We start from the raw sequence: 288,358 nt of genomic DNA, 5'->3' as shown, positions 1-288,358 counted from the left end.
TCACCCTCCACTGTGAAGGGAAATGTATTGGCCTCTCTAGAAGAAGAGGCTGGGAGCAGCAGGAGGCTAACTGTCATGGTGAAGGGTCTCCAGGCTCCCTGAGGTCTGGCCATGACTGGTCAGCGAGGCCCATCACCAATGGTAAATTCAAGTTTATGATGCCAACTGAGGCCATCCCAAATAAAAAAGGCCACCTCCCTGGCTAAATGAAGTATGTGTTGATACCCCTGCAAGAGTTGGAAGGAGAGAGTGGAAAACAAGGGGAAAACCCGAGTTTTTGCATTTCCCTTTTGTTTCTTGGCCAGCTTAGAAGTAATTTTTAAACTCAATAGAGGGTGGCACCACATTTATTTAGTCTGGGGAAGGCCGGCCTTTAGGTGCATGAGGTAATCCTGTTCAGACGACAGCACAAGTGCCTCCCTCATCCAAGGCAACAGGTTTGGAAGAAGCAGGAGAGCTTTTGGTTAAATATCAGAAAATATTATTCGTAAGACATCACGGCCACTGAAACAGGGTCGAGCTAACACTTTTCGGCAAAGCCACTGTGCACAGTACAGCTGGTGATTTCTGTTAAGAGCCCTGGTTGGGGAGGTGTAGCAGCTTCAGCCCTGAAGCCCAGATTCCAAACCACAACGCTCAGCAAATCAGTGAGATGCTTTCATCTGAAACCTGAACCAGCTAACACTTCTCTTGATGCAATTCAGGATCTCGGAATCTTCGATAAAGAACCCCACAAAATCATGGAACTCAATCTCGAAGCCCAGCTCCTACCCAGAGGAACTCAAGTTCCACTTAAAGGGTCAATAAAAAGACGAGAGGTGGAGAAATGCGGCTGGAACGGCACATTAGTGCTACCTTTCAGCCTCCACCACGGTATCTGAATGGGATTGAGGTTTCAGGGGGAAACCTACATGGTATGAAATGTAGCAATTACTGGTCTATTAATATAGGATGTTATTCGCTGTCAAGTACTTTCTCTAAAAGAGAGGTGCAGGGATTTCTCACTGCTAAGGTTGGTTGCAATTCTTTTCTTGTTTTCAGAACTAGGAAAAAAAATTAAAAATTTGCTAGGGCACAATCTCATCATGTCTTGGATACGAAATCTTTCTGATGCACTCCAAACAAAAGCTGGCAAAACAAAAGCCATGTCAGCATTGCTCTTCTGCCATTTCAAGGTTGGAAGTCAAAGGAGAATATTTTAAATCGTAGGATTAGTGAGGAACATTGACCCCTATTCTGGGATTAGTGAGAGACAGAGAAAGAAAACGTGGCAGAGGGGAAAAAAGAAAATATTCTTAAAGGATTTCTCGTTTAATGGCCTTTAGACCTCAGGGCTGGAGAAAGGAGAAATGGCTGTGACCCCAGAGCCCTGCATTCCTGGCTCGAGTGCAGCAGCAGGTGGAGCACATCCGCCCATTAGGGATGCAGGGAAGGCTGTGGGAGGTGCCTCCCACATCACGGTGCTCCTCCAGGGGAGACTCTGTGCCCCCATCCCCTACCCACTCTGCTGGCCCAGTTTTCACTGTGCACCTGAGCGCCTGTCGTTAGTGGATTAATTCATCCCCCAGAGCAGCAGTTAGTTAAGCTTTAGGACTCTTTTAATGGCCTCAGGTGTGAGCTACAGAGAGCCCCGTGGAGCATCATTGGCCCAGCAGAGAGGACAAGCAACCACGTGGGGCTCAGGGCTGGTCCCAGAGAGGAGCTCTAGTGCCCTCAGCGCTAATTGGCCCCAGTACCCCCACCAGAGCCAAGCTGGCAGGGAGGCTGGAAACAGGCCCCCCCCAGGAGCTTTCCCCATGAGGAGGTGACTCTGAGGTGTGCAGAGGGAGGAGTCAGCTTTAAAGGGGGTTGAGACATCCACCTGGCGTTAGGCAAAGACAAGTCCTTGCTAGAGAAACAGTTAATTCCTCAGATGCCCCAAATCACAGCAGAGCTCTGGGAGGAGGAACAGCTTGGCAGAGAGAGAAGAGGGGGCAGGGTATTGATCAGGATTTGTGCAGACCCTGGGGTTGGGGGATTGGGTTCTAACCAGGGAAGGTAATTCTGCAAAACTGGAACACACAGGCACCATGTCTGTAGGCAGCTCTGACAAAGGGCACAGTCGCGGAAATTGAATAGAGATCTGTCCCCTGTCTCTCAGCCTACTGACCCACTTTCCTTGGGCTACATCTCCCCCAGATCCATGCCCCCCCTTGAATCTTCTAGCTAGCCAAGAGGGAGGGAGGATTAAGCCTCGGGATCATACTGTAGTGGAATAAGCAACATGGGCCTGTTTGGCAGTTTCTAAAGAAATGAGCCTCTCTTTATCCCCCCCCCAAATCATTTCTGATCTACCCCCACTCTGGTTGTACATGCACAATACACCTCAAGATTACACCACGAGCTCCCCATTGAAGGACCTGAAATTCTGCACATAGTCACTTATTTTGTTTGAGCACTGAAAACATCTGCACCTAAAAAAAAAAAATGTTAGTGTGCCATTCTGGAAAGAGAAGCCTTTGATCCATTCTTAGATGTTAAAGCTGTGGCACAAAGAATTCTCTCAAAGAGATTCAAGTCAGTTCCTTGAATGAGGCAAAGCTCAGTAAGTTAAACGAATATTGAGAGAAAGTTCTAGAGCCTGAGCCAGCTGGAGTGCCACAGGATAAGGAAGCACGTGCGCACGCACACACGCACACATTCTCTCTCTCTCTCTCTCTCTCTCTCTCTCTCTCTCTCTCTCTGTCTCATGCACACAAATTCTCTATGATTTTGCAGAGGATTAGCCTAAGTCAATGCCAAATTTACGAAATGACTACTGGAAAATTCATTACATCCACTGAAGTATTTATAAAGAAATACGAGTGACAAGACCCTTGACTGGCCTGCTGGCATCTGGCCTGCAAGGACCCCTGGATTCAGGGAGCTGCAGTGATAGGATCCCGGCTTCCTGTCCAGGGCCTTTAGGCTCGAATCCTGCTTCTCACAGTTTCTGACACAATGGCCTAACTTCAAGTTCTCACTCCCCTCTTAGCTGCAGTGTGACTTCTGGCAGATCAGCCACCTTCTTCTGACCTCTGCCTCCCCATCTAAGACCACAAAGTCATGTCAGACAATTTAGGCAAAGCACTTCTCGCAGTGCCAGGCAGGTGGCCCAGCAAGCACTCTGTAACCATGAATCATGATTTACTGTCTTAACTGTTCCGTGTCAGATGGAAGTTTCCTGCTTTGAGCCCCAGGGTCCTCGTCTGTGACATGGAGACCACGTCTGGGTTTGCAGCAGGTGTTATGCAGTTGAAGGAGATGTGGCCAACAGCTCTCTGGGGATGACAGCAGCCATGGTGGGTGCAGGATGGGGGATGGGGAAGGGGAGGACCATGATGTCAGTGATGCTCAAGCCAAGCCAGCAGATTCACAGGCCGCAGCAGCCCCATCCCACCTGCTCCCAGACAAGATGAGTTCCCCCTGCCTACCTGGGAGAGCCGTGGTGTAAGTCTCACCAGATTGCTTCTCTTTAGGCCCAGTGACAATGACCAAGCAACCGGTTTTAAGCTACATAGGACATAACCCAAATTCTCAAATAACTCAAATATTTCCTCTTTTCCCTTTTTCTAAGCTCTGATGTGAGGTGGTATCTCAGGGAATCACCTCATCTGTCTGTAGTTGCTCATTTCGGCCTCGCTAGGACCTTATTCAGTAAATGGCCCTGCTCCTCAATCTGCACGATGCTTCCTTCTACTTACTGTAGGGTGGAATTAAGTGCTAGCCTGTACTGAGTTTTTATTAGAGTCTTTCTATATTCTCCCCTATTTTTTCTCTTCCCCTTTATTAGTAATGTTAGAAGTTAATCCTTTTATATTTTAAGAACTTTGGAGAAGATGTAGAAATTCATGAGCTACTTGGTGGGGGAGAGGAGCTGGATTTTTCAAAGGGGTTGGAGCCTCTCCCTCTGGGTTGTATCAGTATTTGTTACCCAGCTTCTTTAATTTTTAAAATTCAAATTAAAACATCATCTTGCTCCTATAAGCATCACTACCTCTAATAATCAAAGAACAAGTTTCAACTTGACACACAGATAAGGTAGAGCCAGCTGAGTCACAATCATTACCATCCCTTCTACTGGATTAGGTAATCAAGCCTAATAAAGATGAAAAGCTTCCAAGATAAAAGGAAAAAATAAACACTGGTACTAAAAGTAAACAACAGATTAAGTAAATACCACAAAATCAATTTGGAAATACAGAACTCACTTGTTGTTCTATTTTTTGCCACGCTCCAAAAGATACTTGTTCCATGTTCCAAAGGGCAGAGTCGATGTATTTTCTACCCCCTGAAGGCATCCCAAACATGTATGAAGATTTCAAACCCAGCCCAGCAGGCTCTCCAACAAATGGAAAGTGAACTCGCACATTTCATTTCAGATACCTGTTTCTAAATCATCGATTTTTGTAGAAATGTCACACTGCACTGAAAAGAAGCCTCTCTTTCTCAATAAGCATACAGCCAACTTCCCAGAAAATGCCAATGTTTTTAGTTAAGACGGAAAGCCTTAGAAAAGCCCATGAAATTCAACGCCCTCTCCCATCTCAGGCCCCCACGATCCAGCCACTTCAATTACACAACGGCCCTCATCCCTGCACCTCAGGGGAAATGTTAAGCCTAAAACAAGCAGTGAATTGGCCCGACCCTGCTGAAAATTTGTGGGAAGAACAGTGGGAATCAACTCCTTCCTCTTTAGTTTCAATACACTGAGGAAAAGGGGTGAGATTTACTGCTCCAAGTAATAAGGCCAAAGCTGTAAGGGGTAGAGAGACCACAGGTTTACACCTGTCGTCTTATTTTTCACGATGTTTTAACCTTCAGGCCAAATCTTCAAAGACTAGCACCAGCACTCTAAGAATAGAACACATGTTCATATCTAGTGCCCCCACCCAAACCTTTTAACTTAATATTCTGCCACTAAAAAGAAGAGCTGATGGCTGGGTTTGACTTTGACATAGTTAAGCCACAAGGAAAAGAATAAACAGAGGACATAATAAAGGGAAATTCTAGTTAATTGTTGAATCTGAGCAAAGGGTATATGAAGGTTCATTATTACTGTTTTCACTACCAATTCTTTTATGTGTATTGAGAATTCTCATAATGAAATATTGAATAGAGTTCTTCCTATTTAAAGGGTTGGAAGTCCCTGGATCAGAGGGTAGAATAGTGACTCGGGCATTTATCTGATGGAAAAAGAAAACAATAGTTTCAACAATAAGTGCTTATTTTTGCTCTCTTTGCCCAAGACTCTCAGGCATTGGAGCAAAAATGTTCAACATCCTTGGTCAAGAAGACCAGGTCTGGGGATTGAGGATATAGCTCAGTGGTAGAACAATTGCCCAGCATGTACCAGGCCCTGGGTTGAATCTCCAGTAGCAGGAAAAGAAAAAAGACCAGAATCTCCCAGGATGCGTGCTGGCAGATTATGACTTTTTCCCCTAAAAGTCTGAGCTCAATGTTCTTGTTGACTTAATGTCATTTATAGAAAATAATAGGGTAAGACCGTTAATTATGGCTAACTGTAGCACAAAGCTTGGGGTGGTGGTGAATAAAATAGGTAGGGGTGGAGAAAGGTGGTGGTAATAAACACCCTCAAGTGCCAGAGGCATCATATTAGAAGAAATAATTGGGTATAGAGGGAGGGGCCCCTTCTACCTGAGACATCAGGAAAAAGTTCAGCACCTTCTGTCCCTGTAATTCCTGCCACACTGCAAGGTTGATTCAAACTCATTAAATACTCTTGCCACTCCTTCCTCAAAAATCATTCATGACTCAACTCTGGATACAAAATGAAATGCAAATTCCTCAGCCAGTCACTACCAGCCCCCATCTTCCTCTGCAACTTTTTCAGCCTGATCTCCTGCAATCCCATCTGTGTCTCCAACCCCATCCCAGCAAGCCTATCTGTACAAGTGTCTTTCAATCCTATCACGCAACAAGACAAAGTCGCAGTCGCACCTGTGCTCAGTCCAGCACCTGCAAAGGAAGTAGAGATGGATGCAGGTGACTGAGGTGAGGGCAGGGGCACTGTTTGCAGATCTCGTGGGAGTCGGAGGGAGTCAATGGCATCTGCTATAGATCAAAAAGGAGGCAAACATGTGCATCACTAAGAAAAATGTTTTGTTATTGGGGCTCTGCACGCGGATAAGATCCTCCAACAGTTCCACTGCGGCACCGCGGTCCTGCCTGGGGGATGGCTTCCTGCAGCACCTCCTGGTCAGGGCTTCCTAAGTTTTCACAGGTGGAGTCTATTTTGTCCTCCTGACCCAAAATAGGGCCTTGGTTTGCATCCCTCCAGAAATCAATGCTAATGCAAGAATTTGGATATAAACAGATGACTTGGGAGTCACCAGGGTCTTAGAGGTGAAGGGGTGCACGAGGCAGAGAAAGCAAGAAACCAATAAGGAGCGCTGTGACGCAAGTTTCGAATGTAGGCATTTGGACTTCATCCCACTGGGAAACTCAGAGCCAGTGGAACTCATGCAGAGAGGGGTCCCTCCGGAGCTGTGATGTCACTGGGATATGCATCCACCAGCTCCTGTCAATCATTGGTTGAGAACCTGAAGGAAGGATGGGTTTTATTAATTCCCTAGTACAATGTCCTCCCTGCACATGGCCTAACAGCTCTGGTTGCCAGAGAAAGCCTTCAGGCAATGAGTTGGAAGTGTGGGAGTTAGAAGCTGGGCCAATATGCATGGAAATTGTAAATGCTAGAGGGATCTGGGTTTATTCCGATGTACATGCCCAAGTTTATACAAACAGATACTGTATATAAAACTGCAAAGTCATGTTAGTCAAAACTAAAAAGGAAAATAGTACTACCATGAGATCATCTTAATATCTGATACTTGATGACATTCGTCTTTGCATATTATCTTTCTACAGCAAGAATCAACAAACTAAAGACCACAGGCCCAATCTGGCCCTCTGCCTGTTTTGCTAAATAAAGTTTGATTGAAACACATCTTTGCCCATTTATCTACTGTGCTTCTTGCTTGCTACATTGTCAGAGTAGAGCAATTGCAATTGAAACCATATGGCTGAAAAAGCTAAAAAATTTACTATCTGGCGCTTTATACAGAGGCCTTTATATATTTGCCTTTTTCTTACCTGAACCCATCGTGCATGATTAGATTTAAAATCCATCTCCTTTAACTCCCTCTAGTGAATCCTTCTACCCATAAATGAAGTGGCTTCCTAATCTCTGTGTCTGTCATGCCACATCCTTTCTTTCTTTTCTTTTCCTTTTTTTTTTTTCTTGGATAGTGGGGATTGATCTCACTCAACCACTGAGCCACACCCCCAGCCCTATTTTGTATTTTATTTTAGAGACAGGGTCTCACTGAGTTGCTCAGCACCTCACTTTTGCTGAGGCTGGCTTTGAACTCACCATTCCCCTGCCTCAGCCTCCCGAGCCGCTGGGATTAGAGGCGTGTGCCACCATGCCCAGCTCAGCATCCACTTCTTGGTGAGTCTCCTACTGCACCACTTTGTAAATGCTCACATTCACATCACTTCCACCACAAGAACTGGGTTTTGCCAGATGAGAGCCCCAGCATCCAGACATCCCACAAATGTATGTGGAAATACAATGACTACATTTGGGGAATTTGATCTCCATGATACTGATCCAATCCTGGTAGGGTCCAGAAAGTGCTCAAAATCATATAAATGCAGCATCCAGACCCAGGTAGGTCCCTTGTTGATGATCTGGGTTCTCAGTTGCATGTGACATAATCAAGATTCTCACTGCCCCTGCAATGCAGGTGCCACATCTCACCCACTGGCACGTTTGGAAGAGCAACCCAGATGACGACATTAATCCACACATCCTCTCATTGGCCAGGATCCCAATTCCTGGTGACCACCTTTCTGTATGTGCCCCACAGCAGCCATAATCAATATCTCTGAAAATTCTCCTCCCCACTCTAACCCATGGCACCTGAGATCAAACCTCAAAAGTCTCTCCCAGTTATGGCCCCGTGACACATTATCTTTCAAAACCACCTTAGGTGTCAGCAATAAATCTTTCACCTTCTGAAGAGGTAAATCAAAGCTTTAGATATCACTAGCAAAAATGGCTTTTCATTATTTCTGCCTATTATAAGTACAAGTGTTCAGATGCACCTTTCAGAGCTGCTGAAATAGTAAACAATAACAGAACACCTTTACTGCCTGATAACCAGAAGCAACCTACCATCCACAAAATAAATCTCAGCAGATTTCAACACCCTTGGAAAGAAAAGAAGAGGATAAAAGAGAAAAACAAACCTAGTGGAGTGATATTTTATTTATTCCCTTTATTTATGTCCTGCTTTACAAAAATAGGCATCTCACACCCTGAATACAGGCAAAATCTGCATCCAAACAGTTAAGGGAATTTGTTAGCTGTTTAGCAATTTTAAAAATATAATCCAGAAAAAGCTAAGCCAAACTACAGACCAAAGCTTTTGCCACAGATTCACTGTCCTATCTCTTTTGGAGATCCATGTAAAGAACCAAAAGATAAGGAATTTTATTAAAAATCCAGATCCAGTGAAATTTAAGGAGCATTTTCCCCCTTTCAGGAAAAACTTTTGTAAGTTTTCAAAACTTACAAACATAGCTCCTTCTCCACCTTTCATGTCAGAATCCTACCTTGGAAAAATTGATGACAATCAGTATCAAATATATTCCAAGTATCGCCAGCTTCCTATACACATCCAAGACACTTTGCACTCTCTGTTCCACAAATTTAAAATACTTCTGTACAGCAGAACACAAGGCGGGTGGTGATCTAGCTCTAGCTATAGGTTCAAAACCAAAGTCCACATGGGTGAAGTCCAGTGGCAACATCTTCAGCTTTCAAATAAGGATGACAGAGACAATGTTAACCAGCTCTCCCAAGCTCAGGAGGGCAGAGAGATGACCAAAGCCCAGGCTTCCCACCTCTCTGGATAGGTGCCTTTCCTCAGCATTAGGCTGACATTTGCACCCAACAATGCAACAAATAAATGTTAATTTAAACAGTCAAGTAGCTTAAGGTTATTGCAAAAGCTACAAAATGAAGTGAGTGGGTAGCACTGATATGAGAAGTACTCTGCTTTTCAACAGTTTTTCTGCAACACTTGTTGCATTTATGGGACCAGAACTTGCAGGGGTGGCGTGGCAGAGAAAAACTAGAAAATCATGCAGAATCAGAGGTTCATGGTCTATAGTTCAGATTTCTCTACTACAAGATTCTTAATGACATTCTTGCCAATCCCCATTAAGGACAAGGTCTGCGACCATTTAAGGATTCACCAATGACACTGCTCAATCTAGTACATAACGTTTACAGAAAAAGTTATAACCCCAAAATGCACTTAAAATCATTCCATCAAGAATCACTGTGTGGATGATGCCTATGCTAATGATTTAAGACAAATGTATGGAGAAATTGATGCATCCCATCAGAAAATTATAATGTTACAGAGGGAATTTCTCTCCCCCCTCTCTCTCTGGAAAAAGATTCTTATCTATGTGATTGAAAACAAGAAAAGCCATCTATGCATTAATAAGGACAGGAGCAACCCACTGTTACTCACTTAGCTACAAATAGTAGCCCCTGAGAAAATGATCCATTCAAACAATAATCTCTTAAAATGATATTTGACTATTATATACCCAATATGGTTCATGTTGAACTTAATTTCCATCTAAATTTAAAATACCGGAGACATCGAAAGCCATTATTTGATTTGGAGTTGAATGAAATAAGTCATGGGAAAGTAGTGCTTAATTTTAAAAGTCACAGCGTAACTCAGGGAGGTTAGTCGGTCTGTTTCTACTTTGGAAATATACAAGAACAGCCTGGGATGTTAAAATCTAAAGTGCCATATTATAAAAAGGAGCAAAATTAAGTAGTCAGACGTATTTGCTACATTAAGGCAAAATGAACACTACCGCGATTAGAGCAGTTTGAGAAAAATGGATGTAAAATACTTTCCGTTTAAATTAGAGCAACAGCTACAATTAAAAGAGCACTTTGCTACTTGCACCAGATAGCAGGAAGATGGTTTTTCTTTGGCAGTTTTGTGGGGTTTGTTTTTCTTCTTTTTCAGGGTAAGCCAGTAGCTTCAGAGCCTGCAGCCCTTGCACCAGTCCCCCCGCTGGGCTCTCCTGAGAGGCCAAGGCTTTGCCGAGCTCCTCACAAAGGTCACAAGGAAGCAGCAGCTCCGGATATCTAATTGTGCCTGTGTGGCCCAGAAGAACCGGACTCCAGCATGAACAACACGCCTGCCTGAGAGGGGAGACCCAGCCGCTCTCTGTTATTGATTGCAAATAACTTCTTCAAGGCGGAGACATTTTAACCCACTAGTATTGAAAAAAGCAAAGTCTTGCTTGCCAAAAATTCTCATTCATTTTTTAAACAAAGATAAGACCTATCAAGACTGATGGAAAGAGACTGAAAAGCCAGGCTCTCCTGCACCCCAGAGTCAGCTGCCTCCCACTTCCACAGGTGCAAGAGCAAGCGCATCCCTGGCCTGCGCTTTGGGCCAGCACAAACCTTCATTTCCTTTTGCTGCTCAACGGCCTCCAACACCCCCATATGAAGCCTTCAGAAAGTTTGGGGGAGGCTGCAGGTCGTGGGTGGATGGGTGAGCCTTCCCGAGAGCCGGAAGTCAGCCTCCTCCCGGGCAGTGCTGTGCAAGAGTGCCCTGGTCCCACTAACCGCAGGGCCCACCCACAGTAGAGAGTGGAGGGGACTCTCCCCAGGTGTGTCCAATCATGTAGATTTCCTGAGAAATTATGTAAGACAGAAAATCAAGGGCTCTCCTCTGGAAACTCCGACGTTCCCCATCTTGACTGGGGCCATTTGATCCATATTTTCACCAAGAACTTCAAGAGGTCGCTTTATGCAACAGGGCAAATGCAGGATTCACTAGTCCTTAAGGAGCAGGAGGAGAGCGGGTATAGACAGAAGGGGTCGGCAGAGAAGAAGCACATCATGAAGAAGCCGGGGAGGGGGGCAGGGCAAGGAAAGACAGTGGGGTGACCTGACCCAACTCTCTACGCACACATGTGAACCTACCAAGTGAGTCTCACCAGCGTGTAGATCCAGAGACGCTACTTAAAAATAAATAAATAAATAAACAACAGAAAGACCAGTAGGAATAGAGGGAAGGGGAAAGGAGGAGGGAAGAGGAAAGGGAAGGGGAAGTATGATGCTTTTATAATTATGCTAAGTGAGCCCTAATATTATATATAAATAAAAAGAACCAATTAAACAAAAAATGATAATAAAAGAAGTAGATAAAGCTAAGAAAAGAAAAAAGCATCCGGCCTCTCTAGATCTCTATGTAGACTAGGGGACAGCGCAATTTACTGTAACTACTTTAGATTTTTTACAAATTCTGTTTGTCATCTTCTATTAAGTACATGTGTCTCTCCATAGTTATTAGCAAACAATGTTTAAATCCTCAAAAATAGGGAATTTACATGATTAAGAATATCTCCTCTTTTGAGGTGGTTGTCCGAGTCACAAGGCCACCAGAGAGAAAGGGAGTGCAGGCAAAGGGTCCAAAAGTGATTTTGGAAAATGGTGAACTGAGAGAAGTTCTAGAAATTTCCGGTGACAGTATAGTAGAGAGGAATGCACACTGGAGGCAGCTTCTCTGCTGATGTAAAAGTGATCTGAAGCCCCAAGAGACCCCCAGCCTTCCAACCGTCCTGGGCCTCCCTTCCTGAGACCACAGGAAGCCAAACCCATGTGTTTCCTGCAGTCACCCCAACAGTTTCGGATGTTCCTCCTGAACTTCTTATAAATGAAGGCTCCTCTTCCTCTTGCTGTTTATGGAGGTGACTCCACACACCCCCTTTCAAGCCTGAGGATGTAAGGTATAATTCATTTTACGATAAGAAGAAATATCTGTTCATTTTAGCAATTGCCGCTGCAAAGAAATATTTCAGATGCATTTATAGTGAATGATCACACTGTTCGGCACAAATTGATATGTGAAGTTCCCAGAATAGTGAGCAATTAATACTAAACGTACTACAAATCACCGGCCCAGCTGAAGATGGAGTGCTTCTTTCACACACTGAGAAACAAATTTGTACACCAGATGTGGAAGAGAAATGTCCCAGTGGTCCAAGTTATGGCTGTGTCACTTAGCAGTGTCCTACTGACACACTAATGCTGCTGCCCAAGACAGGACAGTCACAACTGTCAAGAGCACCAGACACAGAGCACAGGCACCTCCTCTGTCCAGGACGATGCCTGGGGAACACTTCCCCAGAATCCAAGCTGCCATGAGGTTCCACTTCGGAGAAAAGACTCTGCTTCTGATGGAATCCCCCACAGATGTCACTTAACACTCGTGCATTACGTGGTTCCTGAATTTTTAAATAGGTGAGTTCACCATCTAGAAATTCTGCCTCTTCCAGTGTCTAGTCTTTGTACCTCATTGTCCAGGACTAGCAGAGTTACACACAGCTACAGGGAAGTGGGATTCTTTTATTTTAAATAATGGTTGCTCAAAATGAAAATTTGCAACTTGGGAGTTAATCATTACTGGCTTCTGACCTCAAGTCACAAGTTGGTGATTTAGTAAATGTCCTGAAGGAAAAAAAGCACTTATTTCCCAAGAGCTTAGCCTACTCCCTTGAAGTGACTCCTACCTTTAAATAATCTGGTTAGATACTTGTGGTTAACTGTCAGGAATGATCAAAGCACTCTCTCTTCTCAATGGCAAGACATCATTATTTTGAATTCCAACACTGGAAAACAAAATGTATTAAACTAATAAGGCAGAGATAGCATTAAGTATTTACCATTACACTATTCATATAAATCGTCATTTTGAAAAAATAATGACTTTCGTGTATGTGAGATTGATATATTTATAGAATATCACACATATTTAAATTGAGAAAACAGCCATAATAAATACTGACCTGATGCTTAATCATGTTGCTTTTTTATGTGTTTTCCATCATTAAGAAAACTTACCATCATTTTAACATGTCTGTTTAATCATTTCACCTTAACTGGAATATAATGAAAACAATATCATGCAACACATTTTTTACAAAGATGTAATATTGACAAGAATATTATATTGTCTTTATATGCCACTTGAATATTAATATGTTTAAAGTTCTACTTAGTCTCTACAAAGTAATACATGCCCATTGAAGACATATTAGGAAAACAGAAAATAACAAAAAAATAAAATAAGAATCTCCCATATTCTCTACGCAGAGCTAACTATTACTATTAGTATTTTGGATCCAGGTGACCCATGAGTTTAAACAGAAAAGATATTATATTATTATATGTATTATTATATTATTACCAAATATAAAATATTCTTATGTTCTTACCTGATATTCTTACCAAAGTTTTACATTTCCTTTAACAACAAACCACAGTAGTATTAGCATAAAGGAAATATAAAAATGGAAACTTAAATAAAAGATCCAAAAGGAATTTCGAAAACTACAGAATATAATAATGAAATAAAAAGTTACTAGATAGGCTTAATAGCAGATTAGACACTAAAGAAGAAAATATCAGTAACTTTAAAGCTGGGACAAATAGAAATTGCACCACAGTACTGCTAGTGACTTTATCAATGCAGTCCATATATTTCATACCACACTGTGGTTGCTGCAGGTATCTTACTCAGCGTTTATAATTGTCAATATAATTCTGAAATTATACTACTAGACGGTCACTAATTCCATGTGATAATAGTGTCTGTCTACAGATATGACCTACCTTGTATGACATACGACACACCTGGACTGTTTGTTAATCTGTACCTCAGTGGTTTTGTGCATCAGTCAGGGTTCTCTGTAGAAACAGGACCAAAGGAGATGTATATATGGCTATATATAAATACAATATGTGTGGAAATTTATAATAAGGAACTTGCTCATGCACTTGTGGACGCTGCGGCGCTCCCCCAATCCAGGGCCTGCAAGCTGGAGTCCCCGGGAAGTCAGTGGTGTAGTTCTGAGAACCAGAGGGTTGGTAGGACAGGCCTGAAGCCTCAGCTCAGAGGGAATTCCCACTCTGTTTAGGACCTCTACAGATTGGATGGTGGCCAGCCACTCTGGGGAGGGTCACCCACTTTACTCAGTGCACCATTCATATGTTAATTTCATCTGGAAACACCCTCACAGATGCATCCAGAAATAACGGTTAATGGTACCCCATGCCCCACTCAAGCTGACACACAAAATTAGCTATCACTTTAGCCACCCAGCAGTGAAACAGCATGTCCTTAAAACTGGAATTTAACTCAAAAGGCCTTGATAAGAGACCCCACTTTGTTGTAATAGAGAATAATGCATGTCAGGTTTGCCCTACCACTGAAAACAACCATTAAAATTCACAAAATGTATGAAGCATCCATTCTCAGCCTTTAGCAGCACAGTTATATAACAAGGCTGTAATTCATGAGATGAGAGAAGTACCCGGGGCAATCCCTATGCCTACCTGGTTTTCTGCCTGAAAGCATAATGCGCAGCACTTGGAAACAGGGTCAAAAGAGCATTCAGCCGCCTCATTACCAGTGGTGAAGTAGACAATACCCGTGTGTGATGTCACTGAACAATACCCGTGTGTGATGTCACTGAGGCAATCGGGAGGTTTAGGTCAAGAGAAGTTAAACAATGAAAGATTTCCAGAAATACGCATGGGCCCATCATGAGTCTGGATAAAAACCAAGCTGTACACACTCAGGAAAAAGTGCCTGAGAAGTCTAGCACAAAGAACCAAGGGGGTACCACAAGATTTCACCATGAAAAAAGAATGGATTACCAACCAGGCAAAGTAGAACTGCCATACTAAACATTCCAGACTTCACTTAAGACCTAAGAATATTCACACTTTAATAGTACTACTGTGGATTAAAGTGAGTCCCTTAAATTAATTGTAAAAAATAACATTCCTTAAAGAACATGATCTATACTATCAAGAGCTTCATATCTATGACATATCGTGGGCAAAAAGTACTAAGCATGTGAAAAAAGCAACAAAATGTGACTCATAATCAATAGTGGAAAAAAGTCATTACAAGAAGTCCCAGAGATGACATTGCTATTAAAATTATCAGAAGAATGTTTAAAATAATCTCAATATGTTTGAGGATATAAAGGAAAAAATAGAGTAATGATAGAACAGATGAGGAATCTCAACTGAGAATTGGACACTATTTAAAATAATCAAATAAAATTTTTAGACTTGGAAATGAAATATCCAAAGTAAAGTATTGTGTGACCTTAATACATATTGGACATGGCGGTGAGAACAGTGAACTTAACACATAGAGAAAGAAACTAAGGGACCTGAAGCACAGCAGAAAATAGACTTAACAAATAGAAGTGTTTTAAATAAGTTTTTTAAATCTACAAATACCTCAAATATTTATGAGATGTAGTTTCTAAAATCCGCAAATTCCCCAAGTACCTATAAATAGCCCATTCTACTTCTAAACTACTCAGGGGTCAAGAAAGAAATTACCAGGGCAAGTATAAAATATCTCAAATGGAACAATAATGAAAATCTAGCATTTTGCAGTGTAGAGATACAACCAAAGAAGTCCTTAAGGGCAATTTAGACCTTTAAATATTTACATTCTAAAAGAAGAAAAAAAAATAAAATAAAACTATGTAGTTTTACCTCCAGAAATAGCAATCAGCACATTAAACCTAAGTTAAAAAAGAAGGAAAGAATCATTAAGATCAGGGCAGAAATAAATAAACTGAAAAATAAATGAATAGAGAAATTAAACAAAGCCAAAAGGATTTTTTCCTTAAAAAGACTGGCAAAGTTGATCATCCCTTATCAAGACTGATAATAAGAAGTAAAAGGAGAAAAAAAAACCCACAAACTTCCAGACAGGCAGTTTATAATAAAATGAAATATAATTTTACCCCCTGACCTGGCAATTCCATACCTAGGTATTTATTTACCCAAATAAAGTTAGACATATTTCCAAAAACAGATTCATATAAGATTGACTATCACAGCTTTATTCATAATAGCCAACCACTGGAAACAATCTAAAAGTCCACCAAGAGAAGAGATAAACAATTTGTTTACAATGGAATACTACTCAGCAATAAAAAGGAAAGAACAACTGACAAATGCAATTGCTTGGATGGAACTCAAAATCAATGAGCAAAAGAAAGTCGGAAACCAAGGGCCCATCCTGCAGCACTCCTTCCACTTGTACCAAGTTCAGGTATAACAGAAGTAACATGTGGTGGCAGAAGGTCCAGAGGAAGGAAACAGGATTACACTTTGCCCCAAACCCATTAAGCTATACCTTAAGATTGTCTTTTCCTCTGTATATAAATGATACCCACAATTTTTAAGATTCTAAATCACAGTAAAAACAAATCAAAGATCTGAAAAGAAATAAAAAGGCTTGAGGAATTCCAGTGTTTCTAAAGAGAAACGTCTTATACAATAAGCTATGAAAGCAATTTATTCCGTTTATAAAAGTAACATTTTTACTCCTGGTAATGAAAATGATAAAAACTGATTGGCTATTCAACGTGAATGACTGTGCCTTGCAAAGACCACCCCACAATTTAATATTCTCTTCAAGTTAAGCCACAGCAGCCTTCACACTGACGGGTCATTTAAGAGTGAAATTCGACTTTGGTGAACCTGTGCTGAAGTATATCATCTTCTTCCTTAGGTGATAGTTAAAAGGCACACATGTAACCAAGCCAAAAGTCTGCTCAACATTTTTGAGAAGTGCATTTATCTTAGTGCATTTGTACTGCTGAGTAATTTAAGAAAAATGAAATTTTATGTCCCACACTTGGAGGGTAGGAAGTCCAAGATCAAGGCTGGGCTGCGGGGAGGGCCGTCTGGAGAGCACGGTGTCTTTATGAGGCTAAGGACAAGGGCAAGAGAGCCCAGTGCCACCTGGAACACAGCTCCTGCCCTGTCACAAGCGGCAGGCTCTTAACACAGCTCCAGGCTATTCACAAGGGAGGGGCTCTTGTGGCCTGGGTAGTACCACCACTGGGGCCACCCTGGATTTGGAAGAGCACATTCAAACCACAGCGGCATTTTGATACGTTTGCTTCTTTCATTATCCTACTTTCTAATGCACCTACATGTGTCAATGTTAGAAGGAATACACAGACTCCATGAGATCTTGCAGCACAAACAGTTAAGAACTCGGGGAAATAATTTTAAACTTTATTTGAAATATGCATCCAAAACTGGATTATTTTATACGACTTTATAACTTGCTCTTTTGATTTTTGCTTCAGAATATAAAACAACATAATTCCACGTCATTAAACAGTGTTCTAGAAGACTATTATTTTTAACTGCCTCATTTTCTATTCATGAGATATTCCATAATTTTCCCATTTTCCTTGCACATTCATCCCCGGGTATCCATAGGGGATTGGTTCCAGGACCACTCATGGGTACCCAAATCTGCAGATGTTCAAGTACCTTTATAAAATGGCATAATATTTGCATATAACCTTATGTGCATTCTCCTGTAGACTTTAAATCATCTCTAGATTTCTTATATAATATCAATTCTCCATAAATAGTATTATACTGTGTTGTTGGGGAATAATCATGATGGGAAAAAGCCTGTACATGCTCAGAATAGTCACAATCGTGGCTCTATTTCCTGACTATCTTTGATCCGCTGTTGAGTGAACCTTGGATGCAGAACTACAGACACAGAAAGACAACTGTATCTGAAATCCAGGTGGTACTTATTCCTGTAACTATTTTAAATAATAGACTTGGGTGATGGAGAGCTAGCCAGGGTCCCTCAAGCACTGTAGCCTACGTCCTCACTGCACCAACTTCATTTCACCAAACAATAGATTTTGTTCACTCACGGTTTTTTTTTTAATGTTTCTATTATTTTTTTAAAACCTTTATTTATTTATTTACCTTTATCTATCTATTTATTTATTTATCTATTTATCTATCTATTTATTTATTTATTTAACGGGGTGCTGAGCATCAGACCCAGGCCCTCACATGTGCTAGGCAAGTGCTCCACCACTGGGCTACCGCCCCAGCCCCTGTTCACTGAGCTTTCCACAAACACCTGAGGGCCTTGTATGTACCAGGCTGTGAAGAGTGGGAGGAGCTGCAGTTTTAAGTAAGATGGATCAGAGTGACACAAGATTACATCAGAGCAGCGATGACAGCCACACTGTGAAGTGCGTCCCAGGCCACCTGGAGGGCTCTGGTTGTTGGACTGAGTGCCGTGGAAGCCCTACAGGACCCCACTGTGGGGAAGTTTGGGGCAGAGGACGGACGGGGTCGTCTTGGTATCAGCAGAATCACTTGGTGCAGTGTGCAGGAAAGGCTCTCAGGGGTGAGGGCAAAAGCCAGGAATGTCACAAGGAAGCAAGGGGACATCCAGGTTGCCCATCTGCTTCTCTGCCTGTAGACTTCTGCAGGCCGAGGACTGTGTTTGGCTCATCTCAATATCTTCCAGAAGATAGGAATCAAGATGAATTGAACATCTTGGAAGGATCCAGGGACACTCATCAGTCATTAGAGTCAGGCATGATCTAATCTAACAACTTGGTAGAAAAAAACACACCCTTTGCAGTAAGACAGAGTTGGGGGTCAAGCCTGCACTACTTCTCTACAAGTTATTTCGCCTTTGGGGGATTCATTTGCCTCATATTTTAAGAACTCATGGAGCTGTTGTGAGATTAATAAAATAGTGTCAGCCCTGGACCTGGCGGTAGCATACTGCTTGAATTTTTTGATTCCTTGAATCTATGAGCATTCAGTTAGTTTGTCTATCAACAAACACATTGACTTGTTTGCTAACAACTGAAGATGAAAAATGGATAAAACATGTTTTCCAACTCTGAAGGAAATTATGGCCCAGTGGAAACAGAAGCAAAATGTTGAAGTAGTGATGGATAAAAGGTAGGAAGTGTAGAAAATCAATGTGAGACATGCTGACCCATTCTTGTGTCAATGTCTCCATTTATAGAGGAGCAAGAAACTAGCCCATGACACAGCCAGACAGTGGAAGGGCAAGACTACCATCTAGTCCTTCCAAATTCTAGTTCTTACAGGCCCAGACACAATGACTCATGCCTGCCCTTGACATTCACTGCAATACGCCACACCTAGTCGCACCTGCAGAGGCAACCAGGTTTGCAGAATCCCATTAGTGAACAAAAAGATTTGCACCACTTCTTATGGATGGACGTTCCAAAACCAGCACTATCCGTCAAAATACATTTACACAAAAGGAGTAGAGGAAAGGTCATTATGGGAAAGATTAATGTTGATTTTCCCAGCTTTACTTGGGTTTAAAATCAGGAGCTTAACTCTTCATTAACACAGGTGATTAAGCTGATTACACCATTATAACTAGTAATCGGTCAGATTGCCTGATGAGACTAATTCATTGTCGTTATTCAGACGTGCATTTCCTGGAGATGTTCTTCCATCCACATAATATAAAAGAAGAGGAGAGTAGATTGATATAGCCATGTACCATCAGAAACTCCGTGTCAGAAGGGTTTGGAATTCAGAAATCCGAGGATTTTAGAAAAGTAATTTGGAGCATATGCCTTTCAGCAAGGTAAGCAGTAGGCCTGGCAGGATCTGGGGTGGCACTCTGTGATCAAACAGCAAGACAAATCAATTGTCCTGCGAAGCAAGATAAGCAAAGAGTCTAAGAGCCTTACGCCCACTCGAGCAGGTTTTGCCGCCAAGTGAGTCCAGGTCAGCTCAGAGGTTTTGCAACAAAATTAGAAACTTTGGATGTTCAGAGCTTTTAGATTTTAGAATTATGGATAAGGGATTATGGGCTGCATTAATTTTTGTGGACAGCAACTGGCTGATTCTTATCCCAGACCACTCCTGATACACCTAGGTTATACACACCAACCAATAATCAGAATTGTGGTCAGAACTCTCTTTCACTGAATGCTGTGAACCCACAGAGGAGGGCCGAGTGTTGGTACCTATGGCATCACTTCCTGTTTTCAGGCCCACAGCCGACAAAGTTAATCAGTCCTGACCTTTTCTGAGTCTGCAGGACAGGCTGGCAAGCCATCCTGGGGCCAATCCAGCAGCACCAGTCCTTGTCAATGAAGCTTACTTGGGATGCCGCCATGCCCTCTGGATTACCTCCTGTCTTCGCGCTGCAGCAGCAAGCGAGGCACTTACGAGAGAGACCCTATGGCCCACGGAGCCTCCCATATTTACTAAATGGCCCCCTACCCTAAAAAGCATAAAAATCCAGATCTCAACTCTGAAGGCCAAGACAGGAGGATCACGAGTTTGTCAACTTTGCAAGACGCTGTCCCCAAAACAAACAAACAAACAAAAAATGAAAAGAGCTGGAGGTATAGATCAGCAGGACAGCAGCTGGGGTTCAATCCTAAGTGCCATTAAAAAAAACAAAACCACCTCGCTCTCCATGCCATGGTCAGTCATTGCCAACGGATCAGGGTTGATAGCTGAGTTAGCTTCTGGTCACAGTGGGTCCATTTAAAGGGGGACCACTAGTTGGGATTACGGTTTCAGAGGTTTCCGTCCATGGTCATTGCCTCACTGCCTTTGGGCCCGGGGTGGCACAGTACACCTTGGTGGGGGCGTGTGGTAGAGCAAAGCTGCTCATCTCCTGGTGGCCAGGAAGCAGAGAGAGGGGATGGGGCTAGTGAACCAATACCCCCGCAAGGCCACACCCAACGACCTAACTTCCTCCCACCAGGCCCCACTTCCTCCAGGTCCATTACCTCTCAATAGCGCCATAGTCTGGGGACCAAGATTTAACACATGAACAGCTGGGGGTATTCCATATTCAAACTGTAGCAAGAGTCAAGGTGAAACATTTCCAATCCCTGAAACAGTGGGTCGGCCAACATTATCCATAGTGGCCTCCACTGGCATATCATGTGCAATTGCCCTGCTGAAAAGGGATGCAATGATTCTGATTATTTTAGGAATACTCACTGTAAACGGTGATCATAATAATTATATTTCCAGCATATTATTAAAAATAATAATGTACTTCATGGCATAATAGGCACAACTATCTCAAGTCCTATCTCCATAATCAGAATTCTTTCCCTTTTAAAAAGATGAACAATAGAGGACAAGAAAGATTGGAAGCTTTTATCAGAATCAGCTGGTACCTGCTCCATCTGTTCCATTTTATATTTAAAAAATAAGAAAAATGATGAGTCCGATTTTTCTCCCAGGGCTCATCTTAGTATGGCACCTTATTACCCCGAGGCGGGTTGCAAGCTGAGCAGTAGAGGAGATATTCCCAGCGATAGATCCACCTCAAAGTGAGGCATGAATTATCTTGACAAAATATAGCTCCACCTCGGTGGTTAATAGCTGGCCTATTCAGGTTTGTGTCAACATGAAAGAGCTTTTTATCCTGTCTCTGTTTTTATTCAATGTAACACCACAGTGGGAGCCTGTAGGGTTAATTACAACCTAATGAATGAATGGATGTTCTTCACATAACCTCGAGCTATTTCCAGTCATAATTCACTCTCCAAGGCCACTCTGCTGACTGGCTGTCCACCAAGCAACACAAACGCCAATGCGTGGAGAAATACGACACCCTCGCTCCAAGTCTCTGTACAGGACGTTCCCGCTCAGAGTGTCCAGGGCTCTGGGTTAGGCCCTGTGAGAACTTCTAGAAGCATGACCCTTTCTTATTGACCTCAATAATCCTAAAATTTAATTGGGGAAACAAGGCCCACACTCATAAAATTAAATAATTTTGAAGAGCTAAATCATTCTAGGCCATTTGTGAACATTTGCCAAACTTCAGCCCAAGTTTCCAAACACCTCAGCATCAACGCATTGCCGCAAGACTTCAGGAAAACCTTCTCATCTAATATCAGTAGTTCATATTCCAAACAGTGATATCTCTATTCCCAGTTAGCATGTGGTAAGCAAGTGTGAAAGGAGAAGCTGATGGTCACTTGACAACCGAGTTTTATAATTTGGAGTTTGAAGACTGCTGAGAGCCATAGCCCAGTCAGAATGAATGAGGTATGATGGTTGAGAGGTGACGCCAGCAAGCCATTGAGATGACAATGGTTATGTTAAGCTGTGTATTCAATTGTAATATTAGACCCCTGCTATCCGCCTCAGTCTGCTACTTTGGAGTTCTCGCGGGAATTCACAGAGAGTTCCCATTGGTTGGGGAAGTGCCGCAGGGGGGATTTCCGGTTGGTGGTTCCGCATGGCGATCGGGAGAGTTCCCAGGAGCATGTGTGGAGTGTGCTGGTGGAGTTCAGAAATAAAGTTTGTTCCTGCTTATGTGGCTCGTGATTTGTGCCCAGCCAGACTACAGCAGAAAATATTTATGGGAAGATGTTTTATCCTATTAACTATCCGTTCTTATAGGGAAACTTTCAATCTCCAAATACAGGGAATGCCACACCTTTGTTTGCAAAAGTGGAAAGTGAGAGAGAGAGAGTTTAAGTGACTTCCCCATGAGTTATATTGACAGTGGCAAGGTAGCCTGGATTATTGGTTCACTACCTCCAATCCGGAAGAGGGGACAAACAGCTTCTATGTAAAAATTGCAATAATTTCCGGGTAGGGAAAGGCGCGAGGTGGATTGTGGAGTTCTTTAGAACACAGAGGGATAAACTGGTGGAAGAGGATGCCAGTCCACAGTCAAGACAAAGCTGAAAGAATTGCTGGGGTTTTAGGTAGAAAGACATCTAACACTGTCTGGAGGCAGAATATCTGCTACAGCTTCCATACAGGGGAGAGAATAGTATTAAGCAGGTTAGGAAGCAGAGTCTGGGTCCATGGGTCTCCTATCCATGGACAGAAGTACAGAGAGGATTTTCTTTTGAGAATTACTCTCACTTATGTTGCCCAGGCTGGGCCTGATCTCCTGGGCTCAAGTGACTATCCTCTCATCTCAGCCTCCCAAAAAGCTGAGACTACAGGCATGTACTGCCGTGCTCAACTCAGGATGCTTGTTTTTTTTTTTTTCTTTTCATGGAGAGAAAAGAGTCATTTCCAAACAAGTACCAGTGTTCAGGGTGATCAAGCGTCCAAGACTCATAGAGCTCTCTATTTGGCACTGAAAATTTCATATCCTGGGAAACCTGGATCCAAGGGAAAGAGGATGGATGTCCTCCCAGCTGGGAGGATGCCACTAACTCACCACCATGGGGACATGCACTGGGTTTGCAACTGGAGAGACAGAGCTGCTACTTTGTAATTGTTAGCTACTGTAGCACAATACCTGAGAGAATCAACTTAAAAGGAGAAAAGGTTTATTTGGGCTTGCGGTTTCAAAGGGTTCAGTCCATGGGTACTTGGCTCTGTTGCTTTGGGCCTGTGGCTGCACAGTAGGAGTACATGGTGGGAGTACATGGTGCAGCCAAGCTGCTCACTTCACAGGGGCCAAGAAACAAAAAAAAAAAAAAAAAAAAGAGGAATGAGTTGGAGTCTCTATATGCTCTTTGGAGGCACATCCCCAGTGAACTGCCTTTGTCCTGCTGGGCCCCATCTCCTAAAGCTTCCACGACATCCTGCTAACACCACGGGCTTGTGACTAAAACCTTCAACGCATGAGCCTTTGGGGAACTTCCAAACCATAGAAATAACTGTCCACATGGTGCACCCAGGAAAATCACCCCACTCTACCTACTGAAACGGATCACACTGCCCATTAAGTTGTACAAACTAATACAAGAAACCCTGTACAACCAGTCCACATTTGGGTACTGTCCCAGCCCAGTCAGCCAATCTACACAAGAAAACCACTCTCTTTTGGAATAATTTTTTTTTTGACAGAGAGAGAATTTTTAATATTTATTTTTTAGTTTTCAGTGGACACAACATCTTTATTTTATGTGGTGCTGAGGATCGAACCCAGTGCCCCGCGCATGCCAGGCAAGCGTGCTACCGCTTGAGCCACATCCCCAGCCCCCCAATTTTTTAAAAAATATTTTTTAGTTATAAATGGACAAATACCTTTATTTTATTTATTTATTTTTCTGTGGTGCTGAGGATGGAGGGCAGGGCCTTCCACATGCTAGACAAGCGGTTTACCACTGAGCCACATCCCCAGCCCCTGGAATAATCTTTGCACGAGTCAACCTGGGACTTTTTTTTTTAACAAATTCAACATGGAAGAAGATATCTTTGTTTCTCTTTCTCCTATTTCTTGCTTAAATGATACCTTCTTCAAAATCTGTGATTACACAGTGACAAGAACAATGGGAGTCCTCATAGGTACTTTTCCTTCAAGTTTCTCACTATCTTAGAAACTTTATTTTTAGCAAAGTGCTTTTAATAGGAGGTTCTTGAAATGAAAGCATCAAGCGCACAGGTAGGAACAACCCTGTTCTGTGCCCTGCAGGGCGGGCCTCTCTCCACAGTAGCCCCTTCCCTGCTGGCCCTGTCCCTATCAGTCCATGCTGAGGAAACACAAGCCAATATGGACACTGGCCCAACCCAACGTCACCACAGGGAGGTCTTCTGCCCTACCCAGAAGACCCTGTGCCAAAACCAACTAGAAAGGGCCAGTGGTGTTGGCCCGTGTGCTGGGACCATTCACCACACGCTCCTTTGGGAGAGGTTTAAGATCCTAACCATGGCACCCTTCTGAGGGTCTCCCTCTTGCCAAGGAGGAGTGGGGTAGATACCGGCTGAGTGTGCACGGAGGAGAAGAGGCAAGAGAGAAGGTTCGAGACGTGGAAATAAGTATGGAACAGTCATCGCGCCGAGAAGGAAAGGGAGCTTGCGGAGAAGTGTGATGTGAGAGTCAGGCAGTGCTGGGAGCCTTCCGAAGGCTGAGAGCGAGAACGTGCAAGGTCCACACTCCACTCAGCTGGGTTTCCCCCAAGGGCTCAGCGGCTGAGACGCAGGCGGAACAAGGCAAATAGCTGGGTTTATGGGTCTTTATAAAAACCATTTATGACGGGTCTCCTACCCCAGAGACCGACCAGCTGATCTGTAGCAGGGCCCAGTCATGGGTCATGTGTTAGTCAGACTTAAATCACTGGGACCAAAATATCAGACAAGACAACTTGGAGGAGGCAAGTTTGTTTGGGGCTTGCAGTTTCAGAGATCTCAGCCGTGGTCTAGGCCCGAGATGAGGCAGGACACCAAGGCAGAGGCTTGGCAGAAGGAGCTGCCCTGCTCATGACAGCTGGCATGCAGAGAGAGCAAGGAGCAGGAACGAGATCTGATTCCCTTAGATACGCCCCGTGACCTGCTCCTCCAGCCATGCCCTGCCTGCCTGCAGCTGCCACCTGGGAGTCCATTCCAATGGCTAAGCCACCAAATGGGTTCATCCACTGATGAGGCTCCATCTCTCATCATTGCCTAAAGCCCCACCTGGGAACTCTCCTGCATCAGGGACTGTGCTTTCAAAACATGAGCTTTGCGGGGGACATTTCCAGATCTAAACCATACAGGTACTGATCCCCTGGTGTGATTAATGTGATTTGGGTGATAGGGTTTTAAAAAAGGATAAAGTAGCCAAAAGACAAACACACTTGTAAACATGATGTGGCACTGGTGCTTCAGTTGAGAGCGAGAGAGTTGGTCATGTGAATGTCATGATGAACTCGGTAAAATGTGGTCTCAAAACATGAGTCAGAGTCCCCTAGAAAGTCTGGAATTTCTAATAATTAAGTTTTCTCAGTGCAATAGAAAAACATGATCTCATCATCCCCCATAAGCAGCTACGTGTTCCAAGCTAACAAAGCTCAGAATTTCTCTTAAAAGGATTTTACTGGATTAGATAAAAGAAAACTGCTGCTCATCTCCATTTCCCTGCCTAATGTCACCGAGATTGCCTGGTTCCAAGTCTTGAACAGTTTCCTCCATTTATGATTTGTTGCCATTACCTAAGCTTCCAAAAACATTTTTAAAAGTCAGAGAGAGCCCAGAAACTAAGCCTGCTCCATGATTAAAATTTTTATTATAACTAAAATGATGTGGATGATACCAGTTCATCTCTTGAGATCTCATGTCCCAAATAGTGAATCCATACCTCCAATTGGCTCTTGACCTATAACCTATAGGAGCCAAAGTTCAAATACAGTAATTAGCTTCAATATATCCAAGGCCTAGATATAAAAATGAATCATGGGGCTAGTCCTTCTGCAGAGCACACTTTTAGGGAAACACAGATTAGGGGCTATTGGTTTAGGAGTGTGTGTGTGTGTGCGCACGCGTATGTGTGTGTGTGTGTATTTAATGTAAACTTTAATTGGGTTAGTTTCTAACAAAAATATAGTGACTTTCAATGAAAAGGGATCAATTCAAAAAGATCTAAAGGTTATAATAAACTATGAAATATAGATATAAATGTGTGTGTGTGTGTGTGTGTGACACATAAGATTAAAAAAGCTAAATCCCCTGGTTAGTAGACGTGAACTACAACTATGGCGAGACAGGGAACAGGATGGGCCGTGCTAAAGCCAGCCAGCATTAACTACTATGGGGGCTCGCATGGGTCCTGGCAGTTTAAAAAGTCTAAAATAAACAAAGAAAAAAAGGCTGGAAAGAAACCCCCGGAGCAGTGGGAGGAGACAGGTGCTCTCCTGCAGGCCACAAGTTCATCTGTAGAGACTTCAAATCAAGGGAAGGACCTCCAGGTCTCCACGGGAAGCTCCCAGGATCATAAGCCAAGTCAGAGAGCCCAGAGGCTGCTCAGACATTGGTACACATTGAAATTAATGTGAAGCTAAGCGCCCTTCAGGGACAGACACATTTTTCCAAAATTAGGTCTTTGTGTGAATGAACTAAGGGGGCGCATTCTTCACCTGTTCACATTCATAGAGCTGCAGCACTGAGCGTCTGCAGCACGCTGTTAATTTGGTGGTTCCCAATGGACCATTCCTCTCACCTTTGTAGCATTCTTCCAGATTGAGTCTGGTGTCAGCCACGTGACTGGTTTGGGCCAATAGGACCTGGGCGTTGATGACATAAGCATGTGCCCAATCAGGCTCATCATCTCAGCCTGCTCCCTCTTGGGAGTCCTGAGCTTTCAGGTGAGAAGTGTTGCTACCCCAGTGGAGGAACCCACATAGAGCAGGGGAGGCCCTGCAGGTACCTGCCGGGGAGGACCAAGGCCCCAGGCCACAGTCGAGCCTGACTGGCTGAGGTGTCAAGTGAGGGATGCAGACTCAGGAGAACAGACACAGATATGAGGACTCTTGGGAGGGGACAGTGACAGGAATTGCTGTAACCAGAGGACAGCTGATATTAAGTGGTCTCCAAAGATGCCCCCAAATCCCTTCCCTATCCATAAATGCCGTTCCTCACACCAGGAGATGGAGTTGATTTTTCTTATTTGACGGTGGCCTAGCTGTGTGATTGCTTTCACTAATAAGGCCTGCATGACATCAGGGACCGCCACTCCCAGGTCTTACAAAGACTTATAGCTTCTCCTTCCTTTAAGAAAGAATGTTCTTGGGACGCTCCCTCTGAGAACCCAGTTTCCTTGTTTTAACAAGTTCAAGCCACATGAAGAAGTCACATGGGAGAGAACTGTGCACAGAGAACAGTGAGAAGAGATCCAAAAGCTATAGCTGAGCTCCCAGTTGGAGTTGTCATCAACCAGAAAGGACGCAAGTAAGTCATCCCGGAAGTTCCGGCCCAAACCACTCCCGGATGACAGTAGCAGACGACAATATCCCAGCAGGTTGAGTGCTGTAGATTCCAGTCAACCCAGAGAATTGTAGTAGTTAATGAATTCGTGTTTCTTAAGCAACTAGCTTTGGGGGCTGTTTGTTACACAGCTCTGTCCCCCAAATCCCTGACCAATATTAATCTTTCAGATTCATAAATGAAATTTTGGAATTCTGAGGAACTCCTATAAATTCCTTAGATTTGTTATTTATAAAAGCACTTCCAGAGCTGGGGATGTGGCTCAAGCGGTAGCGCGCTCGCCTGGCATGTGCGTGGCCCGGGTTCGATCCTCAGCACCATATACAAACAAAGATGTTCTGTCTGCTGAAAACTAAAATATATATATATATATATATATATATATATATATATATATATATATATATATTTAAAAATTCTCTCTATCTATCTTTCTCTCTCTCTCTCAAAAAAAGCACTTCCAACATTCTTTATGATCTTTACTCCTTATTATGGATAATTTTACATTTTTCATAAATAAGAATTTTTTCATAGTATTTTCAAAACATCTGTAGACAATACTCAAACATCAAAGAATGCCAGCAAACATTCTTGAGTAGTAATAACGTAACATCTAGATCCCCCAGCAAGCCCCTACAGAATCGTGTCTGAGTGGCCAATTGAAGGGCTTATTCTGCTTCCAAAGCATGTAATTTCTTGGAGCACCACCCACAGGACTGTATACAATGTACTATGCATATTAGTTTATTCATATTTATTTTATTTTCAAGCAGAATGCACCAAGAGAAGCAGACACTCAGAGCCTGGCAACAGCTACAGCAAGAAAGGCCCATGAGACCGTGGCCACTGTTCTCCTCTCTGCCCCTTCCACTTTCAGGTTCAGAAACATTGGCCTTGATTGACTTGATTGACTTTCTGAACAGGTGTCTTCTTGGTGTCAGTGGATAGGTTACAACACCTAACTACCTCTATGTTGTGTTAAGTGTAACATCTTACGGAAGGACTGATTTTTCCAATTTTGCAAATTTTATGACTGATTTTTCTTTGGATTTCTGATTTGGAAAAACATTCAAATGTACCAAGAATCGCCAAGTGGAAACACTAGCAATAATAGTTAGCAATACCCGCTATCCCCTGAGTCTCCAAGTATCTTTCTGACAAAAGGCTATGAGTCACCAAACGGGAAGAGGAATGGTACCACACAGGAGAGCAGAGACAACGTTGTGGTGACCACCATGTGGTGGTGACCCGTGCCACCACGTCCAGGGAGATGGAAAGAGGCCCTCAGGGAGGAGAAAGAACACGGAGAGTCTAAGAGGATCATCCTGAAGGGAAGCCCACAGATCTTATACAACCAGACTAGTAACTACAGAGCCACCAGGAGAGGCAAGATCTGTGGACTCGTGGCAGAAGAGACTTTGGTTCGGAAGCTGTTTGGCCACAGGGAATTCCAACATGTCTGCCATCCTGGGTCACCTGGGCCAGGGCTTCCACACCATTTCTGCCTTCCTGCATGATAAAGGTCATCTGGGCAGAGCACTAGAGAGGGTCCTTTATGTTCAATACTGCTGCTTACATTTCCTCACCAGTTACATCTTTTTCAATTAGACCCGTTACCTTGTCTTTATGGGTACAAGGTGCCGTCATAAGCAATGCTTCATCTCCTGTAACTTCAGGTCGGTTCTCATGGACCCTCAACAAGAATCTCTGCTTTTGGTATTAATTAGTCTAAAAGGAAATGCAAAGTTTCTTCTTGAAGCTTCTAAGAGTGCATGGCATCTTCCTTATCTATGTCTGGTTCACCAGGTTAGTCTCAAAGAGGATTCCTGCTACCGCTTGCGTGACTTCTGAGTTAATGATCCACCTCACAATAAAGTTGGGCTCTGTAACCTGACCCCTAAGGACTCGAGAAGGTTTTATCCTGTGAACTCTCACTGACATTGCTGGAGGTTTAATTATGGCTGACTATAAAGTGTGATCAGAAAAGGACCTGGTCAAGTTATGAGTTCCACTGGTTTACACTTTCTTACTACTTAAAAAGAAATCCACTTACATCACAGGTAATTTCCTGTAGGCAGAGGACAGATTTAACAGTGACTACAGAAGGACCTAAGACCACGGAACAACCTAGTTCAACAGTGTTAACCACCCCCCATCACTAAGCCCAGCTCTCCTCCTGTAAAGTGTTCCATGATACCCATAAGCAGCCACCCCTTAGGACTCTGACACGCTCCAGGTGTCAGTTGGACTGATATGAGGAGAATGGACAAGGGGAAGAGAGAGACGTGGACAATCAGAATGAAGGTGCTGGACTTCCCTCAACAAGGGCCAGGAAATCGGACTCCATTAACATTTTCAAGTTTTGAGAAGTAGCATGTTTTTGTGAAATCCTGCCAAAGATTTGGCACAGTGAATGGAAATAGTTGGGGCCTCTATGATGAATCGATTTCCAGGCACGACATGCAATTCAGGTGGATCCTCCTGACATCTCAGTGTGATGTGGGAAGGGGAAAGAGGAGTCGGCCACAGAGGAGCTGGCCCAAGACCGTAGGGGCCATCAACGGGGCTTGGTCTCCTGCTCACATTTTGTCATCTCTAATGCCAACAGCAATCTTCTGAGCACACGGCTCCAAAATCATGGTTCGGGACAGTGAATTCACTCACCCCTTGCCTGAACTCCAAATAACCACAGGAGCAGGGGCCTTGGGAAGTCCCTCTTCCTGCCGTTGTTGACCTAACCTCAGAACATTAACCACGTTCATAGCCCAACCTGAGAGTGGACTTGGGGAGACTGGAGGGGAGTACGATTGCATGGAATTTAACAGATGAATTCTGATCTCGATGAAGACATCTTGAAACAACGTCAACTTTATGTGGGTTACTTGACCCTCACACCTCATAAAATTAAGGCTTTGAATTTTGATCTACCCAGCTCCTCCAGGTAAGACTGGTGACTGTGGGCAAAACAGCTCCCACTACATTTGTTGGGGGGTGGGGGGGTCCCTTAAGGAAAGCCCTGCAGAGTCTGGTTCCAAACGCCAAAGTGCAGGCAGGGGTGGAGTGGCAGGACAGATCAGCCCCCAACCGTCTGTGGTGGGGACACACAGGAAATGGCACGCTGCTGTCACTTCGTGGGTCCCTGGGGACATCAGAGGCTACATAAGCTGCGGGAAAATACGTGAAAAGGAAGCATCAGCCACACTTTGCAACTCCTTGAAACCATCTACCACCACAGGACGGCTGCCTTCCTTCATCCCACCCTCCGCCCCCCAACTTCTTACACTTGGACTCCTCAGCTCCGCCAGGCCATCTATTGTGTCCCTCCACTTTGGTGTCCTAAGGCCAGCCACCTTCCAAACACTGCCCCTCCCGCACCAAGCGGAGACGGTGAGGCCAGTTGCAAAACAAAACACGGAGCCCTTTATTCAAAAATTATTAAGAATTCGAGATGGTGACAGCAGAGCAGTAAGCCAAGATTGGGGTCCTACTAAGTGCAGGATCTGTGTGACGGCAGGGGCCCATGTCCACAAAGCCCACCCTGCTGCCCCCTACCCTGCCACTGGAGACAAGCATGTACCCCCACAGCAAGTGTAGTCAGATAAATCCAATCCCCATTCAGCCAGAGTGCATGGGACATGTTGGTCTTTGTATTCATATATTTTCTTGACAACAGGAATATAATATTCTCTTTAAAAAATAACTATGTCTTTCTGTTTTTAAATGCTCAATAACACCTAGCACCATGCTTTGTACATAGTAAATATCAATGAAATGATGATCCTCTGAATAAAGCATCAGAACAGTCAGGAAGCCCAGCCTGCCTCCGTGGGGTTTCTGTGCTTGGCCCCCTCACTCCTGGCTGGCCACTGGTCCATGTAACCCAGGTCTTTAAGGCCATGGGAAGAGAGCGTGTTGCACAGTTCCTCTGTACCTGGACTCCACTCAGGACGGACTTCAGAAAGGACCGCCCTGCCGGGAAGGCAGACATTCAACCTTGTTTGAACCTGACTCCCAAGCTGTAGCGGTGAGAAGCGGGGATGGGGTCAGTTACACTGACAGTGTGGCTCCTCAGAGGCTGGCTGTAATGCCCTGGGGAGTTATGTCCACAAAGCGATTTGCTTTCAAAGCCCAAGTTCATTCTTGCTGCCACAGGCTATAACTTTCCCACTGAACTCGTGGCCAGGTCTCAACAGGGTGTGTGTCTGTACGCTGATGTCAATCATCTCTCTTTCGCGTCCCGCTCCAGCTTACAGAGTGGAGGTGGATCTTGCTCCCTGCTCTGTTGATGTTAGTTATTTTTATGATGGTTTTCTCTGATGCTTTGATATCTATCAAGGTCTTAAATCTGCAGTGAGCAGGGGTTATCCAAGAATCAAAGCACACACTTGGTGCAGTTGAAAGAATGTGGATGGGAGCGAAGGCAATTTATTTCGAAGAGATTTGCCACCATCCATCATGCCAGAAAAACCACGATGTTCTCGCCTTCAACAGTACCCTTCGTGGAAGGATCGCCAAATGCTTTGCAAACACTGATTTATTCCTCCTCTATCATGAATGAGTATGAGCTGCTTTAACTGTCAAAGCCTTAGGAAAACTAATAACAGGCACACCCATTCATCTGGAGGCCTCCTCTGCCATCCTCCACCACCCAATATGCAAAGGAGAGGTACAAGGTCCAAACAGACTTCCAAAGTACAGCCTTTAACCTTGTTCCTAGAGGAAGTCCTCCCTGGGAACTTGAGGATTCTCATTTGAATACTCTTGGACAAGTTGTAGTTGCATAGCCAAACAAAAGATGGACAATAAAGGAAAGAGGAAGGGTTCAGGCCGGTAGAGTGACAGCAGAGATACATAGAAGAGTAGCATCTTGGGGCAGAGGACGGTTTCCAGCAGAATTCCCGGCCCGCTCCATGCCCTTCTGATTTGGGCAATGTCTTCCACATCCACCTACCTTGGCGAGGACTGGAATCAGAGCCTGGGTGTCACATCAACCACGTATGAGTCAGCTTCCCAACATGGGGACATGAGGGAAGGCTTACTTGGGGTCACAGACAGAGGTTTCACCCCCTGGTCGGCTGGCTCCCTTGTTGGGGCAGGTGGTGGGTAGAACATCATGGCAGTGGGACCTGCTCACCTCACGGCAGCCAGGAAGCAGAGAGAGAAAGGGAGAAAAGAGCTGGGGTCCCAGTTCTCCCTGCAAGGGCATGTCCCTTAGAGAACCACCTTCCTCCCACTAGATCCTACCTTCTGAAGGTCCCACCATCTCCCAGGAACACCCCAGGTGACTGACCAGGCCTCCAACTCGTGGGCCTCTGAGGGATACTTAAGACCCAAACCATAGCAAACTACCCATCCATGCCTGGTTGGTCGGCCTCACACTATAATGAAATAGCCGAGGAAGTCAGTTTACAAAGAGAAAAGGTTTGTTCAGCTCACAGTTCTGGAGCTTCCCATCCAAGATTGGAGAGCGCCACTGCTTTGTGCCTCAGGCAAGGGCACCGGATGGCAATGGCGGGGAGCATGCGTCAGGGCAAAGTGCTCACATGGCTCACACCACAAGCCAGGAAACAGAAAGAGAGACTGGGAGACTGGGGCCCCACAATCCACTTTGAGACCAACCCCAATGACACAAGTGCCCACATCTTAAAGATCCACAGCACCTCCAATCCTGCCACCTGGGAACAAAGTGTTCAACACATGAGCCTTTAGGGGTTAATGTCCATATTCAAACCATAGCCATCTTCTAAGACCCAGCCCAAGACCCCCCCCCATGTGAGACCCTCCACGCCATGTCTGTGCCACTGGCAACCCCAAACTAAGCTTACCACCTACTTAGTGTGTGTCTGCCTCCCTGGACACACTCATCAGCACCCGAGGACAGAGGTTGTTTAGCATCTACCTTTATATCAGCACTGCCTCAAACATAGTAAGTGCTCAATAAATAATCACACCAAAAAAGAAGGAATTAGCCACGGTAGGTAGATAAAGTGACTTTGACATTGTGGCAAGCAGAGTTCCTAAAGTCATCACCCTGAAATATAGCCATCGGGCTGAATGACAACCACAGGATTGCAATAAATTATTTAGAAAATGTTAATGTGCTCCATATCCTTTGCCTTGGAAGGCAACCACATGGGTAACATACTTTCAGAATGATTTTGATGGCATCTATAGAAAAGGCATTTATTTGTAATACCTCATCTGAGTTAATATCCGTCGGTGAGGAGCGCCTGTCAACATCACCTGTTTGTTGTTGGAACCAAGAGGAGCTGGTATTTCTGAGATGGGAACCCTGAACTCTACCTTCCAGTTTGCTTCCTCTCCGCCCAGGATGCCCCTTGTCCCCTCCTGGAGACGGCCCACAGACACATCCCTGAGACAGGTCTCCAGGAAACGCACCCGTAGACCAAGCAGCAGCGGCAAACCAAAGCAAGCTCCCAGGATGAAGGCTTCAATCCTCTTCTTTTTTTTTTTTTTTTGGCACAATTTTGTTTATAGTTCAGTCCTCTGAAAGTATACGGTGTTATTGAAATATTTATTAATAACCATAATACATGTCCAAACAAATAAGCTATTTATGTTCTGCCTTCCAAAAGGCAAGTGGGGTAAAGGAGGCGGGAGGAACATCATGCATCTGCTGCTTCAGCCCTCCACGCTAAACACGGGAGGGAACGAGAAATTCTACCCTGGAGACACCAGGAAGGGACAGCACAGTATACAATGACGAATTCAGGGCCTTTAGTGACAAAATCTCTTGTTTCCTGGATATCTTCCCTGTGTTAAGCAGCACCACCCCATAACTTTGAGATCATTTTAACTCAGCAATAAGCCTGATTTAAAAAAAAAAAAAATGAATGTCACACCTTACACCCCTTCGGGTTAAATATTGTGTGATTGGAGGAGTAGGATGGCCTCACCCTCCACTGACCACATTCCCTAAACTCAGTCACCTCTGGTTCTACACCTGTACCACTCGACTCTAATTTCCGGGGCAAATAGAGTGGCCAGGAGATGGCCAGATGAGGCCCTGCCAGGCCAAGGAAACGGAGCGCCTGGCAGCGCATCCTCGCACCCTGCTCCCATCCTCCATGACTTTCAAGGTTAAAACACTTCTTTTCAAAGTCACAGCTGTGGACAGATGCACGGCAGCTCTACAAAGCACACTGCTCTGAAAATCTGCCCACTGCCACCACTTTAAAGGGAAGCGCTGCTTTCATCTCCAGCTGATTGTCAGGCCCAAAGAAAGTCCTGCCGGGCCACTGCAGCAGAGCCAGCCCCGGCTGGCGGCCTCTGGGAAGAGCCTGTGGACACCCGGCTTCCAGAAAACAGGCGAGACTGGAGGGAGAAAGAACAGGGCCAGGGCCTCTTAATGGGTCAGAATGAGACCCCTGAGTCTACCCAACTGTCTCCCCAAAGTGCCTTGGGGAGGTGTCCTGCATGCAGGCATCAGGGACAGTTATCCTGACATTTAAAGTGTGCCGCTCCCAAGCCCTCTAAATGGAAGCAAAGTGATATTTTGGTGAAGAATAAAAAAGTGCCACAGTCAACACTTTTCCATTCTAGTTCTGTGACCAGGAAACCAGGCAGACAGGAATGGAGAAGAGCCTCCACAGTTCCCACCTGCACGTCCTCACCTGGGAAACCACACACAGTTTTCTACCAAGTACAGCGTACGCGGTCCCAGATGGCGCGCCAACCACAGTCGTCCCTTAAACAAAGGAGTGGGATTTGTAGACTTACTTTCTGGATGTTTGGTGATCTCTGTTTCAGGATGGAATAATCCTTGCTCGCAGAGGAGTCTTAAAAAATAGAGTCGCAGTGATGCTGATTTGTTTGTTGAACGTGGAAAGGTATATTTATATCTGCCCATTGAGCAGATCAGCAAGGAGGTGGCTCCCAGAAGCCTCCTCTGACCTCAGCCTGTTGCCCAGAGAGCTCAGCTACCTGGCAGCTGGATGTGGCCAACAGGGAGCGATTGTTGGACTCTGGGCAGCAGAGAAGGCAAGGCCAGGGGGCTGCTCCTCCTGTCTTGGAGTTAGTAGGAAGTCCCTGCAGAGGCGGTGTCCCCTGAGGTCCCAGGACCAGACAGACCCTCTCTGCTTTGCCTGGCTCCCTCTGGGCAGAGGGTCCCATTTTCCTGGACCTGGACCACCACCTTTCCCCTGGTCTCTGCAGCTCAGGGGGGTTGGATGCGTGTGCCTTCTGATTTCTCGATTACCTCCCTGACCAATGTCACAGTTCTCTATAGTGTATTAAATCTCTTTGTCTAGACTGCATAGAGTGGATTTGACTCCCTGGATCAACCCTGAGTGACATCCCTAATGTCTGAATCCTCTCCACAGTATTTCTTTTAGGAAGCTTTCTAAACTTTGCTCACATGCTTCCAAAGGCTTGGAATTTATTACCTCCCAAAGCATCCTTTTCCAAATAGAGCAGTTTAAACACTCATCCTTGCGTCATGCTAGTAAGTCTCCCACTTGCCGTTGGCTTCCTTTAACCGAGTTTCCTGGAATTAGTTCAAGCACTCTTTTGAACACCAGAGCCCACAACTGTCCCCCTCCTGTAAAGGCGAGGTTGGGGGTGCATTTGTGGTCTCATTTGAAGTCCTGCCTAAAATTTTACCATGTACGATCTATTGCTTACGATTAAAACACTGACACTTTGAAGCATCCATTTTACAAAAATACCACATTTGTGGGGGAAGGCACAAAGTGTGGCCATTCACCACAAGCTTGGTGAGAATGCATCCTGTGTCTTCCCTCTCAGCTGCTAGTTGGGAGCAGGGCCCTTGAAATAGGATCTTTGTGAAATGAGGGCTGTGGAGAGCAAGGACTGTGGAGAGTAAGGATTGTGACGAGCAAGGATTTTGGAGCAACCAGGAGTCCTGAAGTCAAAGCCTCCCAGGAAAGTAGACCAGACTGGGGCACTGAGCTGCCAAAGGGAGCAAAGTCAAAGGGCAGAGAGACACCTCCAAGAGAGCAAGGGCTCCTAAGGGGACCCTCCCACATGGCAGCGCAGCCCAGGGCTGGCCCTGCATTCTTGAATCTCTCGGCTTCCAGGGCTTCACTCCTGTGGCTCCTCGCTTCTGCATTGGGCAGGCTGAAGCTGCAGCCAGCCAACCTTTACTCCAACAAATAAAAGGAAGGAAAGTGCAGACAGAACTATTATTTGCATTTGTATGTGCAGTTCCTGCAAGTTTTAGCATATTTCATTGGTAAGCGCTGCAGGAAGTGAAAAATACAGCTCGAGAAGAGATTTCATCCAGCTGCCCTCTTCCCAGAAAGTAAACAGATAATAAAATAAATCTAATCAGCATTCCTTTTCACTTAGCTGAAATTAAATTTTACTCATCATGGGTAAGTGGCTAATTACATGTTTAGTGTAAAGAAAATTCCGAGGATGTTACCTTATTTACTTTCTCCTTGTGTCAACAGACGAGGGGACATTGGCATTCAGACGGAGGTGGCAACAGCTGGCTGCCGATGCAAGCTCACCTTTTATGGCCTGAACTCAAAGCTGGACAAAGCAGACAGCGGGAACCCTGGAGTGAAATCCCCTGCAGCCCCAAACCCAGGCAGTTTGTCCATTAGTTGATAGCAACTGCAAATTCTGAAGACATTGCTTCTAAAATGGATTAATCCCTGGGGCCCAGGAACTTAAAAATTCTATAAAAGCCAAAATTTCTCAAATGCTGACTACATCCTAGGAGTTCTTATGTACCCATTTCGCAGTGGTAGAAACCAAAGCTGAGACTAGACACCACCCCGTGATCCATCAGCTGGTAAGTGAGAGACCCAGATCTGTCTGCCTCCGAGTCAGTCCTTCTGACCGTGGCACTGCCAAAGGGGGCTCCTTTCATAACGCACCATGGTGACCACATTGTCACATTGAGCCCCACACTTCTGAGGTGCTAGGTCAATGGTAAAAGAGTCCCTTAGAAAGAACTCAAAATGAACGTCACCACAGCACTGGTCATCTGTCACCTGCTCAAACATCCTCATTGGGCCTTGTCCCAAGGAAACATCTGTCTCCTAAGCCACCTTCGGGGTGACTGACCTTCTATACAGTCGCTGGCTTCCCAAGCTGTGTCACTCCACCAGGTTTTGCAGTCTGGAAGTGGTTACACACAGCACACTGGCAGCCCTCTTCCTGCCAAGTGTTAAGGAACTCAAGCAGACTGTGCAGCTCAGGAGACTGTTAATGAGCGCTGTATGTTTAATTCCCAGTGCTCCTAGCAGAAGCCTGGGGTTTTCTTTTTTAACTCAGGAAAAAAACATAAATGCAAATAATTCCATACAAATAGAACTGTCCTGAATTAGTAATGCTCAAATGATTCTGTGCACAATTATTCCAGCTCCCGATCATTACTAATCGAAACTTGAGTTTTATGTCATTACATTTTATTTATAACACACTTCAAACAAATGTGCCCAGTCTCCGAAAAAGGGATTTGGGTGGTCTTCTTTTAATCCTCAGCTTTATGCATCCTAAGTCATTGTCAACATCCTATCAGGTTTTAAATTCATTTTACTTTTGCCTAGAAGTGTTTGGAATTTTATCTGGAGACACAGTTAAGCAAAAATCTGCTTTATCCTAAAGCCTCAAAGTTGGTCACAAGCAGCCTCTGGGTATAAATAAAGGGAAGCAAGTCAAATCACACCTCTAAGAGTGGCCACAAATACGGAAGAAAACTATTTTTCCTCTCCACTCTGAGAAATTAATCACCAAACTGTGGTTGGCTCAGCATAGATGCTCCCAGCATAGCACACCCGATGAGTCTCTCTGGGTCCAGCACTGAGGTCAGAGAATAGGATACTTGTATTTATTGTGACTTGGGAGACAGATGAGCTCATTTAGAACACACGAAAGACCACACACAAGTCACCAACTTTTCATGGGGCCAAACCCTCCCTGGGGAACAGACCTATCCTCTCCGTGTGTTTCTGGAGAGTGACCAGAGACACAGGAAGAAAAGGGGTCCTCAAGTCACTGGAACGTGGGCTGCAAGAAAGCAATAGCTGAATCAGATTGAAAATCCTATTCTTATGATCAAAGCCCCCTGAGGGAAGAGCTGGGGTTGGGTTCTGGGTGCTTCTCTGGCTGAGAATGCAAAGTCAGAAGAGTCCACCAAAATGGGCTCTTAGTATCACACACTCAAGGGCCCAGGCCTGTCCCCACCCACACCAGTTCTTGCCTGGTAATTGTTATGCAAAATTTATCACACCTTCCCAAAAGACCCAAGAGGGCCTCTGAGTTTCTTTCTTTTGGTGAACCAGTCCTTACTTAATATTTAGTGAAAACACTGGCCGCCCACCTTCCGCTTTCTCTTTCTGACCCAACGGCCATCTTCACACCCACCACACAAGACCGATTCCATTTTGTATGTGTGTCGCCACATTTACATCTTGAACATTATCTCTATTTTCTCTCCTTACCTCTCCCCCTCCAGAATTTTCCCTTCTGGAAAAAAAAAAAAGAAAGTAAGTTGTTTTACTGTTTACTATGTCTTAAGACGTTCCTGCTTCTTTAAAAATGTGCATTGTTTGGGATTTGGAAATTCCATAAGATCAATTTGGAAACCCAGGTTTGCACTTCTAATATTGCCCTGGATTTAAAATACATTCCGGAGGGGTCTAGTATCTACCAGGAAAGAACCTCCCAACACAAGAGTAACAGGTTCCAAACCCCTAGAAACTGCCTGTGAGCTGGCAAATTAAATTACAGGGATCTCGTGTCCCTAACCCTCTCTGCATGAGGAAATTTTATGTAATAAAAGGAACGGCAGATGCCATTGTGCCTCCACCCTCCACCATATCCCCGGATCCCATCAACTTGCTGCATGTGGGCCAAGCCTGCCACAGCCTTTTCCTGCCCTCCTGGCCATGGGTCTGTCTGGCCTCTGAAGGCCTTTTTGCCTGACCACATAATGGACAGAAATGCTGGGAGCTATCACCTCCCAGGAGCAGCTCTAACGGATGCTTAACAGGTGTTGGGGTACAAATACCCCAGCTCCCTAGCCCCAAAAACAGGGTGACTCAGGACGTGTGTTTGCACAGGCTCCTGGACCTTCCCAGTGCCTGAAGCAGCTGTCCTAACATATCTAAGGTTGGCTGCCTTCTCCTCCGTCTCATTTCCCTATTTTCTGTCTAATGTTTCCTTCATTTCACAATGAAACAATTTGCACTACAATTTCTGTCTCAAGGTCTTTTTCTGGAAAATCCAAACTAAACTGTTTTCTAAATGGTACATCAAAAAGAAAAAGAAGAAAGAAAGAGAGAAAGAAAGGAAAAAGGAGAAATAATAGCACAAATAAAATGCTACCACACTTTTAAATAAAGAATAATACTGTATTATCTGGCTCATTACCTCAACAATAGTGTGAGCTCTGCTTGGGGAAGGAGGTGTGCACAGTGTGATGGCTTTTGAATCCTGAAGGTGAGGTGGAAGGAAGAACATCCCAATTTTGAGGATGGGATGCTGTGACACCAGAGGTGGGTAGCTTTGACTCTCTGTCCTTTCTTTCTTTTACGGTGACTTAAAATAGAAATCCAGCTTTCATGAAACTTTTTTTTTTTTTGTCATTTCCTCCTCTCATGACACAAATGGCCAGTCTGCAGTATTTGGCATAAACCACCACCTTCAACCCCCCAGAGGTGCTTTGAACCCCAGTTAAAAAGTGGGTGAGAACTGCCTGCAAGTTATTTTAAGAGTGAGAATTTAATAGAGGGGATTAGCTAAAGAGGAAAACTGAAAAGGCAAAGAGGAAACAGGCAACTTCAGGGAGCACCGTCTCTCTCCAAGGTCTAAGGGAAAAAGGCGGGGGGCGGCGCACCTCAGAGCTGGGAGGCCAACCCTGGGAAGAAGCAGCTGGGCCAACTCTGGGTTTCTGGGACGCAGGCTTTTCTTATGCAAACAAGGGGGTGGTAAACTGGTCAACAGTTGTCCTACTGGGAGAGTGATGCCTTCGGACACTAAGAGGAGGGACCCCAGGGGCTGGAATTCAGGCCTTTCACCTGGGGGATCCAGCAGCCTCTGGTCCCTCTGAGCTGGTAAACCGGGTCAAGCTCCAGGTGGGCAGGAAAAGGCTGCCAGCACAGCACCCGCTCCTCCTCCAGGCCCCCAGGCTCCTTCTGGCACCTCTGTTGACTGAGACTAAGGAGCCAGGGACCAGGGCAAAGTAGAAATGGGGTTTGCTCCCAAAGGCAGAGATCAAGGGTGGACTTCAAGTGGAGGTCAACAGTGTCATAGTGGACGTGCTCAACAGGACGAGTTCAACTCTGTCCATTTCCCTCTCCTCCTCTCTTTCTCTCAAAGTTCCTGGCTTTATCTCAGATGAAGGCTCCTTCAGCCCTGTTACCTTCTCTCTCATCCTCATGGCTTCTAGAACCCACTGTTACTTCTAGCTTCTCCTCAATATTTAAAGCGTTCCCTTTCAGCTCACCACTTAGATCTTTACAATCAGGACTCTCGAGTTTTGATGACTATGCGCCATCATTTCACCGACAGAAATACACAAACTCAGGAGAATGGCATGACCCATACCCGTAGGAAAAAGTATGCTGTTGAACCAGGTTCAAGACAGGTGAGCTGTGTGCTGTGCACCATGGTCCTCTGGGTAGCTGCAGCCACCAGGGTGACACTTCTCCCTTTTGGCTGCTGTCTCCCTGAAGGGCAAAGCTTAGTTACTGGTGAAAAAAAAAAATCTCATTTAAGTGCATTTGATTTTGCATTTGGGGGACATATTCCTCTAACTAACTAACACAGGGCACATTTGTGCATAGAGACAGGCATTTTAAAGAAGAGTTGGTTAAGAACTGGGGCCATTTTCCAGACCTGAAGTTGAGAACGGCATCACTCCTGGCCTCATCCTGCTTGGAAGTTTCTCAGTGTGGCTCTGCTGCAAATAGCCTAATATTCTCTCACATCTCTCATTCATCACATCAAGTGGAGGTCAACAGTGTCCCAGAGAAGGCCGAGTGAGTGGCGTTCGGGGGAGTTGGAAATAAAGTTTGTTCCTGCCTGAGTGGCTTGTGTTTTGTGCCCAGCCAGACTGCGGCAACATACAATAGTACACAAAATCAAACAAGGTCTGTATGTCTTTTTGGACATCTGTTTCAAACATATCACTTGGAAAGATTTTTGGTTTGGGCAGGGGGGGCTTTGGGAATTTGTTTTGTTTTTATCTCAACTGCAAACTCCAAGCATCTGGGGACCTACTATTTTGTTGTTGTTGTTGTTGTTGTTAGTACCACTGGCCCTAACACAGTACCTAGGACATAATATTAGATAAATGTCTGAATCATATTGCATCGCCCGGGCAGTAGCTCCTGTTTTGAAGCCCTTCCCCACTGTGAAATACTAGATCTTCTATTATTTCAGTTAAATCCCATTTCCTCCAAGAAGCTGCCCACTCAAAAATAACTTTACCTTTTTCTCTCCAAAGAAAAAGTTTGCACCTATCAATTAGACTATGAGCTTCTAGACAACAAGGATGCTCCAGCTTTAAAATGTTTATGGACATTGCCGTACATGGCACAGTGCTGCGAATGCAGAAGGGACTTCCTACTGGTGATGGCAGCTAACTTGAAAGACTATTGCAAGTGGTGGCCTTGTATTATTTCAGGAGTTTTATTAGAAAAATTCTTTCAATCCTCACAACAACCCTAGGAGGCAGTTACTCTCAAGATCCTGTCTTATAGATGAGGAAACTAAAGCCCAGAAACACACAGACAATAAGTGGCCAAGATTCAAGGTCATGCATTCAGGCTCCAAGTCCACTGCTCTCAGCCAGGAGGAAACAGAGGGCTTCCTCTGCAAACAGCTGGACCAGTCAAAGCCACCCTCTTGCCCACAGGCCAGAGGAAGAGCAAAGGAATTGTTCAAGCAGCAGAGATCCAAAGCCTATAGCCTCTATGACTTGGTAACAAGGGAGGAAAGTATCAGATGCTCTCAAGGAAAAGAGTTTACAAGATTATCAAATATTCCCATTAAATACCTCCTGTCCCCCTATCCTTCCAACATGGGGTACATATCGCTGCAGAATTAGATTTTATACACATTCTTAATTGCACAGTATACTTTAGACTCTTTAATAGTCCATTATTTTGATTAGACCTAAAATATACCTAATAACTCAACAAACAAGGAAATGAGAAATACTGTTGGGTTCTTCTTTTTACAGACTTTGGAATTAATGTGCATTTTCTCATCTTTGTCAAATATACTTTGTTATTTTTCAACAGAGGAAAATTGAATAGAGCATACATTTGTGCTGATGCCGAACTATAACCTAAGTGGCTGCAAACAAAATCCTCTGGAGTCTCGTGTCCTCAAATCTCACTAAAAACACAAGTGTGCAGCTTCTAAATCCTCTCATTTCAAGTATTACAGAGACACATAAAGGTGGAATTTACTTACGCCTCACAAAGACCCTAGAATAATCTGTGCAAGCAACGTGCACTACTTCCGATTGCCTTGGCAGGCACAAGTGATCATTGTTCACATTTTCATTTCTTTTTGACAGATCTCAAATACCGACTTGATGTAGTGATGTATAATGGGATAACAATACCCGCTCCACGGGTTTGTTTTAGGGATTTAAGAAGATGATATGTGGGAAGCATTTTACATGAATCAAGAGCATGTGTGCCACAGGGTGACAGATGTGACACAGCCAGGGAACCAGTGGGTGAGCCCAGCCTGCCCACCTCACCTCAACTGGGGTTACCCTGAGATTTGGAGGTGCACGATTTCTGTGTGTGTCCCTCTCTGGTGACAAACCTACTTTTGTTACAAGTTTATGCCAGGCATTGCGGGGGAACAGGTGATTTCTCAATATCTATGAAAATTAAGACATAGATTGCCTCTGACCAAACAAATCCACTTCAGTAATTTATGCTTCCAATCAACTCACACTTGTGCCCAAAGAGCTGTGGACACACTTGTTTGTAATAGTGCCCTAATGTGCAACAATAAGGCACATTGACTTGGCGCCTTGCCAAAACAAATTAAGTGAAACAAGATGCCAGATAGTATAGATGAGCTGCCTGTGGCACTAGTGACATAGGAGAGGCATACAGGAGGACTCAGGTAAGCAGGCTCTGGAGAAAAGGTTCCCAGGAATTCGGGAAGAGCAGTTGCCGGTAGAAGCAGAACTAAAGTCTGGTGGAAAGGAAATCTGTTTTATTATAGACCATTTAGAACTATTTGAATTGTTTTTACCATATTAAAATATGACACTCTTGATTTAAAAATTGGGTAGTTTTTTCCTACATGATTAATATCAACCTTCAGGGGCTAGAATTTTAACTCAGTGGTGGAGCACTTGCCTAGCACATGTGAGATGCTGGGTTCCATCCTCAGCTCCACATACAAATAAATAAATAAAATAAAGGTATTGTGTCCATCTAAAACTAAAAAAGAAAGAGAGAGAGAGAGAGAGAGAGAGAGAGAGAGAGAGAGAGAGAAGAAAGAAAGAAAGAAAGAAAGAAAGAAAGAAAGAAAGAAAGAAAGAAAGAAAGAAAGAAAGAAAGAAAGAAAGAAAGAAAGAAATGTTAGAGTTATAAACAAGTCAGGATGGCGCCTGGCATTTTGCAGAGGGAGTGGTTTGTGAAGTAACGCCAGCCAGCCATTAAGTGTGGAGATTCCTTATTGGTTGACTGCTGTATCTAGTTTATGTTAATTAAGATAAGCTGTGTGGAATGTATATATACCCCTCCTGTCCTTCAATAAACGGCTCCCACTCCTGCTGTATCAATCTACACAAGTTCCTCGTCACCCCCCAGTTATTTTGCTGCAGCCGGGCTGCAGGAAAGAAGAAAGAGAGGGGGGGGGGAGAGAGAAAGAAAGAAAGAAAGAAAGAAAGAAAGAAAGAAAGAAAGAAAGAAAGAAAGAAAGGAAGGAAGGAAGGAAGGAAGGAAGGAAGGAAGGAAGGAAGGAAGGAAGGAAGGAAGGAAGGAAGGAAGGAAGGAAGGAAGAAAGAAAGTCGACCTTCAGTCTAACTGGCAGCCAGTCCTAGGCCTCCAGGCTTCTATCCAGATGAGCATGGTCTTGAGCCCTAAGAGAAGAGCAGAGAGCATGGAACTAGTAGGACAATAACAACACACACACACACACACACACACACACACACACACACACACACACGCCCTTTGACTGGTTTGTGTGAAATCTTTCCATCAAGTTGGTGCCGACCTGAGCAGCCTCAGGCTTGGATAAAGAATCCACTTGGAAGTTAAAAGCAGGTACGGTGAGAAACCTGGCCTGAAACAACCTGGTGGAGGGCATAGCTTTTGGAACTTCTGGAACTTCTAACATCATTCAAAGTGCATCTGCCCCACGCTGCAGGGTGGACCAGGCCAAATAACAGAACTTGTCTATCCAGAGCATTATAATTTTAATTAATATGCATTTGTTGTTATCATCTTATACAGTGTGGTGTACAACACTTAAGGAAAATGTTCCTATTTTAAAACATAAGCTTGTTGCATAACTTAAGTCTCTAATTATACAAAATGAATTATTGAGCAAAAAGTGTAATTAGATGTTTAAAATGGTACCAATAGCTCACACTAACAAAACAAACTATGGATTGTATTTTTGAGCCTATGATTCAGGCATCAGTTTTATAGATTTAATGTCCTTGAGGAATATCAGATGTCCTCAAGATTTAGAATTTGATTTAACTGAAAGATGGAAGGGAAATTTTGTAGCCGGGCAATTCCCCATTGACTCTGTATCTAACGAGGATCAAAAGTATGTGTTATTTCAGCTAAGGTTAGCAATAATTTATGCTGAATAAATTATCTGCAGTTTAGCTTCTTTCAGCCAGGGGCACAAGAAGGAGCTGCTCGGTGTAAAAGGCTGGGTACACGCTCGTCAGCTTGCACTAGCGCACTGGGACCAAAAAGGGCAGGGACTGTACGATTGCGATCCAAGCTCCGTGTGCTGGCAGCTTGGTATAAAGCCAAGCCGCAGGTTCCACGGCAAGCAGAGGCGCCTTCCGGACTCGGCCCATCCAACTTGCTCAACCTACCACTCCCCTGGCCTGGCCTAGAAATAAGAGGAAAGGAATACACACAAACCAGGGATGCAAAACCATGTCACTGAGGCAGGTGACAACAGTCAATTCTCTAAACCAGAATGGATTCTCAGTCTGAGGGAGCCTACAACTGCTGAACCAAGACTGACACAGAGGGGAAGGCCTATTCCAGAAGGATCTGCCCCAAGCATCTCTTTCCAGAAGCTGGAGGCACATGAGGACTGAGGGAGGTGGCTTGGCCCGCTCCTCTGTTGTTTCTGAGCACCCAGCCCATACAGTCCTGTCCCTGACTGAGTCAGACACGGGCAAGACCCTATTAGGAGCATGGGACAAATGCATCAGTGTGTTCAGTCACCTTGAGAGCTAATGACTAGACACTTTAGAGCTCCGGGGATCATTATACCAGCGTATCATCAGTGAACTTTCCAGAAAAGCTAATTAAAGGATCCATTAAATGCTTACCAGAAAGTTAGGGTTTATCACAGAATCTTATTCACATTTGAAGAATTTGTAAGATTTTCGCCTCCCCGGCTCCTACCACCTTTTATTACCTTTCCTATGATCTCTACAGATGAACCAAATTAATTAGGAAGATTCTTATTTCCCTTTTATCATAATTTAAGTATCTCATTAATTTCCCCCTTCTCTAATACTGTTTGATACCGACCTGACATGGTAACCTAGCAGTATTCTATACTTTGTCCAAAACTCCTTCGGGGTAAAAGCCCTTTTTACTCCTTTCACATCCAAAGTTTTTGTAGAACAGTTTTAGGTCTTCCAACACCCTATATTGGCCTCCTCCAAAGTGGGCTGCCCACAAGCAAAGGATTGCAGAGGTGATCCCTCCCAGCATGAGAAGAATGTTGTGGATTTTACATTTTTTTCTTAATTAGAAAACATGGAATGAAACCACCATTTGACCCAGCTATCCCACTCCTCAGTCTATACCCAAAGGACTTAAAATCAGCATACTCTAGTAATGTAGCCACATCAATGTTTATAGCAGCACAATTCACAATAGCTAAACTGTGGAAGCAACCTAGATGCCTTCAATAGATGAATGGATAAAGAAACTGTGGTGTATATACACAGTGGAATATTACTCAGCATTAAAAGAGAATACAATTATGGCATTTGCAGATCAATGGAGGAGTTGGAGAATATCATGCCAAGTGAAGTAAACCAATCCCCAAAAACCAAAGGCTGAATGTTCTCTCTGATAAGTGGATGCTGATCCATATGGGGGAGGGCATGGGAAAATGGGGGAACTATTATTATATTTCTTTTTATCTCTTTTTTTGCTTCTGCCTCATCCTATGGTAATTTACATTTCCTATATTTTACAAAAAGACTTTGAGACAATACTCGAAGCTTATCATTTGTAAAATAAAAACAAATTACCATGAATCAGACTTGTGGGTTGAAAAGGTGAACCACAGATCCAAAGGGCCACTCACCGTGCCAGTCTGGAAGACCACAACATGCTTGGCAGGCCCTGTCACGTGCTGGTGGACCATCCTGGACCACCGCCGAGGACCCCTGTGTGTGCCACAGGCCTCTCTACATCTCTCAAGGAATAGACTTCATGTCCAGAAGGACAAGAAAGCTGGACTCTGTGAGGATTGAGAGTCGTCCGTGCACCTGTCTTGCTTGACTCCCATTCAGTCATCAAGCATGTGAAGTGGTCCACTAGGCACAGCCACTTTTCCTCCTCACCAGAAAAACCACAGAGAACAAACAGAAAATGCCAAACTGGGCTGTAAGTTGGAACACACGCACAGATCAACCTCGGGTCTTCCTCTGTCCCCCAAGACTGAGGCTCCAATCAGAACCCACCTCTTCTTTTCAGTTGGTTCATTTGGATGTTTTGGTCATAAAGGGGTATGTGAATTTCTCAGAAAATAGAGATAAGAAAAAAAAAGTTGTGATGGCTTGTATTTGTTTGTTTTTCCAAACAGAATCTCAAGAGTCAAGAATCTACTAGAAAAAAAAAAAATGCACTGTGAAGTCATCTGTTGGAGAGTCCTGTTACTACTCCTTAGGATGGAGCCACATCTTCATTGCAAAAACACGACGGTGGGAAAATCAGACAAATCCAGAGAGCACGTCTGAGATTCCACGTCATGACTCAGGCCTTGAACAAACATTTATGGGGCCCAATTCTGGGTCAGGCATCGTGCCAGGCACCAGAAACACAGAAATGAATTCATTTCTGGCCTCCCAGAGAGATAAACAAAGAACTTGGAGACTAATATCCATATGAGATGGTCAACCCGACTGTTACATCATCCTCTGCAGACTAGCACAGCCCAGACCAGTGCCCCAGAGCCAGGAAGCCTTCCTGGAGGGGGTGACTTCTGGGCTGGTGGGAATGAACACATCAGTAGTTTTCTCTGGGGAGAGGAATGAGAAAGGGAAGTGATTGAAAAAGGCTTTAGCAATATCATCCACGTTCGTTCTTTAAAAAGTCAAGGCATGTGATTCTGCAATCTGCATTTGGGGTAAAAATGGGGGTTCATAACCCACTTGAATCTAATGTATGGAATATGATAGGTCAAGAGCTTTGTAATGTTTTGAACAACCAATAATAAAAAAAAAAAAAAGTCAAGACATTAACGGCTGTTCATCCAGGATGGTGGGACAATGGGTGTGGCCTACATTGTTTTCGGACTGTTCTTAATTTCCTTGAGGAGAGGGAATGGAGGACAAGTGGGAGTTGGCTGGGGATGGAGCAAGTAGTCCTCGGGAAGGGCAGGAAACACAGAAACATTTTTGCAAAGCCTGTAGCTCTACTGTGAGTTTTGTTTTTACTGTTAATTAAGAGTACCTTTTATTTCATTTATTTTGATTTCATCATACAATTAACATATAATGATTTTTTATGCAGGTCAAATTACTTTTCACCGTGAGTTTTGGAGATCTAGGAGATACCCGTGGCTGTGGAGTGTCTCCAAGAAACGGGAGACTGAAAGAGAAAGCTACCGTCTGTCACACAGTGGTAAACTTCTGGGGACCAACAAGGCATGCGACAGCAAGTTTCACATCAGTGAATGACCCCTGAAGAGCATATTTCTATGTCAGTCCTGACACAAAAGAGCCTGGTGACTTAGGACAGGACGGAATCTTCCTGAATACTAAAAGTCGTCCCCCTTCTCTTAATCTTTACCGTCACCACACTATCAACTATTAATGGGAAATTGATTTTGCTCTTCCAGATGCTTCGTCTATCTTATCTACAGAGAAGCCAAAGAAAAATCCCTATGGCTAGAGATGGAGGGAACCATTCTTTACACATTTTTTTTTTTGTATATGGTTTTGAAAGCCTAAGAATGAGAAGAAAAAAAAAATCACCAGAAAAAGAAATTTGTGTCCTGCAGAGTAAAAACTCAGTCCCTGGAAATTTCACCGCAGGAAGTTGAAATTGACAGATAGAAACCAGACCAACTTCATAATATCACTTCACAAACTCACAGCGAAAAACTGTTCTGAAAGTCTGACTTTTTCCCTCCCAAGCATTAGAAAAGTGACAGAACTCAAGGGGCATTGAGAGGTCATCTTCTCTAGCCCCCTGCCTCAGAGACAAGATACACGATGGCACAGACTTTTTGCTCTGCCTTTTTTTGAATATTTAGAAGTAATTCAGATTCCCTTATTGTGCAAACCATGCCCAGTGAGTCTTACAGTCTTAGATTTTAACTGGACTCATTTTCTTTGTTTGGTTCTCTATAAAGGATGAATTGACTCTGGGCATTGTGAGAATGTTGTCCTATGGACTTGAAATGAATCACCACCTTCTATTTCTATTTATATGGTAAACTAAAGACTCTAACCAAACTGTTGACTGTAAACCACTAAAATGCTCAATAAAATTAAAAAAAAAATCTGTCTTAATTTGCATCAATGAGCCATTTAGCTGGTTAAAAAACAAAAAGCAAGGTAAAATTCAGACTTGGAATGATCGGTAGTGCCCCCAAACCACGTCTTGCCTAAAGTCATTGACCAACCAGATACACGCCAACTTGGTGTTCAACTTGCCCAGGGGCCCAGGGACAGCAGACAAGCCTAAGATGGACTATGTCATAAGAGATAGACACACCACCCTGTAAGAACTAGACCCTCTGAGGGTGAAACAAACAATAAACCCTTCATCTTGCGGAAGACCAAGAAAATCAGGTTTTGAACCACAGAGCTGGCCGGGATGGGGGGTCCTCCCTGGGAATTTGTAGTCACAAAGAATCACCCTCACATCAACTTGTATTTCAAAATTATTAAAAGCAGCCTTCCGGAAAATCAAGACATTTATTTTACAGGGATCCCGGGATGGCCATGTCCCCAGGCATCTAATTAATATAACGTGAATTTTCCCTAAAAGAACAGCAAACTCCACCTGATATGATCCCCACAGTCACAGGCCCAAACACAAGGACCGACCGTTCAAGGGCACCCTAACTTTAGACTGAATTCCTAGAAGATGGTGGGTTTCTGGTAGAAAATGTAGGAAGGGGAAGAAATGTCATGAGTTCCTCAACACTGGTTGCCTGATAAAAACAGAATGACCACATCCAGGAGAAACACGCTCTACGACCAGTGAACTACAGAAACTGTTCCCAACATAGATGGAGATATGGAAGAGGTCTGCTCCCCTGTGGGTGGGCGAAGGCCCTCATCAAGGTCCCTCGTGATCCCTTCACACACATTCATTAAGCCCTGACCTCGGGTGGGCCTCAGGAGGACAGATCTGAGCCCAGGGTCATTTTTCCAGGACTCCTCATGGAGCAGAACAAAGCAAGCCACAGAAGTTAGTGATTTCCTTGTTTTCCACTTGCTTCGTGTTCCAAGTGTCTGTCTCAATTTTTTTTTAGCATTTCATCAGATCTAACCAATACACATCAATACCACGTACCAAAGGTTCAGAATTTCTTTTTTTATTTGCTCTTTTTAGTTACACATGACAGTAGAATGTGTTTTGCCATATTATACATACGTAGAACATAACTTTTTCTATTTAGGATCACACTCTTGTGGTTGTTACACCATGTAGTGGAGTTACCCGGATGTTACAAACACAAGGCTAAGAAAGTTGTGACCGATTAATTCTGTCTTTCCTATTGCCCTCCCCACCTCCCTTCCCTTCACTTCCTTTTGTCTAATCCAATGGATTTCAATTATTCTCCTCCCCACCCTCCCTTGTTTTAGGTTAGCAACCAAAATCACAGAGAACATTTGGACTTTGGTTCTTTGGGATTGGCATATTTCACTTTACATGAGAGCCTCCAGTTCCATCCATTGGCCAACATAATTTTATTCTTCTTTGTGCCCGTATAATATTCCATTGTGTCTGTATACAACATTTTCTTTATCCATTCATCCATTGAAGGACACCTAGGTTGTTTCCATAGATTGGCTCTTGTGAGTTGAGCTGCTATAAACATAAATGTGGCTGCATCACTGTAGTATGCTGATTATAAGTCCTTTGAGTATATACCAAGGAGTGAGACAGCTGGGTCAAATGGTGGTTCCATTCTGGTTTGGGGGGGAATCTCCATATTGCCTTCCATGGTGGTTGCACCAATTTCCAGTCCCACCAGCAATGTATGAGTGAAACCTTTTCCCCACATCCTCGCCAACATTTGTTTGCACTTGTATTCTTGATAATTGCTATTCTGACTAGAGTGAAATGAAACCTCAATAGTTTTATTTACATTTCTCTAATTGCTAGAGAGACTGAGCTTTTTCTTCCATGTATTTGATCACCATTCGAGAAGTGTCTGTATCCTCTGTCCATTTATTGGTTGAGTTTTTTGTGGTTTTGGTGTTAGGTTTTTGAGTTCTTTGTATATCCTGGAAATAAATGCTCTATCTGCGGTGCAGGTGGCAAAGATTTTATCTCCCGTTCTGTAGGCGCTCCCTTCACATTCTTGGTCATTTCCTTTGCTGTGAAGAAGCTTTTTAGTATGATGCCATCCCATTTATTGATTTTCTTATTTTACTTCTTGCACTTTAGGAGTCTTGTTAAGGAAATTGGTTCCTGAGGTGACGTGCTGGAGTGTTTGGCCTACATTTTCTCCTCCTACGTGCAGGGTTTCTCGTCTGATTCTTAGATCTTTGATCCATTTTGAGTTAAATTTCGTGCAGGGTGAGAGAAAGGGGTTAAACTTGGGTTGGTGTTTTCTGCACAGTCTCTTCAGTTCCCTGCCTTGTCTCCATTTCCTCTGAAGTTCCCTTTGGTTTTGTTTTGTTTCAGTCCTCCTCATTTCAGACACCATCCACAAGTGGGTTTGGTTCTTGACTGTCCACAGAAGAAGCCCTAAAAATAGAGATGGAAGCTCTCGTGGCCTGGACGGGGCTTGCTGAGTAGGCTTCACGGTGCCGTGGTAGGGTGGTAAGTCCTTCCATTAGAACAGCTCAATGTCAAGGTTTTCCTCCGTGGTAATACTATTTCTGGAGGGACTATTTCTTCTGCCCTGGCTGGAGGCATGTGGATGGGGTGGAGGTCATAAACTACCTGACCTCCATGCCTGACTTCCTGAACTGTGTGACATAGGCACACTCTCACCCAGGCCACTCAAAGCTCACCTGGGCCTGTGCTGCTTCCATACCGCAGCGCATCCACACACCAACTCCTCTGCCTCCCAGCTGCAGACCTCCACCTCACCCCTGTACTTCATCCTCCACTCTATCCCTGCCCTTTGCTGCATCAATTACCACTAAATCCTCTGGGTTTCATTAATCACCAAAATAAACCTATCTCCTGCCTATGAGGGGTATCACCTGGAGGCCTGGGATGGAGCGAGGAGACAGGTGTTCCAACTACCCATTTTCAGTGTGGGGCCTGCTCTTTCCCTGCCTTCCCAGTAGTGAGCTCGGGACGTCCTCCTGCTGTCTCTCCACTCTCCTCACACGTAGATGCAGCAAACTCGCGAGTGGCGTGATGGGACTGGAGTCTCAAAGTCTCCCCTTGGAGGGCTCTTGGGCTCCACTCTGCTCATTCACTGGCCACTCCAGGCTTCTAGAAATACTGTCTTGTCTGCTGGTTCCTCCACCCGTGTTCTCTTCGTGCCTGTGTGTTTATCCATTTTTATTTCTTTGCCACCATTTTAACTGGATTTGCAGAAGAAAAGGAGATAAAGATGAATGGTCATTCCGCCATATTTAACCAGAAAAAGTCACAGTGGTGAAGGTAATTTTGTTGTGAAAGGTAAAGTTTGGATGGCGTCAGTCAAAACCTGCACCCATCACATGGCTCAGGCCGTATCTAAGACCACCTTAGCCCTGACTTTCCTGTTTAACATCTGGCTCTGCCCTGGAAAGGTTGACACTATGACTTAGATTGTTGTATTCCCAGGACCTAGAACTATTGTTATTTGCTAAATAAATTAAATTCAAGTAGTTTTATTCTTAATCATCTACAACAAAATCATGTCTACCATTTATTTGTTAAGTGCCTTACGTATGCCAAGCCTGGTCACCAAGCTCATTCAGATGTTCTTTTGCTCCATTTTACTCTCGTGGCCGTGCTATGACAGAGATAGGATGAGTCACGTTCCCAGATAATGAACTGTGGCTGAGTGGGGCTCAATGACTCAATGACGGCCGTACTGCCCGCTACAGGATGGTTCTAATAGTCCCTCTAAGTCTCTCTCTACCCAAAGCCCTCCCCTCTTCCATCCTGCCACTCTGCTCCCCACCAAAAACGAACATCAAGACAATGGGAACATTAAGACTCAGAAATGGAAGCAAAGCGCTTAAATTCAGAAAGCATGCACCAGCCCCCCCCCCCAAAAAAAAATATATGGGTCACAAAAGATTATCTGAACAAAGATGAAATGTTGTTGAGGCCTATTTGCATTTGGCAGTTCAGAGTTGAAGATTGCTTTTCAAACTTCATAATTAGTATGTGTTGCATGTGGCAGTTCTAAAAGTGCTTTCAAACACATTATCTTGTTTAAATAACTAAACCCAATGATCAAAAGTCAACTAGATGTGAATAAGGTGCCTTTAAAATCCTGGATGAAGAGTTTTTGAGGCATATTTTTATTATAAAAGTATAATATATTTTGGAAGTATATTTGAGTATCAAACACCCCCCAAAGTAAAGTCAAATGCATACTAATGAACGCAGCGATCTAAGTATGCCCAACTGTAAGTGTGATTCAACATCATATTCCCAGGAATGTATTTTGGACTTGGAATTACCCATTGAACAACATATTTTCATTCAAAAACATATTGAAATATAAGCAGCTCTCACGACACTTGCTTTCAGAAATCACCGGATTTGGGCTTTGTGGAAATTACTTCTCCCATGGCTTCAATTTCTTCTGCATACACAATTGGATACCCGAATTGTGAAACAAAAGCAGAATTTTTCTCATGGCAGAGGATGCCATGCTATTAGATGGAACATATTTTGAAACCCTGACTATAGGTGAAAGTCTATGCTCAGCATTCTCAGGAAGTTAAAGCTGAATAAGATGGGTTTTCAAACACTGCGTCACCCACACTCTAAGAGAGAAAATAAATAGTATGTGTTGAGTTAAAGTTGAGCTTTAACACAGGGAAGACCTGAGCAGCACGATACTGGGTATTGATAGAAGATGCCGCTAGGGTTTGAATGTATGTGTCCCTTCAAAGTTCAAGTTGGACCTTAAATCCCGAGGCGATGGTATCCAGAGGAGGGAACATGAGAGTTCATTCTGTCTCTCTCTCCTGGTCTCTGGTGGCGACTAGCAATCCCTGCATCCCTTGGTCTAAGGCTTCCTTGCTCCAATCTCTGCCTGGCTTGGCACATGACCTGTCTTCTCCTGTCTCCTCTCAGGACTTGCCTTTGGATTTAGGACCAATCCAGAATGATCTCACCCCTTATCCCATAAATCACATTTTGAGGTTCAAGATGGACATCTCTTTCAGGGGACACAGTTCAAACCTCCACACGGCATTTTTCACATGAAAGTTTCGCTTAAAATATATTTTCTTTGAACATACATTTGGTTGAGTTGAATCCAAAAATATCCAAGCAGTAAATTCTTAAAGACGGGTTTCATTGCCCTATTTTTCTTCTGAATTTAATTTTTTACTGTTTCTGGGTTTTTGAGATGATGGCCAGGACCAGGAGATGGATCGCTAAGGGGGCTCCTCCAAACCTACCTCCCACCACCTGTGGGGGAGAAGCAGCCACTGGATCCACAGTTGCCCCAGAAATTGGCCATGAGTAATGCATCCCCGTCCAACCCTTCACCTCCTGTACCAAGAAGAGAATAGATCTTCATATTTGAAAAATGCCCTACAAAATCCTAAGCAAGAGACATTAATCATAAGCATTGCAAAAAACCAGGGAAGAAAATAAAGTCTAAACTAATTCAAAATTTGCTTTATGCCCAAGAAACATGTAGAAGCTGAACTTTAAGAATGGACTTTGTAGGGTATTTCATAATTGCCTTAATTATGGAAAACACTTTTATTGGATTAGGGGTGCAATTTGATGCTCTTTGAGTACTGGAAAAAAGAACTCGGTAATTGTATGAAATGATGGACAGGCTTTCAGGCTCCTGATCTTGTTTTTTGACTTTGTGATTTAAGTGTGAAATTGATCTGAAATCTGCACGGGTCTTCCATCGAGTACGTTCAAACGTAAGCAAGGCAGTTTCATTGGCACTAATTCAGTACAAAATATCCTTTCGGTGCGAGAAACTCAAATGCTTCTCTTAGAATAGAGACTCCAATTTATGTCATGCTATAATCATAGCAGTTCTAAACTAATTTAACACCCTGAAGAAGTTAATTAACATCATTAAAAAGTGCATCCAGTCAAGTATAACATGTGACCCAAATAAATAATTGAACGAACTTTCCTCCTCCAGTGGTGACACATTCCAAGGCTGTCCTCTTTCATCAGACCTGGTCAACAATTGTTTGAAACATCTGACACCAACCACATTAGATGATTTCCATGAAGGTGTAAGCCTACATGGCAGCCTAATAAACAACTTAAGTTTCATGGCTGACATTGATTTATACATCTCCTAAAGAGATGGTGCATGAAATGATCAGAACAGTCAATAATGCAAGCAAAATGTATGGGCTTAGGATAAGAGAGCAGAAAACAAAATCAATGCCTTCCAGCTATTAACAGCACGCATCGGAGTTCATAATAGATAGCATTAAACTTGAACAGGTTGCATCATTCAAACACCTCGGAGAAGCTGTCACTCCACAGTAATTGCAAGAGTAGCATTCACATAAATGAGTATATATGGCTGTAGCTTGGTCACTGAAGGCATTTTGCCAACTAAAAGATTCTTAGATGAGTTGTTTGGGGTGTATTCTTATTGCAAAAATTTTAAAGGTCACTAAGCATACTAATAAGTATCATTAGGTGCATAAAACTTAGATAATGAAGAAAGTCAATACATTGCCATAAACCTTCACACACAAAACAGATGCACAAAGGGCAAAGCAATCAGCTGCACACAGATGATTTTTTTCCTTTAAAGGAATGAAATTGAATGGAATTAAATATTGCTATCTTGTAATAAACATAGTCATTTTTTAAGCCCTACAGGTCAGACAACTTTGTGCCTCAGTAACATGAAAAGATTTCCAGCAAAGTATTCAGTGTTGCAGAGTGACTGGGCACATGGACTTGGGGATCACGTCAACCTGTGTTTGATTCTCCTTTACCACTTGTTAGCTTTTTCATTTAACCTCTCTGGGCCTCTGTTTATTCATCTATTTCTTGTGGGAATATAATATAGGTTGTAGGTGGAGGTGTATAGTAGGCCCTCAAAATATCTTTATATTCAGTGTGCGTGTGCGTGTGCATGTGCGTGTGCGTGTGTGTGTGTGTGTGTGTGTGTGTGGTAGCAAATTTCTTAAGTACTAGTGAGTTTCCATATCATGTAAAATCACCAGAATGGAATCCTAATTAGAATAAGTTTTACTCCATATATGTATAACATAAAAGTATACTCTACTATCATATAATTCTAAAAAGAACAATTTTTTTAAAGTGAATAAAAAGTACCAGTAAGTTACCACAGGCATTTGAAAACAATGTCAGTCCTTAATAATCTCTCTTTACTATGAAAATCATGATGCTTATATCTATAGCCATTAAGCAAATGGCCAGCTGCTCTCTAGCAATTTAAATCCATTCTGGAGAAGGATGCACCAGCAATGATACTCATATGCACAGGTCAGCCCTCCACTGTATCTTACTTTACACATTCCTCGGGTAAAAGAGTATCATATAATCCTAGCTCGGATTTTCCATTAAATATTGAAATAATTTCAAGGATCTAAGGATCCTCCCAAGGAGACAGTACATCCTTCCAAGTCAGCCACCCAGAGCTTCTCCTCTCAGTAGCCCACTCCCTGATTCATTAGCTTCAAGTGAGGCTCCATCATTTGGAATTTCTACTGACTTTTTTACTTTCAGGCAACATGCATTAAAAGAGAAATCACATGACCCCTCTCTAATAGCAATTGGTAATTTTATCATACTATTGTATAAATTACCACCTTATTTCATTCAGTGTCTTGAACAACTGCTGAACTGGGTAAATATTTTGTTGAAATACCATATATGAAAAATCAAAACGTTAGGAATGCAAATGGCTATGTTTCAGGGCATGGAAGCTGAAACACTGGTTCTGGGTAGAAAAGTGTCCATGGCCTTGGCTCTGTGCCATTATCCAATAATGGAAATAGAAACACAGCCTTTCCATTAGCAGGGAAGGTGATTCTGCAGCAATCAGAGGCTTAAAAGCACAGCTGCTGCTGGGCCCTGAGGCCCCAGTATAGGAACTTGCAGTTGAACCAGATACTTTCCATTGATCTGCAAAGAGCACCAGCAGCAGCGCTTCCTCTGACCTTCTGCTTTGGTGCAGCTCAGTGCAAGAAGCCATGGGAGGACCAGCCCTTGAGAATAAATTATAGTCTCCCACCCCGCCAGAAAAAGGCTGCATAATAATGCCAATGTTCCACTCCTATTTTCTAAGCACCCATGGGTTGTGAGGACAAACTTGCCCCAGAACATTCTGTGATTGGGAGATCCAATAGTCAAGCTGGGAAATTAATGGGCACTTCAAGGCCCAAAAATAATATCACCGAAAATAGAAAACAGAATCACTGGTTGGATCACTTGCATTAAATTCTTTAATTAGTCATTTTTAAAAATGAGGCAGGGTGATGTTTAACAATCCAGAACTCTCTCTGAAACAAAATCGTACACAAAAGACAAAAATGCACCATCAGAACTCTCCGTACTCCGGAGCAGAGAGGGGCAGCTCAGCCAGGGCCAAACTTACAAGCTTCTGCCAGTTACGCCTCTCTGCCCTGACCATGTAGGTCCTCTGGGAACTTGAGCCGCTCCTTGCCCTGTAGGAATGTGTCCCACGGGGACAGCCACACAGATGAACGTTCAATGGCAGATCATCTTGAGAGAAGAGAGTGCTTTACCTTGTTAGAGGGTAAATGCCTAAGAATGGGAGGGAGAGGCCACCAGGGCAGAAACAGGTGGCCCCAGCTGGCCGTGCAGCCACCTTGGCTGTACACAGGTCATCCGTGTGCCTCTGTGTCGTCCCCGGGCTGCAGGTGCTCTGTGCCCCCTGAAGCACCATCCTTTCCTACAGGACCCCTCTGCCCGCAGGGGCCCAGGACTCACCATGGCCCCCACACTTCCCCCAAGCATCTCTTCAGGCTGTAAATCCCTAAAAAGCCTCTGGATGTGCTCAATATTTAGGGAAAGAGCTAATCTTTCACATCCCAGAAGAAGTGGGTCTCCTCTCTTTTGTACAAAACCTTTAAACCATCAATTCATTTCAGTTAAAGATGTTATCATTGATGCTGAAAGGTCTTAGCTACTAAGATATTCATTGCAGAAGTGTTTCTAGAGTGAAATTTTGAAAATAGTCTGTCATGGAACATAACGTATCCACCAAATATGGTAAAAGAAGATTTATCAACATAAGAATATGTGTATCACACACTAAGTGAGGGAAAATATCAGGATACAGCACAAGATGACCCTATATTTTACATATATGTAATTTACATAAAATAAGGATGTATAAGTTATATATATAATTTTATTTTTTACATTATATATATGTATATATACACATAATTATGTATATATATATATATATGCCATATGCATAAAAACTACCTACCATTGGGCAAGGTACCTTGATGTTTTTACTTTATTACTTTTAGTATTTTTCTAATTTTTAGAAAATAACTCAAAGATATTTGAAATAACTATTCCAGAAAAACTACATTTTCATTTTAAACTATTTTAAATCTACAACTATTTATGGCATGTAATAAATGCATAAGTACCAACCACCAAGCTCAAACAACTCTTTTTGGATAACTTTGTTTTCAACACAGAGTGTGTGAGATGAACAGAAGTAGGTCAGAATACCGAAATGCTACATGTATTTACCCTCAGTAATGAAAGGTTTATTTCTGACCCTCTTAAACTCAGTTTTTAACTGCCCAGACTCTCTCTAAAAACACCCTCTTTCTCAGCCTCTGAACCAGTAATAGTAACATATAATGCAGGACAAAGAACCATGATTTTCCCTATTCAGGCGGCCGTTATCATCTGCTGTGGTATGCTGGCTGTGGCTCACCGCTCACCTCCTGATTTACTTAAATCTTTTTGCTTCCATCAACCACAGGGAATGGGGACACTTACAGGTAACAACTGACAATTTGAAAAGAAAATATAGAGAAAAGCTGTGTAAAGCAAGTGGTTCAGATTATAGCTGTTGACTTCTGATATTATTTGATAGATGAGGCTGCTACAATTATCTACTGCTCATGGGTTCCATTACTGGAACAAGAAGCACACAAAATAAGGGCAATTTCCCAAACAATGTATAGGACCACTTAACTTTGTCAAGAGCCATTTCTGCGAGTGAAGTCCTCCTTGTTAAAGACACAAAGATAATGTGCTGGCAACTTGACACAGCATTTAGTTCATACCACATTAACTACCTTTTGTTATTTCTGCCATGCTCTAGCTAAGGCCAAATTGGATATTATTTTTAACTAAACGTTTGTTTTAAAACGCACTCATGGAATCTACCATTTTCCCTTAAAATGATGGAGGGAAAGGGCTGTAAGAAACACTTAAAATCCCCTGAACAACTGAAAGAGTGAAGACGTTTCCACCTGAATCCTGTAGGAATCTTCCTTGCAACAGGCCGCCCCCAAATTATCAGAAGAGTTTTCATTCTTAAAAAATATGACTCTGTGGTTTAGCCTTTTGTTACTATTTAAAGATCAAAAAGAAACTCTGTCTCTTGAGAAAAAGAAAAGCAATCCATTTTTGAAAGACAAAAATAAAATAAAAAAGGGCCAAAGCAGTACATTGAATTATTGCATCCACTATTAATTTTTTTTGCGTTTTGACATTGGGTGCACCGAGTTTGGGAAACGTTGGGATTGCTTCAGGAATTACATTCATCCCCATCTCCATCTCCTTAGTGGCCTTGGAGAACAGAAAGAGAAAGGAAAGTTCTCAGGAAGATAAGAAAATAGTAAAGGCAAAAAAGCACAGAATCACTACTCCCAGGAACCTGCCTCGTGAATAAGTCTCTATCCAGCACACTCTAGAACAGGGGGCAGAGGGCCACTAGGAAGCTCACCCAGTTCCCTGACCTTGATCCCCGAGACAGAGTTCACAGGTGTGAACTTAAATATCACCTTGATTTCTAAATTGAAACCCTCCGATTTTATTCTATTCTTGTTGATTTGATGCATTTCCAAATAGCAACTGGGCAAGTCCAAAGGCACACAGGACACTGAACTCCTTCTCTTCCTTTCATTTTTTAGTCCTTCTTTGCTCTGGATAAGCACTTGACCAGCCTGAGTCCTGGAAGGCTGTGTCCCCCCAAGCCAGGTCTGGAATTCTCGTAGACATTCATCTGAGAAATGCCCCCAAATCTGGGTACAGGGAACTGGTCGAAAGCATGTTCCTCTTCAGTAATACTCAAGAGAGATGGTTAAGTCCGTACAGTTTAATTATAACATTCAGACATTTTTTATTATTCTCTCTCAGCTCCTGGAATCTTTTAAGTCCCTTTTAAAAGGGCCTCCACACAAAAGGTAACTTCATCCTGGAGAGAAAGAAACTCAGACTTGGCCACACCACTACCACTTGGGCATTGATTAGATGTCTTTTTTTTTTTTTAACAAATTCAAAAAGAAAGGGGACACGATTTAAAACTAAAATAGAACCAGGCACATTGTACAAAGGATTATTTCAAGTAATTCTCCTTGAAACTATAACAAAGGAATGTTTCCTGGGGATTAAATGGACTGTCAGGTAATCAGAAAAGTTCTTTTAGGTTTGTCCTCAGGAAGAAAAAGAGCACTTTGGATGGATTTTGTTCCTGGCATTTTGTGACACTTTACAGCTTATTCCCTGGTGTCACACCGATTTATTTTATTATTCATGAGCTCCGTGAAGGAAGGAATGATCTTAGAGGTCCGCAGCTGGACCACACTAATAGATCCTTTCCCTGTGCCCCATCTACTCTTACTTTAATATGGATAAGATTGTTTTATTAATGAGAGCAAATGGGTTTCCTGAATATCAGCCTCTCCTTTGGTCACTCTGGAACCTGATATACTTGATTAATTGATTCTCAACTTTTTGAGCAACCATACTATTTTTGACACTGTACTTTAAAAAAAAATTGGACATAAATGAACAGAAGCTGCACCTGCAGGAAGTTACATTCTAATGAAACGAGATGGACCTCCATTACTAATTGAGGATGCCACAGTCAACTATCAATTATTCATGTAAAGATTATCCACGACACACGTTGAGAGCACCCATGGTGAATTTTGAAATCCCAGGCTTTCTGACTCTTCAGCTACCCAGACTTAGAGGGTGCAATCTGAAACACTTCACCACACTGTGGCTTTAGTTAGAGCAAAGCAAGCCAACTGTCCCCAACCTCCTGTGGACCTCCATCTTCCTTCAGAAGCAAGGCATGGAGCACTTTCAATAAGGTCCCCTGATAGGGGCTACAGAAAAAGATGGATTGAGTGTGGTGACGTGTGCCAGGTGCCCAGAGATAGGAGCAGCTCATTGTACTGGTGGAAAGGGACAGGAAGTTTTCATGGGAAGCTGACACTTGACTTGAGCATGGCAGGATAGACAAAATAAGATATTCTAAGCAGATAATTAAAGGCACAGAATTGTGAGATCACACGATACAACCGTGGTCTCTGCACGGCATGGAGCACAACCATGCTTGGAGGGAGGAGCGTAATGCCGTTCCTAAGAAGAGACACCAATGAAAGGTGAGCAGGCAAGTACCATCGTTAAGATTGGGAACTTTAGAGAAAGGACGTTATCAGGAGTAACTAATGAGTTCAGTTTAGGGCATTTCTTTCATACTAATGTCAAGAGCCACAGGTAGGTTGTGACGCTCAACACCAACTCCTGAGTTCCATGTTCGACTGCTCTTGAACTAACAGCTGGCCCAGGCCAGCAGGCTCGTCTTCACCTCTCCATTGCGAGGACAGCTCTCCCATACCCTGTGTGGTTTCTTTAGCCTAAATGCAGAGGGGTGGACCTGTGCAGACTGGAAAAACAAACCCGAAAAACAAGATGGCCCATTTATATGGCCAATCTCATTTTTTTTTTAACTTACTGTAAATACTTATTCTTCTGTTTGGGGTAGGTTGTGGGACAAGAACTCAGATACGAAGAAAATGGTGTCTTAAAGTTGACGGTGGAGGGAAATGGTGGCAAAATGTCTAGCCCATGTCACTGGGAAAGTAATGTATTCATTCATTGATTCGTTTCTTCATTCATTCAACAAAATACTGAGGGCTCACTACAAGCCAGACCAGGAACACCACAAGGGAAAAGGGAGCCGGTTCCGGGGTCGGCGCTGTTGTGGGCGAGCAGACGCCAGACCCCTGGTATTTAGCGCTGTAAGAAAACGCAATGGGGTGAGATGGCTGCAGTGGCCACTCCAGGGGGTGATCAGGAAAAGCCCACTGAGTGATGACCTTGGACTGAGAGCTGCAAGATGAGAAAAGCCGTATGTGCCTTCAAGAAAGACAGGAGCCAGCAGAGCAGAGTTCACCAGAGGAGGGAGAGAGGAGCTGGCGGTGGGGGCCAGAGGCCACACAGATCACAGAGACACTAGAGGAGGGAGAAGGAGGGCCTCGGGGACATCGGCCTCACACTCCACGTCAGCCCTTGCTGAGGAACCTCGGCGTGTGGCTTGACCTCTCTGAAACTTCCGCCCTTATTTATTGAAATTGAAATCTCTATCACTTGAGAAGAGATATGAGTGAGATGAGCTATTTAAAATGCCTGATACACAGGAAACGCCTAACAAAATGTGAGGTCCTGTGTCTCACTCTTCTCTGTGAATAGCAGTCGGGAGAGCCGGGGTGGGCCGAGGGCTAGGAAGAGAGCAGGCCTTCCTGGCCTAAATGTGTGAGGTCCTCTTTCATGCAGCTCCTGGCTCCTGAGGCTGACCTGCAGTAGGCCCCATTTTCAGGAACCCCAGGGGGGCCAGAGGCCAACATGCAGAGATAAATCTGGTCATACGATGGTGAAAAATGTCCCCCTGTGAGCCCGGAGACCTTCAAATTAATTTCCTATGTGACCCTGGCATTGGTGAGCCAAGGTCCTGCAAGTTAAAAATAAAACAGTGGCTAAGTCTGCAAGATGAATGCTTTTTGAAATCAACAATTACTTTGAGGTCCTTAGAGAAAGAAATTTTGTAATGCAAGTTCTTCGGCTTGGTCACCACCTCTCCCTAGGCCCTGTGGCTTGGTGGCAGGGCCAGCAAGAAATCAGAAATGTCCCTGACTTCCCTCAACGTCAGACTAAGCCATTTCGGAGATCTTTAAGAACCTCTTCCCCCATCTTTTTGGCCTCTATAGAAGCCTGGGGAGGCCTGGTCCTGCCCTGGGCTCCCACACCTCCACGCTTGGCTTCTCTCAGAGACAGAGGCACTGCCCTTCTCCATGACCAACGCCCTGCAGTTCCGTCTCGTCTCCTCCACTGCACACAGGGAGATGCTGCCTGCGTCTTGGCTGGATCTACCAGGATGTTAGCAAGTACAGTAACTCGCGGTCACCAGGAGTGGACGGAAATGCTTGGTGACTTTCTTTAAACTTCGACCAAAAGGGAAAAAATGGAGGTTGGTCTATATGGAAACTTGGCCTCTTTTTCTGTGAATATTCAAGACTTGGCTTTTAATACTTAAGACTGTTGTAAAATATTGTCTTCCTCTCTTTTCTGATGCTAACATTGAATACCGAAGATGGGATAAATTATATTAAAAAAAAATTAGAGGTCTAGAGGCTGGGAAATTCCAGAGCTGGAATCTGGTGAGACCTTCTTGCCCCATCCTCTGACCTCACTTAATCTTACTTCCCAAAGATTCCACTCCAAATACCCTCTTAAATCCTCATAATGAAAATTAAATTTCAACATGAGTTTTAATGGAGACATGTGGACCATAGCAAATTATACAAAGTCAATTGTTCTGCATAAAATTCATGGGAAAAAAATTGTTTGTAATAGATTGAATGGGTGTCCCCAAAGAACAACAGTCTACATCCTCATCCCCAGACCCTTTACCTGTGACCTTATGTAGCAAAAGGACCTTTGTTGGTAACAATTAAGGAAGGGATCTAAAGATGAGGAGATCATCCTGCATTTGGGGGAGAGGGGGTGGTTCCTAAATCCAGCACGATGCCCTGTGGCAGAGGCAGAGGGGGACTACACAGAGACAGACTGCAGACATGGAGACACCTGACCCTGGAGCGAAGACTGGACCGAGGCTGCCGCCAGCCAAGGAATTCGGCAGCCACCAGAAGCCACGTGAGGCAGCCCCAGGGGCAGTGCGGACTTTGCAACACTTTTGGCTCAGACTTCTGGTCCCAGAACTGGGAAGCCAAATCTCTGTTACTTCAGGTCACCCAGGTGGTTAGAGAAATATTCCTGCAGACATTTAACACACCGTGTTAGGGGATCGCATCTGAGTTACCGTCATTTCTGATGGACAAGGGCTGTAGGTGAGGGTGCCCCCTGTCAGTAGCTAGCTCAGATTTGTGCCTCAAAACCAGAGACCCCAGTATCACTCGTGGGCTAGCAAAGGAAGAAGGTACCCAGATCACCATGAAACCCATTCATTTTCAATCTCCTCACCAGAAGACTGAGAAATCAGTCATTAAGATCTGGGGGTTAACTCATTAAGTGCTGAAGCATTTTATTTAACATCATTCAGAGAGATGGTTCTAAAAATAAGCCTTAAATTTTCCTGCCAATTAGAGATTGCATAAAATATAATTAAACTTTGCTTAATGAAATAAAAATTGAATAAATTTAAAATTAACATCAGTTACTGTGATGCGACTGTAGCTCTACGGACAGGTACAGGGTTTTCTCTGCCAAATGACTCCCTTCCCTCCTCCATCCTCTCACTGCCCCAGGTTTCTGAGCATTATTAATTGACACTGATACCTTTGAGAGTCATTGAACTACGGTGTTCTCTGGGTCTCTCCTCTCTCTCTCTCTCCCCCTCCTGTTCTGCTCTCCTCTCCTCCCCTGCCCTCCCTATCTCTCTCTCTCTCTCTCTCTCTCTCTCTCTCTCTCTCTCTCTCTCTCTCTTTCTCTCTCTCACACACACACTTTTCATTCTTCCTATGATCAATACTACAATTCCCAGAAACCCAGTAAGAAGGGAGTACAGCATGATACAATGCATGCCACTAGGTGAAGCCTCAACTATCAAATAGCGTAGGCAAGGGCAGGTGCAGAGAGAGCCTCGGTATGCATGCTGGTAATTGCTCGCTTGCTTGCTTATTTATTTATTTATTTATTTATTTTTACATGAGCTCTATTATTATTATTATTTGCATGGTAATTGCTCTTATCTGCTAGGTTGATTTGGCATACAAGAGCAGGCACAAGGTGGAGGAGAGCCATCCCTGGGTAGGGAAGAGGTGCTCTGGATGCTGCTGCCCACTGGTAATTAGCTGAAAGTGCACAGCCACACCTTCAGCTGCAATATTGAAAGATAATTCAAAGATCAGCAAGAAGAGAAGAGACTAAAGACTATGTAGGCCTCTCTCTGTGCATAGTAAGAGGTTCACTGTTGGAGAATAAGAGGGGAAATATCTGCATGCAGTGCAAAGAGCAAGGAACTGTACCTGAGACAGTCAGTGGAAGAGCAAGACTTTGAAATAATACATTGTAGCATCCTGAAAATTTTTAGACTATTCTTTTTGCACTAATAGAGTACAAATTAAATAGGCCTCTATGTACAATAAATATACAATACCAAGGCCCCTCCCAGTGCCACACACCTTAAAAGGGAGGAGGTAAGAGTGTGCTTTACCACTGACTGGGACACTGACAGAGAGAATGGGTAGTGCTTGTGGAAAACCTAAATGTAACCGCAAACTAAGAGAACCATAGACAACTTGTTTCTTGTTCCACAGTGTCCACTGTGCCATGTGAAACACCCGTCATTGTCTGAACACAAACTAGAGTGACTCAAACTCTTCAAAACTGTGAAAGAGGCTAAAAGAAAGAAAATGCAGTTTATATTCAAAATATGAAAATCAAAGTAAACAGCAAGGGCACAGAAAACAACAGAAAACCAAACACATTGCTTCCACCAATAAATGTAAATGGATTAAACTCTCTAAAGAGCTAAGAACTGACAGGTTAAGGAAGATGAGGAGGGAGGAGGAAAAGAAGACAGAGGGAGGGAGGAAGAGAGGAAGGGAAAGTGATGGAAAGCAAAGTGTCCCCCAAAGAAGTTACAAGAATAGGCTCAGAAAAAAGATTAAAGCAGGACCCATGATGTGATGACGTGAAAGAATTCAAGGCAAAAAATATATAAGTACTAAGAACTTTTGAAACAACAATTCCATTTCCAAGAATCCATTTTAAGTTATTTTGCATGTACTCAAATAAAAATCTCCAATGATAGAGAAAAACTGAAAATAACCTAAACAACTAACAATTAATTGCATACAATATTGCACATCCACAAAATAGGATGCTATGCAGCTAAAACATGTTTATAAGTATAATTACTGACTTGAGAAAATGCCCAATATATTTTACAGTAAATTAAAAACAGGTTACATGACCTAATTTTTTAAAAAAAAAAAGTAGTCTATTCATAAACAGCAAAAAGTGTCATCAGAGCAAATAACATGTATTCTTTGATGACTTTCTCTTGGCTTCACTTCCTGCTGTTTACTTATCTGTACGGTTGTCAATGAACAGATTTAAGGTGGCCTATGTCAAAACACTTTTTAACTCAACACTGTCTTTACTTGTTGATTAGATAAAATGTGTATAACACACAGAAGTGAAAAGGAAGGAAACTTTGCCCCTTGACCTCCAGTCCCCTTCCTGACTCCATCAATGAGGCCGCTGGAAACCCCACTGCTCAGGAGCTAAATCTGCAAGTCAAGTTGGATCTTTTCTTCTCCCTGATGCCACACCTCCAAGTCTTTCATTTCTCTTCTCATGTCACCATTGCCACCATCCTGGACCTCCCCCAAGACCTCTGCCTGCCGACACCATATTCCCTCACCCTCACCTTTAGCCCTACATACCCACCATAACCAGAGTGATCTTCAAAAGGAAATCAGGCATGGCCCCCGCCTGGGTCAGACCCTCCAGGGACTTCCTGTAGGACTAGGGATAAATGCCACCATCAGTGCTCCAGATGGCTCCCTCCCCTGAGCCACTTCTCATCACTTGGTGTACGACAGCATCCAGGCACTTCTGGTGGCAAACTCCATGACTTTCATCTTCTCTTGGTTTTGTTCCACAAATCCTGCTGCGTTAAGGAAACACCATCATTCCAGATCCTTTCCATGCACATAAATAGCTACCACACAGTGTTGTGTTTCTTCAAAACTGGAATCAAATTCTATGTACGATTTTGACTCTGTTTTAAATGAATACTATATAAGCATCAGGTTTTTCATTGTGGCATAGTATTCCACTTTATAAGTCTATTTGAATTTATTTAACCAGGCTCTGATTTTTTGAACATTTAGATGGTTTTATTTTCAATTTCTTACAATTTTTTATGGCCCTGTAATGACATTCTTAAACATAAGTTCTGTAAAATGCCTTCTGAAAAATTTTATGAAGAGTTCAAAATACATGAATTTAAAGGATTTTAAAGTGCACCGACAAATCAACTTCCCAAAAACTCATTTCCTTACCGCCATGCCAAATGAGGCTATTCACCTAGAACACCACTAGGGGCATGAGTATTCCCAAAATTGTCTCCGGGCAGGTTTTTATGTCACACTTGGGATATCTCAAATTTAGGTCCTGACTTGGTTAATATTAAAATTAATTCATATTCCATGGCTAACTAGTGGAAGGAAATAACAACATAAGCATCTACATATATTTTACAGACTGACTCTACCCCAGTACGTGACTAGTATTTACACTATTAAAAATTAAAAACACCACTGTTAGCAAGTGTTATTAACTTGGATTTAAACTAAAATTATAATCCAAAACCTAATCTGATGTTATTTTCTTTTCTAAGTAAAAATCAAAGTAAATTATAGATTTTTATTACCCACTTCTAGTTCAATACTATTTCTAAAATTAACAATGTGGAAAAAAAAAAAAACTTTCTTCAGTAGAAACCTAAACAGAAAAACAAAGTATCTAGGGGCTAGCCCATAGCAGCAACATTCAGAGGAAGGTGTGGTTACACTAGGTGGGTCTGCTTTTTTGCTTTTTGCCCTCTGTTTCCATAATTCTTCAGACAATGTGGATTATTCCTTGAGTATAGTTAAGAAACTGAACTTTCTTATTGCATTATATTCCCAATGGAGTGCAGTGAAATCCTGGGACTGACATGACAGATGGCTCATCTCAGCATTGGATTATGATACTCCCAGTAAGTTTGAAGAAAGACACTCAAATTCAATATATCCCAGTGTATGGAACACTATGTAGCCATAAGCACAGCACATTGAATATATTCAATTATCAAAGAAGAGAAGAAGAATTAACCCAGAAAAGTTGAGAATTTGACTGCTTAAAGTAAACATAACAATAAAAATGGAAACTCATGAAAAATGGCATTCCTTTGTAAAACATATGGCCTATTTAAATAAACGTTAGTTACACACATGAAACTTTAATGTTCAGAATTCTTAAGGACTAGACTGTAACTACCAACCCATTTGCATGGTAAAGAAATATTCTTTTAACAAATGTGGATCTTATCTACACATACTATGTAGGGTTTTATAACCTACTAAGTCTTGGTATTGAGACAGTTTCTGAGTTTTTAGAAATATAAAAACTTTATTTGAAGTATATGCACAAAGAAGGGAAACCCCTCAGTACATCTTGAGTGTCACCATGGCTTCTCATTCTGCTGTCCTCCCCAAATGCCTGCAATTGTGACCAGCTCTGCAAAGAGGTAGATCAAGATCACCCAGACGAGAATAAGGACCTTCTAAGTATAAAGAAGCATTGAATTTAAAATTTGTTGTGTTGACCATGGTGACAAAGTTGGATCCTTTTCTTTTTCACAATAATCTGTATGTGAACTTGTTGTGAGCAGAAATTTGGAAAAGCTTAGGAACCAAAGCCAAAAGATACTTCATCAGATGCTATCAGTCAAACTGGAAATAAATTAATTCCCTGTGTCCTTGTTATGGTTTGGCTGTGAGGTGTCCCCCAAAAGCTCACACGAGACCATGCAAGAAGGTTCAAAGGAGAAATGATTATAAGAGTCTTAACCCAATCAGTGATTTAATCCTCTGATAGGGATTAACTGAGTGGTAACTGAAGTGGTAGGGCATGGCTGGAGGAGGTAGGAAGTTAGCAAGTGTTATTAACTTGGATTGAAAGTAAAATTATAATCCAAAACCTAATCTGTTGTTATTTTCTGTTCTAAGTAAAAAATCAAAGTAAATTATACATTTTTATTACCCACTTCTAGTTCAATACTATTTCTAAAATTAACAATGTGTGGGGCTTTGGATATATATTTGTATCTAGAGAGTGGAGTCTCTCTCTGCCTCCTGGTCATCATGATGTGAGCTGCTTTCCTCTGCCACCCTCTCCTGCCAGGATTTCAGCCTCACCTTGAGCACTGAGGAATGGAGTCAGCCTTCCATAGACTAAGACTTCTGAAACCCTCAAATAAAATTTTTCTCCTCTACAGTTGTTCTGGTCAGATCTTTTATTTTTTTTTATTTTTTTATTTTTTTTAGTCACTGCAACAATAACAAAAAGCTGACTAAAACATTCTTTAACTTAGTTTTCAAGTAAAACAGTCCAAGAGGAAGGTGAAGAGGGGGTAGGTGTTATGGTTTAGATATGAGTGACCCCCAAAAGCTCCTGTATAAGATAATGCAAGAAAGTTTAGAGGTGAAATTATTGGGTTATGAGAGTTTTAACTTAATTAGTGCATTAATCAATTTTTAATACAGATTCACTGGGTGGTGACCGTAGGCAGGTAGGATGTTACTGGAGGAGGTAGGTCTCTGGTGGGTATGACTTTGGGGTTTATATTTTGTCCCTGGTGAGCAAAGTGCTGTGATTGCTGGTAGCCGTGTCCTGAGCTGCTTCAGTCCCATGCCTTTCTGTCATGATGTTCTACCTCACCTCAGACCTAGAGCAATGGAGTTGGCAGCCTATGGACTGAGACCTCTGAAACCAGGAGCCAAATATACTTTTCCTCCTCTAATTGTTCTTGTCAGGTCTTTTGGTCACAGTGACAAAACAGCTGACTAAAACAAATATTGGAACCAAGAGGTGGAGCTATTGCTGGAACTAACCATGTGGTTCAGAAGCCTTTGAAGTTGGTTTGTTACAAACTGTTAAATTTTTGAAAAAGAGATGCAAGATGGAAAAGCCTAGAATGTTTTAAGTGGAGCCTAATGGGCAGTTCTGATGGGAATTCTGAAAACCAGAATTCCAATAGGACTATAGACAGTAAAGACAGGGCTCATGAAAATGGCATGAGAGGTTTCAGAGAAGGAAGATTCTATTGGAATTGGACTAGAGGCCATTTGTGTTACATTCTGGCTAGGAAGTTGTCTACATTTTGCCCATGTCCTGAGACTTTCTGTGAGGTTGAACTGAAAGGTATGGACTAATTAATCTGGCAGAGGAAATTTCAAGTCAGCACGGCATTCAGGTAGTGGCATGGATATTGCTGGTGACTTTTAGCAAAGTTTACTATGTTAATCAGGAGCAGAAAATAGAAAAGAAAGAGTCAAAAAGCTTGGACTACAGCCAGAAAAGTCTTAGTCAAGTGGGGCTAAGGGAGTTGTGGTTGTTAAAGTATTACAGCCACTAAAGAGATGCTAAATACTTTGAACTGCCACAATAGGAAATTTGGCTTGAAAGGATTTTAGAGATTGGGAAGAACACACCATCTCAGCTCCGGCCCAGGCAAAAAATGGATATCCCAAAGCACCCTTGGCTCCAAATAGTTCAAGAGGGTGCCGCAGAGCACAGTTTGAAAACATCTCATCCGGATCAGTACTTTCATTTTACACACGAAGACAGTGAAATAGACAGGGAGAGACAGAGATGTTCAGTGACTTGGCCAGGGTCACATGGGAAGAATTAGAACTGGAAGTCAGAGCTCTAAGCCTAGCTCAGCGTTTTCCCCAAGAACACAATTCTGCTTACAAAGATATTTCTTCACATCTTGTATCAGTTCCTACTTTGTCTTATTCGTATATAAATGTAACCAATTGATATGTGTGCAAGATTTTAAAATAGAAATTTATTTTGCAAAAAAAATATTGTGGAAATACATGACAAATTCTTTGAGTCATGCACATTCCTGAGTCAAGTTATCTCGGTACTTTCTGGGAAGATCCATTGACCGGGGTCACAAACAGGGCGGTGAAGAGAAGCTATAAGCTCCTGGGGAGGTTTACATTTTTGTAAGTCCAAAGTATTTCAGTCTCCAAAATTGTCAAACTTAGTTACTGGGAAGATTCACCACTTAAATAAATCAGTCAAAATGCTTTTTTTCTAAAAGTAGACAGCAGAGACTACAGAATGATATCTCTGACATGCTGAGGGAAAAGTAACTGACAAGCAAGAAAATGATGCTCGTGGGCTATGGTTTGAAGGTGCCCCCTTCAAAACTCAGTTGTCCCAAGTGTGATAGTATGAAGTGGGTCCTTGAAGGGTGATGGGGTGACAAGGGCTCTGCCTTTATCAAACCTTAAGGCCCGTGAATTAGAGGCATCCTGCAGTGCCACGCTCTTGCCCTTCTGCCTCAGTCATGTGAGCACAGGGCACTCCCTTCTTGATGATCCAGCCCTCACTGGGAAACAGAACCTGCTGGCACCTTGGCCTTAGACTTCACAGCCTCCAGAACAGTGGTAAATAAATATCTGTTCTTTAAAAATCATCCCTTCTATAGTGCATCTCTTAGAGCTGCACTAATGTACCAAATACCCCCCAAGATGTCATTGAAGAGTGATGGCAACATAAAGACATTTGAAGACATATGACAACTAGGGGACTAGGAGGATTGTACCACCCAAGAATCAACAATGGTGACTCAGCAAGACAAAAAAGGAAACACTGAAAATTTAGAATTTCACACAAACATAGAACTTTGTTAAAAAGTTAATAATTCACTTCAATGGTGGCTATAAAAATAGCAACCAATAACTCCACATGAGTTAAGGCTAGCATTGTGATTAGAAGAAGAAAATAATAACCACAGGCTTTGTTTTCCTCAAGTGTGGTTAAGAAAGAAGCTTTGAGGCTAAGAGTAAACACTAGCACTAGAAGTATACTCTGCAGTTTCCAAACCATTTGAACAGAAAAAAAAAATGAAATGTTGCACCAACGCAACAAAAGACAGGAATGAAGAAGGATGGAAAAGACAAAAGATAGTGAGCAGGAAATGCAAAATAAGATGGTAGAAGTAAGTTCATATATACAAGTAATCATAATGATTGAAAATGAACTGAGGTCTTCAATGAAAGAGGATATTCTACTGATTTTTTTCATCCAGTCACATGCAGCTTACAAAAGATATACCTAGAATAAAAACACATACAAGGATAATAATTAAGAAACATAAAAATAACTACCCCTCAAATATTAGGTAAAATAAAACTGGAATAGCAATATTAATATCAGACAAAAAAATTAAAGTCCAAAAAGCATTAATACAAAACATAATGACAGTACATAATAAAAGAGCAATTCACATGACGATAACAAACATGAAGTCAGGGTACTTAGCATTGCTTTAAAATATACAATGTAGAAATTAGCAAAATCACATAGGCAAGGTGACAAGTTTATAATCATAGAAGATAATTAGTACTAGTTAGAATATAGAAGCTTGGCACAGCAATATTAACCAGCTTGGTCTGATGGAAATAAAGAGAATCACATACCATGAAAAGACTAAATGGTCTTTTCATGAACATGTGGACCATCTACAAATATTGGCACAATACCAGGATTCAAAGAACTTGAACCATTCATATCATCTCTGATAAGGACAAAATTAAATTAGAAATCAATGCTAAAAAGTACCTGTTTGAATACCTTAAAATGAATTTTTCAATTTATTTCAGGAAATAGAAAAAGAGGGAGCACTTCCAAACTCATTCTATGAGGCCAATATCACCTTGATTCCAAAACCAGGCAAAGACACATCAAAAAAAGAAAACTTCAGACCAATATCTCTAATGAATAGATGCAAAAACTCTCAATAAAATTCTGGCAAATCAAATATAAAAACATATCAAAAAGTGCACCACAATCAAGTGGGGTTCATCCCAGGGATACAAGGTTGGGTCAACATACAGAAATCAATAAATGTAATTCGCCACATCAATAGACTCAAAGATAAAAATTATATGATCATCTCAATAGATGCTGAGAAAGCATTTGATAACATACAGCATCCCTTCATTGTTCAAAATGCGTGGAAAACTAGGTATAACAGGAACATTCCTCAATATTATAAAGGCTATGCTAAGCCCCAGGCCAACATCATTCTAAATGGAGAAAAATTGAAAGCATTCCCTCTAAAAACTGGAACAAGACAGGGATGCCCTCTTTCACTGCTTCTATTCAACATAGTTCTTGAAACACTGGCCAGAGCAATCAGACAGAAGAAACTAAGAAATACGGATAGGAAAAGAAGAACTCAAATTAGCACTATTTGCCAACAATATGATTCTGAACTTAGAAGACCCAAAAAGTTCCCCCAGAAAACTTCTAGAACTAGTAAATGAATTCAGCAAAGTAGCAGGATATAAAACCAACACCCATAAATCAAAAGCATTCCTGTATATCAGTGACTAGTCCTCTGAAAGGGAAACAAGAAAAACTACCCCCATTTACAATAGCCTCAAAAATAAAATAAAATAAAATATTTGGGAATTAACCTAACAAAAGAGGTGAAAGACCTTTTTTATGAAAACTATAGAACACTAAAGAGAGAAATTAAAGAAGACCTTAGAAGGTGGAAAGATCTACCTAGTTCTTGGATACGCAGAATTAATATTGTCAAAATGACCATACTACCAAAAGCACTGTACAGATTTAATGCAATTCCAATCAAAATCTCAGTGGCATTCCTCATAGAGATATAAAAAGCAGTCATGAAATTCATCTGAAAAATAAAAGACCCAGAATAGCTAAAGCAATTCTTAGCAAGAAGAGTGAAGCAGGTGGCATCACTATACCAGAACTTAAACTATACTACAGAGTAATAGTAACACAGACAGCATGGTATTGGCACCAAAATAGACTGGCAGACCAATGGAAGACACAGAGACTAACACACATAATTACAGAATACAGGACACAGAGACCAACAAACATAATTATAGTTATCTTATCTTAGACAAAAATGTCAAAAACATACATTGGAGAAAAGATAGCCTCTTCAATAAATAGTGCTAGGAAAACTGGAAATCCATATGCAACAAACTGAAATTAAGCCCCTATCTCTCACCATGCACAAAACTCAACTCAAAGTGAATCAAGGACCTAGGAATTAAACCAGAGACACTGTGCCTAATAGAAGAAAAAGTAGGCCCAAATCTCTATCATATCGAATTAGATCCCAACTTCCTTAATAAGACTCCAATAGCATAATAATTAAAATCAAAAATTAATAAATGGGATGGATTCAAACTAAAAAGTTTCTTCTCCGCAAAAGAAACAATAAGTGAGGTGAATAGAGAACCTACAGTTTGGGAGCAAATTTTTACCACTTGCTTCTCAGATAGAGGACTAATCTCTAGGGTATATAAAGAACCCAAGAAGCTAGACACCATAAAAACAAATAGCTCAGTCAACAAATGGGCCAAGGAACTGAAGAGACACTTCTCAGAAGGTGATGTACAATTAATCAACAAACATATGAATAAATGCTCAATATCTCTAGCAATTACAGAAATGCAAATCAAAGCTACTCCAAGATTCCATCTCACTGCAGTCAGAATGGCAGCTATTAAGAATACAAACAACAATAAGCGTCGGTGAGGATGTGGGGGAAAGGCACACTCATACATTGCTAGTGGGACTGCAAAATGGTGCAGCCAATATGGAAAGGAGTATGGAGATTCCTTGGAAAACTGGGGATGGAACCCCCTTTTGACCCAGCTATCCCACTCCTCGGTTTATACCCAAAGGACTTAAGAACAGCATACTTCAGGGACATAGCCACATCAATATTTATTGCAGCACAATTCACAGTAGCTAAACTGTGGAACCAACCTAAATGCCCTTCAGTAGATGAATGGATAAAGAAAATGTGGTGTATATACACAATAGAATACTACCCAGCAATAAAAGAGAATAAAATCATGGTATTTGCAGGTAAATGGATGGAGTTGAAGAATATAATGCTAAGTGAAGTTAGCCAATCCCCCAAAAAAACAAATGCTGAATGTTTTCTCTGATATAAGGAGGCTGATTCACAGTGGGGTTGGAGGGGGAGCATGGGAGGAATAGACAACTCTAGATACAGGGAAAGGGTGGGAGGTGAAGGGATGGGGCTTGGGGGTAGAAATGAGGGTGGAATGAGATGGACATTATTACCCTAAGTACATGTATGAAGACATGAATGATGTGACTCTACTTTGTGTACAACCAGAGATATGAAAACTTGAGCTTCATTTGTGAAATATGAATTGTCATGCATTCTGCTGTCATATATAACAAATTAGAAAAAAAGAAAGTTAAGCAACAATCACTTTAGTAAGCAAGGATGGGGAAAATCCCAACTCAAAGACCAGAAAATTAATTTCAGCAGTATATAAAATAATTCTTAAGAATTTTCCAAACACTCATTTAATTCCAAAAATTCAAATACAGCTCCACGTGAGACCATTCATTAACAGGCCTATCATCTGAAAAACTAATAATACATGGCACCATGAGAAATTGTAAAAGAAAACATTGTCTCAATAGATGTGAACAAAAATGACACAGTGCAACTCTAATCATTAAAAAACATGCTTATTCAACAAAGAATAAGTGAACTGTCTCTCTGGCAGCTGTCCTTTACTAAGAAGAAGTTGCACAAGCATCACACCTAATGGCAAGGCTTTGTAAGCATTTTCATTAAAATCAGAAGTGATACAAAGTGATTCTCACCAGGTCCATCCAACATGACACTGGAGGAACCAGGAATTCAGCAGGCAGTAAACTATATGAAGTTTACTCATAGATGATATGAATGTCTACTGTATACTCCAAAGAATTCACAGATAAACTATTATCAATGAATGTTCAGAGGGTTTCCAGACACAAAAATCAACTGAAGTGGGAAAAAACACCCAACTCAAAATATCACTGAATAGTCTTCGTGGTCCTAGGAATAAACTTATCAAAATATGTGTCAGACCCCTGCGAAGAAAATTATTAATATTCATGGAAAGATTAAAAGAAAACCTGAAGCCAGGTGCAATGGCACATGATTGTAATCCCAGCACCTCGGGAGGCTGAGGCATGAGGATCACAAGTTCAAAGCCAGCCTCAGCAACAGCGAGGCACTAAGCAACTCAGTGAGACCCCGTCTCTAAATAAAATACAAAATAGGGCTGGGGATGTGGCTCAGTGGTGAAGTTCAATCCCTGATACCAAAAAGAAAAAGAAAACCTGAAGGACTATAAAATTAAATAAAATTAGTTATTTTTATTGCCCCCAAATAAATTTACAAATTAAAAATTAAAGTCCCAAGTAAGATTTATTATGGAACTCCATAGAAGATGTTTACAGTTGTTTCTGTAGAGAAAGAAAACATTTAGAATAGAGAAGAGAGTTGTGAAAAACAACAAAATTGATAAACTTCATTATCCTATTTCAAGTATTATTATAAAAACCCATAATAATTAGGAGACTGAGGTATGTGTGTAATAGATGAATGATCCCCACAAAAAGAACAAGGAGCCTAAATAAGAAACATGCTTATCTGGAAACTGGATATTTGATATGCATAGCAGCACAAATCAAGTCCTTCAAAGGTGCTGGGATAATGGTCCATAACTGGAAGGGTAGCAAGTTGATGCCTACCTCACACCACACACCAACTTCAATTCAAGGGGATTACAGATCTCAGTGTGAAAAGCCAAAAGCCTAAATGTTTTAGAAGAAAATAAATAGAGATGTCTAGACTTTGGGGTAGAAAATAATTTCTTAGACAGCATAAAAACACAAAATCAAAAAGAAAAAACAATAAATCTTATTGTATTAATATAAAAACATACGTTCAACAAAACAAAAAGATAAAATTAAAAGATAAGTCAAAGAGAAAATAATTGTAATGTATAATTGACAAATTAGTGGAAGCCAAGCAATATATAAAGAACTCCTAGAAATCAAGTAAGACAGACAAAGAAATAAAATCAGTCTAATGAGGATGTGAGGAATGATGAGTGAGCAAAGGATAGTAAGAGGTCATTCATAGAAGAAACCAAAAAGGTCCACAAATGTCAAACTCACTGGTGATCAGGGAAATATTAATTGAAACAACAAGGTATCATCCATACACATCAGATGGGCAAACATTTTACAGTCTGACAAACAGAATTCTGATGAGAATACAGGAAAATAGGGCCCTCGAAGCCTTCTAATGGGACTGTAAATCTGATCGATCTTCACAGAGCAATATGAACATATATACACCCATGACCCAGCAACCCCACTCCTACAGTTATACCCTAAACCAGTAGTTCCCAAACTTATCTGTTCTCAAATCCCTTTACATTCTTGAAGATGATTGGGAAGTCCAAAAGGCTTTTATTTATGAGGGCTATGAGTATTTATCATATTAGTAGAAATGAGAAATTTTAATTCTTAATTAGCTTTAAAAATACCAATGATACACTTCCCACCTGTGGAGATAAATAACATTTTTATGAAAAATAAAAGTATTTTCCAAAATCAAAAAATTCAGTAAAATTTTCACAAATGTCTTCAATGTCTGGCTTAATTAAATATAGCTGGATTCTTAGATCCACTTCTGCGTTTAATGTGTTAATTATGTTTTGGTTATAGTATATGAAGAAAATTAAGCCTTGCACATGGAATAGATCTTGTATCCATGCACAACTTTATAATACCATGATTGGACATTCAGAAAATATTGGGTTATTAAGTTATACAGCCTGTTACGGTTTGGATACGATGTGTTCCCCAAAGATTCATTTGTTGAAGGTTTGGTCCCCAGTGAAGCAATGTTCAGAGGCAGGGATTTGTGGAATGATTGGATCAACTGTCCTCTGGCCTCATCAGTGAATTACTCTATGAATGATTCATAGTGGATGGCATTATTGGGAGGTGGTAAAACTATAGGAGGTAGGACTTAGACCTTGCGTCCGGCCCTTTTCTTTCTCCCTCCCTCCTTCCCTCTCTCCTTCTCTCTCTCTCCTTCCTAGAAACAGCTTTCCTGTGTCACCCCCTTCCACCATGATGTTTTACCTCACACAGGCCCAAAGAAAGGGAGCTTTGGACAGAAACATCCAGAACCATGAATCTTTCCACTCTAAGTAGTTTTCCTTGGGTATGTTGTTCGAAAGACAAAAAGCTGACTAACACACAGCTCTTTCAAATGTGGACACATTCCATTATACGATAGTAAATAAAATATTAATATTTTTGTTTAATAAAATGTTAATATTTTTGTTAATATCACCGCTTACCAGGAGAAGTCTTTATTAGGTAACTCTCAAGCCCGTAAGTGTCAGATTTTACTAAAATTCCAATTTTTTTTCTTTAAAGCTCAATTTTGTCATTAAGAACATTGAGGGTTTTTTTGTTTTTTTGAGGTAAGTCTCATTTCATCATTTTTGAAAAACCATGTTATAGTGTAAATGTGTTCCCCGAAATTCATGTGGGTTGAATTTAATGGCCACTGAGATAGTATTAGGAGGTGGGACCTTTAGGAGGTGACTAAGTCAGGAGTGGAGCCCTGGAAGATGGGATCGGGACCCTTATAAAAGGGCTGGCTAGAATAGGTTCACTCTCTTCTGCTCTTTCTTCACGTGAAGATAGTGTGTCCAAGACGCCATCTTGAAAGCAGAGATGGGCCCTTACCAGACACCAAACCTGCCAGCACCTCCCAGCCTCCAGAGCTGTGAGTAAATAAAAGTCTGATAGTTTCGAATTACCCAGTCTAAGATAGTTTATTATAGCTGTGTAGACTAAGACAACTTGCTGGCTGCCCAATTATTAATTTATCCATCAGTATAGTTAAACCGTAGTCTACCTGTCAGTCCTTCTTTCAAATAAAATAAATAATGCTCCATGAAAAACCAGTTAGTTTATTCAGCTCGTAACTCGAACTGTCCATAAGCAGAAGTTCTTTACAAAAGAGTTGAGAATTAATAAAATTTTTAATGCTTCACTAAGGTTGCCCTGCCAGTACATGCTAGCAAAGGATACAATGACTACTAACCCAGTTTATGCCACTGTTTTGACTCACATGGTTTAACCAATCATTGCTTTTCACCATCAGTGCAAATATCAGAACAGTGCAAAAAGGCAAATAACATTACAATCTAATTATGAAAATGGTCTCAACATCTCTGTTGAAAGGACAACAAGGAGCCAAGGCAAATGGTGGACCACACTTTGAGAATTGCCTCTCTAGGGAAACTTGTGCATATGCCCAAGCAGACATAATAGGCTCAGCATTATTTTTTCTATAACAAAAAATTGCAAACAACTGAAATGTCCCTCAACAGTAGAATGCATAAACCAGACAGCACACATTTGTTCAATGGAACACTAGAGTTGCTGAATGCACTAAAGCTATATCCATCAGCATGAATAATTCCCAACAACATAATGTTGAACCAAACACAGTTGGCAGAAAAGTAAGCACAGAATAATGCCACCAACAAAAAGTTTTAAACCTTGAGAAATAATACAATGTATTATACCATACACGGTTGTACATTTTAAATGACACCATAGTCGAAGTGCAAAAACACGCCTGGGAATAATGCATCTTGAATTCATGTAATAGTTTGGGGAGGGGAAAACAGGAGACAAGGATGGTTTTTAAAGGCATTCAATTGCATCATGATGTTTTATATCTCAAAAAATATCTGAAACACACGTGGCATCACGTTGACACTTCATAAAGATGTGTGGCATGTGTGTGAGTTTTCTATATCTTAATCCTGTTCTCATGTAGGTTTTTAAATCTTTCATAAACTAAAAAAATGTTAAAAAAAATAAAATATCAGGCTGGGGTTGTGGCTCAGAGGTAGAGTGCTCACCTAGCATGCATGAGGCACTAGGTTCGATCCTCAGCACCACATAAAAATAAAGATATTGTGGTCACCTGTAACTAAAAAAATAAATGTTTTTTTAAAAATTATCTCCAACTTTGTTATTTTTAAAAAATGGAGAGCCTTCTCTGCTTTCTAAAATCACCACTAATAAATAGAAAACACAACAAATTGATATTCCTAGAAATTACATATGGAGTAAAATGCAATGCTTGAAACCACGGAGTACATTGGCAAAGGATTCTTCTCATAGGTTACAGTGGGGGAACAGCCATCCCCCCACACTCCCAGAAACCACCCCACAGCCCAGGAGATCTACCCCAGGGTAATTACCAGCCTAGTCTACTTGCTCACTTGTGAACTTCACTACGGTGAACTCACATTGATGATTTGGGAGAAAGAGAGGCACCTTGGGGAGGGGTTAGGGCAGAAAGAAGAGGAGGGTCCCCTTGTTGAGGAAGACATCACAGCCAGCTGGAAACCACCATGCTATGTTTAAACCCTCAGACTCCTGCAAAATATTAATAGGAATTAACCTCCTTTTGTACTGAGATTTAAATTCGGCAAACTTTAATCTTAAGTGTAGAGTCTAAACTCTCTAATTGAGTTTTTGCATATATTGATTTCTACTCTTATTTCTAAATTTTGCTATTAAAGAGATAGTATATTCCTCAAATATTACTAATGACTCCTTGATTAATCAGGGAAAGAATAAGCCACACTTTTGATTCTCTTCCTTATCTTTTTATCTATCTCCCATTTCATTTTTAATAGGACAGTTCCCAGAATGAGTGCCGAATAAGGAAAAGGAAATTAAACATAATTACAGGAATTTTACCAAAGAGTTTGACATGAGCAGAAATTAAAAGTGTTAAATATTTTAATTTTATGGTAACATATTGATTTTATGTATTCATCCTCTATTTTTGCCCTATCTCAGCAATTACCTTAGAGTTAATTTCAGCATTAATATCCCATCATATTTACAAATGTCCTGAATAATATTTATTCCCAACAAGCTCCTTATACCAAAGATAGAATATTTAAGATGCAGATTAGTTGTTGGTGGCTTAATAATTCGACTCAAACCACATCATCCCTGGTACTAAGTCAGTGTTTTCCTCCTGTTGGTTAACCTTGGTGCCATCAAGCTGCTCGATACCCGCTGCACTTCCAGCAGAACCAGGAGGGCAGAAGAGATGAAGAGAAGGACTGCACTTGGCCTAATGGAGAGATGCATCTTAAATAACTGTCCAAGTAGCAGGACATTGAAAGGGACTTTTACTGAGACTCCAAACTAAGGCCAAAGATCACTCACAAGTATGAACACAAACACTGAAATGGGGCCAGAGAAGTCACCAGGGCTTATTAAGACTCAAATACCCTAATTTTAAAAAAGAAAAACAAGATGTGTGAGAGTCGAGAAGGCTGAGAAAGACCCTGGCCATGCACCTGGGGAGGGGTGAGTACCAGGACTCTTCCCTCGGAAGCAGAGGCGACTCCAGGAGAATGTCTCTGAGACTCGGAGTGTGTGTGTCCTCCAGAAGGGGAACTGTTTCCACCACCCCACCTGGCTGGGCATCTGCTATGCAGTGGGCTGCCCTGCTGCCCCGAATGGGGTGGGGCAGGAGAGGAAAGGAGCCGAGAGAACTAGAAAGACAGCAGCAGGGCAGGAAGCGGAATCCACACCAAGGAGCCTCTGTCCGCCTCTGGTGGAGCAAAGGTGCGTGACTCTTCCTGGTCACACTGGAGCCATGTTGCAGACCCGCTATGCCAGGGGCTGGCCTGGCCACCAGGAGCACCATGCTCCACAAGAGGCCATGGGGCGCTGCACAGAGGCAGGAGCTAAGGAGGGTCCTGAAGGTCAAGGAGACTGATATCCATAAGAAAAAAAAATGTACTGTGAGGACAGAGCCCTCTGAAGAATTCACTCTTCTACCAAAGACCCCAGGAAGACCCCAGGACTAAGCTGAGGGGTAGGAGGGGAGGTTTTGGGGGTACAGGATATGCTCCAAAATGAACTGATGTGGATTTTAATAACCAAAGGGATCCAAGCTCTAAGACATCTCAGATGAAATTAAGGAATAGCTGAGAACATTTTTAAGGTATTAAATAAACAAAATAAAATAAAATCAAGTCTTATTCACACAATACTAAGTCCAGGCCGTGCAATAAACAAATTGCACAGACAGACTGAGTATGGAAGAGGAATCAGGGGGTGCGGAGGGTAGGGGGTGAGCGGCAGTTCAAGGGTGAGAACTGTGGGGTGAGCAGGAATTCGCCAGGCAAAGGCAGAGGGCAGGCTGAAGGCAGGAGGGGGCAGAAAGAGTGACACTGAGGAATCAGGGCCAGTCGGGCTGTTTGGCTCCATCAATCCAAACAGAAAAACCACATGAAACAGGAAAGCCAACTGTTCCCTGGGTTTCTTTCTTGTCATTGTTATTTATTTCTTCCTCCCTCTCTCTCCACCTTCCACATGAAGAGAGTCCTACGTTCAATGCCAAATTTTAGGACTGAGTGGAGGGAATGAAGTGTGACAGTTAAGAGCTCAGCTCCAGGGTCAGAATCCTGGTCCTTCCACGTAGTGACCAGGTGCGGCAGTCTCCCCACGTGTACCATGGAACGGCAAGAGTGGCTTCCTCTTGGGGAGGCTGAAAGAGTAAAGGAGGGGGCCGGAGAGATGCCCGCCATCTGACTACGCTGCGGTAAATGCCATTAGACAATTAACCGATTAATGTGCAGCAAAGCCCTTTAAAACCCGAGACCCAGATGTCTCAGGTATTCCCAAGCGGGAGCTTCGACTCTGCCTGCCATGAAGAGATTCTCCAGGGAAGGGAAGTTTCTGAAGGGAAACATGCAGCATCTGTGTACAGGTGTGGCACAGAACTCCTGTGGCAGAGAGAAACTCCCAGCTTCCTTGACAAGGAATTTGTCCTCACAAGACTCTCTGAAACATGTCCATACCTAAGATACTCAAACACATACATGTATAGGTAACAGCCAATAACCTAGGAGCGGCCACAATCAATACACTCTGAATCAGGGGACACAGGGAACACATCCCACGAACGGCCTTCATTCCAGCATTACGATGACATGGACCTATTCTAAATCGTGATCACTTACTTGAATTATAATTAAACACACAGCCAGGCGTGGTGATCCACAGCTGTAATCCCAGTGGCTCGGGAGACTGAGGCAGGAAGATCAGGAGTTCAAAGCCAGCCTCAGCAACTTAGCAAGGCCCTAAGCATTTCTTGAGATCCCTATCTCTAAATAAAATATTAAAAAGGGCTGGAGGGGCTGGGGTTGTGGCTCAGTGGTAGAACGTATGCCTAGCACGTGTGAGGCCCTGGGTTCGATCCTCAGCACCACATATAAATAAATAAAATAAAGGTATTGTGTCCAACTACAACAGAAAAATGAATATTAAAAGGGGGAGGGGGTCCTGGGAATGTGATTCAGTGATTAAACGCCCCTGCGTTCAATTCCTGGTACCAAAAAATAACAATTTTAAAATGATAACCATTAAACACACAGTAGGTGCTCAGTAAGCCTTTGTTGAGGAGGAGGAGTATGTCATAAAATCCTGTGAATTCAAAATTTGGGGATTTTACCTCAATGAATGACATCTTTCTCACTGGTTTCTAGGTGTGTTTACATGAATCCCATTTGCTACAGAGCCTCGTGAATCATTGTCACGAGCAACGTAAGGACAAATTCAGAATCACAGGTTATTTTTTTTCTGCATCTTGTTAAAAATAAAACCACACCATGAATTCTGAACAAATCTAATGCATAAATACATATTTTGGATGATTCAATGCAATATATCCAATTCAAATGCCTCCGTATTATAAAACCAACTGATGGCCATCATTCACTTACTTTTTCAATATCTGCAAGTTATTTTACATATCTTTCCATTTTTCCTTAAATGGTAGAATCTGAGACCTAATAACCAACACTTCCTTCCTCCTATCCTGGAGAAAAGTACCCTGGCCTGTGATCCAATATCACAAAGCTGCCTGAACCAGATACTCCCTGCTGCCTCCTGTGGACACGCAGTCTCAGGGGCTTAGAATCAGTGCCTGGGAGCCCTCCCCAAATAATTGGAAGCAAGTTATGCTTGACAGCAGAGGTGACATTTGTACTCTAGCCACTGCACAAATACAGTCTGTTGCCAATTTTGACACCCTGAAATATGACACTTTGTAGAAAGGACATGGCCCGCATCAGGAAATATTGGAGGAAAGAGCCTAAAATAAGAGACCAAGAGATGCCCCTGCAAGTGACATGCAGGTGGGTCTGTAAGACTGCAATGGTTTAAATAAGTGCACATTAATAGATACAAGTAGACAAACAGATGGTGGATAGATAAAACCATTTTTAACTGGCATGGCAAATAGGTCACAAGGCCAAAAAAATCAAAAAGTTCAATTATGGGCTGGGGTTGTGGCTCAGTGGTAGAGTGCTTGCCTAGTATGTGTGAGGCACTGGGTTCCATCCTCAGCACCACCTAAAAACAAATAAATAAAATAAAGAATATTTGAAGCATGATATTCCCTTTTTTAAAAAAGTTCAATTACATCAAAAAACAATTCAAAATTATTGACTGAATTCTTAAATCTTCAGGATGTTCCCGATGATATTAATGGCATGACCATTGACTAACATTTACTTTGCTGCAGATACTGGGCTCAGCGCCTCACCTGGGCTCTCCATGAGGATGAGCTCACTGAATCCTCAGACACATTCTTGGGATGCTTTTGTTGTGATGACAACAGACTCAAAGAGGCTCAGAGGGAAAGGAGAGGTTCCAATGGATGAGCTGACACACCTTGGTGTCCAGGGCACAAGTTCCATCCAGACTCCTTTCCCCAAGGGAGGTATGGAGGCCTATGATTCATACTGTTGGAATTTACCCAGACTTAGCCTGTGCACCCATGGACATAAGGACCACTTTTTTTCTGCTCAGATTGCCAAGATACCTAATTTCAGAAAACACCAACTTTAAAAAATATTTTAAGGAAACTGTATCTTCTTAATCAATCTGAATAACACACATAGGGTGCCATACGTGTAATCACTCGGACAGCAGACAACGCCTGATACCCACAGAATATTTATCCAACACAGGCCTGGATCGTCTTGATCCCTCAGCTTTCTTCATCTGGAAACGAGGGTGCTTAAGATACCTCATGAAGTTACCTCAAAGATTTATAATATTTATTAAAATTACGTATATGTAACAATTTTGGACCTATACAAATGGCACTTTCCTGTGGTTCACCTGTTATATTTAAAGTGCATCACACAGTCTGGCTCATAGTAAGGACTCATTAAATCATAGCAGTGGGGAGAGGACCAGGAGGACAAGGGGGAGGTGCAGAGTCATGGGCCTTAGCGGTGACACCATGACACCCCTTTCCCTTGCCATCAGTAAGAACAGGCAGCTGGAGGATCTATGAGAAAGGGCCTTATACAAATGGGTTTGCTACACAGTTGAAGCTGCCAGTTGGATTAAAAAGTAGAACTGGTTAAAAGGGACTCTGGGGTAATCAAGTATGTTACCAGGTCATCTCTGCCTACAGTCGTGTCGCCAAGGATTGGCATCATCGACTAAGCATGATTTTAGAATTCATGAAACAGGTGGGGGGGGGGTAGGGGAGGACTTGAGTGGGCCAGCAAAGGTGGCAGCCCCTCCCTAGGGAGTCATGAGAAGAAAGTCGGGGAAAAGATGGGCATAGAAGTCAGACTTCACAGCCTGCAGGAGCTTCTGCCAGACACATTCTTGGGATGCTTTTGTTGTGATGAAATCTGTCCCCTCTTCACAGCACAGACTGCCAACTGGTGGATCCTAGTGATTCTATCCCGGATAGTACATTCAAGGCGAGGGAGAGAGGGAGTCCTGCGCACGCAGGACAGCAGGCAGCTTGTCCCGGGCTGTTGATTGACACAGGTTCCACTATTTTATTCCATTTGACAACATTATTTTGCTCCACTTTTTAAATATTATCACAAGTACGAATTCAGAATTTTTGATCAGTTGTGTGCCACCAGTCAGGACTCAGAATGTCTTATTCAGTGACAAATAGACAAATCCCTGGATTTCTTCCTTTTTCTGTTTAAAGAAAATGCATTTGTCAAACCCCCCAAAAAAAAAGAATGCTTAAAAGAAATCTTCCTGAGTAAGATACTTCCACACTAGACAAAGAATTTGTGATCAGCAGTCATTAAGATGTTTGGGGATATTTTTATTTTTAAAGCTACACGATTTTCTAATTTTTTCCACAACCCATGGCAATATTTACATAGTAATCCTAAAACCTGAACAAAATCATAGTTGCTACTCTAAAATTATTAAATATCATAACCTATCATTTACCTCATTGTTAGATCGGTGCACGAATAATTAAGAGGCTCATTCCACACGTACCTTATTGAGAGTCTCATGTAGAAGATGCTGTGTCTATAAAAATTAATAACATCTGATTCAAGTTCAAATAAGTCATAGCTTAGTTTGATGGTTTTCTAACACAGGTGCATGAGAAAACAGTCCAGGCCCCTCCTCAAAGGGCTTGGATTCATCATGCCACAGGCATTGAAGAGGACGCAGGGTTCATGACAAAGTTGGAGAAGCACCAATTTATAAGCTACAGAGAGAGTTGACTGAAAAACCTTCACAAACGCACCCCTGTTGGTGCTTTGAGATTTTCCCTGAGATTCTTCGCAGTCGGCAAGGTCACACTCAGTCACACACACCCACAGTGAAAATCCTTCCTCTGAGAAGGACCTACCTAATCAGGAAACTAGCACCATCTTAGAACCTATTCATAGCAAAGCTCCAGCCAAGCAATTTTATAAAACTGAAGCTAGAGAGGCTTCAGGTCCCCTTGATTCCAGCCTGTTCCATTTCAGACTCTCCTGCTCAGCAATGCCTCCCCCAGGGAGTGGCTTTGTATTCTGGAAGACCGACATTCGTTGTCCTTGTCATTAAGCAGTCTCTTTTTCTGGCTCTGTCACTCTTCTTTAACCTCTCCTCCCAAAATCTTTCCCAAACTAATCGTTTCCACTGCTTCTCTCGGGATCTGGACCACAAGATCTAAATCTTAGGATAACGGGCAGCAGAGTTGCCATTTGCCCATACAACCGTAGGGCAAATGGCAACTCTGCCCTTCTACCTCACGGGAAATTGTCACAAAGACAGATTTTGTTAGGATACGTTGCAGCTCTCCTCCACCGAGGCGTCCTATTCAATAGGCCACGACACAAGGACTCCCTTTTGCCTTGTTCCACCTGCCCACCACAGATGGAGGCCCTGGCAGATAAGACCTGGAGACAGTGGTGTTGTCTGTTGAAAAATTTCTACTCTGGGGCCAGACACTGATATTTTCTACCACCAAGAAAATGGAGGTGGAATCCGTTGATGGTAATTATGACTTACTTCTTCAAGCAGAATTCTATTTCCCCTCACTGGCTGCCTTGTGGGTGGAATGTTTGGAATAAGTTGGATTACTGGGGAATTAGTCTTTTTATAGGTATCCTATTTATGGGGGTAAAAAGAATAGTGTCAGTTCAAGTTCTCACCATTTAACTAGAGGAAATCGTCGGGTGGGCGAAATCTGCATATACACAATGGCAGAGAAATATTTTGTCAAGAAGTAAACCACCGTATACAGGGATGAGTAATGGCGTCTATAGAGGTGCCTTAATCTACAAAATGAAGTGGAGAATTAACGCAATCAAGCTTGCTTTCTTTTATTCCTCCCCTTTTCTCCGGCTCTCCTCACTTTCAAAGAAAAGTACTATGAGAATAATTGAGGGAAGGGGAATTTTTTCCTTGAATAATTCAGGAAATTGCCTCAATTTTCCTCTTCACTTTTCACTACATTTACTTGTGCAGGCATAGACCACATCTACATAATGAGACTCTCTTGCTATTGCACAATCAACAAGGCTTTTTTCTGGCTTGTATCTTAATTTTTCAATTGATTATGTGACACTTTACTGTATCAACCATACATTGATCTGATTTCTTAATTAAAAAAAAAACAAGACTGGGCTAACCATCTGGCTGGTCTTGCCCACCTTCGCCTCTGCCCCTTACTCTAGCTGCCTGAGACAGGCAATTGACAGTGGAAACCCCTGGGCAACATGCTCTACAACTCCTTTATTGTGTGATTAAAGAGGTTGACCCATTCATTCACAAACCAGTAGAATCTTGATTTCATTCTTGGGAAACTAAACAGAAGATGACACAAGAGTGTTTGCCAGCTTCTTTTAAAAGGCAATAGAAGGTTGACTGGCATAGGACCTCTTATAGATTTTTGCACCAGAAATTTGGTTTTCAATTCAGAAATGGCTTTGAGTCACTACCAGATGCTCGTCTCAATTTAGAGAGCTTAGCTTATGTGGGTAAATCGGTAATTTTTTTGAAGCCAAGCCTCACAAACAGATTCCTATTTATATCTATTTAGATACTTTCCAATCATTTCGAAGGGCTGTGGAATGTTTGATATGGTTACAAGTATTTCAACATATCTTTTCACTCTGCCTTCATACTTCACAGAAACTTTCCCCTTCGTTGTTTATGAGCGATTCTTCCTAAGAAAACACTCGGAAGACGTCAGCACAGGCCCTGCTTGGTCCAGGGCTTCCGGGAGACAACAGGCCTGCAGCTCTGAACTGGAATGAAGATGCCACCCCACGCCAGGCACTTTCCACCCAGGTACAGTGATGTCCCTGCCTGGCCCTGCTCATCATGGCGCCATCCCTGGATGAAGACCGAGCCCAGCGGGGGCTCGTTATTGAACATGGTATCTGCGAGTTGACTCTGGGACCACTGACGCGCTATCCACAGTTTGAAACCTTATTGTTTCCCTGTCAGCTGCTTATTGCTCCCTCTTGCCCTGTTATTTTTAAATTTAATTTCTTTTCTTAATCTTTCCTGTCATTTCCCCTTTTCATTTTCCCCTTTCAGTCCTTACTTCTTTGTGCACTATTTTTCCTTTAATTTTCTTCCTGTAAAACCATTTCTTGCCCTTGACCCAACCCCTGGCACAGGCAGCGAAACTCTGAGCCTCTTGCTCTGCGAGCTGTGTGAAAACCCTCAGCAGCTGCTGCACCTCGCCAGCCCAGTTCCTCCTGACACCCAAACACACCTGTCCCCACGGACTTTCCCACCCCCTGGCCCCAGATGCCAACAGACCCTCCACCTCCCTGGTTCTCAAGCTTTATTGTCAAGGGCACAGACTTCAGGGCCACACCTGTGCTGGAACCCTGATTTTGAGAATACCCAGAAGTGACATAATAAAATCCCAGGGTCTCCGTTTCTTCCTCTATAAAATGGGGATAATCGCAATCACTGCTGTTGTGGAGACTAAATGAATGAGAAGCACTTCCCAAGTTCCTGACAAATACTGATCCCAACACCTCAGCTAAGGTGGTGGACACCCTGAGGTGCCCAGTAGTGAGGCCCAGCGAGCACGCTAGTGGCATCCTCTCAGTGACCCTGGGTTGTGCATTCCATGTGGTCTAAATGGGATCCAGGAAGCCATGGTAAGTGCTCCAGGAAAGAGCTGGACCGTCACAACCCTAGCCCTGGCCCCTGGTGAGCACCGTGCCTTGGGAAAGATCAGCAGCTCTCACTTCTGCCTTCCAGAAGCAGTGGCTGTCCCAACTCCTCGGCAGGCCTCTCCACCTGCTGCAGCCCCGGGGAAACAAATCCAAGGTGCAATGGGCAGGGAAATCGCAGCCTGCACTTGGCAACAGAAAGGGGACACCATGTTGGGAGCATCAGGAAAGGACACAGAAAGTCCCCAGGTCCACAGAGCAAAGAGAATCTGTGTGTAATGGAGGCCCAACCAGGCAGTGCCGCTGGCCTGGACTGGTCTTTGTGCCCAGATTTTGACGGTGGGGCACCTCCGTTCCACCCCCGGGAACCCGGCAGGACACGGTCTGCAGAATTCCACTACAGGCAAATGCAGTCATTTTCAACATCACTCACAGTCGAATGTCTTTAAAAGTTTAACCTCTGGTCTGCTACGGCCTATCCTAAATGGGTAATCAGACCTGCAGGTATTAATTAAACTTATGGTTCTATTTATTGTAGTACTCTGGGGATTGAGCAGACAGCAAATAGCAATAAGTACTTCTGAATGTTCTCTTTGGCTTAATTACTGTTCTGTAGTTAGTCCATCAAATTGATGAACAATCAACAAGGCTGAATGTACTCCACACTGCTCACGTAGGGTGAGGATGCACGGCACCTACCAACATTGTTCTCTGATGTCGTCTTGAGTCCACTGGAGAATCAAGACTGGACAGGCCTGCAGAGGCTTTTATCTAACTTATCACACGTCAGGCATTTGGCAGGGGTCCCTTTCTCCTCCCACTCCCCACCCCCAGCCAGCATCTTTCTTTTCAGACATACACTTGTTTGGCACTGCTGGTCCTCTGCACCCGCCACGTCATCAGCCCCAGCCTAAGAAGGACTAAGAGCCCAGCAGCACTCTCGAGCATCTGTGCTTTCCGAAGTTTCATATATGGCCAACGCAGATAATTAAAAGTATAGATTCTAGAAGTCTAAAGGGACTTTAGAGGTTACCTAATTCCATGGCCTCATTTTATACAAGATGAAACTGAGACCAGGGAAGCAAAGTGGCTTGACTAAGGTCACACAATGTCTGAGTAAGGAGATTTGGGGTTGCAATAAAAAGAGACCCACTCAAACCAGCTTAATTAAGTAAAGGGCGTTTTATTATAAGAGCACAGGGAACTCTCACAGAATCCAGCTGGGCCCTGCAGGAAGTGGAAAGTCACTAGCCTCTCCTCTCTGCTCCTCCTGGTATCTGGAAACTTAGTTCTTGTCCCTCATGACTTCAGCTTGCACATGGCTCTGAGTTGCCACGGTACCAAAACCCCATCCCCCTGTAGGTGACCTTCAGCCTCAGTGCCAACACCTCTGACCACAGGTTCCTTGTCTTTTCAAATCTGCAAAATATGAACCTGAGAGCATTCAGGCATGAGAACACAATCAGTCTTGCCAGAGGTATGGACCACCCAGGCCCACCTTTCAAATGGATTTGGTGGAGTAATAACAAACTCCCAAAATAGTCGCAGAGCCAACACCAGCATCCAGAGATTTTCCAACTCTCCATCTGGACCCTTCCTGCCTCCCGTCTTACACCACTGATCAATTTTAGTTCAAGGATTACCTTTCAGTCGAAGGGAAACCGAAGGCATGGCTAGAACCACTCAGGAAACGATGACTATGTAAGAGGAGTAGCCACGAGTGAAACAGGAAGGGCCCATTGCAGCAGTTCCCTCACTACCGAATCCCCATCCAGAGAGAGAGAGAGAGAGAGAGAGAGAGAGAGAGAGAGAGAGAGAGAGGAAGAGGAGGGAGAGAGAGAGAGAGAGAGAGAGAGAGAGGAAGAGGAGAGAGAGAGAGAGAGGAAGAGGAGAGAGAGAGAGAGAGGAAGAGGAGAGAGAGAGAGAGAGAGAGAGAGAGAGAGAGGGAGAGAGAGAGAGAGGAAGAGGAGAGAGAGAGAGAGAGAGGAAGAGGAGAGAGAGAGAGAGAGGAAGAGGAGAGAGAGAGAGAGAGAGAGAGAGAGAGAGAGAGAGAGAGAGAGAGAGGAAGAGGAGAGAGAGAGAGAGACTATCAAGGACCAAAAAGAATTAAAGCCCAGAGGCTGGGCTTCCTTCCGCACACGCCCAGAGAACAGCTCTGTGAGCGCCAGGGGCAGGAGGGCTCCTAGGTAGGAAGAGTGACATGGGTGAGGAGCAGATGGCTACAAAGTCACCTTCCTCTCCTGGGAGAATCCGAGAGTGATCTTCACACTCCATCCTGCCGCAGTGAACCACTTACCGGGAAGGAGTGACTGCTGTTTTACATTCAGAGGTTGCTCTCTCCCTCCACTTCCTCGCGGTCGAGGGAATTGCCTTCTACGTGGTGAATGAGTCCAGATGCGACAGTCATTCGGTTTCTCTCTTTCCTGGACGGCCTCTTTCCCTCCACTCTCTCTTTCCCAGGTGAGAGAAGAGAACTTAAATGAACCTAGCTCCCGCCCCCAGACCAACTGGCTTCTGTGATCCACTCACCTCCTGCGCCTCATTCCTCACTGCAAAACAGGGACATTGACCAGAAGAGTAGATCTTGACCTTTCCCAATTTTAGGCTCCTTTGAAGGACTCTATGGACATGCTATGGACACTCTCCCTGAGAGACTCACAGACACCAGCAGTGTCATGTCTAAGGGGTTCGTTTGACTGCTTAAAGCCTATCCTGACCCTACTGATTCATAAACCCCAAGCTACCTCTCTCAAACTAGACGGCCTCTACGGCATATTCCAGCCTGTGAATACCAATTATCCCCCAATCAACCTACGACATAGAAGAATTTCAGCACTTTGTGGGACAGAGAGATCAACCCTACTTTCTTCATGTACAGATAAAGAAATTGAGGGCTAGAGGCCTTGAACCAGCCATCTGCAATCGCAAGTCTGCAGGGCTCGTCTAGAAACTGTGTCACCTGCTTAGGTCGCACTGTGCGTCGAGGGGCAGGTGCTACAAAGCAGGGACAGTGCCTGGCTCACCCCTTGGGAGCTTTCTATGACCAAGGGGTTGTGGCTGTGATCTCCTGACTTAGGAGAGCTGACAGGACATTGTCCTGCAGATCTCCGCAACCCTTTGTGAGCAACCAGACGCTGGCTGCGACACCAGCCAGCACAAGGAGCCCGTGAGCAGTGCTTGGCAAAGATGATCGCACTGCACCAAACGCGGTCTCTTTCCAAAGGGCACACAGAAGCCATCCTTACAGGTGAGTCTTAGAGGCTCCACCCAAATTCCACAGATGCAGTCAACCCAGGAGAAGAACACGCCCATCCTCTCTGTTAGCGGGACAGCGTGAGAAAATAACAGAAAGTCCATTAACGCCCTTCCTCACCTGAAACCCAGGCTTTTTGGTAACAACGCTGAAGAGTCACCTCACATTCCACGGGTCTTTCACATGGAAGAAGCCTTGAAGCTTTTTCTCAAGTTGGTATAAAATCCAGTTTTTTTTTTTTCTTTTTCTCTTTTGCCAGTCTCGGTGAGCAGTGGGTGTCTGGGTGGGTGGATGGAGTGACACGTTAGTGAGAAAATCCCCTCCCCTTGTAGAGCGCCTCAGAAAAGGGGAGTCAGAGAAGTATCATTTGGGAAAGTGACAGGCGGATCAGGTAGCAGTGCTGCTGATGAGAAAGGGTTTAAACCTGTCAGGATCCTGAATTCAGAACAGCGCTGGCACCCGGAGGAGTGACCCAAACGCCACTAACCTCTGACAGCGCTGTGTTTTCATTTCAGGCAAATCCCCAGAGGAGCTCTCCCCATGGCTCCCTCTTCTCTTTCAATATCCTGCAACCAAAAAGAGAGGCGCGGCAGTGCCGGCCCAAGGGAGCCTCCCTCACCTCCCATTTGTTCCCGAAAGTCCCTTCCTCAGCCTCCCCACATGACCGTCTCCCGATTTATCCTCTTCCTGCCACCTTGGAGAGTAAAGTGTGCGCATTGCCAGAAATCCAGAGTCTGAGGACATGCCACAGTGGCACAGCCATGACATGAGAACGGGCGGAAAACTTCTCAGGAACAAAACGTGCACACGCACACACACACACACACACACACACACACACACACAAATGGATTCTGGCTTTGAAGTGGATATTCACAGTTCAGCTTTCAAGTCTTCTGAAACGCCCAAACTCAAATCTGACCTACTTAGGCAGTGCTCTTATTTATGTCTCAGACGAAGGAGCTGTATATTTAGCAAATGAGAACTGTGTATCCCCCATGCCCACTTCATGTTTAGAGAGCCCAGCAATTTTTGCTTTTAAATTTTCCCCTGGATTGTCTCCATAAAAGTGGATATGTAAGTTAAACACTGTTAAAAAATCCATGAGCTCCAGGAATTCTGCATAAATGCATCCAGATTCTCGCTGAGTGCACGGGTTAATGTGGTTTAAAGGAAAAGGATGAGACGGCAGTTGATCCATGTGTGTTCGTCTCCTCTTAGTCGGCAAACCAGCTGCCTGGCTTGTCTGCTGTTAATGCCGCGGCGCAGATTTACGGATGCCCCAACATGCAAACAGTGTAAATTTCTGCTAGGAGAGTCTACGTGTGCAATGTGAAGCACAGAATTGAAGCTATTATCTAGCTGACTCAAGCCAAAATAGACATTAGTTTCAATTATCTGGGTTTTCAGGAGAAAGCCTTTTTAACCTTCATTATCAGGATAATTACCTCAACCCTCACCTTTTGTCCATGTGATGGAATCCATAAAGTTTTAATCTCTTGTAATAAACAGTCACCTCAAACCTTTTTTAGAAGCAGGGGGCATGGAAATAGTAAGTGCGCTACATACAGGTAAAGGGGACCCCCTTCAAAGAGTGCGAATCCCACTTATGCTCAACTCTACCTCTGGCAGAAGGAGCTTCAGCCCTCCCGGGGCACAGGCACCAACCCTACTTTCTTCTTTTACAGATGAAGAAACTGAGGGCTGGAGCTTCCTTCAAAAGAGTCCTCCAAATAGAAAGTGTTCTTTAGCAAGCAGCAGACTCAGGATGTCACCCCACTTGGCAGGGAGATTCAGATCCCCTTGGACTTCGTTGGGAAGGTCAACGTCAGGGAATCCAAGGCCCTTGCTTCCCTGCCTGCTATGCAAATTGTATCCAAGGCCCACTGTTTCTGTGTTGTCTGTGCAAATCTTCTTCTTGATCAGCTTTCTAGTCCCACCCCTTCTTATGGAATAGGAAGAGAGGGATGGCTGGTGTCCAAGAGTGAAAAAGGAATGGCCTGGGGGTCTACACAAATGTACCTCTTCTTCCAGTTCTCAAAACAGGACAATGTCCAGTGTTCAACAGCAACAGCGGGGCTCCGGCAGCCAGCTCTCATCTTCTCAATTAAGCACCTGTGTGCAGAGGTCTCAGGTGGGGCCCAGGAATCGGGGCTCCATCATCATCACCATGGCCACCACACCCCAGGGACCCCCAGGACTACCTCACGTGAAGGTGTGACTTTGATGTGCACACCTTTCCTCAGCCCCTCTCTCCTTGTCCCAGACCCCAGACCTCCCTAGGAAGCTGCTTTGGCTGAACAGAGCTCCCTTCCAGGTAAGACCTTCGGGTTTTTTACGCCTGCTAAGCAGGCGTTGCCCACTGTGCCTACTTGGCACAGATGGAGGAAAACGCACACGTGTACCCAGGTGTTTCCCTTACCCCCAGCTGGCACCAGGCCATGCTGCGTCAGAGCCCAACCCTGACCTTGGATCTCCCAGCTTCCACAGGCCAAGACACACAGCCTGCTATTGCAGCCTCCAGCCTGGGGCACTTCATGGTGGCTGTCCCAGCAGACTACGACAAATATCCACTCATCTCTGCCACCCACTCACCCTCCTCAGCCCACATTTCTTTTTTCCAGTCATGAGCAACATTCCCACGAACTAATTCCCATGTCCCAAGCTCTGGTCCTTCCTGTATCTGACCGAATATTCTGACTTGCACTGAACTCAAAGATCGACCAGGAACCTACTATGTGCTTGATGTGTGCGGTCAATTCCTAGAAGACCCCATGCCCTCCAGTTAAACAACTGTGGTTGACGACCCTGGCAGCGGCCTGGGGTCCCGCTAACGGCAGCTGTGATGCTGGGTTCAGAGAGCAAAGTAAATGAAATCCAGCTACGTTGGCTTCTGCTCCATTAGGAAAGGGAAAAATCAATGTTTGCCAAATGTAGAAGGACAAAATCAATAGCGAAAGAAATTTTATTTTCAACCTTCTAAGGGAGTATTACAAAGAAGAGAGAGTGAAAATTATTATTATTTATTGATGTATATAGCACCTTCTGAAAGCCTCAAAGCGTTTTATAGAATTACAAACTGCCTTCGTCCTTCTGGGTACAGATCGCTTTGTTCGGCTCCTCACCAGAAGGGGCAGGTGCGCCAAGTATTAGGACAACACGATGCCACACCTGTAAGGTGATTATTTAAAGTTGACAACTTATTTACGTAAACAAAAAACACACACACACAGGAAGAAATAATTAGCAGGGTGCTGGGGTCAGCGCACTCTAATCTTGCGGAGAGTTCCTGAGCAAGACTCTCCTCCCTCGCTTTTAGATGGCACCGTAATATATACCGTTTGGCAGAGGAAGCAGAAAACCTCACTCCACCCTTCTCCAATGTTCCTTTGCTGGAACACGCAGAGCATTTGGGGAGAATCGGCCACCTGCTGCCAACATCTTAATGCAGTTCCTGGCAGAAGAGTTTTGATAGATGGCTTCAAAGCCACCAGTATAAACTACTGAACAAAACTTTCCAGAAGATGAAATGTCAAAGGAGCCGGGCTGCAGCAAGCAGGGCCTCTGGAGGTTGGCAGCTGTCTACAATCCACAAAGGGAACGGCAAACGGGGCCCTGCCAGGGCAGATGACCTCGACGTTCCAGGCTCTCTCCTGTTTCCTCCCTTTTCTTTTTTCTTTCCCCTCATTTGAACTTCGTCGTGATCCTTTGAGAAAGATACGGACCCCATCTCACAGAGGCTCATAAAGTGTGAGTGACTAACCCAGAATCCTTCAGCTGTTCCCTGGCGGAGCTAAGAATAGATCCTGGTCTCCAGGACCTAGAGTCAGAAGGAGACAGAGGTTAAATGACTCCACTTTGTACCTGCAGCAGGAATCTGCTCTCGGCATCCCGGAGAAGCAGGCGGATCTGAGCGTGACCGGGTCATCACGTCATAGGAATTGTGTCTGCTTTTTATTAATAATTGTCCACCTCAATTATTCAAACACAAGCACCTACCTCCAGATGGTGCCCCCTGATTTCTCCAGAGTCTGCCATCTACAGCTATCCAGGACCCTCCGAGTTGGGAAGACCATGAGGCATGCACATTGTCTACTCTGATACATATCTCCAGTTCCCTCAAGAACCGTTCATATATCATAGTTTCCAGATAGTTCCTTCTCCTACCCTGGACAGTTCCAGCTGGTTTCTGATGAATATTAAAATATGCTCTAAAACATCAACAATTCTAAACATCATCTGACATGGTGAGGGGTGAGACCGTTTCCTCCAGCCTCCTGGAGACTACCAGGAAACAGGAAACATTCACACTGTTAACCTCAGTGGCCTACTCCGACTCCAAGGGCTTAGAGTAGACCACCAACCCCCAGCTCACACCCCTCCCTGTGCTGGGGACTGAACTCAGGAGCACTCAACCCCTGAGCCACATCCCCAGCCCTATTTGTATTTTATCTAGAGACAGGGTCTCACTGAGTTGCTTTGCACCTCACAGTTGCTGGCTTTGAACTCATGATCCTCCTGCCCCAGCCTCCTGAGCCACTGGGATGACCGGCATGTGCCACCCTGCCCAGCCCTGCAGTTGATTTCTAACACGCAGTGGAGCCTTTACACATGCAAGGATGAAGGTCTGTCTTCTTAGTCCTCCCACTGGTTTAGTCCATGGGGTTTCTGTGATTCCCCAGTCGTCTTTAGCACTAAGCCTTTACCCTGGTGCCATGCATATCCCGCCATTTATCCTGCACTGATTGGTGGACCAGAGCTTCTACATCTTCATTCAAATTATTAATAAGTCAATTCAATGCAGTGATGCCCAGAACAGAGCCCTTTGTCAGGCACTGGGGGCAGGGCGGTTGGCATTTGCTCTTGAATCCGCAGTCTGGAAATGAACTTCCATTCATTCGCTCATTGACAGGCGTTGCTCTAGGGTCAGCCACAGGCAAGAGCTATTTTAAGAATAAAAAGGATGAAGTTTTCAGAATCTTCCTGGATCCACCCCCTGGCTCCCTCTTCTGCTTTCAGTCCCTGTTTCCACAAACTGAACTGCACTCTTGGGCCTGATGGCGTTTGAACCTACGTACCCCCTAAAGGCCCATGGGTTGAAGGCCTAGTCCCCAGGGTATTGCTATTGGAATGTGGTGGAAGCTTTAAGAGGTGGGGCCTAGTGAGAGATCTTTAGGTCATTGGGAATGTGTCCTTAATGGGGATTGTGGGGTACTCCCATGCCCTCCTCATGTTTTTTCCCCTTCCCACACATAAGGTGTAGTCTTGCCCCACCAAGAGCTCCTGTAAAGATGTGCTGCCTCACCACAGGCCCAAGAGGAACAGAGCCAGTGGATCATAGACTAGCACCTGAAAAACAGTGAGCTAAAATAAACCTTTTCTCATTATAAGTTGATTATCTCCGGTATCTTGTTATAGTGATGGAAAGCTAACACACTCCATTTGCCACTTCAGCCTCCACTAAAGCTTGGTGTCCACCCTAGCATTCTTATAATCAACTTTCCTTTCCTTAGAAGTTTGATGCTGCTGTTTCCAAATCCCAGTGAACCATCTTGCCTGATATACATCAGCTTCTACTTGAAAACTCCCCTTGAAACCAGCCGACTTTGCTCCATTATTCCCTTTGCCTCTTCCTTCAGACTAGTCATCACCTCACACAGCCTCACTTTTGTCTACACAAACATTATGAGAAAATTTGTCAAAATTCTTATTAAAATCCAGACACTTTATACAAGAGCACTCTGCTATCTTATTAAGCTTAGTTTATCAGAAAGAAATAAGTTCATCTCTATACGAATTGCTATACTATAGTGTTTGTGTGTGGAGTAATCTCACGATAGGGTAACTCCCCTTTCTTTTGGAAATTATCCCTGCCTTTTGACACACATCTGCATGGTTTATACCATGGGTAATGATGTGATTCCCAGCCCAGCCCCAGCTGATGTGTCCAGCTGGTCAGTTGATCCAAGAAGAGCCGATCACATTTGTGCAGGCAGTAACACTGGAAAGGAAGCCCAGAGGCCCATGGCTCCTGCATGACTGGGCAAGGGAGGCGGTACTGGGAAACCGCCGGCTGCCTTGTTGCCATCACCTGGGCCAGGAAGAACCCCCTCCTGCCCAGGGAAAGAAGACAGAAGTGGAAGGGTGGAGCCCCACTCAGGCACAAACCAAGCAAATCCTGGTCCCTGTTTTTCCCAAGAATTACCCCAAATCTTTAAAAAAAAAATCCCCTTTTTAACTTGAGCTTCTATCATGTGCCACCAAAGAGTCGAAAGAGACCAACCGAAAGCCAAGCACAAGTCCCACCCCCAACCTCTCAGGACTGCACCAGGCCAATTGTTCAGCCGCCTGTGATCCAGCCACGCCCTGGCCTGAAAACAGGGAAAGATCAGAAGTGAATGCCCCCCCCCACCTCCCGCCACCCCGTTGGAGGTGACTCAGGCCCATTGGTCACGTCAGATAGGCAACACCTTCTATTCTGGTTTGCCCCGGCGGAGCGTGTGGTCAACAGACAATTCCGTTTTTGTCAGGCTCCGTATTTCAGGGCCCACTGTCCCTTCCTTTTTCTTTCTTGATGACCTCCTATTAATGGCAAAGGAAAGTCCCTCTTCCAGGCCACAGTCCAAAGCATGGATTGTTCCCACCACAGGGAAAGGAGGACAGCTGGGAGGGTTTGCTTACTTGGGCTGCTTTGAGTTGAGCATTGAAGGGGATTTCCAACTGAACAGCCTCTTTGAACACAGCACAAAACGTTCACGATCCGCTCTTCACGGCCCGGCAGATTCCCTGGTAAACACCTGAGAGCGTCATGTTCTTCCCAGTTCAATCAAAACAGCTTCTAGAATGGGGGTGGGGAAAATGGAATGGACTCTCCATCGCCCTACATTCAGCCCAATTCACACACACACAGACATGGCAACCTAATTTAGAAAGGCTCTTTCTTCCTGAGGTCGACAAGGAGGGTCCAAAATCTGTTCTTGGAACCTCCGTTCCTCAGGGGGAGGAGACCAGCCCTCCAGATGGACTTCGCATTGCTAGGCAACAGAGCACGATGACCGTCAGACTCGGGGACAGTGGCAGTGTTCCCTGCAATTGTCTTGGGGACATGCCAGGAGAGCAAGCCACGGGGCTTAGATCTTAAGTCACCCATGAGGCCAGCCCTGCCCTTGACACCTCAGCCAAGATTTGTGTGGAATAAATGCTTCCTGGAGAACCAACAAACTGACTAACCGGGACCAGGCTCAGGGGGAACCGGAGGAGAGGGATCGCTCCTGCTTCCAGCAAGCCACTCACACATTTTTCTCTTTGGGCATTGGGCTTGGGACCCTTGAGAGAAAGGTGTCCACTATTAAAGTTTGGAAAACAGCGCTCCGCGGGCGCTTTGTAGAACTCAGAGGGCAGTGCCATTCGTGAGGAGGCTCTTACTAAATCACTTCAGGTATGGAGAGAACAGGCGCGGCCATCAGGACACAGCGCCACAGGAAACCCTAATCCAGCCTGTGAAACTTAAATCTCTTGCTGTTCACTAAAAACATCCTGGAGGTCCCGGGTTGCTCTGCCCCCGCCCCTGTGCTCAGCCACCACTTACCCGTGCAGTGTCATGACAGTTCCCCAATTTGTTCCTTGAAATTTTCATTTGAACACAGCACAAAACTGTGGACTCAGCCCTTACTCCTGGACTCAGCCCCTTTGGTGAGCCCCTCACCTCAAAGCCCCCGTCTGCAGGAGCACTGGAAGGAAGTGCCCCGTCCTTACAGAAGCACAAGACCCTTGTTGGATGTTTCCCTAACCTCCGTCTGCTCTTTGGGAGCCAGGGACAGATGCTGACCATGCACTTTCTGAGAAGGAGTGTAAATTGCAGGAAACAGAGTATAAATTAAAGGGACTGCCTCATCTAATTAGCCACACAGGAAATGTAATGAGCCTGGAAAACAAAAGTGTAATTCATGAGGAAATATCCATTGAAATAATGTAAATAATGGGGTCTTCACTGTGGTTTCTGGTTACTTAAAGAACTAAGGCTGTCATTAGGCACGGAAGTGCTTCTCAAGATCTAGAAAGACTCTCTAACGATGTGGCTTTAGAATGTCACACCACCTTCGGGAAAGACCCCGAATTAATTGTATGATTTTTGTAAGACACGGAATGGCTCCCACTACACCAGCTCTGCCTTGGGAGCCGGCCCTGGCCAGGGTCCCCGGGAGCAGCTCTCATTGGATGGGGCCGCTCACCCTCCTGGGCTCACGCCCCTCACCGTTTGCTTCTGGAGCGGCCCAGTGCTGGCAGTGCTGACCTTAAGACCATTTGTCGGAACGGAATAGTAACTGGGTTCTTGTCTGCCTCTCCCGAATTGACGAAGCCACCTTCCTTTTCGCCTTTTCTATCTTTTGAAGTAGTTGGCCTCTTGGACAGTCAAATGCATATAGACACATATATACCTTTAATGAGCTCAGTGGCTCATTACATAAATGGAAACAGAGCAGACCTCTGAGCCATGATTAACAGCACAAGCTTTCACAGAAGATCACGCTCAAATATGGAACTTTTCATTAATTATTATTCTTTCACCTGCACATATCGATGGGGTGCAGTGGGCTGAGTGATACACGTCTGCAGTGTTAGTGGTCAGATCAGGGCAGGCAGCCTTTCCAGCCCACGCCTTTAAGGGATGGGGAGGAGAGACGGACACAGTTAGGTAACAGGACCAGACCTTTAGCAACTTAAGAAAAGCAAACTTAACTTGAATTTTTCCATGTGCTATTCACCAGGAATGCCTGAAGGTGACTTCCCTTAACAAAGGGGTTGACTACGGTAACCCAGAAAACAAGAGCCGTGAAAAGCAAGCTCCCTCAATGTCCCGCTCCCTAAGTTCCCAGGTCCAGGTACCACAGCAGTGGCCAACTGAGCAAACGAGCAAGTGGAGCAGAAAACGACATGGAGAGCAGGGACCCTCGGCACCCGGCTTCTGCTCCACTGTCATCCACTGGAACAGCAGTCCTGCAACCATCCAGGGACAGTGGCCCTCCTGCCTTCCCACTCTGCCTGTCTTCCCAGGGGCCCTCCGAGTCTGCAGGTCCACACACAGGCAGGACCTGCGCCAGGGGTGTCTCCACCTGCTCCCCGCCAGCCGGCTCCCTCCTGCACTGGGGGAAGGGGCTGTCCCACTGTCCCCCAGTGCCCCTCGTCCTGCTGCCGTGGGGCAGCTTCTTCCCTCCCAGCTCTGGCCTTCAGAGGACAGGGACAGGGAAATACCCCTGCCTCCCCACACGCCCTAACCCTGCACACCCCAAACAAGCACTTCTGCATAGTCAACAACTCCAATGAGAACTGGAGCACATGCATTTTAGAATGTCTTTTTATTCTTCTGACCACAGATGGCCAAAGGTTGAAAGTTCAGTTCACCAGAATTTTCTGGCTCATCCACGGGGCTTTTGTGCCTCTGATAACCAGGGGCAAGTGGCTTCTTGGAATTAGTGTTTTAAAGGTACAAGTAGTGACATTTATTTCTGTACAAAGAAAGAAAAAAAAATAGCCTCTTATTCTTATTTCTGGCCATCACAGATATCCTTCTTTATAATTACTTGGGCTATTGCTATTATGGCCATCATTTTCACTATTTACTATTATGGGTATTTAGAGGCTCATAAAAATGTGAGCTTCCTCAATGCTTAAACAGCACGAGAGATAAATCAGAGCTTTGGCTGACTGGCTGAAACCTGACTGGGAACAGCTGGATTGCTCTCTTGACTAAATATTTACAAAAGGCATGATTATATCACTGAGTGACACTGTGAGAATGTAACAATTTATCAATCATCTTGTTTAACACCAGTCCCCACAGGAAGGGCTGCTTTCCACTTAACAATAAGAATCTACTGTATGCTAATTAATTTACTTATTTTCACTTAAGGTTATTTCAGACACATTTGCCCTGGTGTTCTTATCTCAGCACATTTTACACAGAGACCAAACAAATGGTTTACAGGGGGAAAAGGAGGGTGGGGGAGCAGAGCTAACCACCCATCTTAGCGCTCACTCAGTCTTCTGGGGTGGAGGAGGGAAGGAGGGACATGTCTAGGCTCCTCCCAGGGCCTGGTTGCAGATGTTGCCGCCAATTCTGGAGAAGACGAGCAAAGTGAAAAGACAGAGCCAGTAGCCTCTGGAATTTGAATATGGAGATGATGCACAGTTGGCTGACCATACAAGCAGTCACTGTCAAAGTTCCTGTTCCTGTTCCAGTGCCCTCAGCCCCCCAGGAAAAGCCAGAGGAAGCCAGTCGAGTGCAGCCTACAGCCACCCCTCTGAGCCTCTTTCACACCAGCCGGGAGAGGAACCCTGGGAAGATGCCCGTGGGGTCAACGGCACAGTTTTGCATCTCCCAGTGACTTCCCAGAAAACAGCACATGGGCAGCAAAACCACTCCACAAGGACAGGCCCTGTGACACAACCAGGTGACAAGGTTTGGATTCTAAAGGACAAGTGGGAGAGCCCAAGACCCTAGACCCTGACGCCTGCGTGTTGTTGCTATCTGCAGAGGGAAGGAATGGGCCAAGATGTGAGCAGGACCCCAGAGAGCCCACAGGTGTTCCTGGACAGGGTGTGGGGCAAATCTGAGTGGAGATGCTGAGACAGGCTCTTCACCTCCCCAGTGGCAAGGAGGAGGGGACAAGCTAAAGGGCTCACCATCCAGCTCCTCTAAGATCCAAACTGGCTACCCAGCTTCCTCCAGGAAGGGATCCTCTGAGGACACACCAGGCGTGAGAGCACCTGAGCAGAGCAGGGCCGGCAGAGGCAGAGGGGGAGAGGGCGTGGGGAGAAGGGTCAGGAGAAGAAGCGCCACTCGTTCATTAACTCTGCAGAAACAACACGAGGGACAGGTGCCGCAGACTCTGCAAGTCACTGCAAGCTCAGCCTCCTTCCAAGACTTTGGGAAAACTGAACTCAAATGAAAACGAGCAATAGGAAAATATGCAGGTCAATTCCCTACAAAGTGACTCTAAGAAAAAAGAATATCAGAGTGCATCCCTAAAGACGATGAAATACGCCAGAAAGACATCATAAAGCCCCCAAGACTTCAAATACTCTTTCAAAACAACAAACTAGAAGATTTTCAAAAATATAAGACAAGCAAAAGCAACATAAATTAGAAAGAGAAAAACCTCAGAAATTAAGGAATAAAACTTACGATAAAAGATCACACATCGAAGAAAAATCATTTCAGAAATAACTAAATTGTAAGGAACAGGGAAAAAAAAGCAAATACAACTAATAGTACCTTCTGAAGGAACCAAGGGGATCTTTTAATTTTAAAAAGTTTATGAACAGATGTTGAAGGTGCAAGATGACAAACAGTGGAGACAAGTGAAGACACCTCACACCTGAGTCTCCGTGAAGAGCAGAACAAATAATAAAACTGAAACTCAAAAAGACTTTCCTCAAATTAAAAGGAAAAAAGCTACACCGTCACATGTATTGAAAGTTTTCTGATACTCGAGAATATAAATCCAGAATGATCAACACCCAGATATCAATAAATTTACTGCGCTTTCAGGGAAAAAAAAATGTCATTGCAACATTAGACAAAAAGAGCACGTCATTTAATTTATCAACTAAATATCAGCTCCTTTACAAAAGAATATAGAGAAACATATTTGAAATAGTCAAGAAACAAAAATATGAAATTGGATTTTATACCCAGCAAATCTGACCTTCAGTTTTACAGGGCTCAGACTTTTGCTAATATACGAAACTATGCGAGCACTGTTGGAAACCTTCCTAAAGCATCTGTTGGAACACAAACACAGAGACACGACTGAAGGATGTCAATGAGGAGATGCAATAAGAATTAAATATGTAATTATAGAACTAAAACTAGGTGAGGATTACGAAGAAGAGATTATACTGTAACATATGTGACAGCTAAACAAAATCTGGCATATACATTTGTAAATGTATTAGAGTATGTATTTTATTTATATATAAATGTGTGTCTGTATATATGTATTTGTAAAACAGCCATTTTTTATGTAGAAGAGTAAGAATTGCCTGTCTCCTATAAATTAGGAGGGATATACAAGTCTCTGTATTCAAAGACTTAACCAGACTCAGATTTGATGCCTTTGGGGAGAAGGTAGGTACCATTATGCTCTTTCATCAATAGGACAATAATGTCAAGTTTTTGTTTTTTAATAAAAATAGTAACTATTTTTTAGTACTTTTATTAAATTGTCTACAGTAATCAAAACTAGTTGTGGTACTGAGTATTGCTAATCCTAGGGTTTTTTGGGGTTTTTTTTAATGTCTTAAGATAGGATAAAGCAGGGGCTGGGTTATAGCTCAGTGGTAGAGCGCTTGCCTCACACATGTGAGGCACTGGGTTCGATCCTCAGCACCACATAAAAATAAATAAATAAAGATGTTGTGTCTATCTTAAAAAAATATATATGGGATAAAGCAAATGAGTAACAGTGCATTCCGATGCTAGCAATGCCTCTGTCCTTCTTGATGTGGAAGGAAAAAGATACAGGTGAAATATGAAAGAGTTTAAGTAAAAACCCTACAGTCTTGAATTTGAATTGGATCATGGCAGTATGAACTTATGAGGTATTCTATTTTTAAACACAAGCCACACACCAGTCTGTTGCCTAGTTCTGTCCACTGGAAAGAACCAGAAAGCATGAGCAATCCAAATCATGGTCTTATTTTTAAAAAGGAAAAACTCCTTGTAGAAATAGGTGAGCAGGAAATATAAAGATGAACCCAGCACCCCTGGACACACAGGTCAGCAGGAGACTATCAGGTCCACGGAGCCTCAGTGAGGATGCACATTACCATGGATTGAAAAGGTCACTTTCCAAAGAAGACAGAGAACCAATGCTGTGTACCTCAAAAAATGAGTTAAATAGCCAGGTGTGGTGGCACATGCCTGTCATCCCAGCAACTTTGGGAGGCTGAGGCAGGAGGATCACAAGTTCAAGGCCAACCTCAGAAAATTAGAGGGGCCCTAAGCAACTCAATGAGACCCTGTCTCAAAATAAAATATATTAAAAAGGCCTGGGGATGTGGTTCAGTAGTTAAGCGCCCCTGTACCAAAAAATAATAATAGGTAAGTAAAAAAAAAAAAAAAACACATACACTTATCCTGCCTTTTGCTTGCAAACTGCATTTCGGGATAACCAAGAGTAGATGAGGGGAAACATTATCTTATAAAACTATTCCAGTAATAATGTATTAATAAAAACAAAATGGTAGAATTAGTACACCACTATTTTACATCCCTGCCAATCAGTGGATTTGGGCACTAAGGACTAATAGTTGCTAACATTAGAAAAGAGTGAAAACAGACTTTATGCTCCTCCTGATGAAAAACACAAGGTCACCTATACTCTTGCCAAAGGGATCAAACCTGAGTCTGATCTGGCCTTTAAATTCAGCTGCTAGTTCAGAGAAGATAGAGGACAGAGGACGTGTCAAAAACGCCCCATGCTTACACAAGCTGCAGAATCCTGACTCTGGAAAACTCAGTAGTCCCTCTCTTCCATATACAGATTGAGTATTCTGTCTCTGAAATGCTTAGGACCAGAGAGTTTGGGTTTTCAGATTTTTTTCCAGATTTTGGAATATTTGCCTACACATAATGAGAAATCTTGGGTATGGGACACAAGTGTAAACACAAAATTCATTTGTGTTACATATGCACTTTGTGCACATAGCCCAAAGATAATTTATACAATAATCTTAATTTTGTGTATGAAACGAAGTTGCATGATGTGGAGTGTTTCATTTGTGGTGTCATGTTCACATTCAAAAAAGTTTTGGATTTGGGAGCATTTTTTTTTTTTATTTCAGATTTCCAGATTAGGAATGTTAACCTGTATAAATCTTAAGGAAAAGAAAGGGCTGGGAGACATGCACAGCTCATGAAGGGCATACTGGATAAATGTGGCCTGGGATGCACAATGGAGAGACAAGACCGTTCTCTTTTGAATACAACCAAGGGCTTATGTGGGAAGTCATGGCAAGAGTGGAAGGAGACTGAGGCACGTGGAGGGCACCTGGGATGGCTGGCAAGGTTCTATTTCTGGACTTGCGTGGATTTACAAGAGTTTTTGTTTATCCTATAAACTCTAGTAGGCTATTTGTGTTTATGTGGCTTGCTTCATCTCTTTTATTTTATAATGAGCAAGTTAAAAAACATAATGCCAACAAAAAGATACAAATGCTATCATTGTGTAAAGAGTTTGGGCATTAGAGTCAGACAGATCTAAATTTAAGCCTGATTTTTTTTCCCCAGTAGGGAAGGGAATACTGAGGCCCTGGCCATCTCTGAGCCTCAGTTTCTACTTTTAAAAATGGAAATAGAACCTGAAAATGCCAGCTATCTCCTAGGCAATCAATAAACGTTGGTTTTACTCAGTTCTCCCTTTTTTGGAAGGCTTAGCATGACTGAAACCATGTACGGTTAGTCAGTGAAGAATTTGGGAGGATTCATGGAGAAGTCTCAAGTAGGATTTTTAAGTGAAAGAGATGAATATTAACCAGAGACCTGGAGGGCCAATGCAGATGGGTGTGGAAGAGGAGGCTGGGTGGAGCAAATGGAAGGCCGTAGGTGGGTTTGCTGGAGGAGGGAGCCGGCCCATGGTAGTTACCAGCCCAAATATCCAAGGGGGAGCTGGGGATACAGCCCAGTTGGTGGAGTGCTTTCCTCACAGGCACAAGGCCCTGGGTTCAAAACCCAGCACCACCACCAAATATCCAAGGAGATGGGAGGTAACACAAACGAGCAAGGCAGCACAGTGCGTGTAAAGGCCCCAGGCCAAGGACAATGACAAATGGTGACCTCTGACCCGGTGACCAAGAAGGGGTGGGAGGGGGTGAGAAGACCTAATTCCATGTTTAAGCATGGCTTTGAAATGTCTGTTAACCACCAGAACATGCATTCTGTAAGTTCCACATACACGTTCTATCAGCCCTTCAGATCCTTGACGGAGAACAGCCAACTAATTCACCTCAGAAACGGGCTGGGCATTCCGGGATGCCCCCAGCCTCACCCTGGAGCTTCATTTCGCTGCACTGACAAACAGAGACGCCTTTGCCACACACATGAGCCACCGCAGCAGAGATGGAGCCTAAGTATACCGAGTTCCTAGTCCCCACTGCACAGTAGGGAGGCTCCTGGAGAAGAAATGCAGGTCCTCACAGGGTCTTGACTCTTGTTTGCATTTGCTTCAGTTCACCTGACCGCTCATCTGCACTGGGTTTTCCCTTCAGCAGTTTAGTTTTAATATCACACCCTTCCAGGCAATTCCTGAATCAATAATCGGCCAATGAGCCTGGTGCATGTGGCCAGAAGGAAGGAACCAGGACAGAAAGAAAGTCGGCTTCTTAGACACAGTGACAGGAGAAAAACCACCCTCGCAGGGCCCAGAGCCGGGGATGAAGTCAGTTCTAGGTGATGGCTACCCTCAGGCCGCTCTGCTCTTCCCTGGTGGGGGGCACCTCTTAACCCTTCAGGGTACAAACCCTGCTAGGCGCCATGTCGCGGAAAGGGAGCTGAGTTCAGCGAGACTAGTGGCTGAACCTTCTGATTCCGTTTTCTCAGAATTCTGTATGAAAGTCCAAGATATCCCTCCACGGGGAGCTGCTCTTCAGCGGGCATAAGGTTAGACAAGATGTGTGAGTTAGAGCTCTGTTGTGCAACAGGGTGCCGAGAGCCGACAGGGAGTGTGCTCTTAAAATCTGGCTAAGAGGGTAGATTTTGTGTTGTGTTAATACCACATCCCCCAAAAAAAGAAGAAAAGGGGGCTCAAGGAGACTTTGGGAAGCGAGATTATGTGTATAACCTAGACTGCGGAGATAGGAACATGAGTTGTGCACACCTATCCAAACTCACCAAACTACATATTAATTATATGCAGGATTATTATTTTTTTTTATACCATCCTTACCCCAATAAAACTGAGGGGAAATAAATAGCTGGGTGTGGTGGCACATGCCTATAAGCCCAGCTGCTCAGAAGGCTGAGGCAGGGAGATGGCAAGTTCAAGGCCAGCCTCAGCAACTTAGCTAGGCCCTAAGCAACTTAGTGAGACCCTGTCTCTACATAAAATATAAAAAGGGCTGGGGGTGTAGCTCAGTGGTTAAGTGCCTCTGGTTCAACCCCTAGTACAAAATTAATTAATTACTTAATTAAATAGCGCCCTCCACCGCGGCTGTTGGGAAGATGAAGTGAGATAGTGAGTACACAACAGCCTGCAAAGGCCCAAGTTCACGTCCACCTCCAACGTCAGCACCTACACACACACACACACACACACACACACACACACACACACACACACACGCAGGTCCACCCCAGCAGGCACGGTCTGTGTGTGAGGCCGCTCTTGTTTGGCTCGGCTTTGCTCCTTTTAAAGCAGCCACACGTCACCCAAGCTCAGGACATCTGGGAATGTTTATCCCTACAGTATTTTCAAAACGGGTCCAAATCTCCATCAGAGCCCGTCCTGGAAACAGTCTCGCTCCCTGGTAAGTCACAGACACGAGAAGACACAATGCTGCGGCCAGACTTCTCCAATACGTCTGAAGATCATCCCTTTGAACAAGAAAACGGAGCCAATTCAAAGAGTGCCTGCCTGCTCGGTGCAGTGTGAAAGAGACAGCAGCCACGCAGACACTTCCTTTGGCTTCCTTTCTGTCTAGGCTGCGAGAAAGAGGGATTGGAGGGCAAAGCATTCCTTTGTTCTGCACCCAGCAGCACCAGCTGAAGAGGAGGAGCAGGTGGGCCTCAGAAGGCACATCCCACCCGCCCTGCCCAGGGGCCCGGCTGGCTCCCGTCCCCAGGTCCCCAGCGATGGGCTGACACCTGCTCTCCAAGACCGCCACCTCAGGTCTCAGCAAACTAGGGGAAGGGAAGAGGGAACGTTAATGCTGCTTAAGGTGCCTGGGCTTTCCCACAGGCCTCTGTAGGCTGTAATTAACTTCAAAGGAAAACTAAACTTATCCTTCCTCCTCTGCCTCTGAACCCAGAGGAAGCTGCACTGGCACCATCTGCGTCATCCAGGGCCACCGGGAGGGTGGCCAAGGCTGGGTCCCCGCCTGGGTGCAGGCTGACTCAAACCCACCACAGCAGAAGAAAGGGGTCTTTATCCCCCAGGGGCCAAAGGGTTTCTGCAGACTTTCTATAGGTAACAACTGAAGTGACAGTCAACTGTACTGAAATGTCATTATAGCTGCTCAAGTCTTCCAACCACCAAAGTTTATCCTAATGAGAAAATCTTGAACCAGATTACCACTTGTTCCCATAAAGCATATTTTAAAACAATGAGGTAATAATACCTGATGATTCCTGTACAGATTTAGATGAAGAAGAGATGCCTTCCCCTCCCCCATTGGTGTGTGTAAATCTAATTGATTCTATTTTTATTATATGTTTTCTATCAAGATATTGGATGGAAGACTATTTTACTTTAAAGGGGGTATTTGGTCCTTGTTCATCTACATTCCACTTCAACAGTCCTCGTATCAGTTTCCATCTCTCTGTCTCTCTCTCTCTCTCCTTCAACACCATCTTCATCAGATTCTTAAATTTCCCTCCCTGGTTCTTGGACTTTGCTTTTTCTCATACATGGCACCCTGGCTGCATTCCTAGGACTCTGCTCCCTCCCCGACCCTGCTTTAGAGCCCCTCCCAATCCAAGGTGGATTATTAGTTATTATTATCAGTCTCACTGCTCCACTGGCCTGTCAGGAGCAGAGGGCCCTGTTGCTCAGGCCTGTCCTGAAAAAATTCCAACATTGGAGGGAGGCGGCTTGGGACAGGTTACACCCCGTAAAAAGTTCCCTGAAAGAACTGGCAGAAAGAGGAGCCGCGGAAGTCACCTCAGTGAGTTCCCATACAGTCCACCTGCAGGTGGCCCTGAAGGGGTGTGAGTCCTCTGACCCTGGCTGTGATTCTGGAGAACCTAGACTGTTCTAGGACCTACGGTTGTGTGCACACGAAATGCACTGGGGCCTTCATGGATGGGTCCCCTGCCCTCCTGTCTCCCAGTGAGCTGGCAGGATGCAACCGTCATTGGTCATCTGCTGCACCTCCATCTCTCCTGCCACTTGTCCTCTGCTGCCATTAGCAGTATTTTCCAGTCAGTCACAGGGAAACCGGCCTTGACTGGATTAGTCAGCTTCTGCCCACAGGTCAAGCAAACCATCCTGAGGAGCCATGACTTGTCCCAGGTCAGCTGTTGGGCATCCTGCAGCTCCCATCTCCGCTCTCCAGTCACTGCCTGTATTAACACCAAAGACCCTGCCTGGAGATAGTCTTCAAACAAGATGAGCCTGGGGGTGCAGCCTGTAGCTGGGAAGGCTGAGGCAGGAGGATCACAAGTTCAAAGCCAGCCTCAACAACTTACTGAGGCACTAAGAAATTCAGTGAGACCCTGCCTCAAAATAAAAAATAAAAAAGGACTAGGGATGTGACTCCTAGTCACATTAAGTACCCTTTGGTTCAATCCCCAATACAAAAATAAAAATAAAAATAAGCCAAGGAGATGCTGAATCACAGAGAAACCCAGACCGTCTCTGCTCCTTGACATTTTATGCTATATATTAATGAGATGTATCCAACTGAAAATTCAAAACCAAATATATTTGTTGGCCATCTAAAAATAGATGCTTCCCTATGTGATTTTAAAGCCTGTAGGCTCTTCTTCCAATGTTGATTGTCTTGGTTTTGCTATAATAAAAGCAAGGAAAATAATGTTTAAGGTTAATAGATTCAACAATTAGTATAAATAATTGCACACTTTGAAATTTCCTGCAGTATTAATTTCAGAACTGAGCATACTATTTTGCTGAGCCAGAGTATAAGGATGACTGGGAATATTTTTATTCTCCTTCCATCCACAGAAATGAACCTGTGACATTAATCATGTCATTTACCAACTTAGACCCAATAGTTGTACAGCCGTCTTGTCTCCATTGGCACTAACTTGCAAAGGTCATGTCCAGAGATGCTAAAGAGACCAGCCTTGCATTACCATCTCCCCAAGAAACAGATCTCCCATCCTTAAGTCTGTGCAGAAATGGGATCATTATATACAAGGACACCTGCTGCCCCATGTTTATTGCAGCTCTCTTCACGACAGCCAGGTCATGGAATCAAGGAAGGTGTCCCAGTGACAGACGAATGGTTAAAAAAAAAAAGTGGGACATATGCACAACAGAATATTATTAGCCACAGAGAGAATGAAATCCTCTCGTTTGTGCCAACATGGATGGAACCAGAGGACACCGTGCTAAGTGAAGTAAGCCAGGCACACAACGCCAACTCATGTTCTCACTCACATGTGAAGACAAAAAAAATTGACCTCATGGAAGTGGAGAGTAGAACATGGCCACTCACCTGGGAAGGACAGGGAAAGGGAATAGAGAGGAAAGACAACAGAATGAATTGGACATAAGTTTTCTATGTTCATATATGAATACACAACCAGTGTAACTCCACACGATGCAGAACCACGATAGGTAGTTATACTCCATGTAGGTGTGATGTCAAAATACACTCTACTGTCAAGTAAAACCAAAAAGAACACATAAAATAATAAAGAAGAATTTTTTAAAAATAGATACCGAATTACAATCAGGAGAAATGTTTTCCTGTATTATATGATTACAGTCTACAACAAGGTATTATGTTTCAAAATTAAGGAGAAAAGTTTGAAGGTTTCCAACACATAGAGATGATACATGTTTAAGGATGTGGAAATGTTGATTGCCCTGATTTGGCCATTTTCCACTGTACAAGGGTATCAAGTTATCACAGTGCACTCCTTAAACATATACACATCTTAATTTAAAAATTTAAAAGACCATGCAGAAGACACGCAGCACACGTTCACTGGGTGAGGGAGTGCAGCAGAACAAGGTTTGAGGTGCTTTGAGAAAGTGTGGCGCTGATCTTTTTAGCCCCAGGGCCCAGCACAGTACTGGCCCACAGGAGACATTCAAGGCTTCATTGTGAGTATTGAATTAAACATAGGCAATACCCACAGGGACCAGCAGTCCCTGCACACGTCACTCTCCCTTAGCCAGCCGGGTGACCAATGACAGAAACAGGATGTGTCCCTGGTTTCTTCTGGAGTCAAGATGAAACGATTGGATCAAGGTAAGGTCCTGTTTATGGAAGTGGAGCTAAAATCCAGACTGAGGACTGAAGCCAAGTGTTTTGAAGCCGCTTTGAGGACGCACCCCAACACCTTGGCTGGGCTGCCAGGAGGGCTGCTGAGGAGGGTTCCCTCAAGAGAGGAAACACAGCAGTTGGTCACTCGCCCGACTGGGAGCCACGTCCAAGGCCAACCAGCAATAGCGGACCACAGCAGCGAAGTCCAGCCCCCAGCGAGATGAGAGCTCTGCCGTGTCCTTCCCCACCTCTTAGGAGCCCGTGAGGGCTGCAGCGTCACTGCCCTGAGAAGTAATCCGCTACACACGTGTCTCCCCTCCGTCTTCCCTCCAGTCTGGAGCTTCCCTGGGGGCCCAGCAGTTAAGCTGGAGCCACAGTTATCTGGTGGGACCCTGCCGGCCACGACAGTGAGCAGTTTCTTAGACAGGATCAGCAAAGTCTTGGCACATAAGATTGGGCGATCCTTTCTATTTGGGGAGATGTACATGTCATGAAGAGTATGGCTAAAAACAATGTTTCTGAATTCAAATACACAGAATATATTCATGTTGAATAACTAAAGCATAATAATGTCATCATTATTAAGTAACCACTTTATTCCATGTCTGGTTGACAGCCACCCATATTTTATCCCTATTATCCTATTTTCTATAGGACAACAAGAATAATAAAAGAATGAATTCCTTAAAAAAATTCATTTCTAATACAGTATAACCCCACTTTCCCTAATCAGATTAGGGGATTATAATCCTCAGTATTTTGCTGTCACATGAGTCCAAGTCATATTAAAAAGGGAAAAAGAGAGTCCGCTTTTCTTAATGAGAAATATGGTTTACAAAGTATTTTTGTTCAAAAGACCATATCATTGTATTGTATGTTCAAACTTGAAAATTAATTTCTAAAATAAATTTTGCATTGAATCCAAAAAGTTTACAAACAACTGGATCTTAAAAGCAGTTGGTCATTTTACTACCAATATTCATAAAGGTAGCCAAATTTCCTTATCTTTTTTTCATTGAAAGATAAAATAATCCTATAAATCTCAGAAGAAATAGAAGCCTGTCCAGATGGGTTTACCCTGGGATAGGAAGGGAGTTTAACATTAGAGAATCTGTGGTTATAACACTTCACATCAAGAATTCATCAAAAAAAACTTTACTAAGTGCCATCAATACCAAAGTCATTCAGTAATGTGCTGCTCATGTCTATAAAGAACAAAGAAGAAGAAAAGGAAGGAAGAGTGGAGGGAGATGGGGAGAGAGGATTAGTAGGACAAACCTATCATCAATATAATAAAGACTATTCATCTAACAGACGAGTTAACACTCAACTGCAGACACTACAGGAACACAGATACAAAGGTCTGTCCTCACCACAACTTCTTAACATTGTGCTCTAATGCTAATTAATCACTAAGATGCTTAACAGAAATGTATATTATAAAGGATGACATTTTTATGACACATAACATGTTATAGATTATGTACTTTATATCACGTGTGCAAATAGATTAAATAAATTACAGTGTTTACAAATACTATTATACACCTAAAAATACTGAGAGGCATTTTTATTCAACTCAGAAACTTAATAACAACATTCGAGAGTTATTCTCATGAGATAAATATAAAATAATAGCTTTTGTCTATATCAACAATAAACAGAGCTTATAAAGGAAGTAGGAAAAATCTATCTGATCTTAACAATGTTTGTGTGAAGAAAATTCGCACCTTCACTAATAGACATAAAAGAAGACCTGGTAGGTAAAGCAATACAGTGTGCTCCTGGTGGAGACACCGGGCCTCCTGGAGCTGATTTTTACCTCTATCGGCATCAAAATCACAATGCTAATGGGACTGGATAGTTGAAGAAAATGATGTGAAGACTTCTGCTCTGAGGGTATGAAAACATAGCGTAAACGCAATCAAACAGGACAATCCAGGTATACAAATCATTCTGTAGCTGAGTAATATCCCATTGTGCATATATGCCCCCCTTTTGTTTCCCCCCTTCATCTGTTGAAGGGCATCTAGGTTGGTTCCACGGTTGAGCTATTGTGAATTGCGCTACTATAAACATTGATGGCCTATGTTCCTGTAATATGCTGCTTTTAAGTCCTTTGGGTACAGACTGAGGAGAGGGATAGCTGGGTCAAACAGTGGCTCCATTCCCAATTTTCTAAGAAATCTCTATACTGCTTTCCATATTGGCTGCACCATTTTGCAGTCCCACCAGCAATATATGAGTGTGCCTTTTCCCCCACATCCTCGCCAACACTTATTGTTGTTGGTATGCATAATAGCTGCCATTCTGACTGGAATGAGATGAAATCTTAGAGTGGTTTTAATTTGCATTTCTCTAATTGCTAGAGATGATAAACATTTTTTCATGTATTTGTTGATTGATTGTACATCAAAAGAGAATAAAATCATGGCATTTGTAGGTAAATGGATGGAGTTAGAGAAGATAATGCTAAGTGAAGTTAGCCATTCCCAAAAAACCAAATGCTGAATATTTTCTCTGATATAAGGAGGCTGATTCATAGTGGGATAGGAAGCGGGAGCATGGGAGGATTAGATGAACTCTAGGTAAGGCCGAGGGGTTGGAGGGGAAGGGAGGGGGCATGGGGTTAGAAATGATGGTGGAATGTGATGATCATTATTATCCAAAGTACAGGTATGAAGACACGAATTGGTGTGAATATACTTTGTATATAACAGAGATATGAAAAATTGTGCTCTATATGTGTAATAAGAATTGTAATGTCATATATAAATTTTTAAAAATCATTCTGTAGATCAATAGAAAAAAATGGAGAGCTCTGGAAAAAAAACCCAAGTACATATTTAAGTTAACTTATGATAAAGCAACCATCACAAATAAATGAGGAGGGGGCAGATTAGACAAAAACTTGTATTGAAAGTCTGGTTATTTTGAAAAGTCAACCTTGAGCTATAGTTCAATTATTAAACAGAAAGTTTCACAAATAAACAATTTATGGGTTTTAAAATACACACCCATCTGAGTAGCATAACAAGATCCTGCACTATCCTACCTAAGGTTGGGGATTATCCTTTTGCCCAGTGTATCCACACAGTATGTGCTACCTACCCATTAGTCACTTAACAGCCATCTGGGTTATCAGATCAACTGTTGCTGTCTCACAATGTTTGTGTTCAAGTTAATGTTATTTTACTGATAAATGGCCCCAAAGCATAGGAGTGGTGATACTGGTGATTCAGGTATGCCAGAGAAAATCCATAAATTGCCTTCTTTGAGTGAAAATTCTCAAATTAGAGAAAGAAAAACTTCATATGCTAAGGTTGTTAAGATCTGAAGTAAAAGTGAATCTTCCATCCATGACATCCTGAAGAATAAAAAAGAAATTCATGCTAGTTTTGCTGTCACACCTCAAACTGCAAATGTCACAGCTATAGTGCATGATAAGGGCTTAGTAAAAAGGGAAAAAGCATTAAATCGCAGCCTTCAGCTCCATGTGAGGTTTGCAACATTCACTGGGGATATTAAAATGTACCCCTACCCCAAGCATAAGAGGAAACTACTGTTACATTTCAAACTGTCATAAACTAGTAGGTACTCAGTGCTTACTCTGTGCCAGGCCCATTCAAAGTATGCAGTAGGTATTACCTTATTTCTTTCAATAAATCCATGAGTTAGATAATGAGTACTACTATCAGTTCCATTTTACCAGTTAAGAAACTGACACTCACAGAGACTAAGTAATTTATCCAAAGTCATACACGAGCAGATGGTAAAGCCAGGCTCTGTGATTGCCAAGTGTCCATTATTAACTGTTAGTCTACACCAGTGATTCTCTTTTTTTTTTCTCATTGGTTGTTCAAAACATTACAAAGCTCTTGACATATCATATTTCATACATTAGATTCAAGTGAGTTATGAACTCCCATTTTTACCCCAAATACAGATTGCAGAATCACTTCGGTTACACATCCACATTTTTACATAATGCCCTATTAGTAACTGTTGTATTCTGCTACCTTTCCTATCCCCTACTATCCCCCCTCCCCTCCCCTCCCATCTTCTCTCTCTACCCCATCTACTGTAATTCATTTCTATCCTTGTTTATTATCCCACTCCCCTCACAACCTCTTATATGTAATTTTGTATAACAATGAGGGTCTCCCTTCATTTCCATGCAATTTCCCTTTTCTCTCCCTTTCCCTCCCACCTCGTGTCTCTGTTTAATGTTAATCTTTTCTTCCTGCTCTTCCTCCCTGCTCTGTTCTTAGTTACTCTCATTATATCAAAGAAGACATTTGGTATTTGTTTTTTAGGGATTGGCTAGCTTCACTAAGCATAATCTGCTCTAGTGCCATCCATTTCCCTGCAAATTCCATGATTTTGTCATTTCTTAGTGCTGCATAATACTCCATGGTGTATGAATGCCACATTTCTTTTTATCCATTCATCTATTGAAGGGCATCTGGGCTGGTTCCACAGTCTAGCAATTGTGAATTGTGCTGCTATGAACATCGATGTGGCAGTATCCCTGTAGTACGCTCTTTTAAGATCTTCAGGGAATAGTCCGAGAAGGGCAATAGCTGGGTCAAATGGTGGTTCCATTCCCAGCTTTCCCAGGAATCTCCATACTGCTTTCCAAATTGGCCATACCAGTTTGCAGTCCCACCAGCAATGTACAAGTGTAACCCTTTTCCCCACATCCTCGCCAGCACTTGTTGTTGTTTGACTTCATAATGGCTGTCAATCTTACTGGAGTGAGATAGTATCTTAGGGTGGTTTTGATTTGCATTTCTCTGACTGCTAGAGAAGAGATGGTGAGCATTTTTTCATGTACTTGTTGATTGATTGCATGTCCTCCTCTGAGAAGTGTCTGTTCAGGTCCTTGGCCCATTTGTTGATTGGGTTATTTGTTTTCTTATTGTTTAATTTTTTGAGTTCTTTGTATACTCTGGATATTAGGGCTCTATCTGAAGGGTGAGGACTAAAAATTTGTTCCCATAATGTAGGCTCCCTATTTACCTCTCTTATTGTTTCTCTTGCTGAGAAAAAACTTTTCAGTTTAAGTAAGTCCCATTTGTTGATTCTTGTTATTAACTCTTGTGCTATGGGTGTCCTATTAAGGAATTTGGAGCCCAACCCCACAATATGTAGATCGGAGCCAACTTTTTCTTCTATCAGACGCAGAGTCTCTGATTTGAATTCTAGCTCCTTGATCCACTTTGAGTTAACTTTTGTGCATGGCGAGAGGAGAGGATTCAGTTTCATTTTGTTGCATATGGATTTCCAGTTTTCCCAGCACCATTTGTTGAAGATGCTATCCTTCCTCCATTGCATGCCTTTAGCTCCTTTATCAAATATAAGATAGTTGTAGCTTTGTGGATTAGTCTCTGTGTCCTCTATCCTGTACCATTGGTCCACCCGCCTGTTTTGGTACCAGTACCATGCTGTTTTTGTTATTATTGCTCTGTAATATAGTTTAAAATCTGGTATCGCTATACACCTGATTCACACTTCCTGCTTAGAATTGCTTTTGCTATTCTGGGTCTTTTATTTTTCCATATGAATTTCATGATTGCTTTATCTATTTCTACAAGAAATGCCATTGGGATTTTGATTGGCATTGCATTAAACCTATAGAGAGCTTTTGGTAATATCGCCATTTTGATGATGTTAGTTCTGCCTATCCATGAACAGGGTATATTTTTGCATCTTCTGAGATCTTCTTCTATTTCTCTCTTTAGGGTTCTGTAGTTTTCATTGTATAAGTCTTTCACCTCTTTTGTTAGGTTGATTCCCAAGTATTTTATTTTTTTTTTTGAGGATATTGTGAATGGAGTATTTTTCCTCATTTCCGTTTCAGAAGTTTTGTCGCTGATATACAGAAATGCCTTTGATTTATGTGTGTTGATTTTATATCCTGCCACTTTGCTGAATTCATTTATTAGTTCTAGTAGTTTTTTGTAGACCCTTTTGGGTCTTCTAGGTATAGAATCATGTCATTCGCAAATAGTGATAATTTAAGTTCTTCTTTTCCTATTTTTATGCCTTTAATTTCTTTCATCTGTCTAATTGCTCTGGCCAGTGTTTCGAGAACTAAATTGAATAGAAGTGGTGATAGAGGGCATCTCTGTCTTGTTCCAGATTTTAGAGGGAATGCCTTCAATTTTTCTCCATTCAGAATGATGCTAGCCTGAGGCTTAGCATAGATAGCTTTTACAATGTTGAGGTAAGTTCCTGTTATCCTAGTTTTTCTAATATTTTGATCATAAAGGGATGCTGTACTCTGTCGAATGCTTTCTCTGCGTCTATTGAGATGATCATATGGTTCTTATCTTTAAGTCTATTGATGTGGTGAATAACATTTATTGATTTCCATATATTGAACCATCCTTGCATCCCAGGGATGAATCCTACTTGATCATGGTGCACAATTTTTTTGATGTGCCTTTGTACCCGATTCGCCAGAATTTTATTGAGGATTTTTGCATCTAGGTTCATCAGAGATATTGGTCTGTAGTTTTCTTTCTCTGAGGTGTCTTTGTCTGGTTTTGGAATCAGGGTGATGTTGGCCTCATAGAATGAATTTGGCAGAGCTCCCTCTTTTTCTATTTCCTGAAATAACTTGAAAAGTATTGGTGTTAATTCTTCTTTAAAGGTTTTGTAAAACTCTGCTGTATACCCATCCAGTCCTGGGCTTTTCTTGGTTGATAGTCTTTTGATTGCTTCTTCTATTTCATCCATTTTTATTGGTCTGTTTAAACTGTGTGTATCCTCCTGACTCAGTCTGGGAAAATCATATGACCTATGAAATTTATCGATGTCTTCACTATCTTCTATTTTATTGGAATATAGGTTTTCAAAATAATCTAATTGTCTTCTGTATTTCTGCAGCATCTGTTGTGATATTGCCTTTTTCAACCTGTATATTAGTAATTTGAGTTCTCTCTCTTCTTCTCTTTGTTAGCATGGCTAAGGGTCTATTGATCTTATTTATTTTTTCGAAGAACCAATTTTTAGTTTTGTTAATTTTTTCAATAGTTTTTTTTTTGTTTGTTTCAATTTCATTGATTTCCGCTCTGATTTTAATTATTTCTTGCCTTCTGCTACATTTGATGTTGTTTTGCTCTTCCTTTTTAGGGCTTTGAGATGAAGTGTGAGCTCATTATTTGTTTTTTCCTTTTTTTGAGGAATGACCTCCAGGCGATGAATTTCCCTCTTAAAACTGCTTTCATTGTGTCCCATAGATTCTGATATGTTGTGTCTGTATTTTCATTTATCTCTAAGAATTTTTTTATTTTCTCCTTTATGTCTTCTGTAACCCATTGATCATTAAGTAACATATTGTTCATTTTCCATGTGATGGAGGATTTTTCCTTCCTTCTTTTATCATTGATTTCCAGTTTCATTCCATTATGATCAGATAAAATGCATGGTATTATCTCCACCCCTTTATATTTACTGAGGGTTGCCCTATGGCATAATATATGGTCCATTTTTGAGAAGGATCCATGTGCTGCTGAGAAAAAAGTATATCCACTTGATGATGGTTGATATATTCTATATATGTCAGTTAAGTCTAGGTTATTGATTGTGATATTGAGTTCTATAGTTTCTTTATTCAACTTTTGTTTGGAGGATCTGCCCAATGTTGAGAGAGGTGTGTTGAAGTCACCCATAATTATTGTGTTGTGGTCTATTTGATTCTTGAACTTGAGGAGAGTTTGTTTTATGAACGTCGCAGCACCATTATTTGGTGCATAAATATTGATAATTGTTATGTCTTGTTGGTGAATGGTTCCTTTTAACAGTATATAATGTCCTTCCTTATCCCTTTTGATTAATTTAGTCTTGAAGTCGATTTTATTCAATATGAGGATGGCCACCCCTGCTTGCTTACAAGGACCGTGTGCATGGTATACTTTTTCCCAACCTTTCACCTTCAGCCTGTGTATGTCTTTTCCAATCAGATGTGTTTCCTGGAGGCAACATATTGTTGGATTTATTTTTTTAATCCATGTTACCAGCCTATGTCGCTTTATTGGAGAGTTTAAGATATTAACGTTTAGAGTTACTATTGATATATGGTTTGTACTGCCAGCCATGTTTTATTATTTATCTTTTTTTTTTAATTTAGTTTGTCTCTCCATGATTAGCTTTCCCCCTGCCCTCTGTCATTACCGAGGCACTTCCCACTGATGGTTTTGGTTGTTGTTTTTCATTTCTTCCTCATGTAGTGTTTTGCTCAAGATGCTTTACAATGCTGGTTTTCTGGCTGCAAATTCTTTTAGCTTTTGTTTATCATGAAAGATTTTTATTTCGTTGTCGTACCTGAAGCTTAATTTTGCTGAATACGGAATTCTTGGTTGGCATCCATTGTCTTTCAGTGTTTGAAATACATTGTTCCAGGATCTTCTCGCTTTCATCGTCTGTGATGAAAAATCCGTTGGTTTACCTGAATGTAATCTGCCTCCTTTCTCTTGGAGCTTTTAATATTTTCTCTTTGTTCTGTATATTGGATATCTTCATAACAATGTGTCTTGGCGTTGGTCTACTGTGATTTTGTGTGCTTGGTGTCCTGTATGCATCTACAATTTGCATATCTGTTCCCTTTTTTATTTCTGGAAAGTTTTCTATAATTATTTCATTCAGCAGGTTACTCATTCCCTTGGTTTGAATCTCTGTACCTTCCTCTATCTGGATGACTCATAAGTTTGGTTTTTTTATGTTATCCCATATCTCTTGGATGTTTTTCTCATGATTTTTTACCAGCCTTTCTGAGTTGGCTAGGCTCTTTTCAAGATGATATATTTTGTCTTCATTATCTGACGTTCTGGCTTCTACTTGCTCCACTCTGTTAGTGATACTCTCAATTGAGTTTTTAATTTGGTTTATCGTTTCCTTCATTTCTAGAATTATTGTTTGATTTTTTTTTATAATCTCTATCTCCTGATAAAGATACTTAACTTCTTCTTTTATCTGTTTATGTAATTCATTTTCAATGTGTTCTTTCACTGTTTGGATTTGCTGTCTCATATCCTCTTTAAGGTTCCTTTCCATCTGTCTAAGATATTCCTTGAGTTCTTTATATGACCATTTTTCTGGTGACTCTAGGTCCTCCTGAATATTTAGGCTGTCCTTCATTGTTTGTACTCCTTTTCTTCCTTGCTTTTTTATGCTGCTCATGTTACTTCTTGTTCTGTTTGACTGCTGAGTTACTGTTTACTCTTATAAATTTATTTGATGCTTGAGAGGAAAGATATTAGAAGGGAAGGGAAGAAGTCACTAAAGAGAATGAGAGTAGGCAGATAGAATTCAAGGAAGGGGGAATAAGAAAATTAAAAAGAAATGAAAAGACAAAAGAAAAAAATAGAAAAGAAAGAAAGAAAGAAAAAAAGAAAAAACAAAACTTTAAAACAACAACAACAACAAAATAATGATAATAATAAAAAATGGAAATTAAAGTTTTAAAAAATAATAATAATAATAAAATAAAAAGCATTTTTAAAAAATTGAAAACTTTAAAAAAAGTTAAAGAACAACAACAACAAAAAATGAAAATGAAAGAAAATAATAATAATAAATGCAGTCATAGAGCTCGATTAACTTCTCTTCCAGTAGGTGGAGCTGTGCCCACTGCGCCAAGCTTCTCCTTTCAATAGGTGGGAACCAATCGCTGTGCAGCAGCTCTCCCTCCCAGACTGGGCGGGTCTCCAATCCTGAGTGTCTAGGGCCTTCTCTTGTGTTTCCTCAAGCCAGGCCCCTCTCACAGGTGCCGCTCACCACAATACTGGCTACACGCCAGGTCTGCTGCTCCTGGGAGCCCTGTTTCATGAACGTCTGGGCACACTCTCCCTGTTTGCTTCCCTCAGACCCTGAGTTTGTAGAGCTTGGGGCTGAGAACCCCCAGTGAATTTGCTTGCCTTCCGGTAGCCACTCCCCTGGTAGCTGGTGCAAGGGACCTCAGTTGTCGGCCCTGGTGGGAGCGGTAGCCGGGAGTTCTGCACCGCTAGTCCCGAGTCACTCCTGATTCCCTCGGTCTGGCTATCGGGCTCACAGGAGAGCTGGGAGGGGCCCTTAAGGTTTCCCCATTCAGAAGGGCCGACTAGTTATTTCAGCGGGATGGTTAGTGCTGAGTCACGAGAAGCAGGCGAACCGGAGCTTGAATGCAGCCGATCTGGGCTCAGTGTGTTCTGAGAGGCCCAGACTGTTTGCCCCAGATCCACGTCAGCTCAGCATTGCCTAGTGATCCTGAGCAAACAGCATTTAAACAGTTTACATCTCCCTATGCCCGAGCAGCTGAAGGGGTCAGAGACTTGATCTCTCCGCGCCCACCGCCATGTTGGATCCCTTAGCTTTTAAATTGTCACTCGTCTTATCAGCTGTTCCATTTTGCTCGGGCGGGTCGGCGGCTTACTCGCGGGGTGAAGAGTCTGCTCTAATGAGCTCCACAGGAAGTGGCGCCATGGGGCCCACGCCCACCGGGTGACTGGGCATGTGAGAGAGCCGGCAGGGCGGGGGAAAGAAATTGAGATCGAGGTTCAGAGAGCGAGCGCGGGAGGAGAGTTGGCGGGAGAGAAGCGAGGCGGAAAGGCGGAGAGGAGGGGACTACACCAGTGATTCTCAAACATTCTCTAGTGGAACCCCTTTACTGCCTTAAGAATGATCCATAGTGAGCTGGGGTTGTAGCTCAGTGGTAGAGCGTTTGCCTAAACTGTGTGAGGCACTGGGTTCAATCATCAAATAAAGGTATTGTGTTCCTCTACAACTTAAAAAAAAAAAAAAAAAAACCTAAAGAACAAAAAAAGAGTCATTGATCTCCCACAGGGAGCTTTTGTTTACATAGGCAATTCCTCTTGATTTGTCTATTGACATTTAACATATTCAAAATGTCTTAAACTGAGCAGGATTTAATTCATTCAAAAATAACAAGCATGAACTCATCATATGTTAACATAAATAATACATTTTTAATTTCTAAACTCCATTTTGACACAAAAAAAATGCAGAGAGAAGAGTACTATTACTTTATCCTTTTGCAAATCTCTTAATGTCTGGCCTCACGGAAGGGAGCTGAGTACCCACATCTGTTTCTGCACTTAATTTATTGCAATATTACATGTCATGTAGCCTCTGGGAAACTACCCGTACATTCATGACAGAAAGAGAGTGAAAGGGCAAATAACATCTCCATATTGTTATGATAATGGTTTGGACCTTATGGCCCCCTTGCAAGAGTCTTAGGGATCTCCAGAGATCCTGGAACCGCACGTTAAGATCACTGTTCTATACTGAGTTTCTGAAAAAGAATAAATTGACCATCTCGTGTTTACTGCATGTTAAACTCATCACCGCTTCAGATTCTCAATAGCAGCAGCATAACTGTGCATGGCAGGAGGGGGACTGTCTTCTGAGCTTATTCCTTATCCCACAGAAAAGCTGTCTTCTACTGTGCCAGTCCCTCCATCCACTGACGGAGCTGCAGCCAGGTTGGATCAGCATAGAGTTCTGGAACTCTGTTAGACTGGACGTGCATAGCAGAGAGAGAATCAGCTCCCAGGAGCAGAGCTGGCTGTAGACAATCAGAAGAAATCCATGTAAGGACCCAGATCATGAGTAGGTTGTACCAAATGCATTGAATCAAATGCTAGTTGGACGCATGGTACTTGATACTGATGCTTCAAAGGGAAAAAGGAAAATAATCTCTTACTTATTGCTCAGTTCCTAGTACCAAACACAGTACTACATAAAGGGTGCCCAATAAATACTGGATGATAGATGAGGGTATAGGTATTTGGAGGACAGAGAAAAGATCCAGAAACTGCCCCCAAGTAGGTAGCACACAGCCTACTGAAAAAAAAAAACATATATACAAATAATCATGAAACCTCGTAGCCAAGATGAGGCATGCAAACAGGTGTTCAACAGAATGTGATTTGGGGCAATTACTCATACACACGTCACCTTGAAGACTCTGAGACAAGGTAAGTGGTGGGAGCCAAGTTGAGGACTTCTTCCAGGGGGAAGAGAGCTGGCAGATGCCAGGCCCACATGTGGATGCGTGAGCACTGGCACATCAGGCAGGCACGTGGATAATGGTGAAGGACCAGTCCTTGACACTGGGTCGGCATCATGGCTTGGTTACCTGAACACCTCTACCATGTGTATCTTAGCTCAGGCTACTGTCACATAATGCCATAGACTGGGTGGCTTAAACAACTAACAAATATTTCTCACAGTTTTGGAAGCTGGAAGTCAATCAGGGTATGAGCATGGCTGGTTCAAGTGAAGGCCTGGCTTCTTGATGACCACCTTCTCATTGCATCTTCACATGGCAGACAGCAGAGGGAGGAGCCACTATTCCTATTTTAAGGCTCCACCCTCTGACCTGTGCACCATCATGGACACAGCCCAGCTGCAGGTGAAGGCCAAGAGAGGCAGAGGGAGGTGAAGGACCAGGCTGGGATTTTCTTCTGCTGCCCCAGTCTCTGCCACCTGCCTCCCTCTAGGCAGCTCTCAATAGTTAACTGCCATTCACACTGATAGCACGTAACCATTGTTAACTTTAAGTAATGTTAAAATAAATGAAGCAGCAGTCACATGCACAGCCCTGAGCCCAGCACCTCACTGGGACTCTCATCCGTACAGAAGCACTTTCCTGACACCATAGATGTTAAGGTTTGATGAGAGGTGCCCCTCAAAAGCTCCTGTGTTAATGCCAAAAAGTTTGGAAGTAAGCTGATTGGTTCTGAGGGCTATAACCTCATCCGTCCACCCCAGTTGCAATGGACTGACTGGGCGGTAGCTGCAGGCAGAGGGGTGTGCGTAGAGGAGGGGGTGCTGGGGAGGGGCCCTGTAGGGTGCCTCTTCCCCTTCTTCCTTCTCTTTTTGCTTCTGACCCCACCGAGAGCTGAGCCCTTTTCCCTGCTGGGTCCTTCCCCCATGGTATGCTGCCTCAGGACTGAGACCTCTGATATTGTGAACCAGGATAAACTTTTCCTCCTCTGAGTTGCTCTTGACAGGTAAGAGAAAGGCAAGAGCGGACCAAAATGGTAGACATACACTGGAGATCTGTGCAAATTCCAAAAGCCACCAAGGTTGGAAATGTTCTTTGAGTTGGAGCATAAATAGGATGAGAAAATTTGGGGTGCTGTTTGGAAAGAAACAATATGTTATTCTCAACCTAAAAATAGTTGGACTTATCATGGCATTATTGTTGTTGTTTTTTTTTTTATACACAGTTAAATCAGTTCTTTTGCATTTCCGGGTGTGGGGAAGGATATGCAAGCTGTAAATACAATCTAATAAGCTCAAATGTTCACCTGTAAAAGCAATTTTCACATCTACCTTCCCTAGGTCCCTTACCCAGAAACCAGAGCCACGCACACGTTTGACAATGAAGCAGGTTGAATGAACCTCACCGTGCTATAACCCAAGTAGGAACTCCCCAGCCCACGGAGGCAAGAGAAGAAAGAGTCCAAGTATTTGAACTCCATAAACACCCGCTGGGGTTTTGCTCCCATGTACTTTATCCAACAGTGCTGGCTTGCTGCCACATTGTGGAACCTTCTCGGGGGCTGCCCCACCAAGAGAAGCACCCAAGGCCTGGGGAACAGGTTCACTATGTTGATAACAGGAGCTGTGTTTTCAGAGCTTTGTAAGATGGAAGATCAAACCATGACACATACACACATTAAAAGGAGCTTATTGTCCACTAGGCGAGGAAACCCAACTGCCTCTGCCAATCTGGCTTCTCAGATTTGAAGATTGCTTTAAGAAATTCTGTCAAAATGCCCATCAAACACAGAATATAGACTTTTAAAAACTTTTTTTAGACAAACAGAGACCACATGGAGTGACATCAAGTCCATGGAGACAAAAGCATCCCTCAGTGGCTCAGCCCATCGACAAGCACGCTGACCTTCACCCATGTGCTCTGTTCCTCTAGAAAGAAGGAGGAGGCCAAGGCTCCATCTCAGTAAGAACTGCCACTAACCCGGAGGGCCCTCCACTTCCACTACACTCCACAGGCAAGACCCCGGTCCCCAAAGCTCAGCACCTTAAGAATTTAGGAGAATATTTAGGGTCACCCACAAGACGGGAAGAAAGAAGACAGAGAAGGAAGGAAAGGAATTCTTGTGAGAAACCTGAAAGTGAAGATTTTTGCCCTCTTGGGTGACCTGTGTCAGGTGTCTTTCCCAAGGCAAATTTCATCTCTGCTAATCCATAGACTAATATTAAAATAAATACAGCACACAGCTTCATATAACATTTCTGTCTGTGCGGTGATCCTTAAGACTGCATGTTTACCTAGGACTCCCACCAGACTTCCAAACTGGACCAGACCTCTCAACCCAAGAAAAGGTAGAACTGCTGTTTCCTTCATCGCACCTGCAGGCTGGGGGTCCTGCAGGCTGGGGGTCCTGTGCTGAGAGCCATAGCTGAGTCTGAGTCCGAATGACGCATGGCACGTAAGGGCCACCAACCGGAAATCCCTCCTCTGGCACTTCCTCAACCAATGGGAACTCTGGGAATCCCCGGGAGAACTCCAAAGTAGCAGGCCGAGGCGGACAGCAGGGGTCTAATATACACAGTTTAACATAACTATTATCATATCAATGGCTTGCTGGCGTCACCTCTCAACCACTCTGGCAAAAATGCCATGCGTCATTGGGACTCGGCTATGGCTCTCAGCAGTCCTGCAAGCAGGACTCCCTTTTGGCAGGTGGGCACGAAAAAGCCTCCCGTTCCCAGGATAGACTCAAGATGCTTTCAGCTCACTAAAGCTGCAGCACAGGAGGTAAGCCCTTAGGAGCCTCAAGAAGTACACGCATCTTCCACCTGAAGAAGGAGGGCGTGTCTAGACACCAGAGACACTTGGCTCAATTTTAAAGGTGGGGAAACAACAGACTTGCATGTCTAACTTCTTCAGCTCTGCTTCCCAACTCTGACCTGGTTTATAAGATCTAACTGAAACTGTGGGTAGAAACTTGAGGACACGCTTCCTGAAAGACATAGGAAACCACATTAGATTGGAAAGGATTGAAGTATCTTCCTTCTTGCAGAACTCTTAGACTTCTATATGAAATTTGGAAGAGTGAAACCAATTCTTGAAGCACTAGATTTGGGGTGGGGAGGAAGTAAACTTAATTGGCCTATCCAATTAGCAAAAAGAGTCTAGAAAAAAAATTAAAATCTAACCACAAAAAGGAGGAAGGAGGAAAACCTATCCAGACAGTGGAAAGACCCGTGGTCGCCAAACTCTGGGAAAAAGGCAGGGAACACGTGGAGCACAGGTAAGATTAGCCTGTGTAGGCCCCTGACATTACACAGTTCTCAAAATCCATAGAAGAGTAAGACACACAGAGCAGACCCCAATCGAACAAGGAACTTTAGTTAGTGAAATATATTCATGTTGGATAATCAGTTGTAACAAATGTAGCACCCTAATGCCAGATGTAACGATAAGGAAAGTTTGGGGTGTAGGAACTCTTCTTTCTGCTAAATTTTTAATAAATTAAAAACAACTGAAAAATTCTTTTAAATAAAGTCTATTCATGTTTTAAAGGGGTGGGGGCTAAAAGGAAAGGAAGATAGAAGTCGAGTTAAAAGACCAGTATATAATCCAGGTAGGAAAGAAACAGGTTACAATTCACTGTGGGTTGGACTAGAAGATGTCAAGGCAAGGAGTATGGATCAGCTGGCCGGTGCCCTATGCAGCATATTATATAACTCTTCCTGGGTTTATGGGCTGCCTCCAGGATATGTGAGTTCAGAACCAGAGAGCAGTGAGTGATACTTTGTGTATCTTTATCAGAGCAATAATATTATCAATCAATACACGAAAGAATAAAGAAACATATGCCTCTCGACAATAGTGGGAGTGATGCAGACTTCATGACTACCTTGCTGTGGCCTGAACATTGGGGTGTGTGTGTGTGTGTACATAATAAGGAAACTTAAAGACCAGTCATTTAGATAGCTGGCAATTTCATTGCTGGATTTCTTGAACTCCAGGTAGGCAAGTGTCATCATCATTATTGACACACACAATAATGGGCCTAAATTTCTGAATTTGATAGACATTTTTAGAAATCTAAATTAACTATATAGCATTACAGCATGAGACAATATTTCCTTTATTTCGACCTAATTTTTTTTAATTCCAGTGTGAAATTTCTGTAAAACCTAGATAGCCAGTTTCCTCCGTTTATTAGCAATGATAGATAACATTTATTGGGAGCTTAGTCCAAAAACAAAGCACTGCTCTAAGCAGCAGAAACGGGTAGGCAGGTAATTCTACGGATGAGCAATTCCTGTCTTATTCTCACTTCAGAGGAATCTCCAAAGAATAAGAGAGATGTTTTTCCTTTCCTCTTTCCTCTCTGCCTGGTGTGGGGCAGGGGTGTGTGTTGGTCGGCTTTTCAATGCTGTGACCAAAATACCTGACAAGAATAACTGAGAGGAAGAGAGACTGGTTCTGGCTCCTGGTCCCAGAGATTTGAGTCCACGGCCATCTGATTCCACTGCTGGGGCCTAAGGTGAAGAAGGACATCAAGGCAGAATGGCAGGGAAGAGGGAAGCTGCTTGGCCAGAGAGCAGAGAGAGAGAAAGAGGGAGGGGGAGGGGGAGAGGGAGGGGGAAGGGGAGGGGAGGGGGAGGGGGACAGAGAGAGACGGGGAGAGGCAGGGGAAGGTAAGCCCATCCAGGGCACACACCAGTGATCTACTTCCCCCTCCTGATAGTCCATCCAGCAATCAAGGGTCTAGTCCACTGATGAGGTCAGGGTCCTCGTGATCTGACCACTTCCCTTAGGACATTGCTCTGTTGGGGACATCTGAGACTTTGGAGATCCAAACTACAACAGGGTGTGTGGCAGAGGGGACTTTGACACTCCCCCGTGTGAGAAACACCGGGCAGCCAGCCACCTGGGAGATGAGCTCCCTGGCTTTGCTGGACAAGTACAGCCTAAAGCGAGACATGAGGCCACTGGAGACAGAGGGGCCCCACCAGGGAGAAGAGGAAGCTCCAGAGAAGGGGAAATGGAGGAGGGTGAGAAGGGAGAACCCATAAGGGGCCAGAGCCATGCACAACCCTGAGGAGGCTGGACAGAGGTCCTGTGGAGACTGTCCATGAAGAACTGGTGGCTGAGAAGCTGGGTGAGGGCTCTGCACCCCTCAAAAAGAACAGGGAAAGGGGATAATTAACTCTGTGAAATGCAGGCTATGTCAGACTAATGGAGCCACGGTCATCTTTTCATCACAATATGGAATACTTGACTGTTGAGGGCCACAGCCCAGTCGGAATGGCCCCTGGCCTTTTGCCAGAAGTAATGGCTGTGAGGCGAGCCATTAAGATGATGATTAAGTTAAGCTGTGTATAACTGCTGTGACTGGATGATGCTGGATTGAAACAGGCTGTGTACTCAATTGTATATAGACCCCTGCTGCCTCAGGCACCCGCTACTTTGGTTCTCTTGGGGATTCCTGGAGAATTCGGGTTGGTTGATGAGGTTCTGGTGGAGGGAGTTTGTTGGTGTGGTGTTCCTGGAAGGGCCGCGTGGGTGGCATTTGCGTGAGTTTGGAAATAAAGTTTGTTCCTGTTCGAGTGGTTCATGATTTGTGCCCAGCCAGACTGCGGCACTTGACATAGGCTAAAGAAAAATATGTTTACTTAGCTCACAGTTTTAGAGGTTCAAGGGCATGCACTGGTACTGGCTCTGTTTTGGTGCCGGCGCTATGGGGAACAGTAGAGGGTACATGGCAATGGCTGGAGGATATGTCACGAAACGCAAGTGATTATGTCTCAGGAGCAGAAAGGACTGGAAGGGCCAGAAGTGGTCCTATTATAACAACCACCTCATGAAAACTTAAGGGGTATTATGTGAACCCCTTTCCAAGAGCACCTCCCAACAACTTAAGGACCCCGACTAGGTCCCACGTGCCAAAGATCCACCATCTCCCAGTAACCCCACTGAGGACGAAGCCTTCCATCACAATGGACCCTCGGGGACACTCAATTCACACCTGAAAGAGCAAAAACCATTCCTTCTCTGCATATCAAAATATGCAATAAAATTTAAGGACAGAGGAGAAGAGCCACCAACTTGGGTTGAGATATCTCACGGGCACTGTTGGGTCAAAGGCTTTGGAGCTCCTTCTCTCTTTCCCAGCACCCTGTATGCCTGGAACTTTGATCTCTGGATGGAGGAAAGCAACCAGGGCAGTGCTGGGGCCAGTCCTGCTGCCTCGTAAGAGCCAATCGCTAAACTGCCAGGAATTTTGTGGGATAGCCGTGAAACACAGTCATTACTGAAACTTAACTCATATAAACTTAAATAAAGCACATTAAATAAAGCACATGAAATAATCAAAACGCATCACTTCCGAAGTATTTGACTGCATGTTACTGTTATCTGTTCTTGGTGTTATTTCTCTTTTCTATATCTGAAAGGTGGAAACACTAGAATGGGGCATGTGATATTTTGGTTTATAATAGGAAAGACATATATTTGGTCTTCCACATGCTCCTGGCACAGAGCTCCTAAAACCCTTGGTATTTCCTAAGTGACAGGAGCATCTCTTATTATTCACTTGAGTTTATGTTAATGAGGTGGCTTCAGCCAAGCCCCTAGATAACCGCAGGATGGGGGCCAGTTGCCTGAGGAATCCTCCCTATGATTAGAAGTGGGAGTTTTTAGCCCCCACCCCAGCCCTCAAGAGAGAGGAGAGGGACAGACAGCAACTTAGTCACCAGTGGACATGATGTAATCAATCACACCTCATATAAAACCCCCATAAAAACCTCAAAGACAGGCTGGTGAGCACAAGGACATGCTGGAAGAGGGGCCCTGAGACCCCACACCCCAAGCCCATGCCTTGCCCTGAGCATCTCTTCCACCTGGCTCTTCATGAATTGCATCTTTTTGTAAATAAACCAGAAATCTAGTAAGTAGACCATTTTTCTTTAATTTATGGGTGTTGAGTTCTGTGGACTATTCTAGCTGAGGAGGGGATTGGGGGGAACGTCCAATGTAAAGTCAGTAAAGCACAGGTGACAGCTAGAACTTGCTGATATGTCCAGATAAGGAGTGTCCGAATAGATGTCAGAATAGACCCAGTAGGTGTCCACCAAGAAATATATAAAATCCCACATTATGATTTGGATGTGAGGTGTCCTCCAGTTCCTGTGAGAGATAATGCAAAAATTTTCAGAGATGAAATGATTGGGTTATAAGAGCCTTCACCTAATCCATGCATTAACCCACTGATAGGGATTAATAGGTGGTAACTGAAGGCAGGCAGGGTGTGGTTGGAAAAGCTGGGTCACCTTGAAAGGGTAAAGTTTCTAAGCTGGAAGGCTTGAATTAAAATGTAAAAGATTAGGTATTATTGAGTTCCTCTGTTACACCCAGATTCCTGAGATAGTTAAAACAACGCCTTACTAGCCATTTAGCCTAGGGCCCTGTGCAGTTCGTCACAGGGCCCGAACCAATCAGTTTGAATGTGTAACCCGCTTAGGAATGACCAATCACCCCTGCCCCACCTGTTCCCGCCAATGAATGTGCCAATCATGTGTCAGAGTTGTTGTTCAATTTCCCCGCGCCTCATGATGATTTGTTCTGATGTATGCAAAGCCCACCGCCCTCTCCAAAAAGTGTACTTAAGCTCTGCTTGACCTTTGCTCTGGGCTCTGGGCTGCTCTCCCTCCTTGAGTGAGCACAGAGTCCCAGCGTGCTGGAATGGATCCCCAATAAATATCCCCTCTTGCCAATTGCATGGAGTCAGTCCCTTGGGTGGTCTCTCCCTCAGACGTTTCGCCAGACCCTTACAACCTGGGGGCACACCTTTGGGGTTTATATTTTGTCCCTGGTGAGCAGAGCCCTCTCTCTGCCTCCTGTTGCCATGTCCTGAGCTGTTTTCCTCCCCCACACTCTTCCGCCATGATGTCCTGCCTCACCTGGGATCCAGAGCAATGGTGTTGGCCAACTATGGACTGAGATCTCTGAAACTGTGAGCCCCAGATAAATTTTTCCTCCTCTAATTTTTCTTGTCTAGTCTTTTGGTCATAGTGACAAACTCATGACACATCTGGAGTCAGAAGTGAAGAAAGGGAAACAGTGAGGCACACCCTTGCCAATTCCCATGCAGTGACGTCACACTGGTAGTTCACGATCAGCCTGGATGTGTGTTTATACCACAGAATCAGCAAACCCTCAAATCAGGGTTTGGATCATTGTTCTAGACCAGGAGTAAGCAAACTACGGCCCAGGAGATAAATCTAGCCATCACCTCTTTTTATAAATAAAGCTTTGTGGGAACACAATGATACCCACTTATTTACACACCTCCTCTGCTGCTTTTGCCACTTTTCCTACAGCAGGTGAGTAGTTATGCAAAGACCACATGGCCTGCAAAACCTAAGGATATACTACCCAGCACCTTACAGAAGAAATTCCTCATCTTTGACGTAGACTTAAGAAAGTAATGAACATTGTGCATAAATATGTACAATTATTCCATGTTAATTTCAAAATGTTTGAGGAGAGAGAAATGTTAACTACCCTATTTTGGTTGTTCCACATTGCATGCATGTATCAAATTATGACACTGTTCTCCACAAACTTGTAAAGTTAAAATAAAAATCAATTTTTTAAAAAGTGGAGAAAATGCTAATAATGCAGATCAAACCATGAAAGAGTATTGTAACTGTGGCCTGTAGCTGTGTTTGAACAGCACAAAAAATTAAAAGAAATGTTCTTCCTATAATCAAAACTATTATCCAACTCAATAACGAAGATGTTCACATCTAGTGATGTTGCAGACTAATGAAGTTCTCAAATATGTCTTTATTATTTCACTTCCATATAACTCATTAACGTAAATGAAAATATCAACCATCTGTATGAAAATTACACTCAAAGAGCCAGTTGTTCCACATTTAACGAGCTCATCACCAAATTCAACTGATCGCGCACCATTGAATTGCATACCATTTTGGTGCCTTTTCAGCCGAATCTGTTTGGTTTTCAAAAAAAAAAAAAAAAGGAATCTCACACATCTTTTGTAATTGATTTGGGCATGTTCATAACCTGCCACAGTTACTGTGCCATGAAACTACACAACAATGTGATGATTCCTAGTTTACCAACCCCAGCCTGTGGGTGAAGGAATAGACAGGTTAGGATGTAAATCTAGACCTACATTCACTTGACAAACATGCATTTAGTAGCCAATGTTTGAGAAAATACATTATAATTTTTAATAGATAACTGTGAACTCAGTTACACTTTCAAATAAGTTTATATTATATTAACTGGAATCAATATACAATGGGAAAAGTAGTGTATAAAACATCTCCCATTCTGTAGTCAGCGTTGGGAATGGATTCACACGCCCCTTGTGGAACTGAGTAGCCAGTTCTCAGGGCTCATCTTCAAGCTGCCTTTGCTGAGATACCAGGTTCCCCACTACACACTCGACCCCAGATGTCGCTCCCTCCCCCGTGAGCCCCATGCTCTGTCTTTCTGGGGTACAAGTTGGCTCCATCAAATCCCACCATGCTGGATGCACAGTCTGGTACTCACATGATGTCCTTCCACACCTTGGGGATTTCCCAGGGCAGCAGTGGACGCAGGCAGGGTCCCTTGCAAAGGCTCAGCAGTGAGAGACAGCGGGCCCACAGTCTGTTACAAGCAGGTTGGAGTGAAGGACTTCACAGGGAGAGCTTAAAACCTGGACTGGTTTTAAGCTGCTAAATCACACACCCTGACTCATGGGGTTTTGTTGTTTTTGTTTTGAGGTGATGTCATAAATACCTGTAAAGGACTAAATCCCTCCCCATCCTAACCTCCACCCTCACCCCAGAGAAAAGGAGGTTGAGCCCAGGCCAATGGTGGGCCAAGACCATGCCTGGAGATCCCTGAGGGGAACCATACCCGAGGACAGCAGAGCAGAGTGACTGGGAGCTCCCACCAAGAGGTCAGCAGGGAGTCCAGTGGTTACAGACCAGGGGAGGCTGGCCTTATGCACAGCCACAAATCCAAGGCCAGGGCTGGCAGAGGAAGGACCACAGCCAGCAGGGCACTGCTGCTGACAGTCCACAGTGGCGTGCCATGGGGCCTACAGGGGCTCAGTGTATACAGAGCAAAGATACAGACAGGAATGATAATCATGCTACCTGAGAGAACAAAATATTCAGTCTTTCTCTTCTGCTTCGTGGTCTTGATGACAGTGGACTTTAAAACCCACAATAAACTCCGTACAATGCTTTAAAGTGCACAGATTGTTAATTCAAGAAGCAAATAATCTGGACAAAATCCCGAGGAGGGGAAATCACAGGTTCCTTCACATCTGGACCTTCAGCTAGCCATGCCCCACCAGGTGTGTGACCTAACTGACCAGGGCTTCTCCTGGTGGCAGTGAAGTCCAGGTGTGATTGGCTTACTGCAGACAGACGGGGAGTATTCCCATCCACCACCCTCACCATCGACCAGGGGACGCAGAAGGATGCCTGGAATGACCATCTTGTGCAAAATTCAGCTCAGGTTTTGGCCCTTGCAATGAGCAAACATCCCATCAGAAACAATTCTGTGCAAGGAGCTATACCTATCTCAGACACAGCCCACTCAGCAAATCCCTATGCGGCCACTTATGGTCCCACAGGCTCCTGACGTTATACTAAAACCACTTTCAGAGAATTGCCAGTGACCACCTTATTGCCAAACCCATGGGCTCCTTTCAAGTTCCCGTTCCCCTTGGTTACACTAGACTGCCTCTCTTGCAAACAGGCCTTCGTCAAAAGGAAAAACAAAATGATTTGATACCTACAATATGGAGATGGGGGAGAGGCATGGGGCCAAGACAACATTAGTATTTTGTGTGTCTAGAATGTGTTGCCAAAACAAAAGCTGGGAAGCTGGAAGAAGCTGGTTGGTGGTGGTGGGGGGGGGGGTTAAGTATGTTCAGCACATGGAGGGCCGAATCCAAACCCAGGTAGGAGGCTATCTGTAGTAGAAAGAGTTGGTCCCATTCTGCAAAAGAAGGTGGCTGCAGAGACAAAAAATACAGGCCACCCTGAACTGAGCTTCCCTCCCCAATCCCAGCCCCTGACACTAACAAATGTTTTTTGAATGGTATTTTCCAATTCAAAATCGGCTCCTTGGTGATTCAGTTCTAAAGCACTTTGCCTGGCACTCGAGCCCTGTTTCTCTAATTTTCCCACAGGATGGCTCTGCTCTGCTCAGCTCACTCCCTCCAGTAGCTCAGCCTTGCCTTGGGCCCAGCCAATGCCGCCATCTTCAGTGGTCACCCCTTTTCCCCAACCTTCCCCTCACAGCTGTCCTCATCCTCCAGCTTTCTCTCATTTCCTTGCCTCTTTATCAGGTATCATGAGGAGCACATGATCATTCTGTAGACACCTCATGCTTCCCCTTACGCATGTCTGTGCACCCTTCTCTGGACCCCACTGGCAGGAGGGCATGCCTTTCGCTGCTTTCATGAACTTCTGAATGACCCAATATAGAGCAAGTCTGGAATATGTTTGTGATTGATGGAGGGATTGCCTGAAACAGAAAACACACCTCCATAAAACCAGGCCAACTATTTGCAGTATCAGTTTCTCTCTGCAAATTGCTCGTGATGGGGGTAAAATACGCATACCATAAAATTTACCATTTTTAAGTGTGCACACTTTAGCAACATGAAGTATGGCCATCACCACCACCCACCTCCACCTCATCCCAAACTGGAATCTGTGCCCATTTAACACTAACCTTCCGTGCTCTTCCCCAGCCCCTGGGAAACTCCATTCTACTTCCTTTGTGGCTCTGACTCAGATCAGTGGAGTCGCAGTGTTGGTCCTCTTGTGACAGGTTTATTTCACTTAACGTGGTGTGCTCCAGGTGATCGTATGGTCTTTTAACTGGTTCCCAGCAAGACTTACACTTAATTCATTTCTAAATATTTGGCAATGGGTATGGCATGAGCATTGTCCACAAGGCAAGAAATGGAGGTCTATCCAAGCAGGAGGCAACCCCAGATGACCCATTCCAAGCCTCACCTTCACCAAACTGCAATCCCTACACCATTCCTCAGAAGCGGGTCCGTTTGAGAACACGAGCAACACTGTGTCTTAAAGCAACACAGGAGGAAAACAGCTGTGTGCAAAATTCCTGCTCGTCTCATTGAATCCTCCCCATGACTCCACGGCTTAGACCTCTGTTCATTCCCAGTTAGAGAGAGGAAACTGAGGTTAACGAGGCCAGGTCATTTGCCCCAGTCATAGCCAGGTGGAACTGGAAAAAACACCCAGATTGATGCCTGTGTGACCCCAAATGCAAGCTCCTCGACACCCACCGTGCAGGGCAGAGGAGAGCAGGGAAATCAACCGGGTGCTCCTGAGAGCAGTATTTAAGAAAAGAAGGCTGAGAAGGTGACTTTAAAACAGTCTCAGTGTGTAGATTGTGATCAGACTGTTAAAGCCTTTCTAAAGGCAGAAGAACAAACGGGCTTCCACGGTAACAGGAGGAATTTCATTATTCAATGGGTCGTGGTTGGGGTGGTGAGTCCCCCCCACCCAGGGGACCGAAGTAGGAGGAGGAGCACAGAGGGGCTGCGCTGTGTCTCCACGCAGCCTGCCCGAGGCAAGGAGCAACGGGGTGATCTCAGGGCTCCCCAGCACGCAGTCCCCGAGGGAACACTGGAAAGCCTTTGAGTTCCTGGAAGAAGGTCCTGGAAACAGGAGGAGGTGTCATAAATATGCATGTGCGCCTCCTCTGCTGTTCCCATTAGAGTCCTACCGGGTGAGGCACATGTCTGACACTCTCAAAATTTAAGGGGCAATCTCCCCTTTGATAGCGGTCCATTCTGCAGCGAGCCAACTCTCAGGCTACCTCCAACCGCCGACAAGCACACCTTCCCACGCACGCAGGCCATGGGTGGGTCTGCCTTCAAGTGAGCGTTTCACTGAGCGGCAGAGGCCAGCTTTTCACCTCCATGTCTTTCTAGCTGGCTCTCTGTGGGATGCCTCAGAGGCTGAGTCTGCTGAGGTACAGAAACAGTAAAACCCAGTGTGCTTTCTGGGGCAGATTCACTATGAAGCCATCTCCTTTCAGGGTTTGTCTGGAAGGAAAACAGAAATCACGACCATTGGGCGGCAGGAGGCGTCTAAACATGGCAGGACTCTTGGCGACACGTCCATGCTCAGATCTGAGATTTCCTATAGCAGATGTATGTGTGGCCTCTGTCTCATACGCACTCTGCCAGGGCTACATGCCTTGATGGTCCCGTTCAGTCTCCACTCCTCTTGTGGTTTTAAAGAGACCCCATCGAGGTCCACCTCCCTCCGTTAGGTTCTTGCTCTCTTAAGGTCGTGTCATGCTCTTTCGGATCTGCCTTCACCACTGGGTTTTCCACGGCAGGATCCTCAGCAGAATGCGAAAGGCTCTGTAAGCTGAGTGCATTCTGTGGATTCAGGGATGACTTCATCGTAGGGAATATCCAGGGATTTTTTGGTCTAAAAATGTTATTTCATAGACAGTAATCATATTAACATCTGGATGGATTCAGACTGGTGTTTGCTAATCTTGGTACAAAATGGAACTGGCCCCAAAGCATTGATAGCTATTGGGAGGGGGGCGGGGTTGGCGCATTTCTATGAATATCAAAATGTGGAAGTTCTATCTTCTAAACATACAGCTAACCTACTTCCCAAGATCAATGCCTTCCTGGTACTCATGGGCCTTTTACCAACGACTGTAGCCCTTTTTAGTTCACATTCAATGTATTGATGAATGCTATAGGAGGCTTTTGATCTATTGGGATTTTTGTATTAAAAGGAATGAGAATATATTCACACATGGCCACCAAAATCTTCCTTGGTCCCATCAATTCAGTTATTTCAGTTTTTCTCTGGTCCATGAGGTCCAGGACAGAACCATGGGGAACTCCTAATGATACCGTGATACACACTCACCACAAAAACAGACAGAAGGTCAGGACATCCAATCTACTAGACGGTCATTCCTCCGCGGGTAAGTCCTGTGCCTTCCTCCCCCAAGAAGAAAACTCACACTCACACCGTGCTACACCATCAGGAGGCTGTTTTCCAAGTCCCTGAGTTAAACAGGTGAAAAGAGTCTCCCAGAAATTCACCCTAAACCACTACACAAGCCAAACCTAAAACCCACAGTTCTTCTTCCTGGAGTCCCTGGTGTCCTGCTGCTGGTGGACATCAAGACTCCCAAAGAGGACATCATCTGCTCTAGGGTAGCACAGCAGGTATGCGGTGACCAGCTCTAAGCAGCAGAGGAGAACAGGGACAGAAATAAGACATGAGTTTGCAAGTCTTATTTTATAAGTTTTACAGTCCTCTTGCAGTTGACGATAAAATGGACCAAAAAGACACACAAACCTCTTAAAGCCAGAGGAAAGCCGGTGGAGATAGAGAGCATGACTTCCCTGGACAATTAGGTTACCTAAAGAGACGACATCAGTCAGGAGGAGTCTTTCTGGTGGAAACAGGGAGAAAGGGCAGCCTCTAGTCCTGCCCGAGTGAGGGGCAGCCTGGCCCAGGGACACAGGCAGCCCCAGGGCACATCACCTTCTCAGTGGAAGATGCAGGAGTTGATTCTCAGAGCCTGATGCCAGATGCACTCAAAATCTTTCACCAGGGTCCCAGTTGGAAGTTCATGGTCATCCCTAACCGTGTTATAAAGTGGCTTCCCAGCTCACACACACATTTAAAAGCAATAAATCGGCACTTGGGTGTACACAACAGTCTTTTTGGATTTGGATAATGTTGGTCATCCCCATAAGTCAGATCCAGTGAAAAGCGTCTTCTCTCATCATTCATCCTACCATTTTTTTTAACCTGATGGCAAGCATTATGTACAAAAGTAGGTAAACAGTTAGAAGGCCCTTCAGTTACGATGTGTGAAACAGCGTGAGAGCAATACAAGCCCAACAAGGAGACTACAAATAAGGGGCCAGGGTCAGGCTCAGAGTTAGAGCACCAGACTAGCGTGTGCAAGGCCCGGTTCACTCTCAGCATCACACACGCCTACAAGCACACGGAATGCAAACAGACTCACTCCACTTGGAGAAGAAACGTTAATTAAATATTTTGTTGACTGGTGTGTAGACAGCTTGAGGGCAGAAGTGGGGGTTTTGTATTTTATATGTTTGTTTTCTACAATGCCTGACCCAGTTCTAGGCATATGAGTATGCAAATATTTGTTAGTTTATCAAGCGAAGGAGCAACTGCAGTTGAACAACACAGTGAAGCCCCTTTGTGACACACACCAAGCTGAATGCCAATGTGCCCAAGAGGGGACTCCCCAACATGCCCTGGGCCACCAGCTCACTTCTTCCCTCCACACTGTCTGTGGATCCCCAGGGAAGGGTCTGAAAGCTGAGGGAATCCTTGGGACTTCCAGGCTCTGCCCATGAGCTCAAGGCTCACTCGACTCCTGAGGTCACCTCTAGGGAGGCGCCGACTCCGTGGTGACGAAGCATCGTCAGCGCTCTCCCCCTGCTCGCTGGGCAGGCAAAGATTTTTCATTTCATACATCATTTACAGCTTGCTGCTGTGATTCTACCAAACCAGTGGGCTTTATCAAGTTAATGAGCAAGAAAAACATATTTGGTGAGTGTGTTAATTTTTTGAAAGTTCTGCAGAACCCAGGACATTAGAAATCATACACAGGGCAGCTGCACCCACCGGGGAGTCCCCCTCCCCAGATTCATTCCACCGAGCGACAGGGTCACCTGGCTATTTACAAGTAAGTCAGCACATGCATCTTAACAGAAATTGAACAGGAAATGTGTCACTTATTTTGTCTTCTGTGTTGTCTATATGGGTGATATCTGGGACCTCGGGCAAAAGGCACCAGGGACCCAGTTGAGTTTTACAGACCAGTCTTTGCAGGTGGGAACAGTTCCCAGACAATGAAGGTCAAGGGGAAGAAAGCATACTGAACTCGAGTGTCAGGATTTCCAAAATGGATATGAGATCATCTGTCTAAAGAAAGATACAGTAACAAAGGTAAAGCCCAGGCATTTGGATGAAATTGCTGTCAGAGGAGCAAATAAGAGACCCCAGTAAGTCTTCAATTATTAAAGGGTCCTTTTAGAGTTCTTATTCTTATCTATCAAACTCTCCTAAACTTCAAGTTGGTTAAATACATCTCAGAATTAATCTGCCCGTGAAACCACTGAACCAGAAGAGTCACGTTACATTTTATAGTTTCTGTCTTTGAGTTTCAGCTTAAGTTAGACACATGAGATTGATCCCCAGCAAGGCCCTGGGGCTAGCAGAACTCACACCCAGAACTGAATGGGGCTGGTCTTATTTTTCTCAGCCCTTTTCCATGTATAGGAGAAGTGTTGTGTCTTATTAGACACGGGAAATGTTTGCAGCACTATTAAATTGCAACTAGGTGAACTGAATTGAATTTTAAATTGAAACACCAAATGATAGCTACTGCTTCGGAATATCATCCTCTCTACACAAATTGATAATGGATAGGGGCAACATTTTAATGCGTTATAAAATTCATTTAGGGTCAATTTTTGAACTCCTACCTATCACAAAGACTGCCACCTATAATCACTCTCCTTTCTCTCTCTCTCTCTCTTATGCACATGCGCACACACACACACACACACACACACACACACATTCAAAACTCCCAGAGAGCTGAAATAGAGGAAATCAGATTAAATAAATGGCATAGGAGATAGAATGCTTTTGCTGAGAACTGTTGTGCTACACGGGTTGTTTTCTGGATAAGACAAAATGCAAAACAGTCTATTTCAGAGAAGATACAAAATAAGTATCACTATTTTGGGGAGGAACATAATTATGTTTTGTTGGCGAATATAAACCCAGGAAACATGTTTGCGTTCTGATATTTAATGTCATTTTTCTGTTCCTCTCACTATGGTGGTGATAAACCCCCACTTAACAAAGAGCCCCGTTTTCAGTAACTGAGGCCGGCTCACTCCATATGCAAGAGGGGTCCGGTGCCTGGGGATGTTTAGGAATATCAGTCTTTAAGAAATGTCTGAATTTGCAAATAGTTTTTGGAGATGGAAAGAAGCAAGTTGAGAAGAGCAGCCCACAGATCGAGGCTGGGAGGCGAGTTGGCACAGCTGGTGGTGTGGTCTTCAAGGACCCCCTCAGCACCCCTCACGCTGTACTCTGTAGCCTCTCAGCAACCAGGCCACCTCCCTGGGCCGTACCAGCGTGCAGTTAGGCCAAGAATGCTCGGTATTCAGAACCCAGAAGGAAGCACCAGATGTCCCCAAGGACCACCCTCGGGCACTGAGTCGCCCCCACCTAAGCCGCGGACTCGCCTTTCTCAGCTGCAATAATAGATCCTGTCGTCCTCACTATAAAAGACCTGGCCAGACCACGCCCTGAAAAAATCTCAGGAGTCCCAGCAGACCTCAGGCTCAGCTGGGGAGAAACAGTAGTAGACAAGGGGCGGAAAGAGTCAGGCAAGAGAAAGCTGCTTGGGGCCAGCCTGCAGTAGGAAAAGAACATTCTGGAAAGGGTGGATGAAATCCTCCCTCCCTCACAGCAGCCCAGGTTTTAAAGGCCACCTCTCTGATGATTGTGAGGCAGCTGTTGACCCTTCCCAGGCGGCTACCAGCTAACACTGTGGGGAACACACCCTAGGTGACCCCCATGACCCACAGCCTCACGTAATCCACCTTCAGGTGAAGTGGCCTGGGACTCACATCTAGCCTGTAGAAGATGGCAGAGGTGTTGGACAGCCCTTCCTGAGACTGTGTCACCTTCTGTGGGACTCCACTTTAGCAGACTGGAGCGAGAGCCTTTTACTGGCTGTGGTAGATACAGTAACGGTCCCTAGACCACAGAAACTCCACACCCTAAATCCAGGAACCTGTGATGTTATGTTACATGGAAAAACAAAGAAAATTCACCAAAGATACATTCACCCCCACATAGAAAGCTTACCCAGATTATCCAAGAGGACCCAACCGAATCACATAAATGCCTTAAAAGCAGACCACTTCTGCTGGCTGGAGTCAGAGAAACTGCAGAAGAGAAGCCGCCAAGATGCAGACAGGGAGGGTCATGGAGATTCCCGTTTGAGCAGGATTCAACATGCTGGTTCTGAGACATGGGCCCGTGGGCAAGGACCAAAGAAATGCCCAAAGGAAGCTCCCTAGGAGCCAAGGGAAGCCTCTGACTGACAGTCAACAAGGAAACGCAGACCCCACCCCTACACAGCTGTAAGGGCCCGAGTCCTGCCAAGAACCTGGGTGAGGAAGTACCTACACCCCAGAAGTCCAGAAAGGATCCCATTCTGGCCGACTCCTTGTGGGACTCAGAGCAGCAAAACCAGCTGAGCCACGCTGTGCCCAAACTTCTGACACACAACTCTGAAATAGGTCAGTGGTGTTTTCAACCCCTAAAGCGTGGCAATCTGTGACAACAGTAATAAGAAACTAGCACACTGGCCTGGGATAAGTAGGCTGCCATGTTGTGAAGGGACGAGAATCAAAGTCACCAAGGAGAAGGGATCTCAGTCCCACCATCACAAGTGACTTAATTCTGCCAACCACCAAGGAGCTGGAAAGAGGACCTCTACCTCAGATGGAATTTAGTCTGTCCCAGAGCTTAATCCCATCCTTGAAATCCCAGCTCCTGAGCCATGGAAACCATGAGATAGTACATGTAGGGGATTTTAAGCCACCCAGGTTGTGTCTACCTGTAGTGCACAATCTGCTGCTAACATGTCCTCCAGGACTGGGGTTTCTGCTTCCTCCTGACAGCCATCATCCCCACACCTAAACCAACATGTACTCCCCCACAGGACGGGGAGCCAAGAGGCTGCTGTATAACACATGAGAGCTTCAAATAAAGATGGAAGGTGACTTAGCACCTGTTACATGCAAATATGAAGTCTCTTTCTTCCACCAGAATTTAAAGTCCTGTCCTTCCACATCTAGAGCACGCCTCTGCCCTCTCAGTGCTGCTCTCCCTGTCAGGGGCCAAGGGTTCTCCAATGAGAACGCCACACGACAGACAGCTCCCCTTCTGGGCATTTGCCATCAGAGCCTACTTCTGTGTCACACAGGAATAGCATTCTGTCACTTTACTTCAATTGTTTTTTCCTTAGGTATTTTATCCAGTTTGAAAACAATATCAGACAGAATCCTTTCTTGTATAAATGAAAAGAATACAAATGAAATCCAAATGTACAAATGAAAGAGTAAAGACAAGGGGCTGGGGCTGGGCTCAGCCATAGAGCGCTTGCTTAGCATGTGTGAGGCCCTGGGTTTGATTCTCAGCACCACATATAAACAAACAAAATAAAGGTCCACTGACAACTAAAAATATATTTTAAAAACAAGATGGAACGATGGAGTGCAGGCAAGGCTAGCAGCCCTGCCTCGGTTCTGCCTTCCTCTGTTTGTTTTATTTTCCAACTGGTTCTTCACTCATGTGGCAAGAGGCAACCAAGAGCCAGGTTTCTATTCACCCTGGAAATGAAGACACAAGTCCCAGCTCGACTCTCACTGATCTATTTGGATCATGTCATTCCTCCTGAACAATCTGAACTGGAGAGTGGCCTGGAAGGTGGCTTCCATCTGTGACTCTAACTCTCACTGGAGCCTAACTGGAAGGCATGATGTCTCCCAAAGAGTTTTGAAATTATTTTTGAAAAGAACACTTACTATCTCTTCCTAATGGCCCCTCAAGGATCAGCGCTTTGCTTGAGCAATGTCTCAATGTCCCCAGACCCACTGCTGCGAACATTCAGCCATGCACTCACCCCACATTCCCTAAAGGTGAGAGGAAGAGCTGCAAGAGGTGCTTGGCTCAGTGCTGAGCGTGCACTTTCTGGGCTCCCAAACTTTGCTTTTTCAAAAGAAAATTTCTTCAAACAAAGCAGTTACAAGTCTTTACTCAGTTGAAGTTTAAAAACAAAGATACCTTTGAGTTTTCTAAACACATACTAACAGAAAAGGGGTTTTTTAACTTACAAAAAAAAAAAAAAGATGAATCCTTTTGGTGTTCACATACAGCCAAGCAAAATTTAGCTAAAACTTTCCCCTGAGTACTATTTTGCAACAGAGAACAGGCACCAAAATTTTTTCACCTAAAAGACTTTAGCCTTTCAAAAAGGAAAGAGACAGAATTGGAAGAAATGAATAAAGAAGCTAAATAGGAAAGCCCTGCAAACCATTCAGAGCCTAGTATTAAGATATCTTCAGATGAATTGTTCATAGCTTCTCATTAGATGTCATTTTTTGGATCTAGATGATAATTTTAGTGGAAATCACTCAAGCTTCCTTGAGGTAGAACAGTCACTCAATCTTTAACCCATATCAGAGATATATTGAACTGTTCTCCTATTTTTAGTGCCTTGAATTTTTTTAGCATAATGGGGAAAGGGGAGTTTTATCTCCCTGTGAGCATACCATATGTGTTATTTTCTAGTACCTATGTATAATTATCACTGTTATTTTAATAATCAATTTCAGTGTAATGGCAGGATTTGCTTCTGTTGTATTTGAATCATAATAAAGCTCAATAAAAAGAAAATGAGAAAGAAAGAGAAAATATCATTCGGAGGATTAACAAAACACTCCAACAAAAGGAACCTTTTTAATTTTCATGAGGTGATAAAGTGATAGCCTTTTGAATAGACAATTAGGTTCATAAACCTGATACACCAAGGGTTTAATTCACAAACACACATTGCCACTAATACATTTGCAAAGGAACTGTATGCTTAACAGGATTAGAATACTGCAAATCATTCATTATTAATGGGAATCTACATTGCCTAGGTCCTCATTCCTAGATAGACCGGTATTTAAATCAAATAATTTAGCACAATTTCAGGAGCTTAATTCTGTACACAGATTGCTCATGGGCAGCTCTGTGTTTCCTGGCATGGAACTGAGAGTCTCTAGTAGGAGCTCTGTTAACCTGCCTCAGCCCCTGTTACAGGGGGGATTTGGATTCTAGAAGCTCAGTGCCTTACTCTATCCACCCACGAAAGGAGGAGGGAACCAACCAGCTATGAGTCCACCCGCCAACGGGGTCTGCTTCTGCAAGAGGCTATAAGCCCCTCTGCATTCCATGCTCACGACTCCCACTTTAGCTCTGGTCATTGATTTTGCAGATACAGCCCATATCTCACCAGGGCTCCAGACAAAACCTGGTCCAGATCAGAGGTGGAATTTACATGGCTATGGTCTCAACAGTGACTCAACAGCATCATCACTCCGCAAGACAGACACACAAGGCTCCCTCACTCTGCCTTCCAGGGATGGTGCCTTTGGGGGTAGGTACAACCTTGTGATGGGATTTTTTTTAAAGAGAGAGAGAGGGAGGAGAGAGAGAGAGAGAGAGAGAGAGAAAGAGTGTGTGTGTGTTTTTAATAGTTTTCAGTGGACACAACATCTTTATTTTATTTTTATGTGGTGCTGGGGATCAAACCCAGCGCACATGCATGCCAGGCAAGCACACTACCACTTGAGCCACATCCCCAGCCCCATGTGATGGGATTTTGGGGACAGCAACCATGGGAGGTTATTCATCCTCATCCCTGAGCCTGTAATTGTGCCAAGCACAGAGTGATCAGCGGTTCTAATCTGGCTGGGACTAAAGAATTTCCAAGGGCACAGGACTTTAAAAGCAGAAAAGTCCTGGGCAAAACAGACAAGATGGTCACCTTAGCTAGGCAGAATGCTATCCATAAAGTTGTCCAATACGCTCAACCTCATGAAAGAGATACCCCATTTTAGAAGTCAAAACTGAATCCTAAAGTTAAAGAATTTTCCCTGGTTCATGCTGGCAGAGCTGAGATTTGATCCCAGGTCTCTGCAACTTCTTTGTCCATTACCTCCATTCTGCTCAGACAACTGAGTGCCCCGCCCCCCTGAAGCCCCCTCACCCGCTCTGGCTGCTGCTGCTGCTGCCATCACCAGCTCATCTGCTTCCGCCACCTGGGAAATCAAAGCTCCCTTGATCTTAGATTAGAGCTTCCGGTTCGCTGGGAATAACCTGACCTTTGAGCAAGGCCACACTAAAGGCCAGTTTGATGAGCATCTCTCCTCCAACACCGGGCCCTGCAGAGGCTGCACAGTGCCTCATCCTCCTCAGGGAACACGTTCTGAGACTCCCCGTGGAGGCCAGAGACCTCCAGCAGTCCTGAGCCCTGCAATGCAATGCTTTCTCCATCTTAATTAATTGCTTACCACTTGCTGTGGCCAGAACTTTTGCAGTTTGAGGTGCAATAACAAAATTATAAATTTTTTTTTCCTTTTTCACAATTTCAGGATGGAAGTTTCCTTCTTAGCAACCTCAGCATAGGAGGTTTTCTTCCTTTTCTGATTAAGTCAAGGATTTTTCACTTTTTCCAGTTTTTAAAGAAAGCACCTTTGGGTTTCTCTTTTGGCATATCCAAATTGCCAACATCACTATTCTTCAGCTTTGGGGCCATTGTTCATAAAATAAGGATTACTTGATTGCAAGCACTTGGCTACTGTGACAGTGGATCTGACAACGACGTCCAGGTAGGAACGGCAGGGATGGTGCCAAGATTTCATCACAGGAGTCATCGTGCAACCTAAAACGTTCTTCCTTTTTGCAATGCTGAGGTTGGAGCAGGGCCTCACACATGGTAGGCAATTATATGCTACCACTGAACTATCCCCTCAGCCAAATTTCTGGAATTTCCCACGTAATTTTTTCTCTGCAATTGACCCTGGGAAAACCTGGGAAGCAAAATCATGGGCTCTGTATTGTCAGTTGGAAGAGGGGTGCATATCAAAGTGACCCAGGGGTGTTTTCCAAACTAAAAGCCCCCACCTGGCAGGAGATTTTGATGCACCAGGCTCTGTGGTGTGCCTGGCCGCAGGTGGCATTTTCACATACAGATCTCACATTCCCCCAATGGTTCTTGAAGCCTGGATACCCGGCCCAGAGTGCTGCCCCAGGCTAAGTAAAAACTCTGGCTTTATTCCGCAGCTTGGTCAGCCACTGTGCCTCGTAAATGTGACTGGGTGGGCCTGGGCAAGGTCCTGCAGCAGTCGCATAAATGATATTAAAGGCAAAGTCTGGGGAAGAACAAAACTCCCAGCTCAGCCAGGCTTTGAGGTTCACAGCCTGTAATCCCAATTCACTGTGGCACATGCCTGTAATCCCAGCGGCTCGGGAGGCTGAGGCAGGAGGATCACAAGTTCAAAGCCAGCCTCAGCAAAAGGTAAGCAACTCAGTGAGAGCCTATCTCTAAGTAAAATACAAAATAGGGCTCAGTGGTCAAGTGCCTGAGTTCAATCCCCAGTACCACCTGCCCACCCCCCAAAAAAACCTCCCAGCTCTACTGTACAACTTAGGCAAACCCCTCAATTTCTCACGATCCCAAATCCTCACTCACAGACCAGGGTTCATCCTAACATCTATCCCAGAACAGCACAAGCGAGGTACTGACACTTAGACCAAGTGCTGGTTCCCATACTCTGCACCTCAGCACTCCACTCAGCCTCAACCTAAATCCTCAGCTGTCACATGGTTCTGTTTTAAGAGGTTCCGCCCGGGTGGAGGGCATCCAGGAAGCCTGCCTGTTGTGCCCCAGACTGGGCATGACTGCTCACTTTCTTTTCCCTGTGGTCACCAACTGCTTTGGAATTTAACAGTGTCCTTCCTGATCTATCATCCAGACGTCAGGCCAGTGAGAGAAGTGTCACTCGGGTCACTGGTGCCACCAATAGATATAATTAAAAACTCAAAAAATAACGTGTTACACAGTTGATTCTTCTCATGAGAAAAGGAGCATTTGTTTTTCAAAACGATTAATGAAAGTTTTTAAAATAGTAAGAGCCTGAATACATTCATCATTCACTGGGAGTGATAATAGGCACTTGCACCCAACCTGTGACACCCAGCGGCCCTCAACCGGGCAAGCTGGAACAGGACGTTTTCTAACCTGTAGAGGGAAACAGGTGGCAGTGTTTGTCCTTCTCTTCCCGGTCCCACCTCCTGCGAGGGCTCCACCCACAGCCACCTCCCACCTGGTGGCGGCCAGAGCCTCCTGACTGGTTCCACGCGGGCCTTGGCCAGTCTGGTCTGTCCTGGCTCAACATCCAGGCTGGCCCTTCCCCACAGGGGCCCTTCCCCGCAGGGGACCGTCACCACCCGCCTTCTAGCCCTCCAGGCTCCCCCCTCGCCCTCAGGCAGATGAAACCCAAACCCGAGGCCTGCGAGGCCTGGGCAGCACGGCCCAGTCCTTCCTGGATGACCCTCTGCCCTGAAACCCCGCCCTCCTTTTTGCCAGAAGCTTCTGACTCCCCTTCAAGGTCAGGCCTCAGCCCAAGGCCGCTGCCTCCGAGAGGCCAGAGGCGGCCGCTTGGCTGGCAGCCGTGCTGCGAGGAAGGCTCCACACTCCGTGTCCCCTCCTAGCGTTTGTCACAGCTCTGAGTCACATATTTATTAGTGTGGGGTTATTTGCTGTTGCTGTTGCTTTTTTATGTCTCTCTCTCCCTCACTATGGGCCCCATCTGAGCAGGAACAATATCTATTTGTTCTCCTGGTGTTGGCAGAACGCAGAACAATGCTGGACTCCTAGGAGGTGCTCCATAAATATTTGTGGAACGGTCCAACCTAAATGCCTCTCTTTGTGGCATGATGAAGTAGGGGGGTGTGTGGACTCTAAAATAAACACCATTAGCAGCAGCTCCAGCTCCTCACACCAGGAGGGCCGCGGGCCCAGGGCGCTGGCGCTGCTGGGAAACACCACACCACACCACCGCCGCCTCCAGGGACAGCCGGTCATCTGAGTCCTGGTTTTCTGATTTTCCACAGCCCGCCACGGATTCCTGATTTAGGATGTTGCCTAATGGCTCTTGATGTTTGCAAAGCTCTTCCTCCAACATGATCTGACTGAGACCAATGAGGGAGGTGTGCGACTCCACCACACCCATCTCCCAGACAGGGACGGACCAGTTCTCACAGCTCAGGCTGCAGGGCCTGCCTCCCCGCTGCTGGTGGAGGCCCCTTCCCACAAGAGAAAATAGTGTGGCATGTTAAGTATGGCTCTGGGACAAAGAAACATGGAGTCCCACAGGGAACTGATCCTGTCGTACTGGATTCTTCCTGGATTCTACAGTCATGTGATTGACTGATTGGTTGATTAGTGGTGGGGACTTAACCTAGGGACACTTTACCACTGAGTCATATCCTCAGTCCTCCCTTTATTTTTTTGCGGGGGGGGGGGGGGCAGGTTCTCACTAAGTTGCTTAGGGCCTCCTTACTTTGCCGAAGCTGGCCTTGAACTTGCCATCCTCCTGCCCCAGCCTCCCAAGTTGCTGGGGTTCTAGGCATGCACCACCATGGCCAGCTCACGTGATGGTTTTCAGGTGTGTCATCAGAAGTACCTGCAGGTCTACACAACTCTTGGAACAAAAGAGGAACCTCAGCCGGAGTGCCTCCTGCCCCACATCATCCAGGCAAGTTGTCACCACTGAAAATCAGGACGGCTCTCTTCACCGCGTCTGTAATGACTAAAGGAATGTCCCTTCTCCCTGTGCAGTGACTGAGAGCATCCTCAGCAGAAGGCTCTCTGCTCCTGAGAGAAGTTCCTTCTGTGCACCCACAAACTCAACCGTCTCCCCCACTTCTCCAGGCAGAAGATTCAAAGAAAAACAAAGACGGGTTAGTTTGCCAGATGCGTGAATCTGTCAAGCACCTTGTAAGCACACAAAGGGTCTGAGCTGCATTCAAGAACTAATCAGAGTTGGCCACAGAGGCGGCCCCACTGAGTGGCCTCAACCTGGGGCAGGGAGGTGGACGGATCCCGTGCCACGGGGCACCGAGGTCGGCCACCACACCCAGGCTCCCTGTCCACCAGGCTCAGCACGAGAAGGGCCTCCTGGGCTCACTGCAGTCCCCCGACCCCTCTCGGGTCTAGTCCCTCACCCTCAGCTCCATCTGTCACTGAGTTCCTCCTGGATGGCCAGCCAGGCCCCGGGTGGGTGCCCAGCTCTGCACTCCTCATCAAGTCTTTCCAAACGCAGTGATTCCCAATGAAGCTGCGGCTGAGACAACGGGACACCATGGTGAACTCACACGGCCGCACAGAACACTGTAAATTGAAGGGAAAAGCTCCTGTTGCACACTCTCCAATCTGCTGGCTCCTACAGTCCCCACCTGAGCAGGTAAGCCGCCTTTCAATGACCTCATATGTCTGCAAGGCTGGGCTTTCCACATTTGGGACTCATAGATACTTTTTTACATACCTAAAACCAAGGAACACAGGAACTCAAACAGATGCCCATATACCCATGTGCACAGAAGCGTGGTCCACCACAGCCCCACGCTGGGAACAGCCAGGTGGATACGCACATGCATGGAATATTATGCAGCCCTGGAAAGGATGCGGCACCGATACACGCCAGGCAAGGCTGACACTGGAAGCATCATCCTCAGAGGAAGCATCATCCTCAGAGAAAGCATCATCCTTCAAGCACAGGACAAATACATCATCGCACTTCCACGCAGTATCTAGAGCAGACACAGCCTTAGAGACAGAAAGCAGAACAGGGGTTGCCAGGGGCCGGGTACCAGGGACTGTCAAGTGTCATTTGCAGAGGTCAGAGTTCTCCTGGGGATGATGGCAACTGCTGGAGATGGACATGGTGATGTCTGCGCGACCTGAGAACTGACCACAGAACCGACCACACCCCACTGATGGTCCCCTTCCTCCTGTCCACCTGAGACACTCTCCTGTACCTCCCAGCACCCTCCCGCCTACCCTCGGTGCTTTGACCGACGCCCTCCCCATCGCTGGGTGGGAGCTCTCCTCCGTCTCCCACAGCAACGGGTTGACCCTGCGGAGTGTGCTTGAATGTCCCGTGAACTCACTGAACTGCGCGCCCAGTACTCACGCAGCAGATGCTCAACGAACATCCGTCAAATCAAAAACGAGAGGCTGAGCAAACGAACATCCTCACTGCCACGTGATGAAGAGTCCTCTCCGTGAGGCTTACCATGTAGGAGGATCCCGCCATAAAGCTTTGGTTTCTATGGAAGCCCCTGAGAAGACCTCTGTGAGAAGGAACAGGCCCCGCGGGTGGGCCTCCTGAGCCCACAGTCAGAGACACAGAGTTAAGGCACCTTCCTCCTCCCAGAAAAGCCAGGCTCTGGTCAGGGAATAACAGAGTTAGCGGGGGACCCGCTGGTTATCGGAATCCACCCCCAGGCACTTGCCTGACCCTGGAGTCACTCTCCTGCGGCCTCAGTCTCCTCACCTGTCTCTGGAAGCTCTTCTGACAGACCCATCACGGATCATCTGTTCATGACACAGGAACTAATTTCTGAGGGCTGACCCTGCCCCAGCCTCCCCCCAGACCTGGTGACAGGCCACGCGGCAAATTCAAACATGAACTTGACAGAAAAGATGAGATTCGTGCTGAAATGCCCACACTGCGAAACAGGCGGCGGTGAGTAGCGAGAGAGAAACAGGCAGGATGGTGGAGGCTGCTCACCAAGCCAGCGTCCCCCAAACAGGGAGCCCACACAGGAGCACAGAAGGGGACCCGTGATCCTGAAAGCAGGTGCTATGGGGAAGGCTGTTTGGGTCTCTGCCTGGAGAGGGAGAGTTTTCCACTGGCAGAGGGACCTCCGTGCCCTGGGCAGCTCCATCAGGAACCAGCTCTTGCCACCTGACCTTCTGCCAGGCTCACGTGGGCGCCTCGTGGCTCTCACAGGCACAGAGTGCAGGCCTCGCTCCCAGACACAGCCCAGCCCAGAGGAGGACCAGAGGGTCATCACTTCAGTCCATGAGGGCTCCCCGTGGCTCTCTCTCAGAGGAAAACAAACCTCCCCGAAGCCGGGCAGCCAACTCCCGGGAAGCCACAGCACTGGACGGCAGGCCCACTCTGGAGCCAGCTGGCTTTCGGGAGGGCACAATGCCAGGTCCCTGTGGGCCTGGCCTCTGGGCCACTGGCCACTTCTGCTCTGCGGGTGGTCAGGTGCATGGCTTCACCCTCTCCCTGCGGAGAAGCAGGCTGCACACTGCAGAATCTGCCAGGCCGAGGCCCACGGATGAGCCAGACGGAGGCAAGTTCAAGGCCCACCTGACCTCTCTACTCAGTGGCTCTGAGGCTGGCTGCACTGTGAGTTAGATCCACTTCCCAGGGGCCTGGGGTCCCAGCACCTGTGCTTTCACTGTTTCAGTTTCCGGAGGATTCCAAGGCCCTCGGAGGTCCTCAAACCCGAGCAGCCTCAGAGCCACCCAAGGGCTGCCCCCACAACCAAGTGTCTCAATTCACGAGGTTCAGGCCCAGAATTTGCCCCCAGTGCTGCTGGGGCCCTAGTTGAGAACCACGAATGTGCTGGGCCTGGTCTCAATCAAATCACCGGCCCAGAGCCCCCGCCTCCTTGCTCTCCGTGCCATGAAGACAACATGGCCGCCCTTCAGTGGCTGCTACTGCCAGGGTAAAGACAAGGTCCACCAGGCGCCTGGCGCAGAGCCCACAAAACTCATGGGCGCCTGGAACCCTCACAACATGGAAGGATGCGCTGGGTCATGGCACAATGAGAGCGTCCACACCGTCCAGGTGTGGCCCTGTGCAGGCCCCATCTCCCCCAACCTAGGATTTCTGCCTCCACATTTTCTGCACCAAGTCCAAGTCTCCGGAGGTTTGCTTTTTTGTTGTTGTTTCTTTGCTTTTTTGATAGAATGATGCTTATCAGAGGAAAAACATCTGTTCCACTTTCTTTAATCTCTAATTTATCTAATCTCCCTTTGTAAAATAGGTATATTGCTAATGACTGAATTTCTGCCAAGGGAACAAAATTGCTGGTTTAAATTACTTATTCTTCTCATTGACTTCACCCTCTGAGGTGCCATCTCACACAACATAAATATAATGAACGGGCTACTTTTTCTGGTATCTTCATCACTGGCCACTAAGAGAGAGACTTCCAGAAAAGAGCGATGGCATTTTCCGTTCTCTACCCGAAGCACCAGATGGAATATTTGTCGGAGTGAATTAAATCTTTGGCCTGGGCAGCCCTAGGCACAACCCTGCGGTCGGTGACCATGGCGGAAAGCGGCCACCAGAGGGCGCGGCAGAGCAGCATTGCCCGCCCCCTCCAGGGCCGGAGACTCCGGAGCCCAGGCTGCTGGCCAGGCCTGGGGCGCTCAGGGGGAGCCCGGGGGTTTGTCGCAACCTGTAGGCTCAGAGGTGATGGATTCTCTTTTACGTTTTTCTTGTTATTCATTGTTTAAATTTAAGTTAGTAAACAAATATGATTTTCTCTCGTGTTTATAAAAGTAAGCAAAGGTGACAGCATTTCAAAGGATGGAACCGGATCAAAAGGTAAATGGAATTTGGGAATGGAAGAGCGAAGGGGGCGTTGAGGCCGACTGCAAAGACCCCGCATCCGCAGACAAAGAAAGGAGGATGGCAGGGCTCACGCTGACCACTGAAGAGCCGGAGCCAGGCCAGTGCCTGACTCCCATCCAGGGTCCCCTCAGGGCACACTGTCCAGGCCGGAAGGCTCCCACGGCCCGGACATAGCAGCCCAGGTCCCTGTCCCTGTCCTCCAGTCCACTGCATTGAGGGGCTCTGCAGGCGCGTTGAGTAATCTCTGCAGCCAGGTGCTCCTTCCTGAGCTGCGAAAAGAAAGAAAAGACAATTATTCTATAACCTGTTTGTTCCGTGATGACATCTAAATATTTTTATTTCTTATTGTAGTGAAGTACACATAAAATCTAGCACTCTAGCCGCTTTGGGGGATGATTCCATGGCGTCAAATCCATGCCCGTTACTGCTACCACCTCCTCCATCTCTCTCCCAAACTGTTATCATCCTAAACCAAACTCCACCAGCAAACTCCGGCTGCCCGTTGCCACCTCGCCAGCTCCTGGCAGCCTCTGCTCCTCTTGGTCTGGTGTGCCTGCCGCAGGAACCTCGGCTAGGAGGAGTCCCACAGCACTGCCCTTCTGTGCTGGCATCTGCGTCTACCCTGCCTCCTCGAGGTGCAGCCGTGGATGCCTACCGTGAGGTGTGGGCACTCCATTCCTTGGTGGCTGAGTAACATGTGGCACTCTCCTTCTTATAGTGGATACCCTCCTGGGGTAGACCCTTCTGGAAAGCCGCAAGCAAGGTGGAGAGTGGCTCCGGTCACCTTTCCGTGGGGGAATAAGAGCCCCAGGTTCACCTACCCACAGCTGCACCGAGGTGCGGCGGACCTCAGGCTCACATCCAGGTCCTCTGCTCAGTCCTGCGCCCCTGCCAGGCCTCCTCCTGGGATTTTTCCATCACTCTTCTGCACAGGGACATGGGGAGATGCTCCCTTCTCAGGAAGAGCCTCCCACCCACATCACAAACCCAAGGGCGACCCCATGCTTCAAACTCAACTAGGAAGAAGCAACTGGCTGCGGAGATGACTCCGTGGCGCCCACAGAGCCCCTCAATGCAGGGGGTTAACAAAAGTTCAACAGTAAATAAGATTCCAGCCACCCAGCTGGAGCCTCCAGGACAAGCCACTCAAGACTCTGAGGCCCTTTGAAAACCCCACTGTGGCCAGGCCTGACTGAGCCACAGGGAAGGACCGAGCCCTCAAGGGCACAGTGGCTGGAGGTCCTTGTCCAGGTGAAGTTTCCTGGCACAATAATTGGCAGAATAAAGTCCCCCGTCCATAATGAGCCACATCCTGAGGCAATTGGGGATTAATTCTGCACGTGAACCACTTCTCTACCCCGTTTACAAACAAAACCCGGGGTAGGTTTTACCGTGTTCCATGAGGTGACATCATTAGTTATCGGGGTGCTTTGTGCACATTACACCCCTCCATTCCTATTCACGCTCCATGAGGAAAGGAAGGTCTGAATATTGCACAACTAGCTCAGCGATCCACCGCTGATCAACCAGCCGGGACGCCAGCCCATGACCTCAGTCAGCTCAGGTTCAACTCTTGCCCGCACCAGCCCCAGCAGGCGGAAGCTGCCCTTGGAGGGGACCACTCCCCCTCCCAGCCAAGGTAGAGGTCACTGGTTCTAATGAGCAGCCCTGCGCCCCCTCTCTGTGCCATCAAGGTAGGGGCTTGGAGGAGCAGCAAGATGCAGAGGACCCAGTACACACTCGTGTGATATTGGTGACTTGTCCTTACACAGAACTTGTGGGGAGTTTTGAAGAGGGCAAGAAATGGAGGCGTAATCGCAGGATGGCGCTCAGGAGGGAAAGCGTAAAGTGTGTCCACACCAGACCCGAGGTCCACACGTCCGACCTGGTGGATGTGTGCTCCTGTCCCTGCAACTTCAGTCACAAACGGAAGGAGGTTGTCACCAAGAGTCCAGCCCAAAGGTGTGTTGGGATCTCGCGGCATGCTTTCTGGAACCTCCTGAGTCTGGGGACACCCAGGGGAACAGCAGAGCCGGCTCCACCCGCTCTGCATTCCAAATAGGACAGCTCCTGAACTCAGAGGAGGGCTGGTGTAGGGTGAAATCCGCCCCGAGGTCCAAGAGCCCTTGGTGGTTTCAGCCGCTCACCGTCCGGGAACGTATTTGTCAGTTTTCTGAGAGGAAGATGCTGGCACCTGGTGCTGGGCCTCAGTCTGTGGACGCAGAGCGGGGAAGGGACTCCCTCAACTCCCACCCGCCACGAGGGGAAGGAGGCACAGGCCCTGGTGAAGGGGGACACTCTACAATAGGTGGGAAGGACAGGAGGAACGCTCTTCCTTCTTCTGAATAACCTGAGACAAAAATGGGGAAGAGCTGCCACCTGAGAACAACACTTTAATATCTACAGACTCTGAAATCAAGGGAATAAAGACACGAAGGTCATTTCCATTAGGAAAGCTACTCTCCATACAACTTTCAGGTCACATTCCAAAAGAAACGGGGAGGGGGGACTCTGAGGAATCTGTATCCTACTCTAGTCGACATGACACACCACTGGGAAGGTTTCAGGGCCTCAAAACGAACATACTCCAACCAAGCCCACATTAATATCAAGGTTATTTAATTTTACTTCAAAATTTTTCTCCGATCTCATGTTTCCATCTCCAGCCCTGTCTCTTTGGCCCTGGTGATCATCATCTCACCCTGGAATAGGACATGAAGCCCGGCCTCACTCACCTTCTCCTCGGGGGCTCACTTCATCCAGTTGCTTTATTTTTCAAAACAGATCTCTTGTGTTCCACCAGCCCCAGGCACACTCTTCAAGGGCCCGCCCGTGGAGAGAACCCTAACCCTGACTATGTCTGCCCCTAACTGCCCACCTCCAGCCCCCTCCTTCCCGCCCTTCCCTGAGACTCAGCCTGGTGACACTTTGCCCAGTAGAATGTGATCAGAGGGGTCTATGCCTGGGGCATCTCGGGGTTCCGTGGTGGCTCATTTGCCTCTGCTGTGAGAATAACATGACCCAGATTCCAGATGCTGCTTCAGCCAGGTCTTAGGGTGAAGAGGACCCATGGTGAACACCTGTGACTGGCCCAGAGTCAAGATGTAACATGAGTCCAAAAAAAATTGTAACTGGGAACCACTGAGATTTTTTTTTTTTTTTGCATGCTTGTTACACAGCATTACCCAGTGAATGCAAACTAATACATGGGGCTTCCCATTACTCTTAAAACCTAAAAGCCACAGTATGGTTCCAAATCCCTACTTTCATTTCCTTACAGTATCTTTGCATCCTCACAACAGGCCTATGTTCCTTTCCTTATCTCCCCACCTCCACCTCTGTTGTGTTGTTAACAACCACTTTGGACCTCACCTTGAAAGTTATTTCTTTAAGGAAAGGTCAACCAACCTCATGCCTCCCCTTCAGCATGATATAAAATTTGTAATTTTATAATTATTTTCTTGGTTGTTCAATTGCTATTTCTACCTCACATAAAGGCATAAACACAAATACAATTTCTTTTGCTTAGTTAACATTCATCCCTCCTCTGGCCACTACATAAACACACTCAAAAGAACGTACTTCCCTGGTTTTCCTAACTGTTGAATTCAAGAGCTAGCAAATTGCTGGTTCATAGTAGGTCTGCAATACATTTTTGTGAACAAATAAATGACTCAGAAAGGACCAAACACCATAGCCTAAAAGTATGATATAAAAGTAAATACAGCAATTATTAAACACATTTTCTGAGTGGAATCACCTGATGAAGTGTTGCGTTTCAGACAGTGGCTGGATCACAGTAATCTCGGCGTCACCCTTCTCCCATCCACCCAGCCTGCCTCAGGACAGCAGAGCAATGGTGCCTTCTGTAACTCCAGGCCTCGCAGCACACCTGGAGGGCTCGTCAGGCACGTGGATTGCTGGTCCACACAGAGTTCCTGACTCTGCAGACAAGGTGGGCTTCTAACCGATTCCACGGGGTCTCCTGCTCCTAGTCTGCGGACCACCTGTGAGCGCCACGGGCCTTAGATTGGCAAATCACTTTCACCTGGCGGTGGTCAGAAGAGCAGAGAAGCAACTTCTGTGCCCCAAGAGCTCCACATTGGTTACCACACCAAGGTCCAGGTTTGGGGTCCTCGGTCCACGTCCACCAGGCTCCACAGCCACCTCACGAGCCACTGCCTCTTCAGAAGCCAGGACTCTTCTTCACACACGAGGCACAGATGCCCCAGAAAGCACAACCTGTGTTTCCCGTTTTTCTTTTTAATCTATTTATTTATTTTTATGTGGTGCTGAGGATCCAATCCAGGCCTCCCGTGTGCCAGGCAAGCACCCTGAGCCGCAATCCTGGCCCTCCCTTTTTTCTTAAGGGTGCTGTTTGCTCAGCAGAATTGGGAGCAGAGAGGAAATGGAAACCTTACTTCAAAAATGAGGTCTGAGGTTGGGGTGTGGCTCAGTGGTAGCGCACTTGCCCACCATGCACGAGGCCCTGGGTTCCATTCACAGCACCACATACAAATAAATAAAATAAAGGTCCATCAACAACTAAAATATATTTTAGATTAAAAAAAATGAGGTTTGAACATGATGCACCTCAAGGGTGGGGAGGGGCGGCCCCCAGCTCCCTTCCAGCACACTGCGGCACGTCCCCGCACCAGATCCAGCTCTGTGCAGCCTCAATAAGGGCACAAAGGAGGCAGGGGCTTCTAACAGGGTCTTGAAGAATGACCATCTCAGCTGGAATGGCGGGTCACCAAGATCCCCTTTCTGGGAGTCCTAGGAAGGGAGAGGGATGGTGCCTAAGAGGTTGGGGTTGGCACTGGCAGTGAAGGTGAAAGGAGCAGGTGGTCAGGGGGGCGATGAGAAGATGTGGCTTGGAGGCTGGTCCAGCAAGGAAAGGCTGTTCACGTGCCCGTCCAGGTATGTTAAGTCCTAACCCCAGTGCCTTGGAATGTGACTGTCCTGGGAGACAGGGTCTTCAAAGAGAAAATCAGTCAAGCTAAGTCACCTGGGGATTCCATTCCAACAACTGTTGAACTTCTAGGACGCACACAGGCCGACTGCACAAGGCCCCCCAGGAGAAACAAGGAGAAGGCCAGACTCCCTGGGCTGGGGAGGCTTCAGGGAAACCAACCTGCCGACTCCTCCGTCTCCAACTCTGAGACCTCAGAAGGGCAAGAAGTCTCTGCGGAGCCCCCGAATCTATGGGACTTTGTTCTGGCAGCCTGAGCAGACAGTGCAGCCAGTACTGAAGCCCTGCAGATGGAAAGCAAGTGGTCGATAGGAGGTGGGGCAGGGACCCAGGGCGAGACGAGGGGGACAGCTCTGTCCTGTCCTATAGGCTAAAGGACATGGCCTGAGTACAGGCAGAAGGGCACCTCTCAGAGCCACATGTTCTACCAAATCCTCCTGGAGAGAGGTTGGGTAATGGACGCTGGCATCCAAGCCCCAGAGAGCCCCCTCTCCTGGGAGGCCCCCACCCTGCCATTCAGAGGACAGTGAGCGCAAGGAAGGGGAACCCTGGTGTCCTTGGGGTGATGGATAATACATCAGGCGTCAATCATGGGGTTATCGTAATTATTTGTGGAAACCTCAAACAGAAAACTTGATTTTATTTTTTTAAAAAATTCTTTTCACAAAGTCAGCGTGACAGTGTCGGCTCCAGAACTTAAAAGAATCGAGAGGATTTTAAACGCACAGTTTCTTAGTGAAACAAGCCAACACTGAAGCAATAGGAGGAGGGAGGAACTAAAAATAAGTCAGTCTCCTTTTAGCACCGAAGGAGCCTGAGGATCTTCTTGCAAGGTCGGCCTCAGCTGGCACCTGCCACCCTAGGGCAGCGCGGGGCTCACTGGGTGTCATATGTCCTCCCTCCCAGGCCCTGACTTTGGGCCTCTCCCTGGTCTCCTGGGCGTCCAGAGCCCCTGCCTGCCTCCAGTCCCACGGCTCCAGACACTCCAATCACAGCCAGACACTCGCGGAACAAGGAGATGGGGAGTTCTGCCAGGACATGCCAGGGTCCTACCTCTGCTCAAGGGTGACATGCAGCACGGACGTCCCCATGCACACACGCACTCACAAAACCCAGGCCACAAGCCCCAGATTAGCAGGCAGCGTGCTGCTCCCGCGCTCCTCCCTCGGCTGCGGCTGCTGGGTAAAGGCGGCATCTAGGAAAAGCCCAGGGCTGCCCGGCAGCCTGACCCCGGCAAGGTTGCCCACCTGGCCGTGGAGATGCTGCGGCTGTCCAGCGGCGGCCATTCCTCCCCGAGTGTCCTTTTAATTTAATTTTAAATACCTTTTCTTGAACGCCAAGCCCCACTTTAATCTCCTGGGTCTAAAAGCTGGTGTGACACCTGTCACACATCTGTCCACCCAGCCTGCCCGGCCTCACCTCAGCCTCTCTTGCTATTCAGTGCACCTCGTGACATCCGGCCCCTGGAACGGCATCCAGACTCACCAGGAAGAGAGGGGACAGGGCAGGGTTTCCCCCTGACCAAAACCCATTTCAGCTCCTGAAATGTACGTTTCTCACTTAATCCCAATTCTTCACACTTGTTTTAGGATCTGATTTAACATGAAATGTGAAATATTTGCTTTGTGACACTCAGGTTTGCTCCCACACTGATTCCACGGTGCTAATCCCCTCCGGAGTGCTGCAATTTAAGACTGGAGTTGGCAAGAAGCGCCTGCCCCCGGGGGGAGAAGCCGGGAGAAGCTTTTGCAGGAAAGCAGCCAATCCAGCTGCCCCAAGGAGCTCTGTGCTCCCACCCTCCCTCACAGCCCCCTGCGAACCTCGGAGGACTGAAAGCAGGAGGCCAAGGTGACACCTGTTCCCTGTAAGAAGTAAAAGGAGCAGCATCGAGTACCCTTTTCCATCTTTCTCTTCTTTTTCTAAGAGGCAGGGTGGTTACGATTGGTCCAGAGTGTGGCTCAATGGTACAACACTCCCTTAGTATGCGTGAGGCCCTGGGTTCAATCCCAGCCCCGCAAAAAATAAAAATAAAAAATTAGATTTCAGAGTCTTATATTAGGCTCAAATCCTGAATCTACCATTTTCTGTAATACCTCAACAAGAACAGATATTTTAACATTTCAGTAGATTTAGTCTTCTCCTCTGGAAACTGGTTGACAGGAGTACCTATCCTATATGGATTTGTATGAACTAATGGAGACACTTATGTAAAGTACCCAGGATAGTGATGGCATATAGGAAGTGATCAATCAAATAATTGCTAAAGATATTTTATTGTTATTTCCATAGAGGTTTCTTAAAAAGATGAAATAAGGTGATGAGTATCATTGTGGTAAAGAAGGTAGAAATTCAATGGGTGTAGTGGCACAAATCCTAGCAGCTCAGGGAGGCAGAGGCAAGAGGATTGCAAGTTTGAGGCCAGCCTCAGCAACTTAGTAAAACCCTGTTTCAAAATAAAAAATAAAAAGGGCTGGAGATGTAGCTCAGGAGTAAAGAAACCCTGGGTTCCATTCTCAGAACAAAAAGAAAAAGAAAAGTCAACTGACATGGTACTCATTTTATAGTTAAAACAACAAAGGTAATAGAAGTTTCTGTCACTTGAGCATAACAAGTCAACATGAAAAATGAAACCCAGCTTCATCAACACACCGAATCTTCATGCAGCTGTGCCCTGATACTGATGCTTTGGGGAAGCTCCCAGAGAGAGACCAGAACAGCAGTGAGTCCTCGTTAGCTCTGCTGATGGTTTGCCTGGGGAGGCTGAGGCTCAGACTCTCTGTTCCCAGGGAATACTGACTTTGTAACCCTCCGTTTATCTGTATCCAGTTTGGTAGTGTTGCAAACCAAGGCAAGCCTTGCCGGAAATACAGGCTCCCCGGTGCCTATACCACGCCCGAGTTTCCATGCATGCTGTAGAACACAAGGCATTGTCAACGATGCTCTCTGCAGCTTTGCAAACTGTGGGATGAAGACAAAACCAGAAGAGGGATGACTTCATTCCAGCTCTTTCTCAACCACCAATGTGAGAGGCTAAAACCAGAATAGAAGAAGAATTGAGTTAGCGATCCACAGAGGCAGGAATAGTCGGTCACAAGAGTTTTATGAACAAGAGCTAAAATTCCAGACTTAAGTTGTTGGTGATGCTCAGTGGTGATCCAGCCCATTCTGTGGCACCAGGTCTGCGTCCATCTTTGAGTTGATGGCACTTTGCTACATGGAGGGACGAGCATGGGTATGCTGGTAAAGGTTTAATAACTTCCTCTAGGAACAAAAGCCTTGATGTGTAGTGATTCCCAATTTTCATGATGTAAGTAGTTCTATTGGGGCCTTTTCCAAACTACCATGTGATGGCTATGAATGCAGAGTTGGGAAGGGCTGCGCATAACTAGGTTGGTGATTGACAAGGACACAGAGACAATCGGGGGAAAGACTAGAACAGGAGTTAAATAAATTAGAATTCAACAAAATTAAAAACTGAAGACAAAGTGGATAGGAAAAGTGGAGGTCACTGATTTAAAGATGTGGACATGCCCAAGAGTCACCTAAACACTGCAGAGGTGGAACCCAGAAGAGCCAAACTCTCAGCAGATCACCAGCCAAGCAATACCCAAAAGACTAGCTGAAAAGGTGAATCTAAAACCTTTTTTTTTTGTATTCATGAATAAAGCAAAATGAAGTCAAAAGATATAAGATTTTCTGAGCTTAAAATTAGAGAGTACAAAATCAAATTCTACTCATATCTTTAATTATGAACATTAGTGATTTGTTCCTAGATTTTTCAATTGCTCCCACCTCAATTTCTTCCTCTGTGAAATAAAATTGTCAATTATGAATTTTCCACCCCACAGTGCAGTACAACTAACTTTTAAAATGAGTAACAAACCACAGAAACTTCACCAAGGGCATTTTTCACTTAACCTAAGATGGCTATAGCTCAGAATTTAGAATATAACTCACTTTTCACAGATCAACTTCATAATCTCTAGCAACAAACAAAGGCTGAAAAATATATATTTTTTTAAATGCCACTTTAGGGTAACTTGGAAAAAATATAAAAAATCTATTTGGAGGTTTAAAAGAACCAAAAAGCTTGCAAGGACTTGAAAGAGCAAACTTCAAGAGGAAGGACCACGTCAATTTTTCCCTAAGTAGTTTATTCAAAAGTAACAGCAAGAAGGATGAGAATCTGAGAAAAGAATCCAGGAGGAAACTCAAAGAGCTGGGAAGATAGGCATTCAGGACCCACCAAGGACTCAATACACACATGAGGCTTCCAGCTAGCACCCCTAAAGAGTTCCTCTTAATATACACTTTCCTAAGTAGGAGTGAATGGAAATACCCAGGCCTTTATAAAAACCAAGGCTGAGTTTGAATCAACTCAACTTCTGATTAAAGTCTATATTAACTGCTGACAGAGCAAAAGCAAATTCTGTTGGGAGGAAGGAAAAAAAATCATTCAAATCTTAAAAGATTTCTATGTTTATAGACAATGCCTATAACTCAATCAAAAATAAGTAGGCAGAGTCAATCAATAAAATGACAAGAATGTGGCAAAAAACAAACAAAAAAAGAAGCCCACAAGAGTTTGAGATATCAGAATGTCACAATATGGATGTAAAATAACTGTGGTTAACATGTTCAGGAAATAAATGAGAATATGGACAATTTCGGTTTAGAATTAGAAATTATTTTTTTTAAAGGAACAAATGGAATTTAACAGGAAAATTATCAAAATTAAGTACTCGGTAGATAGGCTTAACAAGAGACTCAAAAACAGAAAAGAGATTTAGTTAAGTGGAACATAGTTAATACGAAAAATATCCAGACTGAAGGACACAGATCCAAAAGTACGGAAAGTAGGGAATAGAGGGTAAAAGACACTTAAAGCAAGAAAATGGGGTCTCAGAAAGAGAAGGGTGAGGTCATCAGGTGAGAGGTGAACTGTACAATGTACCATGTGAACTTGGCCAAGCCAGTACTACTGTTGCCAGTTTCCGTCCCTGGCTCGCAGGGATGGCTGTCACAGGAGACACTCCCAGATTCAGAAGGCGGCCGAAAATAGCTGTTGCGTTCCTTTCACGCTCAGGTCAAGATAGGGAACACGGAGCTGCTGCAGTCACAGCTGCCTTCCTCTTTGACCTGTAGCATCCGCCAGCTCCTGTCAGTTTTCCTTTCTCAGTCTCCTCAACTCCTGGGTCAGGTGCATATGCAGCTCCAGGAAGGGTGGCGGGGGGGCTGCTTGTGCAGGACACCTGTCATCCAAGTTGCACCCTGGGAAGCAACGGGAAACAGAGGGGGGTTCCAGCCCATCTAGCACATCCCATCTTCTCTTCCTACTTGTCTGTCCTGTTGACTGTGGCTGAGGCCATAAACAGGGGACAACCTGAGTCTATCAGACCAGTTTGGATGATTTTCTAAGGTCAAAACCCTATTTTAAATAAAAATAAATAATTTTTTTTAAAAATTTCTATTTTAAAAACTGAGTGTGTCTGTGTGTGTGTGTGCACACGCACGTACACAGCTCTTAGTGATTCTGTTTCTATCATTAGACCTTCTTCTAATTGAAAGAAGCAATATTTGAAGAGATGGTAGCTGATAATCTTCCCAAAATGTATAAAAGACGCCAAAATACAGATAATTATAAGTATAAAGAAGCATACATCCCAGAAAAGCTGCTGAAAACCAAACACAAATAGTACTTTCTAAAAATCAGAGAATGACATTAAATGCTGATGAGGATATGGAGTGACAGGAACTCTCTTCATAGCTGGTGGAAATGGAAATGGTAGTTTGGCAGTTTCTTTCAAAACTAAACACGCTCTTATCATATGATCGAGCTACTGCATTGCTTAATGTTTACCCAAAATAGCTGAAAATGTATACCAACACAAAACATGCATATGGATTTTTAAAATTTTTTTAAATTTTTTAATTCTAATTCGTTATGTGTGACAGCAGAATACACTACAATTCATATTATACACACAATTTTTCATATCTCTGGTTGTACACAAAGTATAGTCACACCATTCGTGTCTTCATACGTGTACTTAGGGTAATGATGTCCATCTCACTCCACCATCTTTCCTACCCCCATGGTCCCTCCCTTCCCCTCCCTCCCCTTTGCTCAATCTAGAGTTCCTCTAATCCACCCATGCTCCCACCACAACTCCATTATGAATCAGCCTCCTTATATCATAGAAAACATTCGGTATTTGGTTTTGGGGGATTGGCTAACTTCACTTAGCATTATATTCTCCAACTCCATCCATTTACCTACAAATGCCATGGTTTTATTCTCTTTTATTGATGAGTAATATTCCATTGTGTATATATGCCACATTTTTTTAATCCATTCATCTACTGAAGGGCATCTAAGTTAGTTCCACAGTTTAGCTATTGTGAATTGTGCTGCAATAAACATTGATGTGGCTGTGTCCTTGTAGTATGCTGTTTTTAGATCCTTTGGGTATAGACCAGGGAGTGGGATAGCTGGTTCAAATGGTGGTTCCATTCCCAGTTTTCCAAGGAATCTCCATACTACTTTCCAGATTGGCTGCACCAATTTGCAGTCCCACCAGTAATATATGAGTGTGCCTTTTCCCCGACATCCTCGCCAACACTTATGTTGTTTGTATTATTAATAGATGTCATTCTGCCTGAAATGAGATGAAATCTTAGTTTTGATTTGCATTTCTCTAACTGCTAGAGATGTTGAACATTTTTTCATTTATTGATTGATTTATTATATATCATCTTCTGAGAAGTGTCTGTTCAATTCCTTGGCCCATTTATTGATTGGGCTATTTGTTTTTTTGGTGTTATAGACTTTTGAGTTCTTTATATATCCTAGAGATTAGTGCTGTATCTGATGTGTGAGTGGTAAAAATTTGCTCCCAAGCTGTAGGCTCTCTATTCACCTCACTGGTTGTTTCTTTTGATGAGAAGAAGCTTTTAAGTTTGAATCCATCCCATTTATTGATTCTTGATTTTAATTCTTGTGTATAGGAGTCTTATTAAGGAAGTCAGGGCCTAATCCAACATGACGAAGATTTGGGCCTACTTTTTCTTCTATTAGGCACGGTGTCTCTGGTTTAATTCCTAGGTCCTTGATACACTTTGAGTTGAGTTTTGTGCATGGTGAGAGATAGGGGTTTAATTTCATTTTGTTGCATATGGATTTCCAGTTTTCCCAGCACCATTTGTTGAAGAGGCAATCTTTTCTCCAGTGTATGTTTTGGCGCCTTTGTCTAATATAAGATAACTGAAGTTATGTGGGTTAGACTCTGTGTCCTCCATTCTGTACCATTGGTCTACCTGTCTATTTTGGTGCCAATAGCCTGCTGTTTTCGTTCCTATTGCTCTATAGTATAGTTTGAAGTCTGGTATACTGATGCCACCTACTTCACTCTTCTTGCTAAAGATTGCTTTAGCTATTCTGGGTCTCTTATTTTTCCAGATGAATTTCATGATTGCTTTTCTATTTCTATGAGGAATGCCACTGGGATTTTGATTGAAATTGCATTAAAGCTGTATAGTGCTTTTGGTAGTATCATCATTTTGACAATATTAATTCTGCGTATCCAAGAACAAGGTAGATCTTTCCATCTTCTGAGGTCTTCTTTAATTTCTTTCTTTAGTGTTCTGTAGTTTTCATTGCAGACGTTTTTCACCTCTTTCATTAAGTTGATTCCCAAGTTTCTTTTTCTTTCTTTCTTTCTTTCTTTCTTTCTTTTTTTTTTTTTTTTTTTTGGAGGCTATTGTAAATGGGGTAGTTTTCCTAATTTCTCTTTCAGAGGATTTGTCACTGATATACAGAAATGCCTTTGATTTATGGGTGTTGATTTTATATCCTGCTACCATGAACTATGTTGAATAGAAGCGGTGAAAGAGGGCATCCCTGTCTTGTTCCAGTTTTTAGAGGGAATGCTTTCAATTTTTCTCCATTTAGAAAGATGTTGGCCTGGGGCTTAACATAGCCTTTATAATATTGAGGAATGTTCCTGTTATACCTAGTTTTCCACGCATTTTGAACAATAAAGGGATGCTGTATGTTATCAAATGCTTTCTCAGCATCTATTGAGATGATCATATAATTTTTATCTTTGAGTCTATTGATGTGACGAATTACATTTATTGATTTCCATGTTGAGCCAACCTTGTATTTCTTTAGTGTTCTAAAGATATTTTTGATGTATTTTTGCATTCAGTTTGCCAGAATTTTATTGAGAATTTTTGCATCTATATTCATTAGAGATATTGGTCTGAAGTTTTCTTTCTTTGATGTGTCTTTGTCTGGTTTTGGAATAAGGGTGATATTGGCCTCATAAAATGAATGTGTTTGGAAGTGTTCCCTCTTTTTCTATTTCATGAAATAGTTTGAGAAGTCCTAGTATTAGTTCTTCTTTAAAGGTCTTATAGAACTCAATTGTGTGTGGCATCCTCTATTTCCTTGCTTGAAATTGATCTGTTTAAATTGTGTATATCAGTTTAGGTATATCATATGCCTCTAGAAATGTGTTGATGTCTTTGATATTTTCTATTTTATTGGAGTACAAATTTTCAAAATAGTTTCTAATTATCTTCTGCATTTCTGTAGTGTCCATTGTAATATTTCCTTTTGCATCATGCATGTTAGTATTTTGAGTTTTCTCTCTCCTTCTCTTCATTAGCATGGCTAATGGCTTATCAATTTTATTTATTTTTCCAAAGAACCAACTTTTTGTTTTGTCAATTTTTTCAATTGTTTCTTTAGTTTCAATTTCATTGATTTCATCTCTAATTTTAATTATTTCCTGTCTCCTACTGCTTTTGAGGTTGATTTGTTCATATCTTTGAGATTTAATATTAGGTCATTTATTTGTTGACTTTTTCTTATTTGAAGGAATGAATTCCAAGCAATGAACTTTCCTCTTAGCACTGCCATCATATTGTCCCAGAAATCTCAATATGTTGTATCAGTGTTCTCATTTACTTCTAAGAATTTTTTAATCTCCTCTTTGATATCTTTTGCAACCCATTGTTCATTCAATAGTGTATTATCTAATCTCCAAGTGTTGGAGTAACTTTTATTTTTTATTTTATCATTGGTTTATAATTTCATTCCATTGTGGTCTGATAGAATGCAGGGTAGTATCTCTACTTTTCTGTATTTACTAAGGTTTGCTTTGTGGCATAGCATATGATCTATTTTAGAGAAGCTCTGCTGAGAAGAAAGTATATTCACTCTTCAATGGATAATACACTCTATGTATATCAGTTAAGTCTAAGTTATTAATTATTGAGTTTCATAGTTTATTTGTTTAGCTTTTGTTTGGTAGATCTATCTATTGGTGAAAGAGGAGTGTTAAAGTCACCCAGAATTATTGTGTTGTGATCTATTTGACTCTAGAACTTGAGAAGAGTTTGATTGATGAATGTAGATGCTCCATTGTTTGGTATGTATATATTTATAACTGTTATTTCTTGTTGACGTATGGTTCTGTTAAGTAGTATGAACTTTATCCTTTTTGATTAACTTTGGCTTGAAGTCTACTTTATTTGATATGAGGATGAAACCCTTCTTGCTTATGTAGGCCATGTAAATGGTATATTTTATCCCAACCTTTCACCTTCAGTCTATGGGTGTCTTTTCCTATGAGATGAATCTCTTGAAGGCAGCCTATTGTTGGGTCTTTTTTAAACCCAATCTACCAGCCTATGTCTTTTGATTGATGAGTTTAAGCCATTAACACTTAGGGGTAATATTGAAATATGATTTGTATTACCAGACATTTTTGTTTATTTTTTGGTATTTAGCTTGACTTGATTTCTCCTTTGGTTGGCTTTTCTTTTATTGGAGTTCTTCCCTTCACAGATTTTTATTGTTGGTTTTCTTTTCCTCCTCATGGAATATTTTGCTAAGAATGTTCTGTAGTATAGCCTTTCTTGCTGTAAATTCTTTTAGCTTTTGTTTATCATGGAAGATTTTTATTTCACCATCAAGTTTGAAGCTTAACTTTGCTGGATATAAGATTCTTGGTTGGCATCCATTATCTTTTAGAACTTGGTGTATGTTGTTCCAGGATTGGCCGTGGCTTTGAGAGTCTGGGTTTAAAAATCTGCTGAGATCCGAACTGGTCTTCTCTTACAGGTAATCTGATTTTTCTCTCTTGCGACCTTTAAAGTTCTATCCTTATTCTGTATGCTAGGCATTTTCATTATAATGTGTATTGGTGTAGATCTGTTGTAATTTTGTACATTTAGTGTCCTATAGGCCTCTTGTCTTTGATTTTTCCAATTCATTCTTCATGTCTGGGAAATTTTCTGATATTATTTCATTGAAGAGATTATGCATTACTTTGGTTTGAAACTCTGAACCTTCCTCTACCCCAATAAATATTAAATTTGATCTTTTGATGGTACCCCATTATTCTTGGATGTTCTGTTCATAGTTTCCTACCATCTTCCCTGTGAGGTCAACTTTATTTTCAAGATTGTATATTTTGTCTTCATTGTCTGAGGATCTGTCTTCCAAATGGTCTAGTCTATTGGTGATGCTATCTATTGAGTTTTTTAATTGGCTTATGAATTCTTTCATTTTAAGGATTTCTGTTTGAGTTTTTTTAAAAATATCTCTCTTTCTTGAAGTAGTCTCTTGCAACTTTTATTTTCTCTCTTATCTCTTTGTTGGTGTGATTGACTTGGCCTGTAACTGCTCACTTAGGTTGTTCTTTAATTCCCAAATCATTTTAGTTATGCATATTCTGAACTCCTTCTCTGACATTTCACCTACTTCACTATCTATGGGTTCTATTGTTGTAGTTTCTTAGTTTGTTTGGGTCACTTTCCTTCTTTTTTTTCCCGTGATGTCTATGTGTCTTCCTCTCTTGCAGTGTGGATCTGAGGTATTACAGCTTCTGCCCTATTGTCTTAAATGTGCCTACAGGTTACCAATACCTCACTTTTAAGGGAAAAATTAATATTATAGCACTCAATGTACCCAATGTGCAGCCATATATCAGCTTCTATTTTTACATTTACACTTTTGTCATTATAAACAGAAATGATGAGCTCAGTTATCTTCACCATATTAATCAACAGGTTTGTGTAATGGTTTATAGTTTCAAATGGTGAAAGGGGGACTGGGAGGTTGGCTGAATGTTTATGAGGTAGGATGTGAGAATATGGATGTATTATATTATGAGTGAGAGGATAACCATAGGAAATTAGCTGTTAGTAAGAGAAACAAGAGATAGGCAAGACTCCCTGTTACCTCAGCAACAGGATAACTGTTAGCACCCCTAGTAGAAAAACCTCTGGTGCAGCCAGGCCACAGGGACCTTGTGACATCTTACCATTTCTTATTGTTGTCTCTTGATAGAAGCAGCGATATCCCAGTTTCTTGGCAGTGGTAGTCTCAAGTCTGTATGTTTCCTGATGTTGGGCTGTGGAGCCACGCTTTGGTGAATAAGGAACCCAATGCAGGGTGGCTCACAGTGTGGGTACATGGTGGCTCTGCCCTGGAACTCTGGGCTGTGGGTGCGGGGTGGCAGCCTTTAAGATTCTCTAAGATTCTGTATGCTAGGCATTTTTATTATAATGTGTCTTGGTATAGATCTGTTGTAATTTTGTACATTTGGTGTCCTGCAAGCCTCTTGCATTTGATTTTCCAATTCATTCTTCATGTTTGAGAAATTATCTGATATTATCTCATTAAAGAGATTATGCATTCCTTTGGTTTGAAACTCTGTGCCTTCCTCTATCCCAATAACTCTTAGACTTGGTCTTTTGATGCTATCCCATAATGCTTGGATGTTCTGTTCATAGTTTCTTACTATCTTCTTCGCTGTGTGGTCAACTTTATTTTCCAGATTGTATACTTTGTCTTCATTATCTGACATTCTGTCTTCCAAGTGAACTCGTCTGTTGATGATGCTTTCTATTGAGTTTTTTTTATTTGGTTTATTGCTTCCTTTATTTCAAGGATTTCTGATTTTTTTTTAGAGTCTCTCTTTCTTGAAGTAATCTTTTGCTACCTGTATTTGCTCTCTTATCTCTTTATTGAAGTGATCAATTTTTGCCTGTGCTTGCTCTTTCAGGTCATTCTTTAATTCACAGATCATTTTAATTATGAACATTCTGAACTCCTTCTCTGGCCTTTCATCAACTTCACTGTCCATGGGATCTATTATTGTAGTATCCTGGTTTTTTGGGACACTTTCCTCCCTCATTTTTTCATGTTGTCTATGTGTCTTCCTCTCTTGCGGATCTTGTGGATCTGAGGTATTACGGTTTCTACCCTATAATCTTGTAGTATCTGTGAAGATTATCTGTACCTCACTATGATGCTGGGTTTCCAGACCCTGAAGGTGTCCCACAATGGATGCTACTGCAAATAAAGATGGTGGCAGCAATAATGGAGGTATCTCGAGATAGCAGTGGAGGTGCCCCAAGATGGACGCAAGGTCTTTCAGAGATGGGGCTGAAATGGCTTTGGGATGCCTGCTCCGAAAGGTAGCTGTTTCTAGGCCCTGTCTGTTGTCGAAAGGAAGAGGCTACTTCGTGGGGAAGACTATGGCGATATCTATAGTGTCCCAAGATGGAAATGGGTTAGGCCTGGGCTCCTGGGGGCGGGGTGGGGGTGACAAACTCCCACGTACCCTGTACCTGGGTCCAGCGCAGGTGGGCAGAGGCAGATCGGGGACCAGACTAAGCACCAATGGGTGTCTGTAGGTGGCAGGATGGATCGGGGCCTACCCTGGGCTTCACATGTTTATAGTCTCTTTATTCATAACTGCCAATACTTCAAAGCAGCCAAGACATCTTGCAGTAGGTAAACAGACGAGTAAACTGTGTTACATCTAGATAAAGGAATATTATTCAAGCACTAAAAAAAATGAGCTACTATTCACGGAATGGGGGATGGGGGTAGGGGGGATCCTAAAATTCATTTGGAAGAATAAAAGACTCAAAATAGGCAAAGCAATCCTGAGTAAGAAATGCCACACTGAAGACATCACAATACATGATCTCAACTTATACTACAGAGCTATAATAACAAAAACATCATGGTATCAGCATCAAAACAGGTACAAAGCCCAGTGGAACAGAACAGAAGACCCAAGACAAACCCACATAGATACAGTCTTCTGACACCCAACAAAGGTGCCAAACACATATGTTGGAGAGAAGACAGCCTTTTTAACAAACAGTGCTGGGAAAACTGGATGTCCATATGTGGAAGAATGAAACTAGATATCTGTCTCTCACAAAAGTCAATTCAAAGTGCATCAAAGACCTAGGAATTAGACCAGAAATTTTGCAACTGCTAGAAGAAAACACAGATCAGCACTGCAACATGTTGGCAACAACTTTCAAACCCAGCTTCATTTCTAATTACTTGACTCAAATCCTTGCACAAATGATATGACAGAATATAAAGTGTGCTCATTCCAAGCTTAAAAAAAATTTACTGACCCCAGACTACTATACTGCCGCAGTCTGGCTAGGCACAAATAACCGAGCTGCCAGGAAGCACTTGTAGGTTCAAAACAGCAACTCTTTATTGCTGAATTCCACCAGCACACTCCACACAGGCTCCCCCAGAACTCTTCTGAATGCCACCCATGCGGCTCCTCCAGGAACACACCACCCACCAACTGGAACTCCCCCTACGGGGACAGTAAAGGTCTAATATACAATTGAATCAATCCAGCATCATCTTAATGGCTCACCTCTCAACCATTAATTCTGGCAAAATGCCAGGGACCATTCCAACTGGGCTGTGGCTCTCAACACTATACACACAAGGTATCTAACTTCAATTTTAAAAAATTGAAGAAGGATAATATGAAAATGGCAAAAAGATAAATAAATGGCATACTCAAAAAGAGGCAAAGCAGGGGTTGGGGTTGTGGCTCAGTGGTAGAGTGCTTGCCTAGCATGTGTGAGGCACTGGGTTCGATTCTCAGCATGACATGTAAGTAAATAAAAAAGTAAAGTCCATTGGCAACTAAAAAATATTTTTTAAAAAAGAGGCAAAGCCGTCATCAGAACCAGACTTTCATGGGAAGGGCTATGATAGACAAGGCAAAGACAGGCAAGATCAGAGATTGCAGCTGTTGAGAGTCAAATGAAAATGCTACAAAAATAAAAAAACAAAGAATGTCTTCTGAGCTGGGGTTGTGGCTCAGAGGTTGAGCACTTGCCTAGCATGCATGAGGCACTGGGTTCGATCCCTGGCACCACATTAAAAATAAGCAAATAAAATAAAGGTATTGTGTCCATCTAAAACTAAAAAAAAAAAAAATTATTTTTTTAATAAAAGAATGTCTTCCATGATCTCATCAGTAGATCTGACCCAGAGATGTGAAGTCAATAGTTTACCCAAGCTGAAACACACACACAAAAAAACACGCACACACCCTTTATATACCATATTAAACCAGCTGAAAACAAAAGACAATGAGAAAATCTTGAAGGTAGCCAGAGAAATGAAACACTACATAAAACATATGAAAGGAAAATTAAGCAGTTTTCTCTGAACTCATGCAGGCTAAAGGTAATAAGGTAGCATCTTTCAAGAGGTGAAAGTAATAAAAAGGAAAAAACTCAAGCAGAATTCTCTACACAAGATCAAAAGTAAAGGAGACCTGACTCTATGCTGTTTTATAAGGAACTTCCTTTAAGTATAAAGACAAAGATAGGTAGAAGGTAAAAAGATGGGGAAAAAAATAAACCATGCAAACACTAACCAAGAGAAAGCTGGTGTAGCTATATCAATATCAGACAGATTTCAAAACAAAAGATAAATAGGAATATAATGGTAAAGGGGATAATTCTCCAAGAAGACAGAACAACTCTCAACACGTACATACCTGGGGCCAGGGTTGTGGCTCAGTATTAGAGTGCTTACCTAGCATGCATGCAGCACTGGGCTCGATACCCAGCACCACATTAAAAAATAAATAAACAAATAAAATAAAGGTATTGTGTCCATCTACAACTAAAGCAATAAACATAAAAACATGTACATACCTAACAACAGAACTTCAAATTTTTGCAAGAAGCAAAAATTAACATAAATTAAAGAAGAAATAGATAAATCCACAATTATGTTGGAGATCCCAATACTCTTCCCTCATAAATCAACAAAACAAGAAAACAGAAAATCAGTAAGAATATAGACCTGACTAACATGATCAATCAAATTGACCTAATTGGTATTTATAGAAAACTCTGCCCCAAAGCAGAATACACATTGTTTACAAGTATACATCAAACATTCATTGAGATAGACTGTATTTGGACCATTAAAAAAAAAAGGCTTAACAAATTTAAAAGAATAGAAATCATACAAAGTATTCTCTCAGACCAAAAGAAGTAATAGAAAGATTTCTGGAAACCCCACAATATTTGGAAATAAACTTCTAAATCAAAGAAAAAGTCTTAAGGTAAATTAGAAAATATTTTAAACTATGTAAAAATGAAAATATAGCATCAAAATTTATAGGATGTCCATCTTAGGCAGATTTATCTGCCCTTGAGTACATACCCACTATAGGAAAGAAGTAATCCAGACTTTGAGGATGGTACTAGAAGATCTCAGGAAATGACTATCTCCCAAGTTAACAAGTGAATTACAACTCCAACAGAGAACATAGGAATGTAGCCTTTGAATCACCACTTTAAAAGCCATTCTGATGGACAGAATGACAATCTCTGAGACAGGAATTCCCTGTATTTCTCCTTTGCTAAAAAAAAAAAAAAAATTGTAGGATGTAACCAATGCAGCATTCAGTGAGAAATATGTAACACTAAACATGTCAAAAGGAAGGAAAGAAGAGCAGAGGCCAATGAAATTACAAAGTGAAAAATGAATGCATAATAAAACATTTTCAGCCAAACAGGATCTGACAAAATTCATCATCACTGGGCCTACCCTAAAGAAAATTATTAAAACAAGTCTTTGAATAGAAGCAAAGTGATCCCAAAGGAGAACACAAAGATAGAGCGTATTAGTTTCCTATTGCTGCTACAACAAATAAAGAGAAGTGACTTAAAAGAACATGAATTTATTCCGATAGTCTTAGAGATTAGAAATCCAAATGGGTCTCACAGAACTACACTAAAGGTGTCAGCAGTTTGTATTCCTTTCTGGAGACTCAGTGGAGGATCCATTCCTGACTTTTCCAGGTCCAGCCATCTCACCTGGAATCATGGTAGCACACCAGTGATGTGGGGCTGGGTCTCACACGGCCATTCTCCTCTTCTGCCTCCCTCTTACACATTTAAGGACACTTGTGACTGAGCCCTTCCAGGATAATCCAGAATAACTGACCAGCAGTCTCAATCCCTTCTGGACTCTTAACTCTCCTTGGTCGTAGAACCTATCACAATCACAGCGTCCAGAGATTAGGTGCAGACATCTTGGGGGTAGGGGGGTAAGGGTCCTTGCTCTGTCTACCACATACAGAAATAAATGAAGGGTAAGAAAGGGTCACTGAACAAGTAAATTAAACATTTTGTGATGTTTTAAATATAAAAAATATTAAATTACATGAAAAGAACCACATAAGAGGGAAGACTGAAAGTAAATGAAATGAAATCTTTAGGTCCGGGCCTTGTCCAGGAAGATACCTGTGTACGGTGTTGAGTTGGAACTCAGTAAGGCAGTGCTCCGGTCATCTCCAGGCTCCTGTGTAACCTGCAAAGGAACGTAGAACGGAGGGAAGACATGGAACAAATTTTAAATACCTAACTAACCCAAAAACGGGCAAGAAAGGAGATAAAAAGAACACAAAGCAAGTGGAATGAAAAGAAAACAATTTGTAAGATGATTGATCTAAGTGTAAAGAATGCCGTTTGAGAAATCTTTAGCTCAGAATCTTAAGAAAATTACCTACAATCACAGAGTAGAGAGCAGTCCTGAATCCTGGCCTCTGGGACCCAAACCCCATCATGTCCCAGCTCTGGCCACCTCTAGGATATTCCCTTCACTCCCCCACAACCACCTGGGCTCTGCTGGTGATGAGACCCCCTTCCTCCAAGGCACCCACATCCTTCTGGGACTGTTTCCACGTGATGGAAAGTTCTTAGTTTCTATAGTTGCTTGTGTGGCAATGAGGAGCACATCCAGTAAGATCAAATTAACCTGTAAATGGCCATAAGCACATGTCTATGCCCAAGTCCTTTTGTGTTGGCAGCTGAACGTGCTGCTTCTGGGACAGCAGTGGCACCCAGTAGCACATTTCACAGAACAATAAATCACACACCTGCAGAGAAGAAACCATTCCCTGGCACAGACAGAACCCATTTTGCACTCGGCAACATCCCACGCACCGCAGCGAACACTTGCATTAGTGCCAATTAATCTAAGGTGGTTCAAACTCAAGAGGCCTGAATTTGCTCTCAGGAATCAAAGTGGAGGTGGGGAAGTGAGGAAGGAGGAAGAATATGGCTTTGCTTGCTAAATGGAAACATCTATAGGAGAGTCCAGTGTCTTGGTACTTTAAGAATGAGTGACACCCTCGCTTTCTGCACTTGGATGTTTTACCAGCTTCCTCACAACAACAAACGAAAGAGAAGAGGCAGGGAATGATCTAAAGGCAAGGTCGCTAACAATGCAGGAAGGTGCACCTTGGAGCAGGACCTATCAGCAGACAGGCATCGCAGGTCTTACTACACCCAAGCCAAAGCGGAAATCAGGCAGCATCTAAAGATCCCAAATACATCCAGGTCCTCATACGGGTGCACATGGTCAGAGCAATTAAGGCGTGGTATGGTGAACGAAAGTCTTGCACCTCTTGCTGTTTTGAATCAAAAACAGACTTGCTCTTGATGTTTTCTGGTAGTTTCATACTCTCCCTTCAATGGGACCTTCCCAACAGACATTATATATTTGGTTGTTCTTCAGTTCTTTCCCATATCTATTGTTTTTAGGTGAAATTCATGACCATTAGTGCCTTCTCCCCAACAGAAAAGGAAAATAGGCAGTTCCCACTGTGGATTTCCCTTCCCTGGCACTCTCTGGCCACCCGTGACACTCGCCACTCAAATCAGCCAATGCTGTTGAGACCCACTGTGCACCAGACAGGAGGAGAGACGACAAGGATGCCCAAGGCCAGGCCCTGTGTCCTCGAGAGCCCTCAGTGGCAATGCTCTCAGCCACCACAGGGTGATGACAGGATTCTGAGCTCAGCTGTGGCCACTACCCACCGCAATGGTAGATCAGCCCCAGTTGAGCATATTTTTCCTATAAAAATCAGCTTATTCCTTCCTTCTTATGCTTCCACCCAAAACCGTTTCAATCAGCAAATAGAACTCCACACTGCTGGTGGGAAGGCTAAATGGTATGACAATTTGTAAAACAGCTTTGTACTTTCTTTAAAAGTTAGATAGACACTTACCATGTGACCCAGTAATTCTACTCCTGGGCTTTTACCCAACGGTAATGAAAACTTAGGGTTACACAAACACCTACACTTAAGTGTTACAGCAGCTAGTTCATTGTCACTGAAACTATCAACAACTCAGACGTCCAGCAACCACCAATCAGATAAATTGTGGTAATTCATGGCACAGACACCACTCAGGAATAAACAGGAACCAGCTATCCATATATACAACATAGCTGAAAAACGCCACACTGCAATATTTTAAGAAAAAAATTATTAAAGCATAATAAATCATTGGATTTGAAATCCTTAGGGATTCAAAAATTATAAAAGGGCAGGGGATGTATGCAGCTCAGGGTTAGAATGCCCACATAGCATGCACAAGGCCCTAGGTTCAATCCCCGGAAAAACAAATAAAGTACATAAATATTTTAAAGTTTGTTGAAACCAAGAAACCTTTTTTGAGAAGCAGAAGAAGGCAGGATAGTGACTAATCACACAGGTAAGCTCACATCCTGGACCACATCCAGCCCATGGTTACTTTGATTGATGCCATTGGTTCTGTTTTTTTTTAAACACAACAACAGGTCCAGGTGATGAGGTAGGTTTTCTTGTCATTGTTGTTTGCAGTGCTAGGGATGGACCCAGTCTCATGCTTGCTAGGCAAGCACTCTACCATTGAGCTACATTCCTACTCCCCACCACCACCACTTTTTTAAGAGTCTTGCTAAATTGCCTAGGCTGGCCTCAAAATTTTAATCTTCCTCCCTCAGCCTCCTGAGTAGCTGGGATTACAGGTATGCACCACCACACCCAGCATGGTATAACAATTTGAAGAAGGCCAGACCAATGCCTACCAAGTTACACTAATAAAATTAATGCATATACAGTATAAATATAAGACTGATCCCGAATGTCTTAGAAATAGCCCATTAAGGTTGCCTTCCAGGTCTGTGCCTCTCCAGATGAACTCAATGACAGCCAAGGATCAAGGCATCAGGAGACCTGGACCTGATGGCTTACTCTGTAGCCAGTACAATTCCATTTCTTCAACTGAATCATGAAACAAGCTGCTGCATTTTCTAAACAAAGAGGAACTTTGAAGAAGCAGGTGTTGAGATGTCATTGTTCTTCTGTGTGGCAAGACTGCAAGACTTTGGGGAAAGGAGTCGTAGCTCCTGGCATAATCTGAATGAGGATGCTGAGCATTTTCTTCCCTTGTGTCCAGAATTGTGACACGGTCATAGCAGGGACCTTAAGAACTCTTCAAGGATGTACAATAATATCAAGCAATTGCATTAAAAATAACAGGGTCACGAGAAAGAGTGAAACTCTAATTAAAGGAGTTTTGGGCACATCTGCAGCCTATGAGCTTGGGGTTGAGAATAACCCATTTTTTATCCCATCAAACAAACTGAGAACAGACATGTGGACTTTTGGCCACAACCTCACCTCAGGGGATTACCCAGATAAGAACCTGATAGATCTCAACTTGCATAAGTCAAGAACTTCTCATTTCAGTTTCCTCCACTGTGGAGTGAGATTTAGAACAGATCCATGTGCCTTAGCGTCAGTCCCACAACTTATGGTCAGGAATGGAACCCCAGGAATGTGCAATCCATGCAGTATCCTCAGAGGTTCCATGCACATGGCCCATGGCTCTGAAACACACTCAGAGGATATTGCTATTTATCCTGGCTCTAACAGCTTATGGTAATGCCATTCACAAGTGAAGCTAAAGTTGGAAGTGATATCACTAAATCCAGTGTTGCTACCAACACTTGAATCAGAACAAAACATAAAGAAAGAAAAATTTCAAGGAAAGGAGCGAAGCTATAAAATATTCTGATTAACACTTCTTCACCCTACATTCAAACAACTAAAATCCTATTATTGTCTCATTTTCCATATTAATAACTGAAAGATTTAAACAGAAAATCTGCATTTATCCATAAGAATGAAAATAACATCCTCTACTAAATTACCTTCCTGAACAATGTGCATGATTTTATATTAGATTTTTATTTTTTGTTTTGAGACAGGGTCTCCCAGAGTTGCCCAGGCTGGTCTCAAACTTGTGATCCTCCTCAACTTAACAAGTAGATGGGATTAGGCATATGCCACTCTGCCCAGTTTAGGTATTTAACATATAATAAGGACCAGATGAACTTTTGAAAATGTGAGTAGACAGATACCAGGAATCTTTTGAGCATTTCCAGTGCCCAATGCCACCTCCAAAATATCGGCATCCCCCGTCTGGCTGGAACCTGCAATTCCACAATGGAAGTTTTATCCCTTTTTCGCCCTTGCCCATGAGTCCAGCTGGTTCTTAAAAGTGCATGAGACAAGGAGCACGTGAAGCCCAGGCGGTGGTCAGTGGCTTCTGAGTCCCGTCTCATCAACCCCATCCACTCAGGCTTGGTCTCTGGTCATCGACTGCGGGACTCCTCCCATAGAGCCAAGATGAGGCTGCACAGTCTTCTTCACCTGGGCACCTGGGCAGCCTCATTTGACTGGAGTTGCCCTAAATTTCATCTGTCACTTTCAATATTGGTTCAATAAACATTTTCTGTAGTCTGTGGTTTGCGAGCACAATGCTCAGATGATTGCCTGAGAACAAGAGGGGAAAACATGCCAAAGGTCCTACGGACAAACTCTGTCCTACTTTTCTGTCCTAAAGTTGTGCCAAGAGTTGCATGGTAAAGATGCAGATGGTGCCCATTTTTTATAGGAAAACAAATACAAAAGGCATCCTATAACCACAGAGCAGAATACCCAGCAGTAAAAAGCATAGCTACTTTCTACAAAATGGATGTATCTTCGGACGGGATGAATAATTAAAAGAAAAAACTGAAAGGGAAGAAGAAAGCTAGACCCAAAGACCCCATGAGGAATGGAGAGTGAGGACAGGAGAAAAGCACCTGGGTAGAAGTTCTTATCAATGTCCTCGTTAGTCAGCTGTTTGTCACGAGAACAAAATATCGGAGATATAAACTTACAAAAGAAAAGGTTTATTTTGGCTCATGGTTTTGGAATGTCCAGCCCAGGATTGGGCATATACATTGCTCTGGGCCTCTGATGGGGGCATGTGACATGTTCACCTCGTGGCCAGGAAGCAAAAGAGAAAGAGGCAAAGGCCAGGCTCCTCAATCCCCTTCAAGGGCCTGCCCCGGCTGATCCAAAGACTGCCTGCAAGTCTCCACCATTTCACTGCCTCCCCATGGCACCACCCTGAGGACCCAGCCTTTAACACGTGGGCTTTGGGGGATGTTCAAGATCCAGACTGTGGCAGTTCTGCTTATTGGGGTGAGTGATGGGGATTCAGGCATCCATTATACTGCATGGGTGGAGAGTGACTCGTGATAAAGGACCGTGGTTAACCTAGTTCCACGCTAAGGTCTATGGCAGGGGGTGGGTAGCAATTTTGTCATGAGAGCCAGACCAAGGATGATAAAAGCTATTACCTATAGGCTCCTTGAAATAACACCAGGAACCCACCTCATTGCAAGAATTCCTTAAGCACAGAATCTGATAGACAAGAGGCATTGCACAGAGCACAAGGCTCAGAGTTCAACTCCCTGAATTTTTTAGAAAAAAAAATTCTAGAAGCCAGATGTCGTCCACCCATTTGATGATTTAATTCATGTTACTCATATTTTCTTTACTTTTGAAAGAAAGCTGGGAATACCCTAAGGAACAATCTAGTTCTAAAACTAGTAGAGTAAATAAAAGAAATGTTCTATAACTTGATTCTAAAAGAACAAGAGAACTATATTAGCAGATTGACAGTATTCATGGGTTAATTAAGAAATCTGTTGGTGCTGTTAAGAACGTGGCGTGCTTTAATTTAGATTGACATTCCTTAAGATATAGGTATAAACCATGTTCATTCAATAATGGTGAGATGTCAGGGAGTCTATGAGAGACTGATGTCTAGAAAGAGTGCAGCCGAGTCATACGTAAAATACGCTCTGGATCACAACTGGTGCTCAAATCAAAGCTACATCTTTGAAACAGTATTCAGGATGTGAAACTGATGCACACTTGAGATAAAAGAAAGGACTTAAAAGAGAGAGTGATTAAGCTGATTTGAAACTAGTTTAAAAGGAATCATCTAATCAGGTTTGTACTGTGGCTAACATTTTAAATATGGTCACCACAGCTGTAAGGGGAGGGTTAGAAAAGTCCTGTTAATTATTTATTATGTTATCTATTGGACAGAATTCTAAAGAGTCAGATAAAAAGAATACATTCTTGGCAGGAGCACTGAAAACATTTCTAGACAGTCATTCAAAAACTATTTCAGAAATAGCTGGATCTTTTCTTGGAGTTTTTATGCCCATCGCTCCCTTAGTGCTCCCAGCATCCCTGTAGATGAAAGCTCCTCTTATCCACAATCGCGATGAGGGTTATAGAGATTAACTTCTTCAAAGCTATTCAGCTACGGAGCAGCACATCTGAGAGAGCAGCTGGATCTGCCTGGGTCCACCATTATCAGGCCACCATGGCACAGGGGTGATGCGCAGTCTCTCGAAAGAGATTCCTGATCTGAACAGGAAGAAGAGCCCCAAAGCAGACGCTTAATGTGTAGACTTCTCCTGGACTCCTTGTTTCCACTGTGGCTCCTGCCTTCCGCAGAGCCTGGTGTCCCCACGGTCTCTCGGCTTCAGTCTCTTCAGACCATACAGTACTCATCTTCTGCTCTGGCTGGGGTGGAGAACTAACTGCTGCATAGGAAGGCGTTCAACCAGTCCTTCTGAGGAGGCCCACCTCCAGGAGGTTCCTGCTACCTCTCTGGTTCCAGAGGTGTCCTAGGGTTTAGGGCTCCATAAGCCTACATCTGGGTTCCTTCCTTGGGCAGCTTAAGTTTAGCTTCCTCTCTTCTGCAAAATCTCTGGCCATGTCCATCTACTGTAGAACCTCCACAGCCTGGTGGCCTACAGAGGCATGCTCTCCGATTCTGTTTCTACTTGTATGTCTATGCCTTTTTTATTCCATTGTCAACATTTTAATGCTGTTGTGGAGGAAGCAGCTATAAATGTTTGTTCAATCCACCATCATCCTTAACTGGTTTTTGGAAACAAAAATTTGTTCTTGGGGGATGAGAAAAAATGTGCCCCTAAGTGCTCACGTGAGCTAAGTTTTACACAAAGGCCACCTTCAATGTGCAAAGTAGGAGGACCCACAAGCTCAAATTCTAAACAGGTGAGCTGTATCCTTACTGCAAACATTTTTGCAAAAATGACCACCTACAAGCATATGCTCCCTTTTCAAGCTTGGAGAAAAAGAAATAAGAAAAATCATCCCCAGTCATTCCCAAATCTTCCACGTTTCCAGTTCCAAGGCCATCATTGGAAGCATGAGGTAGGCCATTTTCCACAAAGCTTAGCCACTTATTTTAGGACAAGACTATGAAATGGTGCCACCTACTAAACTGTACATCACTAGGGCTCTGGTACTTGGAAACTTCTAAATTTTGAAACTATACAAAAGGGACAAAATACTTCATTTTTAAAGATAATGAATGCAATTTCTTCCCATGGTCCATTAACATCAAAACCAAGATAACCAATCCAGTTGTCTGGGTTGTGTTTCTATATCCTAAAAGGGAGAACTTAACTGGTTCCTGACATTAATTGCTTCACCTGACCTTTTCCCCTGGCATAGGCAGTTAGACAATGGACAAAAAGAGTCTTGAGCAGACATTAGTCACAAAACCTAATTTCCTGACTTTCCTGGCCATGCCCACGATAAAGAAAAACTATAAAGAAAATGAGTTTACAAGATGCCACCTCCATTACAAACCTCCCTAACAGAAGACCCTTGGAAAACCTTGTCCTGAGAGTATCCTGGGAGCCTTTGTCTCCAGTTACCATAGGATTTTCCTTCCTTCATTTGGAATGATGAGGTCGATACCATTCAAATTCCCAAAGAAACTTTACATAAATTATAATAAAAGTATTTTAAAAGGTGAAGATACTCCATGAATGTTTAGCATCATGCTTTATTGTCCTAAGATCTTGTACATAATGGCAGCTTTGCAATATTTTCACTGCAGAATAGGGAAATTCCACCTCTCCGAGCCCCGCACGTGAGAGGAAGGAAAAGTCACAAATGGATTTCACTACTGCCAATCATCTCAGGTATTAAAAAGAAGTGAGGAAAGATGCTCCATATCACATGGGATTAGGGAACTGCAAATTTTGCCCTTATTGTACAGTTTCAATATAGACAAAATCAGAATACTGACGATGCCAAATATTGGCAACTATGTGAAGCAACAGGAACACCCATTTATTGCTGGAGAGAATGCAAAATGGTATGGCTACTTCAAAAGACAGTTTGGCAATGTCTTACCAGATTAAACATGCTCTTCACCTGAGTCAACAATCATGCGCTTGACATTCATCTGAATAGATTGAAAACTTATCTCCACACAAAATCCTGCAACACGTAATTATAGCATCTTTATTCATAATTGCCAAAACTTGGAAGCAGCCAAGATGTGCTTCAATAGATGAATGGATAAACTGTGGTACAACCAGATAATGGATTATGATTCAACGCTGAAAAGGAACAATCTATCAACCCATGTAAATCGGGGAGGAAATGTAAATGCAAATGACTAAGAAAAGAAGCCAAGGTGAAAGGTTACTTCCTTTATGATTCCAGTGATGGAGTCAGCTGCCAGGACTTGGAGGAGAGGGAAGAATATGTAGGTAGAGCACAGAGGATTTCCAGAGCAGTAGCTTCATGGAGGATATGGGTCTCATTCACTTATAAAAACCCATAGAAAGTACATCACCAAGACTGAACCCTGAATTGCACATGTGAGAAATTTGTTTTAAAAGTGTTCATTCTCTGGCCCTGCCCTGGATCTTGGGAATTCCACCCTGCTGCATGAGGGACCAGGATTCTGCACTGGTAATAAGTAGCTCAGGGAACTTTGACACAGAGAGACCAACACCCATCTGCAGACCTGCCAAACTGCCAAACAAGTGTTTATTTGAGTCATATCTGAACAATCCCCAGATCTGCCAAAGCAGGAAAACAGCAAAAATCCAACTCCAATAATGAAAACGTTCTACTAATGTGAACACATGAGGACTCTGCCAGGGCTTCTGTCTTGCTGTTGAATGAATGAATAAATGACGAATGGATGAGCCTACAGACCTACCTGCTCGCGTCCCTCACAACAAATCAAACGTCCAGACGAAACGGGATACCTGTCACAACGTGAACACGCTAAGGAGTGTATTTCCTTCTCTTTCTTTGCTGCTGCAATACTACATCTCAATGGGAGAAGTCAGGTTGCTCCTGCCTCTGCAGTAGCTGGGCCTCAGAGCAGCCTCTCTCCTCCAGTGCTAACCTGGCACACTGCCACGCACTACCAAGGAACATAAATCCGACTCTGGAAATCCTTGCAAAGCCACATTTTTACTGATGACTCTAAAAGAGCCCCAAAGGGAGCCCTCGCAGTGATACACAAGGAGCAGAACGTGCCCCAAACCCCACTTCCCGATTTCTCCTGCAGCAGTCTTGACACTATGAGGCAGCGCATCAGCCCCCGTCTTCCCCATGCCCATGCCCTGGCCTCCCGGCGGCCCCTCCTACCTTTTACCCTGGCTCCTCCTCTTCTGGCCTTCCTGATCTTTCCATTCTTCGGACAGTAGAACTTCATATTCTTTAAATCATAATACTAAATCCACTCTCTCCACACAACCGACACAGCAGCCTCCTCGAGTTCTCCCTTCGCTTTGCAGATCAGCTGAGAAGGCCCAGGGCACGATAAGAAAAAGGACCTTCCTCAAGGCAAGAAAGGTGCGTGGGCTGTGGGCTCTTTGAATAAGCAGCTTGTCCCTGCGGTTGGTAAAGACTGAGAATATGTCCCATCAAGAGCTGGTCCCTCCTGGAAACAGGATTCTCTTTCAATGTCACTTCTTGGTCCTGCACTTCTCATGTGTCCTCTGCAATCGCTCTGGTCTGTTTCCTTTTATGTTTTCCTCCTGGGGAGGGGGGATGGTAAGACCCTCGAGGGCAGGTGCTCCGCCTTTTCATGGTTGTGTGTGTGTGTGTGTGTGTGTGTGTGTGTTGTGTGTGTGTGTATTGTTGTTGTTCCCTCCACAGCTCATCACCACGAATTTGAAATGAGGTGTGGACAAATCATGGGTAATTTCCCAAAGAGTTTGGGTACTATTTTGGCCTTTCCTTTCCAGAAAGAATATGCCTGGGGAGTAAAAAGGCAACCGAGTCATCTATGAATACAAAGGACAACTGTGTATGTAAATATATGATAGGAATAGTCATTCAAACATGAAATTGATCCTAGAGGACTCATAAAACAAACTGCAGGTGATCCAAACGGCTCCTGTGGATTACCAGCCAATTAATTCTACTGACACCGTACAGGGAACGGCTTAGATTACAGCAGGTTGCGAACGTGGGTGATGCCAAGTCACTGCCCATCACCTGCTTTCTGCCGATGTGAGGAGTGTGTCTGACTGGGGGCCAGATGCACAGCCACCACTGTGCCCTGCTGTCGGCGGTCAAGCCAGCCGGAAGGACTTGTGCCTGAAGACCCCAGATTCAGGGAACTGGTCTCTCCCTCCAGCCCCCAAAACACCTGAGTGGGAGCCACGGGAGGAGGAGATCGGTGCGGCACAAGGGAGGAAACTAGCAGGGGTTTCAGGCTCATTAGTGCCAAATGACACAAAATAGTCAAATGCAAGAAGTAGGTCAGTGCAAAAGGAAGGAGAGGCTCCCGCAAAAATCACCGGCTCTCCACCTGACGCAGAGCCTCGCCTGAGAGTCTGAGGGAAGCCTGGTGCTTCTCCCGCACACTGGGGACGCAAAGTGGCAGCCACCACCTCCCGGCCAGCGACAGCGACCAGAACTCCCCGCCCTCGGAGCCGTGTCAAATGCAGTTCACGCAGAGCAAAATTAATGCTGTAAACGAGAGACAAAGTTCACTTCTTAGCAACTCTCTAATGGGCAATTACCTCTTCTCCTGGCTTTCATTTCTTTTTCCTTTTTCCCTCTAGCGTTAAGGAATAGCAGGCAATAGAGGATATGAAGGAGACTGCAGTTTTATTTAGTCTGGCTAAGAAGACAGCTTTTATGCATTTTCTGAGGTGTGTATAATTACAGGTGCAGTTAATGTGCTTAAGAGCTTAGGGGAAGCAATTGTATATGAAAGATAACTTCCTAACAGACAGCTTTATTACAGCCCGCCCGCCAGCGCTCAGCTCCGGAATTATGCACACACTCGGCTCCGGGCCCTCTGTCCTGGCGGGGCTGGGCCCTGGAAAGATGCTGCTGCCTGTGCAAATGTTTGACTGCGAGCACAGCTGGGCCCCGGGGTCACAGCAGGCTGCAAGCCAGCCTCGGAACCTCAAGGAGCTGACGGAGAAAGGAAGCCAGCAAAGGGCTGGCGTGAGGGACCCAAGATCTGGGCACCCACCAGGGAAACCGACAGGAGCCACTGCAGCCAGGAATTTGAAGAACACAGATGAGGAGCACGGTCCAAGCCCTCCTCAGAGGAAGAAGGGATGGTGGTGGGCGTTCCAGCAGCAGCCACCAGGTGGGATCGGCCCCTGGGCCTGGTAGCAGTCAGCACCCGGAAAGTCCTCCCGTCATCGGGGCGAGCATGGACACACTGCTGCATTCTCCACGGGCCCCTCCTCTGTGGGCTGGGCTACCAGGTGGGGAACACTTCCCTCCCAGGCTACTGCCACCCATGTCCCCCACAGGGAGAAAGAATCACAGACTTCATTAAGGAAAGTGCAGCATGGCTCAGTTCTTTCACGGGGCTGGACACAGGCACCAAATGAATGGAAGAAAGGACCAGAAGAAGAGGAAGAGCCAGGAAGAGCAAAGGAGAAAATCGAGAGAGTAAAAGACCAACCGGCTGACCCTGTGTCTCCTCTCTCTGTCTCTGTGTCTCACACACTCAGAGACATGTGCCTAACTACACAACTGAGGGCAGGGGGACGCAAAAACAGAGGATGCTACGCTGAGAGACATGAAGACACACCAGAAAATCTTCAACCCGAGCCCAGTGTGGTCCTTGAAGGGCTGAGACAGACTGCTTTGTTTTTCCAATGTCAGAGCCCTTGCTTTTTTGCGACTGTAAGCACAATTAATGATATCATTTCTGGGTACTTACTACATGTTCTGGCTAAAATGAGGCTGAGAACACCCTGTCCCTGTCCACACAGGTGGTTAATGGTCTGGGAGAAGCAGCAGTCCAGGGCCAGACTGGATGTGACAGTTCACAGCCTGCCTATTCCAGGATTTTCTTGCAACAACTCTCTAGTTTTGTAGAAAAGCAGAGGGTCTAGTCCATGACTTGATTCCTTAGTCTTTTAGTTAGTTCTGTGCCTGTCTGGATCCCTACCCTCAAGAACTCTCATTGTCATGGAGAATACAACACTCCCCACCCCCTTCAGTACTGGTAGCCCCAGGCCAGTTTTTCCTCTCCCAAAATTCTGTACAGGTTAAGTAAGCATTAGGCGAAAGAGATCTGGGATGATACTGTTAGCCTTGTTTAATCCGGTGGAAGAGTACCAACAATGGTTACTGGCTCTCCACTTTTCCATTTTACCTTGTAGCTTTCATCTTTAACATCACCTCACAGTCTAAAATGGCTGCTGGACCTCCAGGCATCACGTTCACTTGGAAAAGCTAAAAGGGACCCCTTGCAGCTCCCCTTAAGCAGCCTTCTTGGAAGTTACACTAACATTTCTGCTCTCATATGGCTGATCAAATCACAGCCAAAGTCATATCCTGGTACAAAGGAAACCAAACAATCTGGCCTTTGGCTGAGTACACTGTCACCTTCAAGTAAAACCAAGATGCTCTTTAATTAAGGAAGAAGAGAAAACCGGACTCGGGGAGACTAACTGAAATGTTTTCATTCATTCAACGAGTGCTACTGAACATCAACCCTGTGCAAGTACTCCCCTGCAGGTCCATGCCTGGCCCTCGGGGATCTTCCATTCTGACTCTGGCAGACACAGGCCACGCTGGCCTTTCCAAGCAGTCCTGTCTTGGCAATATGTCATCAGGCAGGAGCTGCTACATCTCATCCTTAGGCTTTTCTTGACAGATGATCATTTCCTGTGATCCCCAAACTTCCAGGGATGTACATCAAGCCCTGTGAGTGATTCCCCAGAAGCACCCTACAATATAACCTAGAAGTCCCCGTGCCAGGTGGAGAGAGGGCAGGAGGGGAGGCAGCACACTGGAATTCTCCTCAAGGATCCTCACCATCAGCCTTGGCCTCTGAGCTGGCTTTGCAGGATATTTTCCAGAATCCCCTTCCCTGTATGGTGCTGGGTTCAGCTTGAACACAGAGACGCTGTGCCCAAGATGTAGAAGGTGGAAGTCAAGCAGGAGTCATGGTTTAATGTCTTGAAGGCACACTGGCTGCTCACTCATCTATTGTCTTATTTTTTCCATTTTTTATTTTGGAATTTCACTGCACATGACAACTAATGTTTGTTCTCAGCTTATGGTGGTTCCAAGGAAATTCAGAGACAGTGTTCAACATGCTGCCGTGTGTGATATTACAGAGATAATGGTTTTGGTTGATGGATGGTTTATAAAGATAGGTAGACAGTTTTTAAAATACACTGGAACTTCCATCATACTGTCCTGAGAGTTCAAGCTGTGGGCTATCTAAAGGTAAAAGACTACAATAACGAGGCCTTTGCTATTTACAAACACTTATGTCCCCAGTTTTATTTATCTATTTATTTATTTATTTTTGGTTCCAGGGATAGAACCCAGGGCACTTAACCACTGAGTCACTGAGCCACATCCTCCACCCTCTTTTACATTTTATTTAGAGACAGGGTCTCACTGAGCTCCTTAGGGCCTCACTAAGTTGCGAAGGCTGGCTTTAAACTCAAGATCCTCCTGCCTTAGCCTCCCAAGCCACTGAGATTAAAGTATGTGCCACTGTACCTGGCCAGTGACCAGATTTTATTAATGGAAATAAAAAACTTTATGCTAATCTTCCTACTACCTTGAACAATATAATATTCAGCATAAAAAAGTGTCACAAATACAATATGACTCAACTTTAAATATTTTTTTAATTTTTAAAATAATTTTTTAGTTGTAGGTGAGCACAATACCTTTATTTTATTTATCTTTTTAATGTGGTGTGAGGATCAAACCCCATGCCTTACACATGCTAGGCAAGTGCTCTACCACTTGAGCCACAGTCCCAGTCCCACTTTAAATATTTTTAATTTTTAAAAAATACTTTCAGCCTGGCACCATGGTGCATGCCTGTAATCCCAGCAGCTTGGGAGACTGAGGCAGGAGGATTGCAAGTTCAAAGCCAGCCTCAGTAAACTTAGCAAAGCCCTAAGCAACTTAGCAAGATCCTTTCTCAAAAAATCATTTTAAAAAGCTAGAGATGTGTTTCAGTGGTTAAGAGCCCTTGGGTTAAATCCCCAGTACCCCAAAAAAAAAAAAATGGATACTTAGAAATACTTGAAAATGCTTTTTTTTACCATAAAGTTAGCTTTTATAGATTTTGACCTCACTTTTAAAAATCATATTTAATAAATAGGTGCATTTTTAGATAACAAAATGACTGCATTTTCTATAGGGAGAATTTTGTTATTTAATTTCATATGTCAATTTAAATTTATTTTAAATAAATAAAACACTTAAGGTAAGAGTGCGTGGAATACTTCTTGCTTGGAAAAGAATGAATCTGAAGATTATCTTGACAAACTCATTATTAACAAACTCAAATTATTAATAGAACAGCGTTTCCCAAGTTGTGTTTTACAGAACAGAATGCTAATAAATGTTACTTGGAACAATGAAGAATGTTTCTTTCATCGGACAGGCTTGAAACCCCTGGGTGCTGTGTTTGGATATGAAGGGTCCTCAAAGGCTCACGTGTTGGTCCCCAGGCAGCAACATTCAGACGTGGAGGGTGGTGAGGTGATTGGATCATGAAAAGACTCTGACTCGTCAGTGGATTAGTCTATTGACAGCTGCTGGGAGGTGGTGGAAACTGTAGGCAGGTGGGGTCTAGTTGGAGGAAGTAGGCCCCGGGGGAGTGTCCTCAGTGACTATCTTTTCCCTGGTCTGTTCCTATCTCTCACCTTCTGCTTTCTGGCTGCCATGAGCTGAGCAGCTTTCCTCCACCACACCCTCCCACCATGACGTCCTGCCTGGCACAGGCTCAGAACAATGGAGCTGGCCAACTGAAACCTACAAAACCATGAGCCACAGTACGTCTTTTATCCTTTGAGCTGTTCATATCAGGTATTTTGGTCGTCAGTGACAAAAAGCTGACTGATACGTCTGGGTAAATGAAATCCACATTAACTTCTTGACCTCAGGAACCCTCCATGATGATGTAAGCTGGCACACTTCTGACTCACCAAGAAGAGGTAGAAGAAGGGGGATGTTCCAATTTTATTTGACATCAGAACCCATTTTGTTAAAATTTTTTGAGGAACCAGAATGCTAAGTAATCTATTTGGGAAAGTATCCCAGGAAAGTTATAAAATATATTAAGACAACTTTTAAATCAATAATAGACAACTTTTAATAGATCTATTATATATAAAACATGTATTATAGATAATATATACAATTTATATGTATATAATTACAGATACAAATATATGTACTCGAAACTTCCAGTTTATATTATACAAGTTATATTTATGTAAAACATAAATTTTATATGTATATGTTATAAAATATATTATGGAGCTAAGGATGTGTAGCTCAGTGGTAGAGTGCTTGCCTAGCATGTGGGAGGCCCTGGGTTCAATTCTCAGTACCACACACACATACACACACACACACACACACACACACACGCATATACACACATATACATATAATATTATATAGTATCAAATATTATATATTTTTATCTAACATATACAAATTTCAAGTTGTATATTGACTACATGTTTTGACTGTTTTATTGAAATTACTGCTTTATTATGACATATCATTATTCCAACAGAAACAATGCCAAGAATATCAAAGCTCATTCTAAAGGCAAGCGTAAATAACTAATTTGGGGTTTCAACTTCTAATAACATAATAATTTGTATAGATTAGACTGCCAATAATGTGACTTTACTCTTTATTTATGAAATTATTTCTTGCCAGCCTACATGACACCATCAGGCAGGAGTTCAGTGATGACATGTACAAAACAATGGTGTTAATTCTATTTCTAGCTATTAGATGAAATAAACAACCTGAAAATACTCCCACTAAAAATATGTATTAAGTGTAGATTAAAGGAGCAATATCAGAAAGGGTTATGGTTTGGGTATGAGGTATCCCCCCAAAGTTCCTGTATTGATACGGGAATATTCAGAAGTGAAGTCACTGGACTGTGAGAGCTGTAATCTGATCAGTCCGTCCTGGTTTGAATACACTGAGAGGCAACTGCAGGCAGTGGGGGATGGCTGACGCAGGCGCTGGAAGGGCTCATGCTGCCGGCCGCCCTGCCCTTGCCCTCTCTAGGTCCCAGCCGAGGTGGGCAGCTCTCCTCTGACATACCCTTCGACAATGACGCTCCTCCTCTCCTAAGCCCAGAGTGATGGGATCAGCCAACCGTGAACTGAACCTCGAAAACCAGGAGATAACAATAATCTTCTCATCCTCTAAATTGTTCCTGTGAGGTGTTTGGTCAAAGTGATGAAAAATTGACTAATGCAGCAGGATGAGAGACCAGGAGTTCATCAATTCCACTCTCCCCACAGAAACCCACCTCACAGTTACCCCTAGATGGGAACACTTTGTGAATATACCAGCACTCAGGAGTGAGACTGAGACACCCCCTCAGACTGCATAGCTAAGAAAGTCACATTCAAAGGTTTGAGGAACAGACCTCTTTACCACACCACCCTCCTCAAAGCCCACACAGCACCATACAGAAAGGATTCCATGGACACACAGTGTCAAACGTGAGCTGGAGGCAGACATTCAGCTTCCTTGCTGTTCTGGAACCCTTCAAAGGGGGCTTGCTTCTGTCTTATCCCATGGAAAACTTTGGGAATACCAGTAGGTCTAAACTTCCTGTTAGAAACAAACAACAGAGATGGGGTTCAAAGTGACTTCCATGTGGCTCTTGGATATTGCTGTGCATTCTGGCCATGGAGATACCATTCCAAAGAGACTAGCCAATAGCACTGCACTTCAGGAAGCACGGTCCATAGGTCTACCAGGCTCAAGTTCCTAAACAACTTCCCCACACAACCCTGGTACTCATGTTTAGTCCTTCTAGATCAGCAGCCAACTGCAGATGAGTGGTTATCATAGAAGGAATGAAGAAACCACAGACTTTCAAAATAAATCACAAAAATGGCAGTAAAAGGTCCTTATCTATCAATAGTTAACTTGAAAGTAAAATGATTAAATTTTCCAGTAACAGACCAAGTGGTTGAATGGATTTCCAAAAACAAGATCCAACCTCATTGATCTTTAGAGACTCACTTTTCTAGTAATGACACACATAGACAAAGGCAAGAGATCAAAAATATATTCCTCATAAATGGAAACTGAACAAGAGCAGAGGTAGCTATACGTTAATGTCAGATAAAATGGACTTTAAATAAAAAACTATAAAAAGAGACAAAATTATCACAAAATGATAGAATGGTTAGTTCAGCAAGAGTACATAACAATTATAAATATATGGGCATTTAACATCAGAGCACATAAATACTGAAAGCAATTATTAAGTGATCTAAAAGAAAGAAACTACAATACTATAATAGGTAAGGAACCTTAATATTCCACTTTCAACCATGGGTAAATCATCTAGACAGAAAAACACTAAGGAAACATTGAATTACACTTTAGACCAAAAAGATCTAATGGGTATATACAGAATATTCCCTCCAATAGCAACAGAATAATCATTCTTCTCAAGAGCACATGGAACAATCTCAAAGATAGACCACAAGTTATGCCACAAAACAAATCTTGACAAATTTAAGAAGAGTGAAATAATATCAAGTATCTTTTGAGATCACAACAACATGAAACTAAAAATCAAACAGAGGATAAATCTTGGAAAATATACAAATATGTGGAAATTAAACAAAATTCTCAGTGTGATCAATAGGTCACAGAAGAAATTTAAAAGAATATAAAAAAATACCTGAAACAAATAAAAAAGGGAATACAATATGTCAAAATTTATGGGATGCAGCAAAGGCAGTTTCAAGAGGAAAATTTATAGCAATAAACTCATATGTCAAAAATAAAGATCTCAAGTAAACAATCTACTATTATCCTTTGAGGAATGAGGAAAAGAAAACAAATCAAGCCCACAAGGGAAGGAAATAACAAAGATCAGAAATAAGGGTAATAGAGACAAAAAAAATAAAACTAAAAGTTAATTTTTTCAAAAGATAAGGGAAAAAATCAATAAACCCTTAAGCTAGACTATGGGGTGTGAAATAGAGGACTCAAATAAACAAAATCATATATGAAGGAGGAGACATTACAACAGATACAAATGATTATAAGAAACTACTTTGAACAATTATATGCCAAGAAAAAGTATAATCAAGAAGCAATGGAGAAACTCCTAGCCATATAAATCAAGACTGAATTATGAAGAAATGGAAAATCCAGAGAGAGCAATAATTAGTAATGAGACTGAATCCATAATCAAATGTCTTCCACTGAAAAAAAGTTTGTACCAGATGGCTTCACTGCTAAATTTTAACAAATACCTTAAAAACTAATATCAGTTCTTCTCAGACTTTCAAAAAGCTCAAAGTGGAGGGAATAGGTCCAAATTTATTTTATAAAAACAGTACTGCCGGGCTAGGGAATGTGGCTCAAGCGGTAGCGTGCTCGCTTGGCATGTGTGCGGCCCGGGATCGATCCTCAGCACCACATACAAACAAAGATGTTGTGTCCGCTGAAAACTAAAAAATAAATATTTAAAAAATTATCTCTCTCTTAAAAAAAATAAAACAGTACTGCCTGATACCAAAGCCAGACAAGAACACTACAAGAAAATTATAGAACAATATCCATCACGAACATAAATGCAAAAATCTTCAACAGAATATTAGCAAAGTGTAAAGATTTGTATGTGAAATATCCTCCCAAAAGCTATTCCATGTTAATACACGAATGTTCAGAGGTGAAATTATCAGATTATGAGAACTATAATAGAATCAATGGATTAATCCATTTTGTCATTAATAATTTGGACAACTGTATGGTAATGGTAGGAAGGTATGGCATGACTAGAGGAAGTAGGTCATTAGGGGTGTGCCTTTAGGGTTTATATTTTGTTTCTCTGCTTTCTGGCTGCTACAACCTGAGCTTTCCTCTGACACATGCTCCCTGCATCATGTTCTGCCTCACCTTGGGCCCAGAGAAATAGTCAGTTAACCATGGACTGAGACCTCTGAAACCATAAGCCCAAAATAAACTTTTCCTCTTCTAAGTTGTTCTTGTTATGTATTTTGGTCTCAGTAATGAGAAACTGATTAATACAAAAACAAAATTCAACAATACAATAAAATAATCTTTCACCATGATCAAGTGGAATTTACCACTGGGATGCAAGGATGGTTCAACACTGACAACTCAACAAATGTAATACACCACATTAAAAAAAAAATGAAGGATAAAAATTATATAATCATCTCAGTAGATGTAAAAACAGCATTTGACAAGTCTTTCTGATTTTAAAAACAAAAAAAGAAGTTCTCAAAAAATTAGGTATAGAGGGGCTGGGGATGTGGCTCAAGCGGTAGCGCACTCGTCTGGCATGCATGCGGCCCAGGTTCGATCCTCAGCACCATATACAAACAAAGTTGTATCCGCCGAAAACTAAAAAAAAAAATTAATTAATTAAAAAAAAAAGATAAGGTATAGACGGAATGTATCTCAACACAATAGGGTCATATGTGTCAAACCCATAGTTAACATCATTATCAACAATGAAAATTAAAAGCTTTTTCTCTAAGACTGGGGACAAGTATATCCATTCTAATCACTTCTTTCCACCATAGTACTGAATGTTCTACCCAGAACAATTAGGCAAGATAAAAATATAAAAGGTATTCTAACAACAATGTAAATGAAATTGTCTCTATTTGTTGACAACATACTATACTTTATAGAAAAAAAAACTTCACCAAAAAACAATGGGACAGATCAATGAATTTAGCAAATTTACAAGATACAAAATCAACATAAAAATAAGTAATTTTTATATGATTATAATTAAGCTGAAAGGGAAATTAAGAAAACAATCCCATTTATAATAGTAGCAACATAAAATTATTCATAAAGTTAATCAAATATGTAAAAGACATGTATATTACAAACTAGAAAACATTGATGAATTTGATGAATTACCAAAATACAAAATAATCTTGTGTTCATGGATTAGACAAATTAATACTGTGAAAATATCCATACTACTTGAAGCTATCTACAGATTTGATGTAATCCTTCAAAATTTCTATCATTTTTCACAAAATTAGAAAAAAACTATCCTTAAATTTGTATGAAACTACTTTAGACCCCAAATAGCCAAGACAAATGAGCAACAAGAACAAAGCTGGACTCATTATATCCATGATTTCAGAACATATTATAAAATCATTTTAATCATTTAGTCCTGGCATAAAAACAGACTAATTGACCAATGGACTAGGATAGAAAGTCCAGAAATAAACTCCCTGCATTTATTTTTGGTCAACTGATTTTTGATGGTCACCAAGAACACACAATAGGGCAAGTACAATTTTCAATAAACCAGGAAACTGGATATCCACATTGGACAAACCAGATAGGATCTTTGTCTCATAATTTACATACAAACCAGCTCAAAATGGATTTAAACTTTAATTATAAGAAATGAAACTATAAAACTACCAGAAGAAAACATAGGGTAAAATCTCCATGATAGTGGTCTGGGCAACAATTTGAGAGATAAAACTCTCAAATCACAAGCAACAAAAGCAAAAATAGATAAATGGGATGACACAAATTTAAAAGTTTCTGCACAGCAAAATAGACACCCCACAGAATGGGAGGAAGAAAATATTTGAAAACAATACATCTGATAAAAATTTAATATCCAAAATATTTAAGTCTTATGGTTTGGGTCTAGAATATCTCCCAAAAAGTTCAAGTGTTGAAAAGTCCCCAGGGCAATAATATCTAAGGATTGGACTTTGAAAAAATGATTAGATTATAAGGGTTTTAACCTCATCAGAGGATTAATCCATTTGATGGATTAATAATCTGAATGAACTACAGAGTGGTAACTGTAGGCAGGTAGAGCATGGTTGAAGAAACACTCTCTCTCTCTCTCTCTCTCTCTCTCTCTCTCTCTCTCTCTCTCTCTCTCTCTTCTTCTTCTTCTTCTTCTTCTTCTTCTTCTTCTTCTTCTTCTTCTTCTTCTTCTTCTTCTTCTTCTTCTTCCTCCTCCTCCTCCTCCTCCTATTCATCTTCTCCCTCCTCCTCCTCCTCCTCCTCCTCCTCCTCCTCCTCCTCCTCTACCATGCTCTTCTGCCAAATAACCATAGACTGAACCTCTGAAACCATGAGCCAAAATAAACTTTTGCTCCCCTAGTTGTCACAGCAACCAAAAACTAACCACCACAATAAGGAATTCAAACAATTCAATAACAAAAGAACAAGTAACCTGGTCATTTTTTGACCATTCTTTTTAATCTGGTCATTTTGAGGAAAGGACTTAAACAGACCTTTCTCAAGATATACAAATGGCCAATAGGGACATGGAAAAATGACTGGTATCACGAAACATTAGGAAAACGTAGAGTAAAACCATAGTGAGATATCACCCACACCCATTAAAATGACTTTTATCAAAATACGAAAGACAACAAGTATTGGCAAGGGAATTGTGAGTGTGAACACAAATTAGTACAACCATAGGGGAAATGGATGAATCTGGAGGATATCATAATAAGCAAAATAAACCAAACACAAAAGACAAATACTACATAATCTTACTTTTATGTAAAATCTAAAAAAAAAAAAGTTGAAATTACAGAAGTAGAGAGTAGAATGATAGTTACCAGAGGCTGGTAGGTGGGGAGGAGGAAAGGGGCAATTCTTTGATCAAAAGGTACAAAGTTTGAGTTGGATGGGAGGAAAAGAATTTGATATCAATTGCAAATCAAGTTTATTAGTAAGGTTAACAACAACAGTGTTTATTATTTATTTTAGCTAAGTCAATAATAATGTCATATATTTCAAAATAACAGTAAATTTCAAATATCTCACTATGGAAAAAGAATAGGTAAGCAAATAATGAATATGTTAATTAGCTTCATTTAAGGTATACATGCCCACATTGTATACCTGTTCAAAATATTACATTGAAAAAAAATCACATTGTACTTCATGATTCTATATAATTATGATTTCTGAATTGAAAATAATGTGAATAATTTTTCAAATAAAGATAAAGATAAACAGCAAATATCATATCAAGTACATAACTGAACTTAGTTAGAAGAATTTCACAAGGGCCAAAATTGAGCTGTAAATTAGAAACTGGAAAGTGAAATCTGTCTGTTTTGAAGTAGGAGTTGTTCCAACTGAAACAAGAGATGTGGTTTTTAACTTCTCACAGGCACAAAAGAACTTAACCCCCAATAAGACTGAGAGCTAAAATTGAGACTCTTATGAATCCATGACCCTTGAATGGCACATTCTCAATGAAAGAATTATTTTTTTAATCCAGCCATTGACCCAGAGGGATACCAAGGAAGTTTTTTTAATTACTGATTAGTATTGAATCAGAAATAGACTACCCGTGGAATTTAAATTAAGGGTTCTTCATGTAAATTTGGCTTCAATTTATAGGATCACACAGATCACAAACTTCCATGCCAAAAAAAAATAAGATAAAAATGCTTCCAAACTGCTAACATCTTTAAGGTTATTTTCAGAAGCAAACACAGAATTTTCAGGACAGGTTGCATCACAAGTCCAAGCTACAGAGAAGTTCACAAAGGTAAACCCCATACTCATAACTCAGAGACATACTCAGAACTCAGAACTTAAAGATACAGGAGGAAACAATCCTCTCAAGGGAAAAGGCTCAATAAGCACAAAAACCACACAAAATTCCCCAAAGAACTTTAGTTGATATAATTAGATGGAAACTATATGCATAAGTACATTTAAAATCATTAGTCTTAGAATAGGGAAACTATTAAAAGTAACAGACATTTGAAAATGATTCAAACAAAGATTGTAGAAATGAAAAATTCAGTCATTGTGATTTAAACCTCAATGGATAGATTAAAAAGCATCTCAAACACAACAGAAGAAAGGAATTGGTGAATTGGAGATACATCTGTGAAATATCCAGAAAGAGTCAGAGAGAGAGAAAGAAGTGTAAAATGGTCTGATTTGAGATAAACAGACAGTAAAATGAGAAGATCCAACAAATTTCAAAACTGAACCAGACAAAAAACAGAAAGAGGGAGGAAAAGACAAAATTTGCCTAATTGAAGAAAGACAGGAATCCTGGAACTCAGTAATCCTTTCAGATAGCAAACATAACAAATACAAATAAGTCTGCACTTAACACAATGTACAAAAAACTGCAAAATTTTATTTTATTTTTAGACCATTTTTATGTGAAGCATAAAACACAGACTTTCAAAAAAAGAATGATAATCAAATTAACAACAGACTTTTCAACTGCAATAACAGAACTCAGAAAACAATGGAAGTATTTTCAAAGTGTTAAGAGGAAAAAAAAATGTCCTCTTAGAACTTTAAACCCAGCCAAACTCTTATTAAAGAATAAGGAAAAATAAAGACATTTTCAATCAAACTGAAACAGTTTTTAACTAACATATTTTCATTTGAAAAAAATACAACCAAGTATTACTGCATCATGAAAAAAATTGAACATGGAAGAAAAGAGCGACAGTGTATCTGTGGTATGTCTTTGCCAAAATACAGCATTGAGATGTCTGTCATTTCAAAAAGGGAGCAATTTGGATCATGAAACTGCCAACAAAAAATGAAATTAAAAGAAGAAGAAGATTGAGATACAAGAAATGTGACCAAAGAAACTGGTGAATATTCAGATATTTATGAAGAAGCTTGACTAGAAAAGCAATGATAGTAATGACATTCAAAAACAGAAGTCAGTAAAAACAAAATACTGGATGTAAATATCATGGTTGATGTTAAAACATTTTAAGATATTAGATGGTAAACCATTAGTCTGGAAGTATATACATATAATGCTTAATTACTACGAAGCATCATTTTACACTCTTAGGGTAACCCATAAGAAAACAGCAACAGGATGCACAGCTACCCATGGCACTAGCATTGGGAGTAAAAAATAAAGAAAACTAAGTTAAACAATAAAGTGGGAGAAAAGAAAGTTAAACAAAGGAAGGAGAAGGTAAATAGAAAGGAAAAGGTAATAATGTGTATTTACCATGTAAACATTTTTCAAATTACTTTTTAAAATCAAAATCTGGGTATATATCTTTATAACAAATGTGGTTGAAACATACTATTAAAGGCTATGAACAAAGGAATAGATAAAAGACACGAGGAAAATAAAAACCAAATGAAGTCTAGCCCTGCTACATGAGACAGAACAAATTTCAAGGGAAAAGCCTGACTGGGGAAAGATGTTCACTCATAGGGACAGAGGAAGAGATGCTCAGGAAGACATCATTTTAAATGTACATCTGTTTAATAAAACAAGCTCAGATATATAACAGTGTTAGAACTAGAAGAGTAAACAGATTCGTTCAAAAACATGGTGGAAGACCACAGCACGCAGCTCTGATCGTTTGGTAAATTAAGCAGAGTAAAAAGTAGAGATGGCATCGAAGCTCCCTGTAGAAGAGTGCAGAACAATATTGTTCCCAGGGGGAAATGTGTATTGGTACATCCTGAATTCTCAAATACTATTTTCAAAGACATGGAAACCACTTTTTAAATACTCCGGATGTGGGCACTGGGATTCAGAGGGACTCCCTCACTCTCAATGGCATTGATGGGACGTTTGTTAGGACATCATGCTCTGTCCAGGATACCCCATCAGAGACGAGGAAGGAGGATGCTGAGAGGCCAAGGAGAGGAGGGAAGCACACTTGAAAATCTTGAAGGGGACTTCTCAAGAAGCCAGTGGCCAGGCGCTCACACAGGCTGGGCTTCTCTAAGGGCTGAGATGAGAATGTGTTTACACTCTCAGAATGAAACGGTGTAGGAAGGGTCTTCTCAAGGGCACTCCTCACTGAAGTAGGCACAGGAAGAGGGAGAGGAATTTACAGTAAACTTCAGAAACACCTCAGAATCGAGGAAACCACAACGTCGGGATTCTTGGTGTCCATGGGAACAGACCGATCTCTCACCTCTCAGGGGCCACCAAGAGAGGTCCATTCTCCTCCCTCAGACAGCTTGCCAGGGCACCAGGACAGCCACTCCAGGCTTTGAGTCTTTATGGCCTGCACACTGGCAGCACTCTCTCATTAAGAGTCCACCTACGTCCAGACAGCATGGAGCCAGGAGTCACCCTAACCCCATCATCTGAGGCCAGGAGAGCAGCAGATTCCAAAGGTGCGTGGCCACTTGGGGCAAGAAAAGTTAGGAGCAGGGAAGCCGTCACAGATCTACCCTAGATGAAGACTGACACAAATTGCTCTACTCAATTTCCAAAAAGAAAATAAGGGTGTAATTTGCGAGGAGAGACATTAATGAGAAGAATTTAGTGGAGGAATCGTAGTCACTTTGATAATTCACTCAGCAAGCAGTTTGTGAACACTTCCTGTGTGCTGGAAACTTAGCCAGGGTGACACAAAGACCTCACAGTGCAGAGAAACATGTCATGGAGAAAAGCCGTGCTCATCTCCTCTCAATGACAGGAGGTCTGTGCTTCTGGAGAGCTCCGAATACTCCAAGTCCAAGGTTCTCAAACTATTCTTGAATGTCTCTTTGAAATTACAGCCACCCCTTGCTGGCACAGTACTCTGTGCCTTAGCCTTGGGTTCCTTGTGACCCTGGGAAGAGCCACTTCATCTGAGGAAGCCACTAGTAGAAAAGCAGCCAGAACAAATGAGCATCTTTGTGTTTGACTGTGTTTTTTTTTTTAACCAAGTTCAGAACCACCCAATTCTCTCTTAGCATGTAGTATTGGGGCCTAGGATGTACCAGCACACACAATCAAAAGTAGGCAAATCAGAGCATCAGTGACACATGGTCATCTATTGTGCAGATGCAGTGCCACTGGATTTGCAGAGCTGTGCCTTGCTCCTGGCCACTCAAAGACAACAAATATATTAATCCTAATTCACTACTACAGTTCTACAAGGAAGTAAACTGCTATTTCTTGGGGGAAGAGTTAAAACACAGCAAGAAGACTTAATTCACTGCACAGATTAGTGAGAAGAAAATCCTGAGCTCCCAATTCCCATCCCCATGGGGAAAGAGAAAACCCACTGCCCAAAAATCACAGTCCCCAGCACTGTACTTCTAATTAGCCCTGTTGTGGTGATGAGTTACTTAGTGAGGCTGGAGTCAGGAGAAAGGACCTTCAAAGGATTGGAGGATGCCCAGTCCAGCCTGTGGGGACCTCAACAATGACAATATGAGTCCCTCTTGGTTCTTCTCCACTGATAAGCTTCCTTCTTTGGAGGCACATTTGAACAGCGTTGGCCAGAAGGCAACTTGCAGGGGCCCTGGGTTCTTAGTAATAAAAATGTTCCAGGTGACGGTTTGTGTGCTACATCTAGGATTGGGTGAGGGGGTTAAGAGAACTCAAGGGGGTGCTGGGGATGTGGCTCAAGTGGTAGCCCACTCACCTGACATGCGTGCAGCCTGGGTTCGATCCTCAGCACCACATACAAACAAAGATGTTGTCTCTGCTGAAAACTGAATAATAAATATTTAAAAATTCTCTCTCTCTCTCTCTCTCTCTCTCTCTCTCTCTCTCTCTCTCTCTCTCTCAAAAAATAAAATAAATTTTAAAAAAAAGAGAATTCAGGGGGAAGAGGGCTGGAGGTTCCATACAAATCCAACAGGGCTTTGGGAAACCAGCCTACCACCACCTGAAACCTGACCTCAAGGGTCACCTTGGTACCCTTCCAAGTGGCTTCTTACAAAAAGCAGCAGAAGAGCTGCTGATCCCCCCATCAGTCTTCCTTGCCTAGGACTCCAAGGTCAGCCATGGAATGACTCCATTGAATGACCTTCTGAAAAATATGTAATTTGCTTAGCATGAGGCTAGCACTCAGCAGATTTCTGGTGAATTCAGACTTTGGTTATTCTGAGTCTAGCATGAGTGCCTTCCTTGCCCGTGGCAAGAGAGAATGAGTGGGTAAAACAGACAGGGGCACAGATACTGGAGTCAGACTGGACTTAAACCCTGAAACTGCCATGTACTGGCTGCGTGACCCTTAACCCCACGGGCCTTCAGCTTTTCCATCTAGGGTTAGGGGGTCCTATCCAGCCATAAGAGTTGAGGATTGCATGACCTGATGTTTGTGAAGTCCACAGACTTGGGGCAGAGCATTCAGTGAGTTCTACATAAACCTAGACTGCTCCAAAGAGTGTCAGAAAGACCATCGAAGCAACCACCTGCAGGCTCCTACAGCCTGCTGTTGGGGTTCCACCATGGGAGTTTTCACACCCTTATTGAGGGTTTATTTGTACCTAAATTCACCGAGTCTCATTCATCACTCAGAGTTAGGTATGCAAACAGGTCTATAAAAACTTTTACTAAGAGCAGATCCCGAGGAAGCAAGCAACACAATGGGATCAATTCTAAAGGGTATGTCTTGGTCCACCGAGGAGAATAATACGGAAAAGTTAGATGCCAGATAAACTGGTTATTACAAGACACTTCTATTCTATTTTGAAGGCATCAAATGAAGGAATCAAAATGACATCAGAATTCTGAACAGCAACACTGTATTCAGGAAGACAATGGGGTGATATTTTTAAAATATAGAAAGAAAAGAACTTTGAACCTATTATGTTGTATTTATCTGAATTGCCATTCAAATGTAAGGTATAATAAAAGTGTTTTTTAGAAATATACCTCAAAGTTTGCTACAGAAACACTCACATTGAACACATTTTTGGAGAAATAACTCAAATTAAAAAAGAAAGACCAAGAAAAGCAGAAAAAGGCATGGAGAAAAAAGAATCAACTTTCATTGTTGTCTTAAATTATTTTAAAAAATTAATTAAAACTACAGCTAAACAAGCAAAAAAAGAGAAAATATTTCCATAAAAAATTTGCAATTCTAGACAATATTTTTATGAACAGTCTTTGAGAACAAGAATATGGAAATTGATTGGCTTCAGATACCAACAGGGATAAATTAACAGGGGTATGCTCTTAAGTTAAAGGTAAACACCTAGAGAACAAAATTAGAATGTAAAACCATTAAGGCAGCAGAAAAATTTCAGTCGATCGGATGGAAAATAGGAAGACAGCAGAACAAGTGGAAAATATAACAGAAAGAAATCTCATTATAATAATTACATTGAATTTAAATAAGTTAAACCACTGAATAAAGACGACAGTTTTGCTGAATGTCAAAAGTGCAAGGTGCAACCACATGTTGCTCAAAATGACATGCTTAAAACCAGATTCAGAGAAAGACTGAAAATAAAATGATTCCTCCTCATCTCTTAAAATATATATATATTAATATATATTATATATATATAATATATATACACACACACATATACATATGTTTATATTAAATATATTATATTTTTCCTATTTTAAGCTTTTGGTCCATCTTTCCAAAAAATTCTACTTCAGAAGGTTATATGTGGCCCAGTTCTGAGACACTATATTCTTTAAGTATTGAATTATCCTGGTATCTAAGCCCATATGTCCTGGAAATATCGACTCAGGGTGGTGATTTATGTGAAGGCAAGCAGAGAGTGGCAGAGGCTAAAGGCAGGCCACATCCCGGGTGGACTTAGCAGTAGCCCCACGAGAAAGCCCTAGACACCAAGAAGCACTTGGGGCCCCTTCCTGGAAACTCCTGAGGTCAGTGCTTCATTAGCAAACACAGTGCGTCTCACCTGACACATAATGGAATCACGGGGAGGGGGGGGAGCTTCTAAAGTTATATGAAATGTTGGGCCCATATCTAGAGCTTCCAAATAGTGAAGATCTGGGGGGCGGTGGCTGGAATGGATCTGTAAACCTTGCCAGGTACTGCTCAAGTGCGGCCAAGTTTGACTCTCCATGGGTGGGAACCCCTAGTCCTGAGGTGTGGAGAGACCAGCCTAAGGGCAGGTAACTGAGATCAGCCCAACAAGGGTTCAGCACTTCCTCATTCCAGCAGGGTTCAGGCTGTACCCTCTAATATATCAACTATCTGGACCGGTTTCCAGTAAAGGGATTGCCAAGAGTTGTCCCAAAGTCACATTATGGGAAAGAGTCACTCATCTTCTCACTGAAGACCCCAGCCATGCCCTGCCTAGAGTAAGACCTCCTACACACACCAACAGTCTCCCCCAAGGTTTTCTCTGGCTTTGGCTTTGGATTTGGTTTTGTACTGTAGTTGTTTAGCTCCTAGGTTCCACATTCTCCTCTACTTTCTGCACTTTCTCTAGAGCTGACTTTGGGGAAAGGAGCTAGAAGCTTATGTTCATTTCTCCCATTTGACAAAATTCCAAATCCCGAAGCCCATTGGTTGTTTGCATGTGTGTTGTTTTTGTTTGTTTGTTTTGTTTTGTTTGTTTTTAAGACATAACTCCACAAAAGAAGGAGAATTGGATGAGAAAACAGAGGGGCTGGGGATATAGCTCAGTTGGTAGAGTGCTTGCCTTGCATGCACAAGGCCCTGGGTTCAAACCCCAGCACCACAAAAAAAAAAAAAAAAAAAACTAGAAAGCAGAGAAATAAGCTATAACTGCCCTAACAGATATGAAGAAAGTCAACTTTCAGGCGAATCATGGGGAAGGCTGTGAGCTGGAGAATGTATTCTGTAGATATCTTTTAAAGGCTGGCGAAGTCTGCAGGCAGGCCTTTACTCTATGGAAGGGGATCAGCACTTTTCTCTCTGAGGAGTCTGACCAGACAAAGAAGCAGATCCATATCCAGATTCTGACCCCAGTGTTCCCTACATCAGCCCACCTACAGCATCCCAAAGGGGAGCTCCAGACTGACGAGCCCCACCCAAACAGTCCTTAGTATGCACTTTGAATCTCAAGCAGACAGGCCAGAACAACAAGGCCTCAAGGAAAGTTTCCAATACAGAAGACAGAGACCAAAGTAAACAGGAGGCAGCAGCCGGTCAGGGACTAAATAGAGGGAGAGAAGCTTTCAAAAGTGTGAGTATGATTCAAACGTTCAGAGAAGTAAAAACAGATACTGCATCCAAGGCATAAGAATAGGTTTCTATTTTCTTTTTAAAGATGAGGGAGAGGGCATTCTTACAAGAAAAAAGTCTCTTGGAAATTAAAATTCTGGCACTTGACAACAGCTTCAAAAAAGAATCAAATATACAGAAATTTTATATTTATATCAAAGATGATAGGAGATTTGCATACTGCAATCTATAAAACATTGCTGAGAAGAATTGAAAAGACATAAATAAAGATATCCCATGTTCATGGACTGAAAGATGTAATATTGAAATGACGGAACTATACAAAGTTCCAACACAATCCCTATGAGAGTCCTAACAGTGTTCTTTTCAGAAATAGAAAACCATATCAAGAATGCATAAGGAACATAAAATATCCAAATGACTTGAAAAAGAACGAAGTTGGAGAACTCACAGTCCTGGGAACTTATTAGAAAGCTAAAGTAATCAATACTGTGTGGTACAGGCATAAAAACAAACATACAACAATAAAATAGAAGAGAAAGCCCAGAAATAAACCCTCACACGTATGCTCAATTGATTTTCAAGAAGTATGCCAAGACCATTCAAATGGGAAAGGGCAGTTTTTTCAGTACATGTGATGGGAAACTGGATAGCCACATGAAAAAGAATGAAGTTGGATGTTTACCTGATTACAACATGCAGAATTTATTCAAATGGATCAAAGACCTAAGTTTAAGAGATTTTTAAAAAGCTATATAACCCTTAGAAGAAAACAGAGAGAAGTTTTCATGACACTGGATTTGGCAATGATCTATTGGATACAATACCAAAAGCACAAACAAAAAAAGACCCCCTAGACAAATTTGGCTTAATCAAAACTGAAAACTTTTACACATCATAGGACACAAGCAACAGAGTAATGGCAACCACAGAATGGAAGAAAATATTTGTAAATCATACATCTGACAAGGTATTGATATATAGACTGTATTTTTAAAACTGCTATAACTCAGCAACCAATGAACAAACAACCAAATTCAAAAACAGGCAAAGAGCCAGCCATGGTGGCTCATACCTGTAATTCCAGCAACTTGGCTAAAGCAGGAGAATCACAAATTCAAAGCCAGCCTCAGCAACTTACTGAGGTCCTGAGCAACTTTAGTGAGACCTGCCCCAAAAATTAAAAATAAAAAAGGCTGGAAATGTAGCTTAGTGGTCAAATACTCCTGGGATCAATCTTCAGTGCCAAAATAAAGGGCAAAATAAAGAGCTTGAATAGACACTCCTCCAAAGAAGATTTTTTCTTAATATTTTTAGTTGTAGATGGACACAATATCTTTATTTCATTTATTTATTTATTTATTTATATGTGGTGCTGAGGATCAAACCCAGTGTTTCACACATGCTAGGTAAGCACTCTACCACTGAGCTAAGACCCTGGCCTGGCCCCAAATAAGATTTTTTAAAGGGCTAATAAGATGAAAAGATGCTCACCATCACTAGTCATGAAGGAAATGCATATTAAAACCATGAGATACCACTTCACATCCATCAGGTGGATAGTATCAAAAAGACAAAAAATAACAATCATCAGTGAAGATGTGGAGAAATTGGAACCCTCATACTTTGCTGTTAAGAATTTAAAATAGTACAGTTTCTGTGGAAAAGAGTTTGACACATCCTCAAAAATTAATCACAAAATTATCATAAGAGTTAGCAATTCTACTCCTAGGTACATACCCAAAGAACTGAACGCAGAAACTCAGACAACAGGTGGAAACACCCAAATGTCTACCAACAGATGAAGGGAAAACAAAGTGTGGGTTGAGGATGTATATGCAATGAAACATTCAGTCATACAAAGGAATGGGATCATGATAAGGCTATCACACAGACAAACCTTAAAAACATGCTATGTGGAATCAACCAGACACAAAAGGACAAGTAGAGCTGGGGTGCAGCTTGGTGGCAGAGTGCAGTGGATTGTTCCCTTTATAAGGGGTACCTAGAATAGGCCAGTTCATAGGGGCAACAGGTGTGATCAAGGTCACCAAGGGCTATAGGGAGTTATTGTTTAAAGGGTACAGAGTTCCTATTTGGAATGATGAAAAACTTCTGAAAGCAAACAGTGGCTATGGCAGCAGAACATTGTGAGCATACAGGATGCCATCAGATGCACACATAAAGTGGCTGAAGTGATAAAGTTCATGTTGTGTATATTTTACTTCAATAAAAATATAAATTCATCAATAAAACCTTGATAATATAAGTGCAAAATTCATCAGAGGATTCACAGAAAGAATCTAGGAAATCTCCAAGAAAACAGCAAAAGAACAAAGAAATTAAAAATGAGCAAGAAAATATAAGGAAAATGAGAATTGATACAGGAGGATACCATTGAAATTAGTCAAGGTACTCCAGAAAAACCAACAGGTTACATACAGACACATAGAGGAGAGGAGTTTTGTTAGGGAACTCATTCAGGAGATTATGAGGGCCTGGAAGTCCCACCATCTGCTGTCTGCAATCTGGAGACCCAGGAAAGTCAGTAGTAAAATTCAGTCTGAGTCCAAAGGCCTGAGAACCTGGGACCACTGGCCTAAGTCTCAGAGTCCCCAAGGTCCAACAACCAGGAGCTCCAATGCCCCCGGGCAGGCGAGGATAACTGTGCCTGCTCAAGAAGGAAAAAAATCCAGTCATCCTTACTTTTTTATTCTCTCCTAGCCCACAACAACATTAGGGTAGGTATATCATTTTTACTCGACTACTGATTTAAATTCCTCTGCTCTGAAAACATCCTCACAGACATACCCAGAAATAATGCTTTATCAGCTATCTGGGCATCCCTTAACCCTGCCAATTTGACACATAATTATTATCATAACGTATGTCTGCTTTAGTTAGCTTTTCATTGTTGTGACCAATAGACCTCATGAGAACAGTTTAGAGGAGGAAAAGTTTATTTTGGCTCACAGGTTCAGAGGTTCAGTTCATAGTCGACCAACTCTATAGCTTTGGGCCTAAGAGGAGGTAAAACACCACAGTGGAGGTCATGATGGAGGAAAGAAGCTCAGGACAGGGTGGCAGAGAGAGAGTTCCATTCCCCATGGGCAAAATACAAACCCCAAAGGCACTCTCCCGGTGACCTATTTCCTCTAGCCCACAACCTACCTGCCTACAGTTGCCACCCAGTTAACCCACATCAGTGGATAAATTCACTGATTAGTTTACAGAGCTCATAATGGTATGGGAGTAGATTTCTAGTGAGTCATTCAAGAAAATTTCCCTAAGTTTAAGGACACCAACTTCTATATTGGAAGAATCCACCAGTATCTAGCATCCTCTGTATAATAGATGGACTCACATCAAAGCCATTGTGAAACTTCAGATCCCACGAGGCAAGGAGACAAAAGAACTGAGAGACCCAGGGATTAAATCTATGTGGAGTCACCAGAAATGATGAGAATAATAATCTGGAGAGGAGTGTAGACTGTGGGATTCCATATTCTAATCCAGTGGCTGGGAAGTGCCGCGCACAGTCGACGGACAGCTGTCTGCACAGGCAAGAACGGAGAGATGAATGATACATGCCAAAACATGCCTCAGATTTCCTAAGAGTCCCAGGAAAGAGAAATCACAGACATTAGGAGGAAAAGTCGTCCCTATAAATATTTCAAATGACACTTAAAATGGATCTGGTGCCATGAGTAGAATTTCAAGAAGCCCAGATGGGGAGGCAATGTAAATAGAGGCCTCTTGGGCAAAAAGAGGCAAGTGTGTGACCCCTGAAGTCCAAAAGGGCTGTGGTGGAGGAAGGAGGAGGGTGGGAGGCGGGGCTGAGCAGGAGGCTGGGAAGTGGTGGAGAAGACAGTCCAAGCCTCTGTAGCTCGGCAACACCAGTGCCCAGGGCTGGCCTCTGGGCAGGAAGGCAGGACATACTGAGCCAGGCAGACAGCAGAGCCTATCTGCCTGGCCCAAATGTCAGCACCCTGCCTCTATTTATCACGCACATGCACGTTTGAGCCTGGAGTCTCACCACTCGCAGCAGACGGCTCTGGAGTCCTGGGAGGAATGAGTGGCCCTCGCCCTCAAGACACTGGGTGCTGGTGGAGAAGGAGGCGTCCTTTTCAGTAACTGAAAGAAGAGAGTAAACCAGAGCTGCCAGCAGGGTGGAGAGCCGGAGTGGAAGTCATCCATCACGTCGTGTTAGGGAAAACACGTGCAGATGTAGGGACATGCTGACTCTCAGGAGCACCAAACAAATGGGCTGCCCTGGGAAAGAGCACTCACAAATCCCACGCAAAATCCCACGCCCGTCGAGGGGCTGCGCTATGCATCATTCTGGTCTCTGTTTTAAAATATTCCAGGAACTGGGAAAAAGAGGGGGAAGGGTCCCCCTCCCATTCCAAGCCAGGTGCTAACTGTTTTACTCCTCGACAGCACTCAGCCCACCAAAGGTGCCCACCGCGGGATGGATCCAGGTGTGACAGCAAATCCCGTCAGGCTGTAAAACCGCAGTGCAACCAGTGTGTCACACAGGAGATGCCACAGCCTCCTCACAAGATCAGTGGCCATCTATCAGTTCAACAATCCTCGTCCCATCACAACTAAAGAAAGAAAAGATTTTACATGACTAATGAGCCTCTCTGCTCCTTTGGGTCACAATCTGCATTTTAAGTGTCTACATCCACAAGTGCAGTGCAAACTGAACCTCGCCGTGTCAACGTTACTGAATTCTTGGTAATTAATGGGGATTTTTCAAATTGTCTGAATCTCTATTTAAATGATTTATATAATGGACCTTCGGAGTTGCTGTTACAATCTATCACATTGTAATGAAGGAACTTAGGTGTGTTTATTACCAATTTATGGAGAAGATGGCAACGGGAGGTGATAAAACTTTTTTGTCTCTTGGTTCCCTTGCAGGTCTAATATTCTGTGACTGGAATAAACAGGACACATCTTGACACGGCAGACACGTGTGGTCTGAAGCCAAGGGTATTTCGTTTTGGGTGCTGGCCAGTCCCTCGTGATTTATGACATTAGTTCGTTATAAATTGCTGTAAGGAAACCACCGCTCACCCACGAGCTGGTGCGCGTTTACTCTTCAATTTTCAGGAAGGAGACAGCGTGTGTACCAGGAATGATAGAACACTGCTCACTCCCACCCCACCCTCAACTCGGAAAACAAAAGGATGGTTTAGGATTAAGAAAAGGAGAGGCCTCTGAGCTGCACAGGGGTGTTTTAGGATCACACCACACCAAAGCAGCAAGAGGAGGCACAATATCCCGCCCCCTATCAGTTAGGCTGGAGATGGAGAGGGCTAGCACAGTTCTCCGAGAAATTCAAGTCTTGGTCCAATCTCCCATGCCTTAAGTCTGTTGAGTTCAGTGCCTAATAAATGGTACTCAACAAACAGAATTTAGAGCAATCTACATAAGAGGTTAAGTGATACAATAAATATTTAAAAATAAAATCAATATTCAATAAATCTTTATCTGAAGGTTATAAGAAATAGGTCTTTTGCAATTACAAGATATTAATAATATGATTTGAGGTCTTGGGAACAATACCATTTTTCATTATTTTCATATTCTAATTACCTTTCACATTTCTTAAAAATTACAAATGCACAAAATGATAATATTTCATCTGACACATTTTGAGAGAACACAAAGAAATCTCCTTTCTAAGAAACTGAAAATGCCATACAATGATGAATAAATAACAGTATTTCCTAATTCAAGCAAGCTGGGTTTATGGAAGTATGGGTTATTCTAGACATAGGGAGTTCTTTATACAAGTATTTTTACTTTTTTAATATTTATTTATTTTTAGTTGTACACAATGCCTTTGTTTTTATTTATTTATTTTTATGTGGTGCTGAGGATGGAACCCAGGGCCTCGCACGTGCTAGGCGAGCCCTCTACCACTGAGCCACCACCCCAGTGCCAAGTATTTTTACTTTTATGCAGTTGGTATCTTTATGATAAACAATAGTTAAACTTAGAAGTTACTAGTTGGTTGTATGAGGTCTGTGAGATTCTCTGCTATAACTTGAAAGTGTCCCTCAAAGTCCCTGTGTTGTGATGTCATTATGGTAGAAAGGGGTTAGTCATTGCAGGAGGGGTTCATGATAAAATAAGTTTGGCCCTTTCCCTACACACACACATGCACACGTCCTCCACCACCCCTCTCTCTTGCTTTCTGGTTTCTTCTACCATATGACACAGTAGAAAGACAGAAAGACCCTCACCATATGCAACCCTCAACCTTGGTCACCCCAGCCTCCAAAACTGTGAGAAATCCATTCCTTTTCTTCATAATTACATAGTCTCTGGTATTCTATTATAGCATTACAAAAATGAACTAAGGTACCCTCCAAGGATTTTCTGATTGAAGCATTAAACTCCTTACAGTATATATCTGCTGTTTTGATTCATTTGTTTTCTTTCCTCCAAAGTACTTTTCAAGTTCTTTTATCAAGACTTATATAAAATATAAACTTCTTTATTTTTGTATGTCTGAAAATGTCTTATTTTATACCAATTTATTTTTTCCTTATTATATTTATTTAGGAATGATTGACATACTGAATGGCACCCATTCATTCAAGTGAGTTTTGTTAAATGTAAATGCTCAGAAAACTTCACCGCAATCAAGATGCAGAACATTTCCATCACCCCTAAAAATTCTTGGTACCTATATGCAGCCTATCCTTCCACCCCATCCATAGGCTACAGATTTCTCAAATTATAGAACTAGTACAATATGCATTCTGTTGCATTTGGCTTTAACGTGACTTTGTATCTGCATTCAGAATGACTTAATGGCTTACTCATGTTGCTGTTGGTTTCAGTAGTTGTTCCTTTTTATTGCTGAGTAATATTCCACACACTCTTTACCTATTTACCATTTGATAGTTTGTGGGATTATTTCCAGGTGTTGGCCACTGTGATTAAAGCTACTGTGACCATTTTTGTGCAAACATTAGTGTGATATGTGTTTTCTTTTCTTTGGGATGGACACCTAGGAATAGAGTGCCTGAATATGACTTGTAGGTATGCTCAACTTCTTAACAAGTTAGTAAACAGATTTTCAAAGTCATCGTGACATTTTATGTCCTCAACAGCAGTTCCACTTGTCCTACCACCTTGCTGGCACTGGGTATTTCGTCTTTTAAAATTTTAGTCTTTTTTAGTCTGGTGGGTTAATATGTTTTCTCACTGTGGTTCTGTCTTTGCACCTTCCTGACAGCCGATCACAATAATCATATCTTTAAGTCTTCATTGATCATTTTATTTATCTTCTTATGAAAGTGTTTGCTAAATTTCTTCTATTTGGGATCAGGTGTTGTCTATAGATCCTGGATGTAAGCCCTTTGTGCACAGCAAATATTCGCTTCCAAAGCTTCTTGTTTTCTTAATGGTATTTTTTTTTTTTGGAGGGCAAAAGTGTTTAATTTTGATATATTTCAGCTTAACATTTTTTTCCTCTTACACTTCATGTTCATTTATGTCCTGAGAAGTCTTTGCTTTCCTAAGATCATGTCAATTTCCTCCTATGATTATTCTATTTACATATTTGAATGTTGCTGTTTAGGTAACCTGATAATGGGTGTTCCTGCTTTGCTTTGTGGTACTTGGGTTTTGTTGGTTGGTTTGTTCTGTACCTGCTCTGAAAACACCATCGCCAGGTTCGGCCTTCAGAGTTGTTTTCCCTCAGACCTAAGGGGTCCTTCCATCAGAGGCACCTGCAGAATCTGCCCTCAGCCTGGCTGCAGTTCCTCCGTCTTCCCCTCTTCTCTGAGCTCCTCTGGTGTGAGTCTGGGTGGGTCTGTTCAGTTTTGTTTGTTGTTTTGTTTTCTTTTAGTTCTGCTTAACAAAATGCCTTTTTCATGCCAGGATTCATGTTTACTTTTAATTCTGGAAAAGTCTTAGCCATCTTTTCAAATATTGCTTCTCTCCTATTCTTTATTGTCTTCTAGAAATATCCATCATAATGACGTGTAATCTCTCGCCTTCCACCTCCCTCCTGATTCTGACTCTCAGTGGCTTTCCAGGTGACAGGCAAAGTCTGGCTTCCATCTCAACCTCTTCAACTACACCCAGATCAGTATTTCATTTGTAAGATCTGCTTTTTATTTTGATGACTGTACTTTCATTTCCAAGATTTCTGATTTTTATCTATATCCACCTTTTCTTCCTTGATTGCCTTTTTTTTTTTTTTAATACTAGGGATGGAAACTGGGGGCACTTTACTGCTGAGTTACATCCCTGGCCCTTTATTTTATTTTATTTTATTTATTTATTTTTTTTATTTTTTTTGAGACAGGGTCTTGCTAAGTTGCCTGGGCTGGCCTTGAACATGCAGTCCTCCTGCCTCAGCATCTGGAGTCACTGGAGTACAGATGTGCTCCACTCTGCCCAACCATCAACATCTATTCTTGATCCAATTGCCTGTTGAATTCATGTTTTATAGTTCTTTCTGTAACTTATTGAAAGTCATAAATGTATTTATTTTAAAGTAATTTTCCTACTTCTCTATTGTTTACAGTTTTCAGGCAGGAATTCTTTTGATCTTGTTTGAGTGTTGTTGTGTATAGGTATTGCCTACCTCAAAGCCATTGCCACCTCTCTGAGGACAAATCCCGGCTGTAACCTGAATGAATGTGTCCTGCCAGGAGATCACAGCTGGCTTAAGGCATTTGTGCCCATTTGTTTCCCCTTGCAGGACGTCAATTCTCCAGGTTCCCTTGGAGCCAAGGGGATTGGGTGACATGTGACCCAGTTTTCCTAACAATATGCAATGAAGATTCTGCTCGGGGCTCCTGAAGGGATGGGAATTATGATATCTGGAGCAGCAGCAGCCATCTTACAACCCTAAGGCATAAACAGTAAACTCAACAGAAAAGCGATTGCTGACAAGAGCCTGGGTCCCTGGTGGCATTGCTGAGCTGCAAGATCAGCTTCTAGTGTTCCCATTATTACAAAAAGTAATAAGCATCTGTGGGGTCAAGGCCCCAGTTTCTTGCGGCTTAAATCATTCCCAGGAGCACAGGAGGCTCTTTCCCTCCCAGCCTGGTGCCTCCGCCGGGGTCTCCAGAGATCCACAGCACAGAAGCATCGCTGTCCCATGCTGGTTCTTCCTTCTTCCCAACCCCAAGCCAGGACAGAAGGTGGTCCACCTCCCAGTCCCACGGGTGCTTCTGCTTGCAGCCTGCTCCCTGCTGGGACCCGGGTGGGTTGGCTGGAGCTTTGTCAGCTTCTAATCTCATGCACAGGACACTCGGGGCCTGGCTTCAGGACAGGAGTCCCAGGGGAGATGCCCCCACTCACCTCCTCTGATAGAGTCCCGGCTTGAAAGTCTGTGTCCTGAGGGCAGCTGTCTGCCCACCGACTCCGACCTCTCGCCCAGCCAGTGCACTTCTTAATGTTGCAGGGAGAGGTCTGGCATTCTGCAGACAGGACTACTCTTGTAGAAATCTGGCAACACGAAGAAAGTAGAATTAAAAGCCAACGGGACCCGCCACCACTGTGAACATTCTGATACATTTCCTTCTAGCTGTTTTTCTATACATATCTACAAACATTTTGTTTCATAAAACCATGGTGCTAATGTAATAGACGGGGTTATAGCTTGCCTTTTTACTTAATGCATTAAAGATGCTTTACGTAGATTATCTAGGTAGAGATACAGCATCTAGATCCACCCTGTTTCCCTACTCCTTATTATGGAGTCTTTAATTTGTAACTACTATACATAATGTTGCATGATAAATATTTCAAGATTTCCTTAGAAAAAGCCCTGGAAGCAAGATTACTTAAACAAAGGGTCTAAACATTTTAAATACACTTATGTACACATATCTACACATATTGCCAAAGTGCTCTTCCAACAAATGTTCATCCTCACAAACTCTGGGTATAATGTTTTAAACTTGCCAATCTGATAGACAAAAAAGACTCAGTGTTCTTTTAATTTACATGTCTTTGATACTCATAAGTTTGAACATTTTTCATATGGTAATTAGCCATTTGTCTGCCTCCCCAAGCATTTTAAATAAGATTGTATTTACTTACAACTTTGCAAAGACAATTATTTCACAAATCAAATCAAAATACTTTTTTATGCAAAGTATATAAAGCCACCTCAGAAGAGTTTGTGTTGAAATCTATTTCACAAAGAATATCCCTCTTTTTCAGGCTGAATGTCATCTTCATTTTACTTCTGGTCCAAATTCTAATTGCACTCAGTTGTTGGGTGATTTATAATCACAGATGTGGGAGAATAGAGAATATGTGTATATAGATACAAGTGGCCAAATTATTTGTATATGTATATTTGTGTGTGTATACATGTATGTATATATATACCTGTACACGTGTACACACACAAACAATTCACATATATAATTAACCACAGATGTAGATGATTTATTTGTAAACATCGATATAATTATGATTTCCATAATCCCTGGTTATGTACAAACTTATTTTGAAATACATTAAAAACTGAAGTGGATACATCCATTTGGAACTTCTCATAAACCACAAATCAAACCTAAGATGTCACTTGGAATGGACTAAAGACAGCTAGGTCTTTGATTTAAGAGTCTCCACTCTCAGTGATAAAGCAGTCGGCCTTAAATCGTGCTTATGGAAACTGAAATACTGAATTATTCGGAGAGATTATTAGGGGAAATGGCCAGATCACAGGTAGATTTTGAGTGAAGTTATGAGGAGATGGGGCACTCTTCTGCAGAGAGGAACAAGAAGGGCTTGCTCTGGAGACAGCAGGGGAGACAGTAACGTGTGAGGGTTTGGAGAAGCCTGGCTTGGCTCTGAGCTCAGCCAAACCTGGGGAACATTCTTGCACAGGCTCCTGGACATCTCTACAGATAATGGGGTTAGAATGGTAGCCTCCTCAGAGTTTCTTTGGGGATTTAAAATCATGCATATACACTACATTTTCTTTTTCCATTCATCTGTTGAAGGGCACCTAGGTTGATTCCATAGCTTAGCTACTGTGAATTGAGCTGCTATAAAAATAAATTCTACTGTCATGTATAACTAAAAAGAACCAATTAAAAAAAAAAAAAAGACCCAGGAACACAGGCACCACAAAACAAGTTGTGAAATAATAGTGAGAGAATTTTATTTTAAATAAAATATGTATGTGTGCAAAATTTTAAAATCTTTAAATACACTGCTACACTGAAAATAAAAATAAAAACATGCATAAAGCAACTCAGCTCAGGGCCCAGCTCACCTCAACAATGACAGGCCGGACCTCCAGGAGGGGGATGGGGTAGAGCCCATGAGCAGGGTCCAGGCCCACAGGCAGGCACCTGGGTGGCAGGGACAAGGTTCCTTGTTGCAGAGGAGCTTTAGGGCAATACTTGAAGTGGCTGAGTCCCTTCTACAATGGTGGGTAACTAGATGAAAACTCCAAACACCTCCCACCACTGTGCCGAGAACAGCAGGTGGAAAAGGTTTTACTGCAATGAGGAAAACTCCGGGGCACAGGGGGAGGGGCTGGGACCTTGTAGGATACACAGAACCTGGGCGTCCAGCTCCAGGCCAGGAGTGGGAGCCAGGCAGGTGCGCCTGGCCAAGATGTGTCTTAAGGGTAACTTAAGGGCTTTGAGATGGGCTCTGGAGGTAGCTGGGAAGTCGTTAAGCTTGCATGCTGCATTCCTGGGCTGTCCTGAGGCTGGGCCTGGTCCTACACGTTGCACAAACTCTCGGGCATCACTGTCTGCATCCAATGGGGGCCCAGCTTCTCAAAGGAGGCTTTTCTTCACGATGGAACCAGGCCCTCTCTGAGGTTTCCTGAAGCATCCTGGCGTTTTCACACTCCAAGACCCGGCTTTTCTAAATTATAGTCACAGCTTATAAGGGTTCACACATGGGTCTGCCCAATAATGCACCTGGAGGAATACTCAGGAGGCACCAGATCTGTAGATTTTATTATAATAGGGTTTGCAAGTCCATAGTGCTCCCCAGGTAAGCAGAGAAACCCTGCTACCTGAACCCCGTCCAAGTCAGCAAATGTAGATTTGCCTCCCAATTGCCAAATTTAGGTGAAAGTCTCATGTTAACTCAAAGTTAGGGGAAAGGCTCTACCAGGCTTTGTTGATTTAATATTTGAAACAGTTTTTGGTTTTGTTTTGTTACCTGGAATTGAACCTGGAAGCCCTTAACTACTGAGCTACATCCCCGGCCCTTTGTATCTTTTTATTTTTATTTATTTATTTATATTAGGGCCTCACGAAGTCACTGAGGCTGGCTTTGGACTTGCGATCCTCCTGCCTCAGCCTCCCAAGTTGCTGGGATGTGTGCCACGGTGCCCAGCTGAAACAGTCTAATTTCTAATTTGCTTCCTTCCTCCTTTCTTGTGTTCCTTTCTGCTTTTGCACATGCCATGCTACAGAAACATTCACACTATTAGGCCAATTTCTCAACATCCTTCTTCTCCATCTGTGGAAGCCTGGGGAAAATGACGCCAAACAGCAAAGATGAAAATCTGATCTGATCTATCAGCCATGTCCTAAATGCACCTCTTATTCACTAACAAAGAATCAACCCAAGGAACCCAGAGCTATTCTCTCCATTGTTTTCCTATCAATTTTGTTTTTTATGAACTTTTTCATGTCTACAGAGCAAGTTACAAATTCTCCCTCAAAACAGGCTTGTAGGACCCAGGTCTGGCTAAGTGGAAGAGCAAGGTGTCTATCTCTCCAAAGCCAATTTTAATCATTTAAATTTGAACTTTACCTAGATGCTTCTTAAATAGGAGAAAATCATGATGGGGTCGTGAAGTGTCTATGTGAGAAATGTGTGAAAGTTCAATCTTGTGATCATAGCTGCCTCATCTATAATAAGATGGCACTGACATTAATCTCACCTGCTTCGTAGGATTTTGCCAAATGGGTGTGTGTGTGTGTGTGTGTGTGTGTGTGTGTGTGTGTGTGTACACAGACTCACTGCCTAACATGCAGTAAATACACAATTATTTTATCTCCCTCTCTGTTTCTTCATTGTTTTGATCTATTTTTTTGAAACAAGAAAAAGGGATTGTTCCCCAGAGAGCCTTGAAAATTCATGATCTCTGTGCGTCCCACTACCACACCTCCAGTTTCCACTCGGGGACTCCTCGGAATCTCAGCTCTCACCTTGCAAGGACATGGGCTTGCAGCCAGAGGTACTTAATAAACCTTTACTGGTGATGAGCCAATATCTGTCACATTGCAGCAGCTTTATGGACCTGCCTCACTCACAAAAACAAGAGCCAGAGCATGTGAAATAACAGCCAGAGGTTCTGGCACGCGCTCTCTGGACTCCACCAGGACCACCTGCCAGGACCAGCGTTTTTCTGGTTGTCTCCCAAGCCCATCACCTTCTCCTGGGGTTCTCCAAGCACTCTCTGGATGGCACCGAGGGCCAGGGTCTGCTTGGTTTTGTGGCCCATTTAGGATCCAACTTTTTAGCTTAACTTCTCCCTTGCTCATGGTTCTGGCCTTTACCCTGCACTCCCTTGTGCTGTGACCACAGAGAAGCTCTGCCCTCCCACTGCTCTGTGCAGGGGAGGGGACCAGACAGTCAGAAACTTCAGGACATTAGTAGGTGTGGCTGAGTCACAGAATGCACTAGAACAAGTTCTATGAAGACTGAATGCAGGAGTATTCTAGATGAACTGGAACAAGCAAGGTTTGACCTGCTCATCTGCAGGATGGGTCATCTGGGTTGGAGCCAGAGCATGAGTGCAAGCCCAGGAAGGTTCAATGAAGAGCTGGCATGTGGGGCCAAGAATCCAAAGATAACGGATCCCAGACTGCCTCAGCCACACAGACATGCCTTCAGCCAAAGATCCAGACCCAGTCCAAACCCAAGGTCTGCTTTAGCAGGGGAAGAACAGGTGATCCAAGAGGTCTAAACAGGCACGCAGGTGGTATCCAAGGAGATGACCCAGAAATAGGTCTAGGAGGTGGAGGAGAGGACAGAAACCTGGGCCCTGGGACAGACTGGTCTTTGTAAACACGTTCAAGGTCATGATCTGAACACCGAAGACAGCGTGGGGCCAGGTCTCCCCAGAGGCCCCTGCAAATGAAGAACAGGGTTGGCTCAGAGTTGAAGCAGCCACAACCTCTAGGGTTAGCAATATGGATACAAGAGCAGGTACCAGGCAGGTCATCCATACCGTGGCTCCCCGTCTGAGTCAGGCCCGGCTTCAGAAGGTCTCATGGTCCTCTTTAAGGAGTTGCATCTACCAGGGCCCAGCCTGCACTCAGCAAGCCAATGAGCAAAAAGCCTAGGAGACTGAGATTTCCGAATGGGTCCCTCCTCAGCCACAGCAGGCATCTTGTCTAAAGAGTGAGAATTGTTGGGGGAGGAATCAGGGGAGAATGTCAGAAGCCAAGGAGAGTTTCTAGGCTTGTTTCTTGGAAAGGGAGCAGACCTGTCTGAACCCCAGGCACTCCGGAGTGGCTGTCACTCCAGACTTCCCTCCCCTAGGGGTTTGGACCAGCAAGAAACAGTAGGAAGCTTAGTAAGACACAAAACAAGGTTGGAGGTGAGAGGGCAGCCCCAGCACCCACAGGCTGGAAGGCAGAGTGGGCCATAAAACTCACTATGGCACCCACGCCTGTTTCCCGGCCTACAGCTGTCTTACCACCCCCCAGTGACAACAGCGCCCAAGGCTGGGCATCCTGAGGAGGCCATAGTTGTCACCAGGGCATGTTCTCACCGCACCCTCTTCACCACAGGGGTGGGGATAAGGGAACTCCTCAATCCTGGCTTCTCATTCACCCTTTATTCTTATCTATTCAGGACACTTGGGCCACTTGCAGTTAGATTTTTCACCAAAATGGACGACAGCCACTAGGAGCCCAGTTGCCCATCTCCCAGGCTCTGACCGTGCCAAACTTACACCCAGCTTTCTCACTAAGTTGAGATTCAACTTGTGCCTGACTCTAGGTTCTGACAAGCTGGCTGCCCTCGCTGGAACTCCTATCTCCACAAACACCGGCTTCTGGAAAGCTGACGCTGTCACTCCTGTCCCCTGGGCCAGCAACTGTTCAGTGACAACGCTCACTGCTGCCGGTACTGTGACTCTCCCACCACGGAACGCTGCAGAAGGGAAAGAGGAAAGGACTCATAACAAAGAAGCGCATCCCTCGGAGCCCAGCACCGCTGCGCTCCTGATGCCTGAGATGCTTTGGGTTGAAAAGAGGCATAACGGGTATTAGCATTCTCAGCAAAAGCACTTTAGCCAATTCTGTTTTCATATTCCTCAACCCAATTCCTTCGAAAATGAAAGTAAAAATAAAGCACTACTCCTTACAATTTCCTCAAGGCCTTGGAGTCTGGATTAAAGAAAATGTACTGACTTTGCTGACCTTGGCAATGGCGTCCAGGGGGTGGGGAGAGGGAGTTGCCACGCTCAGGCCTTGCTTGGGTCCTAATAGCCCAGCTTTGCCTGTGCTTTCGATATTTTCTTTCAAACTTGCCATTTTGCTGTTGCAGCTGGGCTTGTCAGTTCTCAGTGCTAATGGATTGTGATGGGGTGTCAGGGGAAGTCAACAATCAATGCTTGAAAAAAATGGTGGGGGTGCGGGGGCCCGTCACTGCTGACATGGCCAGGAATGGAAATACAATGGCTTGCTTTTGTGGAAAAACAGTCAAGAAACTCTGTGCTGTGTTTTGCTTTTTAAGATCAGTGTAGATTTTTGTCCTTTGAGGTCTGGACTCTCTGCCCTTCCCCCAATTTCAGTTTGACTATCAAAAACACCGTCTCTAGTTTTTAAATAACCAATTTACAACATAGTTAAAATGGGTGATTCATGCTGCAAGTTGTAGTTATTTCTTGCAGGAAGATGAAACGAGATAGGGAAATGTCCACTGAAGCGGAGGCACGGAAGAAATGGTATGAAATGGCTGGGCCACCTTTGAAGCAGGCCTCTGTTAGGAAAACTCATTTAGACCCCAGTGCTGTGTGACATGAGAACACCATTAGCGTAACACTTGGCGTGGGGATGCTAATGTGAAAACATCAACGCCTGACTGCAGTTTACACCAGGGCAAGAATCTCATGGAAAATGTTTCACTAATTCAGTAGAGCCCTGTTATGATGTTGGCGTCAGGATGCAGAATGATATCTGCCTCAGGTTGCTCTGGTCAACTCAAATAGCGGGCCTTCATGTGAGGACTAATTTGAACAAGAATCACATGCAACATAATCTGTGATAGCAGAACACTTTCTAAGTGAAAGTTTGTTGTACTTATGGATGTGAATGATATTTATGCCAAGAATCCCAAAGTGGTTATTAAGTAAAATTATTCCAAGCTGACTTTATGTAACACTTGAGTCCCTGAGAAGTTTTGTGTAACTTAGAGAAAACTCAGAATTGCATCCTGATCTATTCATTTTGTAAATTCAACGCTGCATAGATCAGGTTTCCTTAAAGGAAAATCTGTCTCTATTCTCTCAGTTACAGAGAAAAGTGTAGACAGAAAGGGTCTAAAGTTGTAAAAAATGAAAAGCTCTGTGACCCCCCACCCATGCTGTTTTCTCCCCCTCTATAATTCGCGATCCTACCCGCCTTCTATTACTTTCCTTTTTCTCCTTTTTGTATCATCAGAATCTTACTGAGCATATGGTATTTTAAAAACCAGAGCAACATAGCACAAGTCTAATCTTTTAAAACACCACCCACCAGGAAGGTAGAGCAGGTGTGCTTTCCCTGTTTCTCCCACAAATTACAGCTGGAAGCGCAGGACATCGGGGCCTGTGTGCCTATAGAGAGAGCGGGAGAAGACGGGACGCTGGAAAGAAGGAAGCGGGCTGAGCAGAAACCTTGGGACTCTTGAGGAGCCACTGCGCGGGGCTTCCCTCCGCTTCCGGGTTTCTTTTGTCCTGTATATCACAGACCTGCCCCTGAGGAAGCCGGCAGCCCTGAAATGCCAACAGATACACCCAAAAATGGCCCAGAGAGGCCTTCCCTCTTTAACCAAAAGCCCAGCTGAGCTTAGACCATACCTGCTGTCCTCCAGCCCCACGCCTCAGGAACCTGGCCCCACCCCGCCACAAGTGGCAGGAGAGCCTGGACCTCACCTTGCCAGGCTCTGAGATGTGCCAGCACCCGTCAGGGTCACGGCAGAGAAGATGGGAGAAGTAGTCAGGACATGGGACATCTTCCTCCAGCCAATGACACGCAGGTGAAAAAGCAGAAACCCTCACAAGGGTGACAAGGGACCACAACCCTACCTGCATCAGTGTGACCACCCAGACAAAATGGGCCACTTCCTGGGAAACCCCACCTATCACAACACTCCCAGTGTTAAGTGGTAATTTGAATAATCACGTAACTATTCAGAAAATCCAGTGCATAATTTTTAAAGTCCCAACTATAGGGTCTTGATTTAACTTTCGAACAGCCATCTTCAATGTTAGCCACCATCTTAGGAGATAAGTTTTGCTTTCCTGTACTTCCTCTTTCCTGAACTCCCCTGTCCCCATTAGTGACCTACCCCATGGTACCATAACCTAAGCCAATCCCAGAAGGACAGACCCCTCTGCTCTGGAAAGCCCCACGGTGCCATGACCTGAGCCAATCCCATGCTATTCCCACCAGCCCAGCTCTGACGCAAGCCTACCCCATAGCGCCACAGCTCCAGCTCCAAACCCCTACCCCACAAAAGCTGAGCACATGACATCTCGGGGCCTCTCTCTCCTATAGAGAGAGGGCCTTTATTTGTCAGCTTTGACAAATAAACTCTCGTGTGTATCTCTGCCTGGCCTCTGTCCCTCATTTCTTGCTCACCTGTCCCCTGCTTTCTCACTTTCCTTTCACCAACCAAAAAAATCTCTAAGCCCAGATGGTTTCACTGAGAACTGTACCAACACTGAAAGAAGAATTAATACCAATTTTATGTTAACTCTTCCAGAAAAAGAAGGAGGGAACAATTCCCAATTTATTTTGTGAAACTAGTGCTACCCAATCCCAAAAACAGGACAAGAAAATACAAAAAGACAGTTTAAGAAAAAAGAAAACTGAAGACGAGTATTCTTCATATTAGAGATGCACAAACATAAAAACATACATACCTGACCAACGGGGATGCAGGTCTCATTCAATATTCAAAAATCTATCAGTGTAAACCACCCTATGAACAAGTACAGAAAAGTCACAGGATCACATCAATCAATGCAGAAAAGCATTCGAAAAAATTCCATTTACTCATGATTGAAAACAAAACAAAAACAGAAAATAGCATCCACCTAGGTCTTCTATGACGAATTCCCTTTCTCCATTTACTGGCTGTATGACGTTGGGCAAATTATCTAATATAAGTTTCAGTTTTGTCACTTGATACAAAGGGGGCAAAGAGTATAGTAACACAGCCACATCAATGTTTATAGCGGCCTCAACTCACAATAGCTAAACTGTGGAGCCAACCTAGGTACCCTTCAGCAGATAAATGGAAAAAGAAAAAGTGGTATATATACAAATGGAATATTACTCAGCTTTAAAGAAGAATGAGATTATGGCTTTGGCCAGCAAATGGATGGAGCTGGAGAATATCATGCTAAGTGAAATAAGCCAAGCCCAAAAAACCAAAGGCCAATTGTTTTCTCTGATATGCAAGTGCTGATTCACAAGAAGTGGGTGGGGCTAGGGAATAATAGAGTTACTTTGGATTAGATAGAGGGGAGCAAAGGGAGGACAGAGGTATAGGGGTAGGAAGGATAGTAGAATTAATCTGACATTATTACCCTATGTGCATACACTGCACAACTGGTATGATTCTATATCATGTATAATCAGAAGAAAGAGAAATTATACTCCATTTATGTATGATGTGTCAAAACGCATTCTACTGACATGTATAACTAATTAGAACAAATTTTAAAATATTTTTTATAAAACAAAGGGGGCAAAGACAACACCCAGCTCACTGAGCTGTTTGTGTGTGATTATAATGTAACTAATGAAGTAGGCTTGTTGATCAACATTAGAAGGAATGGCTTCTCTCTGCTTTGGTACACTGTGAGCAAGCGTTCATATTTTGCCTACAAAGTCAGGTAGGACTGTTGGAGTTCAAGAATCTGCCTACAATAGTATCTGGAAGTGCTTTTTAATTCAGAAAGATATAAAGAACACAAAACATAAATTGTGGGCAAAAAAAGAGAAAATAAAATGAGTAGCATGTATGTTTTACTCTATGATTAATTTAGGCAATTTTATATATAATAAATAAGAAATGCTATCTAATATAATTCTGGTATGTGTTTCTGTATACTGCTTATCATTTCAGGGTAGGAGAAGTTGAAAAGTTTTAACCAAAACACAATAATAATATTAACAATAATAAAAGGACACATCTGGTCTGGTTCATATGCCCTTTTCTCTTGCATTTTCCAAATTTTGCTAATCTTCTTCTACATGTCCAGTGAGTTCCTTCTCTGTGTCAAGTTGTACAGAGTAGATATTGCCTGTCTCATTGTCCTTATTCCTGTTTGCAGAGAATCCTTGGACTTTGCTGTTGCACATGCCACATGTATAAACTTATTGGTCAAAATTACCACTGCAGCCTAAGCTACCTACTGCAAAAATGCCTGCCTGTTATCACAGTCAGCCCTCTGTGTTCATGGGTTCTGCCTCTGTGGATTCAGCCAACCACAGACTTAAAATATTTGGGGAAAATATTGTGTCAGTAACTGAACATGTATAGGTTTTTTTCCCGTGTTATTGTTCCCTGAACAATACAGAATAACAATAATTTACACAGCATTTACATCCTTGGCTACTATAAATAATCTAGAGATGATTTAAAGTATAGAGGAGGATGTGTTAGGTTATATGCAAATACTTTGACATTTTGTATAAGAGATTTGAGCATTCCTGGATTTTGGTATTTTCAGGTCCTGAAAGCAACCCCTACAGATGCCAAGGGACAACTGTACTTATTGCCACAGGATGACTTCCCTTTATTCTAGGGCAAGCGATTACAGGTATGCTCTGTGACCTCTGCTTAGAGTTCTGCTTTGCCAGTCTCTGTGCCCTGCCTCTGGACTTTCCACAATGGCACTGTACAGTTAATTTAGACAATTTTATATACAACAAACAAGAAATGCCATATAATATAATTCTGTGTTCTGGAGGGTGTTGAAACTTTTAACCAAATAAAATACTAATCTGAACAACAATGAAAGGAGGTCTTCTAATCTGAGTAAGGGCTGATTCTGCAGTTTTGACAAGAGAACCTTTCTACTTAGGGTCAAAGCTAAAAATAGATTCCACTGCCCCCTACTGCACAGCAACATCTATATCTTGCCATTGGGGGTATTTTGATTAAATATCATCCCTACTTGCAGGAGTTCAGAAGATTTACTATTTAGTCATTTTAGTTTATCATGGTGTCTGCCATAAATGCTCAAAAATATTGAGTGAACAAATAAATATGTATTGGCACCACAGGCTGAGCAGACCTGCAGGATCGCACACACGTACCCACACACACATCAAACACCTAAAAATGTCAGATAAACTTTTTTTTTAATTCATACTCAGAATCAATAAAAGGAAATCCCCTGATGTAAGAAATAAAGAAAGAGGTGAATGGGAACTGAAGCCAAACAGATGACAGAGGTGTTGTAAACAGATATGGCCTAACAGGTCTGGGCCTCCAGTTTAACACCTACACAGGAAAAGGAGACGAAGACCTGGGCCCATACAAGGCACGGAGCTGAAACTAAGCTCCTGTATAAAACTTGGAGTCATAAAGCTTTGCCTGGACTGTGACACTGAATTTAGAAGCTCAGTACATTGGTTTAGGGTATCAGCAAAGAAGCTTACCATCAGCTTAGGGCAGTGGGTAGAAAAAGACATCCATAGGAAGTCGGAGCTGCATGCCTGCTAAACACCTGATACAGTGTTCACACGTGTATTACCTACATGCTGAGAGAATCTCAGCTGAAAAATCAATACAAACATGTACAGCACGTACTCATAGGCATATATCCAAAAGAATGGGAGATGTGGGTGTAGCTCCGTGGTAGAGCACTTGCCTGGCATGGCGGGCACAAGGCCCTGGGTTTGATCCCCAGCACAGAAGAAAGAAAAAAAAAGTAAACAGAACAATTGAAGGCAGGTTCTCCAAAAGATATTTGGACATCCACGTTCATAATAACATTATTCACAAAAGCCAAAAGGTGAAAGAAACCCACATGTCCACTGGTAGAGGAACAGATACATAAAATGTGGTACAAACATACAAGAAATATTATTTAGTCTTAAGCTAAGTGAACTAGACCAGTCAGAAAAAGACAAATACTGTATGATTTCATTATATGGGGGACCTGAAGAAGTCAAATTCACAGAAATAGAAAGTAGAATATTGGCTGCCAGGGGCTGTGGAGAGGAGGAAATGGGAGTTGTTGTTTATGGACATAAAGTTTCAGTTTTCTAAGATAAAAAAAAGTTCTAAAAATTAGATGCACAGCAATGTGAATATATTCAACACTTAAAAATTGTTAAGATGGCAAACTTATATGTATTTAATTTTTTTAAATTGTTCAGAACCACTTAAACCCATTAGGCCCAGAAGGTTAATAAAAACCAAGACTATCTAGACAAGAGTACAGTCAGGAACCTGTGTCACTGCAGGACACAATCTCTGCCAAAAATGTGCTCACACTCAAAGATGAGCTCATATTCAAAGATGAGCCCACACTCAAAAATAAGCTTACATATTTAAAGATGACAGACACTATCAGGAAACAAGTCATCATGGAAAAATCAGCAGAGATGGCAGAGGGAAAAATCTGTTCTCCAGGAGATATGGACAATAGAAATGTTCCTACCCAAAATATAAAAGATGGTCTATACACCATAATGAAAAAGTAGAAAATTGAGTGGAAAGCAAAATGTAGCATTAAAAAATAAAAGGTGAACTAGTAGGAATTCTAGAAATAAGATAGGCTGTCATTACAATTTTTTTAAATTACTAGATGGGTTAAACACTGGTCTAATGGACATGGCTAATGAATCTGGAAGAAGGGGGTGGGGAACAATATGCTTTATTCAGCCCCAAACCTTTTCCAATAATCCTATCTACTTGATTATTAAAGTCCTCCTCTGCTGAGGTCACCTTCTGGTGAGCATTTACATAAGGCACAAATATCTTCACATCCTTCACCCATGATTTCTGAACCATGACCAAAGATCCATTCCACAGCAAGATACAAAATCCATCAGTCATCCTCTTGTTCATTCTCAGATATTCACTCTTTGGGTCAAACACCTTTTTTTTTTTATCCCTGAAGATATGAATATGAATAAGGTAGATAAGGTCATCCCATTTCTGGTTCTAGTAGTTTGTTATCTAGCAGACCATAGACATAAATAAAATAATCAATAAATAGTAGTTAGTATCTGAAGAAAAAATAATAATACAGAACAATAAGAGAGTAATGGGGTAGGCCCCTTAGGTGCATTTAGCTGAGCTTGGATGAGGAGGTGACATTCAAGCAAAGATCTTTGAGAAGAACAACCAAAGAGGAGAATCAAAGACAACGGCTTTGAGAAACGAGAAGAGAAAACTCTTTGGACTACTATTTACGATGGACATAGGTAGGAAGAAAGGCTAGTGATGTCCCTTCAACCACAGTGCACGAGATGCCACAGCAGAGCTGTGCCCAGTTATTTTCATTACCAGATCACTGTGATATTGTAAAATAGATGTATTTCCCTAATTCCTGGCATAAAAGCTACTAAAATCCTCTGAATCTCCAGAGTGTGTTTTTTATATTCTAACTAGATGACTGGTGGCTGGCAGCCCCTATCAGGCTTCAGGATGGGAACTGGTCTCAAGAAAGACTAAGGCATGATTTAGGGGGTCAGAACTTTTCAGTCCCAACCCCTAAACTTCATGGATGGGAGAAGGGCTAAAGATTAAGTTGATCACTGACAGCCAATGATTTAATCAATTATGCCTATATGATGACACTTCCACAAAAATCCAGACAGACTGGGTTTGGAAAGCATCTGGGTAGCCAAGCGTGTGGAGGTTGCTGGTGGCCTACTGGAGAGGGCATAGACGCTCCACGTGCTCTCTCGTGTGGCTCACCCTCTACATCTCTTCCTTCTGGCTGTTCCTCTGTATGCTTTATGGTATCCCTTCTAATCGACCAGTGTTTCCCTGAGTTCAGGGAGCTCTCCTAGCAATTAATTAAGCCCAAGGAGGGGGTCATGGAAACCTCAATCTATAGCCCACTAGTCAGAAGTATACATGACACTCTATTAATGAGATTTTCAAGGGAAGTGGGGGACAGTCTTGCGATACTAGTCCTCAAACTGTAGCATCTAATGCTGTCTCAAGGTAGACGGTATCAGATTTGAACTGCATTAAAGGACACCCAGCTGGTATTTGCTGGAGAGCTGATCGTTTGCTTGGTGGAAGGGGAAAATCTGTGTACATTTGGGGTCAGAAATGTTGTGCAGATCATGTTGCGAGAAGATAATAGGAGAAATAGAGTTTGTTTTTTTCTACTCACTATCAGTTCTCTTAAAGTTCAAGTAACTAGATCCTAGGATACAGACTCTTTAAAAGAATCAAAGCCCCATGTCCTGAACCTCAGCCAGAATTACACTGCCAGGAGCAGACACAGAAGAACACTCTCTCAGAAGTCCATAGGTGACTTTTATACTTCAAATTGCCTGCCTCTGTCTGAATGGAAAAAATGAATTGATGCTAAGCATTTGGGACCTCTCAAACTTCATCCATTTTCTAAACCAAAGATGGCAACCTTTCTCTGTGAAGGGCCAGATGGTAAATACAGTAGACCCACCTTATCTGTGGGGAGTATCTTCCAAGACCTCAGTGAATACCTGAAATCTTGGATAGTACCAAGCTACATATATCATGTTTTTTCCTATAAATAAATATGATAAAGTTAGTTTATGAAGCAGACACAGTAAGAAATCAACAACTACTAATAAAATAGAACAATTATAACATACTGTAATAAAATTATTTAAATATGTTCTCTTTCTCTCTCAAAATATCTTATTGTACTGTGCTTACCCTTCTTCCTGTGATTATGCAGATGATATAATGGCTACATGATGAGGTGAAGCCAGGCCAGTGACACTGACACAGTGACACAGTGTTAGGCTCCTACTGACCTTCTGACAACTTGTTGGAAGCAGGATCCTCTGCCTCAGGTAATCCTGGATCACCAAGCCATGGCAATATTTGTGACTGGATGTCAGAAGCAGACAATTCAATGCATGGGAATCCTCTACAGTTGAGTAATTTTTTGAAGAATCCTTCAGAAGAACATTGCAATTGGAAGTTGTAGTCTCTTTTTCACCTATCAAGGTTGGCTGCACAGGTTGTGATGCTTCCATGATCATGTAGGTGACTTTAATGTTGTGTTTCACCCAAGGATTGTATTCCATAAGCTCACCATTTGATGCCTGTGCAATTTGAAACACTTTGGTAAATTTTGGTAATGTCCATATTTCTGGTTCTGCTTCAGTTTCTTGTCTTCATCCTCTTCCTCTGTAGGTGATTCTACATGTTTTTACAATTCCTCATTTGTGAGCATTTCTCAATGACCTTCAACATGTATTTCCATTTTTTTTTCACCAAGCATATTAGTAAATCCTTCTCCACCAACTTGCCTTGCTGCATGAATCATTTTTCCTAACTTCTTCTTTTTTTTTTTTTTGTAGTTGTAGATGGACAGCATGCCTTTGTTTTATTTATTTTCATGTGGTGCTAGGGATCAAACCCAGTGCTTCACACATGCTAGGCAAGCGCTCTGCCATGGAGCTAGAGCCCCAGCCCCAATCTCTGGGAATTCTTTAAAATCATCCACAACTTCATTCCATTAGTTTTTCCAGCCAACATTTACAGCTTCTGGTTTTAATTCATCCATTGCAGCTATGATAAATGTTATTGAGTCAGCAATAGGGAATGATTTCCAGCACTGCATTAGGTCCAGATTAAGGCCTGCATCCATTACTAATCAAATGTGATCAAATACCAGACAAGTGAATACGGCCTTGACAATGATGAGGTAACATTTTCATAGCAGAAAATAATATAATAATAGGGGCATTATTATTAATAGGATTTCAAATTCCAATCCTTTTGTTTCCAAATGTTTTTTCATTTCTGGGATGAACACTGGTGGAACCATTCCATAACCAAGATGGCTGTCACCCATGCTTTCTGATAATGTTGCCAGAATACAGGCAGATCATTTTTTATTTTGGTTTTGAGAGAACACGGGTTCTTCTTTCTGTACTCTATGCCTGGGCACTGCCACACAGCACAAGAGGTGATCTGCCCTCCCACATTTTATGTGCTGCTGGCTCCCTTGCACTTTCAAGAGTGGTGGTTCTACTGGGCATCTTCTTCCAGAAAAGACCAGCTTCATCACAACAGAGACTTGCTTTGGATAGCATCCCTCTCCTTTGTCAATTTCAAATCCACCAGCAGTAGCTTGTTCACCAGCACATGCAGCTTCTCCAGTAATTTCTATATTTTCAGACCAAAACTTCTCCTGAGTTCATGCAACCATCCCTTCCTGGCAATGAATGGCTTAGAGTCACCCATTTTAAGGATCCCTTGCTGAAGTCAACATATGGGCTCAAGGCTTTCTGGAACAACACACTGCTGTCACTCAGGACACATTGTCTATCCATGTTTTCCACTTAAAATATAGTGCCTTTTCCAACTTAACTATGAATTTACACAGTGGCTATAACTTCTGCAGTTTGAGGTACAACATCAAAATTAGTATGGATTTCTTTTTACTTCTTCACAATTTTACAGATAGAAGTTTCTTTCTTACCATGGATCACCTTTTCATTTAAAAGAAGCACTTTCCAGGCTTCTCTTTGGCATATCCAAGCTGCCAGAGTCACTATTCTTGCACTTTGGAACCAATATTAAGTTAAATAAGGGTCCCTTGAATACAAACACTGCCATACCACAACACTTCATCTGATACCCAAATGGCTATTAAGTGATTAAAACAGGGAGCAAATACAGCATGGATAGGTTAAACAAAGGGCTGGACGGGGCTAGATGGAGCTGGGTGGCACAAAATTTCATCATGCTACTCAGAATGGCATGAACATAATACTTATGCATTGTTTATTTCTAGAATTTCCCATTTAATATTTTCAGACAATGCTGAGCTTGAATAACTGAAACCCTGGAAAACCAAATGATGGATATGGGAGACTATTCTGATTGAGGCTTTGAAGGTCATAACACCTCTGCTGCAGGTGCCCAACCCTGTGTCTTTATAAACACAAAGCAGCCAATGACAACATGGAAGCAGCACTGCAGTATTCTAACAGCATGTCACTCAGAAAAACAGGCAGATGGGTGCCAAATCCTGTTCTAAAACAGCAGTTTCCAAAGCCCACTGCATTCAAGATGAGCCCTGGAGTGGGGTGTGCAAAAAATGTTAGGACTGTTTTTATGTTATGTATTTTCCCAAAACAAAAGCCAGGAAGAAATTAATCTGTTAATATTTAATATACAATTGACATTGGTGTCTCCACTCAATCTGGTGTCAGAGGTTAGATCACAGTGGTATGGAAGAACTTTATGGGAGGAAAGGGTACCCAAAATGCAGTGGGTCCTCAGTCATTCATTCACTTTCATTGCTTCATGATGCATTACAGTTTGCAATTCAAAGAAGCAGCTTAAAAAATTTCCACACGGATGGAAGACAATACCAAGAACGCAAACACAGATAAATTATACAAAAGTAAAAGAACCAATACTTTCCTGAGTCCTACCAGGAGCTCTTGTTAGTCACACAAAAGTCAAAAAAGAAAAAGAAAAGGAAAAACTCTATCTGAAAAGCAACCCACAAAAATATTCATATTTTTATTAGCTATCTATTGCTGTATAACAAGTCACCCTACAACCCAATGACTTCAAAAGGTAACAAATATTTAGATCCTCATACAGTTGCTAATGATCAGAAATTTGGCTGCAGCTTCTCAGGGTGATTCTGGCTTAGAATCTCACATGAGGTTGCAGTCAGATGTTGGCCAGGCCTAAAGACATCTGAAGGCTTCAGTAGGGATGGAGCCACTTCTGAGATAGCTCACTCAATTGGCTGGCAAGCTGATCCCATGAAAGAGGTCTCAATTCTTCACCATGTGGACCTGCAATTAGGCTGCTTGAGTCTCCTCACAACATGGAAGCTGGCATCCATCCACCAGACTAAGAAAGCAAGGCAAAAGGAAGGAGCAAAGTCATATCTCAAAAGTCACTTGCACCATATTCTACTGGTCACAAAAACCCCTCCTGATGAAGTGTGGGAGGGGACTAAACAAGCCTAAATGCCAAAAGGCAAGGATCACTGGAGGCCATCTTGAACTGGCCACCATGGTCCACCCTTTGACCCTTAATGGTTCACATCCCTCCTACAGGCAAATATGCTCACTCCCTCTCACATGTCCCAAAGTCTCACAGCCTCAACTCAAAAATCTAGAATCTCATCATTGATATCAAATCCAAATACAATGAGACTCTCCAAAGGCCAATGAACTTTATTCCAACAGTATCTAAGATTTTGAGATATTTTAATGAGAGTGAAATTATTTATAATTGTAGTATTCAGCATCCAGACATAAATACATATACATACATATATATGAATATATGGAGAAATGGAGATTTATTTTAGGGAATCGGGACACATGATTTGAGGCTGAGCAGTCTCGCCATCTTAATCTGTAATTGCAGACCCAGGGAATCTATGACATAATACAGTCCATGACCAAAGGCCTGAGAACCAGGAGCCCAGATAGTGTAAGATCCAGTCTCAGGCAAAAAGACCAAGACCCGGCTCAAGCAGTCAAGCGTAGACTACACATCCTCCCTCAACCCCACACTGTGTTCTATTCAGGCCTCCAGTGAATTGACTGAGGTCCATCCACTTTAGGGAGGGAAATCTGCTTTCCTCAGTCTACCAATCCAAATGTGAATCTTATCCAGAAACAGACACACCCAGAATTAATGTTTTACTGGATATCTGGGCAACCCATGTCCCAGCCAAGTTGAGACATCAAATTTACTATCACAGCCATTGAAATAAGATAAAATAAATTATAGTTAAAATATTATTTATTTCATGTTCTCATGTAGTTTAGATTTGATGTACATTTCATGATACATGCCACAAAATTACACATAAGTACATTTACACATAGACTATATAAAGATGCATGCATATATAATATTGTGTGCTCATGGTATTCTTTTTAATAGAGCATAGAATCAAAATAAGTTTGGAGACAACTGGTGCAATGGTAAAAAGACAGTGCTTGCTATTCTCTTTCTATTTTCAGGAATCCTTATCAGGACTTCTATCTGGTGGTTGGTAAGTAGTATCAAAATATAGTTACCAGCCTGACTGCTTTATGGGAAGTGGCAGAAGATGGTGTGGTTTTTGAGGGGAAGTAAATGTAAAAATCACATCAAGGAAGAAGAAGTGGTAGCTGTGGCAAGCATTTAGCCTGTTCTGCAAGATGAACATAATATTTAGCATCAAGGACAAATTTCTCTTTCAGAAAGACAGTAAATACATGACCCCTTTTACAAGACTAAAGCAACAAATATATACAAACGTACTCAGGAAAGATTTTAAGAGGGAAATTTTTTATTGTTTCCTGTAAACAAAAAAAAATGTGTCTTGTTTTTAAAGGGAGGCAGGTATGTAGAGAGTTAGGGGGAAGGGTAGGGGGAGGGAGGTAAATCTTCAGCATCTACCATCTTTAGCTGTCAGCTACTTACCCAAAATATTTCACCTCTTCTCACTTTGCTGGTCCCTGTCATTGAAACTTTCTGTCTACGGAGTCAAAGATCCCAAGAACAAGCACATGGCAATCTTTTGCCAGTGTGATCCTCCACTGTGGCAGCTGAACCAAACAGCTGGTCTAGTCACCATGGACACTCCAGGACTCCTATTCTGACGTGTGGACTACTGCACTAGGTCCAGTTGAATCAATCCTTCCGGGTGCACCCTGCCGTGGACTGGATGTGTACATCACAGGTAACGTTACTCTAAAGGGTACACCAGTTTAAGTTACTCACTACCACCAAAACATCTGTGTACTTGAGAGACATCTGAGTTAAATCAGTATCACCGAGAATTATAGTCTAGATTACTGCTATGGTTTCAGTGTCCCCCAAAAGTTCACGTCAGAAACTTGATCCCCATGTTCAGATGTGTCTGGAGATGGGTTAGGTCATCAGAGCCAGGATGGAAGGTGAGGCCCCATGATGCTCTATGAGAAGAGGAGACATGAGCTTGCATGCGCCCTCCCCCTCACCACGCGTGCCCTCTGCCACGTTCCAACGCAGCAAGAGAGTCCTCTCCAGATGCCAGTGCCTTTATATGGACTTCCCAGGCTCCAGAACGATGAGAAATAAGTTTCTTTTCTATACAAATTACTCAGTCTGGAATTCTATCACAGCACAGGAAACAGACTAAGTTATAAACAACTGTATCTACCACAAGGACTGGTTTTGAGCCAGTCGCTCTGCAAACATGATTTGCATACATTATGTCACCCATCCTCCCAAGAGTCTTATAAGGTAGCTTGCCTACTCTTCTTACTTTACAGAAGAGGAAAATAAGGCTTAAGTAATTTTCCACAAGCCAAATAAGTGGCAGAGGCAAATTTGACTTCAGTGACTGTGTTCTCCAATACTACACCAGTAGCTCCCAAGCTTGGGTGTATATATAAGAATCATGTGAAATACTGTTTAAAGAGCCTCTTCCTGGGCCCCAGCCCAGAGATTCCAATTCAGCAGGCCTGAAGTATGCTCTGGGGATCTACTTTTTTTTTAAAGCATCCTCAGCTGAAGCTAATTTGGGTAGTTGGTAGTTTTCTGGGACACACTTTGTACTGTATTATAAAATATCTCTTCCATTAGTATTCTACTAACCAAATAAATTGAACTCTATCTTAAGAGTTACGGTTTACTTCCTAAGGACCTAACCTCTTTGATATTGTGAATCCAGGAGGAAGAAGGCATGAATGTACACACACGCATTTGCACACATACAAATGTGTATTGTCAAACTTATGGAACAAAAAGAAAACAGAGGTTGAGCTTTGCATTGTAAAATTTATTCTTCAGTTTACAAAAAGATTCTTTGCAGTGAGTCTTCATAGAGCAGAAACATGCAGAACCAGATGCCATACCGCACTGCTTAAAAAGTGAAAGTATTTGACCACTAAAACTGAAAATAATAATAATGATGGCAGAATTCCCAGTGCGTAGGCACACACTTTGAATCTAGTTTTAACCATTTCAATTTCATTTCCCATTTATTTTTCTCAAACATCTGGTGGCTGCTCCACTTATCTGCTCTTGAAGGAGAGTTGACAACAGAGAAAATAAACACATGCTAACAATTATTATAGAAAACACTCAGATCCCATCTTGTCACATTTGAACTGGATCCTTTTTTGAGGAGCTTATGCTTATAATTTTACCTGGTACTTACAGGGCATAGTCACATGTTCTTCTGGAAAAACCATCCTGGCTTGCATGATGAGGCTGAAGATGTCTGAGGGGATTGTACCAGAAAGAACATCAGGACTTCCTGGTACATCACCACTGAACAAGTCTGGGAACAGCCAACCTGGCTCTCTTCAATGTGGTTTTATTTATACCATTTTAATGAGATACTTTTCAATACATATTTACTAGTAAGCTAGTAGATCCCTTTTATTAAGTTGAAATCGTTGTTCTTACAGTTATTTTCCTGTTGCAAAGCAACAGTGATCCAACTCAGAAAGGCCACTTCCCTGAGAGACATGAACAGGAGAGGTGCAGGAGAATTCCACCCTGGGATCCTGTTCATCACCACCTCTGGTGCACCGAAGGCCAAGGGACATCTTCCAGCAAAGGAAAAATAAATCAGCAGGAAGACCCCTGGGGTGGGGAAAATCATGTTGGAAACACAGAGATGGACATCTGCATTGGCAGAACGGACGGTATGTAAAGAGGCTCCGGGGATGGCTAGCTCTAGCGTCCAGTTGAACGGGAAAAAGCTGAGCTTCATTTCTGGACGGTGAGTTTTAACCAGTAACACGTCAAGCTGAATTGGCAGTCTAGGAAATGGCTCAGGATCAAGGAACGGACCATGGTGAAAGGAAGGAGGCAGAAACCTCCAAGAGTGCCAGGGAGGTGGGGCAGGAGAGAAGGGTGCTGCGGGAAGTCCAGGGATGGGCAGTGCTCCCCACCAGGTGGAGGTGCAACCCCTTCAAGGCCCTGTCCACCAACTCATCCTCAGTACCAATGACTATCTCTTCTCTGGGACAGTCTCCACACGTGGATGAAGGAAGCCTGTCTCTGGAGCCAGTACGTTCCCCACACTTGCTCCCCCTCTGTGCACATTAGAATTGCCAGTCTATCATCATCTCTTCCTTTCTATGCACCCCAGACTAACATGTCAAAGGCAGCTGGTCTGAATGGGCATTTAGATGCCTTGACAAGTCCACAGTCCCCATTCACACCTAAGCTCCCTGTCCATCAACAGAAATGGTCACAGAACACATTGAGCACATGGGGCTGAGGGAACGCCAAGTATAAAAATGAGTCAGGTGCAAGTTGGATCAAAAGCGAAAGGAAAATTTCCTGAGGAACTAAAAATAGATCCTCCTGAGCTAGCAGGAGACAGTGGACAAGCACTGGGGGCAAGTTTCAAGGGAAGAAAGGAGAAGAGACAAGCTGACCCAATATGGTGCTTCTAGGGCTTTGCACCCTTCTCTGATCAGCCAGAAGGACACTGACAAGAAATGAATAAACCATATCAAACTGTGCTCTAGAGAACAGTCATACCAATCTTTACAGTATTCTATGCATGTATACCAATGTCACTTTTGCATTTTGGTCATGTGATTACATCTAATGTCATTCCTCGCTTAAAGGACATGGAGCTGGATGTGGAGATGTGCACCTGTAGTCTCAGCTTCTCAGGAGGCCCAGGCCAGAGAACTGCTTGTGCCCAAGAGTTTGAGACCAGTCTGGGCAACACAGCAAGACTCTGTCTCAAAACAAAAAAGAAGAGCTAAGACACATTGAACACTTCTACGTGCCACGCACCATGCACGCAGCTTCACTTGCTTCACCATGCACGCAGCTGATAAAGTAGGCACTACCACCTCCCTACAGACACAGAACGAGCAGCCCCTGAAGCCATTCAGCACAGCCAGGCAGCCCCAGTCATGCCGTGGCCTGCAAGGGCGGCCCTGTTTACAGCACAGATGGTGTATGGAAAACGCCCCCCAATCACTGAGATGAAGTTACATCGTGTTTGGGCAAGATCTTCAAGAATGTAAACATTTAAAACATTTTAGGAGGATTGCTATTCAAAATGACAAAAACAAAGCACATTCTGGTGCTCAGCAAAGTGAAATTCGGCCGGCTGGAAAATGCAGTTATGCAGAACGGTTCATCCGGGACCATGCTGAATAAGTGAAGTGTTGCCACTTTGGTCAAGGAAGGAGGAACAGCGTGGGGATTAATACTATTAGTCAGGCTGCAACAGTTGGACCGATGAGTGCCAAAGAGAAGGGAGAATTCGAGAATGTTTTGGGAAGTCATCTGCCTGTTACCAGCTTCAAGAGACTTGGACCCCGAAGGCTGGTCCCACCCACTTCTAAACCACATTCCCGATGTAAAGATGGAAAGACTGGAGTGTGCTTCCAGGTAACATGTTTATTTCTTCCAACAAACCTTGGCTCGCCTCCTCTGATTCGGAAACCCCTGGCTGGGCTCCTCTGCACTTTGGCATGGCCGGCGTTAGAAATATATATGTGCCGCAGCCTTTGAGCACAGTACAGGCTGCAGTAAAAGCAAACGGATTCTCCTTGTCTGGTATATTTATGCTGTGCAGCAGAAAACCAATAAGTGCATGACCTTGCTCCACACACAAATATGTTCTTTTAACAGGCTTCTCCTTTAAGGCAGCTAGTCAGCACTGGTGGGGAAAAGAGAATGAATTTTCCTTTTAGGAAATGTGTAAGACTCTCCTTTCTTAGCTTCCCCCCCCCCCCCCCGTTTCTTTTCTTTTCTTGGTTTTGCAAAATATACTTGCAAAAGTAAATCCATTCACATGATGATGTTAGCAAAACCATTCTGCTGAAGGGTGTTCCTCCCAGGACTGCTGGCTTGCTTTTATTTGGTCCTGGAAATGGACCCAGCCACAGAGATTCACGCCAATTCCGATTCTTATCAGTGACTTTAGAGGAACATATTTCCAGCTGAATTCCTTTGTGACCTCTTGACTATCTTAGACACATGGCTATATGGATGGACAGAAAGACAAATAATGAGATCCCACAGGTCAATAATTGCTTTCAAACCAATGCTATAATTAAGAGAGCCTTGGTTTGATTTTTCTGCTCCTACATAACTCTCGTTGGGTTGAGAAAGTTAAGACTGATCTATGCCACGGCACGCCATGAATGAAGCTCTGGAAGTAGAGACGCTGGTGCAAATATTGTTTTTAATTTACGTGGGTCTTGACAAGCTCTTAGCTTCATGTGAAGGTGCGCATGTGCCACGTGGGACTGAGCACACACCACATTCTGTTTTCTCCTATTACCAGAAGCCCACTGTGTGCCGAGCATCGTGCTGGCTGCTGGGCTTTCAGCAACAGAGAGGAAAAGAAAAGGGGAGGGAAGAGCTCACAACTGGTGGACAACCCACCGAAGCGGATTAGTGGGCACCATTTGTTAAAGCCGCTTGAACATCGCACTGTGTTGCAAACTGAAAGCCACCCTTTCCTCCCTCCACCCATGAATCAGTCAAGAACAAAAGGAAACGATTCTGAATTTTTCCTTTCTTTCCAAGCACCTTGGGAAGAGCCAGGCATGGAGCCAAAAAGAAGAGGGGTTTTACTGAAGAAAACCACCACTCTGTTTGGCTTTGATGAAAAAGAGAGAGAAAGGGAGGGAGGGAGAGCGGAGGACTTCGTGTGCAGAGGGTGAAGGATGTATATAGGAAAGGAGTGTTTTTATGGATGACTGCCATGGGCAAACAGCAGATCTAATCAAAAGCACTACACACATGGATGTCCCCGGCCTCTGGGAGAAGGGAACAAGGCTAGGTTTCTCCGTTTTTCTTCTTCAGTTCAACACAGAGGGTAGACAGCTTTACTGTGCATAAAGTATTCCTCACAGCCGCCCTGTCCTCCACAAGAAAGAAAACAATAAAAGACTCATCACTAAGACAAACCAGCAAATCCAAATTCATTCCAGACTAATCAAACGCTGTCCTCCCCATCCTCCAGGTGAGTCGGGTGGGGATTTCCAGGTGGCTCCATACCTGTGAGCAGCAGGGAGAAGGCAGGGGAGAGGAGCTCTCCTGGGGAGAGCTTCTGCCCCTGCTAGAAACAAAGGGACAGAAACCAGGGCCAAATAAGGAACAGAGAGAGGGATGGGTGTATTAAGATGCAAACCTGCCCAAGGACAGGGCTGGGAATTGGAAGGTCAGATAAAAGAAACCAAATCCACCAGGAAACCTTCACTAGACCCAAATGGATGCCCTTTCAACCTGGTCCACACTCAACTATTTCTCAAATCTCACTGGTCACCCTCACGTAATCTGACACCAAGAATATAACCATTTAGGGCTGGCTAAACACCAGGCACCGTGCTGTGTTGACCGGCATCCTCCTGTCAACTTCTGATAGCATCCCCCAGACACCTGGGGTCTCCAGGTCCTCAGGCAGTGAGATCTGATTCCATCTCCCACTCCTAACTATAGCCAAAGAGACTTAATAAGCTCCTGAACTGGGACTGGGGTTGTAGCCCAATGGTAGAGTGCTTCCCTAGCATGTGGGAGGCACTGGGTTCAATTCTCAGCACCACATATAAATAAAAATAAAGGTCCATCAACAACTAATAAAATAATAATAATAAGCTCCTAAACCCAAACATGAAACCCAACAAGGGTAAATTCATCAACCCTGTCAAGATGACAAAGATCTCCAATTGTCTATTCTTTTTTATTTAGCAGATGCGGGAGAATAAAGAATATAGAAATTAGTTCTTTTTGTTTGTTTTTGGTTTGGTTTGGTTTGGTGCTTAACCACAGAGTCACATCTCAGTGCTTTTTATTTTTTTATATTGAGACTAAATTGCTTAGGACCTCATTAAGTTGCTGAGGCTGGCTTTGAACTTGAGATCTTCCTGCCTCAGCCTCCCCATGTGGCTGGGATTACAGATGTGCACCACCACGCCTTGCAAAATTACGTTCTTAGTTAGAAAAGTTAAGGCTATGAAATCAATGTCCTGTTACTCTACTAAGACCCAACATTCAGGATGCTTAATAAGTTTTTGATATTTAAAACATTCTGGAAGCGGTTCCTGCCTCTGGTGGAATTCGAGAACCCCTGCAGGTCCACCTGCTCTCCGAGCCGCCCAGCTCCCCACTGATGCATTTTCACCTTCTCTGGATGACTCCAGAGGGTCCCTCTGGTCTGGATCCAGCTCCACACCTGACCTGGGCCTCCGTTCTGCCCCATTTTGCTGGAGGTGCTCCTGCAGAAGTGGCCTCCACCTCCTCCCTCTGCCATCAGTGCTTCCCTCTCTCCCCCCTTGGTTTCTTGCGTTTTAACAGGAGACACCAGTCCTCCCCACATGCCCTCCTGTCTCCTGCAACGTCTGCCCTGCTCTCAGTCTTTTCCCCTCTGTTTGTAAAGCCAGCTACCCTCCCAGTCTTAATGAACATGATAAATAAGTGAATTAAAACTTTAAAGCTTCCTTTGGCCAAGCTCCTCCCAGGAGTTTGAGAAATGTGCTGAGTCACAGGAGTCGCCTGAGGTCCTGGTTAGTCACAGATTCCCAGGCACCTTCCCCTAGATATTGACTCTAGGTCTGGGACAACACATGGAATCAGTCCGTCCCTCCAGCTGTCCACACAGGCTGAACCCTGGCCCCAGGGCTCTCACCAGGCTGCAGAGCTCCCACCTCAGGAACCTCTGTCCTACCGGCATTTGGTCACGTGGCAGCATAGCTAAGTGGAACTTCTTGTGGGCGGCCATCAGAGAAGGGCCAGAGACCTGTGAGGCTGGGGCTCTGAAGGTCGGGAGGGCCCAGCAGCACACAGCAGGTCACGCTTCTGGCGCAGGGTGTTGGCCCGAGGCCCCACTGGAGCACAGGCTCCTCCTTCTGCTGGATTTCCTCCCCCAGCTTCTCTGGTCCTGGGCCAGCACTGTGCAGCTCCACAGCAAAGGACACCAGCTACTTCTGTAGGTCACTTAGGTCATCGAGGTTGGAGGTGGCAAGAGACACACAGAAGTAAGTTTGTCCTTGTGGGTGTAGTTTCTCTTCAGAGGTTCCTATTTGTCCTCAAGGTCCCCTGCTTGGTGTCTAGCTTTTTTCCCCAACTTCTGGCCCTGCTGACTTAGGAAGATATCCAGCCTCCCACCAAACAGAGGCAACAGTCTTCCATGGAACTTGCACCAGCTTCCACAATGGTACATGGTCCAATTACCCTAAAAAATGCCATATGCATGTCCCTCATAGTGGCCCCGCTTCCCTGATCAAACCCTACCTGAGGCCCACATTGATACTGGCAGTAGTTTAAGGAGAACAGACCTTCATTCTTTCCCCATTCTTTTACTGGTGCACTCAAGTCGTACAGAGTGGTAGGATTTGTTGTTCCATATTTACACATGCCACAATATAACGATATAATTTGGCAGTATCATTCCCCAGTACTCCCCTTTCCTTTTCCTCGTTCCTCGCTGGATCTCTCTCCTCTCCTCTGCTGATCTCCCTTTGATCTTTATTAGCTCCCTCCATCTTTCTTTTCCTTTTTCCTCTCCAGCTACCATATATGAGACACGACCCTTGACCTTCTGAGTTGGGCTATTTCTCTTAACACAATGGAGAATAGAACTTTAAAAATGGTTTCTTTGAATTGGAACTGGTTCATCTAGAATTGGATCGGATGAGATTTGAAAGCATTAATATCACTGCATTTGTCAAAAGTGGCAAAGAGGACATTGGTAGCCTGTGACATTTGATGGCAAAATATTCACTAAGTTGTTGCTTATAATCAAGTATCTAAAGACAAGGTTTTGAGTGACCACTGCTATAATACAGTTGATAAAATAAACTATAATATAGTTGCTGCTATAATACATTCGATCAAAACAACATAACGGAGTCAGTTGCTTTGAGAATACTAAAGAACTTAGCAATAGAAAATGATGTGTTTGGGGTTCTAGCTCCTAGTTCAAGGTCGAGGAGGACCACAAAGCTTCTACAACTCTCTTGTAGCCAAGACCTACGTCCAATTCTAAAGACTGCTGAGTCACAAGCACACTGAATCCACGGGCCTGAAGGATCTTCACTGTTAAAATCAGGGCATTGATGGGGACTCTGAAAACTTAAGCTAGTTTCCAACAATTCTGATTGCCAGTGGAAGCATCCCTTCCTCCTGGTCTGTTTCCTCTTTCTGAACTCATCCTGTGACTCAAGAACCTGACTGGTCCCTACTATGCAGCTCCTTGCAGGGGGCCGCTGATTCTCCCCCAGGCCTACTCATGGCCTGGTATGGTTTGGATGTGAGGTGCCCCCAGAGCTCTTGTGTGAGACAATGCAAGAATGTTCAGAGGTGAAATGATGAGATCACAAAAGGTGTAACCTCATCAGTGGATGAATCCACCAATATGGTTTCACTGGGTGGTAACTGTAGGTAGGTAGGGTGTGGCTGGAGGAGGTGGGTCACTGGAATGTGCTTTTGGGGTTTAGGTTTTGTCCCTGGTAAGCAGAGCTCTCTCTGCTTCCTGTAGCCACGTCCTGCGCTGTCTCCTTGTACCACATCCTTCTGCGTGATATAACCCTCACCTCAGGCCCACAGCCATGGAGTCGGACTACCTTGGACTAAACCTCTGAAACCAAGACCAATACCAACTTTCCCTCCTCTCAATCTTTCTTGACAGGTATTTTTATGACATTGAGGAAAAGCTGACTAAAACATGTCCTTCCCTTGCTTCTTGACCGGTGGCCAGACTCTAGTTCTGGCAGACCTCAGGAGCTGATCCAGAGCGTGCGGAGGTGCCACACACACTGAAGAAGGGAAAGATGCTATGAACTTTTATCAACGGTATCTTGGAAACATGTGAGAATGAACGCTAAGGTGCTGGATCAGGACGGAAGTGGCACATGGAATTGGCCAATTTGTTGATGTGAGTTCACTGAGCAGAGACAAGAGTCAGTGTGGCCACTCAAGCAGCTGGCAGTAATCCTCCGAGTTTGTGAAGTTGGCTTCCAGAAACATACAAACAAAGAGGCCTACACTACTGAAGCTGCAATGCCGACCTCATTGGAGAACCTTAAGATAGCCAGCGGCTTAGGGGGATCCAAACTGTAGAGTAAACCCGTTACACAGGCCTGTTCAGCCACTGCCTACCTGTGCCTCCAGGCCTGTGAGAAATGAGAGGATGAGGACAGACCTGGCTTCTGGAACATCTTTATGGTGGCTCTCCTCTACAGGCCAGGAGAACAGTGGGAACTTCTGCCACGGGACTGGACTATCAAATTCTTCAGGACAGGAGTGCCCGGTGGCAGGGGTTCTTCATCACAGAGACATGGTTGACACAGTTACTGAAATGGGCAGCCGAGCAAGGCAGCAATCAGAATGGCTGACCCACAGAGACCGCTGGTGTTTCTAGGACAGAACAGACGTGTGCTCACTAAGTCTGACAAGCAGAAATCTGACTTGAACTGTCTTTCCTGAGAGCTGTGGCCCCCCAACCAGCTCCTAACTTTCTTCTAGTTCATAGACCGAGAGCCCCATGAGTGAGAGTCGGCTGGCCCTGCTGGAGAAAGGTCCAGTCCACAACGAACACGCCTCCCAGAAGTCACCAGGACTCCTGTGAAGTCACAGCACCTGACTCTCCTGGCCACCTTCCCCCTGACACTTCCAGTCCTGGCATCCCTGGCCCTGGGCACTTCTGCTCTCTGCATTCCTCTGGCCCTCCTTCTGGGTTCCTTTTCTTTCTCAACCCAAATGTGAGACTCTCATCTCATTTCCTAAAACACCCTGTTCTTGAGTTCCAAATACCCATGTTTCCCCTAGACAGAGATCCAACCTCCCTCTCTCTGAGCATCACCCTGCTCTTCCGTTAGCTAGCATTAGATACCTGGTGCACTACTGTCATCGCAAGATCATTCCACGTCATTTTCCTGTCTCCCTGTCAGTAATCCCATCATCTTCCTGGTCAATTGGACATAGAACATCAGATACCCTGGACCCCACCTCTCTCCCCTTCCATCTAATCAGTCTCAAAATCTGTGCCAACTATGTCTCTACCGCGCTCCCCCAGCCCCCAGCCGATTCTCCTCAGCATATGTTCTGTTGGTGTGTGCAGTTCCACCGACAAAAACCAACCGGTTCCTCCTTAACTACAAAACGAAGCCCAAACTTCAGCATTTAGTATTTTTGCCCTTTTTTTTTTTTATCATTACCTCAACCTATTCACAGCATGCCATTTTCACACCATTTTTCTCACCAACATTCCAAACACACTCGGCCGCATTCCCAGTCCCACATCTTTACTCACAGCCCTCCCTGGGCCTGTCGTGCCTCCCTCCTCTCCAACTGTCCACTTACCCACAAATATTATTGACCAGCTCCCAAGCGTAAGGCCTTGGGAACATCAGGGCCTCGGTCTTCCCTCGGTGCTTAGAACCTGGCCTTCTGAAACCCTGTGACTCCTCCAAGGCTTGGTCCCGATGCCACCTCCACCGAGTCCCCCTTGAGCTCCCAGCCAAAGGTGACTGCGGGGCACCTCAGTCTTCTCTTGCTCATGGAGTAGAAGCCATATGGCTGTCCTTCCCCCTTCAGGGTCCTCACTATTGCCATTCCCCTGCCTCACATGCTCCCTTAGACTCCGTGTGGCCAGATCCCTCACCTCCTTCAGCTTCTGTCCAGATGTCACATCCTCAGAGAGCCTTCCCAGCCACCCACCTAGACATCCTCCAGCCTCCCCCCTTATTCTCCTTCCTGGAACCTACGGGCACCCGTCCAGAGTGTGCGAGTGTGTGCGCGAGCCGTGTGTCATCTGTGTGTCCTGCATCTCCCTCCAGGCGGCAAGCTCTGTGAGAACAGGCCTGCGCTATCCTAGAACTGTCCTTCAGCAACGGCACTCACCTGTCCCTAACCACTTCTCTCCACAGAGAAAACCCAACTACGAAATTGCAGTTTACATGTTCTTTGGCCCAGATTAAATTCTTAGACAGGGCTTTCTATCCCAATAATTATTTCCACAAGCAGAGAAGAAAAAAGAAATGCATTTTATCATCTTCCTCCGTCCAGCTCACTGCTTTGGGGTTTTATTTCCTGTGTCTAAAACACCCTCTGCCCTATCCCCAAAGGTAGCAGAATAACATAAGAACTTGATAAACGTCTCTTCTACCCAAGACACAACCTCTTACACCTCTTCTCCAAGGCTCAGCCTCCCCCAGGTGGCCTGAAACCTTGACGGCGCTGACCAGTGTCCACAGCTCTCTTTCAGGACACGGCCTTCCTCAGGGGCAGCCACAGTCCCTCCACAAAACAGCCAGAGGACTTGGGAGCTGCCACAGCTGAGAGTGACAGAAGCTCAGCCACATGTCCTCCTGACTTCAAGACAGAGCCACCTCTTGATGTCCCCTTCACTCCAAAGGGACAGAACTCTGGGAGTGACCTCTCCTCTGACCCCTGGACTCCCAGGAGGCTTTATCCTCTGCTTGTCCACATCACTTGGAGTCGGGTTTTCAAGCATCACTGACTGTGCTACAAAGGCTCTGTGCAGAGCTTCAGTTGTCCTAAGTGGCAGTGACAGCTCGTTCTTCCACGATGCATCTGTCTGGGAACAGCAGACTGGTAGCGAGGGTTGCTGGCTCACTCCTTTTTCCTGGCCTGATTTTGAGCACCTAGTGAAAAAAGCACCTGGGCATATCTCCTGCACAGACATGGCCCCTCCTTCACGAACACACTCAGGGAAGCCCCTCTTGGAAGCAGGAGAAGTCCCGCATTCCGACAGGGTGGGGATACTCGGAGCAGAGCACAGAAAGACCAGAGGCTCTGTCACAAAGGCCTCCAGGCAGCAACAGAGACAGGCGGCTCCCCTGGGTGGCCTGCAGCGTGGGTCGTTTTCAACCTTCTTGTCCGTGGCCCATCGAGGACTCCATGCTGTGCTGTGGTCTCCATGACACGGTGGGTCCCTGGGACACATGGCCTCAGGAGCCTCATCACCAGTCTCCTATCAGCCAGAGAGCAGCCTCCACTTCTCTAGCATGGGGTGGTAGCTATGACTTACTTATGTAGCCAGATTGATTCAGTTCATCACAGAATCAGAGCAACTGAAACTGTGCACCCAGAGACATTCTTTGCAGCTCCTCTGTGTACATCTGGAGGCAACACAGCCTGTCGCTCTTGAGCAAGCTGCTGGATTTCTCTGGGCCTGCTAGATTAGTTGGTGACTCTAACTCTGGCTGCATACTAGAATCACCTGGGGAACTTGTAAACCAACTCTGGTGCCTGGGCCCCTCCTTCCCAGACCAATTAAGTGAGAATCTGGGTGAGAGGGGTGGAGGCCCAAGCCTTAGTATTTTTTAAAAGCTCCCCGGGGAATCGTAATTGCAGCCAACACTGGGGAGCCACCAGATTGGAGGATCCTCAGATCCCTCAGAGCAAACCTCACTTCCCTCTGCAATGCACCCAGGAGCAGCTGGTGCCCTCTGAGCGACTGAGCGTTGAGAGAGACACATGGCTTGTCTTGGAGAGAAAGAAAGCCGCAGGTGGCTGACTCACCCTGTGAGGTCTCACTGTCCAAAGGGAAAAAATTCAGTCACCACCAAAATGGCCTCCACAAGGGCTTGCTGTGTCCACGAAGAACATGCAGAACAGAGTGTGCAGACTTCCCTGGACCTTCATCTTGTCAAGCAGGGCCCAGGACAGACTCACTGACGAACAGTGGAAGGAGGCCTGCTTTTTGCAGGAGGCCTCACATCCTCCCTGCGGAGGCTAATGTGCCCACCTCCCAGGCCTCTCTAACCATGCCTCTCCACGACTTTTCCACCCCCGACCCGGGTCATCATTTATTCCTTCACTCAACAAGACTGATTAAGAGCCTACCAACTTGCTGAGGCACTGATCTGGGTACGTAAACAAAAACAGAGGAAGCAGCAAGGAGCGGGGTAAGGCTGACAAGACCTGGGAAGCGCAGGGTGAGGCTGCAGTAAGCAAAGGAGTCGGGCTCAGCCCCTGAACAAGGCGAACCTCAGGCCTCCTCTCAGCTCTGTTCCGCATCCGTCTAGGTGACTCTGTGCTGTGATCACTCCACAGGTTAGTCACTCCCTTCAGGAAATGCTAAAGCACCCAAGGAAAGGAGTGTGGCTGACATTTTTCTGAACCTACTCAGAACAGAGTAGGCACTGACCTGGGGGTGGGGGATAGAACCTTTAAAGGGGGGAAAGAACTAAATAAAGCTGAAGGGAAGGCTTTGTCTTATCTGCAGTGCAGTCCATTCCTCACCATGCACACACCCAGAAGGTTTTTAGTTCCAATTTTAGATCAAATGGGCTTAATTTCATAGAATCATAGCATTTCAGAACAGAAAGAGACCTTGCAAATCATGTCATCCAAATCCCTCATTTTATAGGCGAGGAGTCTGTTTGCCTGAAAGTCTGGGATTCTCCCAAGTGGGCGAGTGGCAGACATTCTCCCGAAGGTCATACTGCAGCTGAATGAGCTGTCACTGCCACTTAGGAGCACCGTGCTACAGCACCAGCCAGGCCACCCCTCACCCACTCAGTGACTACTTCAAACAAACCCAGGGGGTGGGGCCGCGCCTGTGTCCCCAGCACCTTGGTGAGTACACTGGGCTCTGCAAGCACCACAGCCCACTGCCAGTTCCCTCCAAACCCAAAAATTTGGCCAAATCAATATATTAAAAAAAGAGTTTTTCAGTGTACTGTGTTTTTCTCTAATGAACCTGCCTGCACCTTGGCTTCTCTTTGGAAGAAGACATAGATGGGTAAAAATCACTTTAAATGAGCAGTGAATTCATACTAAAACAGAAACCCACACAGTGTCTCCAGCCTTTGTTAACCCATGCCCCCTATGGAAGCCCCAAATCACACCTCCTTTGGTGGCCAACCAAAAACCAAGGCGAAGGACAAAACAGTCCACAGGAAAAAACTCACAATCAAAATGCATTTTTACCTTGAAAGATACTTTAACTTAAAATTCATGTTATAGTAACACACACATAAACATTAGCTCTTGCCTGCTTGCTCCTAGCTTGTTTAGGAGAAAATAGTCAGTTTGGGGGTTTGTTTTGTTAATTTTCAAAATACAAAATATTGTAAAATTGACAGTGCTTTTCCAAAATGACAGAGTCTTATCATTAGGTGTTAAAAGGAAAACACAAAAAACTGCATTTTTCAACTCCGATGACCCAAGAGTTAAACGATGCCAGAAAGCCTAGGAGTTTTGGAATGAGTCTGCAGCTTGGAATCAGGCACCTCGTTTTTAATTCGGATAATAGGGGCACTTGGCAGGGACAGCTTTGCCAAGTCTGCAGGATTTAACTCTGCGATCATGAGGTCTGAAACCGCAACCTAATTCCCAAGATTACTAAGATCTTACAGTCTGGCCTCAGCACCCTCCCTGACCAGAGTGGACGAAAGATGAATGGAGACTGAGTACCACGTGTATAGCCTTTTAAAAAAGGGGTTATATGTCTGCAGTCTTCTAGAGGCTTATAATAGAAACTCAAATAATAGCCAAGCAGGGAAATAGGCAGGGCTTGTACTTTCATCCCCTGTAGGAAGAAATCATAATATTGTCAAGTAGTGAGAAGAATAAAAAACTGAAATGTTACAACCGGACAAGAATGTTGGAGTGAGCTGCAGACAGTATTATATTTTGTTGTCCTTTGTAGTCAAAGATAATGGGCCTGACAGTGATTTTTCTATGAGCCTTGGGATGTGGCTTAAATACCAATGGGGAACTTTAGAGTCTTTGCCATGATCCATAAAGTATTCCTTGGTTTGCTGCTGTCATGTCACTCTTTGTTGCTCTGCTATTCAGATTCAGGGTGAACCTGAAGGTTTGGTCCAAAGGGTGTGAGCTCATGCCTTCCTGCCCACTGTAGGATGATCGGCTCATGGCTCTGGTTTGGCAAAAGTTGATGCTTCAATGAGAGGCTTGGGGGCCATTCCCAGTCTCCTACCCTCCAATAACCCAGGAAATAGCGAGAGTATTGGATACGGGGGAGCATGACAATAACATGGGCACTGAGTAGAGAGAAGAGACAGGCCGCAGCCCCACAGCCCTGCCCACCCAGAGGCACCTACCAGAGCTCCCGTTCAGCAAGCACCAACAGCATGAGAGGTGCACACATCATGGATTTAATCCTCACGCAGCCATGCCACAACAGAATTATAATCGTCATTCACACATGAGGAAACTGAGGTTGAGAACAATTGAGTTAATTGTTAATTTATCAAAGGTCAAAAGGTTAATAAGAAGAGCTTCAGGGGGCTAGGGTTGTGGCTCAGCAGTAGAGCACTCTCCTAGCAAGTGCAAGGCCCTGGGTTTGATCCTCAGCACCACATAAAATAAATACAATAAAGGTAAGGTGTCCAACTACAACTAAAAAATAAATATTAAAAAAAATCTAACTTAAAAAAAAAGAAGAGCTTCAGGTTTGTGGTCCAGCGTGTAAGAATGTTGAAAGACACTATTTCATTCCAATCACGAGCAAAAGCTGAACAAACTGAAATATCAATAGCCCTTCCCAGCCCCACCACAGGAACTGAGGTCCAACTACTGCCTCCAGAACTGGAGACGCAGGCAGGTGGCCACCAAGAATCGCAATCTCCCTGAGCAGAGACCGCCATGGAAACCAGGACCAGGTAAAAAAACAACAACAACAACGGAATTGTACCTGACCAACTGCTGTGGACAAATGAGAGGTGGAAGTTCCAGGGGGCACCAGTCACAGAGGGAGCTGCACAGTTTGTGAGTCATACCTTGAGGAGCTCTGCCAGGTCCTCTCAGTAAACAGCAAAGAACAGTCCCACTGAGCTTCCAGCAGGGGGAGGAGAAAGGAACCGTCTGAAATCTGCCAGAGCCTTCCTTCTCCTTAAGAAGGCCTGCTGTCAGGAGAAGCTCTACTGCCAGAGTCTATCGTATTGGACGTGTTTTAGAGCCTAAGAGGGACGTCTCCTCCCACCTGGGCGGTGGGGGGCAACAAGGCAAAACACACCTGAGAAGCACTGATGACACAATCAACACTAACTGCAGGTTTCAGGATGCCACCCTCCCACAGTCCTTTTACCCAGTCCGCCTTCTAGCAAAGCATTCCAAGGCACTCCAAAAGGCAGAAGTCACAAGGATGAAAACTGAGCCACAACAGAACAGAGTCAGAGATGGCAGAAGTGTGGAATTACAAAACCGGGAATGTTTTCAAACTATGATTATGCCAAGGGCACTGGTCGAAATGTAAACCATATGCAAGAACAGACAGATAGGTACTTAGAGGTGGAATTCTAAGGACTCATGAAAAAATCAGAGATCAGAACACTATGACAAAAGTGAAGTTAACAAAAGATTAACAAAAGTTAATCCTTGTTTGACAGGCTCAAGAGTCCACTGGGCAGGGCTGAGGAAAGACTCTGAGTTGGAGGATATGATAATAGGAATTTCTGAGCTAAAAAAAGACAAAAAAAAAAAAAAAAAAAAACTTGAACCAAAGATCCAAGAACTATGGGACAACTGGAAATGGTGTAACACTTGCATAAAGGGAACAACGGAAGGGGAAAGAGAGAGAAAGGAACAGAAGCAATATTTGAAGCAATAATAACTGTGAATTTCCCCCAAAGTAATGTAAGACACTAAACCACAGATCCAGAAACTTTAGAGTCTTTGCCATGACAACATCAAAATACATAAGACAGGGCTGGGGATGTAGCTCAAGCATTAGCGCGCTCGCCTGGCATGCATGCAGCCCGAATTCCATCCTCAGCACCACATACAAACAAAGATGCTGTGTCTGCTGAAAACTAAAAAATAAATATTAAAATTTAGAAAAATACATAAGACAAAAACTGGGGGGTGAGGGGAGGACGAGGAGGAGGAGGAGAACACTCACACCAAAAAACCCTATACTTAGGTGTGTCATGTTGAAACTTCACAAAAATCTAAAATAAATTTTAAAATCTTGAAAAAAGCCAGAGGGGAAAAAACTAAAACTTACATCTGGCTTCTCTTCAGAAACCATGCAAGAGGGAAATGAGAAGAGAGTAGAATAAAACATTTAAAGGGTTAAGAGGGGGGAAAAAAACAACTCTGCCTTGTGAAATTATCATTCAAAAGTGAAGACGAAATAAAGATGTCTCCAGACAAAACTTGAGGGAAATTGTTGCCAGTGAACCTATTTTGCAAAAAAAAAAAAAAAAAATTAAAAGAAGCCTTCAGAGACAAAGCAAGTGTTATAGGTAAGAAACCACATAATAGAAAGAAGACTGTTGACAAATAAGTGAAAGCAAAATAAAAACTCACTTTACTCATTTTAATGGATCTGAAAGATAATAGTTTCTTTAAAATAACAAGCAATGTATTTGATGATATGTGTTTTTGTATGTACATATATATGCTTATGTAAGCATATATACATATATACATATTTTTCTGCATATTTATGTATAAATGGAATGGATGACAGCAATGATATAATGGAAAGGAGAGAGGAATTAGAAATCTTTGTTATAAGGTATCTGCAGTATCCATGAAGCAACATAGAGTTATTTGAAAGTAGACTTGGATTAGTTGAAAATGTATACATTACAAACTCTCAGACAAACCGTTGTTTTTTAAAGTATAATCTATATGCTAAGAAAGGAAAGAAAACAAAATCATATGAAATGCTCAAATAAAACCACAAAAGACAGAAAAATTCTGGAAGACAAAAATAGGAACAGTGAATATCAATAAATAGCAAATAATTTAAAATGACAGGTGTTAACCCAGCTACATCAATAATCACTTAAAATATCAATGATCTAAATACAATAATTAAAATCAAAATGGTCAGAGTGGATCAAAAAACACAATCCTACCATACATTTTCTACAAAAAAAACCCACTTTAAATATAAAGACACAAACATATGAAAGGTGTGCCAGATACAGTGGCACACACCCATAATCCCAGCAAGTCAGGAGGATCACAAGTCCAAAGCCAACCTCAGCAACTTAGCAGAGCCCTAAGCAACTGAGCAGGACCTTGTCTCAAAATAAAAAACCAAGAGGGCTGGAAATGTGTCTCAGTGGTTAAGTGCCAAATACACACACAAAAAAAAAATAGAATGAAGAAAGATATAGTAAGCCAACATTAACCAAAAGAAGATGGTAGTAGTTATATTAATTTCATACAGAACAGATTTCAGAGCAAGGAAGGTTATCAAGGATAAAAAAGGGCATAACATGTGATAAAGGGGTCAATTCTCCAAAAAGATTTAACAACCCTTAAGTGTATGGCCTAACAACACAACATCAAAATACACAAGACAAAAACTGATCAAATTGCAAGAAGAAAGACAAAAGCACTATTTGGAGACTTTACTACCCTCTGTTAGAAATGGTCATATCCAACAGATATAAAATCAGTAAAGATATAGCTGACTCAACGGCATCATGGGGGCAGCTCTATGTAACTGAAATCTATAAACTACTTCATCTAGCTGCATCACATTACACATTCTTCTCAAGCTCACAAAGAATATTCACCAAGACAGACCACATTCTGGGCCATGAAACACAACCTAGCAAATTTAAAAGAAGAGAAACCATACAAACTAGGCTCTTCAACGACAGTGGAGTAACTAAAAATCAGTATCAGAAAGATAACTGGAAAATCCCCACATACCTGGAGATTACAAGTACATCTATGTAATACATGGGTCAAAGAAGAGATCTCAAAAGAAGTTTTTAAATATTTTAAAGGAAAAGAGAGGAAAGAATAGAAAACTTATACCAATTCTCTATAACCTCTTCAAAAAGAACCAGAGAGAACACTTCCTAACTCATTCAATGAGGTCAGTATTATTACCAAAATCAAAGACATTACAAGAAATCTACAGACCAATATCACTCTTGAGCACAGATGCAAAAATCCTCAACAAAATTTTCACAAATCAAATCCCACAGTGTATAAAAAAGAATTATACACAACAACTAAGTGGAATTTATCCCAGGTAAGTAAAGCTTGTTGAACATTCCAAAATCAGTTTATGTCATCCTCTACATCAACAGGTTAAAGAAGGAAAATCACGTAATTATATCAATGGATACTAAAAGCATTCAACAAAATACAACATCCATTCACGGTAAAAACTGTCGGCCAACTAGGAAGAAAGGGAAGTTCCTCAACTTGAGAAAACATCTACAGAAAAACTGCGGCTAACACCATACTTAATGATGAGAAACTCAAAGCTCCTCAGGAGCAAGGCAAGATGTCCCCTGTCACCCCTGCTTTCAACACTGTACTGGAAATCCTCCCAATACAATAAGATTAAAAAGAAAGAGAGGGAGGGAGGGAGGGAGGGAGGAAGAAAAAAGAAGGAAAAGGTATTCAGATGGAGAAAGACAAAATAAAACTGTGTTTGCAGATGACATGATCATCTAGGTGGAAAATTCAAGTGAATTGACAAAAACAAAATTCTGGAACAATTAAGCAATTATAGCAAGGTTGCAGGATATAAGATAGATATCTAAATGCCAATCAACTTATCAGACACCAGCAATGAACACATGGACTTTTGCATTAACAACACATTGCCATTACATTAGCACCTCAAAAAAATTACTTAGGTATAAACCTAACAAAATATGTACAAAATATATATATATATAAACTATAAAACAATGATGAAAGATATCAAAGAACTAAATAATTACAGATACATTCCACGTTCATGAAAAGAATGACTCAATCTTACCAAGATGCCAGTTCTTCCAAACTTAAATACAATCCAAATAAAAATCCCAGCAAGTTATAGGGTGATGACTCCATAGAATCAATGACTGATTATAGAGAGGCAAAAAGTCCAGAATAGCTAATTCAATATTGAAAGAAAAGAAAAAGGTCAGAGAATAGACATTTATCCAACTTCAAGACTAACTACAGAGCTACGGTGACCACGACCAATGTGGAACTAGTGAAGAGACAGACAACTAGATCTACAGAATAAGGAGCCCAGAAACAGACCTGGTCTGTGACCGAGCAAAACAACACAGTGGAGCAGAGATGCTCGTCACAACAACTGGACACCGTCTGAAAAAGAAATACGTAAATAACCTAGACACAAACCTCACACCCTTCACCAAAACAAACCAGAAATGGATAAAAAATGACTGTAAAAGTTATCTTATACTAGACAAAGGTGCCAAAAACATATATTGGAGAAAGGATAGCCTCTTCAACAAATGGTGCTGGGAAAACTGGAAATCCATATGTAGCAAAATGAAATTAAACCTCTGTCTCTCACCATGCAAAAAACTCAACTCAAAGTGGATCAAGGACTTAGGAATTAGACCAGAAACCCTGCACCTAATAGAAGAAAAAGTAGGTCCAAATCTTCATCTTGTCGGATTAGGCCCCAACATCCTTAACAAGACTCCTAAAGCACAAGAAATAAAATCAAGAGTAAATAATGGGATGGATTAAAGCTAAAAAGCTTCTTCTCAGTAAAAGAAGCAATCATTGAGGAGAGAGCCTACAGTATGGGGACAAACTTTACCACACACACATCAGATAGAGCGCTAATCTCCAGGATATATAAAGAACTCAAAAAACTTAATACCAAAAAAACAAACAACCCAATCAATAAATGGGCTAAGAAACTGAAAAGACACCTCTCAAAAGATGATATACAAGTGATCTACAAATATATGAAAAAGTGTCAACTTCTTTAGTAATTAGAGAAATGCAAATCAAAACTACTCTTAAGATTTTTATCTCACCCCAGTCAGAATGGCAGTAATCAAGAATACTAGCAATAATAAGTGTTGGCAAGAATGTGGGGAGGGGGGAAGATACACTCATTCATTGCTGGTGGGACTGCAAATTGGTGCAACCACTTTGGAAAGCAGTGTGGAGATTCCTCAGAAAACTTGGAATGGAACCACCATTTGACCCAGTTATCCGACTCCTCGGTCTATACCCAAAGGACTTAAAATCAGCATACTATAGTGACATAGCCACACCAATGTTTATATCAGCTCAATTCACAATAGTGAACTGTGGAACCCACCTAGATGCACATCAATAGATGAATGGATAAAGAAACTGTGGTATATATACACAATGGAATATTACTCAGCATTAAAAGAGAATAAAATTATGGCATTTGCAGATAAATGGATAGAGTTGGAGAATATTATGCCAAGTGAAGTAAGCCAATCCCAAAAAGCTAAAGACTGAATGTTTTCTCTGATTAGTGGATGCTGATCTATGATGGGAAGGCATGGAAAGAATGGAGGGACTTTGGATTGGGCAAAGATGAGGGTGGGGAGGAGTTATGGGGGTAGGAAAGATGATGGAATGAGATGGACATCATTACTCCAGGTACATGTATGATTGCATGAATGCTGTGTCCCTAAATCGTATACAACCAGAGAATTGAAATGTTGCACTCCGTTTGTGTACAATGAATTAAAATGCATTCTAGCCATGTACAACTAAGTAGAACAAATAATAATAATAATAACTATAAAATGCAAAATATAAAATTCCTACAAAATAACAGGAGAATACCTAGGCAATCTTAGATATGGCAATGACATTTTTAATAATTTATTTTTTAGTTATAGGTGGTCACAATATCTTCATTTTATTTTTATGTGGTGCTGAGGATGGAGCCCAGTGCCTCATGCATGCTAGGCGAGCAGTCTACCTCTGAGCCACAACCCCAGCCCCATGACAATGATTTTTTAAATACAATCCAAATTATTATCCATAAGAGAAAAAAATTGATAAGCTGAACTGTATTAAAATTTAAATTTTGCTCTGGGAAAGATAATATTAAGAGAATGGGAAGACAAACTACACCAGGTGAAAATATTGCATATATATATATATAAAGAAGACTCTTATCCAAATTATATGAAGGACACTTAAAATTCAACAGTAAGAAAATGTACAATCAGATATTAAAATGGGTAAAAGACCTGAATGGATACTTCACAGAGAAGACATATATAGTGGCAGTAAGCATATATAAAAATGTCCAACATCATATGTCATTACAGAATTTTTAAGTCTAAACAAAAACATGAGATTCTATTGCATATCTATTAAAATGGCCAAAATACAAAATACTGACACCAAGTGCTAACAAGGACATGGAGCAACAGAAACTTTTTTTTTTAATTCATTTTCTAGTTGGACACAATACCTTTATTTATTTATTTTTATGTGGTGCTGAGGATGGAACCTAGGGCCTCTCACTTGCTAGGTGAGAGCTCTACAGCTGAGCACAACCCCAGCCCCAAACTCTCTCTCTTTTTTTTTTTTTGCTGGTAAAAATGCAAAATAATATACTCTAGAAGACAGTTTGGCAGTTTCTTACAAAACTAAACATACTCTTATCATATGATCTAGCAATCCTTGGTACTTACCCAAATGAAGTGAAAATTTCTATCTACACAAAAAACCTGCACATAAATGTTTATAGCAGCTTTATTCATAAAGTTGGAAGTTTATTGCCCCAAGTTAGAAGCAACCAGGATACCCTGCAGTAGGTAAATAGATAAACTATGGAGCATACATACATCCAGATAATGGAATATTATACAACAGCAAAAATAAATGAGCTAGCAAGCCATGAAAAGACAGGGAGGCACCTAGAATGCATGTTACTAAGAGAAAGAAGCCAATCTGAAAAGGCCACATCTTGAGTGATTCCAACTCCATGACATTCTGGAAAAGGCAAAACAAGAGAGACAGTAAAAAAGATTAGTGGTTGCCACAGATTAGGGAGGAGGAAGAAATGAACATGCAGAGCACAGAGGATTTTTAGGTGACTCAGCTACTCAGTGAGATATTGCAAAGGTAGATACATGTCACTACACATTTGCCAAAAAGTGTAAACACCAAGAGTGAAGCCCAAGGTAAGCCAGGGTCCTTGGATGATAACAATGTGCCATGCAGGTTCACTGAAATGGACAGTCCACCACTGTAGTGTGGTGTCAGCGGGCAAGGACATGCCCGTGTGGGAAAGGAAGATGGAAACTCATGTACTTTCAATTAGATTTTTCAGTGAACCTAAAACTCTCTAAAAACCAGTTTGCAAACTTCTTTTAAAAAGAAGCCTAAGGGGCTGGGGATGTGGGGCTGGGGTTGTGGCTCAGCGGTAGAGTGCTCGCCTAGCATGTGTGGGACCCTGGGTTCGAGCCTCAGCACCACATAATAATAAAATAAAGATATTGTGTCCAACTACAACTAAAAAATAAATATTAAAAAAAAGTAAGCCTAAGAGTTGGAATTTGATGTCAGGTAGATTCAACTCCCAAACCTTCGCTTAATTTGGTAATACCAACAGCCTCTGAGATTAAAGAGCTGACCCTGAGCAACTGAATTAGACCCTGTAGCACATTGTGGTTTTCAGCCCTTTCTTCTTAAGTTTTCCCAGCTGTAACTTCCAGCAGCCAAGAAGATCATACTGCCAACCAAGACACACATTAAGACCTCTCTGGAAACCAGTATGGAGATTCCTCAGAAAACCTGGAGGGAATCACCATTTGACCCTGTTATCCCACTCCTCAGCATATACCCAAAGGACTTAAAATCAGCATACTACAGTGACATGGCCACATCAATGATTATAGCAGCTCAATTCACAATAGCTAAGCTTTGAAACCAACCCAAGTGCCCTTCAACAGATGAATGGATAAAGAAAATGTGATATATATATATGGACTATTTGAACTATTATTCAGTCATAAAGAAGAATGAACTGGACACTATTATGCTAAGTGAAATAAGCCAATCCCCCCCCAAAAAAAAATAAAGAACAAATGTTCTCTCTGATATGTGGATGCTAACACACAACAACAGTGAGGTGGGGGGGGGGTAGAAGTTCATTGGATTAGACAAAGGGGAACAAAGGGAAGGGAGGGGGGATGGGAAATAGGAAAGACAGTAGAATGAATCAGACAGAACCTTCCTATTTTCATATATGAATACACAACCAGTGTAACTCCACCTCATGTACAACCACAAGAATGGGAAGTTATACTCCATGTATGTATAATATGTCAAAATACACTCTACTGTCATGTATAACTAAAAATAACAGATTTTTAAAATTAAAAAAAAAAGACCTCTATTACTACATGCAGGCAAAAATCACTAAGGAAATCCTTTACACCAGTCACTGTTAAATTCTAATTTGTACCAGCTATCTTGCTGTACAATAAACCCCCATGTCTTACAACAATGATTTATTATTACTCATGATTTTGTGGGTTAGCCAGGCAGTTCTTCTGCTCTTTTGGGGGCTGACTCACAGCCAAGCCACATCCAGCTGGCTCTGTGCTCTAGGGCCTCTTTCTCCACAGGGTCTTCTATGTTGGGCTTTTCCTACGACATGGTGAAGTCCAAGAATGCAAGAGCAGAGGCATCGAGCACCATGGGCCCTAGCTTCAAGAAGTGGCATGATATTGCTTCCGCTGTATTCCATTGGCCAGAGCAAAACCACAACCAATCCGTAGGAGAGCTCAGGAACTGCTGCTGGGAGTAGCAGCAAAGTCATGTTGTCAGTGGCATGAATGGAGGGAGGCAGGGTTCACTGCACATATTGCTCTACCACAATCTTCCCTTTGGCCCCAGTGACTCACATTCCTTCAAATCACCCAATGCCAGCATCAGGCTCATAACCCAGGTTCACACAACTCGTCAAGCTATACGTATGTGCCATTCTTTGGTACAGCCACTCTTAGTCTAGAAATCTGTTCACTTAGAAAACTGTTACCTGTCTTTATACACATCAAGAGTTCAGTAGGAAAACAGGGACAAAATGATTGGAATAGATACTCCCGTTCACATGGGAGAAACGGAGACACAGAATGGTCACTGGACCATAACAATTCTGAAACCCAGCTGGGCCCGTGTTTCAGGCCTTCCTTCCTGGGAATAAAGAACGTTTCTTTATTGGGGAACCAATTCTGCTTCCCATGGTGGGTTCCTTGGTTATTATTTTCCCAGATCTTGCCTTGCCCTGGGGCTCATGGCTTCACCTTCTGAGACACCTCTTATTTATCACAAGAAATGATCCCTGTTTGCAGCTGAGGTACCTTCTCAGTTTTCTTTCTGCCCATAGGAGGTTGGAGCTCAGAGGCTGCTTTTTGACCTTGAACTCTCTAACTCTTTCTTTCAATCCAAACTGAAGCTCTTGTAAATACAATACTCTCAAAAACCTTTGAGGGTTTCCTGTGAATTTTACACTTTCTCTCCACACCTACCTGTACTTTGGACACCTCAAGCTTCTATAGAACAATGTCTAGGTGACAAAAATCTTTTGGGTAACCTCTTAAATTCCTCTAAAAACTTAATGGCCACAGCTTAGAGGCAGTGTTCACCTTGAGGCCTTTTCTTACTTTGAGAATCTCCTGCCAGCTGGAGGGAATACAAATTTCAAAAAGTCTTTATTTTCTAATTCAAAATGTCTTGGCTCTTATGTAGTCCTTGTAAATTCTAATTTATAAACAAACATTTCACTCTTTGTTCCCAGCTTTAAAAAAAAAAAAGAAGAAAAAAGAAAAGAAAAGGTCCATCAAGCACTTTCACTGTTCTGCCCAGAAATCTCCTTAACCAAGGTCACAAGCTGTTGGGTCACAGGTCATTTTCTCTCTCCAAAGTGATATGGTCACAAGCTTGCCACCACACAGCATCAGCTGCCATTCACAGACTACAAGAGCAGTCTCCCCTCTTTCTTCCAGTCTCTGCTAACAGACCCCTTGCTGCATGGTGGCCTCTGCCTGGTATGCAGCCTCCAAGCCCATGTCACATGCGATTTTGCTATGCTCATGTCGACTCCCAGCCACCGATTTTATATCACTTACTCATTACACTCCAAGAAACAGCCCCAAACTTAATAATTTAAATAACTATTTCTTATTTCTCCTGATCCTGTGGCCTGGCTGGGGGATTCTTTTGCAGGTCGGGCCTGGGTGCCATTAGCTGGCAGTTTGGTGAGAGATGGGCTCACCTGGGCCTTTCCCTCCAAGTTTTCACCCTGAGCATAATGATCCACAGCCTGGCCATCCTGAGGTGACAAGACAGCAAAGGCAGAGGCTCTATAGCTCTATGTCCCTCTAGCCATATTGTATAGGTCAAATCAAGTGACAAAATGAGCCCAAAGTCAAAGAATGGAAATGTACATCTTCTACTGGTTGAAAGAGTGACAAAGAATCTCAGGAACAGGCAAGTCTGATTCATTAGGGGCTAATATTGTAACAACTTACCATCATTTTATATAACTTTTTTATGTATGGAAATATGTGAATTTGTGCACAACATGATTTTTTTTAACATCTGAGTGTAGAATCCTGATGCTTCCCTAGCTTATTTAGAGAAATGTAGTTGAGTCATAATGCTTTATGATAGTCAGCTAGTGAATGGTCTGTAGTATATTTGGGGAAAGTAATGAATTCTTAGTGATTTGAGATTTGCCTAGAGCTCCTAGCTATAAAATGTTTCCTGTGAAGTAAAATGATATTGCTGAGGAATTTTTTTGTGGAAATTATAGGGTTTATGGATTAGCAAAGTGAGAATTAATGAGGTTCCTCTGTCTTTACTGCAACCTAAGAACTGGAATTCCTATAAAGAAATTAGTTCTAAGAGTAAAGGCCTTTTTCAAATCATTCTGGCAAAGATGACATCATACTGAAAGCAAAAAGCTATAAAAGCTACATTTTGCCATTACAGAGATCATTTTTATTGCAACATATAATTTATATTAATTAAATTTTCACATGGATAACTTGGCAATAAAATTATTTTTAATCTAAGTATGTGTCTATAATCTTACTGTGAATTTTTTTGCAAAGGTTTAGGGCAATATAAGCTGTAGTTTCCTATCTTTATTTCTCAGAGTCACTTTTACTATTTAAATTAAGAAATTTTTATACATTAGAGTATAAAATGTTGTTTCTCAAATATCTGTGACTGAAACAAAATATTATGTTTACTATCTCCAGAAATGTATAAAACGAATGATTATAAAAATACATCATAATATTTATCATCTTCTTTTATACATTAAGGGAGCTACTAACAAAGTTGTAGTGAGGAATATTGAATAAGATTGTTTCAACTAGAGAACACTTAATTTTAGATATAGAAGAAGGCAGCTATCAAATCAGATAGACAGAACCTCATGACATAATTTATAGTACTATTATGGCTACTAATTGTTCATTAGTCTTTATCAGGCCAAAAGTTTTGACCCTCATTGATGACTTGAGACACACTAACATAACCAGCTTCAGAATAAATCACATTCACAGAAAATTAAAAATCCATGTGCATAACACCTAAATGAGTTACAAATTTCAGTAAATTATGCTGTAAAATCTTTCTTCAGTACCATTTCAAATCTGGTAGCCTTTCTGCCAAGAGGCTTAAAATATAAAATGACTGCATAAGGTACCAAGGGTATCAAATTCATAGAAAGTAGAATGGTGGTTTCCAGGGGATGGAGGGGAGGAAAACAGGGATTTGTTGGAGAAGGATGGCTGCTGCTGATGGCACACTGAAACTATTTAATGCCACTAACCTGCTCTTGGATTGTAGCACTTACCCAGCATGCCCACCGCCCTGCGTTGGATCACCAACACCACAAAAATAAATAAATAAAAATGGTTAAGTGGTTACTTCTATGCTATATTTCACCACAATTTAAAAAGTAAAATGTAAATAAAATACTGCAACGACAAAATGAATGCAAACATCTCAGAATGTCTGTAGGTACAAAAGAAAGCAACTAATATTTACATTTACAGGACACGATCAGTATCAATGATGACATTAAAGTACACCCAGAAAAGCAAAAGAAAAAAATCACTTTCCCTAAATTCAGTACCACCAATGCAGGTGACACTCTGCTTAAGCAGGTCTGTGAGACTCAGTTGGCATTGTTGAGAGACACAAGTCAAGGGGGGCACGTGGGGGCTGCAAAACAGCTCATCACTTAAAAGGTGACTGAGTCTTCCATTAGTCGCTCAGTTCAAGCATTTTAAAGGTCAGGACTAGCTTAAGCCTCTCAGTATCTAGGTGTCTTGAAGAGCCCTAGGCACAATTAGTTGCATTGACACAACATCTCAAAATACTTGCAATTCCAACCTCTCTTCCTATTACCTTTCCCATGCCCAGGCTGATTCCCAGCCATTTTCCTAGGTCTCAGCTTGGGCCCTCTGAGGACACCTGGCCCCTTTCCCTTCTCTGAAGGCTTCTTTAGAATGTCAGAATGGCTCCACTTTTCCCACCAATGTTTGCTTGATAACCTGTGGGTCTTTCCATCCTGGCAGCTGTCAGAAGGCCACGATTCCGTGATTCCACAGTTCTTAGTACACACATTGTTTGCCCACAGAAGACAGATAAAACACTGAATGAATGGAACACATGGATCAAGCTTCATAAGAGTACCCAGTTTCAAGAGGCATGCTCAGACACAAAGACTGGCATGGGGACTCAATCATCCTATTGGAAAGAAGTATTATTAGCCACCACACAGAGGAAACAAACCATGTCACAGAGAGTAGCAAGAGGCCAATATCATGTGAAAGCACGTGACACTCCTTAACTGGTGCATTCCCGAAAACAATTTCCATTCGATCACATTCAGAATATAATGTTTAAAGAGGCTGTGAAGAGCTATGAAGAGTAACTGACCCATTTGTTCATGAAAAATATTCTTCACTATGCTTATTATGTGCATGATTTATATCAACCAAATTTTTTAAAGGCTTTGTGTTTTATCTATGTAAACATCTGATTGTAAGTGTAAGAAAACACACACAAAAAAAAAAAAAAAGAAAGAAAAACATACAACAGAAGATATTCCCAGAGACTCAGAAGGCTGAGGCAGGAGGATCAAAAGTTCAAGGCCAGCCTCAACAACTCAGTGAGACCTTGTCAAAAATGAAAAGGGCTGGCAACATAGCTTGGTGGTAAAGCGCCCCTGGGTATAATATGCAGTACCACAAAACACAGCAACAACATAGACACCCCCATAATATCTTACCTCTCATTCAACTAAATACTAAAGAAACAGTGGCTTGGGGCTGGGGTTGTGGCTCAGCGGTAAAGCACTCGCCTAGCATGTGCAAGGTCCTGGGTTCAATCCTCAGCACCACATAAAAATAAATAAATAAAAACAAAGGTATTGTGTACAACTAAAAGAAATAAATGTTAAAAAAAAAAAGAAAAGAAACAGTGGCTTGCTGGGATCCATCAAGCTACCTAATTCCCTTGTATCCACACTGCACGCATTCACCTTTCTCCTCCACATGCCCATGTCTGCCTTTAAATCACCATCATTGAGATTCACACATGATTTTCTTTTTATCCATATTTATTTAATTTTCAAAATAAATGGGTAAGTTCTCTTTCAAAAATAAGAAAACTAGAGTTGTACTTTAATCATTTGTGAACCTCAACTGATTTCCTGGCCCCACCTCCTCCTCCCACACCCTGTTTCTGGGTAGAAGAATAGTCTCTCCTGAACATTGCAACTCCAGCAAATGAAGAGCACAGCAAGTGCAGCCTTCCACAGGAAAACCAACGTCCAAGCTCCAGCAAGCACCAACCGGCTCTGACTTGTGCCTTACAAACGACAGGTGCACCATCAGCCCTCCATGTCCAAAGACACAGAACACAGAGAGAACTTTTTCTCATTGTGGAGGATGCACATAGATTATTTGAAAATACTATGCCATTTTATATAAAGGACTCTAGCATCTGTGGATGTTGATAGCCATACGGGCTCCTAGAACCAATTTCCCACAGACTCTAATGCACTTTTTGAGATTCCAAGTGAACATTCAGTGGCATAAATGCTAAAATTAAGTGAGATACTAGAGCTGCTCATTTTGATAGCTCCTAAACTGGTGGAAATGCACCCTCCTACACTTTGAAAATTCCAGAAAAAAAAAAAAAGAGAGAGAGAACTACATCAAAAGAAGCTCAAATACAGACAGTTTCTTTTCCCTCCTATCAGAGTGAGTTATATTGCCATTACTATAGAAAATAAACAATATTTTCACTTAACAACAGATGGTTCAACACTCCTTAGTCTATGCCAGGGCCTAGCCAAGCATGGATGGCCTCCCTTTCTTGGGAAAAGATCTTTTAGGCTCTAAGCCTCCCTTTTCTTAGGGAAAAGGGCACGCAAAATTCTTTGTGTAGTCAACACCTGCCTCACCGGCCTTAGGGACTAGAGCTGACATACTTTGTGAGTGCTGAAGAATACCAGGCAGGAGGGCAGGGTTAAGGAAGAGACTGCCTAGCAGCTGGCTTATTTCATTTATGTTTATTAAACAAACGGGTTTCGTTCCAGCTATGATAAAGATATCAATAAAAGCTAGCAGTCTCAGTGGTTTTCTTGAAGCTATTCTTGAATACCTCAGACCAGGTAGTTTATAAAGAAAAGAAGGTAATTTAAAACTCATGGTTCTAGAGGCTGGAAGTCCAAGACCAAGCTGCCACATCTGCTCAACTCCTGGGGAGGGCCTTCTTGCTGCATCAGCACAAAGCCAAGACAGAGCATGTGTGTCAGAGAGAGCTCCCTTTTATAATAGCACCACTCCCCTACAACCCATTACTCCACGAACCACCTCCCAAGGGTCCTACCTCTTACATGCCATTAGCATATGACTTGGGGAATTAAGTTTCCAACACATGAAATTTGGAGAACACACTCTAACCACAGCACAGGCATTTGCTCACTTAATGTATCTCTTATTTATTACTTCTCTCTGGTTGAGTGAGCTCAACTAGGCAGTCCGTGCTTGTGTTCTCTCATGCAGCTGCAGTCAGGGAGCAGCTGGGGCAGGAGTCATGCGAAGGTACAACAGGCCTGGACACCCACAATGGCTGAAGCAGTTGGTGTGACCTGTTGGCTGGGACAGCATGGTTGGGAGTTCTTTGCACATTATCAGCCTATCTACCTGTGTGTGATCTTACCTGCACACCAGTCCCCATTCTTGAAGATTACAGCTGGGTCCTGAGAGAGTGTCACAAAAGACAGCATTCAAGAATCCAGGTAGAAGCAGCAAGACTTTTACAATCCAGTCTTGGAAAATCATACAGCTTTCCCAATCCAAGGAGGGACTTCACAGGACTGCAACCAAAGAAGCCATGGCCCCTGGGTGGAGAATCTTTGCAGAAAGAACAAAATAGATAGTTATTAGTAACATATGATATGCATAACTTTCATAGAATATACAAACAGGTTTCCAAACATTAGATGGTATGCATCACATACATTATTCATTCACAAAAGTGAGTTTTGATATGTAGACATAAGTGTTCACATTTTACAAATAAGAAGCCTGGAGCTCAGAGAAACTAAGTCACTTGTCTGAGATTACCCGGCAATACTTCTCCCCTCAGAAATCCAGTCAATGTGCCATCTGCCACTATTAACCCACAGCACTCAACCAGGTCTCTTCTACTTTCCAAGGGCAAGATTTTGTTTTCAGGACCAGGACTGGAAATATGAATGAGAAAGAAGGTACATGCCCCACCTTCAGGATTTTATAATCCAGTGAACACAAAAAATATTGAGGTTAGAAAATTTGTGGCAGAATAAAAAAAAAAAAAACCTTAATTTTGACAGATTTTTCCTCTTTCAAAACTATTGAAATTAAATACTGTCAACCTTCCAGCCCTCCACAAGGCTTCTGCATCCATGAATTCGACCAGGGAAGGATTGAGGGGGGCAAAAATTGTAATTGTGCCTCTACTGAATATGTACAGACTTGTGGGGGGGTCATTATTCCCTAAAGAATATAGTTTTATTACTATTTACATAATATTTAGATTGGATTAGGTATTATGAGAGATGATTAAAGTATACAGGAGGATATTCATACATTATATGCAAATTCTCATGACATGTTATATAAGGGACATGAGCATATGAGGTTTTTGGTATCCATGGGGGTCCTGGAACAAATCTCCTGTTGATACTGAGGCACAACTGTACTGGGAATATCCAGGGGAAATTGCCCTAAAAAGGCTCCTTGATACTGTCTATGTTCTTCAGAGACTGAAAGGTAAGAATAAGGAAGGTATAGTTAGGGGTAAGGACTAGAACTCAGCAGCCCATGGAGGGGCCCCCAAAATATTCTACTGCCATTTCCTTCTGAGTGCCTTCAATAATGAAGGAACTTGTTTAATGTGTGAAAATTTAAATGCTATTCTTTTCCAAAAGGCCATGCAAACAGAGTGTGTAGTTGTTGTTTTTGCCACAAAGAGTGGGTTTAAAAAGGCTTTTTCTCAGTTCCTACTGTAGTAGGCTGGAGAGTCATAAAACCCTCAACCATTTTATCACGTTGCTGATCACCTTCCCTACCTACAGGGCAATAATTTTCCACTCTGTAACCCAATCAATATGCTATCTACCACTGTTAACTCCCCTCCCTACTCTTCTCCTCATCCTCACCATTACCAGATTTTTTTAAAATCACAACTTTTTTAAAGTTTCAGACAATTTAATCTCATATCTTTCCAAAGTACTAGTCTTAACTTAAAAAAAAAAAAAAGCGTATACATTCTTGCTCTTGACTATTAGAAGCCCTAGTTCCAAGAACTTGAGCCTCAGTACACCTTATTTGTCCCCTTGTGTCTCGCTACTGCAGCCCTAGGTGTTTTGTATAATGCATGAGTGAACCCCGCTTAGAAATAGAAATGCATTTCCAATAAGTATTTATTATGTTGTTCTGAGCATACAGCTTTAAATTTGCCCGCTGTAGCTTGAAGCATTACACAAACTGTTGGTCTGCTGACTGCCTCTCTGGCAGCAACACACACAGAAAATAGATTGCTAAGGGTTTTTTCCCCTCCTCCTCCTCCTCCCCCACTCCTCCTCTCTCCTCTTTTTTTTTTTTTTCCTCTCTCTCTCCCTTGCTTTTTCCTCTTTTTTAAAACCAGTCGTGAACATTTTTTTAAATCTTGTGGCATTTTTAATCAACACGTATTTCCTTCCAGGACCTATGATCCTCTATTGATTCCCATTAAAATGCTTTGCTTTTCTTTGCCCCCTCTGCTGATCGAATTTCAGATCAGCCACAGGATATGCAACTAACCTTCCGGCACTCCTGAACCCAGCCGAGCGAGGGTGATCAAAAGACTTGATGCATTCATTAAACACTCCCATCGCCCGGGCAGGAGCTCTAATGGAAGCTATCTCTTTGCACTGCAATCTTTTTTTTTCCTTTTTGTCTTTCCCCCACCTCCAAAAAATGTTTTTTTGCCTTTGATCGCGAGGGAGGGGACCGGGGAGAACACGAGAACAAAAGAGACCTATCTTTTTCCCCGGGGCTGACGTCAGTTTGATTTTACTGACAACTATTCGAGCGTGTGTAGCAGTTGGAAGCGGCCCCGCGCCGCCCCCGCCCCCCACACCTTCCACTTTGGGGAGAAAACAAGACTTTGCGCGGCTCGGGAGACGCGCCCAGAAAATGGCCCGCCCGGGCGCCGCGCTCGCCGCCCTCCGCCCGCTCGGCAAAGGGCATCCAAGGCTTATTTGTGTGGCACGGTCTTTACTGGGGCGGAAAACACGCGGCGGGGGAGGAGCGGGAACGGGCGCAGCCGGGCGGGGAGAGCCAGGAATGTTCCTCCCCGGCCGCGGGGCGAGGGCACGGCGGAGGAAACGGCCCCCGCCCGGCCGGGCACGGGCGCAGGTCCGGGTCCCGCGCGGCTCCGGGCGGCTCCGGGCGGGGCGGCGGCGCGAGGGTTCCGGCCGCGCGGAGTCCGGGCGCAGTCGGCCGTCAACCCCGCGGGCGCGCGTGCGCGGAGCGGCCCCCACGCCCCGGCCGCGGCGGCCTCGGCGGCGCCAGCCTCCGGCTCGGCTAGCGCGGCGGTGGGCGGGCCGCAAAACCCGGGCCGGAGCGACGCGCGGATCGGGCTGCGCCACGGAGTTTGGGAGGCAGCGCGCGGCGGCGCGGAGAGCTGGAGGAGCCCGCGCCCCGGGCGGAGAGCGCGCCGAGTGGGAGAGGCCCCCCTCCTGCGTCGCCCCCGGGGCCCGAGGCGTGTAGCCCGCCAGGCCGGGGCGAGATTCCCAATCAGGCCTGGGAGGAAACGGATCCAATTAGGGCACAGCCACGTCCCTCGGTTGCCAGGAGCCTGAAGATCTATGACCGACCCAAACCATTTCTGGAAAAGTCATATTTTCCAGGCTTTCGTGAAATAGTCATTACTTCTATTCTAAATCTGGAGGCGAGCGTGCATCTATTTCAGGGAGGAAAAAAAAAATGTGAAAAGTAGACTGGACTCCGGGAAATGTGGGCAATGGGGTTGGACCTAGGGCTGGTGTCCATCCTCTGGGCCTTTCCTAGGAACCTGAATTGTGGGTTCATTAGCATAAAGCGTGGAGAGGGTCAGTGTAAATAGTCCCTGCAAATTCAGCACCGAGATGGGGGTGGGAAGGTGAATTTAAAATGGCTCACTTAACTCTCAAGATCTGGACTTTCACAAAGGGAAAACACACATCAAATGAAGGTCAACCAGTGCAGGCCCAGGAGTGGTATTCCCTTGGGACCTCGTGTTTACCACCATTTCAGCATTACCATCCTATATTGCAATTAAGTGTGTTCTTGTCCATCTCTCAAAGACTGAGGAGTCCTAGAGCGAAGGTACCAAAGCCTAGGGTTTTTTGTACCTGCCCTGACCCTTCAGAGCTCACCACAGGCACTAAATGTTTTCCTAAATGACTATCTATTGGAGATAGATAATGAGTGCTGCGAAGCACAGATTCAAGAACAATTAGCTTTAATTTAAGGAATAGAGCAGACAAGGCTTGGTGAGAGGCCGGGCATTTGAGCTGGACCCTGGAGAGCAACCAGGATGACTGTGCAGACCTGTCCATGTTGACGGAATGTGCACTGGGGTTCGGAATGTGCAGTGGGGTAGGAACATGGTAGGTCTGAGCAAGGGGATTAGTTGGGGCCTTGGAAAAGGAAGCTAAGAGGCTGGAGTTGGAAGGACCGAATGCCTGGCCACAATGTCATGGTCAGAAAAAGCACAAAACCTTTCCTAGTAGTTCTGGAATATGGACAGGCATATATACAATAAAACAGGGAGTATGAGCCGGGTGCGGTGGCGCAGGCCTATAATCTCAGAGGCTGGGGAGACTGAAAGACCAAAGCCAGCCTTAGCAAAAGCGAAGCTCTAGCAACTCAGTGAGACCCTGTCTCTAAATAAAATACAAAATAGGGCTGGGGATGTGGATAAGAAGCTAAGTGCCTTTGAGTTCAATCCTGGGTAGCCCCCCATCCCCGAAAGCAAAAAAAAAAAAAAAAAAAGAGGAATATGGATATACAGAAAGGAAGAAAGACCAAAGCAAAAAAGAAAACTAAAAGGACAACTTAATGGGGAATTTCAGAAAAATTATATGAAACCAAAAAGAAATGTCAAGGAAAACCCCTGGCCTGAGACTCCAGGAACAAAACATTTAAATAGCATTTGGGCAAGCAGGGGAGGGAGTGTGTCTATGGAAGAGGGAAAGAAAAGAGGTCACAATGGAACTAATGTTTTGATTAAAGATCTTTGACCATTATGGTGTTTCTCATTGGCACAAGTTGATTTAGAGACATGGCAAACGATATTAGATGTAGAGATGAAACTCAAAAATAACAAGAGAACAGTGATACATTGAATACTAGATAAATGTCCATCTTCAAGGAATTTTAAATAAATTTGTAGCTGATCAAACAATAGAATGTTACGGAGTGATTACAAACACAGAGCATTTATTGAAAAGATGTACACAACATATTATCATGCGAAGAGATGATTACCTGGAATGACTCCCTCGAGATGTTTGCATTACAAATGCTTTTTCACTTTCTCCTTCATCCCTATAAGTGCTGTCTGAATTTTTACAATGACCAATTACCTTTCCGATGAGAAAATCAGTAAGTAAATATAAGCATTTACTTAAAATAAGTAAATAAATATAAGCCAAGTTTTAATCTTTTGAAGCTGTATGTGTTTCTTTTGTTGTAAAACTAAAGTGGAATTCCTCCTGGCAAAGAGAAAGAACACAGTCTCCAGAGTCAGGCTGACCTGAGGGTTGCACGGGCGTTATTTTTGATTCTCTGTGCCATTTGGCTCAAGCTACTTCAAGACCTTTGTGGGCCTCAATAACCTCATCTGTGAAATGAAGGTAATGATAATAAGGGCTACCTAACAGGATGTTGTGAAGACCAGAAATAACATCTGTGAAATGCTTGGTGCCTGGCACCCAGAGGCACTCAGGGCTGAGCCAGGAGAGGCCTTCTTGGGAAGCAAAGAGCCTAGACTTCAGAGAAAACCTTTCTTAGCAGATCCGTCCTCTGCCGTTGTGACATTCTTTGGGCTGCCCACAAATATTTCTCCTTCCCTCTCCAATTGTGAGACTGTACTTCCCCCACCCTTTAAAATTAGGGGTGGCCATGTGACAGGCTCTGGCCACCAACATGAACAAAAGTAACATATGTGACCCATGAACACTGTTCCAGGTTCTCTTTTCCATCTGCTACAACCACCATCAGTATCTGAGGAAGCAGAGCCTCCAGAGCCCCTGGATAGATGTGTAGCATGAAGGAGGAGTACTTCTTTACGGTAAGGCACAGGAACTGGGAGCTCTTGGTTAACAAAGCCAGTCTAACTCATCCTGACAGACACGGCCACTGCCTAGTTCTGAGACCTTGAGAAAGTTACTTGCCCTCTCCAGGCAGCCATCACACCCCCCTTAAAATGTGGGTGTGGTGTTGCCACTCCATAGGATCAGAGGAGAAAGGAAGCAAATATCTGAAGTGCCTGGCACTGCCTGGCACCGCCTGGCACCAGGTGAGTACACGCAAAGCCACAGGGGCTACTGGCATCTCACCACCACAGCTTCTTTCCCCACCCGTTAAATGGAAGCACGCGTCAGTGCTGATGCCCGTCCCTTTTCCTTCCCACTGGATGTGCTTGTACTGCAACCATATAAATAGAGACACTGAAAGAGGGATAAAATGGCAGAGTCAAGATAGGAAAGAACACTCATGGAGATCTTACTGATAATCTCCTTTCAGCCTTCAAAGAAATGCAAAATGTCCAAGTCCTTGGGGAGCCAACAGCCACATGGCTATGCACAGGGTATGTCCCACCATGATGGCCAAGAGAGCACTCTGGAGAGCTAAGGACACCAGAAGGCTCCTCTGACTCTGGGTTCCACCAAGAGTGTGTGATTTGGGGAGATGGCTATAAGAATAATGAGCTCCAATTTCTTCTAGAATAAACCCAGTGTTCTTATCCTCTCAGAGTCTTGAAGCACAGTGGTCTCCAATCCAGGAAAAAGTCATGGTCTGTGTGCTTCCATACTTAGACTAAGAAGGAGGGGCATGTGACCATTAAAAAAAAAAATGGTTTTCAGGACACAGGAAAGCTTTGTTTCCATTGCTGCATAACCAAGAAGCCTCATGATTCTGACAGAAAGTGAGCAGTCCTCTGAGGGAGCTTAGGCACGAGGCCAGACACTTCAGAGAATCCAGGAGGAGAGCAAAGAGTAGCTCTTCTCCCAGTGGGTTCAGCCAGGTGTATTGCAGCAGCATCCCAATCTAGAAAGGGACATAAGCCCCAGGAAAGTCTCAGTTGAAGCACAATGGAGCCTCTGATTACCTGGATTCCAGTTCCTTGAAGCTAATGGTAAATGGGGCACTCAGAAAACCTCTTCACTGCCTTTAAGGAGTAGCATCACAATACGAGTAATGAGCATTGAACTGTCATCTCTGTACATCTGCAGGGGACTTCAGACTCAACCAAGAGTTTTCACAAAGTTACTCATTTCACCCTAACAATGCAAAGACCAGCCAAGTAACAGGACATGTGCCCCTATTGAACCTCTACTTGACTCACTGAAAGCATGGAGTCTTCTAGAATTCAAGTACTCCACCAGTATAGAGGAAGTGGTAGGTAGCAAAGGCAGAGATTTAGTTCTGGGATTTGGAAGACCATCTGAAATGAAGGTCATTGGGCAGGGGGCACACAGTTTAGCCACAGTATGGGAATTTCTATTTCCAGCACAACCAGCAGACAGCTGCCTGTTATCTCTAGCAGATACCCAGATCCAGGCATTAATGGCCACACCCCTGGATTCCTTCCTGTCTCTGCACCTGCCCATCCATCCTCCATATTGAATCCCAGCTGACTTTCCTAAACACCATTTTTATCATGTCACTTGCCCACAAAAAAAAAAAAAAAAAAAAAAAAAATCCTACTACAAAAATACAAACTCCTAAACCCTTGAATGCAGGACCCCTGTGGCTGGTCCCACCTAGCAACTCCTAATCTAAATCTATTTCCAAATGGCTTCCTCACTGACTGCAATGCCCTTCTTTCTCCTGACCCCAAATCAGAACCCTACACATTCTACATGAAGCCAGTAGATGTCTTATCCTGCATGAAAAATGTTGTCATCATCGACACCTCCAGCTGGTAAAGTTTTTTCTGCATCCCTGAATTACAAAAGCTGGTTTATAGTTTGGCTCAGCCCTCTTTAAGCTAGGTGCACTCATGTCCTGGAGGCTAAAACTTCCAAAGAGTCCCACTAACAAGGGTATTTTGAAGGAAAGCAACATGCAGATCTTCAAGTTCAGCATTTGCTTTTTATTAAACACCCCACCCTTCTTTCAAAATGGCCCTTAAGAAAGAAAAAAAAAAAAGTTTCCCTCTCATTCATTTCTGTCCTACTGTGCTGCGTTGCTATGGTGTTTTAAAAATCTATCTGAACACCACATAAAGAAAAATTGGAAAATATTGGTGTAGGTATAGGAGAAGTGAATGGTTCTAAGGGCTGTGTATTAGTGTGCAAGAGTGCTGTCTCAAGGTACCTCAGGCTGGGGACTAGAAGTCTAATCAAGGTGTCAGCAGTGTTGTTGCTTCTGAAGACCACCAGAAGGAATCTGCTCCAGGCTGTCCTTGGCATGTAGGTGACTACCCTCTCTGTGTCTCTTTGCTTCATCTTCCCTCTCTCTGTGTGATCTCTGAATCCAAATTGCCCTTCTTTGTAAGAGCACCAGTCACAGTGCATTAGTGCCACTCTCAATATTTACATCCACAAAGACCCCATTTCCAAAGAAGGCCACTTTCTGATACATGGAGGTAGGACTTCAATATATGAATTTGGATAGGGGTACACAATTCAGCCCATAACAGATTAGGTAGCAAAGCCTTCGCTTTTCAATACTTTAATTTCATTAAAATTCAAAGAAGGATCTAGGACTGGGGCTGCAGCTCAGTGGTAGAGCACCTGCCTCGTACGTGTGAGGCACTGGGTTTGATCCTCAGCACCACATAAATATGGATAAATAAAGATATTGTGTCCAGGGGGCTGGGGATGTGGCTCAAGCGGTAGCGCGCTCGCCTGGCATGCGTGTGGCCCGGGTTCGATCCTCAGCACCACATACCAACAAAGATATTGTGTCCGCCAATAACTAATAAATAAATATCTTTTTTTAAAAAAAGATATTGTGTCCATCTACAACTAAAAAAAATTAAAAATAAAAGATAGAAAGATCTAGTAAAGTTGTCAGCTTATTGATCATTAAAAGTAATCTTTGAGGGGCTGGGGCTGGGGCTCAGCAGCAGTGCACTTGCCTGGCATGTGTGAGGCACTGGGTTCAATTCTCAGCACCGTGTATAAATAAATAAAGGTCTATTAACAACTAAATAATAATCTTTGAGGCCAGGCATGGTGGCACATGCCTGTAATCCCAGCAGCTGGGGAAGCTGAGGCAGGAGGATGGCAATTTCAACAAAAAGCAAGGCACTAAACAACTCAGTGAGCTCACAAAATAGGGCTGAAGATGTGGCTCAGTGGTCAAGTGCCCCTGAGTTCAAACCCCTGTACAAAAAAAAAAAAATTGATAATAGGTTACCATGTGATTTAGGGCAAATGAGTCAGAGCAGCTCCAAAAATTGAAGGATGTTTTTATAATAAAAGTCTTTCCATACCACCTCCTTATGTATAATGACAAGAATTGCTCAAGTCCAAAAATGAAAAATAGAAATGGAAGTGATAGCACATACTTTGTCATTCTAGAAATCTAGCAACAAACAATATTTATCCACAATCATATAACATTTGTAAAAAGGGACAGCATCATTTTTCTTATTAAAAATGCAAACTTCCAATAAAACTTTACTTTTTATGTAAGCATTTATCAAAATTTGCTATTCATTGAGGTTGTTTTGATCAATTGTGTAATACTAGTAATTGTAAAGATAACTCAATCCAGAAAACAAAGTCTTAAGTCACAGGTATGCTAAAGTGGATAAATTTTAATTTTTATACATATGTTTGATAGATCAAAGTACCACACGATATTCAGTACAAGACTGCATCATAATTACATTACGTTAGTATAAAAATTTGAAATGGAAGTAGAATGAAAATAAAGTTCTGAAGAAAAGGCAAAATATAATTTTTGCTTGCTGAAGATGAGCTTGTTTGTGAATTTCTAAAATAGATGATAGAGATAATAAACTGTGATGGGATTTAGATTTCATTTCATTTAGAGACATTTAAAGAATGATGTCAGTGTTTCATTTTAAAGTAGCAATATTTGCGAAATACTAGAAAGTACAGTATTTGAACCTATATTTAAATTTATGATCAAATTAAAGATATCAATTCTAACATATGTAAAGGAGAACATATTTCCCTAAGTGATTTTAGAGTCCTTGAGCAAAAACTTTAAAGACTGGTTCAGCATGTATTGCCGATTTTGTTTTGTTCTTCAGTCTGGATATCTTAGGGAATAGTCAGAATGCAGTCTTCTGAGCTCCCTAGGAATCTAGGGGCATTAACTCATTTGGGGTCTTGGACCAGGAATGACCACAATTTTCACCCACAAATGGAATGATAGAATTAGATGTTCACTTGAAATCTTTGATTTCTTTCTGAGACAGCATGATGGCAAAAACTTTCTTTATGTTAGTTTTATCACAATCTTTTAAGTGTACAGCCTTTGGATTCAGAGAGAACTAGGTTCAAATCAGCATCTCCTGGGTATGTGACTTTGAGCAGGTTGCCTGAGCTCTCCAAGCCTGTTTCCTCCTATCAGAAGGAAATTCAAACACCTCACTTTGAAGTTCCATATGAAAACGAAAACACAAGCAGACCCGAGGTGGATGGGGAGCCCCGGGTCCCGCTTCACGAGCAGCATCATGGCCCCAGCTGCTGGGGGTGTTGACGGGCAGTGGCCCACAGCTTCCTTTCTCTCCCATATGGCTGACAAGGGAGCTGCCTGGTCCAGGTTCATAACCTTCTCAGGGCACAGCAACTTGCTGCCAGTTCATAAGGTTCAACCCTCTCATCTCAATTCAGAAAGACTCTGAGGGTCATCCCAAACCCATGATCTGGGAGGAGTGACACATTCATCTCCTGCATGTGGATCTCCCCTGCTTAGAGCTTTCTGGAGCTCCCAGTTATCTTCAGAATGAAACCCCAAATGCTTGTCGTTTCCCACAAGGCCCTGCAAGGCTTAGGCACTTGCCTGTCTCTCCTGCTGCTGCTTCTGCCCCATCCCAGCCACCTTGGCCTTGAGGATCCCAAGCTCATTTCACCTCATAGCCTCTACACTTGCTATTCACTTTACCTGGGACACTCTGCCTTCCTCATTTCATTCCTCAGGTCACCTCCCCAGAGGCCTACTCTAAACTCCCCACTAACTGCACTCCGGTCCCTCTGTCCTTCACCCCTCTCTGTTGTTCTTCATAGCATTTATCATTGCTCAAAATGATAGTCTGTGTTCATTTGCTTATTAATACTAGCATGCTAGAATGTTCCCCAAAGGCAGGGACTTTTTCCACCTTGTGTCCTATAGTACTCCCAACACCTAGAATGCTTGGAACATCATAGATAGTCAAGAAGCACTTGTGGAATGCATTAATTAATGAATCAGAGATAAGGTTCCCTGAGCACACAAGTCATTCAACAGCACATGTCCAGGTCTCAGCAAATGGCACATGTTTTAGTCAGTTTTTTCCATTGCTATGACTTAAAAGATCTGACCAGAACAATTTTAGGGAAGAAAAATTTATTTAAATGCTCATGGTTTTAGAGGTTTTAGTCCACAGAAGGCCAGCTCCATTCCTCAGGGCTTAAGGCAAGGCAGAGGGAAGCAGCTCACATGATGATTAAGAAGCAGAGAGAGAGAAAAAAAGAGAAAGAGAGAGAGAGAGAGAGACTGACTCTCTACACTTACAAAATATATACCCCCATAGGCACACCTCGGATGAACCAATTCCTCCAGCCACACCCCACCTGCCTCCAGCCACCACTCAATGAATCCCATCAGGAATTAATTTGATGATTAGGTTATTGCTATGACCCAATCATTTCTCCCCCAAACCTTCTTGCATGTCTCACATGTAAGCTTTTGGGGGACACCACATCTAAACCCTAACAGCACATTTTATTGTTTCTTGTCTTTCCAATTCAGACAGCGAGTGCCAGTGAGAATCCTTCTTCTGTATGCCTTTCTGTGGTACTAGACACAAAATCACTCAGTAAGTACTTCTTATTTAGACTTGACTTGTTCTAAAGCCAATGGACAGACAGAACTGAGATTATTTTTGTCCAAATTGGCTGCTTGGGCCTCTTTCATTCGAATAGCCAAGACTCTATCACAGCACATCAAGTCTATTAAAATTAACTGTGATCAGACTCCATCCATCATTTCCCAAGGACAGAACATGTCGGAGCCTTCCCTCCAAAGTCATCCTGGCCGCCTGTGGAGGCAGAGGGCTGCTCTGAGGCCCTATGTGACATTTCTTCAGTCTAATCATTAAACATTTTAATATTACTCAACAATCTCTTAGAAATTACAGGAAGAGAAGTAATAGATGTGATCCCTGCCCTCAAATCACCTAAAGTCCAAACTCCTCAGAGAAGGAGAGTAAAGAGAGGCCCCATGATTCTGCACCTGTTCCCCAACCTGTTCTCATGCCCTGGACAATTTCCCCTCTCTCTGTGCCGGGTCCCCTCAAGGTCTGACAGCCATGCACTGCCTGGCGTTCCTTCCTACCTGTGTGACATCCATTGTCTTGTCTTTAAAATGACAGCACATTTATGAATTCTATAACATGCAATATCTCCTGCTTGTCCATGTTCAGGGAGGAGCAAATACATAAAATCAACCTAAATGCCTTTTTTCCCACTATCCATTCATCAAGGGTCTATTCAGTGAGACAGGCCTTCAGTGGGCTATATAGAAGACGGTGATAATTCTTTGCTCTTCTTCCCTTTTTGCTGATGCAAGAAGACCTAAGAAAGGGAAGTCATGTCTTTTTTACTTGGAATTTTTTTAAAGGAAGGGAAGGATGGGCGAAAAGCTGGATTCCAGGCACCATGCTAGGGAAGCTCACATTGTTTTGGAATTGAATCCTCACAATGACATTTTGAGATAGCTGATATGGTCCTCAAGTTATAGGTGAAGAAGGAGGTTGGAGAAATTAAGGAATGTACTTTGGGTCACCCCAATGAGTAATAAACCAGAATTTGAACCAAGCTCCTCTGATTCCCAAGGCTCTCTATGGACCCAAGCTGGTTCTCCCCCACTCTGCTCCTAGGGATTGAACCCAGGGGCACTCTACCAGTTCTTTTTATTTATTTTTTATTTTTTTATTTGTTTTTTAGTTGTCAGTGGATCTTTTTTAAAAAATTTATTTGGATGCAGTGCTGAAAATCGAACCCAGGGCCTCACACATGCCAGGCAACCACTCTACCACTGAGCCACAACTCTAGTCCCAGTTCTTTTTATTTTTGAGACAAGATTCTCATTAAGTTGCTGAGGGCCTTGTTAAGTTGCCCAGGCTGGCCTTAGCCTCCCAAGTTGCTGGGATTACAGGTGTGTGCCACCACACCTGACTGGTTATCTCCTTAGTAGCTGCCTCTCTGCTCTGAACTCTGTTTTTAAATGAAATAAACAACAACTATAAAACATCGGCTGACCTGATTAAAAATATTATCAATCTACAATAATTAAAACAGAATGATGAGCAGTAAACTTGTACTGTTCAGAAATAAACTCAGGTGTAGAAAAAGTTTTACAAATCAAAAGAGGAAAAATTAGTTTGTAGTATAAATGGTACAGGAAGACCTAATTAGTGAAGCAATTAATAGATGCCCAGTGTTTATAATTTGATTATTATGAACTAAAATAACACATGTTCTGCAGCTTCCATGGTGACAGAGAAAAAAGAGTCAGGACAATGTTCTGAGCTCTGGACTTCTTAAACTTTTAATCTATATACCACTCCAACCTTAATTCCTCATACAATCTCCTACAATATTTCAAATTTGCAAAGTACTTTCACTACCCCGTTAGTACAGGGCAGGTGTTATTGTTCTCAATTTCTATAAATGGACACTGAGGCTCAGAGAGGTTAAGTTCACAGCTGGCGAGGCCCTGTGAAACTCAGACAAGGCTTTCTGATTTTTCGAAAAGTGGTCTTACAGCTAGACTCTATATTTATTCTCTCCCACCCCACCCCGCATATTCACACCACACAATTCAGCAATGGAAAACAAATAACATCAACAATTAACACAATAGTATGTTCATTTCTGTGTTTTACCAGTCTTTGTCCATAGCACACCTATTTTGCATAGTTACAGTCACAGTTTAATTACAATTTAGGGGCCCATTTTTCCACCTTACACTGTATCCTAAGTCAGCAACACTGTTTACGATTTTGCAGCAAATGACTGATGAACATCTGTCCTGTCTCTTGCAGCAACTCTTCTTTAAAGTCATCCATGTAAATCTCCATCTCTAATCCAATTGCTCTTAAACGAATTTTATTCACTTGAGTGAGTGTGTTCAGTTGTGCTTCTCTTTACAGGCAGCCATTTATCTCTCTTCCCCAACTAGAGGTCCTGTTTCTTTTCCTAGTCCACGAGTAACTCAATGGTGTGTTTGGTTTCCTTTTCTTTCAGAGTCCCTCCCTCCACGAAGAGCCACAGCTCTTTTTTTCTGCAGGGTCTGCCCAGGTGTTAGGAGGTGTCTGTTGCTTTCCTGGAGTGTCTGACCATTGCTTTCCTGCTACAGACTCACTCCTCACTCCTTTTTTAACCTGTGGCTTCCCAATTTAGCTTCCCCAGGACAGTCATCACTAAAACCATGATTCACCTCCATGATTTCCTCCCTGGCCAGGAAGAAATGTCAAACTGAACATTTTCATCACCGTTATGTATACAGTGTGATTCATGGAGAACGGATTGCCTAACCTATTAAATAAGCCATTGTCCTTAGTCGTCCACATGGTATTTTTAAAAAGAGGCATTTTACATTCTTGATGATCTATCTGCCCCATTTCCAGAGATGGAAATGGTCTCCCCAGAAGCACATCCTGATTGACCGGTCTGTTTGGAAATGAGAGAGAATGAGAGAGAGAGAGAGAGAGAGAGAGAGAGAGAGAGAGAGAGAAGGAAAAGATACATTTTTGATGAGTGCCTGTCCTTAATGCTCCTTATTAAGGTCAAGTCTAGTCTGCTTTAAAATAAATGAGTTAGGAGATCTTGACAAAGTGGCATTGCCCACAGCTCCACAGAGATCTCCAAAGAAAACCCACATTCCCTGCCCTCAAGAAGTAGATTCTCTAAGCAAGTAAGTCATTTGACAGAGAAGCACACTGGCAAAATCTGCTGCAAGCACATGATATAAAATGACAATTGTAATGTTTTTGATGAGGTTATAACTGTGAAGTGTTTTATTTAATTAAAACAGAGATGATAAAGCTACAGAATAGTAACAATAGTAATAGTCAAGAAAGATATGTTTGTCATTTGATTTTGCTTTCAGACATGGAATCATGAGGCTCTGTGCAAGAATTATTTTTTCCTAGAAACTTTTTTTATCTATCAATAAATTCAACTGTTTGAGGTTTTGCCATTAGGAACCTTACCTGAAGAAAAGAGTTCTAATTTCATTTGGAGAGCAAAGAAGGAAGACTTATGATTAGCACATTATGGACGGGGCATAACTTTTCATGACCCAGCTAAGATGGGTTAGGAATGGCCAATGTTTGAATATTATGCTTTTGTGAAGTGTGGGCACTGTCAATAGCTGAAAGTTATGGTAGCTATAATTCAGAAGAAGGAATAGCAGTGCTGACCTGAGAAATGTGCAGTAGCAGAGTAGTAACGAGCCAAGTTGCCAGCATTGTCAGTAGCTGTGATTTCATTGTATTGATTGTCCCTGTGAAACACGAGGCTCTTTATTTGAGTCATTTGTATAGGTGTCATATTGGGTTAATTGCAAAGCAATTGGATTTAATAATAATATAATAGTGTATCCATGTACATCGATTCCTAGGATTGTGAGATGTGAATTGCACTTGATCACGAGGTTGTTCTTCCTGATGCTATGGAATGAGCAAGTCCCAGGCTAATCGCGTAAATTTAAGGTGCCTAGGGTGAGCCTTAACTTATATGCCAGTTTGGATTGTTATTACAAATACTTTATAGGCCTGGAACATGATTGGTTGTAATGGATGCCCTTGAACCTGAATTGTTTTTAAAAGCCTAGCTCTGTGTCCTGTTAACAGCATGCCATTAAAGATCAGTACCAGTGTAAACACGGAAGAATAAAGGCTTTCTGTTGGCCACGTTCTTACAGAATTTCATACTTGCTGAAATTATTTCACTCTTAGCTAAATTACTTCTTCTTATTCTACTGAGTAAGGAATACAAAAACGATTGTCCTCAAAATGGACAGACTTCCCTGAAAAGCCAGGACACATACTGAATAAACAAAACAATGACTGGGTCATTGATATCATGATGACTAAATAAGCATGTTTCCACAGGTTTTTGTCGGTGGTGGTTTTTTGGTTTTTAGGGTTTTTTTTGGGGGGGGGTGGTACCAGGGATTGAACCTTGGGAGCACTTAATCACTGAGACAAGTTTTCTCTAAGTCACTTAAGGCCTCGCTAAATTGATGAGTCTGGCATCAAACTTGCTATCCTTCTTCCTGAGCCTCCTGAACAGCTAGGATTACAGGTGTATACCACCGTGCCCAGCTCCGTAGTTTTATGTTTAGCTCATTTTGTACCATCATCCCAATGTGGAACATATATAAAAACTTAACTATAATGTAGAATATAATTACATAATAGCATTAAGAATGTAATTAGAATATAATAATAGTAATTAATGTCACATATAAGACCTAGATGATGATTTCAGGACATTTTAATGCAGCTGTGTCAACTTCATTGAAATATTCACAAGATTGAAAATTTGGGACTCAATGGGTTAAAACTCATGGCTATTTTCCACTTTTCCAGTGGAAGACTGTTCCCTTCCAAGAGAGATTAAGCAAGGAAAAATCCTGATTTTTAAGGGAAAATTCTACATCTAAGTGATGATTTTTTAAAAAGTAAAGAACAAATTTCAAGACAAATCTGAGTAAGAAAATTTAAGAGGTGTTAGAGAAAGAAGAAAAATCAGGAAGAGGAGGAAAAAGAGAATGAGAAAAAGGTGAGTTAGAAAACAAGGTTGAGCAACATGGTCAGGATTGCCCAGCATACTACAGACACCCAATAAATGTTCTTGAATCAAGAATTCCAGGGGCCAAGCTTTAAAAGAAGTCGTAAAAATGCAACAAGTCAAAATGGATTGTCTCAACTGTGTCTGGTATGTCTAACTAGGAATAGTAAAATTCCTTAGTGTAGACCAAACTTTGCTACATGAATTGACACAAAAACATTGTCTTCATCGGTGATATTTATTCAATCCATTGTTATAACTAGTACAATTGTTTTAACATTTCTTAATATCATTTGACTTCGTGGTGAAATTAGGGTGGTAGCTGAAGAATCACTGACTTCTGCAGCCCCAAACTCAGGACGGAAAGTCCTACTCCCAAAGCTGGTGGTGTTGGCACCTCTCATTTCCCTCCCACTCAGAGGAAGCTGACTTTATCACCAAATTAAAGACAAAATTTCTGAGCACAGCACAGTGGTACACACCTATAATCCCAGCTGCTTTGGAGGTAAGGCATTAAGATCCCAAATTCAAGACCAACTTGGGCACCTTAGGGAAATCCTGTTTCAAAATAAAATAAAAAGGGTTGGGATGTAGCTTAGTAGTAGAGTACTTGCCTAGCATGTGCAAGGCCTTGGGTTCAACCCCCTGGTACCAATAATCAATAAATAAATGTGTTTAGTACTAAGTAAAAAAACAAAACTGAATACATTCATTAATAGATAATTAATAGATAAGTGTACTCATCAATTAAGATATTAGCTGTTTATAAGTTCCTGACAGGTGGGTCTTTCTGTGAGCACAGAACAAAGCTACAAGATGGTTTTTAAATGTTTTCCACAATGTGTTTGCAACACTATGTTACTGGTCAAGATGGAGTCCCCCTCTAAATGCTAATGAATGATGTGACCATGTTCAAAGCTGCTCTGGGCTAAAGTTGACAGCTGAATCTGCTGAAAAACAGCAGTGACAGAAAAGAAGTCCTCATCATCTTTTGCAGATCCTTATTTTAATTTGATGTGGAGATTTTAGGAACCTAGGAAATTCTAAACGGAAGCCTTAGGGAGATTAAACATGCTACTGAGAGGAGAATTCATATTTATGGATCCAGTTCCGTGCATGGTATTTTGTAGTGTAACAGGGGCAACAGGACTCCAAGTGCTGCCAATCTCTTGGCCTTGAGATTCGACCACGTAGAAGGCACTCTGAGTTTGCCTCATCCAAGCAGGACTCTGGGTAAGTTAAAATAATAAAATGAAGAGGTTTAAGTAAGAATCAACAAATGAAAAGCAACACAATGAATCTTGCCGTATTACTCAGACATTTATGTAGCTCCTCATAAACACTCCTGTTTTATAAAAAATAAGCACGGCATTTTTTTTTCAGCTATTATGATGAAATTTGGGCCCAAGAAAAGTTTAAAAATGATGAAATACAATTCTCATTCTAAAGAGATCCTTCCTCCGAATAGATTGGTGCTATTTACATTTTATGTATTTTATGGGCACCTTTTTCTTTGTTCAGAAGCATTTTATTCATTGTCAGGAGAAACAAAAAATTGAAAACTCTATTTGCTTTTCGTTCCTCCTCCTCAGCAATTGCCGCCCTCCCTTCACTCCTGCATCTCTGCTGCTCACCACTAGAACAGCAGAGAAAAACAAGATGCTTCTGGCATTTGTGCAGAATCTCACCAAGCTGCTCTGCCCTCCCAAGCCTGTGCTCTGGGTCCCAGTCCAGACACTGGCTCAAAAAAAAATTGGTCTGGGGGAAGGGGGAAGGAGAGGCGAGATTGCAAAATGTGACCTGGCAGCACACTGCAGGAAGTGGTGCTCGGGTCTCAGGCTCCAGTTCCTATCTCAGAAAAAGATTGGCAGTTTTATCCTGTCACAGAACAAATAGAACCGTGACTGTCATTGCACAATCGCTGCAGCCGATTGCGAGTGCTGATTGCATGTTCCTGGTTCTATCCCATTCCCAGCCGTTGCAAACGTTTCTCCCTCTGGGACATCGGGATGTTGTGTGGGTTTGTTCTTGGAGAAGGAACATAAAGGGGAGAGCGAGCTGGAGGCTGGGGAAGGGTGTTGACACTGTGTGCCTCCTCACCGGCCCCATTGCTAGGCGACCTCCTCTTCTAAAGTGGGACACCCACTCTAGCAATTATGACTGCATGTGTATAGCCAGGGTTATATTCAAAATCAAAACAGTCCAGAAGATCTAGAAGGAGGCATTTCTTCCTGTCCACCCATCTATGAAAATCTACTCCATTATTTAGGCACTTATCCAAGGTCCTCCTTCAAGAAAACAATTTTTGGGGGCTGGTGTTGTGGCTCAGTGTTAGAGCACTCGCCTGGCGCATGCAAGGCCCTGGGTTCGATCCTCAGCACCACATAAAAGTAAATAAATAAAAATAAAGGCATTGTGTGCAACTAAAAGAAATAAATATTTTTAAAAATCTGGTGGGGTGGTACTGGGGATTGAACCCAGAGTTGTCTACCACTGAGCCACATCTCCAGCTCTTTTTAGTTTTTATTTTGAGACAGAGTCTCACTAAGTTGCCTAAGTTCTCCTTGAATTTGTGATCCTCCTGCTTCAATCTCCTGAGTAGCTGGGATTACGGGCGTATACCACTTCTCCCAGTCAAGAATTTTTAACTATTCCAATGTAATATGAGTCTCCTTTGGAGCTAATAATTTCAAAAATAGTCTTGTTTATTATAAAGTTGATTTATATCCATTGGATGTATTATACTATAATTTCATCCGTACAATTTTAAAATTTTTACCATGCAAAATAAATCATGCATCTGTTACTTTAACAAAACTATAAAAGGAGGAAGTTTTTTTCAAAAGTACACAGGTATGTTACAGTATTAGAAAATGAAAGTAGTGTGCATGTTTTTATATTATGTAGAAAGGTTTACCATAACTTAAATACTATTTTCACGTATTAATTTGTTTGGTCTTGGGAACTGAACGTAAAGACTTGCACATGTTAAGTACAGGCCATTCCAAGGATCTACACCGTCAGCATCTTTATCCACCATTTAACATGCCATTTTATGGAGTTGGGATTTTTAGTTTTCTAAGATTCTTCATGTTTATAACTCTTGTGAACCTCCAAAGAGATAATCAATAATCTATAAAGTTCAATGAGTAAAGAATCTATAATCAGTTTATTTCAGCAATTACATAGATTAGAGGATAACCTACCTAAAGATGCTCTTGTAACAGTTCTCAAATCACAAGCCAGACAGGGACATCAGTATGGTACCCAGGGGCTGTGCCATTGCTATCCAAAGTGCCCATTGACACTTCCCATCTCCGTCATCGGTCTCTGCTGGAGCAGGTACAGAGAACAGAACATTTCTAACATGCATGCTCACACTGTCAGGAAGTTCAGTATTACAGCGACCCCAAATTAATTCATCACCTCTAACTTTCAAACTTTGGCTTTATATATGCTCTGGGAAGGAATGAAAAATAAATCCAGCCCGAGCTTCCATGAACGCCCTCCACATACACACAGTCCCTTACCCTGTCCCCTGCCAGGACTGTCTTCTACTCAAATATTCTCCATTCCTCCAGGGGTTGCTCTGCACTTCAGCCTCTTCTCTGTCTTTCATTCGACCAACTCCTACTGCAGCATTGTGCGCTGTCCATCAGGACAGGGAGACAGCCATGTAGGGTGGAATCACCCTACTGCAGGGACCACAGAAAGCTCAGACGAGCCCAACGAAGGGGACTGGCCATTCAGTGCAAGCCCATGACAAAGACCCTGCCATGTGAACAAGTGCCAGGACTAAGTTGGGAAAGAGGACAGGAGGGGACGACATGTCCAGACCCGGGCAGGGTAGCCCCATGGCATGTTCAAACAATAAGGCTCCACGGGGGAGAGGTCAAGGTAGGGAGCTGAGCAGACAGAACCTGATCAGGAGCCTCGCAGGTCTTACGGGCTTTGACTTTCATCTTCAAAACAATAGGAACTCCCTGACCAAGCTGTGTGGATGGTCCCCAAATACCCCGGCTTCCTTTTCTGCAGTGTTCCTCCCCTCCCTGGGAGGACCACACACCTCTTCCCTGCCCAACAGAAGAGGCTTTGTGACGCACATTGGCAGGAGAGATATGTGTCCCTTCCAGGCGAGGCTTTACGGGCCAGCAGGCAGGAGATCCTTCCTCTCCTCTCCACCATGACCAGCAATGTTCCAGGAGAGGCGGCTCCTCCAGCCTCAATTCCAAAGTGGAGTCTCCGTGGAACAGAGCCGCAAACACACTGAGTGAGCAAGAGGATGCTGCAGACAAAGCTATGGAGATGTCCCCGGGACACTGGTTGCTGAAGTATGACCTCACTAATCCAGACATAAATAAGGAATGTCATGAAGCTCGGGGGAACGCGCCTACCTGAGTCCAATGCCACAGGCTAGGTGGTTTAAGCAACAGAAAGTGACTTCTCATATTTCTTCTGTTCTCAGAGGCTGGGAAGACCAAGATCAAGGTGCCAGCAGATCTGGTGTCTGTGAGGGCCACTTCTTGGTTTTCAGATGACTGTCTTCTCACTGTGTCCTCACATGGTGGAGAATGGAGAGAGGAAGTCTCCTCTTATAAAGGCACCAGTCCCATTCACAAAGCCCTCACCCTTGTGACTTAATCACCTCCAAAGGCCCCACCTCCAAACAGTATCACCTTGGAGTTAAGCTTTCAACGTGTGAATTATGGGGGAACGCAAACATTCAGTCCCTGTGTTGGTTACTTTTCCATTACTTTAACAAAATACCTGAGATGGTCAACATAAAAAGATGAAAGGTTTATTTTAACTCACAGTTTCAGAGACTTCTGTCCGTATTGCTTGGCCCCATTGTTTTTCGATCTGTGGCA

The 288,358-nt window shown here is 43.2% G+C and overlaps 1 protein-coding gene and 1 long non-coding RNA gene across 11 annotated transcripts; both read right to left on the bottom strand.

The window, feature by feature from the left end:
- Positions 1-96,277: 96,277 nt before the first annotated feature.
- Positions 96,278-136,584, bottom strand: LOC144365984 (uncharacterized). Its single transcript, XR_013424733.1, has 3 exons — positions 135,092-136,584; positions 100,012-100,168; positions 96,278-98,273 (listed from the first exon to the last, which is right to left on the bottom strand). It is a non-coding gene; the product is annotated as an uncharacterized LOC144365984 (long non-coding RNA).
- Positions 136,585-154,807: 18,223 nt separating this feature from the next.
- Positions 154,808-269,699, bottom strand: LOC144365983 (uncharacterized). 10 transcript variants are annotated; one of them, XR_013424726.1, is made up of 5 exons: positions 269,056-269,699; positions 266,930-267,123; positions 215,951-216,097; positions 176,497-176,563; positions 154,808-155,173 (listed from the first exon to the last, which is right to left on the bottom strand). XR_013424726.1 is itself a non-coding variant. In XM_078018842.1 (5 exons), exons 1-4 carry the CDS (start codon positions 242,721-242,723, stop codon positions 165,038-165,040), a joined length of 417 nt encoding a protein of 138 aa, XP_077874968.1. In that variant the 5' UTR covers positions 242,724-245,404; the 3' UTR covers positions 154,808-155,173; positions 161,124-165,037. The 10 variants fall into 10 exon arrangements, 2 of the variants coding, with proteins under 2 accessions (XP_077874968.1, XP_077874969.1); XM_078018842.1 differs by lacking the exons at positions 266,930-267,123; positions 269,056-269,699 and adding exons at positions 161,124-165,147; positions 242,631-245,404; XR_013424725.1 differs by lacking the exon at positions 176,497-176,563.
- Positions 269,700-288,358: the final 18,659 nt, after the last annotated feature.

The sequence above is a fragment of the Ictidomys tridecemlineatus genome, chromosome 8, assembly GCF_052094955.1.
Source record: "Ictidomys tridecemlineatus isolate mIctTri1 chromosome 8, mIctTri1.hap1, whole genome shotgun sequence".
NCBI lineage: Eukaryota > Metazoa > Chordata > Mammalia > Rodentia > Sciuridae > Ictidomys > Ictidomys tridecemlineatus.
This window is presented reverse-complemented; position numbering and strand designations above follow the sequence as displayed.

Excerpts from the sequence above, each read along its gene's own strand:
- LOC144365983 (XM_078018842.1), bottom strand. The coding sequence starts at position 242,723 with ATGGCCGCCCACAAGAAGTTCCACTTAGCTATGCTGCCACGTGACCAA. Across the intron at positions 216,098-242,630 it reads GGTGGGAGCTCTGCAGCCTG|ATTTCTACAAGAGTAGTCCT; the intron begins GTGAGAGCCCTG and ends TCGTGTTGCCAG. Across the intron at positions 176,564-215,950 it reads CCGGGACTCTATCAGAGGAG|GTTACACAGGAGCCTGGAGA; the intron begins GTGAGTGGGGGC and ends GTTCCTTTGCAG.